Source organism: Clarias gariepinus, chromosome 8 (genome assembly GCF_024256425.1).
Source record: "Clarias gariepinus isolate MV-2021 ecotype Netherlands chromosome 8, CGAR_prim_01v2, whole genome shotgun sequence".
NCBI lineage: Eukaryota > Metazoa > Chordata > Actinopteri > Siluriformes > Clariidae > Clarias > Clarias gariepinus.
In genome coordinates this window covers 14703111-14991468 of record NC_071107.1, presented here as the reverse complement: position 1 = coordinate 14991468, position 288358 = coordinate 14703111, and the positions used below count along the sequence as shown (strand labels likewise).

Here is a 288358-nt window from a genome sequence, read left to right as displayed (position 1 = left end):
TTTCGATACACCTGACTCTCAAATCAGAAACACATACATTTCAATCGTGCAGGCTTGGAATTTACAACCAGAGGAACTGGATGAAAGAAATCAGTGCATACACCACTTTCCTACAGCATCAGGACCAAGGCCTGGGTTTAGTCATCATCTTCACCCTTTGTTTTTTCTATATGGCTTCTGATTCATATTTCAATTTGTAACTGGTCATCTTTAGTGAAAAGCTATACTAAGAATGAATTTCAGTTTAAAATGTGCTACATGATTACTGATTCACTCCATCGTCACAGCTGATATAACAGATTTCTCAAGAAGGATGTGTTTGTACACATCTGAGTTCCGTGCTAATTTCAATGCTGTGTGTTTGACCCCCTGCTATGTTCCATGTTATCCAGCTATTGGCTGCCTCTGACACCTGAACAGGACACACACAAAGAACTATATAAGAACATCTGCTAAGATGGAAGCACCTTATCTTCGAAATTTCTCTAAAGCATTTGCCACACCATCAGCTCTAATGCCATCACAGCTTTGTGCTTTTTAGATGTTGTTTTTAAATGTCAGCAGCGAGTTTCTTGCGTAATAAGTGAAGTAAAAATCAAGCTTGGTAAAAAGTGCACTGCCCTAAGTGAGTAAATGTGTATGTGAATGCTTCCCTTAATGCAAAGGAGGCTGAAGTGAAAAGACGTGTGTGTGTGCGCGTGTGTGTATGTGTGTGAATTTTAAGCGACAAATGGTTCTTATTAAATACTGCAGTTAATAGACACCGATTTGACGTAACGCCTTTAGTTACATCTGAGCAATTCCTGCGCGGTCTATGTGTGTTTCCAAGCTGAGGAATGGAACGAGAGAAAAAAGAAAGAGAGAGAGAGAGTACAATACTGCATCTCTATATGCCCAAAAATAAAAACATTTTCACTCGAGTAATACATATACAATCATTTATATATTTACATGAGATTACACAAAACCCTTTAGTTAAATAGCCAAATTTCTATAGAATCACCAAAGTGTATAATAGTGTATGTACGTCTCTCTTCTGCCCTCTGTCAAGGGTACATTTTTTGTTGTTGTTGTTCAAAAAGTATGTAAAACATACCAAAAATGATGATACAGTTAGACACGGGCAGTGGATACACACATCCAGTCCGCGCACACAGGCACATACACACACACTCACACACATGTCCGTAGTGGATAAAGAGGAGACACAGGCAACCACTGTCTCTAAACTGATAAAGAGGACAGGAAACGAGAAGAGAGGAGAAGCGAGGAGACATAAGGAGAAGAGAAGAGAGGATAGGACTACCAAGAAAAAAAAATGAAATAATCCTGAAGAAGGAAGATGAGAGAGACATTTTACTCATAAATAGCCTAATTAATCACTGCACCAACTACACTGCTCCACATGCTTCAATTAATTAGAGCAAGAATCATTTATTCATGTAGAGAGCACAGCACAGGGTTCAGTGCGAAACCACAGGCTCCACACCTTAAACTGTTACTGCATGAAAAGGTAATAAAGCAGCAGCCTATCGAAAAAAAATCCTCGGCCTTGACAACCATACAGATTTTCAAAGCGGATACAAATGAATACTAAAAAACGAATATTATTACTAATATTAATGTTTTTCATCCGAGATCCAAATCATCCGCACTCGCACTTGACCATGTAATGAGTCTCGACCACTAATTAAACTGGTTAAGCTGGAGAACAAGTCTTATTTCTGTAAGACTAAAATTCCAGTAGCAACACTTTATGATCAAAGCATATGTGTATGTGTGTATGTGTGTGCGTGGGGTGCTGGGGGTCCTGTAAACACTGCTCAGTTGCTTGGTTCTGAGTTTCCAGAGCTTTGCTCTTCGTAGCCTCTCATGGAGAGAAATGCGGCACGGGGAAACGAGAGTGTAATGGTGAGGGGGAGATATTCGCCGCACGTTTCTGCATAAATATATCACTGCATCACTAAGAGGGAAAAATTGGAGCAATGCAGAGCCGGAGCCCGGGGCATGGCTTCAGACACTGTCAAAACATTTTCAGCCATTTTAATTAGAAGACCAAAGCCAGTTCCGAGGCTCCATAACATTTGCTTTCAAATAATTGTACTTCACTCAGCATATTCACCCTTTTTGTCCCTTCCACATTCAGCTTTGGCAATTCATATTTCCATTAGGACCTTTTTTGAGCTTTTTCAATTTGAATATATTTCCTTATAGGCCTTTCAGACGGGATAGTGCTCGGTAGGAGGATAGGCTGTTGCAGACCGTTTTATATCTACAGTCTCTCTTTTTTTGTTGTGTGAGAGTTAAACTAGGACGGGTATTGTATAGAATGTTTAGATTAGATTACCCGTTCTAAACAGAAGCCAATTAAATGATATGGACACACACACACACACATACACGTGCACACACACACACACACACACAAAGTGTCACACAAACATGCAGACCTTTGCAACAGAAGCGTTGTGTAGAGAATGAGGACCTGCAAGGACTTGCAGACCTGGCTTGCCCCAGCAGCTGCCGGCCAGAAGGAATCACTCATCACCTTTACAGTACTGTGTACCATCATCCCCTAGAGCAAACACAGGGTGCCGGCCACACACACTCTCTCCCTCTTCATATACACACACGCACATACACGAACCACAGAAATACTTTCCATCTGACAAACAGGCATTTCTCCTTTTATTTCACTGAACATGTATGTGGGAAGGAAGGCTGTTCAGATCAGTTTTTTTTCACCTTTCCTCGGTCTTGCTCCCTTCCCTTGTTCCTAGATCTCCCTTGTTTTCCTCATACCTCCAACGCTCTCCATCTGTCCATCAGAGGCTGTGTACAGGTGTTTGTTTTTCCTGACCCTGACTATCTTTGGAGCTGCGCAGTCTTTCGTTTGCAGCTCGTAGGCAGCGAGCCGACTCCGACTCTCCCTCAGGGTTGCACACAACAGTGGGGAGAGATGGAGAGAGAGAGAGGAGGGGGCTAAAGGGAAAGTTCAACCCGTAACCCAGAGGCCTCTTTGCACTGCTGTCTCAAGAGGAGAAGCTCTTTGCAAAAGAGACCCACACTCCCCCAGCTTTTACACTCTTACACACAAACTGAGACACACACACACGAGCACACACCTCTCCACCTCCCCATTGCCAAGAGACCGCTCTCTGGCTTCCTGCCGTCCGGAGCTCTGAAAATAAGCAGTAAGTAAAGGGGGGGGGGGGGGTACGCAAGAGAGCAAACGAGTGCGAGAACAAGAGAGCAGCAGAGGACAGGACACGAAAGGAAGGAGGTGAAGAAGATGATGAGGGTTTGAGTCACTGAGAACCCGCTGCTAGTCGTGCTTTTGGCAGCAGCACCACTTCAACCTCACCCTGTCAGAACTCCTGCACTCTCTACCTCCATCTCCCGCTCTTTCTCTGATGAGGAAACCATCTTTACGTGTTTTCATCCAAGAGCACCAATCGATAAGAGGACATTTTTAACACGGGTTCATCACATCAACAGCAGAACCGCGTAGCATGAACAACAACAAAAGCCAAGTGTGTGATTCTCTTGACAGAGAATGGGAAAGACGGAATAGGGGTATTTTACATGGTGCTGCCTTGAACTGCCTCCTGGTGCTGCTGACCCCCTCTTCTCTAGGTCTGAGGAGCTGATAGAGAGAGTGATACTGAGACAGAGAGAGAAAGAGAGAAAGAGACAGACAGACTGATAGACAGAGGGGGGAGGGGGGGGGCAGGAATACGGGAAAAGGGAAAGAAAAGAGTGTTGGTGCTTGTTTTTAGGAGTGTTAAATATCCAGATCTTAGTCTGTTTCACGCAAACTCCAAACGCAGATTATTAGATCCATAAGAGACGTCCGAAAGACAAGCCTGAGCCTAACCGGAATACAGAATAAAGTTTAGTGAGCACACCCGAGTCGTCAGAGAACTCTTGGCCTATGAGTGACGTAAGGCATGACTGCAAAATTAGGAGAAAATTCATGGTTGTTTATGTAAAATAAGGACTACATGTAGTTGTAAAAGGTTCTGCCTGCCCATGAAGTGAAATCGTGTAAAGGCTGAGCAAAGTGAAGGGTAGACAAGCCCGAACACATCCAGCTCCATCACTCCCTCATGCCCCAGGCCCATCTGAGAGAGCGGGACAAAAAGTTCTCTAAATTATTCAGAGCGGACGGCCACCCATCTACAGAGCTGTGTGTGTGTGTGTGTGTGTGTGTGTGTGCATATGCGTGTGTGTGTGTGTGTGTGTTAAAAGAGAAAGCGAGAGAGAAGCAGAAGTTTGATCAACAACAGACGAAAGGCTGTTTTCCAGTAGAAGGCTGCCTGGGGCCAGTTGTGCAACAGAACAGAGAGGCACGGGACCATAGCAGTGCAGTCAATAACGACACAGCCTTTGACATTTACACAAACATGAAGGCCTCGCCACCAGCACCAAACAAACATCCCAAAAACACTCGGCTTTTAAAGGCGGTCTGCGGCTCCCTCACCTCCCCCCTACAAATGCAGGAACAGGGGAGAGACCAAGTTAGCAGGAAGCTTTTCAACGGCACGGACCTCGTCATTTCATCTCAGTCGATTTAAAGAGTGGGATTGTAAGGAGAATGAGAGGTGTTGGAGATCCATTAGCTTAACTGCCTGCCCACTTCACTTATTATCCTCTACGTCCAGAGAAATGAGCTCCTGTCCTGGTTTAGTTTTTATCTTACTTAAGGGGAATGAGGCAGGGCAGCAGGCAAATTAAAAAATATATATAATTTGCACATTAAAAAAAAAAGTTCCAGAAAACTATTTGCCAACCTTTTTTAGTTTGTGTGTGTGTGTGTGTGTGTGTGTGTGTGTGTGTGTGTGCGTGCGCTTGAGAGTGAGTACTCCATTAGGGCATTTTGAGAGCGGCCTAATGTGGCTAATGTTCCCATCAGAGGGAGCCTAAGTGCTACACCACACATCCCCCCATCCATCCACCCACCGGAGCACAGTGGTCGCGAGACCTCCAAATGCTTCGCTTTGAGGAGCGGCCAGCGCCTTTTAGCCAGGCCCAAACGATGGCCGAATGGGAGAGCCCAGCCCAACCACGGACGCCCTCTCCCAAAGCTACGGGTCCACTAATTACCCCCATCTCAACACCAACAAACAACTTTTAAGACCTATTAGAGGACATTTGTCCGGGAAGGGGTTTTATAGCCCATTAAAACCGGGATATTAAATAGCTATTCACGTAAATTCAGGCTGCCTCAGATATCGTTTGCACTCCAGCACTAATAGTGTGTGGGTTAGCACCGCTTAACTGACTCTTTCAAAGATGCCATTCCACCTCACAATTAAAGCTCAAGCTCGAACATAAATGTCTCCTGTTTCCGCTAGTTTTCAATGGAATTCATGTCTGAGCATCTCCCCACCCTCGCCCAGTTTCTTTCCGACTGTCCGCTTCCCACCCAAGCTCCATGTTTACTATGTGCACATCTTTGTTGTTTTTAGCCTTTAGCTTTTCCAAAAGGCCTAGAAGGGAATGTTGGTGGGGTGTACGGTAGCAGAGGATGGAAGTCTGGATGTGTCGGGGCAGGAGCAAGGCTCTTTGTGTGTCAATCAGAACAACAGTGAGCCAAAACCTACCAAGAAAACAGTCTTAAAGTCTTAAACCCGTTTCCTTCTCCCATGGAGCGTAGCCAGCGCGTTGCTGCTTTACTAATTATCAAGTAAAGTTCTATCTTCTCGCCTGACAGTATGAAGTAAACTGAGGGGTGAAACGTTTAAACAAACCCTGCTATGTGACTCTTACATGTGACACCCATGCCTTTAAGAGGGAGAACCATGTGGGTGAACTACAGGGCCAACCACACAAATAGTGCACTGTTTCAAGGACGACGAAAGACAGTCCGATTTCATGCCTGCCTTCAGGCGTTTGGCTGTGGAGAATCTAAAGCGGGTGCTTCGAATCCAGCGCTGTACATTTCCCATCATGTCCTGCAGCCTTATACACCAGGTTTGCACTCAGTCCTACCACATGCACTTCTCCCTTCTCTCCAAAAACCTGCTTCTCGTTCATTGTTCATTTCAACACTATTAGAAATGCACTCCCAGGCTAAATCATGCACAATGTTATCCAAATTGGAACTATTCAAGTTCACGGAGAAAGAGCTGTGTGTGTGTGTGTGAGAGAGAGAGAGAGAGAGAGAGCCAGGAGAGTGTCCTAAGGACAAAATGAGAAAGGAATGGCCTTGACAAAAACATGGTGGTGGTGTGGAAAGGTAGGAAAAGAAATAGGACACAGACGAGAGGGTGTTAAAGTGATAACAGAGACATAAACACAGAGGGCGGGAAACGACTAGTGTCCACATGCCCATATAACAATCCAGTCTATGTGTCAATACACTCAGGATTATCATAGAGTAGAGATACAGAAACAGAGGTGGACAGAGACACAGCTCATTGTGTGTAGAGAGATTAGGGACGGTAGAAGAGTCAATTAAACAGCAACCAATCACTGACGTGAAGAATCCTCCCCTCTCCTGCCTATTACATATTACATGTCAAATATCCCTCTGCTCCTCACTTCATTTGATTGCAAGAATGTGTGAGTGGACAGAGAACAGGACCGAGATGTTGCGGGTAGGAGCTGTTAATACCAGAGTATTACGTTTACCATCAATAACAGGTCTGGAAGATGGATGCTGTGCGTGAGGGGCTGTGGCGGCTGCTGTTTGCTTTAATTCTTCATGGTAGAGTCTCTCGCCGCATTCATTCCCATTCCCACACATAATTCAATACAAGTGTTCCAATCCATATCATGCCATCATACGTTACTAGCAGCAGCAGCTCAGCTAAAGGCCTGCAAAACTGCGCTCAGTGCTAAGGTCTGATTTATTTTATTATTTTTTTTAAAAGGTATTATCAGTTGTTTTGCCTTGCTCTTTTAACTCTAAGTGGGTGTTATGACCAGAGCACAAGGCCGAGTTCAGACTAAAGAGCTCGACAATACAGAGCCAGAGCCGGTGAGCCGCTCCAAGTCCAACTGTTTTAAAAATGTTAATTGAGGCAGTTGTACCTGCAAGCCTTCATAGGCAGCTGAAGTCAGTAAATCAGGGTTGGACATGGCAAAGAGCGAGACCTCAAAGCATGTTGGAACGCTACCTCCACACCCTGCCAAAAATGTGTCCGTAGTCCTATAGATCAGAGGGCTGATCTATAGGCGGGAGAGCGAGAGAAAGAGAGAGAGAGAGAGAGAGAGAGAGAGAGAGAGAGAGGCACCAGGGTCAGGAGCGAGGGAGGCCCGAGCTTTCTTTTCACCCGGTCACTCAGGTTGAAGGAGCGTATCTGAGATCACTATCTTAACTCCCCAGGCTGGAAGAAAAACTCACAACAGCAGGTTTTTCAAGCAGCTAGAGAGTGACAATGATAAAATCCAGGTGTATAACTGTCCCTGACATTTATAATCTGCTAACGAGGTGTGATTGTTTCAGAAAACAGCACCACCTTGGCATATTGATGAGCGTTTGGGCACAGGGTTATTTCTAATAGTACATTACTTTCTTTAAAGTTTAAGAAGTTTGTATGGGTTTTATAGGTATGTGTTATTTAAGGCAGTTACTGAAGGCTTGACCTTAGACGTAACAGTGCTAAGCACAAAAGAACAACCTGTGAAGCACTTTTCAGCTTTTTCACACTGTGAACTCACACTGAAGAATTCTTCCTAGCTTAAGGTCAAATAACAAAGTTGTGCCATTTACATGAAATAAATGAGCACGCTAGCTCATTTATGTGTTTGCCCAGCAGCTAATTGCTGATTGCTGGCTGGGAAAAAAAAAAAAAGAAAAGAAAAATACTTTTGCATGGCCACTAGCTGATAAAAATTGAATTAAGTTATGTGTGAAAATCTAAATTAAAATTTAAATACAACGAATCTAAAATCAAAAACTTGTGAAAAGTTTTTTTTTTTTTTTTTAGAAATATTCAGAAGAGATTAGAGGATAGCTAAAGGGTAAATCAAGTACAACGGGTGCATCCTCAAAATTCTCTCAAACAAAGGTCACATGTCTCAGCTACATGGCAAGGCTCCTCTGAAACATGATATCTCTTTTTACAGCCAATAAACGCAGTCCATGTGGCACCTTGAATGACACACACCTTATTTATACCGCTCTCTTTTGTTGTGTGTATGTTGGACTCTTGTCCATATATAATTATAGCTGTCCTACGACCCTACTGAACCTGGATTTGGCTCCATGTCCCATAACAAATACATAGTTTTTAATACAAGTGCAAACCTGTAGGGCACAATACACAGTATATCATGAACAACTGATAATATACATGTATGTGCTTGTACTTATATTTAAAATCTACAATATGGAAATATTCTCACTCATTGTAGCTAATACAGCTAATACTAAACGGTAAAAGGTTATCACAAGTAGAGCGCAGAGCATTCAGTGCAGTCTCTCGTCCCTGCGGCAGCTAGACAAGGTGTGTGGCGTAAACCTGATGTCATTCGCAGTCGAAACCCCAGCCACTCTTCACAGTCATTTATGGCTGTCACTTTTCACACCTTTAGCAAAGGCTGGAGCAGGCCACCAGGGCATTCCAACCTTAAGTACAGCCCAGACTCCAACAGCTTTCACACACACACACACACACACACACATACACATACAAACTGGTTGAAAAATATACTTGACCATTTTGTTGGATTTACTGACACACATGCATGCATCAATGCAATAAGAAGAAATGAACAAAAGTGTGTGTGTGTGTGTGTGTGTGTGTGCGTGTGGGGCACAGAAGAAAAGCGAGAGCGGGGCAAGGAAGTATTTAAGAGAAAAATATAAGGCTGCAAATGACACTGGCATATCAGCGGATTAGCAGTCATTGGTAAGGCAGTGTAACATAGGCAGGGGCTTAGAACAGGCCAGGAAATCCCCTTGCTAAGCACACACAAAACGCGCACATACACACACCTGTTCCTACTGGCCGTGTCCACTGAAAACAGCCTCTCACCTGAAGAGACACGCAGGGGAGGCTTGAAGCACTCCCAGACGTGAAAGACTAACATAGAATCACAAAGCCAGTTGTAGACGATGGCTTATGACAACCTCACTCATCACTAGGGTGTGGGCCGCCGTTCAATATCCAAACAGAGAACACGGTGGAGGGAGAACGTGGCAGAGTGGCTCTGTTTGGTGAGAACGGAGGTGGTTTTTACCCTGTAAGAAGCGAGGCGGCACTGAGACGGAGAGCAATTTGGTGGGCAGCACCAGCCGTGGCACCTTTTCCCGGCAGTACCAGATTACATTCCCAACAACAGCTGCCTCCTTTGTCCACCCGCAGCCGAGCCAAACTGCGCCTAAAATTTCATTTAATCTGCTGCAAAACCTGAGTGTCAGGCACTTAAATGGCAGCTAAAAGCACTGCTCTCAGATAACTGACTGACACTTGCTAATAATAGACCCCTGGCAACAGCGGCACAGTGGCAGACATTTTGTGTAACCGTAGACGGAAGGTGGGTGCCTGGGAAACGGGGGAGTGGACGATCTCAGCTCCTCTCCCAGGCCTGAGCTGCCCGCCTGCCCCTCGGCCTGATTAGCCAGCGCTAATACCGCCACTGACCCCCTTTCCCTTTCTTTCAGGACCCAACCGGCATACAACAATAGGCCTGCATGCTTTTGTCTGGAGGTCTGGGGGACGAGGAGGAAAAAAGAGGGTGAAAGAAAGAGTGAGACGGGGTTGGGGCGGGGGGGGGAGGCGGGGTAAGGTACTAGAAAGAGAAGAGAACAAGGATAGGATGATATAGAGGTGGTATATCAAAAGATGTCTGCACACAAGACACGGGCCTTTGGGAGATCCAGACATAACACTGAAGCACTACAGACTGCATCCGAGCTGAGAGAACCAGAGAAGGTTATGGGAGCAAGGGAGGGAGGGTCATGGAGAGGCAGAAAGGGGTTATGGGAGTGAGGGAGGGTCATTGAGAAGCAGACGGGGGTTTATGGGGGAGGGGAGGTTCGGGGTCAGAGGGGATACAGGAGGGAGGGGAAGAAGGGGAGACAGGTTGAGCAGCTTTTGCAGTATGGTGTCATTACACAAGGTCCCAACACGCTCAGCGTGGGAATCTGAGACAGGGCTGGGACGGTCGAGGACTGTGTCCTGAGCAAGACACACACACACACACAAAACACTGTGTGGAGTAGAGAGCCATGCAGTAACAAAGGCACACACACACACACACACACACAAACACATATACACTTAACTTCTCTGTCTCACACACACACACACATCAGTGAGTATTTATAGAGATAAGGAAACACCCAGTGACTGAAAAATAAACACATAGTGTGCAGAAGAAAGGAAACAACAGAAGAGGTTACAGCTCGGTGGCTGCGCAGACACCGACATTTCACTCTCTGTTTTGATTTTCACTACCTGTTTTCTGCTTTCCGCTGCTCAGGTGCTCTGGAATGGACATGTCTGGCAGGAAAAGCTTACCACCAGGGTGGTTTCAGAAAGGACAAGACGAGAGAAACTAGTTTTGCATTTGACAAGTCGAGCATTTTAGACTTAACGTTAGAGTGGCACTTAAAGTCTCTCTCTCTCACACACACACACACATACACACGAACATACAAAAGTTGTAATATTGGGCAAAAGCAGAGATAGATGTAGAGTACGTAGAAGAGGAGAGATCTCTCAGTTCCTCTCGCTGCACAGAGAGTTTAGTGAAGGATGAGAAGAAGTGAATTAGGGAGTATTTTCACTTCTGTATTCATCTAAAGGCCAGATGTCCCCCTTCTTGTGCGTTTTTTTTTTTTTTTAAGTCAAGACAACCACTAAGTTTTAAGTCACCTTAACAAAGCCTAAATGCGCTCATGGCCACACACATATAGAATCCTCACACAGAATAACCTGAGCTCATGAGGCAGGAATGTTACTGGTTAGCAAGTCAAATTAATACCATTTTAAATTTAAATCTTTAAGCATCTATTTATTTATTTATTTATTTATACATCAGAGCATGCAGAATCCAGTGGAGTGAAAATCTGGAATGAATGATCAGGTCCGTGTTCACAGGACAGACTCCGTATCCAGCACAATGCTGCTGACCAGGATAAAGCAGTTACAGAAGATGAACGACTGAATGTCAAGTCAATGATTTTCACGTTACAAGTCCATCCAAGTCAAGGACTCAAGCACTACATCACTGATGTAGACACGCGCTACCACAGTAATACCCTGACTAACAAGTTTATTAGTCCCTCAGACCCCTATGCGGCTCCCATCATCCCTCTGTCTAAGGCCTCGTCTCTGTAACACTAGCCAGGTTCAGGATCTGGTATGTATAGACTAGCACTAGCTAGCATTCGCGGTAGGGCTGTGGAGTGTACAGCGAGCAGGACGGGGGAGCCGGGTTAAGCAAATTAACCTCCCTCGTCTAAACCCGTGTCGCTGGCGTCGGACTCGCCAGCAGTGCTCCGTGCTGACACATGACGGTAGAGGAATCACAGGCTTAATACTGGCAGCCTGCCTCTCCAACTTGGCAGATCATGGTCACTGGGGGGGTTGGAGAACATGATAGAAGCAGGATTTAGCGTGCGCTACGCGGATGCTAATGAGTAGCGGCCAGGCTGGATTTATTTGCATTAGAAGGCGCAGGCTACTCAGCGTGCTATAAATTTGTTGTGCTTTATTGGCCTTGTGGCATGTATACATCAGAGATAATTTGGTTAAGGCTGTTAGGTCTATTACACAATGAATTTCATTGGAGAGGGGAGAGCGAACAGCATCGAGGGGTGTTATTAGCAGTTATGTGATGAGAATCATGAATAACGATATGAGTGCATTCCCTCGTTTGAGCCGCTAAGGTCTCCACTTAAATTATGAATACAGTACGGCGCTCATAAACAGAAGAGCGTTTGGGGAAAGTTACAGCCGTTCAGTGGCTAGGAGAATTCTCCGGTCTGCAGACACACACACACACACACACACACACACACATCTCACTCTCACGCAGAGAAAGAGAAATCAATCATGAACTGTGTCGACCCTGAGAATCTATATTAGCTCTTGCTGTTTTTGACCGCTCTCCTTCTATGATGGCACACATCCCTCAGAGGCCCATGTTACCACCGCTCACACCTGAGTGCGAGTTCGTGTGTTTGAGCGAGTGATGGATGAGGTCAGCCCTCTCTGAAGGGCAGAGGGGACATGGCCCACAGCCTATTGATCAGACAGGCAGCTGAACAGTTAGCAGGCCCTGTAGGACCGGTGTTCCCTACTCCTTACACACTACACTTCTTTCATTCTCTTCCTTACTCTATCCACTTATTCCCCCATCTGTCTCTTTCACCTGCACCACAGCTGTGGGGGACAATGTCAAAGATTAAACCTTTCCTCCTCATTTCTGTATGAAAGATAAATAAAGAAAAAATAAAGAAAAAAAAAAGAAAGGGGGGGAAAAAAGCAGCAGAGAGATGAAAGGTGAAAGAAGAGTTAGACAATCCTTTAGACCGCAGGGCAGAAAAGGGTCACTGGAGAATTGAGTTCTCCTCTGCTAACACAGCTCACAACCAAGCTGACTGGTCAAGCAGAAAGGTGCATCTGTGTCTGGCAACAGGGGTATTTTATCTTACAAATGGCCGAGAGAGGGGAAGAAAAACTGCACAGAGAGAGAGAGAGAGAGAGAAAAGCTCAGAGCAGGTGAAACCCCAGTGGTCATCTTGACTCAACCATGTGCAACCTCTGAAGAGCATCCTGTGCAGCTGTGTGTGTGTGTGTGTGTGTGTGTTTCATCTGAACACAAAATACTGTAAGCCCAGCGAAACCCTACACCTGCTTCAACTGACAAAAAATGGAGAAAGCAATGGAGTCAACACCAAAAGTTACAGTTAGAAAAACAAAATCTATTTGCACACACACACACACACACACACACAGCCCCAGCATTTTGGAGACTGCGTATAAAAAAGGGGATGCGTATAAAATGCTGCCCCTGTGTGTGTGAATGTGTGCTGTGTGGCAGCGTGATGGCTGGTGTCAGTTTCAGTCGGTCTTTCAGAACTCTCTCTGGCTCAGAGCTGGGCCTCAGTGACCAGTTGGCCTTTAAGGACATGAAAGGGGCCAGTATCTCTGCTGCCGCACCATTCAGCCATACAAAACGCAAACAAACAGCCCGCCAGGCACAGAGGGCCAGGGAAAAGCCGGGCACCAGAGAACACAGCAGCCATGCAGCGCCGGTCCAGAGAGACACAGAGGGAGAGAAACCCCCTGCGTCTATCAGCTTTAGCCATCTCAACGTACATCTTCAGCCAGCCTGGCTTGAAAGCTCCAGAGTCTGAGATCAGTGAAGCATTGGAAGTGCAGCCATTCGAGTGCTGCACAAGCAGCGCTGCAGCTGCAAAAATAGTTGTACAGGCAGTGACTCTGTGGCTACTGGTACAGCTGAGATCACACACACACACACACATATACGCATATTCACACACACACACACACACACACATGCACATACTCCAACAGACCAGAATCCCCCAGTGCACACCATCTCACACATGAGGCTGACCAGCAACTTATCAAAAGCATTAACAAGTTTCTGTTAAAAGGCTATAAAAGTCTAGCAGGGTCAGAGTTCATTCTGTCAGCTCTGGAGAACAGAGTAGCATGGCTTATGGAATCAGAGTAATGCGTTTAACAGTGCACAGTTTTAAAAATGGAATGTTACAGAGGAAAAAAAAAAAGAAGTGTGATAGGGAGGGAGAGAAAGAAAGAAAGAGGGAGAAATACTCCTACACAGACCCCTGTGTGTGTGTACTGGAAAGCCAGAGTCATAAAACAGCGAACAAAGAGCAGCGAGCCTGGCACGGAGTTAGTGTGTGTGTGTGGAGAGAGAGAGAGAGAGAGACAAAATGAGACAGAGAGAGGATGAGTTTGCCAAGATGTCAAACTTGTCTCAGGAGCTACAGAGAGATGCAGGCAGAAAGTTAGCCACTGTTTCTATTGATTTGCCCCTCACTGGAGAATGCTCAGAGGATCAAGTTCAGACACTTGCCCTCACCACTCCACAAAGATAGGTACCTGCTCCTCCTCTGACTTAACCCGTATCGCTTGAGCGCTATTTAGAAAAAAAAAGGCTTGCAGTGTCATGCAAAGAATCAGAGTTTTGGCAGATCTAATGAACTTATCAAAATCTATTCCAATCTGGTTTCAGAGAAAACTTCTGCAACCGGAGTAGCACCCACAAAAAGCACACACACACACACACACACACACGCACTAACCCTCACGCATGCTGCATCCTGGCCAGTGAGCCTTTCTTCAGGCAAACTGTTAATAAAAGGCACTTTAGCGAGACCCCACACAGCCCAAAGCAAACATTACAGATCCTCCTGCCTCTGAAAGCGGCTGAAACCAGGCGTATTGCAAATACTTCAGCCATCCCAGCGAACGTAAAGAACGAGAGAGGGAGAGAGAGGGACAGAAAGAAAGAGAGAGAGAGAGAAAGGATGGAAGAGTGAAATGGAGTAAAGGAGAGGAAAAATAAACAAAAGGCCACGTCCAACTTCTTTCACCCCATCACAACTTTATAATGCACTCCAGGAATGAAGAGAAGCTCCATTAGAAATATGCAGTGGTATAATGTGGTATTTAGGACATTAAGCATGAGAGGTCCGTCTGCCTGTCTAAACAGAAACTGAGCCAAGACCTCCATAACCTAACCAGCAACTGGCAGTAAATAACACAAGAACTTTTTTTTTTAAGCACAAGAATATATTGACTAGCCAATTTCTCTCTCTCTCTCTCCTCCTTTTTTAAAATCCAGGCCAATTATACCTCAGTAAATGCCCTTGCACTGAAAAGTGAGAGGGCAGCTTTCACCATGATGCTCAGGCCAAAGAGCGACCACAGGTGGCTGTGCAGAACTGGAGGGCATGTGCATTAATCATAGGTACCAATCTCTTAGTCCCTGCACACACAAAAAACACCAAAATATGCCACGGTAAACTTAATCCATACATCACCCTCTGCCAGTGCTGACCCCATTAGCAGGGTCTCCCTCCTGGCATTAGCACAGCATACTCAGTCCCACAAAGGAGCAGTGGATGATGATCATTGCCTCCCACTGCTCCTCTGCCCTCTGCTGCTCCCACGGACTCGGGGACAGCAATAGGACAAAGTGGTGTGCAAAATAGAGGAACTAGAACAGTAGCTAATCCATCTTTCTTTTTTTCCTCCTTTTTTTTAGAATATGGTTTACAAGTCTGGGTTCGAAGGTATACTATGAGAGGGCATTGCCCCAGAGGTCAGCATGTCTAGGCCAGAAAGAGCTTTTCCTGAAGCAGGGTCCAGTGCTTTGACCCCAATCACGTTAAATGTAAAGGCAACATTTAACATGCATCGTAATACCAGTTGCCTCACACAGCTTATGCAAACACACATAACCCCATGACTCCAAAATCCAGGCGAGCAGACCAAGGTGTCATTCTGCACAAAACATTCACTAATAATACACAGCCCATTTCTGAGCTTGTGCACGTTCACATCCTCGCACCCTGTTACAGCTCTCAACAGTCGGTCTGAATACAGAAATGTTAATATGTCGGTCAGCTAGCTCTGGTCACTGGAGAATACTGCGGTTATATTTAGTTGGCTCCCAAAAAAATTTTCTAATATATGTTCGAATGTTCTGGACAGAAAGCTTCCTTTCAGACTGCACTCAAGCTCCCTCACGAATAAATCTTATCGGTCAGTGGTACAGACGTTTGGAGAAAAGGACCAGGTTCTGCACTGTAATCAAATACTGCTCAGTAAATCCACGCACTAAGCAGTCACGTAAACCATTCTGAGAAATAAACTTTGTGATCCAGGAACAGATCGTGAACGAAAACAGCAAAGAAGACAACTATACAAAGGGAACATTTTTCAGAAGATTACAGTCATTCAACACGGTATGTTGCCTGTAGGTGAGTGTATACATTCTATAGGTGGGACTACAGCAGGTGTGTTCACCGGTTTAGCTGGTTTCCCATCATTCTAACCACTACTGCCCTCTGCCCTGTCTCTACCATTCACCTTTGATACCACAGGTAGTTCGCAGCAGGTGGAGATCAGGGGTGTGTCTCTGATAAGAGGGAGCAAGTTTATGATCTTCTGTTCCTCACAAAGGAAACCTGATGTCCAATATATGACCAGCAATCCACTAAGAGCACAGCCATAACCACTCAACTGCAGCTCACATCAAGCAGACAGAGCGGCTGTCAGGGCCAAAACGCCGCCTCTATGGATCTCCTAGGGTCAGAGCCAGGCCTGGTTAATCAACAACCGCCAAGCTGAGAGAGAGAGAGAGAGAGTGAGCCAGGAAAAGAGGTTAAGCATCCTATGCTAAAGAACCTGGCATGCTCAATCAATAACATAGACCTTTCTCAAGCTACAAATTGGCCCTGGATTTCTTTGAGCGCCTTCCATCCTAAATAAAGCAGGGGAGCGGGCTGGAAAAAAGACGATTGAGTCATAAAGCTGGTTTCCAGCTGGACCTGGGGAGGGAGCCTGGGGGGTGAGTGGGGTGATGAATAACTGAGCTCCGGTCAGAGCTGGCCTAGGGTTCACTGGCCATCCCTCAGTGGAAGAGAAGAAATCGATGGCATCCGCCGCTGACGGGTGTAAGTGGGTCATACATCAGGGGTCCAAGGGTCCAGTGCTGCTTAGCAAGCATAGACTAGGCAGCCGGGCTGGAGCACAGCCGGCAGTGACAGGCAGCATAGAGGAAATGTCCTGGCTAGGGCATACACAATATGTGGCACTTTCCACCTCAACAGCATCTTAAGTGATTCTTTTCCGCGGCCTTGAACCACCACCTGACAGTTTTAAAAGGCTTCTAAAAAAAAAAAAAAATGTCTAAACCTCCAGCTCTGGTGAAATGTAATTTTTATGAAGCAAATTGTTTTTTTCCACATCTAATAAGTCTCCATTCTTTAATACCTCTCTTTTTTGATTCCACTGTTGGGGATCGACAGGTTACCGCTGTTATCGGAACGAGACTTTCTTTTTTCTTTTTCGCCTTTTGTTTTTCTTCTTCAAGGTAAGGCAAGTTGACAGAGCACTGGCTACAAGGCCAGCTAACCGGTCTAAACTGGTTCTGGCGTGGGGAGGTGCTGGCAGTGAGAAGTGTAGTGTCGTTTTTTGCCTTCAGCCAAAAAAGAACTGTTGATGTATCATCAGCAGGTTCGATGGCAGAGAGAAAGGGCGATGAAGGGAGAGCGGGATAAAGGGAAAGAAACAGAAAGAAAGAATGAAAGAGTGGAAAAGTGAAGAAGAAAGGAAGAATAAGCAGAGGCGGAGAGTGACAGTGAGCGAGAAAGAGAGAGGAGGGTGAGAGAGATTGAAAAGGCTAGATAGAGCAGAGGCTATGACACTGTCTCATCAAATGCCTGGACTTCAGCCAAGTTCATCTGTTAATGGACAACCACCGTAGGGCCCTACCCCTCCTCTCCACCAACCGACACACTCCCCCACCTTCCTCTTTACTCCAACTCGCCCAAACACTCGCTCTCTTTCTCTCTCCCATCTTTTCTGTCTGAAGAAAGCTAGACATAGATTATTCCTGCACCCTTCCTATTTCTATTCAAGATAAACAAAGTGCTTCAGGTTCAGGGCACACCCTGGGACCCCTGACAAAGCCATCTATCATCCTGTCTGGCTGAGCCAGTCTGACCACACTGAGCCCGAGGAGACTAATGGGGCCGCTGGACAATTTTGTCTTTGTGCGGGCTGCCCCTTCTGCTCCAACATCTCCATTCCAGCAGCCATTCACACACAGATGTGCCCGACCAGCGGCTCTGAGGTCTGGATGAAGCCCTCTCTCTGAGAAGCAGCAGATCCAAAACCAACGAAACCAACCAAATCAAAACTAACTTTATGATAGAACATCGAAAGCGAGAGAAAAGAGAGATGGGGGTGGTTGAGGGGAGCGAGTTGAAGAACGGTTAGCATCATCCCCAGACGTGTTGAGACACATGCGGTTGCTGGAGCTTCCCAGAGAATGACATGCAGTGGGGAGACAGAAAAAAAAGGGAGAAAGATGAAAGAACAAGAGAAGGACAGAAAGTGGGAGAGGAGGGGGAAAAAAATTCAGCTGTCACTTATAGGGATTTAGAAAGTAAGAGCTGTTTTTCTGTTTTTGCTGCCATGTTTTTTTTTTTACCAGCAACCAACAGCAGTACTCTAGTTTCCTATCTTGACGCGTCTCATTAGTGTTCAGGTATAAAATTATTTATAGTATTATTGTTAAATCTTGTTAAATCAGTTTTAATGCTAAAGGGTCCTGCTCTCGACAGGAGACACAGCAGTGAGTATTGTTACTGGCCACTGTCAACAAGGAGAGACTGACATGGCACAGAGCCTATTGTTCCGGCAGATATCTGATACTGAACACGGATTAGGGCAGAAAAACATAAAGCACCCCTTGTACTTTAAACAACAACATAAAGCGTCCTCCAGACTAGGAGTGTGTGTTCTGAGAGCTAAAGTGAAGAATGTGAAGAAGAAGTTCACGTTGTGTGTGTGTGTGTGTGTGTGTGTGTGTGTGTGTGTGTGTGTGTTAATGTGTTGTGCACTCTGAGCTGAGAGAACAGGCTAGAGGCAGAAGCATCCTTTGGGGATAGGTTCCTGTTCAGAGCACAAACAGACAACAGCACACATACACAGTTCACAACCCCCGCTGTGAAACAAACAGTCCAGTGCTTTTGCCAGGATCTAAGCCCATCTCATGAACGTGCACGTATACAGTACCCACACTCCGCCGCGCTAATACGGCTACGCCGCGTTCCATGAAGGACTCGGAGCGGGCCACGCCACTGACAAAACAAACATGTTTCTCAAGAACTGCGGATCTCCTCTACCCCACAATTCTGTTAAACCCATCTGCTGCTTCTATCAACAAGCAGAGATCCGCCGGGCGAGAGTGATAGAGCTGTAGACAAAAGCGAGGAAAGAGACTGTACGACAGGATTAGGCAAACCGGAGAACACTAATGAGAGGTAAACAGCCCAAGCAAGGAGAGGTAGAAGTCAGAAGGAAAGAGCAAAGTGGGGAAAAAAATAGACTGAGCGAGAGAAAGAGAGAGAGAGGGAGAGAGAGAGCGAATGAGTTCTTGTAGTTATTTAATCACTGAGCGGAGTGGACTAATCAGGCTCTAATACAGAGATCAGGCACATCCTGGATGGAGCGCTCATCGCTCTCTCGCTCCGTGAGTCTACTAAACCTCCGGCGTCATTTCACTGTTTCTTTACCCATTTTGGAACGATAAATTATCCATTAGATTTCATCATATCTTACTAAAGCAATTACATCAAGAAAATGATAGCGCGTGTGGAATCAATTATGCATGCCCTTGGCCGGAGACCAGAGGCTGAGAAGTCAGAGAAGGCAGTTCCACACACACACACACACACACACACACACAGAACGTACTTCCACTCACACACATACACATGTATTCGAGACACACACATAACAACAACAATAACAAAGCCACACACAAACAGAGCAGCACAAGAACAACACACACCCACAAATAAAGATGACTCTGGATCATAGATCTCACAGATGTGCCCCATCAGTTCATCTTACTGCCTAAAAAGTTCATGCACTTAATAATTTATTTGTGTTCTGGATACGGTTTCCCAGCTGAATATTAACAACTTTGAAGCGTGCTCGTAGCCAGGGTAGGGCTAAAAGAGTCCTGAGGAAACAGTGCCCGCTGGGTCCCCCTGGCCCCGGCACTCTCTCCTCCCTCCCTCCCTCCCTCCCTCCCTCTTCCTTCTTCCACCTCTCTCTCTTTCTCCTCTCTCTTCTCTCCTTCCTTCTTTCCCTTCCTCTCTCCCTCCCTCCCTCCGCCAACGTGTCCATTAGCGAAACGCTCTGCGCTCCTCTGCAACATACACTTATAACATGAACATACAACTTATTGTTTTATTCCCCAGATTAAAAGTTCCTTTTCATGACAATGGAGATTTCGGCATTTCCTTGAAGCACTTCACACAACAGAGGTATGCGGAATAGGGAGAAAGGCAAGATGATATATACAACGTGAGAAAAAAAATGGTAAAAAATATTCCTTTATTTATTTGTAAGGAATCATAATTATAGGACTTTTTAATTTACTCCTCTGAGGGACAGCTTTTAAATAATTTTATATATTCTCTTATGTGCACAGACAGCTACAAAGCACATGCATACATATATATATATATACTGTATATAAAAAAAACAATTAAGGGAAAACTTCAAGTCAAACCACCAGGACTAAGTATTCCCCTATATATATATATATATATATATATACGCACACACACACTCTGGACTGCAGTTTCTAATACATTTAAACATTTAGAGACTCAACAAGTCTCGCTATGTTAACAGAAACAGCTCACTCACAAGCACTCAAAATCCAACAATGATGTGTGCGTGTGTGTATCGATGTGTGTCTGTGTGTTTCGGTGTGTGTGTGAGAGAGCAAGTAAAGACTGGTCAACATCTGCTTCCGCACAGGGTGGGGGGTGGGGGGGGGGTCGGTGTACATAAAGATCTGGCTGTCTGCAGAGCTTTTTACACATACACAACCCCCAGCCAGAGACGGTGTGTGAATGTAAAACATAGCTCATTTGTGTGTGTGTGTGTGTGTTGCCATGCTGTGGCTGATCAGTAGTGATTAACTGCAGCGCCGTATGCAAAGTGCTTTAATGAAGGGGTGCCGAGTCATCATGTAAATTAAATATGTCAAATCTCCTGGTAAACTTTCAATCTTCACGTGCAAAACGCTGCTTTCATTTACATCTCGCACGACTTTCACATTTTAAAAAAAATGCATGTCATACATGCCATTTTTACCTTTTTTCTTTTTTTTCTTGTACATAGCCCTCGTGGTGTAAGGTAGAACAGACGCACTCTCGCTCTCGCTCTCTCGCTCTCTCTCTCGCTCTACAGAAGGTCTGACAGGCCGTGCTGATGTGTTCGGAATGCACATGGTAATAGGCCAATCAAAAATGCAAAACAATTGGCAATTACTGAGAGGATCTAATGGTCATTAGAATTTACAACTAGGTAATGAACTAAAGTCTGCCCATACCATGCATATTCATAAAGCAATTTAGGCCTTGAAGATTAAAGAAGTGCTTAAAATTCAAATGAGCCTGAGCAAATTATCTGTAAGATTCAGTCAGGAAGTATGGAAGTAGCGGTTTGTGTGTGTGTGTGTGTGTGTGTGTGCGTGTGTGTAAAGAGATGCAGATGCAGGCATGTCTTCTGTGTTGAAGCGTAAGGTGTGCCATTTTCCTGTTAACCAGGGAAACAACAATCAGCAATTTGTGCATGTGTGTGTGTGTGTGTGTGTGTGTGTTTGCGTGTGTGTGTTACTCCAATTTCTTCTCATCATCTCAGCTCTTTTAAAAAAAAAGGAACAAACAGCGTTTCACTAACCGTGAGTTTCCACAATCTATTTAATCTTTATTTTAGTGAGGATTCTATGAGAGGGAAAATTCATTAATCAAAAGCGACATATACAGGCTTGTCTGGATAGATAGACACTACATATACAGTAGATATGTAGAGACAGGTAGAGATATGATGACAGTGATAGATATACTGTAGATATGATGACAGTAGCTGTGACAGAGACTGAAAAAAGATGACAGTAACAGAGCTATAGAATTAAAATATGCAATATGTGGAATAAAAAATATGAAAAAATTATGAGGTATTACATAATATACCTAGAAAAGCAGGAGGGAATCACGGGCTGGTATTCCATTTCACTACAGTGTTCACAGGAAAAGATCTAAATCTATGTCGAAAAGTCTATAATCATATTAGTAACGTTCATTAAACATGAATGCGGCAGAGTTTCGATGCAGTTCAGTATAAAAATAAAGCCATTAACGTACTGGCAGGCAGACACTAGACGTGACGGACTTCTCTCTCTGTGCTGTGTGAAGAGGTGTGTGTGTGGTGGGGGGGGATGGGTGACCCCCGCAGACACGGCACATGAGCTGCCGGATTACGCTCCAACAACATACTCAGCAAGACTTGCTAACTTTAGCATGGACATGCACTCATGGACTCTCGCACACACACAAACACACACATACAATGCAAATACACGTGCACACAAACGTCTGTATCCATTCCGGAGCTTAGAAAGCCTGAGTCATCACTTTGGGAAGGGCCTCGCAGTAAAGATGTGTTTGCGGTGTTTTTTGAATATGATGAATTTACTGTTCAAATATTTGCTTCCTAGAAAATGTTTGCATGTCATACATAGAATAGCAGCATTGCATTTGCTTAATATTGGCATGACCAATAACTGTCATTGAACAAACAAGCGTAATAATTGAAAGTGTTTTAAGGAACCATGAAAATGCGAAACTATAAAAAAAACAAAAATGCACGTTTTCTCTAAAGTATAAATATCAGGTTTCCACTCTTGAGTATTTACCTCGACTACTGTGAGCAGCGGAGCACACACACACACACACACACACACACACGCACACACGCACACACACACACCGAGAGCCACTAAAACTAGGCAAGTCTCCAATGCTAACATGAGCACAGCAAGCAATCAGCCAGTTCACACACAAGCAGAAACACATACACATACTAGGTCGGGTCTTGGCACGCACCCTATTAAACGGGTACATGTCTGAGAAGTGTGTCATGGATTTGAGTGACTTTGAGTAGTAGCTTCAGCTCGAGCACTTTTACTTTATTCGTAAATATAACCTTAAGCAGGTAGCCAGCATCCTGCCTTCATCTCCACAGAGTAGCTGTGTGCGCTGCGAAGAAACGGATCCGTAAGTAAGGAGAGAAGAAACGAAAGAAAAAAAAAGAAAGAAAGAAAAAAAAAAAAAAAAGCAGAGCCCTGAAAGTGCCCGGAGAGAGTCGACTTCTGCTATTTGTAACCATTAGAGCCCGGATGAATTGATCACGTTGAATGTCTTGGATGACAGAAGCTGAAAGTGAGTGGCACTGCTGGTCAAGGTGACCTCACACACTCTGCCCTTAGAAACCTGAGAGACGAAGCGAGGAAGAGGAGGAGGAGGAGGAGGAGGTGAACTATCGATGAAAAAGTGTGAGATTTCTATCAGGTGACTTCTTCCTTAAAATGACACCAGCATCCCATTGTGTCTGTGTGTGTGTGTGTGTGTCTGTGTGTGCCTGCATGAGTGTGTGTGTGGAGCAGTAAAGGTAAACAGAGTAGTAAAAGCCTAGCCCACCCTTGACTGCCAGTCCTGCTCTGTGCCAACTCTCTTCTGGCAGCGTCCACTGAGGGATGTCCTGTTGCAACACTGCCAACTCACATACCCTTTCATGTTCTTCCGCACCCCCCTACCACACACTCACACACATACACGCGTGCACACACACCACTCAGTCACCACTGACAAATGTACAGTTGCCCACGAGCACATATAAGCGAACACACTCAAACATTTTGCATCCTTCATAGTGTGTTTCCAAAAAGCCCACTCTGTAATCCACTGGAACTTATAAATACACTTTGTAGTACATAACCGTTTTTATGGACACACACTGTAAAAACATCTGACATGATCATTTCAGAACTAAACTGTAGCAAAATCCAGTGGGTCTGCGCACACATAACCCTCCACACACACACACATACACACACATACACACTCCAGTTAGATAATGATATCCCTAAGCATTATTTAAAAGAATGAGAAGAAAATAAAATACGAATGGAACAACAGGAGAGCTCTTGAGCTCAGTGATTATCTAGATAGAGGTAACTATTCCTTATTCACTGGTCTGCAGTAAAGCACAGCTCTATGCCACCATTAGAAATTAGGGCTCGCTTATTTCTTTGCAACAACACCGTGCACCGAACAATAAAAGAGAGACAGAAAGACAGAGAGAGAGAGAGAGAGAGGGAAAGACAGGAGCAGATTGACGAGAGCCGAGCTTTTCTTCTCTTGTGGTGGAGGAGCTACTATTGTCCCGTTGTGGGAGGGTCGCAGGGAAGAAGCGTCACAGGGTGGTGAGACTGAGAGGGTGGCACTGTGCCAGGCTGTGCCCGTCTGCCTACTAAATACCTTTGTTCCCAACAAGCTGGCTTGCACTGCAAAACCAGGTGAAAAGAATATATACCGAGCGGGGTGTATTCTTTCATATATATATATATATATATATATATATATATATATATATATATATAAAATAAAACCTTATAGTAATATTTTCCTTTTTTTAAAGCTAGTACAAAAAAAATTGTTCCATGGTCCATTAAATATTTTCATTTTTTTAAATCGAGCAAATCCCACCCACCCCCACAATACACAGCCGACTGGATCATGCAAATCAGTGCTGAGGATGCTGGATATCACAATGCATCTGTGAGCTTTGCTTAGAGTAAGATCCACCCAAAACACGTAACTGCTCCGGGAGAAGAGAATTAAACATTATCATCCACCATTAATTAAACCCCATCCCTTAGGACAGCATTATGCATCTCTTTCTATGTTTCTTTTTCTTTCTCTCTCTCTCTCTCTCTCACACACACACACACATGCATGCATGCGTACACACACACTCACACACATTCACACATGCACAAACATTTCTGGCTAAGTATATTTTCTAAGCTCAAACGGGAGCAGTTGTAAATATATCCAAGCAGAAGGCTCTGTGGAGCAATCTCGGCAGTGAATGGAAATAAACATGCATTCTTTAAGAAATTACAGTCAAGCTTCCATTCCGGTGCATATTCATAAAGAGCACCTTTGCAGGTGTCGCACGCTGTCGGAGCTTGCCGAAGACATGTGTCTTTTGTCATGTGGCGAGCCACTTCCTGATAATTCATTTAATAGTGGAAAGAAAAAAAAAAGACATGGAGGAAAATGTAGAGTATGGGAGGCTGTGTGTATTCAGAGGTGAAAGCAGTGTAGCATACACAAAAATAGCTGTCTGTCTGAGCCTCAGTCTTAACCTAAATAAAAGGAAATCTTGTTTTATTTCTGCTCTTGTAATGAATACGCAACTCTGCCGCGCACAAACACCTTTATATTTTCACATTTGCAACTGTTTCTACAGCAACTCCTGTATATTACTATCCATTTAGCATATCTGTCAGCACCATGATGACTTGCACACATGCGCATGCGGTTATGTGCCAAAGCAAAGAGGTTTAAGTGAGTGCTGTATATCACACAATGAGCAGTGCCATGTTCAAATGTACACAGATATCCGCAGCACGGCTGTACTAAGTCTGAACGTCGATGTGCAGATGATTATTCTGATCATGAGATTTGAGTTCAGGGGGAAAAAAAAATGCCCACCAGCCACGTCACAGTCACATTTTTAGAACGGAAACTTGCAGGCAGCTTATATGCAAAGTAATCGCACGCTGTGTAAAACGGAGAGAGAAAAAAAATCACAAGAGCATTTTCAAAAAAAAAAAAAAAAAAAAAAAAATTATCTGCCATGAGGTCTATTCTGCATGGCTTCAGTTTTTCTCTGAACCAATCAGTGTATTCATGTAGTGGAGTCATCACTTTTAAAAAGGACATCATGGCAAGAGGCTTGACTGCCTAATATAAAAATTCACATTTCCAAAAAAAAAAAAAAAAAGCTATTTGTAATGTGGACAAATTTTGGATGGTGAATCTCAAAGCATTTTTACTCGAACTAAATGCATTCCTTCACAACAAAAAGCAATTCTTCTTTATTTTAATTGTTAGTCCCTCTGTCCAGGATTGAATAAATCAACCTCTTTTAATGATGCTGGAGCTCAATGTTCAACAACAAAATGGCTCGAAAAAAGGTTTAAGTAGGAGAAAGGAGTAAAGAGGAGAGAAAGTAGAGAGGAAAAGTGAAGACAGGCGATGGTAAGGGACAAGAGGAGACATGAGGAGAAACCTGCAGAGTCGATTAGCGCTATACTTTTTGGCTGGGCCCCTTAACCAGGATACATGGCCTATTTGGGGCACACACACACACACACACACGCACCCGCACGCACATACACACACACACACCTCCGCTCACTGCTCTTTTTCATGTATACACACACACACCATTCCTCTGTGACAGCGGCTGCCTTTCGTCTCTCTGAGTTACTCTATAAGGGAATTGTGATGTTACATCACACATGTAGCCTCTATATTTGGTGGTTTGGATAACAGTCTAGATGTAATTAGTTAAAATCCTGTCAAGACTAATCTTAAAATTATACAGCAATTATAGCAGCAAAAAAAAGCAACATAATCATCATCAATGTCAACAACATTATTAATAATAATAATAATAATAATAATAATAATAATAAATTCTTCTTCAGTTCACCCCTCACATATACCCTTCACTCCTGTTTAGTAATATGGCTAATTAATATTTCTTTTGCCCTGCCATAGCAGTAACACAGAGAGGATGGTAAGGTCCTTCCCACAAAACTGCTTTAAACCATCACAAGTACACATAATACGGCTGACCCAGTGATATCAGCTGAACCCTGCCACATTATGATGTAAATGAGTTTAATAACCCGCTTAGGGTCTGACAGAAACATGAGACGTGTGTGCGATAGCTAGCGAATATAAAGAGGTTGTATAATTTGCACAGAAATGGCATCGACATTTTTTAAAACAAAGGGGTTAACTACACATAGCTGACCCTGCTTACCACAATTATATATTAAAACCTACATCAGTCTAATGTATGTTCTGGCTTCAAGAACCACAGCTAACCACAGTCCTCCATGAGATTCACTGAGTCTAAAATGCAAGTGAGAAGTGGAAACAGAAACAGCTGTACGACTGAATTACGAGGCTGATAAAAAGCCTGTAGTGACAGGCCCAAATCACTGGAGATGGAACTGAGCGACTCAGGCATTTCCTAGAACCTGAGCTTTGAAGCAGACCAGTGAAGGCCCCGATGTAGGACCAGGGCAGAAAAACAGGCTGGAGAGACTCACTCACACTTTTTTCCCCCTTCTCTTTGCAAATGCTGCGTCTAAATCAGTTCGAGTAGATACATACACAAGCACACACAAACACACTTGCGCAGTCATCTCTAACGTTACCCAGATCACAAGAATGACATATTCACTAATGTTATTTACGCCAGACACAGGATTACCTTGGGTCGCATTTTAACACTCTGGATTCCAAGCGCTTCTTTTATAAGGTTGTTTAAAAATTAAAGTGATAAACTGCCTTGTAATCTATTTCCGTAGCAGTAAGTAACATTATAGTACTTATTTAGTGCAAGGAGATATTCTGTAAAACATGCTCTAATTTAAATAAAACGCAAAATAAATAACTAGCAACGATACAAAAGTGCCTCCTTCTGACATCCGAGAATAACCAACTGGTCTTCCCATGGTCTTTGATTTACAGTCAGAAATGCATACGGTTACACTTATATGGACAAGATGTGGCTGTTTTAAAAAATATACAATAACCTCAAGATGCATCTGAGTTAACCACATGAGAGGGTATGGGCAACACAGAGCGGGGTTTCCCATTGGACTGTGGAGACACACTAAGGGGACAGACTCTCTTGAAACACCAACGTCTTCAGCAACCAACCCTCAAGTGTCCCAACTACCCTTTTTTGTCTTGCTGTCTCTCTCTCATTTCCTCATTCTCTTGATGGGAACGTACCCTCCTCCTGACACACCCTTAGTGCTCCACTTGCTGATCTCAAAAAGGCAACTTAAAGTCAGGGTTGGATTTAATTACTGTGAAAAAAAGACCGCTGTGAAACCATAATGCAGCATGGGGTAATACCTGAGTAGGTTTAACTGCTTAACTGCCCAGAAAGTCAGAAAACTGAAAGAACAGGAGGTAAAACTAGACACTATTTCACCAAAACAACCACACAGCCAAAGGTTTAGACAAGTGATGTATGCTGTAAGACATGTATGCTGTGAGTTTCATTTGAAAAGACCTATCCAGTCAGAATACAGAGGGAAAGCTCTGCTGACTCTAAACTGCGCTGATCTCTTGATGATAAATTACAATGAATCTTTTTTCTTCTTCTTTATCCTATAGCAGAATTGTGCGATAATATATGTAAGCCCTCATCCCTCCATCCAAACCCTCCCAACACTGAAAAGTGTCTCCAGAGTTGTGGAAGAGAACTCCACAGAGAGAACATGTGTTTGCGATATGTGGACTAGTGCATCGCAGACATCCTTAACACATATCTACGAACGAGCAGGCACACTTACAGCATGCACCCCAAGCACTTATCGTTACTGTCCCCTTCACGGCCTTTTGGGAGATATTTACCTGGTATGTTTTCCTGTTTGGGACAGATTCCTCGAGAAGACGTTGACAAGCAATCCTCGTCCTCTGGCGTGACCTGGACGCCCACCTCCACGGGATTGGACGCTCTCCTCAGCTCTCCATGCGAGGGAGAAGGGGGCTTATCCACTGTCTTGTCCATGCACATGGTGCCATTGCATTGCTTCCTTTTGTGCTCAATAAAAATGAGGATATCCCCCAAAGGGAAGTTCATCTGACACTGGCCGCAGGTAAGCAGGTCCTGGTCCCCTTCCGGAGAGACCTGTACCAGCCCGTGCTGTTCCTGCCTTTCCTCCGAGACCACAGACGATAGGGGCTCGGCTACTCAAGGGAGACAGCGTCGTTCAAGACATAACAAATAAGAGACACAGACAGGGGCAGAGAGGAAATCAGTTATTAGTGGTGCTCTGATGGACACAATATGGCTGAGGATGAATAGAAAATTTATAGCAAAATTCAAGATATTGTTAAAATATCTTTTTGGAATATTTGAGATAAACATCTGTGCAGTGAGAAGTTCATCATTAATATTATTATTATTATTATTATTATTGCTGTTCACAGGTTAACAGAAATTTGTTGTAGTTTGACGCACATTATATTATATTTGCTATTTCACAATTTGGAAATCGTACATTGGAGAACATTAAAAAGCAAGTATACCTGGACTAATACAACATCTTGAACTGAAAAGTTTAGTGCTTGCCTAGCTTTTTTTTTTTGCATTTTTCAAGCTGCCAAAATTACACTTTAATTAAACTTCAAACCACTTTTAAACAATTTTTTTGATATTTTTATTATTTGTTTAGGAAATACAAATAGGGCCAGATTTTTTTTACGGCCCTTAAGTGTCCGGATCTCTTAAAATGAATGAACCTTGACCTTTAAATGCACACAGAAGGGTAAAATTCAGCCTTCACCACAAGCTGTGAAAGATAAAGCGCGGAATAGACGCGATGTGGCCACAGAATGCTGCTTTAGATCTTGAGTTATACAACACAAACCCCGAGCTTTGGGTTCCTGGCTTAACAAACACTTACATGCAAGCTCACATTGTGCACAAATTCCACGACCAAAAAAAAAAAAGAATTGACAGCAAGTTTAATAAAAGAAATACATTTACTTCTCTTCTACCTGAATTTCCTGCACATTTCCCTTCACTATAAATCTCTCAATAAATTTTTAAATAAACTTGATGCTCCATTTAGACATCTTATACTTTTCTATGTTAACTAAAAATCTTGCTTTTGTAGTAATTAATAATTAAAATGTTAGATAAATAGGTTCACATCACACATTATAAAGCTGTCCTGTATTTAGTGCATTAATGTATCCACTGCTTTTTCTGTATTTAAAAAAAGCATTACAGTGTGTAAAGAGACTGATACAACTTCGACACGTGTGACTTTAAGAGCAGTTAAAAAATGAATAAACTGACCAGAGTGTGTACCGGATATGGATTATAATTGTCTGAAAACGCAGAGGACTGTTACGCAATTTAGCTTGAAGTGCTATTAATTCCTCGTCGTTTTAAACATCTCATTGCAGTCTGAAAAATCTCAGGAAAGCTACGCGTTTAAAATGGTTTAGCAGAAATAAAAAGTATTGGAACTACTACTGATCGCTAATACCAGCGCGAATAAATGAATGAATGATTGATGTGTTTGTTACTGAAGCATCTGTTTAAAAAGCAGAAAGGACAGTGCCTGTTTTTTCTCTCTACGATTTTTTAAGGAAAAGTTATATGACTGAATACTCTCTAGACAATCCAAATAGACTTTTTAAAAAACTGAACGTCTGACTAAACGCTTATAATTAGTATGTTAAAAAAAATATAAATAGTAACATTAAACTATTTTTCAATTAAATAATTTCAATTTTGAACTCACTAGTGTCCAAGTCAAACAATACTGCAATTTTAATTTTTCTGAATATGATATCAGTTTTACAGTTTGTGTCTCGCAGGATACATAACCCACTAAAGTGTTAAATTAAAGTATAGTCTGCTTATCTACATTATATTTACAATGTGACTATACTTTTATTAAGCGCGGTTTGATTAATAGATCAAAGCACCAGGACCAAGAAACAGAAGCATTGTGATTTTTTCAACGCTTAGAACTGTCCATAATACCTCTACCTCTATCTTGTTGTTAAATATGTAGATAGAGGTGGCGGTAAAATTACTCAGGTTCAAGTTCATTTCCAGTTTGTGATCGTAGTGTGCCTCCTAGCGACGGGTGTCACACACACACACACACACCGATCACAGACTCTACGAAGCAGCTATGGGACGTGTGTGTGTGTGTGTGTGTGTGTGTGGAAACCCAATAACGTTACATGATACGTTACGATGTTACAACAACGCGGATTTGTATCAAACATGTTTATCTTTCAAGCCAGTGTAACACCTCTGTAGAGCAGAAAAACTTCAACACGAGAAAAAAAAAAGGATAGTCCTGGCGTTTCCCCATAACCTCCACAGTCTTAAGCATGTTTATGACTCTATTACAGCCTATAATAGAGAATACACTTCATGAGACGGAGTATTTAATCAGTAAGCACTTTTGTGATTTGTTCTAGCATAAAAACATGCGATCTTCCAAAATGTTACGGTGTATGGGGTTTTTACAGTTTTAATAAAGTTGCATTCCTGTAAAGATCGATTTAATAGGTGAAATTATAGTGCAATGTCGTTACCTTAAAGTCACCAGGTAACACAGTGTTTAAGTAATAATTGAAGTAAAACAGAAATTGTACTGTGTGTCCCAGTGCGTATATTTAGTAATGGAACGGGAATAAATGGTTATGTGACAATCAAGTCTTATTTCTGTTGAAAATGAACTCGGAGTGATCTACGGAATCAATATTTTCTGATCATTCCATGTTATGTTTTAACTCTATTTTTTTAATAGCGTGATTATAGATTAGATAGCTGCATTTGTCCCTGCTGTATAGTTTCGTAAAAGCGGAGCAGCGTCTTTCCCCCCGGCTTCAGCGCTGCTTGTTACGGCGCACGCGGCGCGTGTAAACAGTCAGACACGAGATTTTTTTTTCCCAATCAAAATGCACTACTTTTTTTTGAAAATCTTCCAAAAACAGCGCGCGAGGAGGGGATAATTCTGCCACTCGCAGTCAGCCTTGTCAGAGACAGAAGCATGCGTACCTACCGTAGTCCGGTACCTTAACGCCTCTTAGGTGGCCGGCGAATACTGTGGCACGTGCGTGCAAAGAAATTAACGCTATGAAAACTTTCCCATTTTCAAAAAAGCGGCAATTGGGACGAAACTTTCAATTTTTTTTTTTTACTTGGCGCAGAAAAAAAAGCTACGCGTAAAGGTAGTGCCGAGTGGAAAGGCTCGCTGCACGCGCTCCCCGGTGAAGTCCACTTGACCGCGAGCTGCGCTGTCCGCCGTCCGGTGTCATGCTGTCCGTTACGGGGTTTTGCCTTCTTTACGGAATATTACAAAACTGGACCAAGAAAAGATGAAGCTGCACAAGAAGTGCACAACACAGAGTATACTTACGCGAAAAATCCCGTTTGCTTAAGTGCTGGGGTTTGCCTTGCTTGCGGCGAGACATGGTGGTTGGCGGCGGCGTTCAGCTCGGTTCACATCGGGAGAGCCGGGTTAGCGGGGAGACTCCAGAGAAAATATCTTCATCAATGCCTTTGACATCCAAAATAAATTAGAAATAATACAAAGATGGCGCGAGGAAGATGGATTGTGGGATAGCCGTCATGGCTTTTTTTGAAAAGAGAGAGGGAGAGAGAGGGAGAGAGAGAGAGATGAAAAAAATGGCAAAAGCCCCCCTGAGCTGCAAGTTCAAGTGCGGACGTGACGTCCCTGCGAACTTGAACGTCAGGAGATGGATGGACACAGACATACAAAACATGGGCAGGGCAAAACCGGGGAGTGGGAGGAGGGAGTGGAAATAACAAAACCAATGGACACTCATTAGGGGCTGGACATGAAAAATAGACCCGGAGAAGCCAATGGACAGAGAGATCAGGGGGCCGGACAAGAGGCGAGAGAGAGCAAGAGAAAGAGAGAGAGAGAGAGAGGTGTTTAATGAAAGCAGCGTGCACATTGTGTGTGTGTGTGTGTGTGTGTGTGTTCGTGTGCAGGGGGTGGACGTAGGCACACAGACCACGAAAAGCCAATGGACATGGGGGGGCTGGACATGCGATATGGAAGGGGAGGGGGAAGAGAAACCTTTAATATAAACGGCTTCAGTGGACACCGATCGGGGCTACTGAGTAGGTACACATTCGGCTCGTGCTCTGGATGAAGTGCACACCAGACCGTGCACTTCCTTCAAAAATGAAAGAAAGCGACAGGGCTTCGAGTACACCCAAACAGCACAGCAAGCGCCAACAGGACAGACAGGTTATAGGCGTGTTATGACCCAGACACGCGCCCCAGGAAACCCTCCAAAAAGAGAGTCAATATTGCCTATACTAATGCGTCAACTTACCTAAAATCGAACTGAGATGTGTAGGTGGGGCATACTACAAATACTACATAAGCAAAGTTTTAAAACACACACAACACGGTGACGAATATATCACGGGAGCAGCCCACTAAAAAGGGGGGCCGCGGTAATAAGTTTCAGATGTGTTCGGGTCAAGACAGCACAGGAGGAGAGGGAGGTGTGTGTGTGTGTGTATGTGTGTGAGGGGGGGTGTTCATGTAGGCTTCTCAACTCCGCGCGGATTTTGGTTATAAGATGCTCAAAACAGCGCCAGAGCATTCTAAATAATGATACGTAAAGAGCGTATAACAAAGGCGATGACTAGAAAAGGCTTCCATACGAGGTGGGAGGAAGAGAGAGAGACACGCATCTGTGCTCAACTAGCACAAGTACGAGTAGACTCAAGCGAGCGCGCGACACAGAGAATCACGGGAACGAATAACCGAGGACAGTCTGCTGGGGAAGGGAGGAAAGAAATAAATGGGTGATTCTGAGAAAGCAGAGGATCTGCGGCTGGAAGGGAATCTCCGAGATAATGTGTGGCCAGTGAGTGAGTGAAAATGTTTTGTGTGGTGTCTTTCGTTTTTGGACGAATATCGATCGGCGCGCGCGTAGCTTTGCGTTATCTACAGCAGCAATAAGTGTCAAGCCCCATCCGAAAGTGTCACTGGGTTTGGATAAGACCCTCGTCACACAAGATAGACAGGTCATGCTCGCCAAGTGATATGTGGAGCGGAGTTAACTTTGTTAATGCACTAAAAAAAAATTATGGCATGTCATGCATTTTGAGGAAATGTAACAGATTATGGCAGTATGTACATACAGTAGCTATATAGACATACCGATGTGTATAAAATTGTCCTGCAAACACGAGCAGAGGAGACTTAAAACTTCCGATCATTGTTACTTAAATGATTCTCACGTTGGCTGCTCGTGTGCATTACCCAACTGCAATGCTATGGTGATGGAGTGGTGTGATGGTCTGTCGGCAGCGACCACATTAGACGACTTTGCTTCCTGTAAGCTTTCCGACTGGCGCTCATTACTTTGCGTAACGGACACGAAACACATCTCTGTCTGACCCATGGACTGTATACCGCGTGTAACCATAGACTTGATGGTCTGTCAATTGGCTACCTTGCGCACTTTGAGATGCATGTCCTGAAACCATGTAGATATTTAGCATTTCCATCGCGAGTGTGTTATTGAATCCGATTAAATATTCAATAATGCGAAGTCGCACCGAAACCCAAGGTTGCGTATTGTACGCATTAAAAAATACAGCATTAAACATAATTCATGGTAGTTTTTTCCCGAGCGCCCGATATCGCGTTGCGCAAAAACCACCACATATGATGGTTTAACAGCGTTGCAGCTTTTTGCGCCTTTCGCATGGACTCATAAGATGCATCGTCTAGCTGGTTTTGTGCATCTCGGATCAACTTGCATCTTGTAGCCGACAGTGGTAATTAGAAACATCGAGTGTTTATATTGTACTTCGTTCTCACGCGAGCCCACAGCTCTTAAGCAGCGACCACTGATCAAAGCGAATCAAGCACTACACCTCCAGCCGGGGATTGGAGGGTGTATGAGCAGACCAATCCCGCACGGGAAAGAAGCATCTCAATATGTAAACGACTGTGCGACTGATCCCATCACGCATGAGCCGGCCGACGGTAAATATACTGGAATATCCGTCTCGCGAGGAGAGACGCACTTTAGAGTTGTCGCTGTCATTATAGACCTTAAAAGTGTGTGCGTGTGTGTGTGCGCGCGCGCGCGTGCGTGTGTGTGTAAGAGGGAGAGAGAGAGAGAGAGACGATGAATGACCGATGCTTATAAATAAACCCCTATTTCTATTCAAGTTCTATTCACCGGGCCCTGAGCAGGACATTTGAACTGCTGCAGTCAGATTTACTGCAACTCCCACTTTTATGATAGATTTTGCCTAAAAGCACACTTAGATTTACTCTTCATTATAATCTCCAATAGTCGGTCGTACATAACATGAGCGAAAAAAGGAATATTCCAATAAAATCATTACAACGTGTACAGGCTAAGTCGCATGTCTTCCATGCACTCAGATCATTTTTCTTTTCTTTTCATATGCATAATTCATATGCATCAGTTCATTTGAGACATTTCACTGAAATTGTTACCGTTTACCGTACATCGATTAAACCCGCAGTCTAGTGTTTTATTCGAGCATGAACTTCATGTGTCTATTTCATGGAAATTGAACGGATACGTAAATGTATAAAGATAATACATGGTGTGAAGAAAGTATTAAAATATCTTTACCTTAATTAAATCCTAACTAAATTTGCATCATGTGTGTCTGTCAAATGCCTCAATTTTGGTCCATATTTTCGTGTCTTTAGCATTTTTTTTTAAACATAAGGATGGCTCAAAAACAAGTATTTAGAACAAGTATATATTTATGCAATGAACATATTGCTAACAAGGGGTCTAGATTTATAGTTGGAAATGGCGATACATCCTGGAGCAGCTCAATACATCATCAATAAACTGCCATGTTCAGTCAGTCCAGTTCGTTGGGTTGGTTAAGTCGGCTGAGCTCAATCATCTTTTATCACATTTAACAGGTGTATATCGTGCTATTACTGATTGCAAATGAGGCATAAAAGTTGGCCCAGCCCATCCTGCTTTTAAATTAACTAACCCAACTTTAAACAGGGGAGGAGCCTAATTTGTGATATGATAGACTGCATTCATTATTAATGAATGGATATTATGGAAAAAATACGGTTTATTTGAATGTACTGTTTGTTGTGAAGTATGTAAAATACTGCAACTACTGTCAATAGTAACAACAACAACAACAACGATAATAATAATAATAATAATAATAATAATAATAATAATAATAATAATAATAATAATATGCCTATTATGATTGATAGTTTTGGACTTGATTGAATATATTGATTGAATATAATTATCTCTTGCCATCTTTTGTGGTTAAAAAAAATCACAATGTACCTTAAACTACATTTAAGGTTTTTGAATAATTAAAAATTATTAGTTTATGGAAGTCGATGCTATTTTCACGTAAGAACAGTCAATTAGTAGATAAACACATAGTTTGTACATAGATATATTGTGTATCAGAGCTCTTTAATGTGTTTGGGGTCGGTCTTAAAAAGAAGAACGCAAGAATTCAAGAGCTGTTTTAAAGACTAAGTTGGAGAACAGTCCCAATATATATTTAAAGCAATAAGGACTTGGTCGCCATTTTATTTGAGGATTTTAGAGTGCTGAAAATGGTGATTAGGCCTACCTTTGGCAGCTTGTAAACCCGTGACAAATACCTTAATAGTTCTATTTTCAATCGCACATGAATTGAGCGGAATAAGTATTAAGATAAGGGGTCTACAAATATCCTGGGAGTTAAATGAGAGACGTGAAAATCAGGAAAACGTGAAATTCTATATGGTGCTCGTCTTAGCCCGTGAGCAGAAAATGGAAACCTTTTAACCATCTTAAGCCAAAGTAGTGGATGTAATTCTTACTTCACGGGAGGAAAAAAAGGTGGAATAGGAATTATCTTTAAAAATCCCTTATAAGTCATGCCATGGCTTTATGAAGAAATTTCAAGCCTTAGCGGAGACATTCGCAGAGACTGAAAATTAATATTAATAGGTAGATTTCATGATGGCATTATCACAGGGAGCGATGTGTGGGCATGCCATCTGGGTTTTGGCAGGTATTAGATGTAATCAAATGGATTAGGGGTCTGTGGAAAAATATATATAAAAGTGAGCACTGGTTGCTATGAATTAAAAAAAAATCAGTGTCTGTAGAATGAGACAGACACAGACGGATGGGAAGGTATAGATGGAAAAAGACAGACAGACAGACAGGATGAGCGACAGAAACAGAGCGAGAGATAAGGAGAGGCACAAAAGGTGCTTTGTTCAGATGTTTAAATTATTACTTTTCGGAATTTAAAAATGTTCGTTTGTTTTGGCATTTAAACAACTCAAAGATCAGTGGGGTTTCTTGCACCAAGAATGCTTAGTACAAGCTAAGACATGCACATATTTATTTGATGTGAACGTTAAATCGTTGTTAATTTTACACTAAATGGTAGTTATGATGATGAATATGGAGACCAAGATGGTACACTCGGGATTCTGTGTTTGTCTGTAGGCCTACTCTTAAGACTTCCTGTGTTCCTTATTTCTTTGAACCCGTTTGAACACCAAAATTTAATTGATTTTGTACAAATCATATCAGATATATTATCTTACTCTTCCGCTTGGTAATTTAATTTAGACATCTTATTTCCCAATGGCTAGAATTTGGGCTTTAGGATAGATTCATATCTCAATTCTCTCAATCATAGAAACTTTTACTTTTATAATCAGTTTCTTAAAATCAGAACAAATCCATTACTATTTTTCACGAAAATGGAGTAAGTGTAATCGTACTTGGTGGGATTGAATTGCAGTGGCCGATAGTAAAACAAACGGATTTGATGGCACAGAGTGTCAGACCACCGATCGGTCGTGATCCAAGCCCCCTCTAGTGACTAAATATATTATGACAAGCTCTATCTTCATTATCCCCATTTAGTTGCGACCTACAATAAAGTACTACGGGATTCACAGCAACCCGCTGGCATATCCACAGTGCTGACAATCGTAGAGCGTTACCGTCCTCGTGATAAAGATGTCGCATAGACTGGAGATTAAAAATATATATAGGATACATATATTTCTAATCGGCTATACGGGGGCTTTATAGCACCTCCTGACCACATACCGCACTCTGTCCAAGCTATGCACGGTCTGAAAATTCTACTAAATACTAGAGAGGAAACTACTTATGTATACTAACATTTCTATTTTATTCTTTCTTAATTTCGTCTGTGCTTATTCGAAAAATATAATGTACTGCTGAAACCACAAAGGACACTTACATACTTAGATAATAATAATAATAGTAATAATAATAATTATTATTATTATTATTATTATTATTATTATTATTATATGTTGCTTTGTGATTTATTAATATTATACCAAAAGTAAATTTACTTTTGGACTAAATTAAAAAGATAATAAAGTTGAAAACTGAAAACCTTCAGCATTTTCCGCACTATCGAACTAGATGGTGTTTAAGGATTAAAATTAGATCGAATGTAAAAATTTATTTTGGTAACTCTGGTTCAAATAGTAGTGTAACTCTATTCTCAGAGCAACTAATTTAACATTTTTTACCGTTCACTTCCATTAAATGGTTTATGAATATTTTCAACTAAATTGTTTCTGGATAAAAGAAAGATGGAAGTGCGTAAGATTCGGTCAGAGATTCAGTACCATGGATAGCGCCAATTTCAATCCGACTTTAGAAAGGGATTCTGCTGTTCAGATTAAACATGACAAAAAAGTAGGCACAAAAAGTATCATTTTAAATGTCTATAATATTTTGTGAAAATTTCTAAATAACGTTTGCAAGTTTCGTTGAAATTGAGGCTTTTCCGTGCAAAAAGAAATTCATTCAACAATTAAAAAATAGTACATGATGAAGAAACTAATATTTGAAATTAATCTCTGATTTAGAATTATCAGTCGGTTAATCCGATCCGATCTGTCAGCCCATTTTATCATTTTATCACCATCTGATCAACTCTGTTCTGTGATAATGTTTAAAAGAAGGAGAAAAGGAACGATCTAAACAAGGCGCACCAGGGATATTTACAATATTAATTTAAAAAAGAGAGATCCCCTGGTCTTCTAATGCGACAATAAATATGATAACGTTTAGGCGAAAACAAACGCATGAACGAAAAAGGTGCATTGCGCCTTAACACAATACTTTACATTCACAAGATAGTATTTCTTTGTTATCAGCTACTCTTTCTTACAAGTTATTTTACTACAATGACTCACAAGATTGCATCATTTCCAGTTTGACCGATCGGCTTGAAATCATCTCTCTCTCTCTTTCTCTCTCTCTTTGTATCTGGTCAGTTGATTTGGTTAAATATTGTCTTGCGGCACTTAAATCTCTGTCAGATTCACGAACAGTATTGAATTCCGCATTACTTATAAGTAGCAAAAGAACAGTACATTCTAAATGTAAATGTAATTAGAAAAGTAAAGTCTTAGTATTAGCATGGGTAACTTCGTAGAAACAGTACACAACACTGATGCAAGAATTTGCAACGTTGATGCAGCTCTGCTGGAAGCAGTTATTAACTTGCAGGTAGACCATGTCAAAAAAAAAAAAAAGTCAACTTAAGACAACAACCTTTCTTGTCCCCGTCTTAACGATCCGGACAACAGTGTGTCTGCATCCACCCGAAATCCAACTGATACCTCATACATCGCTGCTCCCAAGCTCGACAAATCCAGGCATAGTAATTTACCAAATGTCATTTACAGCCAATAATAGTTAGAAATTGACTGCATACAATATACAAAATGTAGGTTATAGGCAACTAAATCTCCGAAGTAAATACAGTACATTAACCACGCGATGGCGCCCCAATTTATTTGTCCAAATTTTACATAGCAAGTTTGCTTTTTCCAACTTTAAAGTACAAGTTTGGACACGCATTCTAATTTAATGTTCTTTGTTTATTGTTTTATTTTTTACATTCTAGAACAATAGTAAGGATTCCAAAACTATGAAATAAGACATATGGAATTTTGTAGTTAAGTAATAACAACAGCAGTTCTGGAATAGTTCTTGCAAGAACAGTATTGCAAAACCCATCAAGCACCATGATAAAAACTGGCTCTGTATATCAAATACTTAAGATCTATCCATTGGATAATTACCGCAGTAAATAATATGGTTCGGTTGTCAACAAATTTGTTCTAAGAACTGAAAACGCATTAAAACTTAGAAGGATAGTACTGAACCACTATTTTCAAGGAAGAAATTTGGTTTAAAAAAACATACTGAATGAAAGTGATGGGAATCACTTAAAGGCTTAGTGAAATCAAATAATTAAATAACAACAGTAGAACACACAGTTAATAGCTTCTTAATAAAGAAAGTAAGAATCTTCCTGCATGCAAAATTTAAAGAGACATTAAGTGATTGAGACTAGCTGTATAACCTTAAGAAAGCCTCTCATCAGTAAGGCTAATCAGGAGAAGATGTTTCAATTTGCTTGAGAGCATAAGCAATGAAATGTGGAGCATTGGAAAATGTATGATCTGCACCCACATTTGGGGTTGCTTCTGTTGGTCAGGTTTAGGTTTAGCTACATTATGTTCCCAAAAATTAAGGTCCGCTTACTACCTGAATATACTGAACGACCAGGATTTTCTATCAATGGATTTTTTTCCTCCCTGCTGGCATAGGAAGGATGTAAGAATGTAAGGATAGCTCTACAATGACTATTTCAGGAACCACCAGCACCAGCAAAATTTTAACATTTCACATACTCCATCATTTAATAATTCTTGTTTGTATTTCCAGGAATAACTTAATCAATCATATTAGTATTATTCTGTATATTATGAAACCTACATGTACATCAGCAAGCCTTGTCCACAACTGATGTTGTTAAGTAGAGATGTCACAAATCTACTACCCAGCATCAGTAACAGTCTAATACCTGGATAAAAAAGGTGAATCAGATTACAATAATTTCAATTCTATTGAAAAATGAAATGTGTTTATGGAAATACAAATATTTACAATACTGGTTTGTTTGTTTGCCTTAATCTATTACGATAAATATACACTATATAAAATATTTGTTGTGTTTATATTTATTACATATAATTTATTACATTTAAGATGTAAGTGATGCATGTGTAAAATGTTTCATTGTGAAAAAATAAACATTTTAGTAGTTTTTAAGATAATAATATTAGATGGATAGCAGCAGCATCTGATACTTAATGTTACTGATTCTTTTTTTTTATTTTTTTTTTAGAAAAGTTGGTATTGTGTTATTTCTAGTTAAAGGCCTTTTACATAATTTACATAGAGTATTTTTCCAATCTTCAAGTAGTCTTTTCTTAGATGAAGACAGACTTGACCTTCTTCTTAAATTTTTTTCCTCATCCTCTTATCCTGGCTTTTGCACTAATTTAAGGTAAAACTGAGCACCACTACATAATGTTAGTCTACCTGTGTTTTCTCTACAATCCGTAAGCCAATGATTCTGTCTCTTTTGTTTTTACTGTTTATTTTATCCTTTTCCTATTTTAAATGGTGATTGTTTATTCATCAGACTTTTTCGGAATAAATTAACATCTTATATTTGTTGTGCAATGTAAATGCCAATTATTAAACACATGTTTTTCAGATACATTTGTTTTTGTATTAAATTGTAATAAGTTTATTCAGACTTGAAATTTCAGCAGGTGTGGGGGCCCTTCCTTCGCTTTTTTCATATACATTTATAGTTTAATTCCATTCTTATTTAATTGTTTCTGTTTGTTTTCCTTTTTTTTTTGCATGCAAAACTAAAAAACTCCCAGCTCCATATTATTATTATTATTATTATTATTATTATTATTATTATGTTTTTAATTTTTTTAGATGCCTGGCGTCTAGCCTTTCTTATACATGTAAAGCTGGCTTGGAGTTAGGGAGGGGTGGGGTGGGTGCTATAGGGTTTATAAGGGGATCATAAAATCTACAGTATATTGAAACATTACCTGTTTACCCTGTTATATCCCTGTTTAAAATCAATAAAAAATATTGTTGAATAAATTGTAATAAGTATGGTACTGTAAATTTACAAGGTAATTTTTTACATTGGTTTATTTACATTTATTTTTTACATTGCATTATCAAAATATTATCTATCTTACATTTTTACTCTCTCTTACTTATTCTCTATACCACGTATCCTATCCAGCATCCCAACTCTGGTCTTAAAATACGCTCTGCTTTTTCTGCTCCCAGCACATATTATTTAACTAATTAGCTATTTAACATCTTTTTCTGAATTAAGTTTGGTAGGGCAGGGATTCCAGAGCTAGGGTACAGGAAAGTCTGAAGCCTATTCCAGGGGATTTGGACAGGGTCCACCCTAGATGCCAATCCCCTGTAGGGCATACAATCATCCACACACTCACATATCTGGAAATATCAGTTATTAGCCTAATCTGCACGTCTTGGAACTAGGGACAAAAACCCAGAGGTAACTCACCAAACACCTAAAGAACATGCATTTTCACAATTACAGCTTTCCATACCACTCACCACATTACGGGTGCAGTTTTTAGTCGCTGAACATCTTCATAGCAGGTGATCCCTGCAAAGAGCATTATCAAGGTTTCCTTTCATTCCAGTCAAACACTGTAACACGTATATCAGGAGGATATACTGTATAGGAACATTTGCACCAGAAGCACCAAAAGCAGGGCAAGCTTTCTCCACAACTATTACCTTGCTAAACTCTACACTACACCATAAGGCCCCAAGTATAATTTTTGTAATCATTTGCTTTCTTGATATTGTGTGATTTGATTTTGTTTGTTTGTTTGTTTGTTTTATTCTGCTTTGTCCCTTCATGCTAGGGGTTATTACGTCAAGATCTGGCAAAGGTTTTACACCTGATGTCCTTCCAGTCGCAACACACCAAACTGCTCTAGGCTTGGGGCCAGCCTTGCATCTCAGTAAATGGAAATTTATTTGAGCAGTTGGGATTAAGGGCCTCGCTCAAGAGCTCAACAGTGGTTATCTAGTGGTGGTGGATCTCAAATCCACCACTGGCTCTATCCTAGGTTATATTCACATATCTTTATATTATCATTTAATATGGTTACTATTGTATGAACAATGTGCTTATGTTTTACATATAATTATGATTAATTCTTGCAAATTGTGTTTTTTTTATACATATTATAGTTTTCTAGATATGCTACCGCATATCTTCACTGACCAAGGCCTTGCTATTTATTTGCTGTATGTTGTAAACACAAGGGCCCAAAAGTATGTTAAAGTATAAATTACAGAAAATGCTCAGATTCACAGTCTCTAGCTTACTTGTGTATATGTTCAATACAAGGTATTTTCGGTTTGATTCCAAAACTCTACTGATTTCAGATGACCTAAAAAAAAAAGAAAAAGACAACTGGTGTTACGTGTGATCCTATTAAATCTTCTATTTTTGCTTTCCAAGGCATAAAGGCATTTGCAATCGAGATCGATCTATCGATAAATAAGAAAAAAGCATCTATTCTTCAAAAGAATAAATGCATGGCTGATGTTTGGAGGATCTGAATGAAGGACAGGACTTCTTTAACACTATAATTAGGATAAATACAGCACAGTTACTATTAGTAACACTAAACATTGACCCAAGTTTAGATTCTTTGATTCCTGAATGTTGTTTTAAAGTGAGCTGAACTACATACCTTTACGTTACAGGTATAAACCATATAAAATCATAATCTTTTATATAGTTTGCACCTTTATGTCCAGCTACATTTAGACTGTATTGTAAAAATACCAGGCAATAGCAAAATTGCACTAAGACATTGAAGCATTTTTAAAGCATTTAAAGTCCATCAGATAAAAAGTAGCACAAGTAGACATTGGCAGGAACATTCAATACTTAATGAAATGTTGGGTCAAAACCATGAGCATGACCTTCTTTTTACAGACATGCTTTTAGACATAAAAAAATTTATTTAAATGCATTTTTACTAAGCATGTATAAGTGCAAGGGAAAGAAACTGGCTGGTTAGTTTTTGGAGAGCTCTTTTGGACTTTGGCTATTTTCACATAAAATCCAATAGCATTCAGAATGATTCTTTCTTCTCTAGCATACTTTTTTTTTTTTAATAATCCATGGACATTTAAAATGTTTATTTGTATAATGCAGAATTCATATAAGTTTATAACAAAGTTTGTAATACAAATACATAATAATAATTATGTATTCGTAATAATACAGATTGTCTTAGCAGAGCATTAAATCTTTTTGTATGATAAATATATTAAAACAATTCAACATACTTTAGAAATGTGTGTTTTTTATGAGACACTGATCACTAGATGGCAGTCCGTTGGAGAAAACCAGAAAATGCCTGTAAGTAAAAATCCTCCAAACCTGATTGACCAACATTTTGTATATGTTGATTTATAAATAGAGATCTGGGCACATACAGTATATGTTTCCAATATGCACACCATTATTATATACTATATTTAATATACGAATTTGTAAGTATTGTTCAATATTAGTGAATCTGAATTTATAGATTTTAAATATCTCTTCAACTGAGGAAAAAAAAGCTGTAATAATTTTCATAAAAAATAATTAATTCTTTAAAAAAGGCTTGAATTTAAAAGGAAACTACTCCTTAAATCTTTTATCCTTTCAATGCTGAAAGACAGCTGTTCTTGAAAACTGTCCATAAAAAATATTTGGTTCACAAAAGATTAAGAGGACCTTAATATATATTTTTTATTGTTGATCTTTAGGATGAGCATTAGAAAATTCAATGAGTTAGAATAATACAAGACTCTCTATATCAACTATAAAATTTTGTGACAAGCATGACAAGCATGCTTTGTACTGTAATGAGGTTCTACTGTACAATAGAAGTAATTGCCCCAAGAAAGTTGATTGAATACAGCACAAAAAAAATCTCACAATAAACTAACTTTCACCCGTCTAGTGTATGTCAACAATGTCATATTTTCAGTTATATATTTATTTAATATTATATTTAATTTCTCACATTATTTATATCACAAATCTAGTAAAAAGCTTTACATTGCACTTTACAAGCACATGTATTTGATCAAATTTAGGGATTACTTTCACTGTTTAATTGTGACATTAAAACCTCTGACCGGTGAAGTGAATAGCATTGATTATCTTAATAGCGGCACTTGTTAAGATTGGATGGGATATATTAGGCAACAAGTGAACAGTCAGTTCTCTAAGGTGATGTTTTGAAAGACTAGAACACTGGGTCAGAGCATCTCTAAACTGGGAGGTCTTGTATAAAACTGAACTTGAGCATAACTGAACTGGGCCATGGAACAATAAAAGGGGAAACAGATCTGATGAATCACATTTTTAATTACGTTATATAAATGGATGGTTCTGATCCATGGAGGCCAAAAACACAACTTAGTACCTTGTTGAACCTTAAGGATCTGCTGCTTATGCCTTTGTGCCAGATACCACAGCGCACCTTCAAAGGTCTTGTGGAGTTCATGGCTAACCAGGTCAGGAGCTGTTTCGTAGCACAAGGGGGACCTACACAATATTAGGCAGGTGGTTTTATTGTTATGATTAATTTGTGTATATTTAAAATAATAAAACAAGATAATTGTTTTAATTGATATTTCATCCAAAAAAATTTACTTATTTGATGTGTACTGTAGTTCAGAACTTATTGGCATGCCATACTATTTTGGCTATAAATTATTCAGACATTTATTGCTACATATAGCACATATACGACAGCTGTCACTATGCTCCTTTGTCATGCAAAGACATACCCCTGTTACTGTATACTACAGATCTTATACTATATAAATAGGACTTTAATTCTACCTTAGAGTAGAATAAACTGTACACGTTTATGCTTCAATATCTTTGAACATTCAAGTTTCCCATATTAGAAGATGCAAGGTTTACACTGTATAGCTTTATTGTACATCTGACTGAATTTATTTGTGTCTGATACAAACAGCATTGACTACCCAATTTAATGTGGTCAAAATTATTAAAAATAAATAAATAAATAAATAAATAAATAAATATGAAAAACACAAGTGCATGCCTTTGCTAAACCTTATTAATAAATGGGTTGATGTGTTGTACGGTAATTGAAAGTAAAGAAAGAAAGAAAAAAAGTCCTAAGAGAACAGAAAAAAAAGGAATTTGGCTAAAATTTCATGTGTATAAATTTGTAAAGCTCCAAATTTAGTCAATCAGTGTCTTTGATGAATAACATTAATGGAATATGTCTAAAAGATTATGGCTTATCTAGCTGAGCATAGTACCAACTTTTTTTGTCTAGTTTTGAAAGTAAGTGGGTCTGTGAGTCGGTAAAGAGAGGGGTGAACTTGTGTGGGTTTGTTATTCTTGTTATCTTGTTATTCTTGTTATCTTTTAATGTTTATGGATGCACAATGCATGCTTGATAACTGAGTCAAGGTCCTTACATTTTCAAGAACACATGATCCCAAGATCAGCATGTGTAATTAAGAGCAATGTGAGAAAAACTATCTACAGTAAGTAATATGGCATGGCCACATGACCTTCTACAGTTTCATTTGAGGATGAAAATTTTGCTTTTATTTAACTTAAATTCACTGTCCTGTATTTACTAAGAAAGACTATTTTACTGTTTGTGTTCGGGTTTCGCCTACATGCCACTTCTGCACTGTGATGTTCTGTCCTTCTAACTTCTATCTTAGCTATGCTTTGTTTCACTGAATGCTCAAGGACTAACATTACCGAAAACATTATGTGAAATGACATAGTTCTCTGCTTTAAGAATCTTAATACAGACAAATCCTTGTATTTTAAGGAGCCTCTTCAGTCCTAACCACTTATTTTAAAATGTACATGAAGTGATATCTTCATTTATTGACCTAAAATAGTCATTATGTAATTTTAAAGACCTTATAAAAGGCATTAAAGTTGGAAAATATCTACACTACAAAACTCAAAGCTGAATCAGTAACTCAAATTACTTTACTAAGCCTACAAAAATATTTTAAAAAGTGACAATATACTGTTCGAACACTAATTTTGAGAACATGCTCATGTTGTATTGTAACCTTGGAGCTAAATAACTAAACATATTTTTCTAAATTTGATTCATGACATATCTAAAAGAAAAAGACAACCTTGTGATCTGTCTGCTGCAGCCATGCAGAATGTACTGTCCATTTATTTTGGTTATTTGTGTTGCATCAAATAATATTTTATAATACACTTTATTTTAATTATACTTAAAATGATGTGTTGGAATGTTAAAAAAGACAATAGACTTAAAAAAGGAAAACAAATTGGACAAGGTCATTTTTAAGATTCTATTGCCTGTGTCTGTGTGTGTGTGTGTGTGTGTGTGTGGATGTGGGTGTGTGTGTGCGTGCGTGCGTGCATGTGCACATCCCAAGAGCCCCTGCAGAGCCATGTTCTGAGGGTCCAGAGCTGTCCCAGTGGCACTAACAGAGACCAAAACCTAGATAGTTTTAATGCTATGGCTGATCAGTGAAGATAATAAATTAATGTCTTTATGATTCATTAGAGAACTTTTATACTTAGTCATTTCTCATAAACTATCTTGGACAAGCTCAGTGTCACAAAACAACAAAAATAATTGCTATCACACAACAGTGAATGCTGTTGTGCTGTTATCAGTACAACTGTGATGTTGTCGTAGACACAAGGGTCCCAGTCATGCTGATATCCAGCACTACTGCATGACCTCGAGTGTAATTTTAATTTTATACAACAGATTTACATGCATTATTTATTTTCAACGAACTATGATTTGTTTTTTTATTTAATCAATTGTTTTGCTTCACCAACACAAATCCTGCGATCAGCAGGGATGAGAGTAGTTTCAAATTCTTATGGATTTATGTAGCCAAAGGGTGAGGAGAATAAAACATGGATGTAGTGGATAGTCCTGTAAATTGTGTAAAGTTCTCTTTACATTTACACTTAATCCGTTTAAGAATATGAGCAACATTAACTTATGGGTTCCAGGGGTAAGCGTCAAATGGAAAGCTATTGAACTACACTCATTCCACCTTGTTTAGGGGTTACAAAGGGATTTGGGATTTGGCCTTGTGTTAGAAGCTACAGTAGTTAGCTTTGCAGATTGCCTTAGGTGCCAAAAATACAACATTTTGGAGCAACTTGTAGAATATCATTAAGAAGACAAAGTGTAGTTTAAAATGACAACATTATCAGATGTGTTTATTAGATGCTTAAAGTGCTTAAGGGATTAGTTTTGATGGGGGTTTTGGCATGTAGCTGCTGTCTCTTCAGTATGGTACTCACCAGTACTGACCTACTTTCACCCATCATGTAACCAACAGTTGTATGTGCCTTGGTCACATATATATTACTGCACAGTAGAATTCTTTCTTTGCATACCCCAGGGTAACTAGCGCAGAGCACAGGATCAGCCATGAGAGCACAGGATCAGCCATGAACAGATAGGGTTAGCAACCTTGCTCAAGGGCCCAACAGCAGCAACCTGGCAGAGCTGGGGCTCGAACCGCCGACCTTCCGGTCAGTAATGCTTCTCATCTTCTCATCAGATTTTTGATCGGAACTAACTGTTGTGTAATAAAATGTTTTGTTTTGCATTTATATCATATATAATCACACATGTTTAAAAACCCTCCAATGCGGCTGAATTAAAACACTTCTACAAAGAAGAGTAGGTAGAAATTTTCATTCAAATTCAAAAATCTAATTTAAATTTAAATTGCTCAAATGACTGCCCGTGACCTCAAAAAAAAAAAAAAATGTAAAAACCCAATTAACAAGAAACAAAAATTAAGAACGAGAAATAGAAAAGAGGCAAGAAATAAATAAATATCTTAACTATAAAAGAGCAGAACAAAATATACAAGTTTTCAAATATATAAGAAATATAAACCTGTCTGTACAAGACAAAAATTAATTTAAATGCGAATAATACGTGGAATAAATGAAAAATGTCCAGAAGTGTGCAACTGAACATTGTTTGTGCAAATGTGCAATATGTGTGCAAGTGTGTGCAAATGTGCAATGTGTGTGGAAATGTGCTATGTCCATGATTGTCCGGTCTACAGTGCGTTGGGGTGTGTGCACAGATGAATAATGTCCATAAGTGTCCATTTCTGTGCAATGTTGCAAAAACAAGGAGATGATTAGTCTTGTGAATTAATCTAGTTGAGAGACCGTATCGCCTGCGGGAAGCAGCTCCTCCTCAGTCTCCCTGTGTTGGCCTTCAGGGAGCGGAAGCACTTTCCTGACCGCAACAGAGAGAACAGTCCATTGTTGGGGTGGTTGAGGTCCTTTACAATCTTCCTGGCCTTGGTCCAGCACCGCTTGCTGTAGATCGAGTGCAGATCAGGGAGCTTGGTGCGGATGGTGCGCTCAGCTGAGCGCACGACCCTCTGTACCTGCATGGTGCTGTTCCCGAACCAGGTTAAGATGTTTCCTGTCAGGATGCTCTCTATGGTGCAGGAGTAAAAGTTCCTGAGCACCTTGGAGGGCAGTCTTTCAAGAACCTGAGGTGGTAGAGACGCTGCCGGGCCTTTTTCACCACAGTGTTGATGTGACAGGACCATGACAGGTCCTGCGTGATGTGAACACTGAGGTATCAGAAGCTGTCCACTCTCTCCACTGGGCTCCTGTTGATGACGGGGGTCTGGTAGTTCCTCTCCTGCTTTGTGCTAAAGTCCACTATCAACTCCTTTGTCTTGCTGACGTTCAGGAGGAGATTGTTCTTCTGGCACCAGTTCTCCAGATTTCCAACCTCCTCCAGGTAGGCCGTCTCATCATTGCCAGAGATCAGGCCCACCACGACAGCGTCGTCAGCAAACCTAATGATGGTGGTGGAGTTCATAGTGGCCATGCAGTCATAGGTGTACAATGTGTACAGCAGAGGGCTCAGAACACAACCCTGGGGGGCTCCAGTGCTGAGAGTGAGGGAGGCTGAGACATGTCCGCCCATCCTTACTGCCTGTGGTCTGCCAGTTAGGAAGTTGGAGATGAAGTCCTTGACCAGCCGCTCAAAGCACTTTATTACCGCTGGGGCGAGGGCTACAGAAAGAAACAACGATAGACTCTTTAAAGCATGGGGGGATCATCGACAGAGGACAAGAGAGAGTGAATATCTCTGTGAACATAGGTGCTAGCTAATCTGCGCAGGCTCTGAGAATACGACCTGAGATGCCGTCTGGTCCTGCTGCTTTCCTAGTGTTCACTCTCTTGAAGGCTCTACTCACATCATGCTCGGAGATGATGAACGCATTTCTGGTGCTGGCAGTGTCTTCCTGTCTGCAGCCATTAGCGCCGCTAGCATTAGCATCACTAGCGTCTTTAGCTGCAGCCTCGAAGTAAGTATAGAAAGTGTACAGCTCGTTCCAGAACACCTACAGTATTTGGTGCCAACTATCCTCAACGCTTGATGGCTGCCAAGAGTGGCACAACAAGTTACAGTTAAACCTTGGATTGCAAGCATAATTTGTTTTCGAAATTTCAAAAATTTCCCCATAAGAAATAATGGAAACACTCATGATTCTTCTACAACCCACTATATAAGTTTTAGAAAGCAATTACTTTTTATATAGGGCCAGGTAGGTTTGGAAAACCCTTTTTCCCTTCAATAAATGAAATTTTTTTTTTTAAAGGATTTTACAAAGGTAATCTTTGTTTAATATTGAAACTTGTTTGGTGGTCTAATTAATTTAAGTGTGAGAAATATGCAAAAAAGTACATTGGTCTAGTGGTTAGCACTTTGGCTTTGCACCTCCAGGTTCTGGGTTTGATTCCTGTGCTTTGGTTTCCTTTAATCCAAAAACATGCAGATTAGGCAAATTGGCATACCTAAATTGCCTGTCGTGTGTGACACAGGGCAAAATACATTTTTGTTGTATTGGTGTCCGATCTAGGGTGTCCTGCCTTGCACTCAGGGTTTCTGGTATAGGCTCAGAATCCACTTACTCTGACCAAAATAATAGAATGAATGACAAACAAATCATTGTTAACCTCGCTGATTTTGTACCTAATGCTTTTGCATCTGAATAAGTCTATGAGGTTTTTTTCTGTTAGATTTTTTTTTTAAACAAAAACCAAAGAAGATGAGAGTTCCACAGTCAGATACACTGAGCAGGCAACAGAATCCCCAGCAGCAAATATACAATATATAAGCCATGAAGTAAGGGACTTGAATTTACGAATATATTGAGTATTTTTCTGATGTTTCTTAAATTACAGGTTCCTAAGTATGTCGAAAATATAATATATCGTCAGTTAAATTATGTAAATCTCATAAAATCTGCGCAATATATTAGCATATAAACGCAAGAGCGCAGTCTGCACTGACTTGGAGGCGTTTCCGGTGCAGCAGAGTGAAGAGGATTCGGGTATTCGCGCAAAGCCTGTCGGGATACCGTTGGCCGGTGGGCGCCATATTGGAGAGCAACTATTGTTATAAAAAGAGACGGGGCTGCTGTTAGCTGAGTTAATGTTTTCTTTAAGTGTGATTTAAAAATATTAGGCATTTTCTACGAAGGGTCATGAAAGAAATGTCAGCGTAAGTCAGTGCCGTACAAGAGCAGGCTTTCTGTTGTGAATTTACTGCTGTAGATATTGAAATAGCCGCGGCTATGCTAATTAGCCACCTAGCGTATTTTGTATTAGCTAGCGTGCAGAGAGAGAACATCAACAACCAAAATGTCCTTTATAAAAATAGTGTTCTTATTGATGAAAACGAATGCTCAAGACACGAACCATGGAATCGATTTAGATCTAAATATGGGATAATGTTTTTTGCGTTCATTTTAATTTTAGATAATATTATATAATATTTATTTGTTTACAAGGCGAGGCGGTTAGTTTGGAGGAACGTTAGATCGGATAAGGGCGCTGAGGTTAGCACCGCTGGACTGTCTGTTAATCAACTTAACCTGCCTCTGTAACATGTTTGATCCATTGTTGTTTGTTTGTTTACTCACTATAGTTGGTTATGTGACAATGTTGTGATAACCGTTTGACAGTTTGAACTTGTTGGCCACAGCAAGCGACCCTTGACTAGCTATGGACTTGGGCTAGCATCCTTATTACACAAACTCAAATCCGTGGTAGAAGTGTTTTTACTCAGGATGTGTGATAATATCATACTGAAATATAAGTATAAAAAAGCATGCTTTAGTGCACTAGTGTTCTTTTTTTGTGTGTCACAGCCATGTGTGGAGTTACTGTACATCAATTCATAGAATTTTTTATCGTTTTTCTTTTTATTTATTTGTTTTGTTCAACATTCAACAAGTGCAGTGACTACACAGCATAACAGGATTGTATTGTAGTAATTTACTATATTGATTTGGATTATTGTCTGCCTGACACAGACATTTAATTGTTATATTATATTATTATTATTATATTATATAGTAATTTACTATATTGATTTGGATTATTGTCTGCCTGACACAGACATTTAATTATTATATTCCCTTAGGTTGGTAATGTGCGATGAGACTAAAAATATTATGGTATTCAAAAACTCTCAAAAGGGTGGGAAAAACAATAGGAATTTATTGCAAAATGTATTTCTTCACTTTTCCCATGCTTGTATGTTTAGCAGATAAGAAAAGGCTGTCAGATGTCAAATTTTTACTTACTTTTTGCGCACAACTTTATTTTGGATTGTCAGTATTTATATACTGTTGTTGTAAGACGTACTGGCATTGAGAAAATTTGCCAAAGACACCAAAGTCATCCTCTTCTGTTCGCTTAATACCAATCCTCTATAAGGAAATTACAAACATGCTTGGAGTGAGTTTTGCAGTAGTATGATTTATTGTTGGTTTCAGAGGGAGGGATATGTAAAAACCCATCCTATTGTGGCTCCATAACAACCCTGATTTTTATATATTTATTTATATATTTTTTTATTTTGGTTAACCATTTTTAGTCCAATCTCTTTTATGTTAAGTGCTGCTAACATTAAGTTTGAGGTCTAGATTATGTGTCCACCAAGACAGAACTCTTCCAGAAATGTTGTGGCGATCATCAGCATTTTAGTAATGGCAACTAACTAATTGGCAGCAGCAAGTAATTCGTTGTATATAGATTTTTCTAACATTTTCTCTAAATTATTTTTGATTAAATTATTTGATCAACTTTAAATTGATTAAATGGATAACGTCAGATGGCACTAAATTTTATATATCAATTTAAAAAACAATATCGGGTATTTTCAACAGCTAACATGGATATAACTATTTTTGTCCCTCACTCCTGTGGTTTTTGTCCCCTCTCTTTCTTCAGCAGTTCGGGAAATAATATGCTTGGTGGGCAGCAGCCTCAGAAACACTATGGCATCACATCCTCAATCAGCCTGGCCTTTCCCCGTGAAATCGATCACATGTACACCCAGAAACTCATAGAGGCCATGAAACCTTTTGGAGTGTTTGAGGATGAAGATGAGCTTAATCACAGGTGAGCGTTTTAAGGTAGAGAGAACAAATGAGGAGATATTTTAATACTGTTTAAATGTTAATGATATTTGTATTCAGTGGAAGAACAAATATCTTATGTTTATCTTAAAAGATGTTTAAGATCCCACAAACTTCTTTTAGTCATTGAACAAAAGCCATTTTTTGCCCTGATAATTGATCACTGGGATGGGTTCAGAATGTTGTCATTTATGGTAAACTTTCTCTAAATTTTTACATTAAAAGTATTTTCCAAGCTACATATAAAGTTAATGTTTGTGTCCTTAAGGTGATGTTTTAAGCAAGCTTTTAAATAAGTTTTTTTATTACTATTATTTTAATCTTAGATGATGTCTTAATGAATATGTAGTGCACTATGTAAGTTTGACAGCATCACGAGTGTCACCATTGGTGTAAACAATTCATGGGAGACATGAAGGAAGAAAAAGACTAAGTATGTTGGACCCAAAATGTTTTGGTTCTCCAAGTGATCTGTTTGCTCGTGATTTATATTTATAGCAAAGTGAAATAAATTTCACCCTTTGTGGTTCATGGAATTGGATTTTAAAGTTTGTCTATTTGGTCTGGCTGTATAAAATTGTAGGCTAATAAAATTTCTAGTTAATTGTATAGTAGGTGTGGTAAGTAATCAAAATTCATGTGCGATTTTTAAAGCGGTTTGTCTGCCCTTGATTAGTTGCATGAGCCAATTAGGCTTCAGAGCTTTTTTTCCTTTTCCACACGGCATTGCATTTTTTTGGAAGATGCCATCATCTGTGGTTGTAATGCTGATTGACTGCCATGGGGATTTATGACAAAAATACGTTGATGTAGAGTAAAGCAGAGTTGGGTGGAGTTATTATATGTACTGTATAATATGGTGTTCTCTAGCAAAGAAATTGAAAAATGGGAAAACTGAAGAAAGGGGGCCATACAGAGAGAAGTTAAATGCCAGTACTTAGCAGTGGTATTTCCAGAAACTTGTAGAGATTGATAACATTGATCCATATGACCTGTATGTACCTGTCTCACCAGACACAGTGATGCTCACACTTCAGACACATTTCAGTGTCAGGAATCAGGAATAACCACCATTCTCTAAAGAACAAGAAATTTTTAACAATAATGTTAAGTTAAGTGCTGTTAAGTTCTGGATTACCAATAATGTTAATCCAGCACTCTTTAAATGATCAGTGGTACCATTCAGTAACATTAAAGCCAGTTTAACTTTTCTTTGTGGTATCAACCCACAGCATGATAAACAAGATGAGAAAACAGCAAGAACATATTCTAATGAATGATGTTGAAAATATCTGTCTGTCTTACTTCAGCTATCTAAGTCATTCAGCATCTTCCTGTCACCTTTCATAAGGAAAAAAAAATCACATCCAGTTGTTAATTTTGCTTTTAAAATGATTGTGTGACCTGCTCTGGCAGTTCGTGAGGCAGCAGTTTTGTCTTTGCATCGTGACACCGTTTACCAAAATCAAGCTACTCAACTTCCAATACGCAGAGAATGTCTTTTTTTTTTTTATCAGGCTTTTTTAATGTCTTTTTTAACACATAATTGACATGCTGCTGTCGTCAACTCCGCAAGCTCAATACACAACTGTTTTTGGGTGGGACGAGAATTATAGAACTGTACTGTAGCATGAAAGTCATTTTCATTGCTCTGATTTTAATAATCAAGCTATTATTTAAGGATTATCATGTTGTATTGATTAAAAGTTCCAACAAGCTACAAAATTAAGTGTCGCAATTACAGTTTACTGATAACGGTGGCAATTAAACTTAAGTGTTTTTTTTTTTTTTACTTACAGGCTTGCAGTTCTTGGTAAACTGAATTCATTTGTTAAAGAGTGGATTGCAGAGATCAGTGAATCAAAGGTAAACCTACCTACCTATCCTACCACTTTTTTGTCCTTAGGTGAAAGAGTACTCTTTCCTAAATTAATGTTTTCTATTTCAGAATCTGCCACCCTCAGCTGTAGCAAACGTTGGGGGCAAAATTTTTACCTTTGGGTCTTATAGACTGGGAGTGCACACAAAAGGTACACTTAACTCTTGATCCGTGGCATCTTTTAATCAGACATTTTCACCAGTTGCGGCTTTTGATTATAATGAATCAACACCTTAAATTGTACAAATGTGCAGGTGCTGATATAGATGCCTTGTGTGTGGCACCCCGTCATGTCGAAAGGAGTGATTTTTTCACATCTTTTTTTGAAAAACTCAAACAGCACGATGAGATCAAGGATCTACGGGTAAATCCTCCTCTTTACTTTCTTTTCATTTGTTTAGGTGGATATTATGTCCTAATGTCTATAAGATGAGTTTTTATTATTATTATTTATTAGTTTTTATTTATTTATATAAATATTTCTATTTCAGGCTGTAGAAGATGCATTTGTACCAGTGATTAAATTCAAGTTTGATGGAATTGAGGTAGAGTGGACACAAAATAAAGATACGATGTTTATTTGTGTATAATGCAAACATTATTGATTTTGATCTGAACATTCTCTTCTACAGATTGATCTTCTTTTTGCAAGGCTTGCCCTGCAGTCAATCCCAGATAACCTGGACCTTAGAGGAGATTCGCTGCTCAGAAACCTGGATATTAGATGTATTCGCAGTTTAAATGGTAATTCTTTCCTTTTCTTTCTGTATGTTCTTAACCTCATAAATTTTTACCACGTTGTTTGAAGTTGTTCTTTTGTCTAACCTGTCTTTTCTCTCAATGCCATGTTCGGCAGGTTGTCGTGTTACTGATGAAATCCTGTACTTGGTGCCCAACAAAGAGAACTTCAGACTTACTCTACGGGCCATCAAACTGTGGGCTAAGCGTAAGCATTAACTGGAACATTTCTTCCATTGATCCTTGTGTTTAATGCAGATTTTATATTGTAAAATTTACCTCTGTGACATGGTTTTGAAAAGTATACTTAATAAAAATCTACTGGTCATCAGTGTTGGGTGTAACGCATCACAAAGGAGTTAATGAAATGTGATTAATGTGTTTAATGTAACTGATTACATTTTGAAGACAGTAATTTTGTAATGTAACTAGTAACTTTTAAAAGGAATGTCCCCTAACACTGCTGGTCATAGAGCAGCATTTAGCTGTATGTGTATATACTCTATATACTGTGTGTGTGTGTGTATATCCATTCATCCATCCATCCATCCATCAATCATTTGCCTTGTTTGAACACCCACAGTCCAAATCTGCACTTAATCCTTAGAATTAAAATATCTTTACATGACTGCATCCTTTTCTGGAGAGCCTTTGGCACTTATGGTGCACAACCATATAAAAATTTAAAAAAATAAAAACCTGGACATTTTAGCTGACTTGGAAGCTCTATTTCTGGTTAAAATGTTACTTTAGACACTATAATATAATAAATTTGTTTTTTGGTCTAGCATTTTCTATGGGGGAATACCTTTTGTTTATTGACTCAATTTAATTTTTTATTTTGGATTGTATTCGTTTTTTTTTTTTTTTCCAAGTAATTCTTCACCTGTAGTACATTTTGTTTAAAACTTTTTATCTCATAGCAACCTTTTGGTTTTTCCATTTTTTATTTACAGTATAATATGCATTGTATGACTTGTGTTTCAAATTTTATTTGTCACATATACAGTACGATATTTAGTGAAATGCTTACATGACTGCCCGTGACCTCAAAAAAAAAAAATTAACAAGAAATAATAACGAGAAATATAAAAAAAGAAGAGGCAAGAAATAATAAATGGGCATTAGGTTTAAAATCATGTCATTTAATTGAATAGAATTTATTCAAGTTACATCACATGGCGTTAGACATTTTACAACTACATTTATGTTCATTTCTAATTTTGCGATTAGGTTAGATTTAAACATGAAGTATATTTTAAAATCGGAAAATGTTTTGATTTAACCCGCTATAAAAAAGTGAAATCTAGTTAATATCCACTAGGGGTCGCCAGAGAACAGCCTATATAAACCCTCTTGGGCGCCTAAACTGTACTGAAATCATTCAGATTTGTTTTTTGTTGCTTGCATTTTTGAGGAGGGCTGTTGCATATTAATAAAATGTGTGCAATGCGTCAATGTTTTGAATTTAAACAAACACACTCACTAAATTTAAAGTAATATTTAGATGTGCAATCTAGTCTTCATTCTTGTTTTTGTTGTTTTTTTCCCCCCCTTCTCCGAATCTCTTTCCAGGTCGTGGGATTTACTCCAACATGCTTGGATTCCTTGGTGGTGTCTCTTGGGCCATGCTGGTGGCCAGAACCTGTCAACTTTACCCAAATGCTGTGGCTGCCACACTTGTGCACAAATTTTTCCTTGTCTTCTCCAAATGGTATGACTCTTAAAATTAATGTTCCACGAGCTGTATATTTATTACAGTTCATAACTTTTAATAATTATTTATCATAAGCATTTCAATTAAGCACATTTCATCTAGTAGTGAAAGTATGGAAAAGGTATCACTTCATGCTACCAGAGATTTTTACAATACATAAAATGTCACAATATTAAGACTTGTTAACAATGACGTTTACTTGAATATATTTTCTAAATATTAAATTAATAAGTGTGTGAATTACCTACATTAAAATGTGTACATTTCAGCTGCAGAAATGATAAATTTTCTAAATTAAATAAAATTAGTTTTACATGTGCAGTTTATTTAAAAATATTCTCAACTTTGGACTAACTTTGCACTCTCAATTTTCGATAGGCACAGGCCTCTGATTTTCATTACAAAATGTTCTCATTTTCACTTTTGTCACTTGCAGTTTTACATAAGCCACTGCATAATTTTTAGCGTTGCTGTAGTTTCATTAAGAGAGCAGTGCAGGCTGAACCTTATTTAATTTTTAATATAGACTCTATTAGGGGTTAAACAGTACATCAGAAAAGACATTGCTGCTTCGCATACAAAAATTTGACATGGAAATGTGCAATTTACAACTTGTATGTCTGTGTTCTATTAATTATGCATTTTATGGGCTTGCACTGCAATGGTTTGAACACCAGAGGTCTATAGAAAGCAATGTGACGGTGAGCTGCCGATCACATAGACTGACACATTAGGTTATTTTATACACAACCACAGTACGACCGCTAAAAAGAGCTCTTTTGATACCTTTCAAATGATAACCAGCCCTGCTGTGATCTACTTCACTGAAGAACAATTCCGTAGAAATTGGGCAGAGTTTGTGGAATGCGGAGGACTTCTAATTCTGGTTTCATTGACACCTTGCTCTATTTAAAATGCTGCTATGGAATCATAGCATGTTTTGTTTGTTATACAAAAATATACAAGTCTTTTCAGTTAACACATTTCTTTATTAAAAGTTAAGTTTTTAATCTTGTTGAAATTGCATTAAATCATAAAGCCGATGTCACAGTTGGAACCAAATCATAATGGAAATACATTATTACACATCAAGATACTAAACGTGTAAACAGTTTTTAGTTTTAAATTGCCTCTTTCTTTGGTCTTTCATGGCATGGATTTGTCTGGGCACAAGTTCTGCAAAATGCTCCATGGTTATATGCATGAATGAACCATGTGGAACTCAACTGCACTACTTCTTTAAGCAGAACTTTCCATCTCATCATGAATGTTCTAAATAAGGTTGAGATTCATAGACTGTGCAGTTTACTAAAGGAAAGAAAAGTAAAGTTTGGAAAACAGTTGGGTGACACAAATCACAAGCCATTTGTGTGTACTGAGCCACATTGAAAGTCAGTAAGGTCACTTGTTTACTCATTTAGCTAGCAACTCATTTAGCTGGTGTCCCTGATAAATTGAGGTCACAGAATATATTTTGATGTGTAATTTGTGGGAATGTAGTTACTGGACTTGGTAGATATATTGCTTAATGTACATTTTAATGTGTCTATTTGTTTATTGCTCATTAGGGAGTGGCCAAACCCTGTGCTTTTAAAGCAACCTGAAGATAGTAACTTGAATCTGCCAGTCTGGGATCCACGGGTAAGCCCATGTTTGATAAACAAGTACACCTGAAGACTAAGAATGAAAGCTTAAACATACTTTATATTAAACCCCCTCTGACTTATTACTTGTTTTGGCTCTAGGTAAACCCATCGGACAGGTACCATTTGATGCCGATTATCACACCTGCATATCCCCAGCAGAATTCTACCTACAACGTGTCAACCTCCACTCGTACCATCATGAGCGAAGAATTTAAATATGGTTTGTTTTAAGTGAATGCAAACATACACAACTGCAGTAGTTCTCAAACTTTTTGTAGCTTTTTTCATGCATCCCTCAATGCAGATATATGTCCTTATTATAATTAAATGTGTACAGATTTTTTTTTTGTTTGTAAAAAACCATGCAGCTGTTTATTTAAAAAAAATTCTGCAAATGCAACCTATTATTGGACAGCTGTTTTCTAGTTTTTGAGACCAAATGGGCTAAGAACTGACCTCAATAACCAATTACTAGCTTTCATGGAGAATTGTGATCATAACAGTAAATAAAAATACAGCTTGTTCAATACACACTAAGTGATTCTATGCATAGCTGCGCATCCCAGACTCCTGGGGTTACCAAGCCCCATTTTGGAAACACTAATGCTATTTACACTTGTTTTCTTTTCTTAGGCCTTACAGTTACAGATGAAATCCTTCAGGGTAAGGCTGAATGGTCCAAGTTGTTCGAGCCACCAAACTTTTTTCAAAAATACAAGTATGTATAATAACATATGATTAATACCATAATTTTATAAGTCTTTACTGATTGGTTGCATATACACTGAGACATTATAACTATTTAAATTAAATTAAAATCTAATTAAATTTTGTTTTTTTTTGTTTTTTAACATACACACATTTTTCTTTTGCATACAGACATTACATTGTGCTTACTGCCAGTGCATCAACAGAGGAGAACCACCTTGAATGGTAAATGATAGTCTTTTTGAAAATTTCAAATGGTTATGAAGTCATAAGAGACACTGAATAACACACTGGATAGTCCTATTCATGTGCTAATCTGCTTTCTTTAGGGTTGGTTTGGTTGAGTCGAAGATTAGAGTCCTGGTTGGCAATTTGGAGCGAAATGAGTACATCACTCTTGCTCACGTGAATCCACAGTCTTTTCCCTGGTCGAAGGAGGGTCGTAGTGAGTAAGTGTCCTTCACGTAAGGTCCACACACTATTCAAAACCTTATTGCAGTCGTCTTGTGTTTTTATGGCTTAAGCCATGTCATATGCTTATTTGTGAGGCTTTTATTTGTTTTTACAGAAATGACTTCATTTCGATGTGGTTCATTGGAATAATTTTCAAAAAGTTGGAGAATGCTGACTGTGTGAACATTGATCTGACTTATGACATACAGTCCTTTACAGACACTGGTAATTATTATTTACTTTTTGAAAAACAGTGAAACCTTGGATTGCGAGCATAATTTGTTCCACAAGCATCATTGTATATCAACACTCGCATATCAAAGTGAATTTCCCTCATAGGAAATAATGGAAACACAATTTGTTCCACAACCCAAAAATATTATAAAAATAATACATAAAATATTAAGTAATAATAAAACAAATTAACCTGCACTTCACCTACCAAAAATTGTGGCTGTAGTGATTGAGACCAGAAAGGGGAGAGGAGGAAAGGGGGGGGGGGGGATGGGGACTTCTGTGTAGGACTTTCACACACACCCGCGTGCACACTCACACGCATACACACACACACTTGCTTGCAGACGGGTCGTAGGATGAGTTTCTCACACACACACACACACACACAAGTTTACCAATTAAAGGCTTTAGTCTTTATTCTGTAAACTTGTGTGTGTGTGTGTGAGAGAGAGAAAGTCATCCTACACAGCAACCCCCCCCTCCCCCTTTCTGCAAGCTAGTGGGTGGGTGTCTGTGTGTGAGGGAGTCTCTATCTGTAAACTGGTTTGCGTGAAAGTCGTCCTACACAAACAACCACAAAATATGTGCCACGTGATACTCGATGATACTTGGTACACCATATATCAAGACTCGCTCAACATGTCAAAAAGTATTTAATTTTTAGTCGTCTTGCAGAACACTCTCAAATTGGGTTACTCGCAACACAGTGTTCCACTGTATTTAGTTATTTTTTTCCGTAGCTTACATAGTTTCAAAACAGTTTTAATGTTAAAAGGATAAAGATTTTTGGTATAGCTAAAAGCTGTTTTCTGTGCAGTCTACAGGCAAGCCAGTAACATTAACATGCTAAAGGATGGGATGACCATCGAAGCCACACATGTGAGAAAGAAGCAGCTTCATCAGTACTTGCCTGCTGAGCTCGTGCAAAGAGGCAAGAAGAAGGTAGAAGTTTACTTAAAATAAGAGTTAATACAACTTGTACAAATGGATACATGTTTCTTTATTATTAATAACTGGTTAGTTTTGCACAGCTCAGATTATTGATGTGATTTTTACTAACTCTTCAGAGCTTGGGAGATCTGAATCGCAGTTCAAATGGTGGTGGGTCTAAGCGCTGTTCACTGGATGGCAGTCAACTGGACAGTTCCAGAGACACAGATACAGGAACCCCGTTCAGCTCTCCTACCCCAGTCACCAAAAGCTGCAAGTCAGCCTCCACTCCTGAAGACAGGTAATTCTAGTCAGAAATGTTTTTGTCGTTTATATGCATCATTGCAATTCTAAATATTAATGTAAATTTAATTTTCCCATCTTGACCTCCGTTCTTTTCTGCCGTTTTAGCATTACCCCACCCAAGCCTTCAGTTCCCATGTTTGTGGATAGCTCCCCATCTCCATCATCTCCTCCAAAGAAAGAGCCAGGAATGTCAATTCCAGTTATCGGAGCAAGTGAGTGTTTCTTGTCTGATATAACCCCCTCCCAAAAATCTGTAATGGTAAAGAATACATATTCTTTACATATACGAATTCTTGCTATCGTCACTTTTTAAAACGTGGTCATTTGTATTTACTCTTAACGTTTGTCTTTCGCATTCCTGCTGTCCCACATCAGAGACATCAGTCACTCAGGTGGCCAAGCCCACAGTGCCTGTCACAGGGAGTACGATTCCAACGGTGGTGGGCCGAAACGTAATGCCACGCCTGAGCCCTCCCAACACCAGCTCATCTGACCTGGCCAATGGTGTTAATGGAGCTGCACCCAAGAGGCCCCACTCACCTTCACTGGAGGAACCACACAAGAAACTAAAGGACACAGAGCCGGTAAGTAGACCACTACCACCAAAACTGTTGTATGTCATTAAATGTTCATTGGAATCTTCAGATGCACAGTAATTTATGCAAGTAACATTTATTGCTAGAAAACAGATTTAGCATTTTTTAGAATTTCTTCTCTATACTCATTTAGACTATAACTATAAGGTATTTGCACTTGACTATTTTGTACTTGACTCTCAAGAGGCTTCTGGTGTATGTTCTATTATCTTTGTACAGCAGGTCTTCTCTGGTGATTATACATTTAAGGAACCATACCCTCCTTCCTCTAATGGCCAGGAAACAGTTGATGACCCAGCAGGGGTAAGTTTAGTTTACATTTGAAAATCATATATATATTACATACTTTGGTTTCTTTTGGGGTTTTTTCTTTTTGGTAAATCCTTACTGAATATTTGTATAATCTCAAATGTGTGTGTATATATATTATATTTTAAAATATCTATTAAAATCTCTTCTAAACAGGATGGTCATGCTTTTACAAAGCCTATGCCCATTCCCACTATTGATACATCAAGGACACAGGTATTTGATATTTTGGGATTTTTGTCATTCATCTAAATACAAAATAAAGCAGATTGTATGACATCTGTCTGTTTGACTTTTCAGAGACTGCCCAGTAAAGAACTGCCAGATGCGTCTTCACCAGTACCTACAAGCAACCTGCGCGTCATAAAGAACTCAATCAGACTCACTCTTAACCGATAGCAATGAACCCTCCATAGGTAATGGTAAATGGGTCAGCCATTCCAGGATTTATTTTTTTCCCAAACTTAAGTTACCATCATTCAGACTGTGCCTGGAGGCTACTTGAGAGAGCCAGGCAACCTGTGGACAGCATCAAAGCTTTTAATTACAAGCTGCCACAGGTGCTCGTCTGATCTTCCTTGAGACATTATAAAACATCAGTATATCAGTGAAAAGTATTAGACTGTTTTTTTTTTTTTTTTTTTTTAATATCAATATACTGCCTCAATGTGTCAAAATACTTGCTAAATGGACACCAGAACATGTTTTCAGATGTAACTTGTACAGTAGATGTAGTTTGTATATAATGTCTTTAAAGTCATTGTTAATCTTTCTATACCATTCTGTTGTTTTTACTAACAAAAGAAAAAAGTTTAAAAAAAAAAAAGTTTTTGTGTAAAAGATTTATTTTTCCTTTCCCTTTTTTTTTCCCCACTTCTCAGTCTTTTGCTAGGACTTGTCATGGTTTTGAATAGTCTTTAACCCAGGACATTTTTGAAGGCTGAGTAAGAGCTGAGTGGGCCTGCCTCGTCCTAAACATGACCTATTTAACAAAATTGACCCCCTGACCTAGCATGTGTTTACCGCTTCTGCAACAAAATGTGAAGGCTAAGGTTAGATATACTTTGTAAGGTCAGGAAGGACAGAGCAGGTCATGTTCAGTTTGTGTTTTTGCTGAAATGAGTTATATTATTGCAGTATGAGCTTAGAGTGACGTACATGTGTCTGTCTGTCTGTCTCTGTCTGAGTGAGTGAAAGATTTATTCCCTGACTTTAGGGCTTGACCCCTGCACCTCCCATGGAGGTTTTGTTGGCAGCCGCATATTACTTCCAGCAAAATGAGATAAAAATTTTATGTGCCGCGTCTCCCCACAAACCACTGCTCCCTCCATAGATGTACAGTTTAAAAAAAAAAAAAAAAAAAAAAGTATTAAAACGAGGCTTGCTACTCAGTTGGGGTTTCTTCACCTTTTATTTATTTGCTGATTTGTACTGAATAACTTTTATATTGCAGGCATTGCAGTTTGAGATTTCTTCAAACCTCAATTCCACCAACAGGTTTTGACATTTTGTGTTGAACTTGTTTTGGGGGGGAAATACAAACTATATATATATATACACGTGTCTTTTTTTTCTTTGGTAGGGCAAAAGTTCTATTTCAATACGTATTTTTGTATATAATGTATTCTGCCTCATTGAAACTGAGACCATAAAAAGTTACAAAACCCCATAACGTCTGCTGTCCTCACTGCACATCAATTTGGTTATATACTCCGTAATTTCCACCGTGGTGCACTCACACACATCCATTTCCTCATAGGAAGTTTGGTGGAATCGTCCTGTCTTGGTCCTTTCGTCGCCCATTTCGGAAATAAACGCTGCTTTTTACACAAAAACGTTTTTCTTTTAAAAAAAAACGCTGCTTTTTACACAAGCGGCAACAACACTAACGAGGATTGTTAGTGTGATATTTTTTTTTCTCTCTCTCCAATTCCCTTTTGTAGGTCGTAATATAAACAGAACGGGTGCCGACTTCATGGGTGCGCCACTTGGTGTCTGTAAGTGCCTTGGTGCACTTGGTGCCTGGTTACCATCCTGTGGTACACCTCTTACTGACCATTTGCCATGCAAAGTTACCGAAGGTCGCGCCTAATGATCGGAATAAAGCTTTGTAGAAGAGACCTGTCCAGTAATGGCAGTAGCGAGTCTCTGTCTGATGTAGTTTAGGGTAGTTAAACCCTCCCTTTAGACGTAGCTGTAGTTCACTAACCGAGTCATTTTAAATGTCATTTTTAAAATAGCATGATCATGTAATAGCTCATCCATACCCGTGTTTGCGTTCTAGGTTTACTCTGATCTTTTGCATTTACCGAATGTGTTTAGGTGGTTTGGCATCATCGCGCCGACTAAAGTTTTTTTTTCTTTTACTGTTTATAGGTTATTTGGCATGTATTTAGTTAAACCGTGTTTAACTAAAATTATTTTTAATCATTTTTTGTGTGATTTAATAGTCAGCGAATCCCTATCTATTTATTTTTCTATTGTCTGAAGTAAACTTCCTTGTTCTCGTTTTTCTGGGAGATTCCCATTTCTCCGTGTAGGCGAATGACGTTACAGGGGGATTACCCTCGACATGACGAAGGAACTGCAGAACGACTTCGGTGTTTTAAGATTTTGTACAATGTTTACAACATTTTATTAAAGTATTATTTGCATACATTTAGCAAACGTCAAAATTCTAGACTACGAATAGCGTATACGAGTTTTGAACCGTATTTCTACATTCATATAACTTAATCATTTTTAATAGATTTATTTAATCTCTTGTGTCTGTTAATTAGGTTTTACTCTTACATACTTAAACAGGTTGTTCAGGCTGCCGGTTCTGATCCTTACCAATTGGGTGGCTTCAAGTTTTGTGACATTTCATGAAAAACTACTAGATAAAGTTCTACGCGTTTGTAATGTAGCGGTCTGGTTAGTGGGCGTGTTAGCCATATTTGTACGCTTCGTTCTGATTGGTTGTAGATTAAGATGGGGTGTGTTCTAGGCTGGGGAATTCCCGAGAAATGCTACTAGTGATGCGAGGCAGTGCGCTCGGTTCAGTTTAACTATTTGACTCCCAATCGGTTCATTACAAGTTTTATCAAAACTATTAGTTTCCTTTTGATGATAATACAATTTATGATAAAATAAAAAAATCAAACAAAGTGGAGAGTAGCTGGCCTGACAGACCGCTATATTGATATGATTTTGCAGCGCTGTCTGCATGTACCTAGAATTATTCTTGTATCTATTTTGATATTTATGTATACTTCCTAATACAACACTCCTATCCTACAATCTTGCAACCTTCCTGCAAAGAGAACAGGGTCAAACGCACCGCTTAGTTGTACAACTCTCGTTGTCGTTATTCGGATTGTGATTTGTAAATACACTACGTCAGAGAATCATAAATACTGAGACCTGATGTGTCACATGATCTGTTTGATTCGTCTTCTTATAAACGACTCTTTAGAACTGCGAGTCGCGTCAAAGAATCGGCTCTTTGTCGAGCGATTTGTCAGTACTTAACGTCAGAGCGTTCATTCGTCACCCATTCAGTCCAGTCCATACACACGTAGGCTACTGTACACTGCTGTCAGGGGGCTCCACAGACATGGATGGTAAGTATGAAACTGTTTAATTTATATAGTTTTTTTTTGTAATATATATATAATTTTACCTGTCTCATCAATGTAATTATTATAACTTAATTTAAATATAAATTGATATATAAACCATATCACTATAAAAATCAATATATGATTATGGTTAAGCTTGACAGCATCTCATATGTAAATAATGAACTAGTTTACTTATTTTTAGTCGTCTAGTTGAATCGGCAATTTGAAATAATGATGTTTGGTATCCAACAACTAAGAGTTGGTACGTTTATAACTAAACATTAACATACAAACTAATTAAACTGATTTAAGCCAAACGATTCTGAAAGTGTGAAGTATGAAGAGTTGATGAAATTTATGGCAGACACATCCGCAGAAGGAAATCAAAATGAGGAACATCTGTCAACTGCTTTCGACTTCAAGTTCCCATTAACAGAGTCCTTATCAAACTGTGCCTTTTTTCTTCCATGTACTGATTTCCTCTCGTCTTTTCTTGCACAGCTCATTTCCCTGTACTGAACAGTAAGTTAACAACTGCTAAAGATATGCCAAGTTTATCATTTGCTTCTAACTCTTGCTTATTTGCCTACTTTCCTCTTTCTTTTTTTAAACTCTGGGTAGCTTGCTGAGGTTGTAGTATAGGTCACTTCCTGTGTGTGTGTGTTGCATGCAGAGCAGGTAGATGTGACTGAGGTCATCTGTGTGTAGGCACTGCTCTATAGCGCTTTCTACATGCGCCTGAAGGAGATCTGGCCAGTACGCATCCTGGATGCAGACCTCAGCTCCCCTAGTGTTGATATTCTATATACTACACTTGTCTAAAATTCTACAGACAGAGATCTCAGTGGATTTTTTTTTTTTTTTCAAAAAAAAGACAAATGAACAGGAACTGAGCATCTCATGCCATGCACAGCTGTGCCAGAACAGCTGCGTGATAAAGCTTTGATAATCATAATCGTACCCTGTGGTCCACTGGCACATCAGAGGGCCTGTGAGCAGTGTATACGAACAGGTGTAGCAACGGGGAAATTATTTGATGTCGGCTGTGGTTACAATCAGGTTCTGAGGAAAAATAATGTGGTGTACAGATGTTTAGATCGTGAAAGTTTTGCAGGGTTTTTGCTGTTGTATCACCTTGGCTGCTTCCTGGCATATATGTTTCTCTGAAATCTGGTTATTTTGCTTTGATTTGAATGGGATCTGTCCATGTGTTTACTGTGTCTTTAAATGTTTTTTAAAGTTGCTACTATGGCTCGGATTATTTGAATAAGCATTCAACTTTCTAAACTCTGTTTTTTTCACCAATTAGTGGGAGAGCCCTGTGTTCAGATCTTTGAACAACCCAAACAAAGAGGCATGCGCTTCAGGTATAAGTGTGAAGGCCGATCAGCAGGGAGCATACCCGGAGAAAGAAGTTCCGACAATAATAGGACTTATCCAAGCATCCAGGTATACAGCGTGCAACTCATATTTTATATAGATTCCCATTCATTGGTCATCTTTATCAAGCAGTGTTAAACATTTCTAAATTGTTTCCTCTTTGCCTTTAGATTCTGAACACCTGTGGAAGAGGGAAAGTGCGTGTATCACTGGTGACCAAAAATGAGCCATACAGGCCACACCCACATGACCTGGTGGGAAAAGACTGCAAGGATGGATATTACGAGGCAGAATTTGGCCCTGAACGCAGAGTTATTGCGTAAGTCAGAACTCCTTCTTAACTTACTGGAATCACAGACACTCTGGCTAAACACCAAGCATTTGGTTTTCTTTATTTTTTTTATTTTTAAATGCAAGTTAAAACAAAACAATCAAAATAAAAGATGACTTTTTATTTTGTATGTATGTTTGTTTGTATGTATATATGTATTTTTGTATAGATGTATAGATGGATGGATGGGTTTACAGCAAACTATATCGCCCTGCCCTGCTCCCTTTATGGATTTTCAATATTAAAATGCCCCATGTCCACTTACTGCCTCCACACCACCATGCACATACTGTAACACTACACTTTTGAAAGTCTGTCCATCTTTTGTTCAGTATCTAAATGTTTCTGAGAAGGATTGTCGTGAGGGGATTTCCCTTGTATGCAAAACTTGAACCTGCAGTGTTTTGTCCAGTCACTGACCACTGTACTCTAAATGTCTGTCCTGTTATTTAACTCACTAGCATTTTGTCTAGGCCCTTGTTTTGATCTTTTTTTTTATTTTCAATTAGGTTCCAGAACCTAGGCATCCAGTGTGTAAGGAGAAGAGAAGTCAGGGATGCCATTTTGCAGAGAGTGACCCGAGGTCTCAACCCATTCACTGGTGAGGATATATATATTTTAGACACTTTTGACCTCTTCTCTCCATCTCTTCACAGTCTTACATTTTGTTGTTATATAAGGATAATATCAGGACATTGTTCATACAAATTAGATAGACCTTAGCAGATATGACAGTGTAAATCACTACATCCTTTCTTTCACTGCTAATCTGGTTGTGTTTGAGCAACACTGGTATCATTAGGAAAGAAAAAAAGGTTACTTCTCGTTTTTCTCTGTTGCACAAGTGGCTGCGTTGTCACATGGCATGTGACCAGGGGAAATTTATTCAGTGCAGGAATAGAGGACTTTATTTATGCTGCGTAAAATATGAAGAGAAAGTTTAGCTATATACATTATTGCTTGTATTGTAATCTCAATGTAAATATTAACAAAACTAAAAAACTACTGTCCAACGATACTAAAGAAACCGCGAGCCTCACCACAGTCAGCATGTCTTTGATGGTGCAGTCTTAAACAAAATTAATATGTGTAAGACCATTATGATGCTCTTGGGTTTGTCCCTAAAAAGCCTGGTCCTGGAGTACCCCCGCTCAGGCACATTTCAGTGTTTTCTCTATGTTGAACACACCCACTTTAACTCAGGAAGCACAATTGATTAGCTGAATTTAATTAAATCAGGTGTGTTGGGAAGAGCGTGCAGAACATGGTGTACTCTAGAAGCAGGATTAGAAACCTGCGTTAGAGAGAGTCCTTTCAAATATCACGTTGTGCATGTTTTCAAAGATGTCTACAGGATTGCTTTGTTATCGTTTTTCTCAATAGCAGGAAAGATAACTAAGAAATTGACACAGAACTTAATGAAAGTAATAAGTAATAACAGCACTTGGGACCTTTTAACAACCTTTTTAGTGTATGTACATAACAGAAGTATTACACTCTCATTTTGGTAATGTAGAAGCAACAGACCAGGTTGTCCTGTTATTACTTCCTCTTGTCCACTTCTTTAGACTTTAAGATAACTCTCACTTCTGCTGAGAGCTCAGTGTTTCCCAAACTAATTACATGGTCCACCCTTTTACTTCCTAAAACGCAACAGAATCTTTTTTGTGTTCAAATACAGAATGAAGAGAAATCTGGCAATGTCTGTAAATACAATATATGTGAAACAAAACTCTTGGCTGCGTCACTGTATTAAAATGACTTTTGGTATTAGTTTGGATGTTTGGTCATGCGTAGAAGGGAGAGCTTGCCAGCTATGAGCTCACTTCGCTTGTTGTGTCATGCCTTATTGGCCTTTTTAACTCGTGATATGATGTATGGTTTTCAATTAGTGTTTCTCTAATATCTGTTTTATATCTGAATGACATTTATGTAGCGAGAGGAAAAACCTCAGTAAAGTGAGAGAAAAAAAAGTGCAGACAGAAGTGGCTGGAGATATGTGTGGGTCTGCCGTGTAGGTCTCCCTGTCCCTATTGCATCCTCCAACCTGCCCACATCTACCCAAATGCTTGGTTTTGTCGAAGTGTTACTGTGTCCCTTTACACACACATACATATGCAAAACGGTGCACGCACATCACCTCCTCATTTTCACACTCTGCTTCTGACTCTACACCCACTCACCCTTCCTACCCACTCTCATGTATCAGTGTGTCTACAAAGTCATCTTTCTATCTGTTTCTCCTTCTGTGTGTTCTACACTCTCCGTTTCTATATCTATCCACCTCTCCCTCTCATTTCTTTTTCCTCTTTGAGGCCTTGTGGTTTAAGCAAAGGCTGAGCTCCTAACGTCAGGTTAGCTGCCTCTTCACAGCACAACAGTCGTCATCTGTCCTCAGAGCTTTCTTGATTTTTGGTTCTCTGTGATATTTCCATCTGCGGTGACCTCACCTCGGTTGTCAGCCGCACGTCACACTGCCCGTGGGCGGGAGAGTCCACTGCGAACGCTCCCCTGAAAGAGAGAATGAGTGGGCATGTGTGCACGCACTCAGAAACAACTTCACACGCATTTTGTATAGAGTGTGAGTGTCTGCATTTGTAGATGTGCGTGGGCACATCAGTGACTTACCCGGGGATACCGCTGAGTAGCTTTTGCAGCAGTATGACGTAGAAAGAGCGTCACTCAGATATTTTCAAGATAATCAGACTTTGAATGAATTTCATTTTTGGTCTGTCACATGACTCCACTGAATCTGGTGCTGTTCTTTTTCATTCCTTCCGTCACCTCTGACTTTTAAAGTGGTTAGATTATACACATGTGTAAAAGTGATGCATACTAACAAACTTGTTCGGTCTGTGTGTATTTGGTTGTGCAGTTCCTCGGGAGCAACTCTTGCAGACGGAAGAATACGACTTGAACGTGGTGCGTCTATGTTTCCAGGTCTTTTTACAAGATTCAACTGGATGCTACAGCATTGCGCTGACACCGATCATCTCCAATCCTATCTATGACAACCGTGAGTTGCCACAAAACACATCTCCTGTAGATCATGATAGATTTGGTTGATTTCATTATGACTTGTTAAAGCAATTAGTCTGCTGTGTGGCTTGCATAAGTATTCACCCCTGTGCCCCCCACTTTTCCATATTTCAGCATGTTACAACTTAGAACCTAGAATCCTTAAATAAGATTATATTCAATGACTCTACACAAAACAGCCCATAATATTGAAGTAAAAGGGAACATCAGTATCATCCACAAGCTAAATTATTTGCAGATAAAAAATAAATAAATAAATAAAAAACTTAAGTATTCACCCGCATTGCTGCGAAAGGAGTTAATTATTTCTGGTGCAACCAGATGCCATCAGAGGTTACATAAGTTGAGCTTGAATGTAGTTCAATTGTGAGCAGTTTATGAATTAAAGTCCCAGCTCATCTTAATACAGTATATAGTAAATACAGCATCAGAAAGACAATGAGCCATCAAAACAAGTTTGGGAGAGGATTGTAAAAAATTATCGATTATGGTTTGGTTATAAAAAATAATAGCCCAAACTTGTCACAGAGCATGTAAAATGTATTATTTTGGAAAGGTAGAAATATGGCAAAAACAAAACCTTGAGGAGTCTGCTCAACAAAAGTAACGGACAGGTTAAGAATCAGCAACGAAATGTTGTATAAAAAAAATAAAGGTTTTGTATAAAGCAAGGCGAACTTTGTTTGTGTTCTTGATTATTTAATGATCGTGGATACCTTTAAGTGTACATAATCATGAAGAATTTCAACATGTTTATTGGGTTAGAATTCACAGATGTCACAAAGCTGTAAGTGGGACTTATCACTTTACAGGAAGTAAGTATGGCCCCATTTAGCACTTCCTGAGCTGCTAGGTAGTGTGAGTACCGCGTATAAGCGGAAATCACTCTTTAGAGGGCTTTATGGGCCAGTGTCACGTTGGGTAATGCAATGCAAGATAGAGTCAAGGAAAATATGTTATGTGTGTGCAATACCTGCGAGGTGAGTTCTTTTTGTTGTGGTCACTGACTGCGCATGAACAAGTGTAACTAAGAAACACTTCCCTAAAATAGATACTTTAATACACTTTAAACACTTAAAGAGGAAGTGTGACACAGCCCCACCCTCACATTATAAAACAGAACCTGCCAATCTGCTGTATACTTTAATCATTCACTCATGTCCTCTCATAGCAAAAAGCTTGATATTTTTGAGGTTCTGCTTATTTTTGAGGTTTGTGAATTTAAAAAGGGGCTCATCCAGAGTAGCCATTTGTTCCATCTTTCTCAAGTAAAGTCATAATTTTTGGAGGCAATCCAATAGGTTGCGACACATCAGTGAATTTATGTATAAATGTAGGCCACGTTAATGTACCATGCATTCAGACATAGTAAATTATATCTAAACAAAAACAGAGTAAAACAGCTGGAAGCAAACTGGTATCTATTTGTAAATTTCAATACTTTGTTTGATAACTGTCGTGGGGAGGGAGGGGGGCTTTTAAGGCAGAAGGACATTCTAATAATCACTTCAGAACAAAACACAGCCAGAAACTGAGATTGGACTTCCAAGTTACACCAAAGCTTATTCTCATATTTCGATCTTATGGTTCTGTCAATTTAATGGACTCTCTGGCTTTTTTGCAGGTGCCCCAAACACCGCCGAGCTACGCATCTGCCGCGTCAACAAAAACAATGGCAGTGTAAAGGGTGGCGATGAGATCTTCCTGCTCTGTGACAAAGTCCAAAAAGGTAGAAACTGTTCTGGATGTATTATTAACAATTGAAAAACATTAATTCTTCCCAAAGTGTTAAATTCTCTTTCACTTTTCTCCTTTACCCATTCATCTACGTATCATTCCACTGCACTGTTCCTGTAATGGTCATACATTGAAAAATAATAGACTCATGCTTTTCTTATGCCACCATGTAACACTTTATTACATGAGTCATCACCTCATCACCTCATCTTTCCATGCTTGCTCCATCACACTAGATGATATAGAAGTGCGCTTCTTCACCCAGACGTGGGAGGCTAGAGGGTCCTTCTCCCAGGCAGATGTGCACAGGCAGGTGGCTATCGTTTTCCGTACGCCTGCCTACTGCGACACCTCCATCACATCTCCGGTCACTGTTCAGATGCAGCTGCGGCGCCCCACTGACCAGGAAGTGAGCGAACCAATGGAGTTTAGATACTTGCCTGATGACAAAGGTAAGAAATTTTTTCTCATGTCACACTTGATACAGAATGTCTACCATTATAGTTTTACACAAAATGTGTAAAATTTATATTAAAGTTGTTGCACATTGTCACATGTTTGGGTCTGTTTCTTTCAGATCCATATGGGTGTCGAGAAAAGAAGCGAAAAATTGAGACTTTAATGAAGTCCTTCCCCAGTTTCATGCCTGGAAGGATTAGCCCTGCGGTCAAAAAAGCACCATCTCAAACACATATGATGCACCAAAGAATTAAAACCGGTGGGAAACTGAAATATTTGCAACAACATTTTAGGATATTTTCATGTTTATAAAGCATTACTCTGCATTGGTCTATCTCTTATTGTGCATGAATTTATCTTTCACAGAACTGAATCCCTATGGAAAGCCTGCTCCTCATCATGGTATAATGAGGCCAAATCAACAAATCATGTACAACAACACCTACCAGCCTCAACCAATGATGCCAGCCCCTTCAGTATCTCCAGCTCAAGTATCATTTAATCATGGTCAGTGGCCTAGTCCCAGCAGCAACCATGGAACCAATAATCAAGTGGGTATGTCACAGGTTAACCCACTTAACCCAGTTAACCCAGTTTCCTCCATAAGCACCCCTGGGGATGGCCCGAACAGCCTCCCCTTACTGAGTTCAATTGATCTGGAGATTCTTGAACTTCAAGGTGCTTCTGCCACCCAGACTCATCAGGAGCAGCTGGAGCATTCACAACAGCCTCTGCACAGGAAAGAAACCGTGCCCACTAGTGAAAGCATCTGGAATAACTTTGCTCCCTCACAAGCATCTGGAACACAAAATGGGCCTGCAAACACAGGAGTGATGGATATGAATTACCCATATTCAAATAGTCAGGATAGAAATGAACTTCTCCATAGCCTAGTAGGTCCTCAGACAGCTCATAATTTAAAACAAGAGCCTCAAGGGCAAAGTACATTGGCAATGCTGGACCTTAACAATTCCACCATCTTTGACAGCACACCGTCTTACACCATGCTTAACTATCAACCGAACAACAGCAGCAATCAGGAGACCATAATAAATCCATCCAGCAGCAGACCCAGTGGATCAGGACAAAGGAACACACAGAACCCATCCTACCCCCACACTGGCATGGCCCCAGAATCCTACTGGTCCTATGGCCAATATGGTGGCGAATAAAATGTTTCTTTTTTATTAATTATGGATGATAATAATATATGTATGTTGTTTTTAGAGTGAGTAACTGAACCTATATTTTACAGTTTAGCTTTGCTTGGATGTTGTCTGAAATAATCTTAAATCTTTACAATTTAGTTTAGTCACTGTTGAGGCATTGAGTTTATGGTTATGGTGAATGATACTGTAGTAAGCAGTACAGGTAACCCCTGAGCAATTGTTGCCATAAAAAATTACTCTAACAGTAAGCTTATTGGATGTTCAAAGCCAGTATTGCGAACACCACTGTCATATTAAAAAGGCACCAACAATTAAATGTAAATAGATTTTGATAAACATATTTTTGAGAATCCTGGAAAACCTGTCCAAACTTTCTCAATTGTGAGGAAGTCAATCTGTTCTCTGGAACATGCAGGGACCCTCAGACCCTGTGTAATGGCTATGTCATATTAAACACACATTCTGTCTGAAGTTCTCAAAATGCTGGCTTAATCCTTCTCAAAAATTATTAAGGCTAAGTTATGCCTTTAAATGATACATAATGATATGTTTTGTTTTTGTTTTTTGAACTATTTACTGGAGAAAATTATATATGTTGAATGTGGTGTATGTGTGCTTGTTTCAGCTTCACATTGGAATCAATATGACTTTTTATCTAATGTAATGTTTTGTATTTTTATACAATAAAATGATTAAATATTCTTTGTGTATCCTTTTATGAAGTAACACTGGTTAAGAACTTTTTTCTGCTGTGCAGACAAGAAAAAAATAAAATAAAAAGCAGAAAGTAGCTGGCATAGGAATAATATGGCTTGCTTTGTAGTACTTTGTAGTCCTCAAGAATTTTTTAATAAGCATGTTTATGCTCATATTTGGCATACACCTTTAATGAGTCAATAAATTTGGCACTGTTCTATTTCAAAAATTTCTTTGCAACAATGTCTAGTGGTAGGTGATGTAACATGTGATGCATTTTGGTTAGGCCATTTGCTTAAGCTCTTTTGCAATTCTGGATTGTTTGTATCACAGCTTTGAAGCAATCACAGTTCTTTTACTTTTTTGTTTTTCCTTTGTTTGATAAACATTCTTAACTCTGTATAAAGTTATACAGCAGTATAGTTCCTCCGATGGACAAAAATCAGCTCATGTAGAGACAGAAGAGTTTTCCAGACTTTGTAATTGTTCTTTTATGACACTCCATTCCTCAAACCCTCAGCAACAGGATCTGACATGTTATGTACCAGTTTTCAATGCGCATTTGGATTCGTGGTTTAGTGAATCTCACTCGTAATCCCTCCTTTTTTAGGTTTTAGATTAGTCTAGATTAAAATGCTATCCCTAAACTCAAGATGTCTTTCATGGATCAGATGGTCTTGTTTGGTAGAAAATCAAAAGAAAGAAAGGGGACAAAAACAACAACGAATTGTTAAGAAGTTTTGTCTGAAGCCTACACTGTAAAAACAACAGAATGTTTTTCATGTGTTAATATTGTGTGTCTTTAGGATAAATCATTGTATTTACTGTATGGTACATACATAAATGTTTGCCATACTATTTGCATTACATTGTGATGAAATAACCATTGAGCCAACACTGACAGAACTGTGATATGAACTCACAACCTTTTTGACACTAGCACAGAACCCTACTGTAGACACCTAGGTACCACCACTCTGAAGTTTTGTCAAGGTTCCATTATCCAACATAAGGAGGATAATATTTTATATAGGAAATTATTTATAATGAATATTGTCATGTACAATGTAGTCTTTTTGTTTAATATCATTCTCAATAATATAGTTCTTGCTTAAAAAATAAACATGCATTTCTTTTAACAGGTGCCAGTACACGTGATGCATGACAGTCTTCTTTTTTGTTTCACAAAGAACACTTGCAGTTTAAAAATCTTAGCTTCCTGTCAGAGTGTAGCATACCAAACCACAAACAGCAAACAATTCAGCCATGTGCATAGCACATACAAATACAAAGAAAGAAAGAGAGAGAGAGAGGGGTGTTATGGTGACGAGGATGCCACTATGGGATTTCCTTTCTTGTCTTTTGCCTACGCTACACTGTTCAGGTGAATGAACAATTTATGTTATCAGCAGTAAACATGTAGCCCAGATAAGGCATGATGACGAACCCTGAATAGATTTTTGCACAGGTTTACTTTCAGGATAAGATGTTATTTTTAGTCTAGGTTTAGTCTGAAGAGAAAAGCCACGGATTATGAGAAGAAAAAAACTGTTTAAAAAACATTATTGTATTGTTCTCAAGCATTCTTGTGCTATATTCACATCTGGAAAAGAAAAGTTAGGGTTGGCTAGTAATCATATTACATGGACCAGCTATTGAATGACATGCACCGGAGATTTTTGCGTCTTCTGAACATTTATTGTTGTACGTTTTAAATAACACATTTGCCCTGGAACATTGCCAGGGCAAAACATCATCATAATCAGGTCTATCAGTTCCAGTCAGGCTCCTCCCATGTCCTTCATCACAAGCCCACACACACACACACACCAGTATTTGATGGTACACCTCAAAAACCTGCTTGGTGTGTGTTTCAGCCCTCTCCAGTGGAATGAGGAAGTTACAGGATCAGGTTACATACCTATTCATAGTGTTTTGAATTTGTATAAAACACATAGTGCTCTATTTCCATATATCAGTTCATACACTAAAGACAAGACGTAGTTATATACAACTATGCCTGGTAAAACGAATCTAATTTGAAATGAAATTTAATTATGTAAAAGTAATATTTTATATAATTTTAAGTTTAGAGACAGACTAGATTATATTTCTATCTACACAGCCATGAGAAAATCTTCAATGACATATATTTGTACCCCAGGAGAGGGTGTAGTAGAAAATAATGTTACTTGAGCATTACATACGGCCTGACTCTTTTCCTGCTTCTGCTGACCTCATACAATGAATCTCAGATCACAGAGTGCAGGGAAAATCCCTATATAATGTAGGTACAGTTACTAAATAAACACAGAGAAAATTAAATTACACATTAAAGCCAAGCTCTGACTTTTACACTTGAAATCATATAATACTGTGGGTAGGAAAAATGTAGAAACTATTTTATAGTAATAAGTAGAAAAAAAAAGATTTAATAAACCTACTTGCCCATAGCTCAACCTTTCTTTGGAACCATTCTTTGATTAAGAGTTCTCATTCATTTATTCAATCATTCCTTCATTTGTAGTAGCTGCTTCATCCTTGTAAGCAAGTATTCATAGGATTAACTACTAAATGTTGTAAGATTTTACAGAGAATCCTTAAAAATGTAATCTATAAAGAGACACAACCTACAACTATTGTGAATAGTGGCACTTTAGTTTAGTACTTGTGTGTGTATATATATATATATATATATATATATATATATATATATATATATATATATATATATATAAATTTTTTTTTTTATAACTATAAAGCACAGAGGATCAACATAAAATTGAGACTCATAACCTCTATGAAATATTTTGCAGCCATGGGACCACTGAAACTATCAAATGAATCACACAAACCCAAACTTCATAAAGAAATCCAACTATCTCCACACAAATTAGATGCAAGTTGATAATATTTATTTATTTATTATCCCCCCCACTGTACTGTCTGGATCGTTAAGGTGACCAGTCCTATAAGCTAATTATAATAAGCTAATAACTATAACTAACATAACTTTGATTATAGTAGGTGGTAATGGTTTTCACCATCAAAAACCATGTAAAGACCCAATGGCTCAGACCCTAAAAACTGCAATATTCCCATGTGAGTTTAAATCTTTAACTAACATTATTTTATTGGCTAAGATGCAAATCACAGATTTGAGCTCTGTGGTTCGTAGAAACATTGGGCTGTGGTGCTGAAATGCCAAATCTGTACTTTTGCGGTTTTTGCACTTTCTTTTGGTGTTTTTCCATGCATACTGCCTACTGTGACACCTCCATCACCAGTGGAGAAAAGCGAGCGAGGTTCAATGGCAAACACATGCATGCTCGTACTGTCATGTTTCAGAGATGAAGTGGGTTGGTCTGAATCATGAGCAGTTCCTTTTTTCGCCCTACTTTGGTGCAGAATCAAAATTTTAGTTTAGAACCCAACAGACAATGTAGTATTTAATCAGAACTTTACAGACTTTAATGTAACTTTTATTTAACTTTTAATTTTACTTTAATGTAAATTTTAAGCAAACTATAACATAGCATTTAGTACAGTTAAATTTAACATTTGGCATCAGTAAAGCCTTTATTTTGTTTATATTTGTTAAATGTTAAAACCAACAAATTTGCAAATGATTATCATTGTTTTATTTTAAATGTTATGACTGTAGTTTATAAAAGACAAAACTTACTTCACTGTATAGTCATGACACTTTGTTTATGTTTAAACTAATAACAATATTTCACTAGTTAGGAGTAAATGAGTGCTATGTGCTGGAAATAACTGATGAGATATTAGATTGATATTAGCATTATTATTTACCTTTTTCCAAAAAGTAATTTAATACTCTCTGAACATACAAGTTTCATCTGCAGAAAGCTTTATAATTAAATTATACGTGTGTGAGATGGAATTTATGATTTTTTTAATTGTAAGTCACAACTTATTAAGTCAATATTATTTTTATTATTTATTCTTTTTTTAGTAACTACTACAAATTATTTTATTGCTAACTATAGTGAAAGTAATAACTGTACTGCTTATATCTGCAATACTATCGAATATAAGTTTGGACCTGGGATTTTACATTGTTATGGTGATCTTTTTTCAAAAATATAAATTAACATAAGTCTTGTAACCTAATACCGTGAATATGGCCAAACATATTTAATTGTACTCCAAATTGATTATATTTGTTAGTTATTTACTTTAGGGGTAGGGGGTATGTAGAAGCGTATGTAAAGGTAGTATACAGAGGTAGTGAGAACCCATTGGCAGGACCTGCTCTTAACTTCAGTTAGTATTAGATAGCATCTGAGAACATGTGCCCTCTACACCTGCTAACACCGTGGTCAAGCACATTTGCGTCAAAGACAGCTCATTGGGGAGGTAAGGTGGGAGTAAGCGGGTGTAAACACAACTCAAAATGTCACCGAGAGCCCTAAACCACAAGCATCTCCCTCACACTTTGACATCAGAATGATACATCATATAGGATCCCAGATCGTAACTGAGGTCGGGGGACTAGACACCCACATACTTTCTGAAGGCTGCCAGTGACATAAAGGACAGTTTTGCCTGATCAAAATCCAAACAGAGCACAGGCTAGTGTTGAACAACCTCCCACTCTTCACATGAGTCACATGGCTTACTTCTGCTTTTCATCTGTGCACATTTTCACAGCGGAAACACAATGACAGGTACACCTGCCTAACTAAACAAAACAGTCGAAGACAGCATACTTCAAAGATCTCCCATATATTTCAAATAAAATGTTGCTACTGTGTTTCTTAAACAACATACAAATGATCGCCATGAATTCAACACTCATCTATTGCTTAAACTAGTACCAGTATTTGGATTTAATTCAAATAAAGAACTGAACCAGGACTGTTAAATTACACTAATGTAAAATCCTTAAATAATTATTATAAAGACACTACTGCTGTGCTGATGTGCTTTTTCTGTTATTCTTTATACTGTAATGGAAAGGAGAGTAGGAAATGAAACTATTATGAGAGCTGCCAATGACTGTGAACAGGATGAACCTGCCCTCTGTTGGTTTAAAAAGGATATCACATTCACAATGTATATTTGTATCCTTTCCCTCCTTTTTGGAAAATAAATACTATTCAAACCAATTTTTAAACAAAATCCTTTTTAGATATTTTGGCAATAGCTAGCTGAAGGATTACTATGTTTTGGTTGATTGTAATGTTCGTCATAAGATGTGCAAAAAAGATACACACGTGGACAAAATTGTTGGTACCCTTCGGTCAATGAAAGAAAAACTCACAATGGTCACAGAAATAACTTTAATTTGACAAAAGTAATAATAAATAAAAATTCTATGAATGTTAACCAATGAAAGTCAGACATTGCTTTTTAACCAGGCTTCAACGGAATTATTGAAAAAATTAACTCATGGTACATGTGTACATGTGTACTAAAAATCTAACAAACCTCATATGGACAATTTAAGGTTAATGCCATGCTTAGAAAAAGGACCGAAACTTTTTCACCTATCTCCCCCTATTTTCTCTTTTCCTGTTTTTATTAAAGTTTTTGTAGGACTGTTTTCTTGTATTTGTGAAAGAATGTGAAAAGGTGATGAAAGAGAGGATGCAAAAGAAATATATTTTCTAAGGCAACAGGTATTCACACGTCATCTTAACTGTTTATTCTTATTTAGATGTTCTCAAATATTCCAATTTTGGAAATCTACTGCTTTAAGGTGGATTTTGAAAATCTACTGCTTTAAAATGTTTCAAATTTTCCATACTCCAACATAGTTGATGCAGCTTATAAAGGACTGTTAAGGCAGATGCCCTTATCCAGAGCAATTTACATTCTTATCTCACTATACATCTGAGCAGTTGAGGGTTAAGGGCCTTGCTCAAGGGCCCAACAGGGACAATTTGGTTGTGGGATTTGAACCTGGGACCTTTCGAACCATAGGCTTATGCTTTAACCACTAAGCTACCCCTGCTCTAAAAGCTTTAAAAGAGTTTGTGAGTTTGACAACATCATAGGATTGGCTATGAGTAAGAACCAATTAAACAAAATGAGTCAAGTTCTCAGGGTAGAAGAGATGACATATTCTTGCTTCTCTTTTAATAACAGTGACACTTTTGAGCTCATGTATGTGGAAGAAGGCAGATATTGACTTCTCCTAAATGTTTTATGTTGCCTCTTGATAATGGATGTGGAACATTGTAGTAGTTGGCTTCATATGTCTTGAGAAAGGATGTGGTAAACTTCACCCTCACCGATTTGTAGCTATATTTGTATTATATGGTGAAGGAGAGTTGGTTGACTTAGTAGTACAGAGTTGACTTACTGGTACAGGATACCAGTTCTTCACGTAGCACCATGCACACACAAAATTCATTCACACTTCTATCATAGTAGATAGCTATCTATCATAGCCAGTCCCACCTACCTACGTTTTTTAGACAGTTGGGGGATAACTAAAGAACCCAAATGGAACTTATATAAAGACATGGGGAGAACATTTGAAACTGCACACAGAAAGTAACCCAAGATTAGGATCAAACACAAGACCCTGTAGCTGTGTGGTCTAGCATTTTCTAGAGCTCCTTTGTAACATACATCATGTTAATAGTGCACTGTATGCATTTGTGCAGGCAAGTATTTCTGCTACAAGGCCTAAATGCTGGTGCAATTGAGGAAGCTTTATGACTTGACATGCAAGCCGCAACAGCTCCTTGTCCTGATTGGTTAGTTGGTGGTTGTCCAGATTATATGTTTAACTCTTGTTTACAGAGCCTCGGGTATGTGAGAGAGAGCATTGCATTTTCAACAGAACAGATATTTTATTGAAGCTGATGAAATGTAAAAGTTTTAAACATACTTGCCCAGTCAAAAGTCAAAAAACAAAAAGTGCAATAATCCCATTTGAACAGGTGATATTAAGAAGTTTCTGCTGCTTATGCTCTGTAAAGATCTCATAACGGCTCTAATCTGAGGTGCTGTTTGTTAATTGGTGATTTTAAACTCTTAATGAACTTCTGCTCTTCAGCAGAGGTAAAATTTGGTCTTGCTTTCCTGGGATGGTCTTCATGAGAGCCAGTTTCATCATGGTGCTTGATGGGTTTTGCAAATGCACTAGACAATACTGTTGTTGCAAGAACTAATCCAGAACAGCTGACTTCTGTGTCTTAAAATAACATTGCTGTTGTTGTTACTTAATGTGTTATTTCACTATTTTCAAAGCTCCAGTTGTGTTCTAAAACATCAATCCAAATGTGTGTGCACACTTCCCTGGTGCCTCCATGAAAAAAAATGTGACTTTGTGTACATGAAAATGTGTGCATATCTCAATGATCTGCCAAAAGGTACGGAAGTATTCGGGCTCTCACATGCAGACTGTGTAACAGTTTCTTCACACAAGCCATTCAACCTCTCAATTCATTGGAACTTGACTGATTAATGCACACACTGATTCAGATAAACACCATTTAGCAACTGTTTTTAGAAATGTTTACTGCATGGAAAATTTATTTGCACTTTCTCAATTCAGCTCTGTGTACTGGTCATGGTGTATTGTGTTGTGTCGTGTTTGTTGCTGTTTGCACATTTGCGTCTTTATAAGCCTTTTTGTATAGTTCTAAGTTAATTACTGAGTTTTGTTAATATTTGCTGTATATACAGTAGCACCTTGGTCCTGGTGGAACATTGTTTCATTTCAATGTGTATTGAACAGTGTATGGTTAAAACGACAATAAAAGCCTACTTGACTTAACGTGACTTGACTTGACCTGATCTGTCATATGTGATCAGGTGAGGCTGGGAAATATAACACTGTACAGGACAACGGTAGAGTTAAAAAGTGCTGTGTTCAGCCTTGTTTCCTCAGTGATGTCAGAATCCAGTCTTGGTAGGCCAAAGCAATGCTGTTTAATGTTCTACTTCACTTAACACACCTGCCTGAACTAATCATGGAAGACTTCATGGACTGAATTTGGTGCTGACAGGAAAAATATACACATTTCTGTGGACTGAGCCCATCCTGGGACCAGAGTCTGACACTCTTGCATTCCTGAATATCATTTTCACATTCAGCACAAGGATGTAGGCAGACCAGACAGATCACGTATATCTCCCATTTCACTTTCTTTAGTCTAAACTTGTGTCAGGTCCAGGATATGACCCACAGTCTAACATGTTTCTATCTGCCCTTGCCTATCGCTGCCAGGAATTCGATGTCGGGAGTGGCACATTCCTACATCCTGGGATTTGGGCTCGAACCATAAATGGTAAGCTTCAATGGGATTACGTAACGTCCCTCCCCTAAACAAACATAGGAAACTAGCTCTTATCAACGACGAGACCTTTGGGCTGAATCCCAAACTGCAGCGCACTCCCTATATTAGTGCACTAGATTTAAGTTATGACGCGAGGACTCCTCCAGCCAATCGAGCTCACTAGGTGTCCAGTAGGAGGCGGTTTGAAATTCAGCCTTCAAGTCCATTGGATTGTTGTTTGTAGAAGTCCCGCCTCCATCCCCGACTTTTACAAAGTTACCGCCCTGAGAGACTGTTAGACCGAAAGTTACACGTTTTTTCGTACGCCGAACTCGGTCCAGAGGGTTAGCCCTGCTTAATTTGTTGATAAATACTTTAATTGAATAAAGAAATGCCGCTGCGGATTGTAATGCAGGGTCCAGGACCTTGGGGATTTAGACTGGTTGGTGGGAAGGATTTCGAGCAGCCCCTGACTATCTCACGGGTAAGTTAAGTGCAGTGTCTCACAGAAGCATGCGCTTTATCTCACTGCCGTTACTGCTGCTCAAAGGTTTCCTTCACTTCTTTTCGAATGTGAAAATGGCTAATGACGTCATGCAATATAGCTTATCTAGTCAACTTATTTGTTATCTACATTTTAGGGTTTAAGCTTAACTAAGAGTCAAATGTCTGTGGTTTAATAATAACTAGGCGTTACAGGCATGCTGTGTTAATCCAAGATGTATAACTATTGTCATTGTATTGTAGCCTACAGCAGAGCAGGGTTACTGATATAATACACATACCTCTCTTTTTTTTTCATTTCCAAAGGTGGCCTATTAAGAAAAAAGAGCACCACAGCCTTAGTATGACTTTCTTTTGGACACCACTGATAAGGAAAGCCTGACTTCCTTTATCTTTTTAAAGAAGGAAATCCTTCTGTGACAAGTGAAAGGATAACAAGGAAACTTTATAGCTTGCAGCTTTACGCTGATAATTTTTTCTTTATGTGTTGCATGACTGCAGTGACAATGCTGTCTAAACAACGGGATCCTCATCCAGCTCGTGTCTCTATTTGACTTCAGCTCTAAAAGCACCTGAGCTGGATGCTGATGGCATTGCTGGTGTGTTTGTGTTTGTTAAGAATTTACCCATAGATCTCGGTTATCAAACTATGAAACAATGGATCCTGTTTTTTAGTTCTACACCATTAACCAAGTTCTGTATATCAGTAGATAAGTTTCTCTTATGTATTTCATGCAACATCTGTGTCATAAATCCAAGTGCCACCCATTATGCACCCAAGGAATACTGTCTCTGGGGGGACAGAATTCATACAGGTACGGTCCCAAGACGAGATAAAATAGGAGGGTTGGGTCAGGAAGGGCAATCTTTGGAATAACCTCTGACTAGTTGTGTGCGGATCAGATATTCCACTGTGCCGACCCCTAGATGGAAGCAGACGAAGAACTAACAACCCTTGTGTGTCAGACTTCATGGTGGGGTGCAACTTCAAATCTTCCAGGGAATAAATTCAGATATAAAGTTTGATACAGATCCAACATTTCGGTGTTATATTTGCCTTTCCCGATACCTATACTTTGTGTCAGATGAGTCAACTTTATTCACCAGGTAACCCCAGGAAGTAAAGCGGCCCAGTCTAACCTCTGCATCGGTGACATGATTATCGCCATTGATGGGGAGCCGACGGAAGGAATGACTCACTTGGAAGCCCAGAATAAGATCAAGGGTTGTGTCGAAGAAATGATTCTCTCTATAGACAGGTACACATGATATTTAACCTTTAATAGTCACAGAGAGCTTGTAAAGCCAGGCTACATAATGTGTTTTTGTTTGCTTATTTGTATTCTTCAATCACTTTTTATAAATTATTTAAAAAGGTTTTCTTACCGTGACACACGCCACAGTTTTTTAGTACATACTACATTTTACATGTTTGCATCTGAATGTTTGCTCAGCAGAGTCAGTTTGCATCTTTATGATACCTGCACTGTATTGTACCATCACGTGTTTACTGTATTGTCGTAGAAAATGTATCAATTTCTTCCCATTGACTCAGTCCTTTTTCCTTTCTTTAGATCAGAATCAAAAATGTGGTCTCCGCTCGTTTCTGAAGATGGGAAGTCACATCCATACAAGATGAACCTGGCATCAGAATCACAGGTACGTCACTATGGCTTGCAGTACTTACTCTAACATTCCACAGCATTAATAATCACTTTGACCAGGCCTGGTCTTTTACATTGCCCAGTGTAGGAAATGAGAGAATCATAAAGAGCAAAGCCTTTTTATATAGAAAGAAAAAAACTAAACAAACAAAGGCAGGGTGCAAAATGAAGTCATTATTTACTTCCTAACAAACCATATCCATGGAGACAACGGTTTATGAGCCAGACCAAGACGTAAGGCAGAGTTTCCGCTAGTTCCTGCAGGCAAACCTCAAATTAAAGGTCAAAGAGTGAGCAAATGCCGGAAGTATGCGCTTGTGGGAGAGTTAGTGTTGTACTGGGAATGTTTTAAAAGTTAAAACATATGTCATGTTGAATGCCGGTTTATACAGTATTGGACATCAGTTGTACATGAAAGATGCGTTAGGCTTTCCTGAATGCTTCTGCTCTTTTTTACGGTGGTATTTGACATTCTTTAAATGTATTAAATCAATCGTAGACATTATTTCATGTGTGCAGATGGCTAAAAGTATTGAGACAAAAGTAAAGATCAAACTTTTAATATCATTCTCATTTTTTTCAAGGCAATAAGTAGAGTTGGTTCTTTTATGCAATGTAATAGCTGCAAAACAATCAATATTTAGAGTCAAAAAGACCTCTGCAGATTCTTGCTCGATTGCTTCCTGAAGGTCATGGACAGGAGGCGGTTCTTAACTACTACTGCCTTCAGTGGGTCTAGGCCTGGGGATCCATGGCCATGGCCCCAGAAGCTTAACACCATTGTCACATTGCACATTGCACAAGCTTGCAAATAGCACAACTAAACAGCCAGATAAACTTTAACTAATTAGTGACATCACCTGTTTTGTGCACAGGGAGAACTAAAAAACATCTCAATATATCTTTGTCTTAATATTTTTGGCCACTACTGTATTCTGTTTTTTTTTCTTTTTCTGTTTTTTTTTTTTTTCTTTTTTCTTTTGTAGAAGTTGAGGGTAGGAAAATTGAAATCAATTCAATTTTATTTGTATAGCGCTATTAGCAATTGTCATTGTCGCAAAGCAGCTTTACACAATCAAAATAATTATTTAAGTTTGTATGAAATGTGAATGTGTATGTGTATGAATCAAAATGGTCAGTTTGTCCCTGGTGAGCAAGCTGAGGGCGACAATGGCAAGGAAAAACTCCCTGAGATGGTAATAGGAAGAAACCTTGAGAGGAACCAGACTCAACAGGGAACCCATCCTCATTTGGGTGAAACAGAGAGCAGGAAAATGATCTGCATTTATACAGTGTGTTAGGTGGCAGGCAGTTTAGCTATAATAGTTGATGTTAATATAGTTATTGAAGACTCAGGTAGACTTGTAGGAAGTTCCAGTCCTGAACTATCGAACTGTCAAGTCCCCAGAGAAACAGCTGCCAACGCCAGTTGAGGCCAGAACCATCGTCTAGGTAGAGAGAATCATCCCCAGACACCAGACGCATCCCAAAGAGACACACGGGGCATCCATGTGACGAGATCTCCAACCAGAAGCGGGGCACCAGGATGGGTCAGACAGGTCCGGAGGGCAGAGGGAGTCTGGATCACTGGCAGCTCAGGAACGACGTGTGAAGCTCGACAGAGAGAGAGAAAGAGTGAAAGGGGGAGACAGGGGGAGAAAGGAAAGAGAAAGAGGGGGAGAAAGAGAAGAAGAGGAGAGATTGCAGTTAGATATGGTCACAGTCACACAATGTATAATGTGAATGTATATTAACTGTAGAGTGCAAGCAGAGACCTCGGCAGGACTAACTATGACAGCATAACTAAAAGGGAGAGCCAGAAGGAAACACAGACATGAGGGCTTCCAGAGATGTAAAGCAAACAATCACCTCACCGTCAACAAACCTGAGTGATCAATGAGATTGAGGAGGACAGCATCTAAACATACCAGTTCACCATAATACTCTACGTCCGTGAGTCCCCCAGATTTGCGCCTTTACCTAAGGCAAATCTATTTATAAAAATGCTTGGCTAAATAAATAGGTTTTTAGCCTGGACTCAAACACTGAGACTGTGTCTGAGTCCCGAATACTATTTGGAAGACTATTTCATAATTTTGGGGCTTTGTAAGAAAATTTCTGCCCCCAGCTGTATTTTTTATAATACGCGTTATAATAGACAAGCAGCCTGCATCCTTTGATCGAAGTAGGCGTGGCGGTTCGTAAGACACTAGCAGTTCGCTCAGGTACTGCGGCGCGAGACCATTTAATGCTTTATATGTCAAGAGTAGTATTTTAAAATCAATGTGAAATTTCACAGGGAGCCAATGCAGTGAAGATAAGATAGGGGTGATGTGCTCATATCTTCTGGTTCTAGTGAGGACTCTCGCTGCTGCATTCTGGACTAGCTGAAGCTTGTTGCTGAACAACCAGACAGTAAGGCATTACAATAGTCCAACCTAGAGGTGATAAAAGCATGAACTAGTTTTTCTGCATCATTTAGCGACAATATATTTCTTATCTTGGCAATATTTCTGAGGTGAAAGAATGCTATCCTGGTAATATTATCTACATGAGCTTCAAATGAAAGGCTGGAATCAAGACATATTAAATTCAGAGCTGTTCGAGACATTTAGTGTTTGTTTCCCAGATGTACCATTAATAAACACAACCAAAATGGATATATAGTGTGTGTTAATGTAGTAAAAATGAAAGACTTATCCGAGAATATATTTGCATTTCTCTATTTTGGTGTTTTAGATACTTTTTGAGTATCAAAAGAAAAAATATTTTCTTATTTCTATGTTATGGGTTATTGACATTGCAGAATGCATAGACATTTTACCATCTTGTAGTTGTGTGTGCAGACAAATGTAATTTGCACTTTTCCTTTTTCTACCAGAAAGCATGAGATAATGCACTTTTTACCTTTATTTGTAAGTTCATATCTTTATTATGTTGGTGTTATTTTGTTTTATTGTTTTTTTTTGTTTTTTTATTGATAAGTAGCTGTACTGAACCTTTTTTTCCTCTCTCTTTCTCTCTCTCTCTCTCTCTCTCTCTCTCTCTCTCTCTCTCTTTTTATCTCATTGGTATCTGGTTTCTAAACGCATTTAATTTATGTTGGTTATACTTTCTCTTGTGACACTCTGACCTCTTCCCTCCTTGTTTATAGGAAGTGAAACAGATAGGTTCTGCTCACAACAGGAGTGCTCTCCCATTCAGTTCACCTGGTTCCAAGGTGGTAACAAGCCATTATAATAATCCAGCGGGTCTGTACTCTTCCGATAACATCAAGGACTTTAACAGCACTGTTAGTGGTGCCAAGACCACTGTGACAGCCAGTGAACCGAGCAAAAAGTACGAATTTCCCCGATTTAAGTCTTAGTGATTGTGTTTTTGACCACATTTCTATTAAAATATGCTTTTATTGTGTAAAAAAATGTTTATGATGTAATCTGTTTGTCATTTGAAATTGGAACAATTTTTGTATAAATGTTTGACTTATGAGTTTTTAAATTGCTATTTGACATTTTTTTTTCTCCATTTCAGTCCAGATATCTCTAAACCCATCCAGCCAATACCATCAATTGCTGCTGACTCTGAGGTCTATAAAATGCTGACTGAGAACCAGGAATCATGTGAGCCTCCACGTCAGTCTGCATCATTTAAAGTCCTCCAGGAGATCCTCGAGACTGGTATGGTACCTTTCCTACCTTGTAGAACCACTTTACACACATCAAGTGATTCATATGATTTCGTGTTCACATGCTTTGTATGCCACATAAAACTATTTTGGGGAAGCAAGCTTTTGTGGCTGTACCGTTTCTTTTCTGAATCTTTGCACAGGTGATGTTGACAAACCTTCAGGGTTTAGAAGTGTGAAAGCACCCACTACCAAAATTGCAACTTCTGTGGGCAGTACTGAGAAACTCTCCGTCTGTGACAAATGTGGCTCTGGGATTGTGTAAGTATATCTTTTATAATCTAGGGATTATTAATGGAGAATTTTTTTTTTTTTTTTTAATAATGCCCTCTAATGGGAGGTTGTGGAACTTCAATCAATTAGTTTTCAATATGGGTTTATTGTCAAGGTATACAGTCCTCCTTTCAATGGAGTATTTTGTTTGATGTCTAAATAGCATGTAGTGGTGCCATGTGGGGTGAATGATACTATTTGTTTATATTTTTTCTGTTTCTAACCTTTTTGATGGAATACAGGGGCATGTTTGTCAAGCTGCGCGACAAGTTCCGGCACCCTGAGTGCTATGTCTGCACTGACTGCGGTACAAATCTGAAACAGAAAGGACACTTTTTCGTCGAGGACAAGATTTACTGTGAGAAGCATGCACGTGAACGAGTGACGCCTCCTGAGGGTTATGATGTAGTCACTGTCTTTCCAAAATAGATGATTCTCTGGTGATGCCTAAAAACTGCACATTTCCCTGTTTTGAGGAATTTTTGTACCGTTGTAAACACTTCATGGGGATGTTTTTTTTTTGGCTGCGTCCTGTCAGTGTTTTGGAAAAGTAAACGGTTCAAGTAAGATAGTCCATTAGACTAATTGCTTGCTCAGCATATCAATGAAACTATCCTCATGAAGTGATCCTAATCTAACATTCCAGTTTTGTAGACATTCCATATGTGGGGAAATGGAACATAAGCACATACTATAAGCACATATGGTGCTATGCTTCTATTCAAATTCTTGCAAAAATGCTAATATTAAAAAACAAGAAGGTTCCACGTTGAATAAAAATTTGCACTTACATATAAAGGAAAGTGTGACTGCATTACAGTGGTAATCTCTGACGTTTCTGGCACTTTTACTGTAACAGATCATCAAAGATTTACATACCAATGATTTCATCTCTCTGGAAAAGTGAAAAATCTCAATGCCTTAACCTTTTCTGAAGCTTCCATCTATAAACAATAATACCAGATCATTTCATAATCTCTAGTTTGGTTTCTTCAGGTCTTTTTATTTCAAATCATATATTATGTCCTATTGCTTCCAATAGTTTTACTGCAACCGTTGTAATAAATATGACTGAATCATATACATTCCTTTAATGTCACTCAGTTTACCTTCCACATAAGTCATTTAAACTTGCAGCACAATGCATAAAATAAAACAAACTGTCTTAACAGTTCAGGCTGGTGTGGGGAATGTTTTCTGGCGCACACACTGCAAACTTTAATAGCAATCATGCTACTCTGACACAGTCTGTTTGACTGATGTTGCTGTATATGTGCATCACATTAGGGCATAAGTAACTATCACAAAGTTAGTGTGTTCTGGAAAGACTCTGGAAAGACTGAAAAGACAAAAATTCATGTGTCTGACCAAGCTGCTCCAAAAATAATTATTATCCAGTCCAGGTTGACTTTGTACTGCTAATTGTAAGTTTCAAATCAAATGAGTAAACATTTTCGGCACTTAACACAATTATGCCGGGGAAAAAACACCATGGTGCAAGTCTTCAGTAAGCAGCAATATGTGGTGGCAATGACTTGTATAAACTGTCTTTTTTGTGTCTTTCCTGTCGGTAACAATTGCTAGTTAAGAGCATTGTTCTTCTGCAGGCAGTAGGACAGGTGCATGGGGTCCATGAAGGCAAATACAGGTAAAGTCACATTCTTGGCCTCCATTCCAGTGAGTGCTTTTGAACTTTCTGGGTTTTTTCTTATAGAACTCAGCTTTCCTTTATAACAGCTCCTCACCAATAGTGACATTCAATGTCATGTCATATTTTAACCACACAACATTTTCACCAGCATTCTAATTCCAGATTACCCTTATGTTTAGGGATTTTTTTCTCCTCACATGAGTGTTACCAGGATATTTTTTGAGTGTAAATCTACCTTCTTAATTTACATAGCTCCCTTTTGCATTTTGCAAATTTTGCAAACTTGTTGGGCGCACACAGGCGAAAGTAGCTTTGTTTTTCCTAAAAACAGCATAACATTCACCACCGGATAAGTATAGGGTGAGATTGCTGAAATGTTTTATTCCGAAATGCCCATATGGTTATGGTCAGGGGAATAAAAAGTCTTACAGGTCCCTGTTGTTGGAAATATTGCTCCACCAGTATCAGCATTCGAAAAACTTGCTGTTGCATCACACTCCTGCTAGAATAGGAAGTCCAAGAAAGTCTGCAAAAGGGTCAGGACTATATCATTCTTAAATATTTATTTATAAATTTAAATCTATGAACCTGGGTCCCTATGTTTGTCAACAAGAATAATTTTGACTGGAAATTAGCCATCAAACTCAAAATATGATGACAGCATACCTGGAAGCTTTTTTGATTGTACTTTCCACATTGGCCTGTTTTTTAGAATATTGCAATTTTTATTGATGTGAAAGTGTCTAATATACCTAGGGCAATAATATGTTTCAGATCCCTCAAGCATTAACCTCACAAAACATACACCACTACATACTGTTGTGAATGATGAGGTGTGAATGATGTGTGTCTTCTCTGTGATGAGTTGGCCACGACACTGTATACAGGATAAAGTGGTATAGACGTGATGAGTGTTTTCTACAGAAAATCATTCTATATATGATTTTATGTAGAAAACATTGAATCACAAAAAAATCTTTAAGTGGGTTTTCTTAGACATGGTCACAATTACCTTACTTGTACTGCTATAGAGGCAGGGGCTTCGGCGTCAGCAGATGTTTACTGTCCGTTTAAAAAAATAGCAAAGTACAACAGAGAGAAAGAGAAATGACTCAGTACAGTGACTCAGTGTAACGCACAAGAGAAAGAGAAATGACTGTACTCTCTCTCTGTGTGTGTGTGTGTGTGTGTGTGTGTGTGTGTGTGTGTGTGTGTGAAGGTGTGTGAGAAAAAGAGTATTTTAACTCTTTCACCTTACAAAACATGCAAATTCACATGGAACTAAATTCAGCCCTGCCCTGTGCACATCTAGGAGTAAATCTCATGTGGGGGCTTGTTTGCTCTGAACAATAAAACATTTATTTCATTAACAAGTTTTGACACAAAGGTTTTAAAGGAGTGGTAACACTTAAATATGCCATCTAGTGGCCAAACACATCTGACTTTGAAAATGATTTCTATTTTCTTCTTATTAGTTTGAACATGAACTAAAAATGTTTCACAATGTGTCCCTGAATGAAGGGAGGCTCAAAATCAAAAGTACCAGTCAGTATCTGGTGTGGCCACCAGCTGCTTAAAGTACTGCAGTGCATCTCCTTCTCATGGACTGCCTATTGCGGATAGAATGAAGATCTGTAAAGTTATTTGGATTTTTACAACATTATTGTTAAAATACACAGTCCTGAAAAAGGGACGTTTCTTTTTTTGCTGAGTATATATATATTTAACAAACACAATCATATTTAGGTTCAATTTTAAATAAATAGTTATGGATTCAAAAATAAAAAGATTACATAATTCATCTTAATTTTATAGTTTTAATCTCCATGCTTAAATAAAGAAAGTTTTAAAGGATTAAAATTACATGAATGCGTTACAAGGCTAAAGCTATTTAATTCTTTTCAATGGTCATGAACCTGCAAAGAATATGGGTAAAGTGAGTATAATACTGTACTACTTCTGGAAGGAATGGTGCAGTTAAACTCCTGATTGTATCTGTTAACCAAATTAGCCTAATTGGCCTCAGTCATTATCTTATTCTGATGAAAAACAAAATTAAATAGTTATTACATAATGTAAAGTAATTACAGAATGCCTGGCTTAATCTTTCATTTATATAACTACATGTTAGTGTGCCAAATATACATTTGAATTGAAATTAAGTAGAGAAAAAATATAACATTTTCTGCACTGGCATTTTAATTAAAAAACTTAAAACATGTCAGCGGAAATAACTAGCAATTATGTGTTGAGGACAATGACCATACACATTTTTTTTGTAAAACTGTACCGGAAATAAACTTTATTTAAATTGGTAAATGGTATAAAAGTTTTTTAAAGGTTTACCCGATAATTAAGGGGTCATACTTACCTTAAAACTTAAACTGTTATAGTGTTCTACATAACTCTTGAGTCTTTTGACTTTTAAGATGGGTGTCTTGTGGTGAAAGATAGACCATAGTACCTAAAATATAAAGTTTCCTTATAGATCAACATATTGATGAATGTTTTACTTTTATATGACATATATAACATTTCTGTGAGACTGGGACAGGTCCTGAGAGTGACTGTGATGCCCCTGTCCACTTTTGGGAGCGGTATTGAGCCCTCACTAGCTTTTTATTTTAACTCCCTGACCCTGCTGTGACTGTCTGGTCCGCAGATACCACTTTGCCTTGACCTTGTGTATGCTGTGTACATGCAACACTTTTTCTAGGTAAAATTACTTACAAATATTTTTTTGAAATATTGTACATCCATAGATTTTGAAAGAAATATATGATTGCCATTTGGCCTCTATTTATTAAATATATTAAATTTTAACTGATATGATGTGAGCAATAAGATGTAAGCAAAGTCAAGTCTTTCAAGAATTTAATTCAAGATGTTTGACATCAACTATGACAACCATTTTTATATACACACCCTATTTTGGGTGTCTTATAAATAATGGAACATAATTACAAACATAAGAGATTGCCTTTAATTCTTCATGCACAGATGAACTCAACAACCATCTGGCAATTTCACTCTTCTTTCTTCACTGCTACTTACAAGAAATGTTTACTGTTTCTCATCTCACTACCTCAAATTATTACCTCATTACCACAGAGTATTGGATTGTGTCATGTTGTTGTCGTGTTGTCACTCTCGTTTGCCCATTTGCATGTGCACTTTCTGTTGTCTTTCACATAGTACTCACAGTTTTTTTTTTGGTTATTTAATTTAACAGTGTTAATCTGTTTTGTCTCAGCTAGTCAGTTAATTAGGTGTCTAAGTTAGCTAGTTAGTTTTGTTACTTTTATGTTGTTAACTTATGTTTCATATATAGCATCTTGGTCCAGGAGGAATGTTGCTTCATTTCACTTTGTACTGACAACGAAATGACAATAAAAGCCTACTTGAGTCAAGTCAAGTAGGCTTTATTGTCACTTTAACCATTTTGTAGTTCAGGGGTTTAAGGCACTGAGTTATGGATCAGTGCTTATAGACACCTAGAATAAAGGAATTTAGACACATTTTATTCTACAATAAATTCCCATGAAGAGTCAATCACGGTATCTAATTTATTTCCATAAATGGCCATTTTATAACCACTGCATGGTTTGTTACCACTCAGGGGTATCAGATTTATTTCAGTTTTTTTTTACTATATCAGATTTTGACACTATATTCACATAAAATCTTTACATACTGTTTGTTAGTATTTGGCATTACATTTAAATTTTCCTTACCTTGTTTCAAATGTTCAGGACAGCCTTTCATAAGCATTTTCACAATGCTTTTACAGAGAAAAAGCTTTGGAAATGCAATGTCATGTCATATTTTAACCACATCAAATTTGGAGTAAAATGCATATCATGTGCAATATACAAATGTCTGTCCCTTTTTTCTAAATGTCTTCAGGCCATGACAGTGTCTTTCTTTGTGTTGGATGTACGTATATACTTTGGCACCTGATGTCTCCAATTCACCAGTTGTTGACTTGCCATTCAGTTGAATCTTTTGGACTACAGTTCATTCGTCCCGTTGTACCTCCTTCCTGAATAATGTGTGGTCTCAAGATTTTTGTCTGCATACAATTGTTTTAAAAAAATTTTGTAATACCTTCAATTGTTTGGAAATTGCACCAGATTTTTTTCAGAGATCTTGTTTGAGTTGCATGGATTTTCCCACGGAAATCAAGGACAAAAAGACTTGGGCTCTAAAAATAGACAATGATACACTCCCAATAAGATTAAGATTCACTTATTTGTCACATGTACCTTACAGAACAGTGAAATTATTTTTTGAATATCCCAGTTAGGAAGCTTGGGTCAGAGCACAGGGTCAGACAGGATACATCACATATCCGGAAAAGCCTTGCTCAAGGGCTCAACAGTGGCCACTTGGCAGTGCTGGGGCTTGAACCCCCAACCTACCAATAAGTAACACATAGCCTTAACCTCTGAGCCCACTCCCCAATAATACTGGAATTATGACAACCAGCCAATCATAAGGTTAGAAAAGTCATTACATTATTTTCGGGAATCTTCCAGACTCTGTTTACAGTGACCTGGTCTATGTATGCATTTGACCCACTGAAATTCTGCTTAAATAAATTGACTGTCTCTAATTAAGTGTTGTAAAAAATATCACTGTAGTAGATGGCTTAATTACCTCCCCAAAAGAAATGTATACTTTGCAATTCCTTAAATTATTGTGGAAAAAATAAGATTGTGATTGCAGAATTTATGCCTCACTTGTGGTGGCTTAGTGGTTAGCACTGTCACCTTGCACCTCCAGGGTTAGATTCCCCGATTAGTGCTAATGATTAGCAATGTCACCTGAAACATTCAGGGTCCAGGTTAGATTCCCGCCTTGGGTCTGTGTGCATAGTGTTTAATGTTCTCCCTGTACTTGGTGGGTTTCCTCCGACAGTTCAAAAACATGCAGATTAGGCTAATTGGCATTGTGAATGGGTGTGTGTATGTGTGCCCTGCTATAGATTGGCACCCACCCAGGGTTTATACTGCTTCAGGTCTCCTGGGATAGGTTTCCACGACATAACAGGCTCCCAGGGGTGTCCTGCCCAACTCAACTATTGCAAGTCCCATCACAGTGTCAGTCATTACCATTAGATATTTGGGGAAAGCTTGTCTTCATTTGTCACAGACATTAAGCAGTACTGAGCACGCAGGTAATAAATGAACCCACTGTTGCTTGTTCCTCATGAAGCAAATGGTAGCTTCAATTTCCTCTAAGGCATTTGAAATCAAGTTCAAATAATGTAGGGTAATGCATGGGGTATTTATCTTGGTTACTGCCTGCTACACTGTAGTGCTAAGCTATTGCTACTATAAATGCAGAAAAGAAAAGGTTATATTTGTATATATGAGTGTAATAAAATATTAAAGTTAAACCTTTCTGTACATCAATTAACATAGTACAACTTTATTATTTCATCTCAAAATTTATTGGGATGTGAACAGAAAATGTGTACAAATCTAATCCTTGCAAAAAATCTTCCAGACATATTTGGATGGGTATGTTTTTTTTATTACAAAAATAAACACAAGGAAATGTGCATCACGCATCTTGAAACCAATGCTGAAGAAAAGTTCATTTTAAGGTTGAAAAACTTTCACCAAAGTTTCACAAACTACAGCTACTACTGTTGGCGCTCTGTGCATGTGAAAAACGATCCTCTGCTCATGACTGCATCATCTTTGTTACATCCAAATGTCAGATGTTGTATAAAAGTGCAGTCAAATTCTTGCAGTAGTAGATCTGTGTAGTAAGTTTGTGCTCCGCGCCAGCTGGCTGCAGAGCTGCTGTCGGAGCCGCATGAATGTGGATGTTCATCATTAATCTCCAAACCCTGTGAGTGTCCCAAGTGCTCGGTAATTCTGAGCGTTTCCGTCAGTGCCCAGATATAATTGTGCGCGAATCGTAAGGTCTCTATTTTTGTCAGCTTGGCGTCATCGGGGAAAGTAGGGAGCACTTTCCTCAGTGCGTCTAGGGCGGAATTTAGGTTGTGCATGCGATGCCTTTCTCTGTCGTTCGCTTTCGCCCTGCGGTTTCCACACGTTAATAGTTTTGCCTTCAGGTGACTTTTTACTGATTTTCTCCTGCATGACGTGAGGGAGAATGTGCCGTTCCTTGGTGCGCTCTCCTCCTGGCCAGGGTCACTGAGGGTCGTGATGCCTGCTCTGTGTTTGGTCATGCTTAAAGCACGTGAAGTTGAACCTTTGTTCAGTGACACTCTGCTCTGTTTCTTTCCACTGACGCGCGCGCATCGACTTGGGGAACAGGCTGCAAAATTTCAAGCGTGCGTCAATACGCTGGAAGAAAAAGCATAAAATGTGATCAAATAAAATCATTTTCATCTTAACATAAAATCTTTCAAATACAGCTCCGTCTTACCTTATTAGGAGAAGCTTGTCCTCTTTAACTACGTTTGTTTTCACTTGTTTTCACATCCACTGAGTGATGGACCTCTGTATATAAACGCACATGGACAATAGGGACGTGACGCGCCTCTTTTTTATTTGTGCACCGTTTATCCAATCTGCACGTGTGGATAGCGTGTAGAGACCGACTGACCAATAAATCTTGCGCGTGCAGTTTCTTGTTTTAGCTTACCAGCTTAGGCTATTATTATTATTATTATAAGGCAGTGTGTTTGGAACGCAGTCCTTTCGGACGCAGAGGTTTGCGTAATTTAAAGGCCATGCAATTGTAAACGCATTTATTTTGAAAATGACCAACAATAATGACTCTTTTTTGCATAGTGACAACCGTTTTTTTATATTATATATTTGTGTTCACTAAATATCATATGATTAAAAAAGCTGGTTTTTGGTTCATTATAGTATCTAACCATAATAGTCTCCAAATCAGTGCGCAATGGAAACCTACGTTGTTTTTGCATTTTTGCTTTAGGATACGTTATTATCTATATATATATTAAGATATCATTAACTACCTACTAATGGAAATGTATCTACTTTAAGAATAAATTAACAAAAAAATAGGGTTTTTTAGATTAACTTTAAAAGTTTAAAATAAATATTAAGGTTTATGGCAGTCGTGCGCAAAATACAATTTTATTATGCGCGTCGTCTATTTTACACGAAATAAAAAAGTTATAGAATATATTGTTGTGGAAATGTTTTAAAATATTTTGTGCCGATCATCCATGCCATTGCTGGTTAACATAGTAAATACTTTCCATTTAACTGGATTGTAGAAATTGGTGTGCGCTGTGTGGTCTCCAAATTGCTCCAAATTGTTTACCAAGGCCAGTGCGCAATTTGTTTCTATTCGCAGTTGAGGATAAAAGACATTTAAATGTGAATGATTGGCCTAACTGTACTCTCTCCTACAAGTCCTGATAAATCTTAGTTTATTGGAGAGAGGTCAGTGTGTTACTGTGGACAAAAAATATTTGCCATTGTAGACGACATCTCCGCAAAAGCACTCATCTACAGTCTAACTAAATATGTATTTTGTAGGGTGTCTGATAACCATATGCTTTCAATAAACTAGACAAATAAGTCAGGGAGATAGGAGATGTTGCCATGCTGTTATAAAAAGCCTTGAAATAATCCAAAGTAAACCAAATCTCACCCCTTTACAAATATTGATGCCAGATCCAAGTTCGGATAACGCAGACAGGTGTGAGTTTGGGGCTGTCAGATTTCTCGTCCGATTTTTTTTTATTTTTTTTTTTTATCAGTGTCGTGTAATATCCTGCTTGTTATGCAAAGTATGGGCAAACATAGGCGAGCAGTTGCTGTGGAAATCAGAGATATCGGCAAAGAGTTGGTCCAAACGAGATTTAACAATATTTAACAATAAACGAGACTTACTCGAGAGCAGGTGATACCTGCCCTCCGCTCCTTGATTAATACTTCCTCAACTACTTCACTTTGCAATCTGTTGTAATTCTATATTAAATCTATTTATTATTATTTTAGCAAACAGAAGTACCAGGTGGGGCTTTATTTTCATCCTCAGCTTTTGTTTGAAGGAGACCAATGAAGAGGCCAATGAAAGACTGAAAACTCGCTGACCAGCTTTTTGCCATCCATTTGTCCTAAACTGGCAGACAAGCTATTGAAATCTTCCCTCTTGTTCAGGCTGTCTATAAAGAAGAAAAGGAAACTTCGCTCTGGAGGAAAAAAAACACACAACTTAAAACATTTAATTGCAACCCGGATGCCATATGTACACCACTTGTACAAAAACTCAAACAATGTCAACTCTTTTGTGAGCTAAAACGTGCGCTTTTGGAGACGTGTGCGCTTTTGGAAAGGTGTGCGCATCGAGATCAGAATGACCTTGAGTACACTTCTTGGAAGAACTAATGCTAGTTTAATGTGCTGTCGAGGTTCCTTTTAGAGTCGGTCTATTGTACTATAACGCATATGCTTGTGATGCCCGAATACACCAATTATAAGTGAATAGCTAAGAGCACTTTGGTAAACCTCTGTTTCGGTTAAGCACTTGGGGCTCCACAGATTAATCAAGCTTTAACGTTGCGAATGATTGTTTATTCAAACCAAGGAGTTACCACATCGGGCCCCATTTGAGCAGCACATAGTCCCTTTAATTAATTTGTATTTTCAAAATATTTATGTGCTTATTCGGCTTTGTTTTTCATTTACAAATGTTATGCTACAGCATGAACAGGGAGGACAACGGAACACACCACCGACGAACCTTTAAAGCAGTTAAAGCAATTCACTAAAATCATTAATTTTCTTTGTTTAATTGTGTATTTCACGTTTAGCTTTAAATTTTTGTTCGGGAATATAACCAAATAAGCAATTGATACAACAATCACTGTTGTTATTATTATTATTATTATTATTATTATTATCAGCAATTAAATTTTAATCTTATGAAAGAATAGGTCATAAGAATAGGCTATAATTGTCAACATTTATTTCATATTATTTTTCAGGCAACCAACCTTTATTAGCAGTGGGAAAATTAATGTGACAACTTAAGACCCACTAAAATAATTTTTTGTCTGCTTTAAACTTCTGAGGAAATCACTGCCATCAAGTGATTTCTGTAGCTCTTAATGAGACTTCTGCACCTGTCAACAGGTAGTTTGGCCGACTCTTCATGAGCAAACTGCTCCAGCTGTCTCAGGTTTGAAGGGTGTCTTCTCCAGACTGCATGTTTCAAGTCTTTTAATAAGTGTTTGATAGGATTTAGAGGAGGGCTCAAAGAAGGCCACTTCAGAATAGTCAAATGTTGTGTTCTTAACCTTTCTTGGGTGTTTTTTAAACTGTGTTTTTGGTCATTATCCAGTTGGAGAACGCATGAACTATGACTGAGACTGAGATTTCTTAAAATGGGGCAGTATGTTTTGCTCAAGAATGCCTTGATAATTCTTGAGATTTCATGTTACCCTGAACAGAGTCAATACACCCTGTGCTGTACAGTATCCTCAGTAGTAGTCTCAAGCACCCAGTAGGTACAATGTACTTTTCTTTAAAAGCTTCATTTTTGCAGCTGTAAACATTCAGCTGATGTGACTTGCCAAAAACCTCCAGCTTTGTCTAATCTGTCCAAAGCACAGAAGAATTGTGCTTTGTTAATATGCATTTTCACAAATTCCAATGTGTTTTTTTATGATTTGCTTTTAATAGTAGAGTCCTTCTTGGTCATCCTTTATTAAATCCACTTTGCTCAAACAGCAATAGATGGTATAATATAACACTGATGTAAAGTACCTTGACATTAGAGTTCACTTTGAATCTCTCTTAAAGTTTGGCCTTGGCTCTTTGGTTAGGGTTGGTATTTTTCTTATGTTCAATCTGACATCACATTTCCTTTTGTGGCCACATCCAGGGGGGAAAACTATTGTCACAGGAATATTAAGGCTCTTGGAGATGCTCTTGTTACTGTATCCTTACCTTTAACATGCTTGTTAATAAATTTCTGATCCCCTTAGACAACTCTCTTCTTTGCTTTCTTGTTCAATGTGGTACACATTATGATACAAAACAGCAAAGTGACTACTTTTGGGTGTTAACTAATTGCCTGTAGTGTGTGTATGAGTGTAAATGTGTGTGTGTGCCCTGTGAGAGATTGGCACCCTGTTTCGTGCCCTAAATTTCCTGGCATAGGCTCCAGGCTCCCTGTAACCTGTATACAGGATTAAGAGGTATAGATGAGTGAGTGAGTGGTCCACTACAGAGCATTGGTGGTGGCATCTCTATTCAGAGAAACAATATATCTCTTTGCTAACAGTTTAAAGTTAGATTATAGAGTCTGACTGGAAACAAAATGATTATATCCGGGTTACAAGATAGGCCTTATTAGATCAAATGACCCCAATAAAGTTTGCCCATTAATATGATTTTTTACTTAAAATTTTAAAAACTTCAGTTAATCCAAAGAGCAGATGCAGCCGAAAATTTCGTGTGTTTGTTATATTTAGGACTACAGTTAGTACCTGTAGTTCCACACCATTGTGGGATGGATGGATGGATGGATGGATAAATAGATTGATGGATGGAAACATAACACTGGGCTCTCAGGTCGGGTATTTTACATGCCCTCACCTTGGACTGCTGCAGATATGTTAGTTCTACCGACCCATATTTTATCTCATAGTAGCGGTGTGGTTTTAGAACATATGAAACTGTTTTTTAACTTCCTGTAGGATGAATAAACATACATTGATCCATCAATTCATCTTTAAAGGTTTAGTTTTCATAGTCTACTTTCCTTTTTTTTTGGAGTAAGCTGCTGTGTTGCGCTTTTGTTTCTGTTTCATGAGGATTTTGGCTCCTCGTAGGTGCATTACCTTTGTTCCTGTGTTCTGCATACTCTGTCTCTGCACTTTAAACTATTTCAGCGATTGACTCTGTTGAGTGACATGTATAGCCACACCCACCTTTAAAAAAAAAACTTTAATTTCATTTATGGCGCAGCTTTAACTTTTGGCAAATACATAAGTTTTCTTAAATTCATAGTTTTGTATGCTGCGACAAAATCTGGCCGGACAGACATACATACAGATAAACATACAGACAATTTTATATATATTATATTATATTATATTATATTATATTATATTATATTATATTATAAGACTTCTTGAGACGCCATGTGACACAGGATGCTGGGGCTATGAAGAAAAGTTGTGGAAAACATGCAAAGTATCCCAATGAGTATTTTTAAATATTTACTGTTTTGAGTCAATTTTGGGTTTCAAACATTTGACATGCATTGGTTACTTGGCAGCCTGAGCTAGCTAGTGATCGCCTAGCTAGATAAGCAGAAGTAGGACTGCGCCATGACTCAAAATCTATGTTACAGTAATATCTTGGCATACAAATTTTGTTCATTCCAGAGGCAAGTTCTTCAGATGAAATTTTGCATTGCAAAATGCATTTTCCCATAGAAAATAATGTAAATGCAGACAATTCATTCCAGCGCCTCACAATATTATCAATATTACCAATTTCCAACACTATAATATTTATTTTCACATGAAAACAATAAAAAATTTAGAAAAGACATGTAAATTGAGTAAAATGTGAAATAAGTAGACATTAAAGTCTACATAACTTTAATTTATGATTCCTTTTGGTACTGGCTGCTTTAAAAAAAAAACTAAAAGTGGCTCCCTTTTCTTCTTGCTACCATGCTTACTAACATTCTTGGTAACCATTCAATCCAGTGTCTTCTTGTGCCAGTACCAAGTCTGGATAAATGCAGAGGGTTGTGTCAGGAAGGGCATCCGACGTAAAAACATTTGCCAAATCAATGATGCGAATCACAAATATCATTTCCATACCGGATCAGTCGCGGCCCGAGTTAACAACGACCAGCACCGGTGCTGTTGAACTACAGGGTGCCAGTGGAAATTGGGCTACTGTTGGTCGAAAAAGGAGAGGCGGAAGGTGTGCTCAAAAGCAGAGAGAGAAAAGGAAAGGCAAGAATTTAGGAGTGGTAGTGGGGACTTTAAATGTTGGGACTATGACAGGGAAAACAAGAGAGTTGGTTGATATAATGCAGAGAAGGAAGGTGAATATACCGTGCATCCAGGAGACCAGGTGGAAAGGTAGCAAGGCTAGAAGCTTAGGATCTGGGTTCAAATTGTTTTACCATGGTGTGGATAGGAACAGAAATGGAGCAGGAGTTATCCTGAAAGTGGAGTTTTTTAGGAATGTTCTAGAGGTGCAGAGAGTATCAGACAGGTTGATGAGTATGAAGCTGGATATCGAAGGGATAATGTTCAATGTTGTTAGTGGTTATGCCCCACAGGTAGGATGTAAGTTAGAAGAGAAGGAGACATTTTGAAGTGAGTTAGATGAAGTGATGCAGAGCATCCCCAGAGGTGAGAGAGTGGTGATTGGTGCAGACTTCAATTAACATGTTGGGAAAGGGAACAGAGGTGATGAAAATGTGATGGGCAGGTTTGGTCTTCAGGACAGGAATGTAGAAGGACAGATGGTGGTGGACTTTGCAAAGAGGATGGAAATGGCAGTAGTAAATACTTTCTTCCAGAAGAGGCAGGAACATAGGATGACATACTGTATAAGAGTGGAGGAAGAAGCACTCAGGTGGACTACATCTTGTGTCTACGTTGTAATCTGAAAGAGATTAGTGACTGCAAAGTGTTGATAGGGGACAGTGTAGCCAGACAACACAGAATGGTGGTGTGTAAAACAACCCTGGTGGTGAGGAAGGTAAAGAGGACAAAGGCAGAGCAGAGGACAAAGTGGGGCAACCTGAGAAAGGAAGAATGTTGTGTAGTCTTCAGGGAGGAGTTGAGACGGGCTATGGGTGGTCAGAAAGTGCTTTCAGTTGACTGGACAGCTATAGCCATTGTGATCAGGGAGACAGGTAGGAGGGTATTTGGTGTATCATCAGGTAAGGCAAAAGTGGACAAGGAGACTTGGTGGTGGAACGAGGAAGTCCAGGAGTGTATACAGGGAAAGAGGCTAGCTAAGAAGAAGTGAGACTCTGAGGAGATAGTAGACAGGAGTACAGGGAGAGGTGAAGGTAGAGGTGGCAAAGGCCAAACAAAGAGCATATGAGGACTTGTTCAATTCAATTCAATTTTATTTATATAGCGCTTTTAACAATGGTCATTGTCCCAAAATAGCTTCACAAAAATAAAAGATTTTTTTAGAAAAGAAAATTTTTGGAAGTGTGTATGTGTGAGAAAAATGTGTCTAGATAATAATGTGATGAATGAATGATGAATGAAATGTCTCTGATGAGCAAGCCAAGGGTGACGGCGATGGTGGCAAGGAAAAACTCCCTGAGATGGCAATAGGAAGCAACCTTGAGAGGAACGAGACTCAATCAGGGAATCCATCCTCATTTGGGTGATAACAGATAGAAATAACATCATGTGTGTTGTGCAGGTGAAAGTTTAATATAACAGAAGTTATTTAAATTAACATAAAGTCCAGTTCAGCACAGGGAGTCAGTAGATGCAGAGGGCAGATGGGGTCTGGGTCACTGGAAGCACAGGAGCAGCATGTGTAGCTCCAACCATCATAAAGCAGAATCCGGCAGGAGCTGGTCCTTCTCTGGATGCATCAGAAACCTCGCAGGGTTGGCCTTTGTGTACTGAAGCTGGCACAATCTCCTAATGCCTCGAGATGGGTAGAAAAATACAGAACAGATGGAGAGAATTAGCGTAGTTGCCATTCAGGATAGATGTACTGGAGTATGAGGTTATGGGATGAGTTACATGTATGCCAGATTAAAGAGATGTGTCTTGAGTCTACTTTTGAATTGGGAAACCGTGTCTGCTCCCCGGACACTGTCTGGAAGGCTATTCCAAAGCTTTGAAGCTAAATATGAAAATGCCATACCCCCTTTTGTAGATTTTAAAATTCTGGGAACTACCAGAAGTCCAGAGTTTTGTGTATGCTAGTTTGGATAGTAAGGAGGGAGAGGTGGATCTGTACAGGTTGGCGAGGCAGAAAGATAGAGATGGGAAGGATGTGCAGCAGGTTAGAGTGATTGTCAGGATGAACTAACCTAGGCGACCAGATGACTTAGCTTTAGCGATTAGCCCAATGTAGCGTGGATGGTGAACCCAAACGCGGAAGAGAGCGAGTAGGTAGGATAACCACGCTTGTTAGTCTAAGGACTCTCACAAAAGGGGAGCAAGGGAAAAACACAAATTTAACCCGCGTCCTATAAACACACACTCAAGATCAGAAAGCGAAACCCAAATAAAGTGAGTACTCACGAACCGATGATGGACAACCAGAACCGACATGGGCTGAACTCAATGACTGAGCGCTGAATCGTGGTTTGTTTACTCCTCTTATACTTCCTGATTTGCGACCGCTTTACTTCCGGGTCCTAGTGCCGGTCGCCGATTGAGTGTGCATGACAGTACCCCCCTGTCCAGGACCGGCTCCTGACGGTCCTGGGGTGGAGGATACCCGACGACGGGTGAAGTGTTTTAATTGGGAGGTGTGGAAAACTGGGTGGATCCGGAGCGCCGCAGGCAGCTGGAGCCGGTAGGTGACAGGGTTTATCCGGTGGGTGATGCGGTATGGGCCGATGAACCTGGGAGATAGTTTGCGGGATTCTGTGTGCAGGTGCAGATTCCTTGTGGAGAGTCATACCTTGTCACCTACGTGGTACAATCGTCCCGGAGGGTGTCGGCGGCGATGCTGGGCGACGTAGGTGGTATTGGCACGTTGGATGGCAAGGTTGGCTTGGTTCCATAACCGCCGACACCTACGGACCAACTGTTGGGCCGATGGTACATCAACCTCCGGTTCTTGATGGTCGAACATCGGAGGTTGGAAACCATAACATACCTCAAATGGACTTAGGTTGGTGGCTGAGGAGACGTGGAGGTTGTGGGATAGCTCGGCCCATTTGAGGTAGCGCTGGCGATCCGAAACAAAACACCTCAGGTAGCGCTCCAGTTGTTGGTTGGCCCGTTCCGTCTGACCGTTAGTCTGGGGGTGGTAACCGGAGGACAGACTGCAGGTGGAATTGATCAGACGGCAGAAGGCCTTCCAGAACCGGGCGGTAAACTGGGGCCCCCTGTCTGAGACGATGTCCTTGGGGAACCCATGCAGGCGGACTACGTGTTCCAAAATCAGCTCGGCAGTGTTTTTGGCTGATGGGAGTCCGGTGAGGGCCACCAGGTGTACGGCTTTGGAGAACCGGTCGATGATGGTTAGGATGGTGTCTTTTCCTTCGGAAACCGGCAGGCCCGTGATGAAGTCTAAGGCGATGTGCGTCCAGGGCCGTCGGGGAACGGGCAAAGGCTGGAGCTCTCCGGAAGTAGGCTGGTTGGAGTCCTTGGCCCTGGCGCACACCGGGCACGCCTGAACGAACTCTTCAACGTCCCTTCTCATGGTGGGCCACCAGAATGCCCGTCTCACAAACTGTAGTGTGCGCCGAGTCCCTGGGTGTCCTGCGACGGGCGAGGAGTGGCCCCACTGGAGAACTTCGGGGACCAGACGCTGAGGAACAAAGAGTCGTCCAGGCGGCGCACCTGCCGGCCCAGTCTCCGCAGCCTGAGCCTGGCGAACCCTTGTCTCTATGTCCCAGTGGATGGGTGCAATGATCCGTGAGGTGGGGATGACAGGCACGGGGTCTGCCCGGGGCATCTCCTCTTCTTGTTGACGAGAGAGGGCGTCGGCCTTGGTGTTCTTGGAGCCCGGGCGGTATGACAGATGGAAATTGAAGTGTTCAAAAAACAATGCCCACCGTGCCTGTCGTGGGTTGAGTTGTTTTAGATTCCGGATGGTGATGAGGTTCTGATGATCCGTCCAGACCATGAACGGCTCACTGGCGCCCTGGAGCCAGTGACGCCATTCCTCCAAGGCCCACTTTATGGCCAACAGCTCGCGGCCCCCTACTCCGTATCGCTGCTGAGTGGGGTCGAATTTCTTGGAGAAGAAGCCACAGGGGTGTAGCTTCTGGTCTGGACCTCGCTGAGAGAGAACAGCGCCAGCGCCCACATCTGACGCGTCCACCTCTACAACGAACGGTTGGTTGGCATCTGGGTGAAGAAGAATAGGTGCCGTGGTGAAGTGAAGCGATGACAGAGTTCCTGGAAGGCGGAGATGGCTTCAGGAGTGAGATGAAAGGGATGAGAGGAGGGCCTGGTCAGACTGGTTAGTGGTGCTGCAACTGTACTGTAGTCCCGGATAAAGCGACGATAGAAGTTCGCAAACCCCAGAAATCGTTGGAGCTGTTTGAGCGTCCTGGGTAGGGGCCAATGACGGACAGCTTCCAGTTTCTGCGGATCCATGGCCACACCCTGGGACGAGATGACAAAACCCAGGAACGTGGTGGAGTGCTGGTGAAAAGCACACTTTTCCAACTTACAGTACAGCTGGTGAGCGAGCAATCTCTTAAGAACTGCCCGTACATGTTGGATATGTTCTTCGGTGGTGTGAGAGTAGATGAGGATGTCGTCTAAATATACAAACACCCATCGGCCTAACATGTCTCTCAGGACATCGTTTATGAATTGTTGGAAGGCCGAGGGTGCATTGCATAGTCCAAAGGGGATGACCAGGCTCTCATAATGTCCTGTGGGAGTGATGAAGGCCGTTTTCCACTCATCACCCTATCTGATGCGCACCAAGTTGTAGGCGCTCCGGAGGTCCAACTTTGTGAACACGGTGGCACCAGAGAGGGCGTCCAGGGCTGAGTTGGTGAGCGGCAACGGATGTCGGTTTTTGATGGTGATTTTATTCAACCCCCGATAGTCGACACATGGGCGAAGTTCTCCTCCTTTCTTCTTCACGAAGAAGAAGCCGGCGGCCACTGGTGACGAAGAGGGCCGGATGGTTCCATGGCGAAGGGCACTGGCGACGTATTCCTCCATCGCCTGTGTCTCAGCCGCCGACAGTGAGTACAGGTGGCCACGGGGGGGAACAGAACCTGGCTGCAGCTCTATCGCCAGGTCGTAAGGGCGATGTGGTGGAAGGTGAGTAGCTTTTCGTTTACAAAAGACTGCAGCCAGGTCACGGTAGGCGGAAGGAATAGCGTTGGTGTCGACATCGGGGGCCTCGGACTCCGTGGAACACGTCCCAGCTGGGTCCCGTAGGCACAGCTCAGTGCAGGTCGGCCCCCACTGAAGGATTTTATTTTTTGTCCATGAGATGAGAGGGTCATGTTGTAGCAGCCAGGGGTATCCGAGAATGATGGGAGGTGAGGAAATGGAGGTGAGGTGGAATTGGATGGGTTCGTGGTGTTGGTTGATGATGAGGGTGATGGTCTGAGTCTGGTGGGTGATGGGGCTGGATGACAGAGGCCGACCGTCGACGGAGGTGATTTGCACTGGCTGGGATAACGCCTCAATTTTTACCCCCAGTTCTTTGGCATAAGTGGAGTCAATGAAGTTGCCGGCGGCACCGGAGTCGATGAACGCTGCACTTCTGACTCGTTTGTGGCCAAATTGGAGGATTACCTGAATAGTAAGACGAGAGGTGGTTGTGTTGATGGTGCTGGAGATTTGGAGGGAGCCCGGTGAGTCTCTCCGCCGGCTCACCGGGGCTGCGCGTTTCCCGGACGAAGAGGGCAGATCGCCCGGTGGTGTGCCGCGGACCCACAATAAGCACACAACCCCTCTCGATACCGGCGTGCGCGTTCTGCTGTAGTCAGGGAGGCGCGTCCTAATTGCATGGGTTCCCCGGCTCCGGTGTCAACCACGGCAGGAGGTGGAGATCCGACAGGTCCAGTGGTGGCAGCAGTGAAAATGGTCGGTGATGGAGGTGTAGGATGGTGAGAGGTGAAAGCAGGCGGCAGGGTCCTCGGGGCTGGCTTCGGACGAGAGAGAAGGCGCTGGTCGATGCGGAGGGCTAGCTGGATTAGTCCCTCCAGCGTGGCTGGAAGCTCTCGTCCGGCAAGCTCGTCCTTTATGCGTGACGCCAGCCCCTCGTAGTAGGATGTCCGGAGCGCGGCGTCTCCCCAAGATGTCTGCACGGCGAGGGTTCTGAATTCCGCGGTGTAGCGGCTCACGGACAATCCACCCTGCCGCAGGTGATAGAGCTTGGTGTCGGTCTCCACCTCGCCCGCAGGGTGTTCGAAGGTGAGTCGAAGCTGGCGTGTAAATTCATTATAAGAATGGGCGGTGTCTGAGTCTGATTTAATCACTGCCGTGGCCCACTCAGCTGCCTGCCCAGTTAGCAACGAAACGAGAAGAGCAATGCGTAGCCGATCGGTGGAGTATTTGGTGGAATTAAACTCAAACACCAGATCGATTGAGTGTGCATGACAGTGATTAAAGATAGAGATGGAAATGTACTGACAGATGTCTGGAGGGTAATGGGAAGATGGAAGGAGTACTTGAAAGAGTTGATAAATGAGGAAAACGAAAGAGAACAAAGAGGTGACTGTTGTCGAACAGGAAGTAGCAAATATTAGTAAAAGTGAGGTGAGAAGGGCGCTGAAGAGGATAAAGAGTGGAAAGGCTGTTGGTCCTGATGACATACCTGTGGAGGTATGGAAATGCTTAGGAGAGGTGGCAGTAGAGTTTGTAACTAGTTTGTTTAACAAGATCTTGGAGAGTGAGAGTATTCCAGAAGAATGGAGGAGAAGTGTATTGGTGTGGCAATTACAGAGGCATAAAGCTAATGAGCCATACAATGAAGCTGTGAGAAAGAGTAGTGGAAGCTAGGTTAAGGTCAGAGGTGAGCATTTGTGTGCAGGAATATGGTTTCATGCCTAGAAAGAGTACATCGGATGCAGTATTTGCTTTGAGGATGCTGGTGGAGAATACAGAAAAGGTAATAAAGAATTGCATTGTGTCTTTGTAGATTTAGAGAAGGCGTACGACAGGGTGCCGAGAGAGGAGCTGTGGTGTTGTATGAGGAAGTCTGGAGTGGCAGAGAAGTATGTTAGAGTGGTGCAGGACATGTATGAGAGCTGTAAGACAGTGGTAAGATGTGCTGTAGGTGTGACAGAAGAGTTCAAGGTGGAGGTGGGTCTGCATCAAGGATCGGCTCTAAGCCCCTTTTTGTTTGCTCTGGTGATGGACAGGATGACAGATGTGGTAAGACAGGAGTCTCCATGGACTATGATGTTTGCAGATGACATTGTGCTTCGTAGCAAGAGCAGGGAACAGGTGGAAGAAAATATGGAGAGGTGGAGGTATGCTCCGGAAAGCAGAGGAATGAAGGTTAGCCGCAGTAAGACGGAATACATGTGTGTGAATGAGGGGACCCCAAGAGGAACGGTGGGGATACAGGGAGCAGAGGTAAAGAAGGTGCAGGACTTTAAGTACTTAGGGTCAACGGTTCAGAGCAACGGAGAGTGTGGAAAGGAGGTGAAGAGGCGGGTACAGGCAGGTTGGAATGGGTGGAGAAAAGTTTCAAGTGTGTTGTGCGATAAAAGAGTTTCAGCGAGAATGAAAAGAAAGTGTACAGGACAGTGGTAAGACCAGCAATGCTCTACGGCTTAGAGACAGTGGCACTGAAGAAAAGACAGGAGGCAGAGTTGGAGGTAGCAGAGCTGAAGATGTTGAGGTTCTCCTTGGGAGTGACAAGGATGGATAGGATCAAGAATGAGTTCATCAGAGGGACAACCCATGTTAAATGTTTTGTGGATAAAGTCAGAGAGGCCAGATTGAGGTGGTTTGAACATGTTCAGAGGAGAGATGGTGAATATATCGGTAGAAAAATGCTAAGGTGTGAACTGCCAGGCAGGAGGTCTAGAAGAAGACCAAAGAGGAGATTTATGGATGCAGTGAGAGAGGACATGAAGTTAGTTGGTGTGAGAGAAGAGGATGCAGAGGATAGGGTTAGATGGAGGCAGAAGATTCGCTGTGGCGACCCCTGAAAGCGAACAGCCAAAAGACAAAGAAAAGAAGAAGAAGAATATGACCTTAAGTGTAATATTGCCTTCATACAACAGTTCCACAAAAACCATTTATTATCAATATCAATTATGATTTGTTTGTTCATTTTGGTCTGCCAACAGATATCTTTCCGCAACTAGCAGAACTAACTAATCGTGACTGGTGGACCTGGCAAACAACAATGTAATTAACAGGTGTAAAAATAGTTTTAAGTTCATACCAGTACTATTTAGTTAAAATGTGAGGAGAATAAACCATAAAAGTGGTGGACAGCCCTGTAAATCTTGTAAATTTCTCTTTATCTTTCCACTTATTCCGCTTCAGACTATCAGCTTAGTTAACTTCTGGGCTCCAGGGTTAAATCCTAAATAGCGTTAAAGATATTCCAATATGTAGAGTTTACAATCACAAGTATTGCCCATGATTAAGAGTTAGGGAGGGATTTGTGAATCAGCCTTGTGTTAGAAGTTATCTTTGTAGCCCACTGTAGGCATAAATTAAGTTGAGGCAATTCAGAAAATTTAGAAGCAATTATCATACATAACATTATTAGATGGTCTCTTCTCAGTAAAACAAGACTGTACTGATCTATTTCATCCAGGCTACAACAGATAGTTAGTGTAATTAATCATTGGTAGAAAACCAGTGACATGTCCATTATCACCATTCATGGAAAGCTTCTCATTCAAACAGATTACCTGATCAAAACGAACTACTTTATTGTATAATGTTTATATACTGTAAAGGTGGTGCCATAGCGTTTATCACTGTTGCCTTGCACCATCAAGGTCCGGGTTCAATTCCCACCTCGTGGTCTGCACACGTAGAGTTTGCATGTTCTCCCTGTGCTTGGTGGGTTTCCTCTGGGTAATCCGGTTTCCTCCCACAGTCCAAAGACGTGCAGAATAGGTTAATTGGCATTGCCAAATTTCCAGCAGTTTGTGAATGAGTGTGTTTATTTATGTACTCCGCCTTGTGCCCTAAGCTTCCTGGGATACGCTCCAGGCCCCAGCGACCCTGAATGCAGGATAAAGCAGTATAGATGATGTGTGAGTAAGTGAGAGAGAATGTTGACTGGAGGTGCTACCTTTGTTGTAAAATGGGAATAGGCACAATTGGCTTCCACGGTCCCCATGAGGACCCTAGATCGATGGGTGGCGTGTAGTGCCAGTATAGTGACTGGATGGGGTAAGTGCAAAGGTATAATGATCAAAGCATTCTCATAGTTTTGAATGCCATTTGTTAAAATAAGATGATTGAAGTTGAATCAGACCTTTTGTTTTGTTTAGTAATTTAAAACTGATTGCATGTTCAATTAAAATCACCTGATTTTTCAATGTAGTAGTAGTACATAGTATTAAGTCAATTTAATGTAATCCTGAGTATAATCATTAATTTTACTGGCATGAGAAAAAAAACATATTTACAGTAAAAACAGTTAAATCCAAATTTATAGTAAACAGTTCTCAGGCACGAGATGATCTGATCTCTTCTCTACACGACGAAACGCTGCGAAACTGCTAAAGTCTGACGAGCGTCTAACAACGGGAGAAAGAGAGAGAGCCTGCAACCCAGTTTAAGTTTTTGTTATTTTTTCTTTTCTTACCGGTGTATAAGCCTTTATTTCGAAATATATTAAGGGAAACAGTAATGTTACAAAACAAGGATCCAAGAATGTAATTAGAAATGTAATTATTTTCTGCCCAGCATACGATTTAATTAACCAGCTAATTAACAGCAGAGGTGGAGTTTGCGGGGAGACAGAGGGACATTGCCCCCCAGCGGTAGAAATATGGCACTACACTGAATCTAAAATAGTTACAATAAAAAAAAATTCTTGTGCATTCATTAGGGCTCAAAAAATTACCGTGTTAACGCTTTCATTAAATTGATATTCTTTCTAAAAACAACAACAAACAATTAACGTCGTTAACTGAGCGTCCGTTTCCCTTTCTCGTTGAAATTATAATCATCATTGTAAAGTGTTTATCTGTATGGTATTACCTCTGACCGCTAGGGGCGCTCTTTATACGGATTATAGTTATCATTCAGCACGTCGATTTTAGTTTATCAGCCTGCTTTAAGGGGATGAAAATTCAATTTGGACTTATTTAAGTGGTATTCCTGTAGAAATTAATAATTAATTATTATTAATATAGTTGAAGCTTAAAAACGTAATGCAATAAAATAAAACAATTTCTTGAAATGCTTTATAACGGATTATAATAGAGTTTCTTTATTAATATATTAATTCAAAGCACCCTGGTCACGTGACTGGCACGTTGGGAGTCAACAAAAGATGAACTTGTGGCTGAGTATTTTTTAATTATGTGAGGGTTAGAAGTTAGCATACATATTCTATAGTATTATGCATATTCTGATATGAATTAAATTTAACTAAATGAATTAATTTAGTTTTATTTAGTTTCAATTATTTAATGTGTACACAAAATGTTTTAAAAGAATACATGGAAGCGAAAGATTAATAGTATAACATAAACCAACTGATATTTCAATTTGAAACAGACTTTATAACTACCAGTTTGCTTCAGTTGTGTGCACACGTACACACGAATACCCTGCATAAGACTGTGTGTAATAAAGTACAGAGTGATCCGAATCAGCATGTCTTTGATTCGCTGTGTCGATTGGCTTTATAGCAATATTGGCCTTATTATCTTCTGCTTCTGTATTTACAGTATATGCATAACAAGCCATCCAGTAGTTGAACTGTCTTCTAATGCAGATACACATTTTTTTTCTTTGGGGAATATGGTGTATATTTATAATCATGTCTGTCATTAAGTTCCCGAGGAGGGGGTCAAGCACCTGCTTTGGGCCTGAGGGCATGACTCTCTCTTTCTAGGATTTGTGTGAGGCAAACAAAATCTTTGCAGACATTGGCATATTGGCAATTTCTGGTGACCTTAAAGTGTTGCCTGGATAGTTTATTTGACCTTTAAGATTTTGTTTTTTAAACCTGTGCTCTCCTCTCCAGGGCCTCATTGGCAACAGGCCCAAAGTCTGACCTTGGAACCCAGGGCAGTTTTCATGTCACTGTTTTCAACACCCAACAAACTATGTTGTATTAATGGCATGCGGAAAGAAGGTTGGCAGTGAAAAGAAGGTTTGACTTCTTTATATCCTCAAACGAGCTAGGTCCATATCCTGATCTAGCTTGTTCCCCACAAAGGAATCTTCTTCTGTAAAATAGGTTGATTGGGTTAATATTGGGAATAAAATGGCCAAAGGTTTGTAAGTGTGTTACACAACCGATGCAGTAGCACAAGTTTTTAAAAGAACAGTGGTTGTCAGTTACAGTCCTGGAGGAACACTGCACTGCACTGCACATTTTAGTGCTTTCCCAGCTCACAGTGTACAGTGTACCAGATTTACTAATCAACTGATTAGTAGCTTTTTCTTAATTGAAGTAGAGCAGAGAAATCACTAAAATATGAATATGAAATAATACTATATCAAAATAACTCAAATAATCTAATCAGTGCTTAGACACAGGTCTGCCGTTCAGTCTGACTACACAGTATGTGGAATATGCTGAACAAGTAAGGATGACATAGAACCTGATCTGGTGGAGAGAATGAAATGTATATGGAAAGAAACCTGAGTCTAGCCTCAGAACAGTAAACAGAATCCAGCTACTTTAGAAGACTCTGAAATAAAACCAGTCAATAGTTATAGCATCACAAACCAAGAGCATTGCAACAAATATTTTGCCATTATTTATTTCTTAACAATTTAATTCAGTGAAGGGGTGAGTTAAGAGGAGTTTAATTATTGAGAAGAATAAAAGACTATGCAGTATATGTCTCAGCATATGTACTGTGTCATTACTGTTGTGCAAAAAGTAATGACACACAAAGTTTTATGATATTTATAATTTACATTTAGGCATTTGGCAAATGATCTTATCTAGAGCGACTTACAAAGGTGCTTTTAAGTTTGTCATTAAATAGATCCTTACACTGCTTACTAGATTATTAATTTCTATTAGTCACATACAGTGCCATGCAAAAGTATTAATGTTTTGTTACATTAGAACCTTTAAATTAAATGTTTTTATTTTGAATTTTATGTGTTCAATCTGCACAAAATAGTCTAAGTTTATGAAGTAAAATGAGAAAAAAATATATAAAAAATAATTTTAAAAAGGCAAAAATCTGAAAATTGGCATGTGCATACGTATTCAACCCCTTTGCTATGAATCCCCTTAAAAAAGTTTTTGTGCAACCAATTACCTTAAGAAGTCACATAATTAGTGAAATAAAGTCCACCTGTGTGTAATCTAAGTGTTACATGATCTGTCAGAATAAAACTTTTCTAAAAGGCCTCAGAGGCTGCAACACCACTAAACAAGAGGCATTACACCCTGAAGAAGGAGCTCTCCAAACAAGTCAGGGATAGAGTTGCTGAGAAATACAAGCCAGGGTTGGGTTATAAAAAATATCCAAATGTTGAATGATCCCCAGTGCACCATCAAATACATCATCTTCAAATGGAAAGAAAATGCCGCAACAAACCTGCCAAGAGAGGGCCGCCCACCAAAACTCACAAACCAGGCAAGGAATGCATTAATCAGAGAGCCAGCACAGAGACCAAGGTAACCCTGAAGGAGCTGCAGAGTTCCTCAGCAGTGACTGGTGTATCTGTGCATGGGATCACAATAAGCTGTACGGTACACTGGACTTTATGGAAAAGTGGCCAGAAAAAAGCCATGACTTAAGGAGGCACATTTTGAGTTTGCCTAAAGACATGTGGGAGACTCCCCAAATGTGTGGAGGAAAGTGCTCTGGTCAGATGAGACTAAAATAAATATATTAGCCACCAAGGAAAATGTTATGTCATGGCACAAAACCAACACATCGAATCACCCCAAGAACACCATATTTTTCAGCAGCAGGGACTGGGAAACTGATCCGAGTTGAGGGAAAGATGGATTGTGCTAAATACAGGAATACAAGCAGAAACCATCCAACAAGGAGCTGGAGCAGTTTTGCCTTGAGAAATGGGCAAAAATCCCAGTGGCAAAAAGTGGCAAGCTCATAGAGACTTATCCAAAGCAACTTGCAGCTGTAATTGCCACAAAAGATGGCTCTTTAAAGTACAGACTTAAGGGCGTAAATAGCTGAACCCTGAAGTTTTGTTATTTTTGTCCTATTTGTTGTTTGCTTCACAATAAAAAAATACATCTTAAAAGTTGTAGGCATGTTCTGTAAATGAAAGGATGCAAACCTTTAAATAATCCATTTAATTTCCAGGTTGTGAGGCAACAAAACATGAAAAATGGCAACGGGGTCAATACTTTTGCAAGGCACTGTATTGTTGAAGGGTTTTTTTCTTTTTGTGTGGGGCGATTAACCCAAATATCAAAGAAACATGTCTCGGAGATTAAAGCTTGCTTGTGATTCGGCTGGACAGACATCTAGAGGAAGTCCACTCCACGAGTTGGTTCTGGGTGCCAGAAAAGAAAACAGGCTAGGGACCAGTCGAGCAGTGCGGGGTGTGATTAGAGTTTGAGTTTATCCACTAATAGACTATTAATTATATTTTTCTTTCCTTATGTGTCTGTAAGAGGAACAACTTGCCTAAACATGGTATCGTGGCGTGGGCGGGGCGGCGGCTGACGACCAACATGCCTTGCGGGGATGTCGGTGTGTTCACCATGATGGGGAAAGGTGTTTGGGTTAGTGGCTTCGGCCCTGTTTGTGTGTGTGGGTGTGTGACGTGAGAAATGTGCTCCAGTTCAGGCTGACGCTAAATTGGATGTAGGCTCCTGAGTGAAGGTGCTGCTCATGCCATACCTGCTGTGTGCTAAATAAAGTACTCCCAGCCATTGCATTGGGCAGCAAATAAGCTCACTCGTCTCTCCAGCATTCTTTCCGGCGTAAAAACGCTACATTGGTGTCAGAAGTGGGATGGAGAATAACGGGTTCGAGCGCACAAAGGAGGACCTTCTAAAAATCCAAGCGGGCCGCCGAGTAGCGGAGCGACTACTCGCGCAGAAGAAGCGCTTTCCTGGCGGAGCTAGCGCGAGCACACCACGTCAACCAACGCGGAGCGGGAAGCAGAAAATCCCGGCGCTGGATCTCGGGGCGGAGGCTGGCGCTGCGCAAGCGCCGGAGCAAGATACAGCTCTGTGCGCCGTTAGCCGGCAAAGCGACCTGCCGCTGCGCGAGGCCGAGCGCGCTGAGCCCATATCGGCGGCACATCGCGGCGGAAGAGCCGAGCGACCGCCCGCAGCTCAGTGGCGCTCGGTTCGTGAACCTAGACGGGGACAGGGCTACCCGTCGCGGCCAGGCAACGAGCAGCTCTCCGAGATTCCGCGACGACGCCGAGGCCAGGGACCGCCGGACTACCACTGCAACGTTCTCAGGCCTGAGGGACAGCCGGACTACCGCTTCAACGTTCTCAGGCCTGAGGGACAGCGTACACCAGCAGCCGCTAAACTAGCGCCGGGTGGACGGTTGGGGAGCCCCGCGGGGCTTTACATCGACTGTGTGCCGGACGGCGTCTTACTGCGGGCGCTCGTGGACACCGGCTCCACTGTTTCCCACGGGTTGTGGAACTGTGAACCGCTCATCGCCAGGCAGTAGGGCCCCACCCAGCGCTCGCGGGCACCGCTGCAAGACTTTTGGGTGGGGGCACCTATGGGGCGAATGGGCGTGGGCACTCACAGCCAGCTCGGCTCTCCGATGTCATCTACCGGGTGCGGTTGGCAGGGCGGGCACGAGTTTTGCTCCACCGGGACCGTCTTGCGCCTTACCAGCCACGCGCCGGGGAAACATCGAACTATGTGGAGGCCGGACCGCCTCAGGACTACATTCGCGTTCATCCCTCACCTGCCAAAGGACACCGGCGTTCCCACCGCCAGCGCCGACCGCCTCCACGCCTCCAAGGCAAAGTTCGTCATGGTGACCAGGGACGGTCACAGCTCGGGTGGGGGCAGTGTGGCGTGGGCGGGGCGGCGGCTGACGACCAGCATGCCTTGCGGGAATGTCGGTGTGTTCACCATGATGGGGAAAGGTGTTTGGGTTAGTGGCTTCGGCCCTGTTTGTGTGTGTTGGTGTCTGACGTGTGAAATGTGCTCCAGTTCAGGCTGACGCTAAATTGGATGTAGGCTCCTGAGTGAAGGTGCTACTCATGCCATACCTGCTGTGTGCTAAATAAAGTACTCCCAGCCATTGCATTGGGCAGCAAATAAGCTCACTCGTCTCTCCAGCATTCTTTCCGGCGTAAAAACGCTACAGTATGTTCTCAATCTTTAAACAGCATAACATCTTTGAAAAGGCCCAGGTTGACCAGGCCATCACACATTGATGTTTCAATCTTTTCTTTTAAATTGAACTTTAATTGAATTTAATATAGAAAGGGGTGGAATAGATTGAACATCCACCCTCAGATTAACCAACAATCTGTAATCAGAAATTTGCACAATCAGTGCTGGTCCCAAGCTTAGGTAAAAAAGAGAGAGGTGGCCATTTGGCAAAACTTCCAAATTAAAGATGATGAAGGCCTACAGAAGGTTACTCATTGTGGCTTCTGTAAAGAAAGATTAAGCATCTTAAGCATGATTAACCATGATGAAGCATTTCACTACATTTCGTACTGTGTATGACTGTGTATGTGACAAATAAAATTTGAATTTGATATCTGAAGGAAGAACAACACCTAGGCATGATTAAAGATGGCTATATTTCAATCTGAAAATAAGGAAACAAATAGTAGGAAGAATAATTTTTCAACACTGTCTTGTGTACACATTTTATCATACAACTATGGATGTAAAGTATATTACTTCTTGCATGCCTGGATTTAAAGATGCACCCATCCCAGAACAATAACTAAATAACATAAAATGAAGGGACATTATGCCACGGGGACACGAACAACAGATTTAAACAGATACTGAATACAGCATTAGCGAGGCATGATTAAAACCAATCTCGTACACAGAGGCGACTGAATATACATTACAGTGGTTGACGTTTCTTGGGGTTAGACACAGCCTGCGCGCGTGCACAAAAACAGAAACAGCAGCCAATTACCGAGAAGAGCTCGAGCTGTCTTCCGGGGAAAACGTCACTCGCCACGGCGCTGATCTCTAGATCATGGGTAAAGGGTGAGTATGAGCGACTGAGGCAATGCTCTAGCTTAGAGATCTGCGCAGCGCGGTTCTACCCACCGGTGTGCACTTCCTGAGGTCGAGCCCGTGATTGTTACGTAGCACAAATAGACTGTCGCTCTTCTTACAACGCGACAACAAAAGCTCTCATCAGTTGACTTCTCAGCAATATTTCTTAGGCAGTAGCGGCGCCTGTGTGTTCTGCCCTTAAGGAGCAACATGGACTACACGGTGAGTGTCTTTAATGCCACATTAGTTTCGAAACACCCTGTGCAGCACATCCAAACTGACCTGATCACGGACAGAAACTCAATCAATAACTAATTTGATATTAATTTCGATTTGAGTAGTTTACTTCTACAGTATAAAGTGAGATATCCTCGGTGTTCAGTTTCTACAGAGAGGTGAAATGAGTCATAATATATTTATTGCACAATTCATTAAACTTGCAAGCTGTTAAGTCAGTGACTGGCATGCAAAATGATTCATGAGAATCATCTTTTCACTCTGAGCAGTAATGACATGTCAAGTTAAAGTAAACTCGGAAATAATATAGGACACTCTGTATCATTATGTGTATCAATGTGTATCATTCACCTTTGAAGTTGCATGTACTGTAAAGATTAATGAGGTTCGTTTTATGATCATTAATAATGGTGCACAAGATCCTCACGTCCGAGTAACAGATACACACTGCAGGAAAACAAACCATCCCATTGATAAGTAAAAATACAATTTAATATGATTTATTCTGAGAGTGTATTGTAAATGTGCTCTACAAGGTGTGTTCTAGCAGGGTGGTGTCCAGGTCTGTGCAAAAAGCCTGATGTTTTTTAACATCAGGCTTTGAAGCAGTGTGTAATCAGGAAATGATACAAAACAAAGATTATTTACAGAAACACATTTGAAGTGCAATTGCATTATTGTTCATTCGCATTCTGTGTTCAAAAGTGTTAATTTCTCTATATGTGTGTAGACATTTGGGACACACATTAGAGTGGGTTCCGGCTACCAGGACCGTTATGTCAACATCATACTCGTTATTTGGTTTTTGATCTTCACTTCTAGTCATTTTTGAAGGTGTGGTGAGGGAAATTTCCCACTGAAACACTTCATTGTGTGCTTCTCAATCAGGAAACTCCCTGTATATGCCACAAACATCCAGGAAGTGCTATTATTACCAGTATACAATGAAGTCAGTGGGCACATCTATGTACTTTTACTGCCTTGTTTCTCAGTTTTACTGGCTCAAGTCGTGCCCTTGTAATATGTTATGTAATGCAGCTTTGAATGCCATGGTGTGTTTTGTCAAATGACGAATTGTGCCTGGTGTATGTAAATATAGTGCCACTCTGTCCTGTAAATCAAATCGGAGTAAATGCACTGGGCTTTGTGGTCTTTTTGAGCAAAAAAGATTTATTAAAGTAATTTTGTGTACATCAAACCTGAGGTTTTAGCTCATTAATGCGAAAAGAACAAAGCAAACAAAATTAGCAGTTTGTTCATTGTCTTTTTAGAAATATGATCTCCTTTCAAACTCAACAAAGACTTTCTTTCAAAGCTCCCCAAACAAGGGTAAGCAATGGTGTTTGTGTTTGCAACACAATGGGAGAAAAATTAAATAGTGTAACTAAATCAGCATATCTTGAAAATGTAAGAGGAAATAGTTATTTGCCAGTTTAATCAAATAAATCTATATATAAATTATATAAAAAATATATAAAAGTATATATTAATATCTAAATTACATCATATATAAAGTATATGATAAAAAATGGCATAAAAAAGTAGGCACATGCTGGGCTCCAATCTGACGCTGCACAAAGCAGATGTGGAAAATGTGTTGAAAAACACTGCTGCTTTTTACCTCTTGCCTTCTAAAGATATCAGCCTGTTTATTGCAAATGACACTTCAGTTTCTAAGCTCTTCTTTTTTGTGAACAAAAGAAGAGGTGAAAAATCCGCTTTTCTGTATAGACATGTTATTTTGGATATATTAAAAGCCAGCTTGAGGACCTTCTTGAGAAAATGGTGCCACAGCCTGCCCCAAAACTAGCACTGTGACTAGTTCTGTGAAAGCATGCTAAATGGTACAAGGCCTCTGTCTGGTTTAAGGATGTTCATATATTTGCGAGGAATAATTACTGAACCTACATAAACAGTTATCCAGGGACTTGTGGTAACTTTATGTTCCTACAGTACATTGCTTCTGTATTGTGTTTAGAGAACTAAGACTTGAGGCACAATGGCATGTAATCTTTGCCAAAAGTTTCTGTTGTTTTCTCTGACCTGTTTAACTGCTTTCCAGTCTTGGCTCAACATGTCATGCTTGTCGGAGCAATGAGTTAAAACTTTTGTTCACTGGGCGTGGTCTTAGGCCGGGACTACAACAACTTCATGAATAATGTTATTAATTATATTGATATTGTGTGCCCTGTGATGAATTGGCACCCCGTCCAGGGTATACCCCTCTCGTACCCTTAGTCTCATGGGTAGGCTCCAGGACTCCTTCAACCCAGTACGGGATAGTATAGAGAGTGACTGAATGAGATATTTACATTGATAATACTTCGACACAAGGAATTTCATTTTGTGTGTGAAAGTGCAGTGAAAGTGCTGTGCTTTAAGATGGAGCCACCTGATCAGTGCACATTTTTGTTTCGACGATACCTGTTATCTTGGTAATTCCTGGCGCTTTTTGCTTGTTTATTCACAATGGCAAGTATCTAGAACTAGGTGTAGCTTTTAAGTACAGTAGACAGCTGAAAAAGTAATTCTTGGAATGCATTATAAGTGATATTGAAATTAAATACCAGTTATTTCTAATTATCTTATTTGATCCAATATCTTATCAGAACCAAGTCAGCAATGGTTATTCATGATAGCACTACGTGCTGACACTTTAAGTCAGATATTATAAAAGCGGGGTTATCTAAGTTATTATCTACTGAACCTTCAGCCTAACCCACCAGCATTATCTACCAAAAGGCGTGTAAGAAAGATAGATGTCCACATTACAAAGCAAAGCCTTTATAAAAGCCTTGTGGTGTACATGTGTCTTTTTAGGAAAATATAAATATATGTTTTAATTATATAGTCAGTAACTTTGTATTTTTCAAAATTCACAATTACTTAACGTGCTCTAAAATTAGAGCAAAACATTAGCTTTAAAAATTGTAACTTGATATTTGTAAATGCTCTTGCATCATTTTTATGGGTAGTTATGCTGTATGATTCTGTTTCAGTTGGATATTGAACTGGTTGTTCAGTCGGGCATAGGTCATAGATTATTGATAAGAAACAGCAAAACGTGTGTAATAGGTCAATATCAGGATTCAGTGTATTGTCTACTATTGTTCGAACTTGTGTATGCAGAGATTGTAATTACCATGTTACTATTTTTACATACAGTACCAAAAAACTCTATAGCCCAGTAAGCAGTAATTAATGAAACAAAGTCAGTATTTGGTGTAAGAACGCTTTGAGGACCCTTTCGTATCAGGTACAATTTGTTCAGTTTTATAAGGAAACTAACTACTAAGTTTTACAGAGCATCCTGCAGAACTACCCACAGTTCTTCTGAGGACTTTGTTGCACCTGCTCCTTTTTGCACAGAAAACCCATCAAATTCCTTTTTTAAAAAATGTCTAAAAGGTGGTCATTTATATAATATTCATCTTTCTTTTCTGTTATACAAATATTTATCTGTAATTAAGAATGTTTTGGTGTAATACTGGAATATTTTACCAACTTAAACTTTTAGAGTTTGTACTAAAAACATAGGGTGTCTACTACTACTACTACTAAGGTAGGTCATAGTAAAAAAAAAAAAAAAAAAAAACCCACAGAACCTGTTTCTTAACCTCTCAGGTCCCACCCATTACCTTGGTTTAAAATTTTGCACACTTTGTTATACATTAGTTGAAAGTAAATCAGGAATGAAACGGACAAAATGTTTCAAAGCATTCATTAATTCTAAGCTACAGCTTTATCTTGGACACGGGAGCCAGAGAATCAAGATGTGGAAGTTTCAGACCCTGATCTCAGGACAATCGGACAGGAGACAGAAATATACACCCTGGCTTGGATGCCTATAACAATAACAGGGCGCAATTCACACACATAACTAACCCACCTGAGTACATTTTCTGTGCAGTGGGAGGAGACTGGAGAACCCAGAGGAATTTCATATAGACACAGAGAAGACAGCTAAAATTGTGCATAGAAAGTAATTCAACCTCATAACCAACCTAGAAATCTGGAGCAATAAGAATAAGGGGTTAAACACTGTGCTGCTTCTGAATAACTGTTAATTAACTGTCTTGCTAATTTTGTTCTCAGAGAGCTTTGGAAGTTTATAAGGAGATGCTTCTGTTGTATGTTGAGGAGTTTAAGCATTACATTAACTCGACGTGTGCTGGTTTGGAGCCATGGCAGATCATCGCATCAACATTGGTGTCTACGCTTGCAGCAGTCTGGCTAAAAGGCTTCCTGTTTCAGAAGGAGAGTAAGTAGTTTCAGCTTACTTGCGAGCTCAGCTCAGTCACTTGCTAATGGAATTGTCCCAGAAAGTTTCCAAGATCATTTTATAAGACTAATTTGATAGATTTATGGTAGTAGTTTTGTTACCCAGTACACTAGATTTTCAGCAAACACTGGAAACAAAATTCCAGACAGCACTTATCTGAATATTTACATAATTAAACATAATTGTTTATCATGTCTCTATAAACAGCACATTATGCTTAATTTTATGCATTTGAATTTTCTTGTAGATGATAAATAAGCTTGCCATGGAACATAATGTAGAGCAGGACAATACTTTATCAACCTTAATCTTTTAACAGGGAGGATTTAATAGGTGCACCAGGAAGCTGTTCAAAATCATGGCTATAATTATTGTATTGTAATATATAAGTAGTATGCTTTTATATCTGTATACAGATGGTCATTTCCAGTTATGTAAAATTAACCCTTAATCAGGAAACACATTTGGTAACTTACAAATACCTTTAACTTTTTCTGTGTTTTATATATACTGTACTGTATATACATAAACAGTACCAGTCAAAAGTTAGGATACAAGTTTGGATTGATTTTCATTCTAGAACAATAGACATCTGTAAAATAATATATATGGCATTAGGTAATTGGAGACATGAAGGCCAGCCATTCTGGAACAGTTCTTGCAAAAATTGTATTGACAAGTGCATTTGCAAAACCCATTAAGCATAATGATGAAACTGGCTCTCATGAAAACCATCCCAGGAAAGAAGGACAAAAAATCAAAACAAGTTTATTTAGAGTTACCACGCTCAAAGATTTGACAGCATCTCAGCACCTGTTGAGCTATTATAAAGGCTTTACAGATGATTAGTAGCAAAAATATATATTTTTCAATATATATGCTTATTGCATATTTGATGCCATCAGCATCATTTTACAATGTTGAACGAAATAAAAATCGAGAAAGACCATGTAATTAGAAGGTGTGTTCACACTTTTGAGTGGTAGTGTACACTAGTCTATAAAGGGTTAAACCTTCTGACTTTTTTATTATCGTTATTTGTGGTGTTGATGCATATACATCCCTAAAATATGTCACATGTTCTGCTGTTTGTGTGCCGGTCTGCAGGTTTGCTGTCTCGAACCAAGAAGCAGTGCTTTCGACTCATCAGAAAAATTCCATTTGTTGGCGCATCAGTAAGTGCTTTGTGGTTCTTTTTGGTTGGCTTTTTTATACTTCCCTAAAAGAGGTTTCACGGTTTCCTTTTGTTGTTGCGCTAACACATTCTGACTCATACCCATCCACATCCGTAGCGCGAGTGACATAGTTTGTATCGTGACACTGTGATGTCAGGATCACAGTGTATTTGGGTCATCAGCTGCTTATTATGTATCTAATTTAACCTTTTTTTTATTCTTTCATATTCTTAGCTCAGTAGAATATACTTTAATAATAACATATGAGTGTAAGTGTACTATCTTTAATGAATGTGTATGTTTTCTGTAAGTTTAGGTAGTTCCCTAAACTAGTTTATGAGTTCCACATAGTTACACTGTTACATAGTTTACAGACTCTCTAACCACATTCAAATCGTGTCTTAAGACCTATTTATTCAGAAGTGCTTATCTTGCATGATTTTGGGCTGCATTCAAATCTTGTTTTTTGCTTTTTTTTTTTTTTTTAACAAAAGACAAAGAAAAAGGATATAAAAAGTACTGCTTGCAGTATGTCCAGACATCACCTAGACAAGCCTCACAGCTACTGGAGCATAGTCATTTGGAGTTTCACAACTACAGTATAAATGTTTAAATGTTTGGAGAAGAGTCAACAAGGTCTACAGTGAATAGTACACCATCCCCACTGTAAATCATGGTAGTGGATCTCTTATGCGCCGGGCACAGGGAAGTTAGTCAAAATTGATGGCAAGATGAACGCAGCATGTTATTAGAAAATACTGGCAGACAGTTTGCATTCTACAGCATAAAAGCTGTGCATGCTCTAGGAGGTTCCAGCATGACAAAAATTCAAAGCATAAGGTGAAGTCAACAACAGACTGCATGTCATTATTGATGCTGAAGGGGGCAATAACCAATAATAAGAACTAAAGATATCCAAAAAGGGATTTTTCCTCATTTTCTTTTTTCGAGTTTTGTTTCATGATTGTGGCATTTTGGCCATTTATTGAGATTAATTTCTTAAAATGTTGATAATCATGGCCACTTTAAATGGATCATTTTGATTGTGGGTTGATTATTTATTTGTATAAACTTTTTCTGTCTCTTTGAAGATTCAGAAGCAGCTAAACAAGGCTCTGGATGACATGTCAATGAGCCTGTGCACGCTGAAGGAAGGAATGAGCTACACAAAGTGCCTGCCTACACATGGCCTCACACATAAACAAGTCCTAGACAGCATCAAAGAGTACCAGACACTGAGTGAGTCAGTTCAATGTCTTCTGTGATGGGCTCTATGCGTGATATTGATGAACACTGTCTGTGTCTGTAATGTGTAGTATTTTAAGGCAGTTACCAACCACAGACAACAAACTAACATCATAAAACAATGAATTGGTCAGAGGATCAGCACTCTGACAAGTGTGACATGCTTAACAGTGGCCAATTTAATGCCATTGTGACCAAAAACAGCCACCGACAACGTTTGACTAGTGCTAGAACTGACATTTTGGTGATGTCAACTGACATCAGTGTTACGTTTATAAGGTTACTTTTTAAAGTAACTAATTACATTCCAAAAATACTGTCTTTAAAAAAATCATCAGTTACATTACAGCATTACTTTCTGATGAAAGTAACTAGTTAGAGTACTTTTCCATTGCAGAAAATGAAACTCCTTTGTGATTCCTCATGCATGTTGTTTTAGTCAAGACCTTTATAATTATTCTACCATCATCACTTAGCGGAGTTTGGCCCATAATCTGGTAACTACTAATACCCCTATCTCACCTACGCGGTTTCGCGCGGTAACCGTAAGTACGGGTTATCATGATTCACCGCGAGTTTTGGTGCTGTGATTAGGTTTTCTTCTTTCCGCACGTCAGTCCGCGCATAGTCAAATCACATAGGTGAGATAGGGGTATAACAGCAGGAATAACAGAGGGGGCAGGGCATTGGGGCGGGGCTTGTAGGACGACTTTAATACACACACACACAATAACGGATTGGGAATGACTGCAGTCTGGCTCATGGTTTACAAAAATTGTCTAAATTACGGATTACATTTTTGATTGATGTCATAAGCAGAGCTTTCACATGCAGGTCTATCATTAGATGATGATCATCATATCATACCGGACAATTAAAAATCATGAGAGACTACTTTAAGTGTGTGTGTGTGTGCGCGGCGTGTGTGTGTGCGCGGCGTGTGTGTGTGTGCGCGGCGTGTGTGTGTGTGCGCGGCGTGTGTGTGTGTGCGCGGCGTGTGTGTGTGACTGTATCCTCTTTACAGAAAGTTTATAGAAACTTTCCCAGTGACTCAGTGAGTTACTCAGTGGGTGCTCATGGATGACTATAAACTATGATTCTTTGTTTCAGATGAAGTACAGTGGTCCAAAGGCAAGGTTTCAGGGGCAGTCTACTGGGGCGATGAAAAGCTTACGGATCTTCTTGTGAAGGTGCTGGATTCTATAAATGACTTTGTTTCCTTTCTGGTTACAATCTTCTAAATCACTGCTTTCAGGCTGGATATGATCAGATTCTATGTCCTTTAAGCTTTAACTCCTAGTTTGTAGATTATATTGGAGATTATAGTGATTTTGACGGCGCTCTTTATTCTTTACTGTTAGGTGTATGGTGAGTTTGCTTGGAGTAATCCCCTCCACCCAGACATCTTCCCTGGAGTGAGAAAGATGGAGGCTGAGGTGGTGCGGATGACATGTTCTCTTTTCAATGGTGGGCCCGAGTCATGTGGCACTGTAAGCTCAGATTCATGACTCATTATTCATGGGAAAAAAATTACAAACCGTTTTTTAAATTTTGCAGCCAAACTCTTGCAATTTACTGTATGCAAAACTTTTAACTCCTCTTAGTTTTGGAGTGAAAAAATTACACTCTAACACCATCCTGTTACAGTTAATCTAAAACACAATACCATACGTGCTTGATTTTTTTCTATTGTAAACAAATTACGCTATAATTTAAATATCATGCATGCAGTTCATTGTTGTTAATAATAATAAAACGTTTATATGCTCAATGACACTTTATTTAAAAAATGTTAAAATGAGTCAAAATTCTTCCAAAGAGAATAAAAGATTCAAACATTCTAAAACTCTTAAGTAGTTAGTAGTCGAGTAACAAGTCAATAGGATCACAAAAACAGCTTTCACAAGACCTAAAAACAGAACATATTGACCTTCCACAGAACTACAGAGGGATATAAACAGATACCAAGATTACTTTAAAAGCCCTAATTTGGCAATGGAAGGAGCTAGGCACAAAACACACCAGAGCAGAACAAAAATAACTTTCAATCTTTGCCCATTCATTAAAAACAAGATAAGAAAATACTTGGATGTTTTAAATGCAAGACTTCATTTGTGCTATCACTTTTAACATCACACATGTAGATATGGATGGTTTCAAAGCTCATTTTCAGCTAAATTATGGCCCTTATAATAAATATAAAAGGACATGTATGTTATTTTACAGCAGACATGTGGACAGGTAATAAATCTGCCTTACATGGCATGTGTGTTTATCTAGGTCACCTCTGGTGGAACTGAGAGCATTTTGATGGCCTGTAAGGCATACAGAGACCTGGCTTATGAGCGAGGAATTAAATATCCAGAGATGTATGTATGATCTAAAATACTTCCAAAGTTTTTGTTTTTGTGTGATACTGCATAGCGTGTTTACCTGTTCAATACATTGATGTGTTGCAGCTTAGGGCAATCATGTGGAGATATTTTGACATTTTTGACTGGTGTAGTCTTAAAGTGAATTTTATAGCTGAACCATAGCCTCAATTTTTCTTATTATTATGCTGATAAATGTGCTGAAATAAGTGCTGATAAAATTTCCCATTTTAATTAGCATTTAAGAATAACCATTTCTTTGATGCCATCTCTACAGTGTATGCCAGGAAATTAACAATTAAATGAATATAAAAATTGCTTACTGAACTGGTAAGCTTACTTACCTACAGCTACATCTGACAGATTTCCCAGGCTCCAACACAAATAGTGCAATGTTAAATGTGTTGATTTACAACTGTGTACATGCTGCAGAACTGTTAAAGAGTCAACAGGTTTTCATCCTAACCATGTCTATATTGTGCTAATTGTCCATTTTAAAGAATTGCACCAGTAAGTGCCCACGCAGCATTTGACAAGGCAGCACACTATTTTGGGATGAAACTGATTCACATACCTTTGGATAAAAAGACCATGAAAGTCGATGTTAAGGTACAGTTTGAAGAGACATATCATAAACGGATAGACTTCAATGCATTTATTGATCCATAACGATTAGTTCTTCATTTTAATCCAGGCCATGAAGAGAGCTATCTCTAAGAACACCGTCATGCTGGTGTGCTCCGCTCCTCAGTTCCCTCATGGAATCATTGACCCCATTGTGGAAGTAGGGAAGGTAAAAAAAATAATAATTTTATTTAATTTTCAAATGTTGCGTTGTATTTGTAATGAAACCACATTTCTCTTAAAATAAATATTAGATGTCATGCGTAAGTTTTGAATTAATTATTACAATTTTTTTGTTTGTTGTAGTTGGCAGAAAAGTACAAGATTCCCTTCCATGTAGATGCCTGCTTGGGTGGGTTCCTTATAGTCTTCATGGAAAAGGCTGGGTTCAAGCTGGAGCCGTTTGACTTCCGAGTTAAAAGTGTCACAAGCATTTCAGCGGACACACATAAGGTCAGAAATTAAAAACAAGTGAACATTTGCATTATTCTGTTTTTTTTGAGGATCAGAGGGTGCTAACCTGTTCTTGTATAAAGGTTCTAGAATGTAAACCTAAAATAATTTGCATACCTCAACCTAAATATATAGCCATATCCAAGTTAACGATATCCAAGTAAACATGTACAGTAACATGACTTTTATGATGTTTTCTAGCTTTCATATAACTTGCCAATCATATTACTAAATTTTAGGTTTGATTGATTCTTTACAGTATGGCTATGCACCCAAAGGCTCCTCAGTGGTGATCTACAGAGACCAGAAGTATCGCCACTATCAGTACTTTGTAGCCCCTGACTGGCAGGGAGGAATTTACGCATCTCCTTCAATAGCTGGTTCTCGGCCTGGTGGCATCATCGCTGCCTGCTGGGCCACTATGATGTATATGGGAGAGAATGGTTATGTGGATGCCACCAGAAAGGTTGTTCAAACAGCCCGCATCATTGCAGCAGGGTAAAACAGACAGGATGAAGCTCATGTTTCTCATGCGTTAGCAGTATGTAATGGCCAATGAACTGATTATGCACTGGTTTTCTTTGTTAGCGTCCGAAAAGTGGAGGGACTGTTTGTGTTTGGAAACCCAGAAGTCTCAGTGGTGGCCTTAGGCTCCAGTGTATTCGATATCTTCCGTTTATCCAATGCACTCACATCAAAGGGCTGGAATCTCAATACTCTCCAGTTCCCATCCAGGTAACCCATTCGGGAATAATTTTGTTAACAAACAAACAAAGCTAACAAACTTGATTTATTCATTTTTTTGGTGCATATCTTAACTGTTTGTCTGTTCACAGCATTCACATTTGTGTAACTATGCTGCACACACAACCAGGTGTGGCAGAGAAATTTATTAAAGATGTAAGGGAGGAAGTAGCAATAATCATGAAAAATCCAAAGGAGAAGACCACTGGAATGGTGAGCTTTTTATATCATGTGTTTATACGTTTTATGTGTTTATCTAAATCATTTAATGATAAAGTCTGTAAGTACAGTAGAACCAACGTGTACATTCTGAAAAACATGTGTAATGTTACTTTTAAAGTATATAATATCTCTTTTATAACTTAAAAAAAAGCCAAGAGTGAGAACAGAACTGGCTTTTAGAAAAAAAGAAATCGAGTCAGGAAGTTCTTCTGGTTAAAGAATGGAGGGAAAAAAGCAAGAAATGTTGAATAATTACAGTCCATTGGTACAGCCAAACCACTGTACCACTTTATTCGCTAACAGCACAGGTCTGAGAATAGTACAGCTGCCAGGTAAACCACTGGGTTATATTCAAGCACTTGTTCAAATACTATATTGTACTATAGTTCCAGCTTACATAGGGACTTGTAAAATCTGCTTCACATAAACTTTTTTAGTTTGTTTTATGCACAGCATGTAATTGTTAATGGTCTCCAATGTTAGTGTTTTGTAACCAGAAGTTACATCAGAGGTAAGGTGGTGAGGAATAAAACCAGGCTTCAGGATGAAGGGATTATTATTTTCAAGTACGACAAAAAAGAGACACTGCTGAGGGAAGGTCTGTTTATACTGTAGATGTTACTACAACATACGCCATATGACCATAAGTCCAAAATGGTACCTGAGAATCACACCCATATTTGCTTACTGAACATCCCATTTCAAAATGGTACCCTAATTTTTGAGGTCAGGGCTCTGTGCCATTCGAAAAGGTAAACCAGCTTTTCCTCTTTAATGGAAGTAAGGGGCCCAAATTTGTTCGTCCTGACGAAATTATACACAAAGCAGGGTCCACAAGGCATGCCTTTTTGGTTGGCACAGAGTCCTGATCTCAAACCCACCGAACACTTTTGGGATGGACCGGAATAATGACTGCTTTCCGTCTTGCCCTTGCTCTCTTTGTAGCAGCATTTTGGAAACTACTGTACAGTATGTTAGGGTGCGGTGGGCATGTATCTAACAACTTTTGGCCATATAGTTTAAGTGATAACAAGAGGCTCCAGTGTAAAAGGATAAACCCTGCAGCTGGTTACTCCAATACTGAGATCAAATTTTTACTGTTGGATAATTACTGTGGTATAAGAGGTATAAACAATTAAACATTGATTATTTACCTTTCACAGCATTGCACATTGAAGAAGGAGCCTTTATTGGCATTATATAGTAATAGTGCAACTTCTAAAACTACAGTATATACATTAAGTATCAAAGATAAAAAACAGTGGACAGCCACACCCAGACAAGAAAGATACAGTATTAGACATGTGTACAATAATTAAAAGATATAATTAAGTAAGGAAGACAAATTATAAAGTGAAATAGGGCTTTTTTTTAATTTATTTTTTGAATGATTACAAACTGAAATCTTTGTTTAGGGAGCCGTTTACGGGATGGCCCAGACCATCCCCGATCGGTCAATGGTGACTGAGGTGTCTTGTGGCTTCCTGGATTGCCTCTACAGCACTGATGTTAAAACGGTCCAAAAAAACCACTACACCAGCAAGAAGAACCACTTTAATGGGAACTCTAAAACACACTGAGTATACTGTGATCGCTGGGGGTCTGTGCCTGCAGCTGCCCATGAGCTGCTCATTACATTTACATACATACTGTTTTTTTTGTTGTTGTTTTTTTTGTCCATCATTTCAATCACTCATTTGCTCAGTTCTAGGTAACGCACAAGCCATATTAACCCCATTCACTTTGGGCATTTTCTTCCAGGTGTTTTACTGTAGATAGATTTGTCTGTGGTATCAACGTCAGCGCAGAAGGTTCAGGGACGGTCAGATTTTCTTTCAAAAAAGCATGTTCATATGTTCAATTTCTGTTATAAATGTCTGTTGATACTTCTCATATATTTCACATTTCTCCAGCCATACTGTTGGAGGTAAATGCTCCAGCTGAACTCTCAGGTTTCACTGAATGAATCATTCAGTGAGATTTTAGTACAATTGCACAATTTCAGGAAAAACTTTTATTGCAAATTACAGACTTCTCAAATTATAACTCTTCATTTTTATGAGTACAGATGTCACAGACAGTGGTTTGATGCAAGTAAAATGAGTCCATTCAGTGTGCTGGTCCTGATCACAATCAGATAACTCTGCAGCCTTATTAATGTTACTGAGTAACATGAAAATGGACCGAGCACCATTAATAAATATTTCCAACATCATCTGTTGTTGATGTACTACTTAGTTATACCTGAATAACAAAAAAAGCTTTTTGTTTTTACAAAGATTAGGATTTCTAATTATTTTTTAATTTTAATATTAGTACATATAATGTATACCGTTAATGGCTTAATTCTAAAATGTTCTGAACAAAATTTACTGGTAATTCTGAGATGGATCCTGCCCCGACATTCTATCTACCTCAAAATGTGTTCTAACCGTTATACATTAAATTCATAATTTTTAATAGGTTTTCTTCGTTTATAATTATAATTGGAATAAGTATTCTAATTTTTTTATGTACTTGCCATTAATACAATGACAAATTGTTTGAACTCCTTGGGAGACGGTTGGGAGGGAGATTTTATTAAGACAATTAATTAATATTGGGATCAGTTTTATATTTTACTTGCTTTTCATCCCAGGAAAATACATGTGTAACAAACAGTTATGTTCTTAAACTACCCAAACTGTAAATTTTGTTAAACTACCCAATGGGAAAAGAGCTCTTGGATCAGTAGTGAAATGATGACGACACGGTACCACTGAACCATGACTGCAGACCTCATCGGCTGCTTAATTTTGTATGTATTCATAATGTTTGTGACCACTATGTGTGTTTTTACATTATGCATCACTAATCGAGTCTCATATTTCAGCAATGTAATTATTATTTTTGAGTGTACTTATTGTGTTTTTGTTTTCATAAGTTGTCACAGGGATACAAATGTTCTTAACATCATCATCAACATCATAGGTAACGTAGGTAACATTAACAACATCATTCAAAGGTTAAACTGGTGATGTGCAAATTATAATTATTTGTAATTGCAAGAATATTTTTAAAATCTTATTTTCATATCCAGTGTTTTATAATTAAAGCAGTTGTCCCTTTACCTACACAGAAACATGTTAAAGGCAATGCGCCTGGCATTATTACTACCTAAACGTTAGGCATCTTCATTTTCAAAAGGTGGAGTATCCATTGACTTTTATGGTTATGATTTTAGTTGTTAAAGACCCACGCTGTTCACGTGTTTGTGTGTCTGTGTGTGTGTGTCTTTCGGCAGGCTCTAGTGCTAGTGCAGTGTTAGGTCAGCCTCAGGGAGAGGGCCTTTTCCACACAATGTCATATCCACTTATCATACTACCCTGTTCCTGCAAAAAATAAAATTGTATTTTGAAAATCCATCAGTCTGATGTCATTATTTCCTTATTATATATTTAATGTTATGCTTTTGTCTATAGTCACATCTGGTAATATTAATTTGAAACAGTTGTATTGCAACAATCATCATCATCATTATTTAATGAGCTTCATTGTTAAGTGGTTGTTGCAGGTCACTGCATCTCCACTAGGGCTTATGTATGTGATGATGACAAATATAAATTATGTCACAATATAATTCCATGACATTGCACAAACACTCAGTATTTTTTCTCGCAGCATTTAAAGAAACTCTTCATATAATTTTAATAAATTTAAAGCCTAATCATGGTGAAAATCAAGTATAATACATCTTTATAGGTAAGGAAGGATAGGGTCTTGAAGGGTAGAAGTTGAACCGTCAGCTTCACAGAAACGGTGTGGTTAGAAGAAAATCAGGAATGACCATAATTAGACCACTTAAATGCAAGGTAAAGTGAATTGGGACAGTGCACAGAGAAAAGTAAGTCATTTATATAAATGACACAACTGATTAGCTGAGCTGATGAAGATGTAAGCCATAGAATGCTTAATGTAAATTATAATCTGACAGCTTTATGCTAATTTATAGAAGATGCTTAGCAAATGTTATGTGATATTGTATAATGTATACTACACAATATAAACTATGATGTGCATATACAATTCTCAGCCATAACATTAAGCCCAATATCGCCACTGGGGCAGCTCTGGCACCTCCAGGCATGACTGCACAAGACCTCTGGGGTGTGCTGGGGTGTTTAGCAGCAGATTCTCTGGGTGCTGTGGGCTGCGAGGTAGGGCCTCCATAGACTGACTTGTTTGTCCAGAGGCATTCCATGGATGCTTGGTCAGATTAAGATCTGGGGAACGCCGAATCAACACCCTTAAACTCTCTGCCTGCTAAGCACCAAGTGAGGCGGGCTATGATGCACTGAGCGTTCTTCTATTTTTCTATTGTGACCAGCATTACCATTTTAAAATATCTTGTGCTGCAATGGTTTATCTGTGGTCATCAGACTGGACAAACTGGCCTTAGGTCCCCAGAGGTATAGCTGAGCCTAGCATGCTAATAATCCTGTCTCCAGTTTCATCAATGATAATGTTATTCAATTCAGTGATGGCAGTGATGTTAGCATCGTGGCTGATTGGTGTACATATTATTACATAAGCTGAATGTGTTTATTCTGCTAGTTTGAAAGCTTTACTAAATCATAAACTGACTTATTATCTGACTGTAGTTAGTTAAATTGAGCCCTTGACACAGACAGAAATATTTCCATAATAATGATAGATCTTTTCTTTATTTAATCCCACATATGGCTGGCGGCTGCACCCAATGAACAATTCAACCTTTATTTACTATTTAGCCCATCTGCTTTGCATGTCTTTTGTGTAAAAGGTTGGTCAAAAGATTGGACAGACTCTTGTGTGTGCAGATATTCAGAATAAATTGAGAATTGTTGGGTTTTGCTTTATTAGGGAGTTTAAGGCTTATCCATCAAAATTGTTGAAATACTCTACAAAATCATGATCGTAAGAGGAGCAATATCCTGTGCACAACAAATAGAAAATAAATGCATAATACTTTTTCAGGGCAGAGTAGATATTTGGTTACAGCTATTAAAACACATGAAGATCCTGTACAGATAGCTATTAATTTACAGACGATTTATCCTGTGTTTTCATTGATACCGTCTGTGTAACAGGCCATCAAAGATTTTCAGTTTGGGATTGGATTAGTATGCATTTGGAAAACATAACCAACTTAATACTTTTAATTGAGCAGTCTAAGAGATACGACAGTCATCCTCACAACACTGAAACTTGATCAATGAAAGTAGCAAGAGTAATGTCACGCTTAGACAGTCCTCCACACTCATGTGTACTGAGGGTGATGTGAACCTGGCAAAGAGAAATCCCAGGAGGAGTGGTGTTATTGACAAATCATGGAATGAATTTCTCTTGATGAGAATGAAAACACTGAATTCAATATTACTCATATACCTTATTGTAAACATTGAACCACTCTGGATGATGATCCATTTTCTCAGCCTGTAGCGCTACTCTAGACATAAACCCAAAAGCCTAGGAAAAATAAAAGTCATTCATATTATTCAACTAAAAGGATGTCATTTATGTGGTAAGAATTCAATATTTTATATGTATACTGTGCTCTCACTGTCGAGTAATAACTAATTTTGTATAAATGCTCACCTGGTTAAAGTCTTTGAAAACAAACTCCTTATAGAGGGCATCCCTGCCCACCACTTCGGCCCACTGTGCGCTGCGGAGCATGGGGAGGAGCTGCTCTCTCTCCTCCAAAGACAGAACCTGAATTTTACCAGCCTGCATGGTTACAACAGACACATTCAGCAGTGATTTAGTTAGTTCTTTAGATGCACAAAGATACAACGAGGCTACTAAAAATATACACACAGGCAGCAAGCAAAGCTCCAGCTTAAACCTAGAAGCACAGAGCTGCGAAGTGAACTAAAATGTCACCTGCATAAATGTAATATAACTGCATATTAAAAACAAAAAAGATAATTTTACTTATCTACTTTTCCTGAGGTTACACACAATTTCTATTTAATATACAGCATGAGGAGTCTAATGACATGCACATGTGATATTTATTATTATTCCATGCATCTCTCTAGGAACCTCTGTAATGAACCTATCTGCTGTGAAGTGACCTTTGGTGCCAGTGGTGATGATCTTTCTATTTATTCCTATTTTTTCAACCGTGGTATGACCTCTGGTCAACATTCGCATGCATATTCACACACTACAAGCAAATTGGAAGCACCATTTATTAATTAATTAATTTATTATTATTATTATTATTATTATTATTATTATTATTATTATGTGAATACATATAAATAAAACATTACATTCTATATTGGGGAAAGTACAAGTACGTTATTAAACTTTTTTGCAGTACTTAAATCTAAACAGCAATGCAAGAGTTACAATCATTCAGCAAGGGGATGTTTCATAACGGAGCTCTGTGATTGGATGCAGTAGAGCACATCTGGACGCAATGATGACTTGCTATTTCAGGTTCAGGAGATTTCACCATGCAGGTCACACTAAGCTGGTGAACGCTTTCCCATTCCAGTGTCTTATAACAGTTTCACCAAATCACAACTTCAATCCTACTTTCAAACTTTAATCCTACTTTCAAGAAAGTAGGTTAAGTAAAAATGTTTCTAAAAAAAAAAACCCATAGTAGAAAATTCTCTTTAAGAGAAATCAAGCTTTTAAAGAAAAAGTAGTTCATTACTTGTAATGGATGAGAATTTATGCTATCATGACAATGATACATAGTGTGTGATCAAATCAAGCTACTTCAAAGAGTTTTGACTTAGGACTTGATACACATGGTGTAATCGCGGATCAGTTGTGTTTTCTTTATAATTATGTGGGACTCTGAAACCGAGTGTGAATAAGTGGCATCAGCACTTTCCTCTCTCTGTGACACAATGAAGCTGATAACATCCTCACACATCAATCAACACGTCTCTTAGCAACAAGATATGTAATCTTAAGCTAAATACATGCACACAAATGCACAAAAAACATAGATGAAAATGGTATATTGTGATAGCAATACAATGTGCTTCTAGTTATAAGAAAACAAACCTGAAATTACACTCCAACCGTAACGTTACAGCCTGAGAGACAACAGCAACAGGTGAAACACATCGGCGGTACTTTTATATGCGCCAAACTGCACACCACACGCTATGCACAGCTTAATACAATAACGTTTTATTATAATAAGTATCTGCTATGTACCCACCATGATTTCGCTGAAATCAGTACCGCTTTCCTGCTCCGTCTCTCCTGCTCTGAATTAAACACGTCCCCATACCCGTATTTTCTCAAACCCCGCCCCCTGGCCAACGATTGGTCAAAATCCCATATTGACACGCAATCTCCTGTTTTCATTTGCTACCTCCTATCAACTCTACAACAGGAGGCGGGCTTTGTCGCAATACGGGTAGAGAAATGAAACTAGCGCGAGTTAATGCGCCTCACACCGCGCGTGAGAACACCCCCTCAGGTGGGGCGGAAGAAGCCCAGCAGCTACGGTATTATCTGTGTAAACCAAATAACTGACCTCCTCTAAACAAGGGTCAGTTAGGGGGCCTGCATAGGTTTGTTCTTAGGTGAAGTATTGAAAAATAAACAGTCATTGACGAGGCCATAGATGTAAATGTACTTATGAATTAAGGTAGTCACGTCAACTCTGTCGCCATCTTAGAGAGGCTGTGGAAGTGCCGGATACATAAGAAAACTCTGTGTTAGTAAGGGTTAATCAGTAAAAACAAAAGGCTTCAATTTGCTATGCAGAATAAAAAATATACTTTTTGAGGAATGGAAAAATGTCATGTGGTCTGATGAGTCCAAATTGACCCTATTCCTTGGTGATATGCCAGTCAGGGTAAGAAGTAAACACGTCTAATGCACCTTTCCCTGATCTTGTCTTGACTTGTTGTATGTCTCAAACCTTCATCTGCTTTATCCGCCACTTCCACACACTCTTTCTTTTGACCGGTTTCCTTCTCAGTACCACTCAGCATCTTTTGTTGGAGTTCTGTAAGGTGCATCACCACCACCTTTCTCTCATTAGGTTCCCAGTCGTTTTAAATCAACTTCACAGGTCAGTCTTCCTCAAAAACCACAGTAAATAGTGTCTTCCCTGATCAGTGACTTACCATTTCAAAAGACTCTTAACATTGCCTAGGGATCTAGCCTCTCCTTCATATATTGATGAACATAACATGCTTGACAGTTTTACTTTCATGGCATCCCTCTGTTCCGTTGGGTGTCCCATTGTTTATGTACCTACTTTAAGTAGAGTGCTATTAAGGTTGCTGTGTACAATTCTTAGTCTAATTGATACTTCCTCTTATACTTATTATAATACTTCTCCCTCCTTATCACATCTACTTTGTCCTGTATTGAATGTAAATGTTTCCCTTTTGATCCATTGTCCACTTCTGTTGCCATTGGTGGTTTACCCTTCTTCACACTATACTTTTTCCCCTTTGACTTTGACAATTTGATAGTCAACATCCACTTTTTTGTTTGCTTCTTTTATTTGTCTATACTTCTTTTGCTCGCTTGTGAGGCTACTGCCCCAGCACACTACAGCATAAAAGATCATACTGTAGGCAGACCGTTGTTTCCAATATGATCTCTTATGCTGTAGAGTGCTATAGGGTCGTAACCTTTCAGGCAAAAATGCCCTGCACTTTTACAAGGTTGTAAAAAGAGCTGGTTTAGTGGTTGGCTGAACTAGCTGGAATCCCTACTGGAGTGTCGGACGATGAACAAACTGCTGTCCTTAATGTCCAACACCAACTTCCTACTGCAAGCAAAAATTGTTCTTGAAAAGTTCTGTGGCAGACTTCTATCACAGAGCTCCTCAACTGACACATTAAGGAAATCCTTTTTCCATATATGTGTTTTTATCTTTATGCTCTACATGGTGCCACAAGTGCTACAACTACAAGTATATAATCTGGGATTGTTTCAGTTGGCCAGGTCTTGGCTCAACAACGTTATGTGAAAATATAATTAAGCCATACTTGGGGCAACATAAAATGTACTGTAAATAATGTTCCGTATAGACTGTATAAACAGTATAATGTGCTGACTTGCTAAAGCTATTAGAATTGTTGAATCCTGGTTGAGTCCACAGAATGCCGCAGCATACAGTTATTTTGGGTTAGGTGACTCACTTTTACTTGCTTTGAGACTTACCTTAAACAGCAGTTTTGTAATGTATTTCCATACTATGCTAATTTATGCTTTCATGACAATGATACATAGTGTGTGATCAAATCAAGCTACTTCAAAGAGTTTTGATTTAGGACTTGATACACATGGTGTAATCGCAGATCAGTTGTGTTTTCTTTATAATTATGTGCGACTCTGAAACCGAGTGTGAATAAGTGGCATCGGCACTTTCCTCTTTCTGTGACACAATGTAGTTGATAACATCAGGAACAGGAAAGTATTTGCTGTCAAATGTAGGAAGTTGAAATTTTCTATTATATCTTGGTCTTGGAAAGCTGGATAATTTGCTTAATCAGAGAACAGTTACAGTATACTGTATTGTCTTCATAGTTAAGCATTAAATGCATTTTCAGAGACATACTGTACTGGGCACCAAGTATCTACACTGTTGTCTGTGTCTTGAGAGTGCAGTGTTGTGGTGTATTGATTCAAAACTTATTTTATTATGTCACATAAAAAGCATGTACAACCAAGCAAGGAAGACTACCTATGAATCTAGAAGATGCCTTTATCCTTAAAGTTTTACTGTAAAGTTTTACTATAAGTAAAAAGCCTGTTCTATACTATTGATATGCAATGAAACAATTGAAAGTTATGAGCCTTTATCATGCAAAAGCATGAAAGAAACCCACGTAGGAAATATCCTGCACAGCTCTATGATCTTTGAACTCTTTGTTTATAGCTTTTGTAGCCTGCAATAAATGAGTTCAGTAGAGAAACAGGTTTTTAGCCGACTATGGAGATCTGCAGTCTAAGACACATTTTCTATTTTCTTTTTCTCACAACAGCTGAGTGTAAGATGACCATACATACAGGTAGCAGAATATCTATTGCTTAAAATTAGTATTGACATTTGGAGATAAAAAAAATAACTATTTAACTCATTTAAATTGTTTTCTTTAATTCTTTGTAAGCTGTTTTGGTTGTAAATCTAGAGTTCTATATGTTTTTATAGTGAGAGTGAGACATTTTTATTCAGAGTGCCAACACCTGTAAGATTGTAAAGACAATATATTCTGCTAGAGGTCTGAGCATGCAACCTATCATTTATTACTATTACAAGATGAATATGTATTAGAGATTTTCTTCATATAATTTTTAATTGTGATTATTAAATGATTATGATATGACATATGATAATTTTTTTGGTGAGTTTTATTATCCTTTTCCTTCTATTGACCTACATTATCACTAAAATGGGGCATGTTTTTAAGTAAATTATGTCTTGCAACATGATAACCATCCTTTTTATAGCAGTATAATTAGTTTTTAATTTGCAGAACCTACACTAAAAATGGATGAAGCGTTACTAACAGTCCGTAATCAGATGTCCTATGAGCTTCAAGTTCTTTACACTTCAGATTACTGCTATAAGGTATTTAAATATTTTATTACTTAGTTCTGTAGGTAAGATTCATAATTAGTGTTTTATAATAATATAATAATAATAATAATAATAATACATTTATATATATTGTTTTTTTTATATAATATTATAATAACTCATGCTGTTTTTGTGGTAATGGATATGTTTGATTGACTGCAAAACACTTCTTTACGTCACTCTGTTTAAGTAATCTGCCAAATTCCATATTAAGCAATAACAGTTACAATAGTCCATAGTTACCAATAAGCAGTTTAGATATCTCCATAACACTAAATATATTACATCTACCTTTTGAAAGCTTATACAAGACTGTGGCTGATTAAGTGATATACAAATAATATGCTCACATAATATTTGCAGTGTCTATACCAACCTTTGGCTAGTGTGGAAGTTGGACCAGGAAATGTGTCTGTGGTGCTGAGCACACCATTCACTCTGACTCTGAAAGCCTCACCTGTAAATGCCACTAACACCTTGTGCATGTAAGACTTAAAGTTATCCTAAAGCTGTACACTAATATCCAATGACGTATCTTTTGCTCATGAGTGCAAAATCTTTTCCCATTTGAATAGATTACTTTACATCAACATCCCTATCTATAAATCACTGTCCATATGGACAGGTTCATTCCATTTATGTGGGCTGAGGCACCTTGACATGGACTAAATATATAGCCTTAATAGCAGAAGATTCAATTTGCAATCTCTCAACCTACATAGACCATGGTGTGTCAGCATTTGACCTGACTTTAGGTCCTGAGTGCTGGCCTTTGGAAGATATCTCACATGTTATTGATCTTGCTGCCATTTGGGGTTAATAGGAGCAGACATTCAAAATAAAGCTATTAAGACATCAACACTAGAAATATCCACAGAAACCATACCTGGAATGGTAAGTACAAAGATTTAGTAGCCAAAAGTATCTAGAATTCTGGCTTAAGACTCATTAGAACTGAGGCATTCATTGTGGGGTTGTTATTAAAAGGGTGGTGGGGAATTAAACAGGTATCTTGTTGCATGAGATGAGGTACTGTGTCTTGGCGGCATGGCCCCAGGCAGGGGTCTACTCTTGTGCTTCTTGAAGATCAATAGTGAGGTCCCTTTCCAGATGGAGCCACTATCGATTTACCCTCCCCCTCTAATCAACATGGCGGCTGGTATGTCATCCACAGAATGATCAATGAATGCTTTGTAGCATGCATTTTGGGGATAAAACAGGAGATGGTAGAATGTGGTCGAAAAGTGCATTTCTACTTTCTTTACTCTAGATGGCTCCATCAAGCCTCATGAATACAGAGTTTATCTTGCTCATCATACAACAAAGAAAAAGCTTTCTGACTTGGCATCTTAAGCAAAATGACTGATTTTCTGAAAAACACCCATGATTCCTATTTGCATAACATGTGAAATAACATGTTATCTAGCTTAATGCATAATGCATAATAATGGCATGTCAATGTGTAAAAAGGTTTCTGCATAAATTATAGTGTTTGCTGAATTGTAACATTTAAGTTGAATGACTGAACAATAGCCTGTGTGTCGAAATGTGTCAGATTGATAAATGTATGATTTAAAGGATTTACTTATGTTTCAATTCTTAAGACAGACCAAAGTATGTCTTATAATATGACACACTATGGCAATAAGTATTTTGACTCCTGACCATCACACCCACAAGTGGGTCTTTCCCACACCCTTGCCACAAATTTGTAAGGACAAACTTCAATTGGGGTTGAGTCCTAACCTCAACTCAAATAAAGACGATGGGGATGAATTAAAATGCTGACTACATGCCTGTTATAGCCTGTTATAGCAGTAAAGGAGAACTAAATCCTAATTGGGATGCTCAACATGCACAGTAATGACTGGTTAGATGTCCACATACTCACTCAGTAAACATACAGGGTAGGGTATTACTTAAATGATGTATGGTCCATGACATTTATTCTATTCATGTCAATAAGACCTAATGATTTAGGATTTTTCCATATAATCCCCTGCCACACTAATGTAATTACTCCAGACTTTTAGACTTAGTTCCAGACTTTAAGACTATTTCAGACTTTCAGACTATTTCAGACTTCCAGACTATTTCAGACTTTCAGACTTAGTGCTGAGATGCTGGCCTCCCTGAAGCTCCTTTATTGGCCTTTCCCTTAATAGAAAAAAACAGCCTGGTTTAATCACCAAGTGTATTCAGTTTTTGAAAGTCAATGCACACCACACACAGTACAGGAACTCAGCTGGAAGTTATTGCCACATCACATCCCCTGCACAGGTCTGACCTCACTCCAAGCAATCCCATCTGTTTGGGCCATTGAAGGTGTTCCTGAAAAGCCAGCAGGTACAGTAGTCCAATCAAGAATCCGGGGTACTACGAAAAATTTCTACCTTAAAGGTATCCAAGCACTAGCCGAACACTAGGAGAAGTGCGTTAACGTAGAAGGGAGAATATACAGAAATAAAGCTACTTTTTAACTGTCATAATTGTGTTCCCTTTTAATACACACTCAAAAGTCTTAGTTTGACTTGAACACCCTGTTTGTGAAAGAAAAATGCTCCTAACCTAAAATATTTAAATATAAATGTAACAAGATAAATAAATAACATATAATAAATTTTAATGTAGTGTAATTTTGGATCTCATACTTTGTATTAACATTTACTTTTCTATAATTCCAGCTTAAGCTATCTATTTGAAGAAGCAGGGCATTATTCTCTTTGGGTCACATCTGGAGATGCACTTGATGTAACCTGCTATATTTCTCTAGATAAGTTTCCACATAGCACGTACCAACGTAAGTACCATCTCCTTAAATGACTGTATCAGAATATAAACCAATGTCTTCTAATGTCAGTTACTTTTATATCCATAAAATCAGCAAACAAAGCAGAAGTCAATTAGTGGTTGGCACTGTCATGTGCATATTTTACCTCCAGGGTTGGAGGTTTAAATCACACCTCCAATCTTTTTGCATGGAGTACTGTATATATCTTTGATGGATATCCACCAGAAATACACATTCCAATAAGTTAAGTGGTGTTACAGAATTTCCTGAAGTGTATTATTTTGTAAGTGTGTGTTGTGCCCAGCAATGGTTGGCACCCCATTCTGGTTCCCTGGCCTTAAGTCCCCTACACAGGATCAGCGGTATAGACATATTATGGTATAGATAATAAGTGGACAGATAATTAGCAAAAATGCTTCTAATGCAGGAACATTATTCTCTCCTTCTCCCATGCCAACACACACATTACTTTACCAGAATATACTGTATGATTTATATATCTGTAGCAGTAACATATAAACACATTTATCAATGTAAGACGTTACTCTTTACTATCAATGATTTAATCAAATCAAATTCTCTTTGATCAGTATAAACCTTGAATGAATCAGTAGAATGGAAACATGTATCTTGAGATCTAGACTCCTATAGAGAAGTGCTTTTTGCATCCCAGGGGCCAGATCCTTGTAATATTGATTCAATAAGCTGCCCCTTTCTTTAAAAACAGCTCAAAGAAATGCTTTTTCGCCATGTTTGTTTTGGAAACTGCCCCATGAGAGGAGCATTGTGGGAAATACATTAGAGGAGCAAGAGAGATTAAGACATAATGGGATTTTGAAAGCACCATGCTCCATAATGCAGAGTCTATTTTACAATAGTGCAGATTATGTTGTAGATCAGACTTTAAGGGTAAGTAACCATTATCTTCTAGATATATGGCCAGTGTTGCTAAACTCTGCACCACATGATGAGCTTCCATTAGCTGCACTGTCCAATGATTATATGCAGACTCCGGTGGGCTCTTACAGCTTAAGTAATCAGCCTGGTGATCAGCTGGCAGGAGACTAAAAACACAGGAATATGCTGACCATTGCACATTTGGGGCTTAAACAGAACTATGCCAAAACCATTGAGTAATTTTCTAAAAAAGTCTTATTCATTCATATTTATTCATTATAACCTGGTCAGTGTAGCTCAGAGGTTTTGCTTATATTTCAGCTGATACTTTTATTGTCGTTGGACAACATTATGATTTTTCTAAATATTAAAATAAAACTTCTATGTTTTTCAGAAACAAATGCTGACTGTACAGACTTTTTTTGCAAAATTTGCAATAACACCATTCTTTCATATGTAATGTCAATGTATTCCTTTGTAAAAACTTAAAACAAGGTGGCTAAAAGGTTTAGCATGTTTGTGGCATAATTATAGTCAGATGGGTACAAGTGACCAAAAGATTTTCTTTATCCAAAAACTATATTTTATTTTTTAACATTATTTTACATTAAAAGCACTCTGATGCACCTTAAGATTACATTTCATCTAATGACTTTCTGTGAAGTAGCTATTAGAGGCTTTAGATGATTTATATTACTATAATTGTGATCGATTTTTTTGCTAAGTTCTTTAGAAGAACGATTCAAAATCTATAGTTAAATGTAACTGTCTTATTCTTTAGAATCAGTGCATGATTTGTGTCATTTTGTAAATAGACATTCGAACTTTGTCATGACTTATAGACTTTATTAGAGGATTTAATGATATTCTAAAATAAAATACAATAATTATTTTTTAAACATTGTTTGCAAAATAATATTTTACACTTCCATTAAGGATAAAAAACCTCAAGTTTTTATTTCCAACATTATCATTGGATAAATAATTAATTCTTATTTTATTGAAGACACACTGAAATAGTTATAGTTTAACCATAGTTTAATTGGTGTCAATTAATTTCCTGGCCGTGGTGTTGTACTGTAGCTCAGTCATCACAACAGAGTTTCAGTACATCACTGCTTTTGTGTCATGGTGTGTATCTACTTACTGATTGAACATCCATTTCTGTGTTTGTTTTTCCACATAAACGCCTCCCCTTGTACCTTTGGTGGTTGCCAGTGTTTTACTTTTTCTTCTTATCATAGATGATACCTTCTGGCAAACCATGTTATGTGCTTTATCATGTACTACAAAAAATATTTCCCTCCACACTCTCTTACTGGTGATCCAGGGTTTTGGTTGCACAGATTGATTTTACAGTGACAAGTTGGTTTTTGTGCTATGCAACAGGAAACTGTTGGGCTCTTGAGAGTCTCTCTGCAACACCAAGTGATTATGTTTCAACCCTGCTCGTAAAAATCATGAAATTGTGTAGTCATGTAAATGTAGGACTCAAAGCCATGCAACTAAGTACTTTGTAACAAATCAGTACAAATTAAAAACGCTATATTTTTTTAAGGAACATTCTTGTGTCATGTGGTTTTGGGTAGATAGAGTAATGGAGACTACACTGTGGTTATATGTAATGTTTTTTGCATCCCGAATGAGAATTTTGTTGTTTTGATATTATTAATTCATGTATCAGCCTAAGATCCTAAGTTTTTTTAACTTAACTTTTTTATACACACAGTCAGCATTAATTTTTTTAATCAAATTATATTATTGACAACTTGAGTACAAAATTGAATCTTTAGAATGTTCACGTGAACTCCAGCAGTACTTAATATTTTTCTTGCTGTAATGAAAGTGTGAAAATATGCTCCCAAGGCCTCCATGAGACTGTGCAAACCTTTATGATAGGCCTACATTTTACATCAAATGCATTGTGTTAAGAGTTAATATGCTGAATGTCACAAATTTGCTTACATTTAAATAGACACCTAATGACAAATAAACCAGAATCTTGCACATTAAATACATGGTATTTTTCACCCATACACTGAACATCGTATAAAAATCTTTATACGTAATATCTTGTAAATGTTACAAATTAGATATCCATATGTTGTGTTTTTATTGATGCAATTTATATTTCTGTATTTATTTTTACAGCTTTGTGGGTGGCTGTTCTTGTTCTTTTCCTTTTGGCTTCCATTTGGGCCACTGTACCTTTTCTGTCCAGGTAATACTTTTGTAACATTCTTAGTTTAAAAACCATAACATTTGTTAAAATTGGATCAATTAAAGGAACATAAAAATACAGTAAGTGTATTGTCATTGCACCTGCTGTTGTTATAAAAAAAACCTTTTATGTTTTATTCTAATTATACCAGATTTATGAGTCTGATAAAGTGTGGATGTAAGAGTATAAAGTAAGGTTAAATACCTTAGAGAATTTAGCAAAACTTAACTTATTAAATAGAATAAATTGTATGATACATATTGTATTTATAATAGATGTGGCTGTACATCAAGGCTCAAAAATCTTATTTGCTGCTGTTTGGCTGAACACTCTATGGAAAGCGTAAGTGTGATCACACTAAAGTTAGACATCCATGTATAGCACTACTGATTAGATACAGAGTAAAAATCCAGTTATTGTCTACTTGCAGGTAAAGTCAAAAGGAAAAAAAACAGATGACAAATACATTAATTAAAGACTCTTCTGATTTTTTCTGTTCAATATAGAATGACCTCAAGTTTGATTTGGTTGACTCCTAGTTTGATTAGCCTGGTCTGTAGCACTACATTCAGCAACTGAAAGATCCTGCCAGAGCAGGAAGATGTTTGTGCTAATTCCTTTGTGATGGATCTCTCTGCCAGCACAAAGCCATATGGGAAATGGGAAAATCTTCCTTGTGAAATGAGAGAAACTGTTTTTGCTCACCATACAGTACATATTCATCTAGTTCACTATAATAACAAAGACAACAGTTTAGACCACAGATATGCAGGCTTTTGCACATTTGTCCAAATGTTTATCCAGTATATCTGTCATGTTGTACAACTTCTATTTCCTTTGCAGAAATATGCTGCACTGATTCAGTTATGATATTTTTTATTGTGTTGTTTGCTGTATTCTCATGTAGTACTGTACATACCATATTTGTTCCTTTGACATTTGTTGTTTACTTGGTGTCTAGGAAGAGGCCCCAAATCGAGCCAGCATGGACCAAAGCCAATCAAAATCAGGCCGTTTAAAATCATTAGACACATTTCGAGGGTAGGTTCTGTACAATTACTTACATTTTTAAATTGATATTTAGCAAGCCCCTAATAATTATTAATCCATTAACACCTGTTAACTGAAATTGCTATCGATACTCTATATTAATAGTTGTGTTGTGAGAACTGTGTTTGCTAAAAGAATATATTGGATATCTGCATCCAAGAAAGCTGAAAGGTCACAGTCTGGGCACATGCTCACTTGAGCCTTTGTTATCTAGTGGTTGCTCGAGGCATCATCTCTAATGTCTTATGCGTCTGTGGTAGGGAACAGTGGATTGCTGTTGGCTAGGGGTGATGCGATTTAATCTAGAGGCCCAGCAGGATGTAATAGTGGCTAGAGGGCAGACACAAAGCATGTCTCTCTAGAAACAGGAAACTGCCATTGCTTTGACCTCACTCTTACCTAAAATTTGATGTAATAATACTGCTGCATATCAGCACATATTTAAAAGTCTATGATTTTATAGCTGGATAGGATATGAGCTCTCTGATCACTACCTGAGTAAATGAGATCACAAGTCATTTAGCTGGAAATATCTGCCAGCAGTCATTACTGATAATTAATTTTTCTGACAGTATCAAACCAAACTTGAATTATTTTTCATGTTACTGCTGCTTTTAGATCCAGCTTCTGTATGTACATTAAAGCAGGGTTTTAAAAGCAAGGAAAAACTTACAGTACTATATTCTCCACGTTGTCTGACAAGCAGTTAAAGAAGACAATTTCTTTAAAATTTTGTTTTATTTTAAATGACAGTTTCACTAACAAAACTATTTTTGTAAGGATAAATTATTTTTATATCCTATAACATTCTAAAAAAACATGTGTTTTGTTTTGATTTTCTTTTTAAAGAAGTAATGTGCTATTTAATGTTTCACTAACTTGTGCCATATTCTCAGAATGTGGAGTACTTATAAAACCCAGATGTTTTAATCTCTCTACACCTGCTGTGTTGTTTTGCAAAGCAGAAGCCCATTTTCTTATTAATCCTAATGGTTTTCTCTGTGTCAAGCCAGGGTCTGTCTTTGTCTCTAGTGAGTCTGTAATGCCAGTGTAGTTACAGTACATATTAATTATACAGTCAACTCTAGAATTATTGGCACCGCCCATGGAAAAGACAAAAACATTAATATAACATAAAATAATTATTATTTTCCTAAAAAAAAAGAAGAATTTGCATTTGAGGGGGGAAAAAAGCCTATTTAAAAGATGTTTCATATGAAAAGTGAAAAGCATGTTAAAAGAGTCAAATAGAACCTCAAAATTTAGTTTTGGGGTTTCATCATTTCTAAATCAGCCGTAAGGCACCACTTCCATGAAAAAAAAAATCTTTTTGGATAAATTTCACAAAATATGCCTTTCCTGAGACCAAAACACAAATCCAAAAAATCTAAAAAATCACCAGATAACATTTGGGTTACAACTGGAATTGTTTGTTGGAGTTATGTGAGACGAAAATTTGTTTTTGTACTGTTTGAAAAAATGGGAGCTGCATACCAAGAACTGATTGTCATACCCATGGCAAAATATGGTGGTGGCTCTTTTCTCCCTTGAGGCTTTTTTGGTGCCAGTGGTCCTGGGGCTCTTGGTAAGTAAGATGGCATAATGATTTTCAAAACATTTCAGCTGAAAATCTGCTTGCCTCTGTCAGAAGGCTGAAACCAGGCCATGCCTGGATCATTCAACACAGACAGTGATCCAAAGCACTTGTCAAAATCACCAAAGAAATGGTTGCAGTAACTCAAAATCAAGGTTTTACAATGGCCTTCTCAGTCTGCACACTTACTAACCTTATTGAAACTCTGTGTTTTCAACTGAAGAGGGCAAGTGAAAAAAGAAACACTAAGAATATCAAAAGAGTTGGAAATGTTCATGCAATTGAAGTTGAATAGAGTTGTCCAAGATCAATCAAAAATGTCTGGGTGCTGTCTTGTCTAGTGGGCTTGACCAAATTTGGAAATTTGGGGTACCATTTTTTTGGAATCTGGATTATTTAAAAAAATTTTAATATCTTTAATTTTCCCGAAATGTATTTTACGATAAAAGCACAAGGGTTACTCATTTGTTTAAACCCAAAACATCATTTGTTGCATGTATGGTTCTTTTTATATACCTATTGTTTTTATGTTTATGAAGGTGCCAATATTTCCAGAGTTGACTTAAAAATTCCTATCTATTTTATAATGTATTTCTTTGTTTTGTGCATCTTGACATTTGTCAGTCATAACTGCATAATCTCTATTTGCTATTGCATTGTGGGTTTTGCCAAAATATGGTCCTAGAGTGAATACAGTGGATACTGCACTGCGTTAAGGTTTGACAGGTTGTATATTGTTAAGGTTGTATATTGTTTATGTTTATGTATTATATTCAGAGTCCTAAGATGAATTTATGTAGGTTTATAATATTCATATTTATATTTAAAAAAAACAATCAAGTGTTACAGTGGTATCTACAGCTACAACTGGTAAATGTTTTTGGCTAAAGCATCTTCTTGGAATATAACAAATTCAAGACTTTGCCTTAAATGTTTTCCCTTCCAGACTGATTAATATATCGCCTGTCTAGCAATAAGTTAAAACTTTCTGCTGAAGACATAAGCATCTGTCATCTGAGCAGAGGCGCACTGCAGTCAATTTGCCAGATGCCATTGACATGATGTTGATATAGTACAGTATAACTGGGGACTTTGCTGCCTTTAATTTTTTAAAAAGGATCTGGGTTTTAATCTCAACAGTGGAAAGCCTGTTGCCAGTTTTCTCATAATTGTGATTAACTGGTTCGCTGGGTTTATACTAGATACGGGAAAAACAAGATTAGTGTGATTGTGTAGCATATTCACTTAAAAAAAAAAACAGTAGCAGCTGTTAAAATGTGAAAAATAAATTCTACATTTTATCTAATTTTGTGAGATGCTTTTCCACATCAACACCTTTTGAGACATTTTGTTTTATGGTTTCATTTGAAACTAATTACGATGTCATTAAGGCTAGCAGCCATAAGAATTTAACCCATGTACTTTTAGTCTTTAGCACAGAACCTCAATAAGTAAGCTACTACTTTGCTACTTCATGTTTTTAACTTACAAAATATGCTACTTTATTAATATTGGCTATCCTACTTCACTGCCCAAAGCTTACTGTGCACTCATAAGCGATTTACACACTAGAATAAAATGTGCTTCAAAAACAGCATTTTGTTTCAGCTTTATTTCACTTATATGTAATTTCTGAAACTCACCATAAATTATAGGTACTGTATTATTAGCATAAATGAGACACTGGCTGTGAAAGTTAATTGTTTAATCTATCAGAAGTGATTCTCTTTAACATAGCGTGTAACATTGTGCCGGGCACCAAGAAGCTTTTAATTAAAATGATAGGCTCCTATATTGTTGAAATCTGCTTGAGACTCATATGGAAAACGACTTAACCTTTGTCTTTGTTACTATGGTTACTAATGGATGGAGTCACAAAATGTGAGATGTATGTGTATTGAGTGTGTGTGCCCACGAGTGAGAGAGTGAGAGAAAGAAACCAGGAAAGAGAGAGAGAGATCTGTCGTACTTAATAGTACTCTTTGGAAGATGGCATGCGATTAAAATCTTGTATCGGCAGGTTAGTACTAAAAGGGGCAGTAATGGTCTCGGTTCTGATCTCTTAATTGAATTTCATAAGGAAAAAACAGGGGAGGGCCAGTACAGATACAGTAAGCTTTATCACAGAGTCTATTCTGGGGCTTTTTTTCTGATCTCTTTGTGGTATTTAAAAAGGGTTTGATGGACGAATTCCAGAGAGAACAAACCACAGGAACCATAATCTTGACACTGAAAGTCTTATACTTGAGATATTATTGGTTGTGTTGTAATGGAGGATACAGTATAATGCCTTCCAGTATGCTGAGAATATTAATGTAAACAAAACATACATTTTGGAGATGCATAGAAATGAATACTGCTAATTTAGTATAGTGTTCACTACACTGCCACTTGGGTAGCTTGTACTAAGCTACATGTCTTTAATAAATTACAGCAAAAAGCTTTAGTCAGCATTTCTGTATGAGGAGATTCAGAGGGCAAGCATTCATTTCCTGAGTGAATCATAATACATATATTGCATTACCTCGCAGTGCATTTTTACACAAAAAATAAAGCATAAGCTTCTACCCTAAGCCTTCAGATTTGAAATATGACAGTGTCTTGTTTATTAATGTCTATTAACACGTGAACATTATGTTTTTGTTATATTGATGCAATTTTTTCTGAAAGACTGATGAATCCTCTAGCAGTCTTTTGCTTGATGTATTGTTGGAAGCAGTGATACACATTTTTGTGCATTACATCACTCTCGGTTTAGGCCACAAACAAGCAATTCAGAACAACAAAGTGGCAGACAGGGAGTTGTCGAAAGCACTAAAAGCAGCGGTTTGGAGCCTGTTTTTCTTTGAAAAATTTATAGATGGTAGAAGACAATAATCAAATTTGAAACTCTGTAAATGTATTGATTTTGCATCAATAGCAGATAATAGCTAGAAAAACCTCTCATTTTGTCTCACAGTAGTGCTATCATATTTAAAAAATTAAGCATCTGAAATAAGGTTAACTTTGGCACTAACACCATTTTAGAGGCTTCAGTTTTCATTGTACATACGAAGTAAAAACGTTGTTACAGGCCTTTCTACTTTAAATAATATAATATTAAAGCCTATAGACATATACACAGTGGGAGGACTTTAAACAATATATTTGTATTTATAATCATTAGTAACTGCTTTACTAGTAACTTAGACAGGGTCATGGCGAGTCTGGAGACAATCTAAGCAACACTGTGTACAAGGTGAAAGGATTCACTCCAGATGCGGTACAAGTCCTGGTCCACTGGACAGGACACCATGCACACTCACATTCACATCTACAAACAGTTTAGCTTAGATCGAACAAAATTTTAAATTGTGACAGCAATAGAGTAAAGTTAGATATTTAACTTACAACCAAAAAAAAAGTTTGCATGTTTTTTATTGTCCAAAATATACTATCCACAACAAAGGTTGGAAAATATTGTATATACACTGGATATAAAAAGGTTTAACAACCATCTTTATAATTCAGCGTTTGCACAAAAAAAAGAGCGAAAGAGATAAATTATGTAATTTAATTCTACTTTAATGTGATAAAACAACCAGCAAAACCCAAGTAAAAAACTAATAAAAAATGTTTAAGGCAAACTAAAGAAATAACTTTTAATAACTTGGTTTGACAACTGTGCAACCCTTGACTAATACTATGTTCAAGCAATTTTTGCTCATAATACAACAATCTTGTCCTTTTTCAGTATCAACCCCCTTAACTACTTGATTTGGCAAACTGATTCCACTGTTCATTACAAAAATGCTATAGATCTATTAAATTGTGAGAAAATTACCTGTGCACAGCCCTCTTAATTTTAGTTCACAGGTTTCCAATAGGATTTAGACTTGGGATTTAGAATTTTTGTCACATGCAGAGAGAAACCAGTAGTTGACAAATATTCCTGCTGGTCCTTTAATGTTGTAGCGGGTTTTCTTCCAGCAGCCACTCTAATACAGTTTCATCTTGTCCTTTTGTCAAGTTTGGAGGGACATCCTGTTCTTCATAATGTCAACTAAAGTGCTCCATCTTTCTCCACTTGTTGATGAATGTCACAGTGTTCCACGGTACAGCAAATTTTTTGGAAATTCCTTTTGTACCCCTTGATGTAAACCCTTTCAACAATGTTACTGTACTGTACAAGCTCTTCACAGAGCATGGTTTTAGCAGTGAGGTTAAAAAAAAGATCTCTTGAAAATCCAATGGAAAATGTTGATCTTTATTTGTGGGGACAGGAATCACATTATATGTGATTTACACTATAACATGAACATCACTGCCCGATGTATTAAATAACTTTGATTGTCAATTATATACCAATAAACTAGTGACAGGATCATGGGCACTGAAGGCTCTGTTAGGCCTGCCCATCTGAACTGATCCCACAAAAAAAAGAATGCCAGAATGTCAATGCCAACCACATACTGTAGAAAGGCACCAGACTATACAGTGCATCACAGCCCATCAAGCATGAGACCCAGCAGGCAAAGAACCTAAGGCCATCAACCCAACCCCCAAATTACTTAGACTCCAAACTAACTAAGGACCAAAGAGGCCAATGCATAGAGACCCCACCCCGCAAACAGTAACACCCAGTGGACCCACTGCCAACGTACTGATGCCAGACACCACAGCACACCCGCTGAGGTTTCACAGAGGGGCCAGAGACACACTGGTGACAAAAGGGGAATCCAAACCCTAGGTGGTTTTAATGATAATGATAATGCTAAGTCTGATGTATCTTGGTTTCATTTCCTTGAACACAAAACCTGCTAAGCATTTTTATATCCACTGTAGGGCTAAATGTATTTTTAAATTAATCAAAATATAAAGCTGAAAATATGGACTTCTTTTGCTATCTAACTACTGAAGATAAAAATAAGGTAATAATCTGTTTTGTTGTGTTCATATGTTTGTAGCTTCTCTATAACCCTCATGGTGTTTGTGAACTATGGTGGTGGAGGATACTGGTTCTTTCAGCATGCACCATGGAATGGTTAAGTATATGACAAATTATGATATTTTAGGTAAATTAATAATACTGTATTTGCATGTGTGTCGATCCTAGCTGTCATGAGCTCAAATTCATTGTCACATGTAACACTCAAAGCATGTAACACTCAAAGCATCTCATTTCACTTCAGTTTTCAGTGCAGTGTAAGTACATGGGCTATTTAAAAGCACTGATGTGATCTATTAGAACTAGTGCAGTATCGGTGCAGAATAACCTGCCTGATCAAAAAAATAGTCGCACACTCCAAGATTTCATTGACTAACTTTGATGACGGTGCAAAGTGTGGTGGCAAATTGTGTAAAAATAATTCTTTGTGCTCCCTGAACCACACATTTACTATTTCCAATACACAGTATAATATACAGTAAAATGTTTTTGACTGTTTTTAACCTAAAAAAGGAAATAAGACAGGCAAATGTAAATGAATGTAAAATATAAAATCTACAATATTTAGTCATTTTGTTACAATAAAATACAGTAAAAACTAGAAATATTTTTTAAAAATTTAGATTTGAATCCTGGAATATGTTTGAAAAAAAAAAGCAGATGTGATAGAATTTAGTACAACAGATTCTGACTTCATTCTATTGTCACATAAGGTTGCTGAGACTAGCCCTGACCAAGTGAAGCAACCCCAGATCATTACTGTGCCTACAGAGGCTTGTACAGTGGGTACAATGCAGTATAGGTGCATGATTTCATGTGTTCTCTGCTCACTCCATTGCTCTAGAATATGGAGCAATCTGGACTGATCAGAACACATAACCCTTGTTTTTTGCTCCAAAGTCCAATCTTTATGCTCTCTAACAAATATATGTGTTTTTTTATTAATTTCACTAACAAGTGGTTTTCTTATGGACATACAGTATAGTCACAATCTTGCGAGTTCTTGTCACATCGTGCTTGTAGAAACGCATCTTACTTTTACCATTTAACATAGCTGTGATTTCTGCGGTCAGTTTTTTTTACCGCTCATCTTCATGAAGCATTTAAGTGATCTCCATTCTTGATTTTTTCTGACCATACGTTTTCCACGAAGATTAATTAAAAAAAAACTCTTAGACAGTACCACAGTGATAATGCACAATGTTTAAAATGACCACAGTGATTGTACACTCTGTTTAAAAGTAGTGCAGTGATGATGTAGACTTTTTTTAAATAACTGCAGTGTTCATTATTTAAAGGAGATGAAGTGATGCTGTACCCATTGTGAAAGCACTGCAGTGATGGTTTATGCAATGGCAAAACAATTCAGATTTATGCTATTGAACTGCAAAACCAATATGTTTCTACAACCACGGGTTGGATTTCGGTTTGGCCTGATTTTCTGACCCGTAGTAATTGTTATACTTGCTAGGAATGCCCATGTCATTGATACTTTTCTTTTATCTAGATTTATCCAGTGAAGTCATGGTTTACATAAACAAAGTTTACTTGTGAAGTGGAGAAAAAAATTAAATTTTTTTTGGTTTTCAAAATAGACAGATTATTATATTATTAAAATTTTGTCCTCCACTTCTCCTTACTTCTCCTCCTCCACCTGTTTCCTTTTATTCTTTAACGATGACTGTCCACTTATAATCAAAGCATTGTCCTAAAGATAAATATCACTGATGGTCCACACAGGAGGCAGCACGGGATGCATGTTTAATATTTAATGTGGATCATTACAAAGTGCATCTGCTGGAGTAGTCACAGTTGAACACAGTGTAAACCTCCTTTACATTTTAACAACATAAACATTCTCTAAGTAACGCATTTAGATAAAATATATAAAGGATAATATGGAAATTACATCTTTTTGCTTTTTTTATTAGTTCACGAAACTGTGAATGAGTTCAGTGGGTGTTTATATATGTGTGTGTGTGTGTGTGTGTGTGTGTGTTTCGTTCTTTCTTTTTCTCTATGTTTCACAGGCCTTACCATAGCTGATCTTGTGATGCCCTGGTAAGCTTCCAGCAACTACTTAATAAATCAATACAGAATGATTGCTTTCCATTTTCTGATTATATGGAAGATGTGAAATAAGGTCCAGAAGCTAAATCTCTTTTCAAAATGATTCAATTGCAGAACTTTTTCACATTGCAGTATGGTACACTTGCCACCAATTAATCTATCTATCTCCACCGGTACATTAAGCCCAAAAGACTGAAATATAGGCCAGTTTCTGGGTGCAGGAAAACCAAAGCAATTCACCGTGTACTAGTTATGGTTAAATGTATTAAAGGAAAATTTTTAAATGATATCCTAGCATCTAGGATACTGTATGTTGCAATAAGTTTGTGGCTTCCATCCATTTCAGCTAACACACCAAGTATTAACTATTAAACACTTGATTACCATACAGGAGAGTAAAAATATACTTAATAGCATTATCCTATTGCCAATACTGAAGCAGAAAGGGTTTTGTGATTTAAAGCAGATGCAGTCAATATTAATAATGAAATATGTTCTTTTTGGCCAGGTTTGTATTCATCATAGGAACATCTATAATGTTAGCATTTAGCTCCATGCGAAGGAAAGGTGTGACAAGACTCCAACTTTTTCGGAAGCTGAGCTGGAGAACAGTGGTGCTAATGCTCATTGGGTTTTGCTTTATTAACTACAGCCCCAGAGATGGTTTATGTAAGTAGCACATAAAATGTAACTTCAATATACTCACTAATCACTTTATTCAGATCAACTGTACAATGTCATATTCATAAAACTGATCAATCTGGCATTTGCAGTAGACGAAAAAGTAGTATCTACCCTTTAATTTTATGTGTAAATCATCTTATAATAGCAGATCTTAACATTAGGCAAATACACCCTCAGATGAACAACATATATCTATTTTTTAGCATGTCATTGTTGAAAGCATTCAAAACAGTTGCCAATTTTCCCAGAGGTGGATGTCCCAGCATTTACCCCAGTGTCAGACAATACAATGTTTAGAGAAATACAAAATAGGCCTCTCTCAGCATGGTTAAAGGTTAAAGCCTATGACAGCAGAATTAGAAAAAATATATATTTTTGGAAAGATTGCCAGTTTGCAAAACTGCATCTGAAGGATGCAAGGAGCTGGGCACCTTGTAGTCATTGAGTCCTCTGTATACAAGAGTATTATTGAGGCAAATGTGAGGCCATCTGTCCAACAACTAAAACTTGGTCAAAAAAATTGGGTCATGCAACAGGACAATTATCTGAAGCACAACAGTATATCTATACTGGAATGGCTGAAAAAATTAAAGAAACAAGGTTTTGGAATGGCCTAGTCAAAGTCCAGACTTCAACTTAATTTAAATGCTGTGGCAGGACCATAAGAGAACTGTGAATAAATCAATGACCAAAACCTAAATGAACTGAAAGAATGTTGTGGAGAAGAACAGCCCAAAATTCCTCCATAATGACTGTTAAAGTGATGCAGAAAAGGAGTACTTTAAATTATTACTGCTAAAGGTGGATCATGTTGTAACGCTCACTTCAAACCACAGAATCAGGGGGAAAAAAAGTAATCTTGGTGAGTTTGATGGCATAGTTGATGGTGCAAAATTGCCTGGAATAAGTGTTTCCCAAACTCAAATTCATGATCTCTTGGGAAGTTACACAGAATGATAAAAAATAATAATAATAATAATTTCTTATTGAAAAGAAAAGAGAAAGGAGAATAGCCAGATTGGTTCAAACTCTTAGGAAGTATACAGTAAATCACTCTTTACAACTATGGTGAAGAGAAAAGCATCTCAGCATCTCAGAAAGCTTAACACATTGACCTTTGAGACTACAACAGCAAAAGACATCATATCAGGTTCCTGTCCTGTTAGGTGAGGATCATTTATCACTCAACTCAATGACCCAACTCTCAGCACATTTCAATAAAAAAAAATCAAACTGAATTATACAGTCCTTGAATTATTTTGATTCATTACAGTTTGGAACAGTTAAAGGTCCCCGAGAAGCCTTGTCACAGTTTCAGATTGGTTTTAAAATACCTTCATGCAAGGCACCACACTTAAATGCAGGGGATTGTGTAGGTTTAATACTGATCCATACAAGACTTACAGTGCAGTTTAGCATCAACCATCTAATGTTATTTCTGCAAACTGTGCTATAAGTCTGTTCGGCAAAATCAAATAAACAAGAGAGCATCTGCCAGTATTACAGTAACGTTTGTAAACATGTATAGAACAGGCACTAATAGGACCAATGTGAAAACCCCTGACTACATTAAGTAAGAAAAGCAGTAAGGCTGCTGCCCGTACATTAGCCTCACTAATGTAGCTGTTTGTGTAAATGTATCTGTAACTAGGTTAAACAAAATATTGTTCTACTTTCCAGTGGCAATCCTATTAAGGGACCGCTAACAGAGGTGTAACTGTGCAAAAGCAGGCCTGCTTTAATGCTCAATTAAGAGCGATAGAGTTTCACATTGCTGGCTGTGTAAGCTTTGTGTAATAGAATTATAGCGTTTACCATAAACAACAGAATGCACATACTTTTATCAGATACCTGAATAGTCACTTTTATTCAATGCCTAAATTCCTCATGTATATTATAAATGTTCAAGCTGTTTTTGATTCAAGCACCACATGAGCATGGTACAGAGTTGCTGATCCAGTAGATTGTTTTCCTATCAGCCCTAGTTCAGTCAAAGATGCACAACTTAGGGGCTTGATTTACAGAAAAGCAGTAATGGTAGCATAAGCATTATTACCGAACAGCAATCCAGGAGACGTTCATCAAGTTGCTGACAGTAACATATCTCCCAGCCAATAACAGTGAGCAGGGTCTATTGCATAGATGTACTTCACTTCCTCTTTAAATATACTGTATACACATAAAAATGTTATTTGTGTTCCCAGATGTTTTGTCTAGATATAACATTATTAAAGATAAACGTCATATCAAATGCATTGTAATGGGATTGTGCCATTCTGGTCAAGAATTGTATTATTATTATTATTATTAAATAATAATAATAATAATAATGTGTTTACACACACACACACACACACACACACACACACATATATATATATAAAATGATGCATGTAGCTGGCACCTCCTAATCGGCTCTAAATCTCTTGATACAGTAAGATAGGATAAAGTGGAAAGTACATTTCCTTTGAAAAGCACAGCTGTGTGTTTTAACTAAAAGGAACCATCAGTCACTAAAATCACTTCCTCTCATGCTGCTGCAAGGTGGAGTGTTTCCGCTTTTTATTTGATTTGTTGGATCGATGATTGGGATTATATTGTTTCACACGGTCCTCCTCTATGTGCCACAAAGAGGTTTTCAATTAACTAAATGCACAGATTAGCATCAATCTTCTTGTCCATGTCTGTTCTTCAGCACCCCTCGACCTGAAAGAAGTGATTAGTTTCTGCCAGGCAGGTCACACCTCTGTGCTGACAGACACACTCCTCAACACTGATACTCTACAGCATTAAAGACCTGACAAAAAGAAAATGATGCACTTAATGTTAGAAATTATTTACTTGATAGAAATCCACACTGCTTTGGTTATAAACTTGGGGCTGTGTTAAGTTTCAAAGCATAGCAGTATGGGGTTTTTCCAGGATCTCCAGATCCATTCAATGTTCCAAAATGATTATAATAGGTGGATTGCTGAATTACCATTGGTGTGAATGTAAATTCGAAAATAAATTGAATGTATATAATTTTTATTAAAAAAAAATATATATATATATATATATATTAATATATTATTAGAGGTTAACTAAGACAGAATCACATCTCTTCAAAGCTTAAAAGTAGCACAGGTAACATCTTGTACCTATGGAGAGTTTACCTTTAAAAATGTTATAAACTGCCTCTATTTTATGTGTGTAAAGTGGCATTGTCCTGGCTGCGGATACCTGGAGTGCTTCAGCGATTGGCTTTCACTTACTTTATTCTGTCACTAATGCAGATGCTTTCTCCCTATCGAGAGATCCCACAAAGTCAGGTGTGTGTCAGCGTAGTTGTGAACTTTTTAATTCATGCTATACCATTTGGAGAGTTTTTAAAAGAAAAGACACAACACTCTGAGCATATTGTCCTAAGAGATGAAATGTCATTGGGTCTTTTTGCTGTATTTTGAAGGTCCGCTGGTGGAGCCCTGTTCAGGATGTGATCCTCTACTGGCCTGAGTGGATTTTTATTTTGTTTCTAGAGACGGTGTGGCTGTGTGTGACCTTTCTTCTGCCCGTACCCAACTGCCCCACGTGAGTTAAGGAACTCCACAGAGGAACGTGTGCATAAATCACCAATGCAGTAAAGCATTTGAGGCATATATTTAATCTACATCCAGGAGCTTGATCTGAATGTAATATGATTAGGATATTATTCGTAAGTCATGTTAATAATATTAGCTGGGTGACATGTACGTCATGATCACTGTTCATCAAAGTCAAAGCGTAGTGCCTTTTTAAGCAAACGTATTGAATAATGCTTTTGTATTTTGTAGTCATAAAGGTATACACAGTTATGGCTTGATTTGTGTGCATGAGTGTGAGAGAGGGAGAGAGGGAGAAAGAAAGTGTGCATGCAAGCAGCCTTGTGTGTTGTGCAGCTCTTATGAGACACTCCTGATGATTTATGAGTGTGTGGCAAATGCTTCAGAGGGAATAATTAGCCAATCTCAGTTTGTCATGTGCACTAAAAGGAGGCAGAGGCAGAGGATCCATCTTCTTCAATTTTCCTTTGTATTTTTTTCTTCTGTTATTTTTTTGTTCACCAAATTACTTATTTATTCCTATTTTTTCTCATCTCGATTTTTTTCCTTTTATACATTTTCTCATTCTGTTTAAGCCTATACCCGAATGAATACACATGCAGACAGCTTAGTAACTTCAGGATTAAATATACATTATTACTTAGAATTTTCATCTATACCCATCTAGAAACCTCTGTAGTTTAACTAGAGACTGTCGAAGCGAGTGGTGACCTTTGTATTTATTCCCATTTTTTCGACCGTGGTAGGACCTCCAGTTAACATTTACACACACATTCTACAGGCAAATTGGGAACGCCAATTAGACTAATCTGCATGTCTTTTTCAAATCTGCATGCCACTATATTGTGGAAGAAGAACTGGGGTTTCCGGAGGAAACCCACCAAGCATGGGGAAAACATGCGAACTTCATACACACAGTCCCCGAGTTGGGAATCAAACCCAGACCCTAGAGGTACAAGACAACAGTGATAAACAATAAGACACCGGGCCACCTTTTAGGAATTTTTAACATAATAAACATTTAGCTACCACTCTTCAAGAAACAGTGCTCAATTGAGAGAATGACTATGTTCAGTTTTTGTGTGGTCAGGCAAAGAAATCATGTACTTGCTTTCTACAGTGGGTATTTAGGAGCTGGAGGTATAGGAGATAACGGTCTCTACCCCAACTGCACAGGAGGGGCTGCTGCATATATAGATAGATGGTTATTAGGACATAATATCTACTGGCATCCAACTTGCAAGGTAAGAAAAAGAGCCCCCACAATAAAGTCTACTCTGGGAAATCTACTCTTTATGGTTGTAGACCTGAAAGAATTTAAACTCTTATATTTACTGTTGATATTTTATATTTTCATTCACAGGCCATGTATCAAACAACCCAGCCTTTTGACCCAGAAGGAGTCCTAGGTACTATCAATTCGATTGTCATGGGATTCATTGGAATGCAAGTAAGTAAGTCTTAAATTACATACTGTACATATGTACTTAATCCTTCTAATTTGCAAGTATGCTACCCACAGTGCCAGCAGTTTTTTTGTTATTTGTTTCATCATTAAAAGCAAAAGAAGGGGCTTTCATGTATAGAGTTTGCAGTGAGGTTGTCTGCATAACATGTAATTATTAATGGTCTCTAAATAAAAAAAAAAAAAAGAAACACTTAGTTTCACTAAGTTCAATTAGCTAGCTAATATCATGTAGCACTAAAACATCACTATCATTTATACCACATAACGATATTTCCCTTAATCACAAAATATGCATTTAATAAAATATGATATAATAACTTATTGTTTATTTATTTGATTAAATAAGTTACTTACAAACCATTTTTGTACATGGAAGTCCACGGTTGTTGATATTTGAAACACCATAATAAGTGAGGACTGAATTGCTTTCTCTTCTACCACTTGGTCAATATTTGTGAATACCATTTTCAATTTCCCGTCCTTACCCCACCACATGAAAGAGCCTAATGATGTTATTACAGGTGACTGGGCTGGACTGGTTCCGCTGACACACAGCTGCTTCCTCTCAGGGACACAGGGAAGTGTGTAGTGTAGCATAGTGTCCTATAATATAGTGCTGTCTATCAAAGGACCAAAACTTTTCTCACCCCTTGGTAGTGGCATTGCTCTTGAGGGGTGAGAACTTGCCGTGCAAACCTGGGCACATTGCTCTCCTCCCTGAGGTCGGAGATGAAAAACAGTTAGAGGCAAGTCCGTCAATCAGCACGCCTTAGAGAACACGGCAGGTGTCAGCCTTTGGCGCTTGTGTCCGTCCGCTAGTGCGTCCTCGGCTGAGCCATATTCGTCATCACTGGCTTAATCAGTAAGCGTGGAGAGCAGTGAAACCTGACCTCAGTGTCAGGGACATAACCAGCACATCCGCTAGCAGCAGCCTTACCAAATCTACCCTTATGCAAGTTAAGCATTCGGAGAGCCCTGTATTCCAAACTATGATGTGGGATTCTGGTTTTAGTAGAGTTTAAATTTACATTATGTGAGCTTTATTGTGCACCAAACAAACTGTGTATTAATTGCATATCACTAAATGTTTTCCCACTGGTTTAAGTAGTTCACAGCAGAGTCCACACTATTTAGTTAACAACCAACATGGTTCATTTGTATAAGACTATGGACGTTCATAAATACTGTAGGTATTAAGTGAATACTGGGCTTTTTTGGCTGGGTAGAAAAAAGACAACATTTCAATATCGTATCTATGAACACTTACGTATTTAAGGTATTATAAGTTATAATGTGACTTTCATTTCTCAAGGCAGGAAAAATTTTTCTCTTCTACCGCAAACTGAACAAGAAGATCATCATACGATTCATAATCTGGGCTGCCATCCTGGTATGTTGTTAACATCATGCACAAAAAGATAAACCACTTTAACATACTCACAAGTAAATTTCACAAGTACAGGATTCTTTGTAAATGTAATGTTGAGTTTAGACCTTCTGCAAGCTTTCCTTATTTCTTTCTGTTATTTATTTATTTTTTCAACATTTTAATAAAAAGCAGCATAGCAATGGAGTAAGCACATAACAGGAGAGGAAAATTGTTGAAAGGTTAAAATATATATATACAGGAAGATAAAAGACATACAGCTGATATCTAAACTGTACTATGAGACCTTTGTGGCAAACAAGTGTTATATTGCATGTAGTTGCAGACAGTTAATGAAGTAGGTAGGCATCATATGATCTGTCTCTACATGCACAAAATAGGTTCCCAGGCAGAGACTGGTATCCATGCTCTCTTGAGACTGGACCGGATGACTCGCACAGCTTGTGGATCTCTGACATATTAACTGTTAATGTTACATATTAATTACACATCATGTAAAGAAGACAATCATTTTTTTTTCACTAGTGTATTGTTCCCAACATTTGTACACTTACTTGGATAATGAACTGTTATCCAACTTGTCAGTTGGATGTACGTTATAATAAATCCAGTTGAGTTTAAATAAAACATTTTTGCCCTAGCAATAAAAGAAATTTATAGCAGATAGGGCATATGTTGAAATTTACTTTGCTTATTAAAAATAATTAAATGGACTTAATTATGGGAAGAGGATTGGTGCTTTGGGAATGCTCCATTTGGGTGGTCTGAATGGAAAAGGGGACATAAGCCAGGGTGGTGGTGTGGTGTGGGAGGGCATTTAAACCTTTGTCCCCTGGGGGTTATGTGAGATGTCCTCTTCTCTGAGAGCCTTCTGGACAAAGAAGAGAGCAGGGTTCACACAAATGTTTAGCTGTAATTTGGTTTATTTAGGGGCATCTGGGCATAATACCATGTGTACACAATGTATGTATTTTAGATTATAACTTATTCGTATAGAACTAGTTTCAGACGGCAACTAAAAAAACACCAGTTTGAAATCAGTAAACAAGCAGTAAATTTTATTGTGTAACCAAGTCTCTAATTAGGACCATGGAATATTGGGTTGTATGTTGCAGGAAAATCCTGCTGCTGACTTGTTTTGGAGTCTGGTAGCAGATTTTCTGGAATGGCCTCTCCAGGGAGTACATGTGCTGATTGAAGGCTTTTGTCTGGTAGACTCAAGACATCAGCTGTGAACTGCTCAATGACCAAAGGAAACTTAGCACTTTTTGTGCTTTATTAAAACTAACAATATAAAATCAGTTTTGTATGAAATATGCAAACCAATGGAATCTGTATTTTTATCATTTTGTTTTACCATCTTGGAGCAAAGACATATTTAATGTCTTTTTAAAATTATACAGTATTTCATTAAAATACATATTTAAAACGCATTGATAAATAGCTTATAAAATGAGACAGGAATAAAAAAATGTTAACGACTTACAGTATACAGGAAATACCAGCAATGTAATTTTGAAACATTGTGAAAAGTTGTTTTGACCAGTCAGGTCCTTGCTAGACTACTGGTAATCAGTCTCAGGTTTTAGATTTCGAAAATTAGTGTCTTTAACGTAATACTTTTTTCTTAATAAAAGGTAAAATATATCTATTTTTTCATGAATACATTAAGAGAGCACATATTGTGATCCCAGTGTTTAAAGATGGGTGGTACCATTATTTCAGTATTTTAAATTTTATTATCCTCAGCTCCTATGACAAATTGGTCCATTACAGCCTCCATGTTGAATCACACTGGCCATTATGGCAGAGGGATATTGCTCAGTGTGCTGAAATAAAGGAAAGGAGATCTGTTATACTTCACCTGGAGGCAAAGCATGATAAAATAAACTAGCCAACAGTAAAACATTATGTTGATAAAATAACGCTAAAGCATTATATTCCCACCACTTTTCATGTATCCCAACAGCTCTATTAAAGAAATATAGCTAAGGGTTAAGGATGCCTCAGGATTGCCTTTACACCATCCACCATTCAGGGGAGAGATGATATTTTGTTTCAATGAATATGTAGTTTTATGTGAACACACACACACACACACACACACACACACATATATATATATATATATATATATATATATATATATATATATATATATATATATATATATATATATATATATATATATAGTGTGTGTGTGTGTGTGTGTGTAAAGAACTTTTGAGAAGTTTAATGTGAAATTGCTACACTCCAGGCTAGACTGAAATAGCAAGTCACAGAAAAATATGAAATATTTATTGGCACATAAAGCCGAGAATCTAGAATGTACACCATAACTTCAGCAAGCACCAGAACAGCTATCAGTTATTACTGACATCTCTAGAGAGCAATACGATTTAATAGAAAATGCTGCAGGTTCAACAGTCTCTTTTATGCTTAATGCACTCATGACACAAGGGGTTATATTCTGGTTAAGCAAGTGTAATGGTCTCCCACCACATCAGCAATATAATAAACCATAGTGTAAAAGAGTAAGGCTAGCAACAGTGATGTGAATTCTGTGGCATAAGATGATCTTTTGAAGCTTTTGTTCCTCTATGTCCTCATAAACAGCACCCCTGGGTTAATTAGAGTTCAACGATCAGTGGTTGGCCATGTGAGATTAAAATTGAGCGATTGCCCCACATAGCACTGATAGTCCTGCATCCTACCTACATAGCCTGGAGACTCAATCTAAAACCAGCCAAGCTATTTCCACATCATCGATTCTGTCATCTATACAAATGATGGATATTCCTCTAACAAGCAGGTTTGGATGCTGATGTGTCCTTGCCGAAGCAAAATACGTCTGTCCAAGTCAGAGCCTGCATTAGAAAAATCTACTTACACATTTACTGTAAATGTTTGCAGTTTTTCAGAGAATGTAGGTATCACCATTTGTGTGTAGTGACAGACAGAGTAAGAAATGATGTAAACCATGTAGCAGGGAGCATGATTTATGTAAAATGATATGGAATTAATTTCTTCTCTGCCTATAAAAGATTCCAGTGTGTTGCATTGTGTTCAGGTCTGTAAAATTTGGCTAGACTCACCTCTCAGAAGCTCAGCTAATCTGCTTGAATATTTATTGTGCTTTTCTAGATCTCCAGTGTCCGAGAGTGCTTGCTTTATGGCTCAGCATTGATTTGAAATCTGTTTCGTTTTGACCCTCAGGGAATCTTGGCGGCCATCCTTTCTAAGTGCACACGAGACTCTGGATTTATACCTGTCAATAAAAACCTTTGGTAAGTGCTTCCTGACCCCCTAAATCCAACCACTTATCTCAACAGTAAAGAAGGGATGAGTCTACAGTAGGCACAAATCAGAGGCTGCTAAAACACACATTTACTTACCTCTAACTGTGGACTAGCCTGTAAATAATCACCCTTTCACTTGTAAGAATGAGGCATGCCAGGTGATGCATCCCCCAACAAGATCACTCTTCTTAACAGCCAAGAAAGAGAGAAGCTTTACACTTCCAACTCTCCATCATGTCAAAAGACAGCTTCTCACTAGCACTCTTATATAGTGCTTAGTAAAATGTGCACACGTGATGCTAGCACTAAACAGCAAAAAGTTTGAGACATAAAATCTCAAATAGAAGTCTTTCCAAACTATATGTACTGTAGTATTCTACTGTTCAGAATAACAGTAACTGTTATTAACAGGACAATTCACATTATTTTCCCTTAATAATATACAGTAAGGTGTGTGTGCTTGTGTGTGTGTGTGTATGTGTGTGTCTGTGTGTGTGGAGCGTGTTTCGTCTTTGAGACTTGAGATTTCTTCCATCTATGCACATCTAACTCAATTACATACCTGAGTTTAATGGACAGATCATAATATGCAGCTTATTGAGCCCCTGAGAGTGTCTGTCTTGATTCCTAAAAGTAATTAACCATGAGCCGAGAGTCAGTTTTGGCTCCGCTTCAGCTGACATAAGAAATGCCTGCTGGAGCACCCTGGGATGCAGCCATTTTACATTAGACAAAAATTCCAGCCAGCATCCTCGTACTTAAGAACCGACAGGAATGTGATTTGTTGGCAGACCTCTAGATTTCCTTTTTTTGAGAAAATGCCAAACATTCACTTTGGATGCTAATGTTTCTCTTAGGCATAATCTCAGGACACATTCTGTGCATTGTAAATTATTTATCTGTTTCTTTGTAATTTGTTTTCTTTATCATTGTTGTTTGTTCAGTCTATTGTGGCCCTGTTGAATACACTATGAAATACTGATATGTGTCCTTTGTGCATGTGTGAAAAGTTTTAATGTTATTAAAACCCTGCCTTTCAAATGAACAAAATCTGGAAGATAGCTTTGTTGTCAGGTTCCTGCTGTAAGTGTGGAGGAGCTAAATTCACAGGTTTTATGAAATTATATATATATATATATAAAGAATTATGTTATGTTATATCATATTATATCATACTCTTAGACTACTAGGCCTCTTCACAGGAACTTTTAAGATTCTCCCTAAAGTACAACTAAACCATGAGCCTTTACCTTACCTTCATATTGAATTAATGCCTGGAATTGTAGATTAAAAAAATATCAAGAAGTCATTATAAATTTAAACAAGACATTACCAAAATAAAAAGCACATCTACACTTTTTGGGTAAACTCTTGAATGGTTTATTATTGGTTTGTCTCATACATTCAGGTTCTTGCCAGAAGACCAGTTCACTCTACATTTAAATTTTGTACAACTTTTCTAGCATTTTACATTTAACCATTTTGTTTGTTTCACCTATTTTCTAGGTCCCTGTCCTATGTGGCCCTTATGGGCTGTATGTCCTTTGTGTTGCTGGGTATGATGTATTTTGTGGTGGACATCAAGGGATGGTGGGGTGGCCAACCTTTTATTTATCCTGGTGCGATCAAGCAGAAAACTCATGCACAACTAATGACATTACAATGTACTTGTATCCTTATATCCAGCTCTTGTAGCACTTTATATGGAAGTGTATTTAATATTTCAAAACATTTCCTAATGTCTTATATTTATTTATATTATAAATGTATATATTTATACATTTGATGAAGGAACCAATTTGTTAATTTAGTGTGATCTGGTTTTCAGGAATGAACTCCATCTTGGTGTATGTGGGCCATTCCCTGCTGGGCTTTTACTTTCCTTTCAGCTGGGAAATGCGCAACCAGGACAGTCACTGGGAGCCACTGTTCCAGAGCCTGTGGGGAACTGTACTCTGGATCTTTATCGCTTATTTGCTTTACCGCAAACATTTTTTCCTTAAAATCTAACTTTGTCTTTTGTTTAATTATGTAGAACGAAATGACCCAGCTTCCAAATTAATGCTTCTCTGTTGGAGTGATATATTCATTTAATTCATAAAACTGAATGTAGGTTATTCCCGTTCCCAATTAGTAAAAAGGTATATGTGCTGAAACCTGCCTGTCTGATTTACTGTTTTCTGCAGACACCTGGGTTTTTATTTGTTGTCAGTTGCATAAGACTCTGAATGTACTGATTAAATCATTGGGGCTGAAGTAGTACTTAACAAATTAGAATAAGTGATTCTCCCACTTCAGGGGTGACCATTTTGAAGCGGTTGCCATAGTCAGCCCCCTTCAGGGCTGTAAGACAGAGAGTGAGTACCATCTGCTCTTCAGCTGACAGTCTTTTAATAGGGGTCAAGCTGGACTGCTCACCAAGGAGTAGCTCTAATAAGGGCACACTTTTCAGACTCACTAATGCAAAATCAGGAAAATTACCTTGCTGGTTCTAGTTTTTTTTCACAAGTGGATCTACATCAAATATGGCAAAGTCAGTACAAGCTTCACTTATTAACTCTGATAAAAGAAATTTGAATAATAAATGTTTAACAGCATCTCCAACCTCTCTCCCAGCTGTGAGTGGTTATCAAGGGAGCGTTAGTCAGAATGGGAAGATTTAATTTCTCTGCATGAGAGTTCTCAGAAGCGGCTTCACATGGAACATTTTCAGACGTCCTCTCATTAACAAACTGCATTATGTCTTGGTCCATAAAAAGAGGAAGTTACTTAACAGACATTACTTGGTTATTGTCATTGTTGTTGTTGCTCTTTTTGTTTACATATCTATCAAATGTTTGAATCTTTTGAATTATCTTTTACTATTGTCCTGAAAATTCAATCAAAATATGTCTCTGTTAAATTAGGAGAAAGCTTTTCATTTGGGGCTGATCAAATTAACTACAGTAGTCCTAGAATGAAGCTGATTAAATAATAAAGGAAATGGAGTAATAAGCATTGATATACTACAGATCATAATGGCAGTGTGTTTTTTGTTATGTGTAATTATGGGTGTCACACTAGGAGATGAAAATGTGAAATGTTTCTGTTTTCTTGTTTTGTTTATTAGGATTAGAAAATACTCTAGATGGAAAACTAAACTAAATATACTACTAACATTAATGTGTAAGCATAATCAAACTTAGTATCACTAGCAATGGCCAGTTCTTTGAACACCAGATGACCAGGGGTGGTAAACAATAACTGGACACCTTACTGTGTGCAGACAAGCCAGTCATCCTGGAGCAGCATGCCTTTAAGTGATGCCCATTTTCATGGGCGAGACACTCCTTGTAGTGTGGCAGTTTGGGCAGTCAGCCTGCCACCAGGCTATAGCAATGACATCCATCACCCAGTGGTCTAGGTCATGTTAGACATGGAAATCCCCATGTCTTTACTCAATGAAAATGGAAGAAATCGTCTGTTTGTACCCAAGGTAACGGCAACCCCCCAAATTATATTTCCACCAGTGCAGGCAAGACAAAGTTTTTATTTTCCCTGAGGTTGTCACTAGCAAAAAGACAGTATCAGATTCACTTCACCTTCTGCATCCTGCATAGGCTGTAAGGTGCTCCAGCACACTGAGAGAGTTTCCACATTAGGGTTTTAAGGGGCAGGGCTTATGATGGTGTGCTGCTTTTTCAGAAAGTTATAAAGGAATTAATGATCCCTCAGTTCAAAGTCATGCATGGTTCTTGCACACTGCAGTAGCCACCAAATACAGTACACCTTTAGTGTGAATGGGAGCTAGACAGTTTGACCTGTAAGCCTGTATTACCTAGCCGTCTGGCTCTCCAGAGAGAGGCACAATTGAGAATAAATTAATATACATATGCCAATGAGTACAGTGAGCCTCAGTGAGAATAAGCATAAATGGGCCCACTTGAGGAGCTTCCACTGAATTCAAATCTGACTGTCAGTATGCTGTATCAGTGCAAATGATGTCTCAACCACAGGTCGTGGCCTTAAGATGGTTAATGCAAACTCCATCACATTTAAGATGGCAAATACATTGTTGATGCCTGTCTTTGGCTTTAAGGGAATTCAGACACTGGCTGCACAACTGCAGGTCTTGCTGTGTAGCACATGAGCCAGCTACTGCCTACTAGTGTAGAGCGGCAGGAGTTAAGAAAGTAGGGCTCTCAAACATGCTAGCAGCATGGCACCAAAGGCCCCTCACCTGTCTGATAGAAGGGGATGTGGTAGTTACCAGAAAAAATAAAAATTGAAAGAATAGTCTACTGGAGAAAATGAAGTCGGTGACCAGGTGATATTCACTGAACCTGGTGTTTAAGAAGGAGTGAAATAGAATCGTATTTGAATAAGCTCCTTTTACAAGAGAAACTTACTGTAGACATGTGTCATGGATCTTGCTTTATGTTTGCTTGTCTTTATTGATTACCATCGACAATGTCTCAAAATCACATGTTATTTGCTACTGTAGACTAAATTTGTCTTTGTTAATAGAGACCTTTTAGGCTCAGGCATGAGCCCTTTTAAGTAAAGCTACATAAACACTGTCCTATATGAAATATATTGACTGTGTGATAATATTCCTACAAAATGCAACTTAAATCTATGCACTTTATTAATGCAAAAATATGTATATTTATGTGTATTAGCTGTAACTTGCTTATCACAAGTCTCTATAATTATATATATATTATATTATATATATATATTAAATATATTATAAATGTTCATTACTTGGGCTAAAAGAAATAAGTGTAACTTTAAGTAGTAACTTTAAGATTTATTAAAATTTGTAATTAAAAACCAACATTAGACTGCAACTAAATAGATAAGTCCTGAATGTCCTGAATGTACACCAGCGTATTGCATCTTTTAATTTAATTGCATTGTTACTTTGGACGCCCCTAGGGACAAAGCACATAAAAAGTGAAAAACACAAACATTACAGAAACATGCTGGGAAACCAAAAAGCAAACAAAAATATCAAAGTGCAGATATTACAGAAATATGCTCCAAACACCAAAAACACAAAAATGTCAGAACATGAAAAAAGAAAATCTTCAAAAGAGATTTGCTACACCAGAAGTGCTCTGGGGACATTACGGGATGGGGTCAGGGGGATGGAAATGGGGTGATGAGCTTGATTTGGTCTAGCGGCTGCAGCAACCAAGAGCTCCCAATGAACGGGACGTCAGTCAGTGTAACTGTTTGTTTTGAAGTTATTAGAACTATTGTGTTGTGCATTATTACAGAAATAGAATACAGTTGTATAGTAAATATTTGCACCAATTCATTTACTTATAGCCTTTTCCATGTGCTTTAACTTTTGTATGTGTTTTTGTATTTGCAGCGTGTTTCCATATTGTTTGTGCTGTCATTTTTGTATGTACACAGGAAAACATTACTGATGTGGCATTTTTAATCTTCATATAGTTTTTAGTAGACCTCTGTTCAGCAGTCACTGAGTGACTGTGGGTTTATCGTGGACTGATGCCAGACACAAAGGCAAAGCCACAAGTGATGAGACTGAGGTGATCTGCTAATCAAAGAGAGTAACCTCACTTCCATTGCCAGCTCAACAACCAAACTCAAGAGGAACAATAATATACTGCATTGATTAATGGTACTAAATAGTCATTGGGTACACACACAAACACACTTTGGGAAATTTGGGAACACCTTACATGGGCAATTTGGGAAAACTCAATAAGCACGGGAAGAACAAGCAAACTTCCCCATGCTTGGTGAGTTTCCTCCGGGTAATCCTGTTTCCTCCCACGGTCCAAAGACATGCATATTAGTCCAAAGACGTGTGTTCCATGTGATCTTCTATTCTGCTTATCCCAAACGGGTTTGAGAGGTGGCTCGTATGAAGGGTGTACCCTGCCTCATTCCTAATTTCTCCTACGATAGGCCCCAGGCACCCATCATTTAAATATAAGTTATCTAGACTGTAATCTCATTTTTTTGTAAAATTATCATAGAAAAAACCTTAAGCTACAATCTATACATGGGATAAACAATCATATATCCAGCCTACCAGATAATTTCTATTCAGCAGCCATCTCCATTTAGCTGTCTCGTTCTGCTGATATTTAATCAGTGCAACATCTTGTTTTCCCTGTTTACTGCTCATGTTTACTGTCATAAGCTTCTTCTGTTCTTAAATCAGACTGATTGCATCTTGCCAGGGAAAACCAACCTAAGCATTCTTTATTGGGACAATGGACTATAAAATATACGTTACGTATAATGAATGGAAAACATCTTCTTTGGTTCAGTGTAACTTAAAGCGTCGATCAGTGTCTTTCAAGCACGGGACTGATTTGCTCAGCCTACCATTTCCTACAAAAAGCTGAAATACGTGATACATGTGTTAATTCAACCCTGGGAATGTTACACGTTATGTCTGTTCAGTGGTCCATACATGTCCTTTAATTAGTCTCTAAGACTTTGTTTAGGGAATCCGAGAACGTCGGTGATGCTGTAGCTGCGTGTGCGCTCAACATTATGGCTAAGTTGATCCTCCCCCTGCGTTTCCGCACACACACACACACACATACGCAGACGCACGCGCGCGCGCGCACGCACACTCTCAGCAGCCCGTCAATGGGATACTCAGCATACGGACTTCTTTGGACTCCTGCATAAAATTAAAAAAAAGGAAAAAAGATTTACATTTTTATTATATTTTGTGGTCTGTTTTTTTCCCTCATAACAAAAGCGCTACGGGTTTGATCGGGTTGATTCAGCTGTTGTGAAATCAGCCTTATGACAGTGCGGCATGGGTAGGACGCGGGTTTTTACGCTGTGGGGAGACACCGTCCTGGTCCTCTTGCTTCTCTGGGAAGGTAAGTCTGAGCTTTGAGGTTAGTGTCCTTCGCAGACTTTACAACATTATTTTAATTCAAACTAATAAATAATACATACGTCTGTTTCAACCACTTCGTGAAGCCATTATTGAGCATTTGCACTTGTTCCATTTAAAGTTACCCAAGTCCTAACCACGTATCATATGACTTTACTCTGATGAGATTCAGACTGAATAGTGAATAAAACCTTCTAATATTAAGGTCACAATTTTCCAATATGGTAAACTTTATTGTCCATTTCTGGGAAATTGCCTTTGGCTTCATAATAGCTACACCAAAAACTCAGACCACATTAACCCACACAGAAGAAGACATGATCCAATAATCAGAACACAAGGAAGGGACATAAGAACATGAACACGCTTCTGTCTCTTGTTAAAGAGTTAGTAATTATGTAAGAATAAATATGTTGTTTAGTAATCAAATACCCTATAACAGCAACAGCTTTTGTGGCTTGTCTTTTATCAGTTATTGTACTTTCTTAGAAAATCTTCTTCCAACGTCTTTTGATTAGGGTTGTCTTTTTCCTAAAAAGATGCTACTTCAGTAATTTATCTTTATCAGGTCTTCCAATTTTTACAGTTCTTCCAAGGAGGACAATATAGTTCCCCCTAAGGGCTCTAGCTTTTACCTTTTTTTTAGTTCTTGGCAATGATGCACTGGAATCACAGGGTGAGCACCTCAATATAGAATTTGGAAGCCTAAAAAATAAAACACAGTTTTAGCTCATTGAAAATAAAGAAGAGAAAAAAGTCACACAAAACACACATTTATGTTGGCTTTTGTACAACTAGACATTGTAAATCCTGTAGGTTTAATTGTATCATAGAGCATCTCTCTTACTTATTTTCACTCAAAGAGAATGTTATTACCCTGTTATAAGTGGAAAGCTGTATTGCAGCCACAGAAATTAGAGCACATGCTTTACACAAGCCATATATACCCTGCTATATTTTATAATCCCATTTAAAACCCTCGGTCCAACTGCACTAACACTACCCTCTGAAAAATGACTATATTTAAATTGTAACTCATAGCTCAGAGGTATGTAGATAAGGCTCTGTGGCTAGTTACATTAACAGGGAATAATCACACTTATGCAGTTTGAGTGCAGGCAAAAGTAGTACATAGCAGAGGTTTCATTGCTATTTTGGTCATCCAGAAAGCATGGAGCTTTGTGTGCCTGCCTGTGAGCACTGTTTTAATATTCCCCCTTTGTGAGGCTGAGCTGTGACACTCTGATCAGTAAATGATAAATCAAGGCTAAAATAAAGTATCAGTTATGATCAAATGAAAATATACTTTATTTAAGTCACATGATTTATTCAATATTATTTGTTTTATTTACAAAGTTTATTGTAATATGTGTAATCCACATATAAATTCAGTTTTCACGGTTGGCTTCTTCATATCTGGACTTGTAATGTGTTGTATTTAAATTGAAAAAAATATAAATTACATTTTTTGTTATTGTTATTATTTATCTTATTTTTTTTTATTCTCCAAGGCAGTTTAATCTCTGCAAAAAAAGGAAATTAAACTATTTTTTTTTATTTGTGTGTAATTATTTGGTGCATAAGTTTTGTAAGAGGCTTATTTTAAAGAAGAAAAAAATTACTGTGTGATTTGTTACTGCTTGCTGTGAAGTATGCCTAATGTGCTTAGAGGTGAGGTTTGGGGAGGGGGGGATTTAATGAAAATGATTTTTGCCACATTACTTTACTATGGTCAATTGATTAGGTTCTGAAATTGATTACTGGGAATTACTGTGCAGTCTTTGCTGAAATTCATTTTAAAGACTTAATGCATAAAGAGTAGAGCTTTTTCCCAATCTGTTTTCAATACAGTTTATATCTTGTTTTAACGTCTTCATCATAAAATGCTCTCATAGAATATAATATTTCTTATTTCAATGTGATTACTCACAGTATTTGTGCATGAGATGCTGTCCTGTTCTGAGATCTTTTTTGTTTTTTGAGAAGTGTGTTTCATCAAACAGCCCATGTTGATAATGGTACAGTGCCCTATTTCCTGACAGTTCAGAAAACAAAGGCTGAGTGGCCGTCAGAGGGCAGGTGTGCAGCAGGTGGGCAGAACTCTTAACAAACATGGTGTGTTTGTCTTCTGAAGGGAAAATACTGGCAGTAAAATAATAGAGCACACAGCTCTGATAACAGATGAGGCTTAAAATCCCTCATTAAAGACATGAGATGGTTGGCAGCTCCTCCTACAAAATGGATCTCATTTATTTTATGACAAGTCACCCAATGAAAACGGATGGTACAAAAGTAATTTTGACTATATGGGTAGTAAGGGAAATAATCCACTATCACTGTCTGATGTCTCAGCCCACACTTTAACATTTGCACTGTAGCTAGATTACTGGAATTATTCTGTGTTTTGATTACTCATCCTTTGTTTTATAGAGCCATTTTATGTTGATGTGATGTATTTGCATCAGAAGAACATAAGACTTATGTTGCTAACAAGGCTGGGCTTAGTGTTTTGGTGTCTCTTTTATACTTAGTTGTTTTGATCCAGCATTAGATTTATGTTTACTCATAGAAAACGCATTGGGTGGGGCAGTCTGGTCTGTAGAACAAATCATATATTACTGTCCTTTGAGTCAGGACCTGAACAGACTAACCATGTAGGAGACCCAAGAAACACTGTTTACTGGCCAATGGAATTGATACCAGGGTGTTGTCTCACTATACTGTCATATCAGAATGAGCTCACGTTTAATATCATATACCACACATTAAATATTCAGCAACATTTCTGGATGAACATTGTTAGATATCACGGAAAACATCAGTGAAACAATGAGAATTCTTTTGTTCAGATCTGCATTTTTTCCTCTGTAACTTTAGGTGTTTTTTTCCTGCTTTGATAAGAATGCATCATTTTTTGTAACAGGGTTATGTTAATTAATTTATGATATTATAAAATATCACTAGAGTAATATAACAAATCTGTGTCAGATTCTTTGAAACGTTTTGTTATTTTTATGATTGTTAGGCATTTTTTAATTGTGTCAGTAGGCATAGTTTTTGTGGCAAGTTTTTTTCGAATCTCACCAAATTTTAAACAAAACCAAACAACTATAAAGTAGATTAAAAGCAAAGGAGTTTATTGAAGACAAAAGTAGATAAACAGCTCTGAACTGGTTAGAAAGACAGACCCACCAGAAAAAGCTCTAACTATGGGGTCGTCGAAGTCCATAACCTCCTTATTCCTTATGGGTTTATATACCTGATAAGTGCCTCATCACTCCTCCTTGTTCCTTTGTTTGACCCAATTTTTGTTTAATATTCAATAGGTATATGTTAATCTGTTCAGCCTAGTCTTGTGGTAACTCCCAAATCCATACTTTCCCCATCTTATCTCATTTCTAATTTATTATTTATTCATATCTGGGTCAGTCTCATTGGGCCTCCAAAAATTTAATTCTCCTTTTTCCTTTTTTCAAAGAGAGTTTGGTTTGTTCCTCTTTTCCTAACCAGAATTTCGACTACTAGTGCTGACGGCTTAATTTTTTCATTAGAGATGCGTAACAATTTTATTCTTATTTTCCTTTTTTTCATTCCTTTACCAACAGTTATGTCTCAACTGTCCGTAGTATGCTTAAAGTTGTTGAAATAAATTATTATTATTATTATTATTATTATTTTATAATTTTTTTTATTGTACATTTTTATGATCTGAAGATTACATGTGATATAGTGATTAATTATAAAACTTATATAACTACGGTTAGGATCAATATGATTAATTTTGTCAAAGCTTGATTACATTATTATTATTATTATTATTTTTTTTTTTCCTGATTTAAAAAACTGATCATTAAAACTTTAATAAAAAAAAGTAAAGAAAATAAAAGTAAAGATAATTCTTCTCCTAAACCATAATTTGATCATTAACCTATATGATTTTAAACATTGACGTTTTATAAAGTAATTATAGACACAACCATCATTGATGAATTTTGGTTATGTAGTGTAATATAGAGTAATAAGTGTTAGTTGTAGTAGTAAGAGATAGTAATGGATTTGATTATTGATTATTGATCCCTTTGTTTCTTAGCTTTAAATAAAAAAAGGAAGCCTGGCCATCTGTGCGCTTGCGTCTGGGGGGAAAAACGGAAGTAGAAGTTATTTCTTTATTTTTTCCTAAGTGTCTCTGTTAATCTTAGTTTGGGAAAGTACTTTCTGTACTTTTCCATTACGCTCAGTTTGCATTGAAGTTCCTTATTTCTTGCTCTCTGTGTGTACAGGTCATCCTTTGGTTACACACTTCTAAAGTTTTCTACAGTCTTCAATTTGATTAAGGTTAAAATAGAAGTATAATAATATAAAATAAGATAAAAATAGTAATTATTATTAGTACAGAGTCAAAATATTATATTAGGTTATATTATTTCTTGTTAACATTATTGGTTTAAATTTATCTCTGCCTCCTACCTGTCTACTTCCCTAATTTGAGTGTCTGGTCCACAGGCCCTGTTTCTCTCTGGTATGGTTCTTTCACAGAGGCCTTCTAAGCATTTTACTACATACTGTATATGTATATGACTGTGTTTGTGACAAATAAAATTTGAATTTGATTTATTGGGCCTTAAACCTACTTTAAGTTAGACTAAATAGCACCAAATTCCTAAAATACAACTGAAATTCAATTAAATTCTCCACATGCTTCGTTAATAATTTTCAGTTCAGTGTACATTACTGTCATTTATGATCTTTTTTTTATAATTTATATGGAAATATGGTTTATGTAAAGGATAAATCCATGTTGTAGACATATGCTGTAATATAACACAAGAATGAGATTCTAGGACCCTTATGTCTAATATGCATCCTGCATGCTTTTATCACATGTAGGCTATGTTGGCCATATCTCTATCTGTATACTGTATTGATTAAAATATCAATGTCACCCAGAAGAGGATGGGTTCCATTTTCAGACTGTTTCTGCTCATGGTTTCTTCTCTGTGCCATATTGCAGAGTTTTTCATTGCTTAAGATGATAAATAATTGCAAAATTTATTTATTTACCATAAAACCATTTTGACAGTGAGGTCAATTTTCTTTCACCTCTGTAGCCACTGCATCTGTTCTACCTGTACAACATAGGAAAGGCTAACATACAGCAATATGTATGTCAATATCCACATAATCCTGAGTCCTTTTGTGTTTCGGGTGTGTGAAACATTGATTTGTGGATCCATGGTTATGACCCTGTTACCCTATCTGTTGAACTGGGATGACTTCTGACCTTTTACACTCTCACCCAAGTGGTAATCTCTCATGATCAGGCCACAGGAGATTGCTCACTGCAAAGGAAGTAGTGCTAGCTGATCATGGTAAGCTTGGCCCTTGCCATGTCTGCATTAGCACAATCATTTTCATCAGCAGCCACTGCTTTTGAGACAGAGCAGGCCAATAAATCTTATTTGATGCATGACACTATTTGATTTAGCCACTTATTACATTATATGATTTAGTTTAGCTTGTGTCTTGAGTTGCTTTCAGAGAGCGTGTAAATCTTGCTGATTTTCTTGCTATCGTCACCACTTTTGCATGATAGCGCAAATACAAAGTTGATTAGACTGCATTCCAGAGAAGAGTTTTGTCTTTTTATATTCTACACTTACATTGGTAACATATTTTTTATACATCCCTCAACGATTGAAATCCACCTCTTAAAAACATTTTTTTATGCTTAGCTTAAAATGTTTCTAACAATATGGTACTTTTAATTGAGAATGTAAGAAAATTTTATTATTTATATTTTAGTAAAACTAAGTATTGGAATGAAGTGATCACTCTTAAGGTATGACAGGCTCGGTTGTTTTCCTAACCCCTGAGTATGTGTTGTTTTCTGTATGTCTACTGTATGTCACTATGCCGTACTCTATTATATATATATATCTATTATATAGTGTTGCACAGGTCAGCTGAGAATATAATATAATATAATATAATATAATATAATATATTATAATATATTATAATATATTATAATAAGATATGATACGATATGATATGATATGATATAATATACTTAAGCTTTCAGATGTATGATGAATTAATATGCATTGTGATGTTAAGATAAACTTTATAGTGGATTGTAATTTGTTTTGATTTCAAAACCATTGCATCTAGATTAAAAACCTGGGTAGGTCACAGAAATGATTGAAAGCACCTTAATTTGGGATGAGCCCATCACATAATGTTGTGTCTGAATGAGCTGAATGTGGTGCAACAGAATGTGGTGCATGTGGACTGCTGTACCTTTTGGAGCTCCAGCCCTGATCTTTCAGTTAGTTAAGGGTCACATTTCCATCCCATGCATCACTGGAATCTAATTTGCTTTGGTGTAGGCACAAGGAGACATTGATTGAAATTATGTCCCAAGGGCATTTGGAGCTCTTGTTCTCTACATGAGTCTTTACACGTTATGTTCCAGTGGTTGGTGACGCATTTGTAAGTGATCATTTACAGCAATGAACAACAATCAGAACATGGCTTTGCTGATGTTGTCTCTTTCCAGTTACTTAAAAAGATCTAATAATTGGCCGGCCTTTTTGTAAGGTTTGCTATGCATGATCAATTAATCAGTCTATGACTTTTCAATAGTGAAACAAAATGTAATTATTTATATAGTTTATTCACTTGCCACTCTTTTACAATGCAAGAAATTATGTTCTTTATGGTTTAGTGTTTTAAAGTTAGTGGTTCATGCAAAATTAATCAGTAAACAATTTCATCCATGGAGTAAAGAACTGAAAAGCAAGCAGGTAACCACAGTAAAATGTATAGCCATAGGTTAATGCGGAAGGGTAATTATCACAGTGATCTAGAATTGTCATTCATTTGGATGATAATGGATTATCACTAGGATCAAACCCTCAAAAAGTCTCATTTATCCTGTTTGTTTGTGTCCTCAATGCCCTTTTATCTTTGAGTCCATCTTAAATTAAATTTTAAACTCTAGATTAGATTTGCTGGTAATTTTCCTGATAATAATGACATTGAATAGAACATGTTGTGTAAAGGTTTCTCATTTGTGGGTCCTAATGTCCTGGGCAATCCCAAGAGAGGCTACAAACCAAATTTAAATGTAGAGCCCAATCCAACAACAGACTTTAAATTAGATTTTCCTAATGAGCGATGTCTATTCCTGATGCATTTTATTCCTTGCTTAACTTGATGGTGATGGTGGTTGCATTGGTATTAAATTAAAATGCCTGCCTGTTTCATTTAGAAAACCATGACTGTTAAATAATAAGATATTCATGCAGTCCTTTACTTGGTTGGATTCTAAAGCTGGTGAATCAGGTTAAGACTGAATCTTGGAGAAACCTTTCTAAAACATTTAGCATTTTACATTTTAGAATTTTGCTTGTAAACTTTTTAAATACAAACTATGGTGGCTATTTAACAAGAGTCAATGCTTAAAAATATATAATTTTGGACTTCCCAAATAATTCAACCACTATGAATATGTGGATTGGAGCTCTGGCATGCATAGAATATGGTGAAGGGAAATTGGAACATAATGATCAATAATAACAGCCCTTTATTAAATTGTAGCTTAATTGGCAGCCTTTTAGTTAATTAAATCGCTGCCGTGGTGGAGTAATGATTTTTTGCTATATTATGCACATTATACACAGCCATTACCATTTGCTTCATAAGTATTTGGTAACGCTTACATGTTTGCATTTTTTATTTATGCTAGATTGTTGTTCAGTTCTGAGACATGAAAGGAATATCCAGTTTGTTTGCTTTTTCCAGCTCTACGATTTGTTTGCTGTATGACTGATAAGTTAATGTGCATTAGGTTGAGGGGGAGGAAGGTTTTCAGTTTTGCCGGACTTTATTACTATAGCTATTGATTGACCAGCTGTCAGACTAAATGCCTGACTTCCAGTCGGCCATTGTTTGGCGACATTGGCTGTGTATGCTGACCTTGAATGAAAGGGCATGGGCCATGTTTTCCCACAGATAAGTACTTTGTTTTGTGACCTCCAGACTATAGCAAATAACCAGTCCATTTATACTCAGCCGTTGTGTTCCAGTAAGGAAAGAACATGGAGTTAGGATTATGATTGCTACGTAAACATGGAGTAATTTTAAGTCATTTCAGCTACAGCCATGTTGCTTTAACGGAACAGTGGGTAATTGCAGTAAATGCATCTCCGTAGTACTTACACATAACATCACATGAATAGCACTCTTTGACGGCTAAATGGATTATGGGATGGTAGAATCCTCCGACTGTTTGCATGCTTCCGCTTTCTGTTGAGTTCAAGAGAATGGCAAGTAAGAGCCTCTCTCTCTTTCTCTCTATAACAGCTCATGATGTCATAGATGCTAAATCTCTCTGAGCTAATCAAGTTCATGTCTTTGTCCTGACCGATCCAGAGGGCGTTTCTCATCATTTGGCTGACTCGCTGAACAGTCAATACGTCCTTCAATGAGACTGCACATGGACGATGAGGTTTGGCCGAGGTTTTCAGACTGCTATTGAAGTATGTGTATTAGTATAGAGTGGCCTTTTTTTCACATCCTTACGTAAAAGTGTGGCCACAACAGCTTTTTAAAAAGTTTTTAACACCATAGGCTGACATGTCATTATTAGAAGATTTACACCTTTGAACGCTAAAACAAAAATCATATATTTTTATATATTGCTTTTGAAGCTGTGTATGTAAGTGTTTTACAGACAATTGGTGTGGGAGCTAAAATTATTGCAGCAAACTGCCCTATTGTGCTTTTTGTTTATGATCCAGGCAGTGGCTAGAAAAGGTCATGTCAGTGAGTGCATTGAATATTTATGATTAATTGGCAATACAAATGCACCAACAGTATATTTAAGCTTAATATTCTATCGACTTTCCTGAACCTTTTTTTTTCTCTCTAAATGTAAACAACACCAGCTTTTTGCCTTTGTTCAGAAAACAAACTGAATTTAGAAACTACCAGAGCAGCAAATGTAATAATAATAATTACATACATACTTTAAAAGATGAGAAAGGCCTGTCATTTTCATCATAGGTATACCTCAACTATGAAAGAAAAAAAAAATCAATCTAGAAAATCACATTGTAAGATTTTTAAAGAACTTATTTGCAAATTATGGTGGACAATAAGTATTTGGTCAATAACAAAACCTCAATACTTTGTTATATACACTTTGTTGGCAATGACAGAGGTCAAACGTTTTCTGTAAGTCTTTACAAGGTTTTTACACACTGTTGCTGGTATTTTGGCCCCTTCCTCCATGCAGATCTCCTCTAGACCAATGATGTTTTGAGGCTGTGGCTGGACAACACGGACTTTTAACTTCCTCCAAAGATTTTCTATGGGGTTGAGATCTGGAGACTGGCTAGGACACTCCAGGACCTTGAAATGCTTCTTACGAAGCCACTTCTTTGTTGCCCGGGCGGTGTGTTTGGGATAATTTTCATGCTGTTTTATCTTCAATGCCCTTGCTGATGGAAGGAGGTTTTCACTCAAAATCTCACAATACATGGCCCCCATTGATTCTTTCCTTTACACGGATCAATCGTCCTGGTCCCTTTGCAGAAAAACTTCCCCAAAGCAGAATGTTTCCACACCCATGCCCAGTAGGTATGGTGTTCATTGGATGCAACTCAGCATTCTTTGTCTCCCAAACACAAAGTTCTGTTTTGGTTTCATCTGACCATATGACATTCTCCTAATCCTTTTTTGGATCTTCCAAATGCTCTCTAGCAAACTTCAGACGGGCCTGGACATGTACTGGCTTAAGCAGGGGGACACGTCTGGCACTGCTGGATTTGAGTCCCAGGCGGCGCAGTGTGTTACTGATGGTAGCCTTTGTTACTTTGGTCCCAGCTCTCTGCAGGTCATTTACTAGATCCCCCTTGTGTGGTTGTGTGATTTTTGCTCACAGTTCTTGTGATCATTTTGACCCCACGGGGTGAGATCTTGCATGGAGCCCCAGATCGAGGGAGTTCATCAGTGGTCTTGTATGTTTTCCATTTTCTAATAATTGCTCCCAAAGTTGTTTTCTTCACACCAAGCTGCTTACCTATTGCAGATCAGTCTTCGCAGCCTGGTGCAGGTCTACAATTTTGTTTCTGGTCTCCTTTGCCAGCTCTTTGGTCTTGGCCATATTGGAGTTTGGAGTGTGACTGTTTGAGGTTGTGGACAGGTGTCTTTTATACTAATAACACATTTTTCTCACACATACACACTTCCACATATTTTCTTTTCTAAAAAAAATATATATATATATTTAATTTTTGTGAAGCTGCTTTGAGACAATGACCATTGTTAAAAGCGCTATATAAATGAATTGAATTGAATTGAATTGATGCCATTAATACAGGTAACGAGTGGAGGACAGAGGAGCCTTTTAAAGGCCTGTTACAGGTCTGTGAGAGCCAGAAATCCTGCTTGTTTATAGGTGATCAAATACTTATTTTCCACCATAATTTGCAAATAAATTCTATAAAAATCCCGCAATGTGATTTTCTAGATTTTTTTCTTATTTTGTCTCTCATAGTTGAGGTATACCTATGATGAAAATTACAGGCCTCTCTCATCTTTTAAAGTGGGAGAACTTGCACAATTGATGACTGACTAAATACTTTTTTGCCTCACTGTATATATACAATTTTTATTTTCTCTTATATTAAGAAATAATGATTGAGATAATAATTCTTATTTGATTATTCATTATATGACATAAGGCATAGCATATTTTCACAAAAAAGACAAAAAGCGCACACAACAAAGAAAAGGCAAATCAATGAAAGCATCTAAAGAGATAGAACATAAAGAGATAACATATTTGCATTCCTTTGTCTTTTGCTTGGTTTTCTTTTTCTTTCTTCTTTTTTTCAAACCTGTGCACTTAATGGCTTTTTTTTAATCAACGAGCACTAGGCCATTACCCATCCCTGATTAAAAGTCAAGACTAAAAAATTTAACCTTGTGGGTCTGTATATATATATATATTATTCTTAAAGATTTTGCACAACAGAACTATGAGATATATCTACAGAACTATACCGCATAGTGTACATTCACAGTATTATGAATGATCTGTGGTTTATTTGGTAGTATTTTTTAGTGTGATTGATTAAACTAGTTGCGTCACTGTGCAAGGTTAGTCTGGGGAGACCCAACCCGGACAATTGAGTCAGTCCCATGCCTCCCTCACAAAGTTGAATCAGGGTCCTAAGATGGTTAAATGACTCACACGGTGATGTTTATATTGTTTTGTTCCTGCATGCCCTGTGCCGCCCCCAGATGCTGCGCTGGAGGGCTATGCATGTTGTCAATATCCAAATCCATGGTGAAACACATATTGCATGTGCCTTGTAATTGGATCTCAAGTGATTGTTATTAAGTACCAAGTTAATGTTAGCTTGCTAGCTGAATACCACAAACTGCTGATTGTTTACCTTGTTGATGATTTCTGTTATCAACAAAATAAAGGTAGCTGCTATTTTCCAACACTTTCTGATGCTTCCTAATAGTTTCTAACTTATAGTTACAATGCATTCTTCCTATTAAGTGTTCAGAATTACTAACTTGGAAACCACAAATTTACCCTAGGAAGCGTAATTTATGCTTTAGTCTCAATGGTTTCGCAATGATCTTGTCTGCAAAAAAAAATAATAATAATAATGTTTTTGAAAATGTGCACTGTTCGTAGCCATTTTTATTTATAATTTGTTATTTTAAACCATTAGTTTCCTTCTTGAGGTTGATTATTAAACCTCTTCACTCTCATCATTTAATGGGCAAATTTGCTTGTCATCTTCCCATGATTAATCAACCAAATCTACTTCTTTGGCTCATTGTTCTGCTACTAACACCTGCAGTATTAGCCCTATTATAAATGACTATTTATTAGTATTTAGTAATTAGTAAAAACTATAGTATTTCGAAATAAATACTATAAATTAATGTTATTTTGAGAATGTATTTGCAACATTGTATTGGTGTCAATTATTCACGATAATTCTATTGTGAAGACTAAAGAAATACCCTAAAAATTACATTATGAATGTAAAGTAATCCAAAAAATCTTGACATCCTCCCATCTTCTATCTTGGCACCTTTAGATAGCAGAAAAAACTGTATGTAACATTGCTAAGATGTAATGCTTGTACATGGTTTTTAATCTTCTCTCATAACTAACATTATTAAAAAATTTACAACTAACTTTAACTTAACCGTTAAATTTTTCTGTCCCTTACATCACTTCGATCACTGAAAGTATGTTTTTTATGAGCCTTAGGGTACACTGGATACAGTAGTGGTATTGCATTGGTATCATATTCTATATGTTTTAAGAATAATTTCCCCTAGTATTCAATAAAAGTCTTTTTTATTGACTTCATTTTATTTAATTTAATATATTTTTTCTGAATTCACATATTTACACAGATTTACAGTATTATTACTTCACAAATTAAAGGAAATGTATGTTAATGGTGATCACCTTAAAAGCCTGAAGAAAACTTTTTGGTTTCTAAATCATGTACAATAGAACAAACCTTTCTTAATCCAAGCTCCATATAAATTCAATAACTTTTGCCTGATTTATTGACAAATCCACAATCTAATTTTTAAACATTTATCTCTTTGAAAATATTATGCATTATTATAATGTTTTGGTGAATCTAAATAGGATATTGATATTTTGCCTTCCTTTTACATTACACAAATAACTGTACAGGTATATAAGATTTAAACAATTAAATATAGTGAAGCAACTACCTTACACTGATACATAGCTTACAAAGTAACTGTATTCCTTTTGATGTTTGTCTGTGTCAAAGCAAGGCTTTTAATAAAAGAGGTTGGAGAGTGCCTGGGAGTATCTCCATTCTTCAGGAAGGCATGTCTTGTATCTATCAATTCGAACTCCTGTCATCCCAGCACAGTTAAATCAAATCAGTGTCTGAAACCAGATCCAATGCCTAAACTACAACAACAGAAATAGAAAATCTAGTTCCTATGTCTGCTAATGATATTACTACGTTCCTAAGTGGCTGCCCACAGCCGTCGGACAGGAACACAAGAGGGATATAATTACAGGCTGAACACTCGCCTCTCCAATTTCCAGTAAAGCACATGGGGCTGTTATGGTGTTTTATAGATTACCCATCCCCCCAATACGCACAGTCTCACTGTAGGTAATGATTCATTTCTTCACAGTATTATGTTATCCACTATAATTAAACTTCCCAAGGTGAGTACAAGGAGATATGGAAACCACATCATATTGACATGTGAGAAATTCATTAAGAGGCTCAGTGTCATATGAGATACTGCTTTACTTGTCATTCACTAAAGCACTTGATCTAAAACCTGGATGTGTTGCTTGATTTCACTCAGTAACACGCTTTTTCTCATGAATGAACAGCTGTATACTAACAGATAATTCTCTGTGGAGCTTGGAAACTGACTAAAGTATTTGGATATGAATATGTGAATTATGTACACATACAGGGGCACCTTAAAGGGACGTACATTTAGACAATTCCAGGGGCCCTTGATTGACAGGGACTTCTTAAAAATGCTATGACAATTAAAAAATGGTTGGCTTTGTCAAGATTGGGGGCCCAGTATATTAGGATATCAAGGGGCCCAGAAAATCTAGTAGCACCCCTGTACACAAAAGTGACTTTACTAAGTGGGGTGGTTTTGTGAGTTAGTGGTTGAAATTTGAAACAGAAACCTAAATTCATCTAAAAAAAATGCTTCTTTTATGCAAGTTGGCATCTGGTATCTCTAAGAAAAAGTAGATGATTTTGGCATGCTCCAACAAATAAAACTGTTCATATCACACTTAAATAACTAGGTTCTAGCAGTGAAGCTAAGCAATTGATGCTGAATAGATGCTCATCATATGTTATTAAGTAATGTTCTTAGCCAGCCAGTAAGTAGCTGCTTAATAGAAATTTGGGGATTTAGGTAGATTCTAATCTCATTTAGGTTTATCTAATACATTTTAACTTCACCAAAACTCTACTCCATGGCTTTTCACAACTGTTCATAGAAGCTGGCATTAAAAAAAAATGGCTAAATGCCTTCCCCATGAAACCAAAATGCTTCATCTCTGGCCTAATATACAGTACCGGTCAAACGTTTTGGACACACCTTCTAATTGGGTGTTTATTTTATCGTTTTAAACATTGTTTATTAATATTGAAGACATTGAATTCATAACAGAACAACAGGAATTATGTTGTCAACAAAAATGGGTTACATAGAGGGGTGTTTGGGGTTATTGTCCTATGGGGGAAAAATGGTGTTCCCACACCAAGTGCAAACCAGATGGGATGGCATGTCTCTGAAAAATGCTGTGGTAGGAACGCTGGTTAAGTGTCCCCTTATTTTGACCAAGTCTCCAACAGTGTCACCAGCAAAGAACCCCCATGCCATCACACCTTCTCCATGCTTCACAATGGGAACCACACATTCAGAAACTGTGTTTTACCCTCTTTACATTTATCAAGGACATGGTGGTTAGAACCAAAAATCTCAAATTTGCACTCATCGGACCAAGTAACAGTTTTCATTTGATGTCCATTTTTTTGTGATTCCTGGTCACAGCAAGTCTCTCCTGTTTGTTGTTCTTCTAAAGTAATCACTACGCAATCTCCTCCGAACAGTGAATATTGGAATATGTCTGCTGCTTGAGTATTTATGTGTGCTCTAAGGTTTCTGAGGCTGGTCATTCTAATAAACATATCCTCTGATTTTTTTAGACTGCAACTAAAGTAATTTTTTTACTTTATTAAAGGGTAATGATAGATTGATTTTTCTCTATAATTAATAAAGTGATTCTTGTCATAATATGGATAGACAATAGATGAAGTGGCACTAATAGGGCTAGTGACTCTGTACCCACCCTTCCTCTGCACTAAAACACATGTAACAGATTAACTCTTGTCTAGGCACACCTGTAAATAAAAAATAATTCCTGGTGACTACTTCATGAATCTGATAAGAGAATGTCATGAGTGCGCCAAACATTTGATACATTAGAATTTTTAAAGATTGCTTAGGTTGAGATTTTTTTAATTATCATATATGCAAAATTCATATTCTGAAATTTCCAAGCTCCATATTTCTTTGCAAATATATGAAAGGTCAATTGGTATAAAAGCTTAAAACAAAGGAAAGGAAATAAAGTGTGTGTGTGTGGGGGGGGGGGGGGTACTGTGTGTATATTCAATGTAATATAAACTAATCCAGTTTTTGTCAGGAAAAATATGTCTACCTAAAGCTATAACTTTCCAACAAATCAATGTTGTGCCTGAGTGGCTCATATCTGTTGTTTCCTCTGGTTCAGTTTTGTCTGGGCCAGACTGCAACATCAGGGGTCCTCCATTCACATTTAGTTAATATAATGCTGTACATCAGCCAAAGTGCTGCTTTTTAGTGACCTAATAATGTTCTTGACTGTGTGTTCAGTGTAAAGCAGCAATATTTCTTTGCATAATATGGACTTGTAAAATAAATGGAAATTAAAATTTTTTCTTGCTTGGGTATAGAATATGCCAGCAAGAAGACAAACTACTAACTGCAATAAATAACTAAATAATTAGTGATGAAAGTAATAGACAAAAGTATTCTTTTTTCTTATTTTTTTTCCTTACTTTAAGTTATAGCAAAATATAAAAAAGCCCCATTGGTTACTGAGAGAAATATTATTGTCACTCTAGCACTGCAAATCGCTTCATGTCTTTTATGGCTCCTTTTATTTATCACAGGCTCTTGGGGACTGTATTTCCCTCAGCCCACATACACAGAGAGCATCTATATTGGCCAGGCTGCAGGTACACCAGTGCTACAGGTGCATCCCATGCGGGAGAGAGCTTCAGAGCAGCCATACTTCTGCCTGTACTGGAAGAAACCTGCTCCTTATGCATCGTGGTTCTATATCGACTCTGCGACAGGAGTGATCTACATGAACAAAACACTGGATTGGACAGATTTTGAGTCATTATGTGAGTTTAAATAGATATAGGTATAAATATAGATATTTTTTCCTACTTTTCTTGCTTTAGGTTAACAGAATGCAATACCGTGTCTTGTAAATGGTTATTGTGGTTCTTTAATATAAAAAAAAAACTGCTAAGAGACTAGATAATAATTCATGAGTCTGTTTTAATGTTTTGCAATGATGATATATTTTCTAGCTAGCAACTGGCCTGCGCTGGCAAGGAGGTTGTCCCTGAAAGTGACAGTATCCCAAATGCAATGCGCACTGTTTCACAGTGTGGAGATCAGTCTTATATTCTTCAATGCAACAGCACCCGCATGTGGCCACATGAAGTCAATGAAACTGTGCTTTCCTGATCGCGACACAAACCCCCACATCAAGGAGAACCGCATACCCGGATCTTTGCGCCAGCTTCGTCGCTTTACCCATGCTAACCTCTGTCCCAACTACACCATCAGCTATGAGGTGGAACCAGGTATCATCAAATCTGAGTGCTGATTTTTATTCTATTATCCCAAAGTTTTAGGGTTATGTTAAACATTATAGCAAATCTATAATTATAACTGATAACTAGGAAAACATACTTATACTTATTCACCAGTATTCATTCATATATGCTATCTATTTTGTTTGCAGAGACCCCAGGGCCATTTGTGGTCAATGACACCACTTCTGAGCTGGTAGTCACAGCACCTTTAGACCGTGAGGAAAAGGAGGTCTATCTTCTGCTCATAAAATGTTTAGTATGGAGAGAAAAGACAATGCATACTGTTCTTACTACCCTGCATATAAACATACATGATGAAGATGACAATCCCCCATATGTGAATGGCACAGACACTGAAGATGTGCTTATTGAATTTAGCCGCAGTAAGGTGAGCAATATACTATCCAAATAATCCAAATAATGCAAATAGCTTAAATTCAATTAAAATCATGTTTTATCCAATTTTTATCAGATAAATAACATTTTCTTTCACTGTCATGAACCCTTAGTATTTTAATGTCTCTTCCTGTTTAATCAAGGTCAAATAAGTGTTGCTATTCCTTTGCAGGGAGCTGCGTTTGGCAATCTGTTTGTTTATGACAGAGACACAACTTCTACCTATCAGAAGGAACAGAGCCAGAATAAGTATGTATGGACGCTTTTGACTAATGACTCCTGGATTAAAGACACATTTACTATTCAGCAGAATTTCAGTGAAGAAAAGCCCATCTTTGGCAACGTGCGAGGCACAGTCTATAAATACAGTAAGAATGCTGAAACACTGTCTGGTTCAAACTGATTGGTCACTTCGATTTACTTATTTATTTATTTTTCCTCTTTTGTTCTTGTGCAGAGTTGCTTCTCAACAGGAACATTTTAGTGGATGAGAAGCGCTCATTTCAGTTGGATTTTCTGGTCAATGATACTACATTTCAAGGCCCTGAGGGAACTCTGATGCTGCATTTCAATGTTACCATCTTGCCAGTTCCTATAAGCTTTGGTAACACTTCCTACATCTTTGGGCTCTCTCGGAAGTCCATGGCCTACTCCAAGGTGCTAGGATAAAGTTATTGCTTATTTATTGTTGCAGATTTACATTTTTTCACAGTCAGTATTTTCTGACTGCTAAAGCAATACAGAAGCTGTTTGCAAGTCATTGTACTCTGGCATTGTACAAATAATGAAGAAGTGTTTTTAAAGTGAATTACTAATCGTTTAACTTAAATGTTTCCGTTCTGGTTCTTTATAGATTGACAATGTATGTGTGGACAACTGCCTGAAGTTCAAGGGTATTGAAATTGCATACCATTTAGAGTTGGGTGTCAAGAACATCTCGGCTGACATTCAGTCCTGCTACACGGCAGTTGATGTGGCACGGAATCTCGAGGACATGTCTGGTGTTCTCTATGTAAACGACACAGAGCCCCTACACAGGCCTGAATGTCAGGAGCTGCATTATGTGCTTGTTGCTGATGAGCTGCATAAGAAGTTTCAGACAAAAACAACAGTCATCATCAGTTTTGAAGGCGAAGGTAAGTGTTGTTCTCTTTGCCTGAAAGGACTCCGGTGAAAGCTAATGTCACTTTGCTTGTCTGACTGTGTGTGTATGACTCTATTGTAGCGGATCCTTTAATGACAGAGGGGCAGCGCTTGTTGGCCTGTGCAGCAAAAAGACAGCGTGGGGAGTGTGAGACATTTAGAGGCCTGGGAACTCCCAGTGGAAGATGTCAGTGGAGACAGAGCACAGAAAAGGGTGGTAGGTCTTAATGTTTATCTTTATCATTAGCTTCACCACAATGTGTGTACAGTGTATTGTTGTTTTGAATTTGTATTTATAATTTGCAGTATATAACACTTTTCAAATTGTACATTTGCATTCTTTTACAGTCATATCAGAAAAGTATTCCACTTGTTCTCCAGACCTGCGTACTTGTCCAGATGGCTACTGTGATGTGATTGAAAGCAAAAATATATCCATATGTCCTCAGGATTGCACCCGTGAGCAAATCTTCAGCTTTTGGAATTTTATGCTTTGTGAATTATTGATTACATCTATTATTGTGAGCTATACACACTTAGTGCTTCTGTTGTCTTGTTAGGTGAGCCAATTATTGGAGGCCATGAGAGAGGCCTGATGCTTGGCATTAAGGCAGGACATGGAACCTGCTATTGCTATTCAGAAAAGTGTTTTTGTGAGCAAGATGATATGGAAGGTGAATGCTTTACTCTTTGTGTTCAAACTTTGCATTATTAATCATGTGGATGCTCTTGGAAGAGTTAATTGAATTTGATATGAACCATGTTTTCGGGTTTTAACTTCTCATAGTGATCATTCTAGATTCTTGTCCAAACTCATGCAGTAGTTGTCCTCTGGCATTAACATGTAGTGCTTTTTTGTTTCTTATACAGAGGCGATATGCGATGATATGTGTAAGACTGTCATAGCCACTGCAGTCCTTCTCTCCTTTATCGTCTCCATTCTCCTCTCCTCCTACTTCATCCATCGTTATCACAAGAGCACCCCCAAACCACCCATCGCTTCAGCTGAGATGACTTTCCGCAGACCTGCCCAGTCCTATCCTATCAGCTACTCCGCCAACAACGTCCGACGAGGATCTCTGGACTCCATGGAAAACCAGGTCGCCATCGACACCTTCAAGATACCTGTAAGGGGTTTTTACGTGATTTTTAACGCTTTATTTATTATTAGGCAGTCTAGTGTATAAAAAGTCTGGCAAAGGGTTTGAGCATTCTTTCAGGCATAGATGTTATTGTTTTGACTTAACAGGAGGATCCGAAGTGGGAATTCCCACGAAAGAACCTAGTCCTGGGTAAAACTCTCGGAGAGGGAGAGTTTGGGAAGGTCGTAAAAGCAACAGCATTCCGGCTTAAAGGAAAGGCAGGCTACACTACAGTAGCTGTAAAAATGTTAAAAGGTAAGATATACAACAATGTAAGTCTAAAAACCAAAGGCTGCTATTATCTAAATACACCGACACTGAAGGTCACGGACACAAATTCTAAATTATAAAAAAAGATAGGTTTAAAAAAAAATGTGTGTTTATAACAAATGGCACACTTATACACCAAAAATGCACATGCCTTACATAATTGGCATTTCCTTATTTAGCACTATTAGCAAGCTATCTGCGTAAAGTGTTAATGTTTCCAGCTAAGCATTGAGCTTGTTAGGCTATACTTCTCTATAAGCAATCTGGCCAAACTTGCTAAGATGTTAATTAATTTTAATCTAGGTGTCTTATGTTAAGTTATTAAACCAAGTATTAGCAATGCCCAAAAGTACTAGCTTTGGACCATTGTATTGTTGTCTTTACCAGCAGCTATTTGATAGCAAACTAGCCAACTTTAGGCTAATTTCTATTGTGTGTACCAGTAGCAAGCTACCAAACATTAGCCTTTGTTATCTTTTATAATTAAAATTAGTAACCAATAAACTAGTAATATAGATTTTATATCATATACGCAGTCACTTCTACATAATAATAACTGGCAATGATGAATGTTGGTCAAGTTATATTGTATCTGTGTTATTAGCCTGTGTATCATAAATGACGCCAATAATTCGAAATTGTAATTGCAGCAAAGTGTTATTTTACAAGTGCTGTGTATCTTTCTATTTCATACAGAAAACGCTTCTCACAGTGAACTTCGTGACCTGTTGTCAGAATTCACCCTTCTTAAGCAAGTCAACCATCCACATGTAATCAAAATGTATGGTGCTTGTAGCCAGGATGGTAAGAAATATATATATATTTTAAAGTTTCTCATTTCAGAAATTGCAGTTTTAATTTTTTTTAAAAACCTTTAATTTTTTTTTTTCTTTCTTTGTCTGTCTGCGGTCTGCTTAGGCCCCTTGTATCTGATCGTTGAATATGCCAAGTATGGATCACTGCGAAACTTTCTGAGAGAGAGCCGGAAAGTGGGGCCCAGCTATATGGGTAACGATGCCAACCGCAACTCCAGCTACCTTGAGAATCCAGATGAAAGAGCTCTGACCATGGGAGACCTCATTTCATTTGCCTGGCAGATTTCCAGAGGAATGCAATACCTAGCTGAAATGAAGGTACACTTGCACTTTGTAGTTGAGTTAATAGTGTAATGTATATACTGTAGCATGTGGTGTTGGTATCTCACAGGTTCTGGGTCTGGGCTTTGAACTTCAGCTCTACCTAGTGTTTCCACCAACACTTATTCATGGTTTCATTCATTTAATGTCATATTTTTTGTAGCTTGTTCATAGAGATCTTGCTGCAAGGAATGTGCTTGTAGCAGAGGGCAGAAAGATGAAGATATCAGACTTTGGTTTGTCTCGAGATGTCTATGAGGAAGATTCCTATGTAAAGAGGAGCAAGGTACTAAAGTAAAATGTTCTGGTTTTTAATTAAATCACTTTTTTAGATATACAGAACTGTTGGAAGCAACATACTTGAATCATTTTATAATTTGGGGTTAATGACACATAAGTAAAAACAACAAAAACACAGTTCCATCTTACTAGAACAAATAGTGGTGCAAGTTAGTAAATTTCTTCAGTATGACAAAACTGTAAAAATGCATTTCAAAAGTCGGCTGATACTCAGTAGCCATACAGCCACTTCCGGACAAAATGCACTATAACTTTGTAAGATACAAACTAAATTGAGCTCAATTAACTTACAAAAGACCGACAGCCTGGTACAAAAAAACCTGTTTTGGTCTCAACAGCTAGATTTCCTCTTTATTACAAGTGGGGTAAATTTTTATACAATATATATTATATACTATATATTAAATATTTTTATTATGACAATTTCCAAGCTAAGTGAAGCATAGAATGCAAATAATGTTTGTGTGATATTATAGCATGCTTTCCCTTATTAAGTTAAATATGACCTAAATATTTTTTAAGAAATGTTTTGTTATAAGTATATTATCATCTATTGGACATGGAATCGACCCCAAATTATAGAATGACCCTCATAGCATATTAATGAGGTGTAGTGCAGTAATATTCGAAACATATTGTATTCCCACTTTTCAGGGTCGTATTCCTGTCAAATGGATGGCTATTGAATCCCTGTTTGACCACATATATACCACACAAAGTGACGTGTAAGTACATATTCTGTATTATATGACAAGAAAACGATTTTAAATAACTAGTTCTGTGACAGTATTTTTCTCTCTTTCATTTTAAGCTGGTCCTTCGGAGTGCTGTTATGGGAAATCGTGACCCTGGGTGGAAATCCGTACCCAGGCATTGCACCAGAGCGACTCTTTAATCTACTCAAGACTGGCTACAGGATGGAAAAACCTGAGAACTGCACTGAAGAAATGTGTGTTTAACGTGCACTGCATGTTTAATTATTTTCCTTATTATTATCTAAATGATATACACAAAATGTCATGCATGTTAAAATATACAAAACCAATAAATTATCCTGTGAACTACTAAATAGGAAATATTGGGCACATAAATGGTTATGACACACTATGAAATGTTGCTGATGAATTGTCTTTAATGAAACAGGTATAATCTGATGCTTCGCTGCTGGAAGCAGGAACCAGATAAGAGACCGACCTTTAGTGAGATCAGCAAAGAGCTGGAGAAGATGATGGTGAAAAGCAGAGTAAGAATAATCAGAAATGACTATACTCACATCTCCATATGCATACTAAAATGACAACCTGGGCCTGTTTTTTTTACCAGCTCAAGGCACTTGTACTTCCTTAGTGCTGACATAAGTCATGTAAGATGTTCAGGGGTAAGTGAGCAAATGGCCCCAGGAAATATGTTCCACCTTTCTTGCATTACAGTACAAGATTTATTAGACTGTCAGATTTGTTGCTCATTCAGCTATAAAAGTTTAAATAGTTTATTTTTAAAGTGCTTACTATTGATTAGCATGTATTAAAACTGAGGGCCTTGACGGGTTATATTTTATTATATTGGTAAGATTGCTCAAGGTACAGTAAGTGTCTTACCCCTGTCTTTTAAAGCAACACGATAATGTCTTGGTAGCTATTTTTACTCTTCAGTGAAGCAAAGTCTTAAAATGTACATTTTTAGTTTGCTTTTAAAGATATTAAAGATTTTATATAAAAAAACAGTTTTTTAAAAAACATGATTCATGCTTTTCTAAGCTAACCATTATCAGTCATTAAACCATTTAGCTCTCTCTCTCTCTCTCTCTCTCTCTCACTCTCTCTTCCTTCCTTCTAGTCTTAATAGCCCTTTTTCTCTCTTAAAAGGACTATCTGGATCTGGCAGCTTCCACTCCTGCAGACGCACTGCTATATGACGACACTCTGTCTGAAGAGGATACTCCTCTAGTGGACTGTAATAACGCCCCTCTCCCTCGAACCCTCCCTTCCACTTGGATTGAAAACAAGCTCTATGGTAGAATTTCCCATGCATTCACTCGATTCTAAAACAAAAAAAATAAAACCTGTTTGTCTTTGAATGGCTTCCATAGAGAGGATGTGCTGTGATTGTGCTAATGGAATGAACGTGAGAGATGTCTGAAAAAAAACAACATGAGATTTTAAAATGAGTTAGTATGTGGTGTAAATGATCAGATTTTTGATGTTGGACCTCCTTCTGATGTACATGAATACATTCACAGGTTACATTAGTCTCTATTTAAATGTAAGCATGACACACATCATTTTATAAGTTTCAGATAATTATTTTGTAATAGCTAATGTTACCTTTTGGTTTACAGTTTTTTTTTTTATTTACATTAGAAACAGGTCCCATCTGGAAAAATCTGTCTGGTATAAATTGCATACTCACACTCTCTGTAATATCTTTTACATATTACCAAAGTTCAGTATTTATATTAGGCTCAAAATGCTGAACAGAGACGCAGTAAGGCTTTTTAATTAAACTCTTCCATTATGACTAAATAAGCAAAGCTTTAGTCATTTAGTGTATTTAGCAATAAACTTACTTTCTATGCAGCTATCCTCATGCCCTGATCATCAGGAAATATTCCGAAAAAGTTGCATACTAGTAAGGCTGCATTGCTTTATGTTCTATTGTATAAAGAAATACTAATAGATGTTACATAGGAAAACAACATAGACAATAAAATATCACATCATAGGTTATTGCATGAATATAGGAACACTTCATGTAAATATTGGGACCAAAGACATCTCTCATGCACTCTTAAACTTAAATTTTGATATTTGTGGTGCAAATAAACAAGAAAGAGTTTGTTTGAGAGCCTTACTGTCTGCCCACTAATTTTTTTCCCTTCAGTGCAGAAACAGTGATATGTTTTCATTTTTAGGCATGTCATACCCGAACTGGCCTGAGAAGAGCCCGGTACTGCTCAACAGACTTGATGCAACTAATCCAGAATTTACAAGATATGCCAATGATAGTGTTTATGCAAACTGGATGGCTTTGCCTTCTCCTACAAAAATTATGGACAAGCTTGATAGTTAAAGACAAATAGTTACAGATGTGTAAATGTATATTTAACTGTATATAAGTTACATGATGCTAAAGTTTGTTCCCTTTTATTTCTGTTGCTTTAGCATTCTGTATAAAGAGGCGTCTGACTGCAAATTGGCTGGAATTAATCACACTGTTATACACAGTATTTAGGTATCTTCACCTTGAAGTCCTGTTGCCAATGTGATATCACTGCATGACTGTGTACAAAGTTTAATGTGCATATTCAGTGTCTTTCAAGTGCCTGTGTCGCTTCTTCTATAGCCTCAAGTATGAAATATAACAAATGAAATCTCAGCCCAGAAATGAAAAGGGAACTTCTTTTCCATCACCTGCTGTAGATTTTTTTTTAATAATTGTACAAAGAATTGATACCAAGGCCATATAAAGAATTGCAACCTATTCTTGAACCCTTTGCCAAATAAATAATACCAACGAAATTTGTCACAAGAATTATTTCCAATATTTCTTAAGATACCTCAAATTTAAACTGATTCTAAACAGTGTAAATATACTGATTTAGTGTCTCATGGCCAGTTATTTTTGATTTCTTGTGAAGACATTCTTTGTGCAACCATTCTAATGCAAATGAGTGTGATTTCTTGTTATATTATCATAACATTATTAATTTGAAATCAATAAAACTGGTAGACGTTGCTTGGCTCATTGCTTGGTTTTATACAGTATTATACCGTATACTGTGTACATATATGTTGTATATAAATAAAATCAGAAAAAAATAACTCTTTATGAAACACTGCACAGGAAGTCGATGTATTACATGCACAGTGCTTCCCTGAAGCCACACTCCCTTTCTTCATTACAGTAAAATTGCACTAACAATTAAACACTACTTTCACCTTAAACAAAGCAAAAAACATTTTTCATTACATCAAACACATTGATGCTGATATGACTGAATTTCAACTGGCTTCAGAAATGAGTTCAGAAATGCTTCAGAAACCATTTTTTCTCTTTGAATGTATGATGATATGCATAGAAAATTATTTCAGTACACAGTATACACAACAATACACAACAAGAAAATGAAATGGCACGCTTAAATCATAGGCAGTAATTTAAGGGGAAAGTAAAGTGATGTCTGCGATGGATTTGCACCCCATCCAGGGTGTACCCTGCGTTGTGTCTTATTTCTCCTCGGATAGGCTCCCGGTCCCCTGTGACCCGGTATACAGGATAAAGTGGTATAGATGATGAGTGAGGTGGTAAGGTATAACAGCAAGTTGTGTTTTAGTTGTCATTCCTTTCTATAACTTTGTCATGAAAACGTTTTTACTGTACATTGTCATGAATTATTGTTTCTTCAGACTGTTATACAAAATACACTAGAACCATATATAGGCAGAGCATTAGTAGCTCAGTGTTAGGCTTCTTGCTTGTCATGTGTTTGATTCCCGGACAATGTCCAAATCCAGCCATTAAGAGCATCTTTATTACAGATAGAATGAGAGGGTTGCGGTCAGATGGTCCTCTGTGGTGACTCCTTGATGGGAACAACCAAAAGTAGAAGAACATCACAATAGCTTGAGGCAAGAAAGTAATATTTAATAAAAAACATATTACAATAAAAACACAGTAAACAATCAGTATAAGAAATACTTATGCTGTAATTTGATACACTGACAAAACAACAAAGTATTTTGAACTTAACTTTCTCCTCTTGTGGATGGTTTCACATGGATACCCTAGATCTGCATTTCCAACAAACATATAGTACATGTGTGTCCCTCTTTCTTCAGTGAATAATCTCACCCATATACCCTAGATCTGTATTAAGGAACTGCTGCTGTGAACATATATACAGAGTCAAATTTATTTCAACATACTTAGTATTGTTTGAGTTTACCTAAGCAATATCACAAAAGAGGGAGTGCTGTTGTGTGGTTATCAGCATGGATGTGATGCAGTTGTAGGCACAAGGCCATAGCTTAAGTGCTGAAGGCATCACAGCAGTTCTGCTATCTAGCAAAAGAGCATGACCTCAAGTGTGATAATGCTGTAATGATTGGTTCTTTTGATGTTCTGGAGTTACTTGACATAGGGCACCTTGCCAAACGCTTAAATATGCTCTCTTTGCTGAGTGTGCATTCGTCTCTTTCTCCTGGTCGACGTTTATTGGGGTGGACACAACAAACAATAATTCTTCTTCTTCTGATTAATTTTAAAACTTAACAATTCAGACACTCAACCGGCCCCCAGAGAGTGTACACGTGATAAGCAGTGCATAAAACGGATGGAATAAATGAATGCTACAGTCTCTTCCACCACTGCTCTTGTTTTGAATAGATATAAAATAAAAATAGGGAAAAATCCTATTATACAGTATGTTACTTCTCGGGTTAGCACTGTGGCCTCGCACGGGGGCGTTTGATTCCCGTCTCGGGTCTGTGTGTATGTTATCCCTGTGCTTGGTGGGTTTCCTCCAGGTACTCCGGTTTCTTTCCACAGTTACCTTAAATGTCAACCTGTCTTGTCCCAGCTAGCCAGCAAATTAGGTCTCTACGTTAGCTAGTTAGTTTTCTGTTAATTTTTGTTTTAAATTTATGTTGCATGTAGCATCTTGGTCCTGGATGAACATTATTTAGTTTCACTGTGTATATGGTTGAAGTGACAATAAAGCCTACCTGACTTGACAGTCCAAAGGCTTACCAATTAGGCTAACATACTGTTAGTCTTTCGGCTGCCCGGATGCCCTAACTGACAGAACCCTTCCATTTTATCCGGGCTTGGGACCAGCACTACATCCGGGGTTTGGGCATTGGGTGAGAATCAAGCACAAGCCTTCCGCTCAGTGGTGCTGTCGGTTTCTCACCTGGCATGCCATGAGAGAAATCCATCACTGAGCCACCAATGTCCTCGGATGTGTGTGGGCGTGTGTGCCCTGCAGTAGATTGGGCACTCTGTCCAGAGTGTACCCTGCCTCGTGCCCTAAATCTCCTGGGAGAGGCTCCAGGTCCCCTACGACCCAGTACACAGGATAAACCGGTAAAGAAGATGAATGAATAAGTGAATTATTTAATTAATTATTTTTGCTACTGGAAATTCTTTAAACTACACAAATTACAACCTTGGAGTTAAGAGTCAGTGTACTTTTATTCTGAAGTGCTGCAGAAGAAAAAAAAAAGACAACAACAACCGGAAACTGGACATAATTCTGTGCTTCCGTGTTTTCTGCCCCGTGGCGTTTAGCTCACACGTTTGTTTCCCAGCTATCGGCTCAGGTTTCTAAAATAAAAGTAAACATTAATGTAACATGAAGGTAAGTAAAAAAGAAACAGCTTTCGCGATACATTCTGCAAAGAAAATAACTTCCGCCTAAACGTTGACGCTCACGGGCGAATCCCTCCATCCTTCTCTTTAGTTCTCCTTCCCGCTAACCGCGATGCGTCTCGATTCAACCTCGGATTGTATTTTTATGAATGACAATGTGGCTTAAAAGTCATTTAAAGCTATTGCGTCTGGTTATGGACTTATTGTACGAGCTGCTCTTTAAAGTTGCTGAGGTACTTTACTTCTGTTTCGGTAACGTGTGGTTCTTTAAATCCTATTTACCAAAACAGTTCCACAGAATGCTGTATTAGTTCAATAGGAGATTATTATTATAACCTTATTATGTTGCTCGCGAGTGTGTTTTGTTTGAGTTGAATTACTGTGCAAATGTTAATATTTTTACTACACGTTAACTCCATCAGGTCGAGCTGTAATACTGTCCAGCTTCACGTGTAACCTGTGTGTTTTGGAGAATGTTCAGATTGGCTTGAGGAAGCTGAGACTGAAGATCATGTTTGTCATGTTTGAAATTAGATTACGTCATATGTTTTAAGAGAACAGTAAAGAAAAAAAAAACATTTCCCATGCCTGGACATGCTCCTGTATTTATTATAATAAGCAGCGTGTAATCTGATATGACCTGAGATAGAAGACATGGAGGTGATGTGGCATAGAATGAATTCAGGTTGATGTAAAAAGCGGTTTGTGTCAGTTTATGAGCAGGCACTTTTTATAATCTGCTTAATTTTTGGGTCAAAGTAATGATATAATCATGAACTAATGGCAGATGCAGCTAAAGTAAATTTTTCCTTTTTTTATGTTAAGCAGAGAGCTTGGCATTCACAGAAAAAAATATTTTTTGGCTTGTTCCTATTCTAATGAAGGAAAAAAAATCATATTTTTCCAGATGGCACATTACTGTTGAGCCGGATCAAGGTAAACATGAAGACGCAGCGAGCTTTGCCAGCTGTATAGTCACACATTTTTGAGGAATCTGAATATGAAGACTGAAATGCCTTAGGAATGCTATATGACTGCAGGGGTGTAACTTCACTGCACTCCACGCCCCCATTTTCTCTTTCAGAAGAATACAGAATTAATGTAACACATAATGAAGCCTTTATAAACATGTCATGGATTAGACCTGTCTGTGCATAAAGCAAGGTTTTGGCAAAGAAGACCTGAAGATGTGTGGCTGATCAGGAGAACTGTGTGACCCCTCCCCGCTATGCCCAGACGAGGGCTGCCACTGCAAGGCCGGGTGCGCTGGCTCCTTCTGGGTATATTTTTGTTCTTTGTCTTCCTCTTCTTTGCCTACTTGCTGGAATGTACACCACCTGCAGATGTGAACCATGGGTTGCCTGGCCTCGGAGGGGAACCTTATGGAAAAGAATATTATCAGGCACTGCTTCAGGAGCAAGAGGAGCGACACCTCAGCCGAGCAGCCAGCCTCAAGAGGCAGATTGCCCAGCTTAAACAGGAGCTGCAGGAGATGAATGACAAGCTAAAGAGCTTGCAGGAGAGAAAAGAGAGCCCTGGAATACAGGGCCTGGTTGATGGTAAAGATCAGGAACCGAGTGATTTGTTGGATTTCCTGCATTCGCAGATCGATAAGGCCGAGGTGAATACAGGAGCAAGGCTCCCCAGCGAGTATGCTTTAGTGCCTTTTGAAAGTTTTACCACAACAAAAGTTTATCAGTTGGAGATGGGGCTCACCCGGCATCCTGAAGAAAAGCCTGTACGCAAGGACCGGCGAGATGAGCTAGTGGAGGTAATTGAGGCAGGCCTGGATGTCCTTAACAATCCTGATGAAGAGGATGGTCAAGAGGAAGACATCCCCATGCAGAGACAGACATTCACAGACAGCCACTTTGTTGAAGGTAAGAACATTGAACTTGTCATATTACTGTATGTTCATATTATGAATGTTTGCATATTTGCCATTTTTTTAAAAAGTGTAAATTTTGACTGGTCAGGACATTGTGTTACTTTTTATGCTTTCTAGGCCTCTATAGGACTGAGCGGGATAAAGGAACACAGTACGAGTTGTACTTTGCAAAGGAAAATTCGCATGAATTCCGTCATGTTACTCTGTTCCGTCCATTTGGTCCCTTAATGAAAGTTAGGAGCACATCTGTGGACACCGCCAACACAATCATTAATATCATAGTGCCTTTGTCAGGCAGAACAGAAGCTTTTATTCAGTTTCTACACAACTTCAGGTAAGAATAGTGACATGAAGTCCGTAAATGTACCTGAATAAGTCAGACTTTAATAGGTTAGAAATCAAACTTTAATCAGCTTAGAAATTAGAAATTGTATACATCTAGGGTGTAAAATGAGCAGATGTTTACTGTATATTCAGCAATCTCGCACATGCTGAGAAGTATTGGAGATTTAATGAAGTGTGAAATCGAGCAGTTAATGTGCAGATCTTTGCCATACATAAGTAGACTGTGCCTCAATCGTTGCTGAAGTTTTTTTTTTCCCCTTCTATGTTTGTTTGAGTGCAATAAAAGCGGTTAATTTTTAAATGAAGTAAGATGTAATTAAAATGAGAGATGCTTCAGTAAAAAATACATTAATATTGCATTTTTCTTTAGGGAGGTGTGTATACATCAGGACAAACGAGTCCATCTTACAGTGGTTTACTTTGGGGAAGATGGTTTGCAAGAGGTGACATCATCCTTACAAAAAATGTCCAGGTTTGTGCTGTACAACATTTCTGTTCTCGGTCTAACGGTTGTTTGTCAGAGGTGATATAACAAAAATAACCTATAGTTTGTAATTCATCAAGCTCTAAATAATGATCTATTTGTTGTAAACATTTTTTGTTTTTTATCTAACTTCCACTTACGTTTGTCAAAGTAAGGAGAATTTCACAAACTACACTCTCATCCCTGTGGACGAGGAGTTTTCCCGTGGCAGAGGATTGGACATCGGTGCTCACGCGTGGAAAAAAGAAACCGACGTGTTGATGTTTTTCTGCGATGTAGATATTTATTTCACATTAGAATTCCTCAACACCTGCCGTCTCAATACAATGCCTGGTATGTGATTTAATAACAAATGTGCTTGTGTTTATTATTTCTTGATAATCAGCTAGTAATAATCTAGAGGTTAGAGGTTTGGGTAACTGTTATCTAAGGTTTTAAAAACACCCTGCGGTTCATCTTTACATTATAAAACTTATTGAGTAGAAATCATCTTGTGTGTGTGTGTAAAAGAGATTTAAATGTTTTAATTTATCCTGCTAGAAATGTATCTATTTTCTTTTCCCTGAAGGGAAACGAGTGTTCTATCCAGTAGTGTTTAGTTTATATAATCCTGCCATAGTGTATGGGAATCTTGATTTGACGCCGCCCATTGAACATCAGTTGGTATGTAGCTAGATCATTTTTCCCCATTCTCTTTATTTTGTGGATTGAATAAAACTGCATTTAATATTATAACTCTGCTGCATCATTTACAGATTCATAAAAAAGATGCTGGATTCTGGAGGGACTTTGGATTTGGAATGACGTGTCAGTACCGTTCAGACTTCCTCACTATCGGTCAGCTGCCATGCAACCTAGTAACATTATCTAATTTAAGTAAATGTGTGTGTTTATTATGGCATTAAGTTTTCTTTTTTTGTCATTAACATTCCAGGAGGATTTGATCTGGAAGTGAAGGGTTGGGGAGTGGAGGACGTCCACCTGTACAGAAAGTATCTGAGGAGCGAGCTGATAGTGATGCGCACGCCTGTTTCAGGTCTCTTCCACCTGTGGCACGAGAAGCTGTGTGCAGATGAGTTAACGCCAGAACAGTATCGCATGTGTATCCAGTCCAAAGCTATGAACGAAGCTTCTCACTCTCATTTGGGCATGTTAGTGTTCCGCGAGGAAATCGAAAACCACCTCCGCAAGCAGGCCTACAAAAGTCAGAGCAGAGCAGAGGATTAAAACAGTTACAGTAAACCTGCTCACAGTAAGCACAGTCTTGACCCCATGAGTTTTGTCCAGATATAGCTATGTTAATTAGCTACATTTTCTGAAATAATGAAAAGATATTTTATTAATTAAAATGAAGGAGCACGGGTATCAACTAAGAATGAATATGGTTGGACTAAGTTAACAAAATGAAGTGCTGTATAGGATCCCACTTTGTGTGAAAGATGATCATTATTCCTGTTCTGAAGGTCTATTTAGATTTTTTTTTTTTTTTGGTCATTTTAAAATGACCAATTAAGTTGGTGCTTTTATGTTCAAGCATGCCTAACCTAGGCATGTTACTGGTTATCATATGCTAGTTTTTGTTTGTTTTTTTTAAACTACAGTTCTTTTTTTATTTGCATTAAGTATTATAATTGCATTGTGCTAATGAGGCAGTTTTTTAAAAAGGTGATGTTACTAAACAAGACAATCAGTTGTAAATGGGTATGAACAAAATGCTAAGAAGGAATTTAAACAAGGAAATGTAACACTTGCAGTCCAGTTTAGCAAGCATCAGATTCAGCGGGTAAAAACGCCGGTCACTGCATGTGAAGTGGGTAAATGCTCACTTCACCCCAACTGGTTTTGTGTAAGCGTGGACCATTATTAATCCCTAGTGGCCATTTAGTTTCCATTCACAACTTTTTTTTTTTTAATCAATTAAACACTTGAGGCTACTAATTCAAGTCTGGCATCTGTAGCATCTCAAAAACAGCACAATGCAATGGTGAAGACACCTTTTTTCAAATAAAGATGGACAGCAGTCTTTCAGCTTTGTGTTGACCTCCATTTGTAATGGTGTCCATTATCAAAAACATGTATAGTACACCAGTCAGTCACTGGCACACAGATTGGACAAAATCAGTTTAATGGGTGAATTATGGGTCTTCATTACATAGGACTTAAGTCTTCATTACCTAATACAGTAACGTTTATGTTTCTACCATGATTCATAAAGTCTAGTGAACACCACTGTCTTTCACAGCTCTATAAAAATGTTGATATATGGTGGAACTTACCACCACTCAATAATTCTCAGTTTCTTAATTTAAGATATACAGAGTAATACGGATGTATTCTTATTTATACAAGAAGAAAAAAAAGAAGGAAATAAAAAGAAAGTCATTCATCTGCCTGCCTGGAAAGTTTAATACCATTTCAAATGACAGGTGCTTTATTATTTTTTTTATTATCACATCAGTGCGCTGATTGCTCTGGCCATATGTCCATAGTCTTATAAACTTCTTTAAGAAAGAACAAAGCCGTGTCCTCAGATTCCCTGGAAAATGAAATAAGAAAATTGTCAGTAAAAAAGAAAAAGATTCCAACATATTTCTTCCTATTATTTGACACTATGTTGTATGAAACATACCAGTAACACAGGTGACTCTGGAGAGCAAAGAGGTATTCGTTGAAGCTCTCAATGGGCTTCTCTTGCAGGACATAATCAATGCGACGACCTCCGTTCAGCATGCCCACCTTCACCCGAGTTTCTTCCTCCTTTGCAGGCTCAGGACTCTCCATGACTAGCTTATCGTCATCTGTACACACAAATAATTATCATTGCTTACAAATCTTGCAAAGAAAAAAATTAGCTGAGAAAACTTTTCAAAGCTCACCTTCTTTTTGCATTTCCTCTTCTTCTTTTATCTGACTGGCCACTATGGCCAGCTGTTCATGCAGCTTTGTGGAGGCGGTATGAGCACGAGCAAAATCATGCAGGGTCTGCCATGCAGTCTTTAAAGAACTGATAAAGCCCTGCTTCAAGTCAGAACCCATCCTGGACAGACTCTCCTTTAATTCTGAAGAAAATAAAATACCAAATGTTGGTATTGTTAATCGTGATGAGATACAAAATCTAAAATATAAATATACTCTGTCATACACACCAAGATGAAGCCTTTTCCTCCCTTTATGATGAGGAATCAAAACTGGTTCCAGTTCTATGTCTGGTAAAATCATTGGCTCAAGCCTGTATGCCACTGGATCCAACTGACAACAGAGAACATTTTATGTTTAAACTAATCAGAAAAACTAATTCCCTGTAGTATTATCGATAAGCTAACAAGTTAATCCATTGTTAGCAGTCATGTACAGGAGTGATAAACATTTTTACACGTAGTTGAAAACTTAAAACATGAGTTTCACAATGAAAACTTTTTACTGTCAAAAAGGTAATTAAAAATATAATAAGTTTTGGGACTGTGTTGAAACATACCGGATGATAAATGTTAAAGAAGCCTTTGCAGGTGGGTAGCTGGTATGTCTCCTCGAGTTTCTCCACCCCTCGCACTGTCAGAAACATGCCGATAGGTGAGCCAAGTGCGAAAAAATTGACCGGGTCAAAGTCCAGAGCATGATACACCACTGATACCTATGGGGGAAAAAAACTCTAATGTCAACAACTACTGTCTTCCATTATACAAAATAAATAAAATTAATTAAACTGTCCTAGGTCATATGGTCCACTATGACCTATAGCCTTAAAGTGTGCATAAGATGAGTGCAAATATAAAGAGCTCATCTGTAGCTTTGTAATTTGTATAGCAGGTTTCTCATCCTTTAGGGAAGAAGGATAGTTGCCAGGTCAGCTTCTTCAGTCTTGTTAGTTTCAGTTCTACTCTCTCCACTTCCCCCACAACTTCATTATTTTTGTTTATTCCATTTTTTTTCTAACTACAAATGTGCTGTACAAAGTGACAAAATAAATGGGCTGCCAACATGGAAGTGATAATGTACTGTAATATGGATGCACTAGGGAACGTTGGGATGCGTTCACAATTTAACCCACATTGTTTAATTCTGATTTTATTGTTCAGATCAGATTTGCCTATCATGACAGTTCATAATTACAAGCAACTTTTATCTTACTCTAATGTGGAAACATCTGTCCTTGAAATAGCATACGCGTGCATTCATACGTCTTTGCTCGCATGTTGCCTATTTTAACTTTGAATTAAGGCTCTATTAGCTGGCACTGCAGACATGTTCATTTATGGCCAAGCTTTGTTATTTCCTCTGACATTCTTTCAAACATTGCTCTATTTATGTAGGTTTCCTCCAGTTTTGCTTGGACTTATTTCCCCAGATGTCCACAAATTCACCGATTTCACTTTCCCTCTGCTGTGCCCCACTGTTGAAATTAAATGCCTGTGCTGCCATTGCTGACTGATGATGTCAGCCTGCTACACATGTGCAGAGGAAAAATGTTGCATGAATTCTAATCTGACGGTTCTCATTCAAGTCGAGTTTTCATTTAAGTATATAAATCCAAAATAGTACCAAATATGAAACTATATATATATATCTCCGAAATAGTACCATATATGAAACTGACCCAAGTCAATTTGAAAACGTGTTGGAAATGTGAACGTAGCTTTTCCCATGATCATTAAGATAGGCCTAGAACTTTACCTGCCCAGTGCCAATTTCAAAGCAGTTGTAATCCACATGCATGGATGACATAAGCCTGCCCACTGGGACTTTGGAGCTGGTAACGGCTGTGGTTGATTCAGTGTGTTGAGTGTTTGAAACTTCTTTAATATCTTCTTTAGCTACAACCTTCTCTCTTGCAGCCTGTTGTGCAGCCTAAAAATAACAGAGAAAAATGGGCTTAAACTATCTGCATTAATAAAAAACATCTGCTTTACATGAAAATAATGTTTACCTGCTTTGCTGCCTTCTCTTTAACAAACTTTGCAAGTTTTTTGCGTGGGCCCAAAGGAATACCCATTTCTTTTAAATCATCCACTGTGCACATAAGCTGCAGAGAGACAAACAGGCAACAAGAAAGAGAAGGGGAGAGAATATTAGCATAATCTGGCCAAATGAATAAATGCACAAGTTTAAAAAGAATTTAAAAAATCATCAATGGTTGCTCTTACCAGTGACTCAACATCGATCTTCTCCTGTTCGAAGGTGCTGAGGTACTCAGAAAGGCCCAGCTGCTCTAGAACAGATGACAGATTTGCCGTATCCTCTTCCTCCTCCTTTGATTCCTCTGCTGCAGCCGGGCTGAATACCTCAGTGGCCTGGGGGACAGGAGGACTCGCCTAAAGCAAACAATTTATTAATTCACACTGATGCTACGGAATTACATAGTAGTTGCAAACATGGGTTGCAAGCCAAAATCCAAAATAAACAGCTTTCTAAAGCTCTAGTTACAATTATAGATACACTGGCTAACCAAGGAAAATAGTCAAATTATTGGCCTGTATCCAGCAAACAATACAATTACTGGAATTGGGTTAAGAGCTGTCCAACACGTTATGAAAACCATGTGAATTTGCACTGTAAAAAAAAATAATTAAAAAAATCATCAGTAGGACTTAGAGCTATGTTTAGAAATAAAACTAAGAGCATTTCCACACAGAGGAACCACATGTTAGTGAGACCAATCAAAGGAAAGAGGCTTCAAGTTGCTAAGAAGCATAGAGCTTGGACATTGGAGCAATGGAAAAAATTTTAATCAGTCTGATGAGTCCAGACTGACCCTATATTCCAGAGTAAAGGGTATATCAGGGTAAGAAAGAGAAGCACTCGTCATCCATAGTGCCCACTCATTGTACAAGCCTCTGGAGGCAGTGTTATGATCTGGGGTTGCTTTAGTTTATCCGGTCTAGACTCAGACATGCTATGTGGCAATAAAATTAAGTCAACTGACTACATTAATGTACTAAATGACCAGGAAATCGCATTAAATGATTTTCTTCAAAGCTCCCAGCATGAGGAATCGTTTCAGAGATGTCTGATAGAAGTGAGACTGGCCAGGCATTTTGACATAAAAAGGGCACTGCAAAATATTTTAAAAAGTACAACAATGTACAGATGATGCTCACACCAGTTCAAAACATCTGATGGCCATCGGAATGGGTAATGGAGTCACAAGTGGTTACTTTCAAGGAATTATAATTGGACAACTCCGCTTTCTGACCCATAAAAAGTCCACCTAAAATCACTACAGTCATGCTCAGCAGCAAGCAATGTATCTAGCTTAATCAATATCATGATACTCATCTTAAATACCTGTTTAACTTCAGGCTGAGTGTTCTCATTTGGAGTTGATGCAGAAGACAGGTTCTTCTGATTAGACAATAGGTCGAAAAGTATTAAGGACCCTACAAGTACAACAATTACAGGTTACAATAAAGCAAAGGTTCAATGGTGCTCTTTAATACAGCATAAAATACTTGAGAAACTGTTTCACAGAGCGGGTTATTCATACAGGAAAAACTTTTATACCTAGACTGTGTCCAGCTACTGACACACCCCCTTTGAAATCTGGGTTTCTCTGCATGAACAGTGCATAAAGTCGGTTAATCTCAAAAGCCACGGTGTCCATGATGGTTTGGCAATAGGTCGGGCTGTTGTAGAACAGAACATCTAAGAGGGTTTCATTGGTAAAGTGTCGAAGGCGCACAGTGCTCGGTAAGGTAATCTTCTTTATTCGCCTTTACAGGAAACAAAATAAGCTATTTTAGTATTTAGTCAGCTTTGCACAAGCACAGAAATCAGTTTCTTCTTAATAATAATTTTAGTAACTAGACACCCTGTGCTACAGCCAAATAAAATAGTTGGCCTGCGTCAAGCAAACAAAATTACTGGAGGAGCTGCGCAACAAGTTATTAAAACCTGAAAAAAAATAATGCTTAACCATCGACTTGCAAGAAGCATTGTGGTCAAAAAAAATCCTATATATAGACTTGAGTTATATATGCACAGGTCTCAAATGATAAAGCAAAAAAAAACTTGTACTAGGGGTTAAAAACATGTTTAAACTGGGAAGTGCTGTACTGTACGCCAATATTTGTAAATTATTGAACAGTTTGAAGTTGGATCTGAATTCAAAAATTTAAACCTGTCCACTCCTGTGGCGTCTCCATGCAGGGCTCTGTGCCAGTGCACAGGCAGAAACTCCACACGGCTTATAACATGGTCATCTAGAGGCTTCTTAAAATGACTTTGCAGCAGCTTCAAAGAAACACTTCGGAAATCATCCACTGAGAGCACACAGGAACACAAAGAGTTTCAGTTTTTTTTTTTACACTAACAACTTATTATTAAAAATAATTATCTTCTACTCTGCAAATGTATGACTAGGAAGAAAAGAATGAATAGCAACGACCCTGTCTGACTTATTACGAGTTCATAATATTAGCCATTTAATCATAGAAATAAATCTGCTAAGAAGCTTTTGGATCTTACCACACTCCACCATGCTCCTGAACCGCAGATCACACACAGGACCAATGCCATGCACCATGAACACCAAATGGTCCACTTGTGGCATTTCACCTAGTGAAGAGATGGCAGCATGGAATACTGTAAGATTGTGATATTAATATGTAAAAAGATTGTGATATTCTTATACAAGCCTTGCACATCATCAACATATCTTATAGCAAGTGCAGCAGAAAGCTGACAACAGAAATGAAATTTAATTATGTTTAGGCGACTGTAGGAACTGAGTGATTAAAGTGTTCCACTTACCATCAGGGACTTCATCATGGTCATCATCCACTCCTCTCTTTACCACTCTGGGCCGAGTCTGACCATCCTGTGTGGTGCCCCATTCATCAGGCGTAGCTGTTGGCTGAAACTGCACTATGACCTGAAATGTGCACCAATGACATTTTACACAGACATGACAAAGCAGCTCTTACAGTACACAAAGCAGTACACATCCCATCTAAAATGATGCTTGGATGACTCAGTTCAGCAGCATACCTTTGGATTGTGCATAACAATCGTTTCCCCTGAGGGAAACTCCAGCCGGCGGTGCCACTGATTAGTGCAGACAGCTTTCTTATATTCCGCCTGTCAAAACGACAAACATTCCCATAGCCTCACGCACTTCTCTTATTGCTAGCTGAAACTAAAGCATGTATGAATAATCAGAGTAAAGCAGCAGCAACAAAGAGTTCATAGTGCCCCCATTGATCTAATCAAGAAATAATTCCTGTCCAGCGATGTAAAGTACCTCCAGTTTGTCACTAAAGTCCTCAGAATAGGGGATAAAGCGGCTGTCAGTGTCTCCTTTGTAGAACCAGGTACATCGGCGCACCTCAGTCGGCTCTTCTTCCCAGTACACAGAAGTGCGACTGCGATCATAAAGCAGCACATCATAGCGGCCACCATCTGTACTCACGATCACATTCTCCGGGTCTGGCTGGACTGAGATACCAAAGTATACAAAAAATAATAATTCACTTGTAACATTTAGGACTTGGATGCTGTTTCAACCTTTGATCTATAGCATGATTGCATTACACTGCCAATATTTAGTGTTGAGTGATAATACAACTGTTCCAACAACCATTCAACTTGTGAACAGTGAATAGTGTACACTCTGAGAAAATATTATGTATTTTTCTTAAATTAATTTTTTTAAAAATGCCATAAACCTTGTTTAGACAGGATTTTATTTACATAAGAAGCTGGAATGATTCCATTATTTGCAGGTGCTGCTCTAATTTTATTCCTCTCCATATCTGGCATGTCTGTGTTTTTCTTCCTCCTCCTCTTATAAAATCAAAGATTTGATTACTTGCTCTGTGATTGTCTGATCATTTTAGGCACATCTGGATGGAGGCGTATGTAGCTTTGCAGGCAATTTTTGCCTCTTGCTTTGGAAAAAAACTTTGATTGCTAGTACTCAGCATAATTGGTCACTGGGAGCCATTTCATGAATTACAAAACAACAAATGCTTTTGAGAAATCTGTTTCAAACTTTCTTGATATTAATTTTTATTTTTACAGATTTTAATTACAGAACCTTTCCATGAAATTAAATATAAAACATGAGAGTTTTATCACAAAGGAATATATGTAAATATATGTATTTTTTTCCTAGGGTTTTTACTGGAATGAAAAAAACATTTTGTTTAGTTTGTCATTTGGATTCATACATTATAGAATTAAGTGATTTTTTAAAAATGCCCACAGAAAATGGTATACAGAAGCTTCCGACTAGTAAAGCTCACTTATTTGTTGTTCAGACATTGATAACAAAAAATGTAAACAGATTGTGTGCGCGCATACAAATAACGGTACTCAACAATCAAATTTTTATTATTACTATTATTATTATTATTATTATTATTAAGCAAAGGCTCTGTGTTCTAAGTGATTGTTGATTGTATCCAGCATTTTCCATTTCCAAGACTTTCAGCACATAACTGAAAATATGTGGAAAAGATGACAATTGACCTGGACCAAGGAAATGAGTGTAAATTTTTAACTGCTTACCAGAATTAAAAGTCTCCTCCAGTTTTATGGAATCCAGGATACTGAAGGGAAGCCAAACTTTCTTGGACTCCACTTGTTTGCAGTAAAACCAATGAGGCTGAACAGGCTCATAGACATTATATTGAGAGTACTGCATCATGGGGTTGGCTGGAACCATAGGTCCTGCAGGTCCTGCCATGCTGTGTCCCGAAGGTGGGGGAGGAACCTGTGAAGGGGGAGGCTATAGAGAGACACAGTAAGATACTAAGAAAATGGGCATACTGTAGCTTTCTGGAAAATTACGTCTCAGAGATACACAAAGGCCTTTATTAACAGTGTAAACAGATGAAATTAGTCATGTTAAATACTGTAATCAACTCAAAGATTCACTTCTAGAAGTGGGTATTATGGCAAAAAGTATATCACTATACTTAGGGACGGTGGTGGCTCAGTATGTTAAGGCCCTAATTTACCGATCAGAAGGTCGGCAGTTTGAGCCCTAGCTCCACTCGGCTGCCGCTGTTGGGTCCTTGAGCAAGGCCCTTAACCCTGTCTGCTCCAGGGGTGCCAGAAAAATGGCTGAGCCTGCGCTCTGACCCCTGCCTGTTACCCAAGCTGGAATATGCTAAGAATAAAGAATTTTACTGTGCACTAAAATATATGTGACAAAAAGCCTGAACTTAACTTAAATATTTTGTGATATAAAATAAATATTGACATGAAGCGCTGACAAAACAGTAATACTGCACTTTTAAATGACAGCCTAACTTGAAATGACAAACCTAACTTGAAATTAAAAACTAACTTGGCCTAAACTTACTGTCTACATTATTTCTTTGAAAAATATTAGAAACGCATCATGTAATGTAAGGGACCACAACACTAACATTAAGTTGTCAATTCGACCACTCTATTCATGTCATTAAATTAGGATTCATAGCTCATAATCACCATATCAAATGTGTTTCTGTGTAAAAATCTGATCATAGCATCTCATAATATTAGGCAAATACAACTTCAGACGAACAACATACAAATACTCTCATTTTGCGTTATTTAACAAAAATGAAGCCAAAAAGATAAAAAAAAGTTTGTGGGCAATACTAATTACCATATGATTTAATAGCTTGTAGAGCCACCTTAGGTAGCAATAAGTTATTAAATAGTTAATAAATAATTATTTCCTTAATCAGTCTCTTACATCTTTTTGAAAAAAAAATTTAGGCACATTCTTCTTTACAACATTATTTTAATTTTCTATTTCATAAATAGATCATTTCTAATCATAAATTGAAAGAGAGGGTGGTTTTGCACATGACTGTAGAATTACAGACCTTGCGCAAGGCCTCAGTAATGGCTTTCTTGCAGTTGAACAATTTAAATTTACGATTTCCTAGTCATTCATAGGGAACTTTAAGCAACACTACAGTTGTTTTAATTCCCACTGTATTAATCAATTACATTAAGCTTTGACAAACGAGAAGACATACCTGGATAAATGTTAGGGGTGCGGATGGGAACGTTGGAGGTGGTGGGGTCTGAGAGTAGGGATTGAAATGCTGTGGTGTTTGATGAGGAAGTTGCTGCTGTAGCTCAGGAGCCATGATATAAGGACTGGCTTTGCTACTTGTCGCTGTGTGACGATATGGATTATAGGGCTGCTGGCTGGCCTGGGGAGGTGGAGTAGCTGTCATGTTAGGAGATGGAGTGCGTGCGCTGATGGGGTTCTGGTAAACTGCATTGCCATACTGCTGCGAGGAGTTTACATGAGAAATCGGGGCGTTTGGTGGCACACTTGCAGCACTGGACACTAGTGAAGAAGCAGCGGGTGAGCCAACAGAAGAAGAAGGAGGCAGGGATGGCTTGGGCCCTAGTGAAGCAAACGGATCGCCAGTGCCTGCAGGTGCCGAAAAATAGCTGAGCGTTGATGGCTGAGATGCAGTTGTTGAGGTCTGACCAAGAAAGCTGTCTTCTTCACCAACTTCACTTGCATCATCTGTAAAAAGAAAGAAAGACAATATAGCGGTCATGGTTTGATTCTACAATCTTGTTTGAAGGTAAAAACAATAGAATGAATAATGCATATGATAGATTGGTAAAATGTCTTTTGGTCAGATCTACAGATAAAATTCATTCATATGTGTTTACATAGACCTAATATTTCACTAATAACTGAAATAATAGCCCAATCAGAATAAAAATGTATGATGTCACCAGATCAATCTGAACATTCTGGCCCTAAACATTATTAGTCACGTAAAAGCTTGATCAGCTTGATCGCTATTGTTGGAATAAATATATTCTTTCTGAATGTCTGCCCCATACTGGGGGAATAGTAGGTGAAACTAGAGAGCGAAAATTTCTGAAGAAATTTTAAAGTGTGTCTCTGCGACGGTCGGGTCACTTCTAATGAGTGTGGACACCATCCAGTGCGTGGTCGAGCCTCCTGATGCATCACAGTCACGGCAGTGATGTCACAGCAGAGGCCGGCCTCAAAGTTAAGTCTATGGGATTTTTTCAGGCCAGTTTTTTTGGGGTTTTGGGAGCACTGCCCAACGGCCCCCCACCAAAAGGCATAGCACACCATTCCCGAGCGAGCCGCACAGGACGGTGCAACATACGTGTGGGTCGTCTCGAAACTGCTGGATGAGAAATGCTGCAAAATTTTTGGGATATAATAAATGGATTGTGCAATGATTTCTAGGGGAGAAGAGTAATAAGTGTGAGCCGGCACACTTACTTACAAGATGTCGGGAGGGAAATTTTGCTTTTATTCCTGATCCTTAAACTCTGCGGGAACAAATTTTTGCTTCAGACTTTAAAGCATCCTGGTCTTTTGTAGAGGAAGAAGCTCTCATTGGATCAGACTTTACATACACTATCCAATCATAGGTGTAACTGAATTCTTGTAACCAATCATAACACAAAAGGTAGGCTTTCTCAGGAAAGATAAGAAGACCATAAAATTGAAGAAAACAAAAACAACAACTTTTGATTAAAAACTACCAGCAAGTTTATTGGAAGTTGGTAGAAAATCAGAGACAATTATCAAACCGGGATCCTCAAGCAGATAAATGGCAACGATCAGTAACTGCTTCAACTGATATTTGCACTACTAGAATTTTTATATAAATTTAATTAAAGTTTAATACAATATGATGAACTGTATACAGTCAGATGTACTTTTTGCATTAATTTAATTTTGCTGCCACACTGCATTTTAAACTCAGCAAATCAAACTCAGATCTAAGTTAATAAATTACTATGGTTCAGGGAGTAAAGAAGGAAAGAAAAAAAGGATTTAAAAAGATTCAATCAGTGTTAGAATTGTACAGAATTATTCCGTCCAATCTGCATTTTAGTGATGAAAGTAACATTTTTAAAGTCGTAACTGCTAAATTCAGTAAGGGCAAATAACTCCATAAATCGCTGTAGCTAAGATTCATGACCCAAAAATTTAGCATGAGTTAATAGTAACAGTCAATAGTAACATGTTTCAGGTCGAATATTTAGGAACTTCGTTTTAATAACAACAAAAAATTGTAACGTACACAGTTCCATCTACACAAGCTAATACTTAGCTAGCTAGCCACAAGCTAAACTGAATGCACAGAGGAACTAAATTCAGGCTTTATCGGGACAAAAGTAAATACTTTCTAGTAATAAATCATAACCTTCTGCATTAGCGCTAACAGTTGGCAAGTAAGTCTTTGTAAGATATGTGCTATGTCTGAGGAAAAACACACAGAGCCCTACAGACCCGTCATCATTTAGCTACAGCAGCTAACTACAGCATCTCTGTTAATCCCCTAACGCTTTCCGCTCCGTTTCCAGCAGCTTCTCTTACCTCCGGATAAAACCGCTGGATCAGTGGCTTGACTGACAGGAATGAACGGCAGATTAAAATTGAATTCCGGAGCTGTGGAAAAGAGCAAATTCGCGCTCGAGCTGGGGACATTGGTTTTCCTTTCAGCCATTTTTAATCAAATATTACACGTAGCTTGTTCCCCGTGCCGGATCCAACCAGCAGAGTTCACCAAACTCTTCCGTAATCGTCAGAACGACGAACAACCCTGGGCCTTTAATCACCAATCCCTATACCATCCACACTCCGATACACTAAACCGAAATCCTGTGTTAGTAAGCCTTTACACATGCAATAGAACTCCACCGGAACAGCTCGCAACATCATAATGACGCGGCAGGCCAAAGTAATATATCATAGAGCATTCAGAAACAAAGATCAACTGTTTTCTACTGAAACATATGCCATGATATATGTGAGGGAAATTCAAGTTAAGGAGACACAGTGATGTCCGATAGCACTGGCACCTTGCACCTCCAGGGTCAGATTTGCATGTTCTCATGCTTCTCGTGGGTTTCCTCCAGGTGCTCCGGTTTCCTTCAACAGTCCAAAGATTGTTGGCATGTGTACATGATATTAGTATGCTGATTAGTATAACTTGTGTTCCCAAATTGCCTTTAGTTTGTGTGTGTGTGTGCATGCCCTGTGATGGACTGGCACCCCATCTAGGGTGTACCCTGACTCATGTCCCGAGTCTCCCGTGATAGGCTCCAGGCCACCCATAACCCTGTATAAGGATGAAGTGGTATAGATAATAAGACTATCTTCAACTGCAATTCTGGAGACTAGGGGTCCAACAAAGTTTGGTGATTATTCTGCCAAATATTTGGTTCAATATATGAAATATATTGGTTGCCAAATATTTGGTTCAATATGGTGTGCTGGACACTGGCCTTCCAGGACTCAAGATCCATGGTATATGTAATAATAATAATCACCATCATCTGCAGCAACAGCATAATCTTCATTATCACCCATTCATTTTCCATATCGTTTGTCATATGTAAGGTTGCAGGCAGCCTGGTGTTATTCCCAGGGATCTTAGGGCACAAGGCAAAGGACAGCCAGGGTGGGATGCCAATTTATCAAAATTTTTAAATGTTATCAGTATATATATAATTGAAACATTTCATAATCCTAATTAAACCAGTTATTTTAGTCTATTTCATATATGATTTATATAAATTCTAATTCATATACAATGTACTTTGAATCAATCTGAGATGCAGGTTGTAATACTACAAAATATAGCTATTGTTGCATAACCCTTATGCAGAATCCTATATGGTAAAATTGTAATGGGGTGTGATTGTAAATAAGTGGCATACTGTAAATAAATGGGATTTGGAAATGAATTGCTGAAAGAATCTATTTAGTAGGTTATATGTGTGCATTCTGGAATTTTTGGTAAGACAGGCACCAAGCCTTGTAAAAGCATTGCTGTGTCCCGGTCTCATTCTTACTGATAGGATAGAAGTGTAGCATTTAGCTTCCTATTTCTTCCCAGTTTGCTTTTATAAAACCATATATCTGAGAGTTGTTCAGTGAGCAAGGCTCTGTGCAGGCTACGGAAACTGTAATACAGAATACAGAATACAAAGACATTCTAGATAACTACAGTATGTGCATCCAACTTTATGGCAACAGAAGATCCACATGTGACTGTAATGATCCACGTCACATACTGCCACATACTGTCCACATACCTTTGGCTGCAAAGTGTAAATGAACATACATAAGCGGATATGATATATTTGCCTGACAAACTGATTTTCAGTCAATGTGACACTGGGATAAGTGTAAAAAACGACTTCACTCTGAAGAAGCAACGTACACTATGTGGATAAAAAGTATTTGGGCAAACCTGGTAATTGTTGAATTCAGGTGTTTCAGTCGGGCCCCTTATCCCTAGTAAACAAAATTCTAATGATTCAGGCTGAATCATTCAGCATACCAAGACATTTTGGACAACGCTATGCTTCCAACTTTGTGGCAGGTTTGGGGAACTATAATTTCCAGTGCACAAAGCAAGGACTATAATTTGATGAGTTCCGTGTAGAAGAACTTGACAGGCTCACACAGAGCCCTGACCTAAACCCACATAATCCTACAGAAACACTCGAAAATCCTGTGGACAGCCTTCCAAAGAGAGTGTAAGCGGTTATGGCTGCAAATTAGGGAACCATATTAAAGTATTTCTATTTGGACACAATATCATGGCAGGTTTGGCCAAATACTTTTGTCCATAAAGGTTAAGGAGAGGCCTTAGACTGTGAGGCGTTGCTACGCACGCGCCATGGGTCATGTGACTTTTTTTCTGCGTGACGTCATTTTCCCGCCACGGTGAGTCGCGTGCGGGTCCGGGCGGAGGGTGCTGTGAAACGTGCTTGGAGCAGCATTGTTAGCACTTTTTTGTGTTGTATTTAATTTCATTCATATTTAATTCTCCGAGACTCGTGGCTATGCCTTCTGCTGAGGACTGGATCAATAACCCTCTGGGTGTAGTCGATGGAATTTTCGGTAAGAGACAGAAACCAAGACTTGTTAAAGCGTTGCGGTGTCCCGGTGCAGCAGTTAGCTCGCTAACCACACTGACACCTTAGTGTTATTGCCGTGTATGATTTAAACTGGTGTGTGTCTCCAAAGTGTTTCTGTGTAATTATGTGCATTAAGCAGAGTTAGCATGATTGGCTAGCTGCGTTGTGTCTCATTGGCTAGTAGCGTGCTAGTTAGTAGAGCTTAGCCACAGGTCCGAAACACACAGTCTCATGTTTAGCAGAAGTTGGCTTTCTACTCCTTTCTTTGTGTTTTTCAGCTCAGTGCAGCTCCAGTCCAGACTGGGAGAAAAAAGTAGTGGAGTTTTTCAAAGAGAAACTGAAAGTAAACGACGCACAGTCCTGGGTAAATGTTACATTAGTGTGTGTGTGTGTGTGTGTGTGTGTGTTGCTTATCTGGCTCATTAGATTTGTGTGTTTTGTGCATTATGTGAATGTAAATTAACACACTGACGATGTTTAGGTTCCCTCTCTGAATGATGTGCCTCTGCACTACCTGAAGCCCAACAGTTTAGTGAAGTTCCGCTGCATGGTCCAGGACATGTTTGATCCTGAATTCTTCATGGGGGTTTATGAAACAGTGGATCCTTCAACAAATGCGAAAGTAAATCAAATGCATCAATGCCTTTTTTTTTTTTTTAACAGCTCTGTTTTCTCATGTGTTTATGCGGCAAATCCATACTTTCAGGTTGTTGACACATCAGTTTTTTTTTTCTCTCTGTTTTGCTATTAAGGTTTCTCGCAAACACAAGTAATTTTTTTCATCATGGTTAAATATTGCTGTCAAGGGTGGTATTTCAACTTTACTTAATGGTCATGCATTCATAAGGGTAAATCAAAAATTCACACACGCTGTCTGCCAAATTTATTTTAATTACCTTTTAGAAAAGACACACAATTTTCAACATAATCTCCTTGCCTTTTAATACATTTGTTAACATGCTACTGTAGTTACTCAATAAAAAAATGTTACTGTCTTTACTTCATCAGAAGTGAATCTTTGTTCTCATAGGGCTGCTTTTAGGGGACTAAAATCTGATGGAGCAAAATCAGGACTATAGACAGGATGCCTTAAAATCTCAAAACAAAGATTTCTCAGAATGTCAGCAGTGTGGGTAGAAGTATATGGATGTCCATTGTCATGCCAGATCGCAACACCCATGAATAGCAGTACTATGCTTTTAATTCGAATTTAATTGACGAAAAAGTAGATGAACTTTTAAAAAAACTTTGAAAAAAAAACCCCTTAAACCTTGATCCGAAGGCTTCAACTCTTCAATAGCCATCTTACTGTGATGAGCAGTGTTGCTTGTTGAGCCTTTTTTCTTGATAATGTTTTAATACTGGCCCTTGAGAATCCCAGTAAACTGCAAGCATAAATTGTTTTTGCTGATGTTTGACTTTTGAACTTGGTCGGCAATCGATATGCCGCTTACTCTCAGGTTTGTAGTGATAAATTCATATCTCATCAGCAGTAATGATTGTCTTTAAGTGACATTTGCTTTCCGTAGAGTATTGGTCCAAATCTTGTTTGCGGATATTCAAATGCTTCTGTTTATGTTCTTCTGTGAGTTGTTTCCGCACCAGGTACACCTTCAGACCACATAACTTTTTTCGTGCAAATCACAAGGGATGCACCATTTTTGCTCACACCTTTACAAAGGAAGTAATGTATCACGTGATGTATCACGTTCACACCTGCACAGCAGTGCCTGGGGAAACAGTAGCCTTAAAAGAAAAATACTGACAAGACAGTGCATCCAACAGAAGTTTTAATATAACAGTTGTGTGGGTAATCTTTGACCCACCGCAGAATTCACTGAAATTTGCTTTAAAGTTGATGGAAGATACATGTATTTCGTACAGAAGCGTACATATATGGTGAAACTTATTATTTTTTAAATGTTTGTGTTTATCTTTCAGGCTTTGCGGTGTGGAAAGTACAAGGATGTTACTGACTGTGGGGTGAGCAATCGTATAGGGATTGTTTATTTTAAATTTCTGATTACCAAAATGTTTATTCTTCTAAATAATTTTTCCTTTGAGAATTGAGCTTGTTAAAATGCAGTCAGGTCTGTTTTTATTTAAAATAAACATTAATTGTTCATGTAAACATGTCAACTTGATATTGACTCTTAAGAAGGTTTTGATTAAATGGAACCACAGTAATAATAAATTAATTATGAAAGTCAACTGCAGTCATTGTACTTTATAACTCTATTATTTTTTGCTAAGAATTACTTTCTGTGTATAGTTATTCGATTATTAAAATAACTTAGAGAACAAGTTGTTTCTTCCACTTTCCCAACTCAGACTTTTATATCAAACAAAAATGTGTCAACTTTTAGCAGGTGGATTTTAACTCAAGAAATGCTGTCACTTCAGAGAGACAGACGTTTTATTGTGTCCCTATCCCAGGAGAATCTCAGTGGGTGAAGGAAATATCCTTTTGATGGAAAGCTGTCAACTTTTAGACAATTTTTATTTATTGTATTTGACAAGCATAGGAATTTTTAGACTGCACGAGAAGTCTTCTGGTGTTGCGAAGTCTTTGTCTTTAACTATTCTGAACAGCTATGCTGGTGCCAGTCAAGCTCGAGTAGTACCTTCCACATCCTACACCCCAAACAGGCACAAACGCAGCTATGAAGAGGATGAAGAGATGGACGCACAGTCTCAGCAGAGTGAAGAAATTACTGGTATTTTTTTTTTCCTACCACATGCAGCCTTGACAAAATTAAGTAAAATTATCTCACAATGTTAGACATGTTTTGTTTCTTTGTTTGTTTGTTTTTTAAACTTTAAAACAAAACAGAAAGTTCAAGAGCTTTTCAAAAAGTTTGCTAACATTGTTTCTTCTCACAATAGGACCACAGAATGTGTCTGACTCTCACAGGAATATGGACTCAAAACGCTTAGAGACTGAAGCTCCTAGTCAGAACACCTCTCCCGCGCACTGCTCGTCTACACTTGATCTCAACTTTCCTTTGCCTGGAGAGAGAGGTCCTGCCTGCCTGGTTAAGGTAGAAAACTTTGTGCATCTAAATGTAACTCACAAATGGTCAAGTTGCTATTCATTTGCTCAGCTCTGCGCATAAAATATTATCTGCGCATAAAATAATTCATTAATCCTAAGATGTATGTTTTGCTTCCCTAAAATATGAGGTGGTTTCAAAAAGTTTCGAGATTAGTTTTGTAACACGCCAACAGATGGTATCACAAGGCTGCACGTACAGTCATAGGGAGCACTGACCTTTATAAGTCATTGTTTCAAAAGATGTCGTCCTGTGTACATCATGAGCTGTACAACTGGTGCGAATCTGACCGTGTGCATTACCACTATGGCTATTTCATTATGGAAGGCAAGTTAGAACAAAGAGAGAACATGAATTTCTGTGTAAAACTGGGCAAATGTGCCACAGAGCTGATTGAGGTTTTTGAGGTGTTATGAGTGGCATGCGCACTTAAAGAGCGGAAGAACATCACTGGAAGATGACAAGGGATCAGAAAGAGCATCAAATTTCAAAACCATTTGGCAACTTGTGCATGACAATCATCAGAGAACAATCCACAACACTGCTGCCATTGTCTGTCCAGGGAATCCTCATGTTTGTATTTGAACATCCTAGAGGACAAGAAGGTTCAGTAATCAGGAAATAAAAAGTGAACCTGAAGTTGCATTAATGCACTCGCCTTGCTAAAGTGTGCTTACGATCGCTTTTTTGAGATACAGAACTAAGTGAGCACTGTCTCTTTGTTTAACATTTGAAGGTGTACAACGAGTGGGACAGCTTCAAACTGAATGACATGCTGGAGGTCTTTGGCATTCTCTCAGTCGACCCTGCCCTCAGCATGGTAGCTGAAGACAAGTATGGCTTTTGTTTGTTCAAAACTATTCGTTTAAAAATTTCCATTTTGTTATGTTTTCAAGAACACAGTTTTTATTTGAAGAGTTATGTGTTGCAGGGAGGCATCATCTTTTCTAGACCCTACAGAAGGCATGGAGACCGTGGAAGAGCAGAGGGCTCACAGTCCTCCTGCATCACTCGTGCCTCGACTACACATGCTGTACGCCGAGTCGCTGCAACACAACAACCCGCTACTGCCCTCTGCCGTCTCAAAGGACAAGGGAGCCTGTAAGACTGCGTATCAGATTTTTAAAACTCTGCATTGCTTTGTCACCTTATACGATTTCTAATCTGCTTTCTCTACACCTGCTTTTCCCACAGTATTAAACAGCCTTATAAGCGAGATGAGCACAGTCAGAGCCGAGCTACTTGCTTACCTCACACACATCTTCCTCGGTGACTCTCTGGCTGCTGAGTACCTCATTTTTCATCTCATCTCCAGTGTGTGAGTGAATCATAGCACCACCCAAAGCCTGCGTCTCTAAGGGTTATTTTGAATAAACACTTTACTCAGGGTGTAGCAGCAAGAATTGCAGTGTGATATATTTTTATTTATTTATTTTTTTTACCATTACAAAAAAGGATTGATCCATGACTATATCAGATCACGCAGACAAACACTATGGACAGTCCTTAAAAAAAAAAAAAGTCCTTTTTTTTTGCTTTATTTGCTATATTAAATTTGTATAAAAAAAAAATCAGAAAATCATGGGATAAATTAAAAGTTTAAAAAAAGTTAAGGTTAAAAAAAACTTGAATCCTTTTATCACTATAACTCTATTATTTTTAGTCTGGATCCTGATGTTATCTATACTGATTTTACACCACAGAGCTTATGAATTCTCAAATCTAACTTGTCATTAATTTTTTTTCCCCCTTGTTTTTTCTTTTGGCCCCTTTTCATCTTCTTTTGTTAAAAACATGGGGGTTTGGGCCATTAGGCCAGCCTCCACCTATTGATTTCGTTGTAATATGAGAACCTAGATAATTTTTTGTTGTTGTTGTTCTTGTTAACCTTATAGGAAAAAAGAGGGAATGGATAGGAATGAACGTGTCACAAGATGCATAATAACACGAAGTAACTTGTAACTTTGGATGTTTAATCTCCCATTTGAGTGGCGCAGCAGTAAACCGCTCGCCCATATGATCCGGAGATCGCAAGTTTCCTGGGTGATTACACCGGGTGATCCTTAGCCAGGAACTAAGGGAGCAGTTTTGTCGTGCACCCTCGGTCATACAGACATTAGCCGATTGTGGCCGTCTGTGAGCTCGCACAAGTGGAAGGCATCGGATAGCACTTTCCTCCAGGTGTGTTATGCCACTTCCTAACGTGAGCAGTGGCTTAATGTGCAGTGAAGGTAGCATGCTAGTTGGTATCTCTGGTTGGTATCTACCAAAGGTTCATCTTTAAAGCCATTATATTGTTCATAAATAAATAATAAAAAGGTGTTCATGAGGTGAGGAATAACACAGATGCTGTTATTGAAAAATAATAAACTTCATCATGGCAAGAGAAATACTCTTCTCATCAGGACACCTCACACCACCCCATCTTCTAACAGTACACCCCTTCGCTTTTTAGTCATTACTTAGTCATTGTTTTAGTACGCCGTATCTGTACGTTAGTCATACTCTGAGCAGCGGGCATGTCGTTAACCTGCAACAGTTTATTCTGTCCGTCTTCTTGGCCATCTCAGACTATCTGTTGTGCTGCATGAGTCATGCTGGCTCGAATTATCGACTAAAGCCTGATTCCTCACACTGTATTCATAATCATCTGGTAGGTATGCCAGACGAGATGTTCTTCCTCTGGGTAAATTTGCCCTTAATGTCAGCGGCTGCCCCCACGCTTCTCCCTACACCGAACAGCTCTACCAAATCATCCAGCAGCTTGTACCATCTGTGAGTACTACACAATAGGTGTTGGAGAGTGATTGCTTTCCTATCATGTCTATATTTATTCTCTTAATGACCGAGTTGTATCCTGTGTGTAGTCATACCGGCTCTGTATGAGTCTCCACAACATGAACACGCAGCGCATGGTGCCGCGGAAAGACTACACAGCTAACAGGCTGGTCAGCGGCGCTCTGCAGCTGGGCAGAAACACCTCTCTGGTTCTGGATGAGACGCAGCTTGAGCAGGGTCAACTGGACACAACAGGTCAGAACACATCATGTCACAGCGCCGTCGGTTCATGCTGTTGTATAGTGCACACAAAAGATTTTAAAAGGACATGATGTTGACAAGGTTGTGTGAAAGTTTGAGTTTCTAGTCTAGCAACCGAAGTGGTTTGATAATAAAGACGCAAATATGCAATCCGCTTTGTTTTAAGCATAAAAACAGACTTCAATTGGAATTTTTTAATCTGAAGGTGTAAAGGTTTGTAATTTAAAAAATCCAAACACTGTTCATTTCATCTTTATTAGATTTACAGGCACATTACACTGCAGCTGTTGAAAGATGAAAAATCAGGCATTCTGACATTACCGTAGCTGTTAATTCCTTTTGCACGATGATTCTGTTTATTTGCATAGATTTTTCTTCGCTTGTGCTGGATTTAATGCCTCTGGTGGCATTTTAAACATCATAGCAAACGGAGGCTGAATGTCAACCTAGATAATATTTTTCTAGCATGCTGAGTACACACACACACACACACACACACACACACACACACACACACACACACAGTGCAGAGTGACGGAAGTCGGTCTGCCTGCTTTTGGTTGGGTGTTGACACCGTAGAGCTGTATGGCAAAACAATAGTGGAGTGTTGCATTACATGAGTCACGCCGACTGGCATTTGTCTCTGCGCCTCCTGTTTTTAAAACTCACCCACATTTCCTCCCAAGCTAACTTTTTATGTATTATTAGAAATCGCACATACATATTGACGGGTTGGCTAAATATATTTATCCTGGTTTAAAAAAAGATTTTATTCAGTTGGCACAAGCAGAATTTTTATCCACATGAGTAAGTCATGCGTGTGTGGGGCAGCTCTCATTTGTTCACATCTCTATTATAAATTTTAATAAGTAGCTCACATGCTGTCACCCATGTGTATGCTATATCAAGCCGTATGCATCTCTGTGGTCTAGGCGTGCGGAACATCACAGCATTAGGAAACCTGATCTCCTGGCAGAAGGTTGATTACGACTTCAACTATCACCAGATGGAATTCCCTTGCAATATTAACGTGCTCATCATGTCCGAGGGCCGATCGCTGCTCCCGGTAAGAACGCCAGGCTGTACATCTTTCTCTTGTTTTTGCACAGTTGGACTCTAGAGGGCCGGCAGGGAGGAGAGTGCCCTTAGTTCATCGCTAAGAAGATGTGGGTGGGGGTGCGCTCTCGGAAGGCTGACATGCGCATTGCTGAATGTTTCCACAGGCAGCTGTAGAGACAGGCTGATATTTCTGTTTCGATCCACTGAGACCTTGTCAGCTCTCTGGCTGGGGTCTCAATGCTGCATCACGCTGACGCTAAACACCGTATGGAATGTGCTGTGCTATTCCTGTGTGACTACTCATAAGGTTACCATGGCTGCAGCTGCACTACAAGGACGGGAAGGGGGCCAGGACAGACTTTTCAGCTAAAGAACTGCTTAATATTAGAGTTTAAAATAGCCGGTTTTATTAAAGCAGTTCAAACTCCAGGGTTGTTGTATCGTTTAATGCCCTTATAACCTCTATAAAGGAATTACAATTATATAAAACTTGCAAGAAGTGTCGCATCATAAAGACTAAACTGATAATCACAATTAGTCTCCTCAATATGAAATTAGTATTATAATTATTCTTGAACTTGCACTCACTAGCTACTCAATCATTTCAGATTTATGTAATTACCCAATTCAGCCACCCGTGTGGCAGCAGTGCATAAAAATCATCAGATACAGATTGAGAGCTTCAGTTAATTTGCACATCAAATGGGAAAAATGTGATTCTGATGGCTCTGACCATGGAGTGACTGTTAGTGTCAGACAGGCTGATCGGAGGATTTCAGAATCAAGTTGAGATTTTTCCACACAACAGTCTCCGTAGTTTACATTTGTTACAGTCTAAATTGAAGATCGTAATGCATTTATTGAATAACAAATTAATGTTCTGAAATACAATAGTAATTGTACTTGCCTGGTCCATATTTGCCATTTTTGTTACACACTGAAGGGCTATATATATATATATATATAATTTTTTTTTTTTTTTTTTTTCAAATCATATTTACCATATTTCATCGACTAACCCATGCATATTTCCTCAACCTGCTAAAATTACTTTCTGGTCTGTGCTACTGCCAGGACAACACCTGATGTGCTTTTAAATTGCACAGCACACAGGCATCGATTTTAACTGGCAGGCTACAGGTCTGCTGTGAATTCCAGGAATAGTGTGAAAATGTTGAGCTGTGTGCTAAAAAACCATTTCACTATTTAAAAAAAATAATTTTATTTATTTTATGCGCCCTGTACTCCAGGCCACGGGGTTGACACTTGTGTGATAGTGTCTTCTGATTAGTTCATCTTTTTTGACTTAGCATGCTTTGATGTCTGTTTGTTTACTTCGAAACTTCTGTTTATGCTGCTTATCTCGGGTAATGCGGGCTGATTTTACCTAGTAATAGTAATGCTCATGACAAACAGTAAAAAGAAAGATTTCGATACATGTTCTGAGCAGCAAATGTGTATCACCAGGATATTTGAATCCTAATTTTTGAGATAACAAAATTCTCACGCCTACTCGTGTACACTGTGAACCTGCCCACTCAAACCAGCCATCTGGCACCAACAGTCATGCCACGGTCAAAGTCACTTAGATCACATTTATCCCCCCGTTCGGATGCCTGATGTGAGCATCAACTGTCTGATTGGTTGAACAGATAACTGGATGATTGAGCAAAGGGACAGGTTTAATGACTGTAATTCAACAAAAAAAATTGTATGTTATTCTTTTAATTGTGTAACCTCTTAAGAAATACTTTGTAAAAACAAATGGGTATTTTAAAAATGAATAAACGATGATATGAAAGAGGAGGTATGGTTTATTGCATTCGTGTTAACATTGCTAATTAGCTAACTACTTGGTTGAGGACGATATTTAATTGATCCATTAACTAAATTCTTAACAAACAGACTAAATAATTTGTGAACTTCTCCATTAATTATGTTTTTCAGTGTGATTGTCAGGTACAGCTGCGTCCCACCGTGAGCCCCCCTAATCTAGAGGAGTACCTGAAGACTGTACAACATGCACAACTTCCATCACAGTTTAACAGATACCGTGTGTACCTCACCGCGGCTCGCTCACTGGACTACAGCATCTCTGACCAAATGACCAAGGTCAGCTCCCCCCCCTTCTCCCCCTTTGCCTTTGTGTATATTACTCTTGTTCTAAACTGTAGTCGTGAGTGGAATAATCAGTTGGTCAGAATTTGATATGTAATATATGATAGGATGATAATATGTTCATTGTTTCCATACCACTTTATAAACTTAGGATAAGTTCACCATCTGTTCTTTTATTTTCCTTAATGTTAGGCGGTAGAGGAAGACTTTGTTGAAATGCGTAAGGACGACCCTCAAAGCATTTCTGCCGAGGACCTGCACAGGATGCTGGTAGTCGCAAGGTAGGGTAGGACGGTTCATCAGATTAGTGTTTCTGTTTACTTAATAATCCTGACTTGATTCATTTGTATGAAAAACAAAAACAAAAAAAAACCTATTGCTCTTTTTTTTTTTTTTTTTTTTTTTTTTTTAGATTACTGTCTTTAAGCTGTGGGCAGACAACTCTTTCCAGAGAAGGTTGGGTGAAAGCCAAGCAACTCGAAATCCTGCGGATGAGCCGGACACAACAGCATAAATGTGTAAATGGCAACGAGCCATAAGCTTATTGTCCATGGGCTTCGGATTAACGGCATTGAGGATAAGACTTCATCTGTTAAGTAATATAGTGATCTCTTTGTACAGCACCCAGGATTTCTTTTTTTTTTTTGTTGTTGTTTTTTTTTACTCAACCCTTTTTTAAAAGGCATGAGGAAGTAAAATGAAATAAAAAAATGGGTATTTTTGAATATATTTTTTTTGATAATTCTTGAAACTTTTTGCATAAAAGCATTTCTATTGACTGCATAATGTGAAAAAAGATACCTGGAAGAGAAAATGTCCTTGCAGGGAACACTTTTAACATTCTAGCTTATAAAATTAAAATAAAGTTAAAAAAATAAAAAAAAAATCTCTTTTCAAAGGATGTTTTATTTCTCATATCTGAATGTTTTAAAATCTGTACTACTAGAAATGTGCACCGCGACACATCCTCTGTCATTTGTAAAGAATGACTTTCTCAACCATGTCATTTACATCCACACACTGCCCTTTTTTTTTGTCCACCCAAAATTCATGTGTTATAACTTTAATGTGAGGAGAATGTCTGAAATGTACTATAAATCAGGCCTAAGTATTTACACACAGTCTTAATAATTGTCGTTGTAGGAGTATAGGTATATGACTCTTCTGCCCTGGAGCGATGTGCGGGAATATCACTATTCACAGCACTACACAATTGTTCTATTTTATTCAGGTCAACGAGTAAAGACCTTGTCATACTTGAACTGAATCTGAAACTTCTGGAGAAGTAAAAGGGTGTCGTATTCTCCTTATGTATATACTAAAAGAAGATCGTGGATTTTCCTTTTTTAACATTAAATTGTTTTGATATTTTCAAGTAAATAAAACATCAGCTTGCTTTTAATGATTTACTTAAAAAGCCTCCCAAATAATATTTTAAAATACAGCAGTTTTACACAATTGTTATCAAATACAGAGGGGTTACGAGTGAATAAGCATCAGGAATAAATAGGTAATTATACAATGCAATAAAATTCTGGAAACAGAATGGAAGTGTCTTTTACACAGAAGTACACACAATGCTGAAAGGTCTTGATGTGTAACACTTAAGGCAAAAAAAAAAAAAAATCGGAGATGTAAAAAAAGGAATTCACTTATGCATGTCAGTTACTAAGCAGAAATGGTAAATTAAAATTTTTTTTCCAAAGCACTTTGTGTAAAATCATGGTCCTCTCAGGAAATTCTGTGAATGAATGCAAGGAAGGTGCATCTCTTTATTCATAAAATACACTAAATAAATGAAACAACAGGAATGTTTACTTGTCTGCCCCTTAATTAGGTTTAGTTTTATGTACCACTGTACTAATATTTTAAATGATTAAAATTATGATAGAATCCCAGTCCAGTGCATGCCAACTTAAATTCTTTACAAACAAGTCAACCTATTAGCAAAACCCATTTCCCAACATACCTCAAATCAAACCTGTATTACAACCAGCATATTAATATTCAGACAGTCAGCAGTTATCAGAATGATGCTAGAGGTATTGTTAAAATGTCAGTTATATATCTTGATGTTACCTAATTTGCATCTGATTATAGTTGTTAAAAGAGCATATGGATCAGAAACGTACAAACATGAAGCATTAAACAAAATTAAGTTCTAAGACGTTATCCATAAAACACTCTTCCATCCTTCCTCAGGCTTGAGATGACCATGTTTTTTTTGTGATATAGAACATGAGGTATAAATCTCTTACTCATGGATCGGAAAACCGTTTTTTGGTGGATCACAACTAAAGAGACTAATACTTCACCCTTGATGACCAGATCAGAGAGTAGTGGCTACTGAGACACAAAACGGAGGCCTAGGAGTGTTTTGCGCAGGTAAGTATCTCTTAACTAGGCCACCCATGACAAGGTTTTTTTTGCAAAGGCATTGCCAATCACTGGTAGCTATGCAGGGGATAGTCTGTAAGGGATTAGACAGATGGAAAAAAAAAACTGTGGTATTCATGTTTGATCTTGAGTTTGAAGTTTGAGTTCATGCTACATGACAGATGTACTGTATTTAGAGAGCATTACTGCTCATATTTTTGTCTGCGTTTGAGTTTTAACAGCAACTCGACCATCTAACTTGTTATACTGTCTGATCCTCAAGATAGTGGTTTATAAAAAAAACACTTATAAACCATTTACTTTAGTGAACCACACATCGAGCATGCTATAATTAGCAGCTCTTATTATAAATCCCAAAGAAGTCAAAGTGAGCCTTTGACTGCGTAAGACCTAATCTTCCATTATGCATACTGCTTAAAGAAGCATTCTGGCATATAATGCATGTTATTCTGTATTCATGTAATGGTTTGTACAAATAGTAAACAAACATGAGGGATTATTACCAAAAAGTATCCAGCATAAAGATATTTTGAGTACCAGTGCAGCTTAATATTACTAGTTAAAAAAATTCCATCGAGTTCAAAGTGTCTCAGTCCAAATGAGAGAGATTACATCTGAAACTACTGCAATATCCACCACAAAGGAATGGAAAAGAAAAAATGAAGCTAGAGTCATAGTTACCCTTTTACCTAGCACAATGCTAGTGATATATTTGGTCCTAAAAATATAAAAAATTAAAAAGAAAAAAATTAATCTATAAACCCCTTTAGGTCAGATTCATTTTATGCATGTAATCCAACTATTCAAGTCATATGTTCATTATTTACGTGTACAAGAATATCTTGTCATTATAATGAGTTTAAACTCATACAATTCAAGTCAGTTGTAAAATACACCAGTAAGCCATAACAATAACACCACCGCCAGTTGAAATGAGCAACATTGATTATCTATTTTGTACAAAACTGGCAACAGGTTCATGGGCAGACATCCATGCCGACATGGAGCAAAGGAAAGCCAGTGAACCATAAACTGATGGAAAAGTAAATGCTCACCATAACAGAAAGTTATCAGAACACCCAGCACATCACAGCCTGCCACACACAAGGCTTAGCAGGCAAAGAGACTCTTTTTTTCTTTTAATTCACCAGATCTCAATCCAATCCAGCATTCATGTGATACGCCGAATAACAAGTTGTATCTATGGAGGCCCCACTAATCCCAGAGCACCAAAAGGATCCGCCACTAACGTCCTGGGGAAAGACACCACCACACACCCCCAGAGGTCTTTTGGAGCCCTACCTTAAGAGCCCAGAGCCACCCAGGTGGCAGAAAGGGAACCCAAAACGTAGTTAGTTTTAATGTTGATGGTTTTAAAGTTATGGTTGATCGTTGTATATTAGTAAGTATAAGAAATTTCATTTCATGTAACTAAACTTAAAACTCATAAAATTTGATGCATCTTATTATAAACACAATGTGTATTTCTTGGTTCTGATAAATGTGGGAAGATTTAAGGAATCCCCTCACATGGGTCTGATCGCCTGCGTTAAATTCAATTAAGGCATGCTAATGGTCATACCTCAAGCCTGAGCATGAATATATAAATGGGCAAAACCAAAAATTATTACAGTCAAGATGCAGCAAAAGAACCTGAATAAAAAAATGAAAAAGAAATTACATTTAATATAAAGTTATATTTGTTGAAAAATACCTGCACCGAATAATATGATAAGACTCTGGAAATAAATAGATGAGTGCAAAAAGCATTTTACAGTGTTACAGTGTTTTTATGTTTGGCCTGGGTCCTTTACATCTGACCTGCATCAAATAATAGCATAAAGCAGTTAAGGTATTGTATGTAATCATATATACATAAAATTATTACTTATTTATGTTTACACACAGACAACTATGAAGTTAATATTTATGTATACTTATTTTGAATATCAAAATATATTTGTCAAGCAAATACTTGATGCAGGTTCGCTTTGCAAATAAACCCTTCTGAAAGAATGAAACATTTTACAAGTATAATTTAAGACACAGACCACTTATTCATTAACCTATGCCATTTCTAAGGGGACAAGCTAAGCAGGTCACTTGCATAATCTAGAAAATAATATTAATTAATTTCCCCACAATATTAAAGGTACAATAAGTATTTCGCTTATTAGTCTTGTTACCAAGTTGTAGGATGTTGTTTTTTTAGCAGCACAAGGAATAAAAACATCATTACATGTATTTAGCACAATATACAATAAAATCCCAAGCAAGAAGAGAAAGGAGGTGGTCCATCTGAGTCTGCACGTTTATCTAATGTTCCACCTGATATTTACTGCCAATAATAATAATAATAATAATATTCAAGTTTTTATGTATCTTCTACTTATTGTACCTTTACACAAACCCTTTTAAATTCAAGCACTAATTAAAAGAGAGAGAGAGAGAGAAATGTTAGTAAGGACTTCAAAGTGCCGCAAATAACCATCTAAAGTTGAAACTTCTATATCAGCACAGTCAATCAGTTTTATCTAAATATATGTTTTTTTCTAAATATATTCAGTGAACGGCTCTACTTGTGAAGACTGTGAACCATATGCGAATAATGTAGATTTCTGGTCCTACATTTCTATTGATGTAACACCACAAGTATTTCTTTAACTACATGGAGCTTTGTTTGCTTTCCTATTTTTCTAACATCTAATACTGAGCTGCCTATCCAACAGATATTAGAGCCTGACTTGTTTTTTGGGGGATTTCTTTTTTTTTTTTTTTTTTTTTATTACACACTTCGGCTATAGCTACAACACTCAACAGATGCAAAGAACAGTACTGCACAGCGAAAAAACTTGCTTGCTCCAATCAAGTTTTCTCAACATGCAAAACCAGTAATGTATGAATGTTAGGGATTTCACTCGAAATAAGAGCACAGTCAGGTTCATCTTAGGTGTACTATATACATACTACACAACACTGGCTGTAAACATCAGTTACAGTAACTGGAGCAGAAATATGGAGTAATTGACTGTACACTTTTTTTGTGCAAACGTATGCTACTGCTACTGTGCTAGAAGTCACATTCTACACTAAAAATGCATCAGTATGAGGCCAAACAAGCATATTATATCTGAATGATCCTAGTCTGGCACTGTGTAAACATAGCTCGCAATTCATTCTGCTGCGTTTCATTGACGGCTTCAGGCTCTGGACTTTTCTGAACTTTTGCCACAGCAAAGTTGATACCTTGAGTGAGTCCGGCCTGGGTCATGCTTGCCACCTGCACCACAGAGCTCTTAATCTTAGCAAAGGGGGACACCACACGACTCCCATTACTGTCTGCTGGAGAAGGTCCTAGACTCCCTTCCAAGATGGAGCCAATGCTCTTTTGGGAGCTACATGATGCGGCAGAACCTGGAGGCTGGACTGTGAGGAGTTTTCCTCCTGAGACTGAAGGCTCCACATCGAGCTGAGATGGACGAGGGAGTTGCTGCTGCTGGGAGTCTGAGGTATCTGGCTTTGAGACTGAACCTGGAGGAGCTTTGAGACCCTCTGGTGCTTGTGGGTTTGTTGGCAGCACCGGGCGTTCTTCAAAAACCTCTACTGGTTTGGTCTGGGCATCGTGAACAAACTGGTGACAGTAAGCATCAATTGGTGTCCCAAAGTCAATTAAGATGGCCTCCTCTGCTTCTGAGGCTGCGTCAGGGGACTGAGAGTTTGGTTCAACTGATAAGCTGTCCCCGACTGTGTTCTCACAACTGGTGACACGAATAATAGAGGGAACAGCAAGTTCAACACTTCCAATAGACTGGGACCGGCTAGCAAGCCGAGGTGCAGATGCTACAATCCCACAACTGGGGAGCACATAGTCAACGTTCTCCATGGAACCTGAGCATGGCTGCTCATCAGAGTGATAAGAATCAGAGTCATCAGAGATCTCTAGATCTGAACGCTCCTTACAAAGGTCCTTCATTGCGCCAGGGCCTGGATTTCCATCAGATGTCTCCAAACTGCTGTCTGATTTCCAAAGGTTTACCTTCATGTTGGGCTTTAGAAAGTTCACCTTCATCTCAAGTCTACCAAGTGGCTTAAAGTTTCCAATGTTTACATTAGTTTTTGTCTGTTTTACTTTCTGGTTTAAGGATGAGAATTTGTTCAAGAAAAAACTTTTGCCCTGAGCTAAGCCTGAGCCAAGTACTGGCTCACTGGCTTTTCCCTGTATACCCATAATGTCTTCATGAGGTTTGCTGTGTTTCCTTGAAAGAAGAAAAAAAGTAAAACAGATAAGTCCCTTTTTTTTTTGTCTTGAAGGATGCTGTTAGTTAGTTAGTTAGAGTTACCACAAAAATATTGTTTACCTTTCCAATTTCTTCTCTATCACTTGCACGTCAAGTCCCATCGCTTGCTTAGTTATGCGAAGCATCTCTGCTATGCATTGCAAGGTGTCTGAAACGTAAACCAAATACATCCAAAATCTAAAACATTCCTGCAACGCATTCATAGCACATCTTCACATTTATAATAATCAATATTATTGCAAACGTATCATGTCATCTAAAAAAAATAAAATAAATAAAAAATAAGAAAAGACAAAATTGTTTCATGGTCTTGTACCTTTTCCATCATCTTCTGGGTTCCGTGTGACTGCCCTCAGGGTGTGGAAATAGCCACTAACCTCCCCATTTTTATAATGCAGACGCATGCAGGAGTATTTGGGTTTGCCAAACAGAGTGGGCTCTGGGCCTGATAGACACATATCATAACATCAGGTAATGAACCAATTATAAACAAAATATCCAGTCAGCAAGACTTATGCGAATGTACACATAAAATAAAGATATTTCTTACCTATTTCAATCTTTTCCAAGCCTTCTAAACCAAGACGCTGGTATTGGTTAACTTTATCTGCCTCCTCATCATAGCTGAAGTGAAAAAGAAGAGAGATGAGACTTTTGGCCTAAAACACCACGGGTAGATATCAATCTCTAATAAAAATGCAGGAACTTACTAAGCAACATAATAAGCACAGTTGGACAGGAGTAATAAAACGTCCACGTCTTTGTGTGTTGCATCAATAAGACTATTGAGAAACAGCAAAAGACAGTTAAGTAAAATTGTCAGAATTTCCCTTCATAAAACTGGAGATCAACACAAATAATGGATGAAAATAGAAATCATTCATATGCACATTCAAAACTTGCCATGTAACGAGAAAGAACCCATTTATAGGACCACATTTTGACCTGAGATATATTTTAAAGAAATATATTCACAGGTAAAATCAGACTTTAATGTCATAATATGGGTTAAGAACAGAACAAGAACAGAAGTGTCAACCAACCCGACCAATGTTTGTTAGACTTACAAAGTCATTTAGACATCCTCATTAGGACCGAAAGATGTAAGGATTTAAGAAATTTAACTCCGTCACCCAAGGCAGTTAAAATAAACACATGAGTACAAATACCTTTGTGCCAATGCCAAAAGACTGAAAAAAATACACAAAGTGCATTTATATTTATATTCAGTAGATATTTAAATTCTGATCCGTTTTGTTGCAAATAATGATAAATTCAACACTAATGTGTTTTTAATTATGTTAAAAGGGAAAATAAAGTGCAGCCTCTGTGATTCAATACCCTGCTTTCTTACATTGCTGTTGTCCAGTCTGCTTAATACTGTGGTAAATAATAAGAATGCTTGATTTACCTGGGGTCGCAATCAATGAGGGCCCAGCCTCCATGGAACTTTTCATCATCTGGCAGCAGAAGCTGCATGTAGGTCTGGAGGAGGAGGCTGACCTGTTCCTGTGCTCCTCTCTGGCTCTCTTTTTCTTTCTCTTCATGTTCCTTCTCTTTACTGAAGATAGAATACAGGTCCTCAGTAACAGGGAGTCCCATCATGAGGTCTACGAAGAAATGAGGAACCAGAAATGTCCAAATCAGGGCCAAATGTGAAAACTTACATCAACCAGTGAAACTAAGTATATTTTGATCCTCACCAATGACAGCCTGTCTGTATGCATCACGGAATCGGTTTAAATAGTATCGATTGGCTGAGTTCACGCCGTCTTTCATCACTCCGGCCAGTTTCCTTTCTCCTGTGCGTGTAAAATCACCCTACACAACAGTGTTTAAACACAGGAAGACTTTCCACAGTTAACCTGCTAATGGTTAATCATGAAAAATAACACATTCATAGAACATGCCTTAATGCTAATTAACTGTTAAAATTGCAAATAGGCGAATGGAAAATTTGCTAAATTCATAAATAAGGCACCACTGAGTTTTAAGCCAACCTTTCTATTAAAAATAAATTTATCAAGGCTTAAATTTCATCCGGTGTACAAACAGGTCTCTTAGTAGACAAGATGGCATTAATGTCGGGTGTTTAAATGGGTGCTTCCATGTTGTTTAATTTTAAATGTTACCACAAAATATTCAAATAGTATATATATATATATATATGTTTCTTATATATATTTTTTCTGCTTAATATAATTTTTTTTAAGAACCAAATTACATCACACTTACAATAGAAAATATGTGATTTGAGAAAATATGGTGTTTTGTGTATAGTGCAGTTTACTTGAGGTTTTTGCAAATTTATAAAAAAAAAAAAAAAAAACTGAGAAATCACATGTACATAATTATTTACAGCCTTTGCTCAATACTTTGTCGATACACCCTTGGCAGCAATTACAAACTCAAGTTTTTTTTAATATGATGCCACAAGCACACCTATCCTTGGCCAGTTTCACCCATTCCTCTTTGCAGCACCTCTCAAGGTCCATCAGGTGGGATAGGAAGCGTCGGTGCACAATCCATTTTAAGATCTCTCCAGAGATGTTCAATCAGATTTAAAACTGTGCTCTGGCTGGCCCACTAAAGGAAATTCACAGAGTTGTCCTGAAACCACTCCTTTGATATCTTGGCTGTGTGCTTAGGTTCGTTGTCCTACTAAAAGATGAACCGTCACCCCAGTCTGAGGTCAAGAGCGCTCTGGAGCAAGTTTTCATCCAGGATGTCTCTGTACATTGCTGCAGTCATCTTTCCCTTTATCCTGACCCTTCTACCAGTTCCTGCCACTGAAAAAACATCCTCACAGCATGATGCTGCCACCACCATCCTTCACTGTAGGGATGGTATTGGCCTGGTGATGAGCGGTGCCTGGTTTTCTCCAAACGTGACGCTTGGTATCCACACCAAAGTGTTCAATCTTTGTCTCATCAGACCAGAGAATTTTGTTTTGAATCATGGTCTGAGAGTCCTTCAGGTGCCTATTGCCAAACTCCAGGCAGGCTGCCATGTGCCTTTTACTAAGTAGTGGCTTCCGTCTGGCCTCTCTACCATATAGGCCTGATTGGTGGATTGCTGCAGAGATGGTTGTCCTTCTGGAAGGGTCTCCTCTCTCCACAGAGGACCTCTGGAGCTCTGACAGAGTGACCATCAGGTTCTTGTTTACCTCCCTGACTAAGACCCTTCTCCCCCGATCGTTCAGTTTAGATGGCCGGCCAGCTCTAGGAAGAGTCCTGGTGGTTTTGAACTTCTTCCACTTATGGATGATAGAGGCCACTGTGCCCATTGGGACCTTCAAAGCAGCAGAAACTTTTGTGCTTCGAGACAATCCTGTCTCAGAGGTCTACAGACAATATCTTTAACTTCATGCTTGGTTTGTGCTCCGACATGAACTGTCAACTGTGGGACCTTATATAGACAGGTGTGTGCCTTTCCAAATCATGTCCAATCAACTGAATGTACCACAGGTGGACTCCAATTAAGCTGCAGAAACATCTCAAGGATGATCAGGGGAAACAGAATGCGCCTGAGCTCAATTTGAGCTTCATGGCAAAGGCTGTGAATAATTTTGTACAAGTTCTTTTTCAATTTTTTTATTTTTGAAAAATTTGCAAAAAATTTCATGTTGTCATTATAGGGTGTTGATTGTAGAATTCTGAGGAAAAAAATTTATTTAATCCATTTTAGAATAAGGCTGTGACATAAAATGTGGAAAAGGTGTTGCGCTGCGAATACTTCGCGGATGCACTGTGTATATATACTTGTAGGTCTAGGTCTTGTAGGTCTTTACTGTATTTTAAAATATATATTTCATTGTTGCAGAAACAGAAACAGGCAGTTCACATATACTTGATGAATCACATCCAGTCATCCCTGAGTTACCTTTAAAGCAGCTGTGCCAGCATACTGACGGCTGATGATGTCTCCATTGTTGGCCCACATCACCTGGTAGATCCTGTAACATTTGTGGGGCAGCGGCTGTTCTGGGGGCATCACCCCCAGTTTCTTCAACTAGAACGGAAACAAAATACTCTTAACTTCCCAACATGCAAGGAGCAGCATGGTTCAGGAGAATCACTGACAACAGTGAAGGATAAGTTAGTACACTGAGCCAGTCAGTGTAGTAGTGGACAGAGTTCATGCAACTGTACCAGAATGGTAGTTTTGCACACCTGCTTTTCCATGACCACACGTGCAATGGCCGCTTGAACTACGTTAGTCCTGTCTAGACAGTCCATGCAGTTAACACGGAAAATGCCCTCTTGTGTACAGATGACTCCAGCTTGGTCCACCCTACAGGAAAAATATAATAAGCACTCAAGTTTGCTTGAAGACAGATATATCTAATTCAAATTTTATTTGTCACATAAACAAACATACACAGTACGAAATGTAGTGAAATGCATTATATTGCTTTATACACACTTGATTTTGCAAGATTATCCCTTTCTGTATGAAATAGCTAGCCAAGGTATGATCCACAATGGTCATCGATTTGCGACCAGAAATAAAATTTAAGGTATGGTATGCCACAGCCACAAAAACAATACCACATGAAAAACAGAAGGGAACTTAGTTGAAGACAAATATACAGTAATATATGCTCCAAAGAAAAGATGTCATCATGATAACAATCTGTAAAGTTAACATTAACTGTGTATAAAACCATATGTCTTATGCAAATGTTTGGGCACCCCTTGATAAATAACAGATTTTGTGGATTTTTTTAATTGAAAAAATGTTAACACAGTCTTTCTTGGAAATGAAAAGAATGCACAGTATTTTCAGTAAACATTGATTGCCATCAATGGAACAAAAATAAAAAATAAAAACATTATTATGGCACTGTGCAAAAGTTTGGGCACCCTAAAAGTTCCAGAGTCTTAGATTTATTTTACTATCAAAACCCCCATTTGACTGCAAAAAACCTGCAGGAAGATTTAGCAGACTCAGGAATGGTGGTGCACCCTTCCACAAGACCTTCATGAAAGAGTCAGCAGAAGAAAACCTTACCTGCGTCCTCATCCAAAATCCAATTTCAGAAGTATGGAACAGAACATCTACAGAAACCTGATGCGTATTGGAAACAAGTGAAGTGGACTGATGAAGTTAAAATAGAACTCTTTGGTCACAACCAGCAAAGGCATGTTTGGAGAAAAAAAGGAGCAGCATTTCACGAAAAGAACACCTTGCCAACTTTTAAGCATGGGGTGGGTCTGTCATGCCTTGGGGTTGTGTTGCAGCCAGTGGCACAGGAAACATTGAATAGGTGGATTTCACTAAATACCAGCAAATTCTCTAAGCAAACATCACACCATCTGTAAAAAAGCTGAAGCTGAAAAAACTGATGGCTTCTACAACAGGACAATGATCCTAAACGTAGCCCAAATCCACTATGGAATACCTCAAGAGACGCAAGCTGAAGGTTTTTCCCTGATTTAAACATCATTGAAAATTTGTGGCTAGATCTTAAAAGAGATGTGCATGCAAGACGACCAAAAAATATTACAGACTCAGAAGCCTTTTGCAAGGAAAAATGGAAGAAAATCCAAAGTACAAGAATTCAAAGACTTTAAGTTGCCTATAAAAAGTGTTTGCAAGCTGTGATATCTGCCAGAGGAGGTCTTACTAAGCACTGATTATGTAGGGTGCCCAGACTTTTGCACAGTGCCATAACAATGTTTTATTTTTTATCTTTGTTTAATTCATGACATAAAAAGTAACTATGCATCAGTGTTCATGAAAAATATTGTGCATTTTTTCCATTTCCAAGAGAGACTGTGTTTTTTTTTTTTATTGAAAAAATCACCAAAATCTGTTATTTATCTAGGGGTCTCCAAACTTTTGCATAAGACCGTGTGTGTATATGGTTTTATATATACATATCCTGGAATACAGACGTTCACATAAACAACTGGGGGGAAAATGCCTATTTTAATTTAATACACACTTTAAAATGTTAAAAGGAAATACTGACCAGCCCCATCGCATATCTGTAATGATGTCAGAGATGGCATCAGTGAGCGTCTGGACGTTCTCAAACTTCATCCCTCGACTAAAAAAAAAAAGGAGAGACTTTACTATTTCTTAATTTTAGCACTGTTACAGAAACACTCACTTAGACAAGCATTCAAATAATGTAGCCTTAAATCATGGATCACATATTCCTCCATATGATTTTGTCAAATATCTACAGACTGACATGTAACGTGAAAACAATATGTGATAATACAATGAGCATGTATTCTTACCAGTGCTCATGAAAGTCAAACGAGATATAGGTTAGGTTGGGATTGTTGAAGAGCAGCACCTGTTTAAGGTACGCATCACCAATCAACTTCTCACGCCCATTTTGGTCCACCAGATTAATTATGACCTGGTGAAAAAAAATATACATTTGTACATCACTGAATTATCATAACATACAATATATTCACAAGTTCATAGTGCAATCACAGTGTTTATGATTAGGCATTGTCTTTTCTTTACAGTTCTAATTTTACATTAGTTGAATTCTTTCTCTCATTTAAAGCTACTAATGGCTTCCATAAAGTTGCTTTAATGAACCTTGATTATCACTACTTCTTCTGATGCCGTTATGCATCAGCAGGCCTTACCTGTTTCTGATAAATTTTAAGTTGCTCCTTAAAGTGCAAGGAAAAATAGGGAGCGGTTTCTTTCTCTCCTGTAGGTCAGTTGACAAAACAAACAAAGAAATGTTTCTCAGATGAGGTGTTTAATGTAACAGGACTAACATCTTAAGTCAACAAAAAACAATGACTTTCCACCTACATAAAGAGTTTCACATTTTATTATCCTGATTTCTCACTAGGTCTAATTGTTTCACAGTAGGCCTTATTACTGAACATCTGTACCATACCTTTTTCAAGACGTGGTCTGGGATTGTATCGATACCCAACTTGGCTCCAAAACACAGGCACAGATCCACGTGTCTGCACGAATGACAGCGTGTGATTATGCACATGGATTAGCTGCTCTGTTTCCACATAGTTGGCCACGTGTCCATCAGTGTCCACTCCCCTCCGTTTGTAGCGCATGCCTTTGACAAATAAAGCTCAAGTTACACACTATCACCTTACAGTTCTTACAGATACAGTGCCAAGAGCACCAGACCTGAGCCAGAAGTTTTAAATCACTATTAAATGTCACACTTTAAATCTTTAAATGCATTTTACCAGCACGGTGACGGCTGCGTCTGGAAATGAGAGCCACAGTAAAGCGTGGGTGAATGTCATCTACACAGGTGTGCTGCTCCTGAAGTGGTGTCTCTGGGCTGCTTTTTTCCTCATCTGGGCTCTCGTTATAGTTCACCACCAGCTCCTCCACTTGCACAAAGCCTTGGATTATAGGTATCACCCAAAAGTCCACCTCAGGAGCCTGCAATATGGTGCAATGAGCAAAGTTTGGCTTTTAGTTTTTGTTAGGTTGCTAAGTGTAGGTGCAAGAGTGTATTAAAGTTTGTTATTTTGCACCTGTAGGTCAATTAGGTCTTGTATCATATGTTTATTCCAGAAGAATCTGTCATCTACCTGTAGAGATAAGAGTACCACATAATGTCAGCATTAAATAAGAAGTTTAAAATTTTAACGCCATCTGCAGCAACTGCAATTAAAATACTAATAACCCTTTTCCAACTCATAATCCAATCCCCTCTCATAGAAGTATGCAAGCCTCATGAGTTGTCTTATATATAGAAGGGACAGGGTTAAGGCTAAATAAAGTGTGGTCTGCTAATCTCCTCTATACACCCACTGGTCATTTTAATAAGAATATACTCCTGTTTATTTGTGCAGATATCCAGACAGCTAATTACTGCATGTGCCAGGAGCACAAAGCATAAAATCATGCAGATAGGGGGCAGAAGCTAAACTTAATGTCTACATAAAACATTAGATGGGTAAAAAAAGGGATCTTTCTAACTTTAACCATACTATGAATGTTAACCGCTAATATTTCAAAAACTATTTTCTACTGAGATTTTTAGATGCAGCAATCTCTAGAGATAATCCAAAAAGATAAAAAGGAAAAACATCCTATGTGCATTAGGATATGAAGGCTGAAACACCTTGCTGATAAGAGAGGTCAGAGGAAAATGACCAGACTAGTCTGAGCTGACTGGAAGTCTTTAACTCAAATGAGCACTCCCTACACACGTGGCGTCATCATAATCAAACCTTGATGTGGACAATCTACAACAGCAGAAGACTATGTTGGGTTCCACGCCTGTCAGCCAAGAACAAGAATCCAAGGCTGTTATGGGTACAGACTTACTACACTGGACAGTTGAAGATTAAAAAAAAAAAAAAACCTGGTCTTTTTCCAGTCTTTTAATGTTCAGTTTGGGTAAATAAGGATTTATTTTTAGTTATTCTCCTGGCCACTAGTATGAAATGCTGCATATGCTGACTATAGCCACACAGGAAAAAGGAGCTACAAAGATAAAACATGGAATGCCTTGTCTAACTCATACATACCACTTTGACTTTAAATGTGGAAAATCTAAAACTACTTCTGTTTACTTTGTCATTGTATGGTATAAGGGGAACATCCTGGCATTGTCTGGCATGCATAGGCTTACCCGTTTCCATACGGGCAGATCAGACTTTTCTGAGGCTCCTTGTCTCTGTACTGTATTTGTAAGATCATAAGTGGGGCTGTAGTAAAAGGAATCAGAGTCCATGAATATCTTATAGAGCTCATCAAGTAGTCTCTTCTCTAGGCGCTCTTTTTCTTTGTTCTCTTTGACCTGAAAAGTATGATCAAATAAATAGGATTAAACTAAAGAACTCTACGTTAAACATAAGTCAATAAAGTTATAAATGCAATACTGATACTAATGTCATCAGTACATAGAAGACTTAGAGACAAATTGGATAAAATGGGAAAAATGTTAATTAAATAATATCTTTATAGGTTGCACATAAAAAAATGTGCAGGCCAGAGGCATACTGTAGCAAAATAAATACTACATTGCTTTAAATTAATGGTATGTATGAACTAATGAGCTTTAAAATCAGCCAAGAACCTTTTTCTTAATGGGAACCCCAACATTGGACTTGATTTGACTCAGAGTTTTTAGCAGGAACTTAGAGTCATCTGGAGACTGGGTAATTTTCTCTGGTTTGTTGATCCCAAAGTGGTGCTTCTTACAAAGCTATAAAAGATAAAGAGAAGTAAAACCATGATGTCCACTTCAGAATCATTTATGCTTTTTTCACATACAATACCAGTCAAAGGTTGAACCCCCCCCTCTATTTCAATGTTTTTTTTTTAGTGTTGTTATTTTTATACATTTTAGAGCAATACTAGATATTTGAAAATTATGAAATATCACATAGAATTATATAACAAATTTAAACAACAACAATCAATCGTTATTTTAAAAAATTAAGGTCTTCCTGGAACAGTTTTAGGAACAGTATTGGTAAGTGCATGTGCAAAACTCATCAAGCACCATAATGAAACTGGCTCTCTTGAAGACTATCGCATGAAAGAAAGACCAAAACTCACCTCTGCTGCAGAGAAAAATATTAAAATATTTAGAGTTCATTTAGAGTTACCAGCCTCAGAAATCACCAATCACTCAGAAATCAATCAATTATTTATTAATGGTTTATTATTAAGTGTAGGGCATTTGCTGCATCAACCATGCAAGTGTAAATGAGAAACAATAATGTCAATAAAAATAAAAATCAGGAAAGACCATTGCATTAGAAAATCTGTTTAAATTTTTGACTGATAGTGTACATAGAGCAGAACAAATCAAATCGCACTAGAATCATATTGATAATATGTGTGGCAGCCTGAGAAAACTGCTTGAAAAACTTTAAGCCTAAACTAAAATGTATAAAATAATCTACTTCTTTTTAAAGTATTTTGTGTTATTTAAAAATATATTTTTGAAACATTTTCTGCTCTCATGTGTATGCATTCTTCTTCATTTTGATAATGATGTGACAAATCAGGAAGACACAATATCATGGACATTCTGACAGCCACAAAATTAACCTATTATATCCACTGTATTAATTTTGTTAAAGAACTATTCACGATTAAAGTGTGACTATCACTGTATAAGGAAATCCTATGGTTAGCAAAGTTTAAAATATCTTTAGGCAGATTGATTATTAAGTTGAGTTTATTAAACTGGCTCCTTACCCAACATGATATTTGCAGGGTGGCTACAAGGCAAAGTAAAAGAAACCTTTTTAATATTATTTTCAATTTGTCATTTTTTTTTTATTAATCATTTACTTTAAATTAGATTACTGGAAGAGTATTTTTGGTTAGAACCCTTTTTTGTGTGTATTTTCCAGATTTCTTCCTTACATGACATCTCACATGTTTTCATAGACAACCACATAAATATATTAATTGTATCCAGGATGCTATAGGGTGCACAAAAAGACTTAACCCTATTAATAAATCCATGTGCAATAATTAAAAGCAGAAAATCTAAAGCTGTTCTTACTATAGGTAAACTATGGATTTTAGCACATACAGGTCAACATCACTATACTAGCTATTAAGGGGGAAGACTAGCCTTGCTACATATCAGAATAACCCTTTTGTGGTGTGTGGTTAAAGATAAGTTGCTGACAGCACACCAAAAGAATTATTCCAATTTCCAGACACCTTAACTTACGTGAACAAACCATCTTTTTCAATCCGAGTAGCTCCGCTGAGGAACTGACACCTTAGAAACATCTTGCTTCCTTTGGATGACCTTTGAGACACAGTACAAACCACCTCACTTCCTCTAAAACCTAGCTGATTCCGATTGAATGCTATTTCAATTTATTCGAATGCCTTCTAATCTGTGTATAATAGAAATGAAGGGCGCACTATAAATAGAAAATGACAGGAGTCTACTGAGCTCTCGAGTACTCCTAAGCTGAATTTTACCAGCATTTGTAGAGAAAAAAAATATTTTTTTAAAAGCACAAAATAAGACACAGCCTGCTAAAAAAAGAGGAACTTTAAAAATGCTTTATTTCTTTCTACAAGTAATCTTGAAACTGCTTTTCACCTCTAATTCCAGATCCTGTGGTTCATCTTCTGAGAGTGGGATAACAGTTATTTTTGTGATCTTGTACACCTTGTTTTCTCCTGGCAGCAAGCCAACGAGTGCTTTTTGGCGAATCAAAATCAGGCCCAGAGGAAAGTCTGCGGGGAAAGAAAAGGAAAGGAAAGAGGTGCGTCATGCTTAAAGAGTTCCTTGCATTCCACACCCTGTGATGGCATCTTTTCCCAGTTACAGAGGGAAATGGCTGGCCAGCACTGATGAGTCACCCCTGTGAGAAATGCTCTCAGTGAAACCAAAGACTACACAGGCATTTCAACAAGCCCATAGACTTTATGAGACAAGTAAGGAATAAAGCTTGCTGGTATGTGCTTTTATTTTAAAAAATAATAACAAAAGACATAATTTAAAAATCAACAATGTAATACCCTGGCATTAGGCTGAGACCTGTTACCACCCCTTAACTTATTATTTTCCCTATAACAAGATGTTTTAAAACATTTCATTCATCTCAAACCACAGCTATTTGCCAACCATTAAAATTTGTAATTTATTACATAACAACACATCCTACATTTTTATAATTTGTAGTCCACATATAGTAACTATAAAAAGTGGTTCCCTTACCAGCTTCTTTTCTGAAGAATACTACAAATTGTAATTCAACTAATCAGCCATAAGAATACAATGTCATCTTTTGTAAAGACAAGATTGTCACGTGCCAGAAAAGTTAAAGGAACAGCTTTACCTCGAGCTTAAACAAAGCCCTGACACAGGAGCCTTCTTCCACGAAAAGGTTGAGTAAATAACTCCAAACTTCATCATATCAAGAATTATTTATTAATGGTTTATTATTAAGTATAGGTCATGTGCTGCATCAACCATGCAAGTGTAAATGATGTCTTACATTGAGCACGTTTTTATAAACCTGTGATTTGTCTTGCAGCCTACACTACTGTTAGAGCTGTGGTTTTACAAAATTAATCAACAACTTCTGACCAAATAGATTCCAAAATTAAAAACGCATGTAAAGAAATATACATTAATGGTGTACAGAATGACAAATAAAGCAGACATATTCAGTTTTGCCATAATAAAAACATCACCTAAACTCATTAAGAGAATTATGATATTTCTTATTATATAAAATTATATAAAACTTTCTGCATGTAATAAACTTTTAAGTATATGTCTCTTGGCAAAGTTTAAAATAGATTTTTAGTAGAATAGAGAATAGAGCATGCTTGGTAATCTCAAAATGCAGAACATAGAAATAAGGATTTGCAAATAGCGATTGAAGTCATACAATGAAAAGGCAAATACATGCTTATTATTTTAAATCCTGTGAAGGAGTCAAGGTGGCAAGACTGGTTACTGTTTGCTTTATTTCTTTTTCTGCACACAGTTCTTAGTCTTTCTTTTTTTTTTATCTTTTTGTCTCCTAAAGTCCTGGTGAGCACAGAGTTGATAGACATTCATAAAACTAGTCTTTAATTAAGAAATGAAAAACTCCTTTGTAAAAAAAAAAAATTGTAGGGTTCCGTCAGAAAGGGCATCCGGCGTAAAACCTGTGCCAAGTTGTAGTGCGGACTGGGTATTTCGCTGTGACCCCTTGCCGGGAGCAGCCGAAAAACCAACAACAACATATATATATATATATATATATATATATATATATATATATATATATATATATATATATAATAGCAATGCTATGTACAGCACTCCCCTCTTATGCGATATTGCTTTTATACAACCATTTCACAAAAAACATTTATCATGACGTTTTTTTTTTTTTTAGGCAAGCAGTTCTCGGCCAATACATATTCCTCCATGACTGGCAGAGGTAAAAGTAGTTTTACATTTTTAATGTTAAGTTTTTCTTTGTATTTCCACTTATTCCATGTTAGAATAGCAGCTACATAAACTTTTGGGTTCGGGGGTTAAATCCCAAGTAGCATTAAATGAAAAGTTATTGTGCTATGTAGAATGTATAATCTATTATCACTCACAAAAAGTAAGTGACCTTGTTAAGGGTTTGGAAATAGTTTGGAATTCAGTCTACTGTTAGGAGCTAGTTAGCTTTGTAGCTGTAAATAAAAGAATGCTGATTCGCAGTTGTAAGAATCACCTTAAATTTTGCCAGCGTATATCTCTGGTTTGAGTGCAAGGAAAAGAACAACACGCATGGTATATAATTAATGATGTTTATTGACTTAACATGTAAAGTACTGCAAAGTTCTATTTATATTAAACGAATGGTATTTCACAACTTCAAACAATTTATTAAAAGTATTGAAAGATAATATTAACAAACAATACAATAATAAAATGCTAACTGTATATAAATGAGCTTAACTACTCCAACACTTTGGAATAAACAATATTTTGGAACACCTGTGACGCACTCACATTATGACAAAGATGTCAACGTTGCCTACTGTTACATTCTGTGAGAAACGGCTATGACAGAACTACCTGTGCAAACACTGGCCACATTGTTAAGGCATCAAAGTGTTTTTTATTATGACATACCTTTATTATGACATCAACTGAAGAAGTAGTAACTGACGAGTGAAGAACTCTCGTCACATGTACTCATACATATAGTTAAAACATCCCAGCACTGTTACCACCCATTATTACTACTCATTGAATGCATCGGTTTGCTCTGACATTCAGTTTGCTGATTGAAACTAACCTTCGTATAAATATATAGAATTTTTCACTTGTCGCTTTTTTGTTTTTCACCTAGCTATAAAACTCACTTTTTTACCTGATTGTTTTTCATCAACACAAACAATTTTAACAGGGACAACATTCTGAATTAAAAATGATTGTGGCACAGAGGCAACTGCGGTTTTACATTTCACTTTGGAGGTTTTAACATTTCTTATTATTCAATTACAAGCCTCACAGAATGAACCAAAACCTTTTCAGCAATTAAACTCATTTTTAAATCAGAGATAATATGGCAAAAGTGCAAAGCACAATGAACATTTTTGTCATCCCTTAGTAATAAAGCCAAACATGTTAAGTAATTGTACTTATATATATATATATATTTATATTTATATATATATATATATATATATATATATATATATATATATATATATATAAAATACTAGTTAAATTCCTCTCACACCAGATAGCTGCATTACACGATTAAATTATCAAAAAGACCACCTCCACTACATCCACTATTTTGCTCTTCTTTTCCTCTGTAACACAGTGCTACAAAACAGGAACCTATACAACAGTTATATGGTTCTCTATCAGGATTATATTGAAGCCCCCATGGAAGTGCACCTATTTAATTTCCTCTTTCAGTTCAGCTTAAACAATGCCACTACGTAGCTTACCAGCATGAAGTTGAATTTTGCCAATAACACCCTCCACCAGTCCCAAGCATACTGGATTCCAAGCTAGTAGCAGGTCAGTTGCTGAAACACAAAACATAATATAATAATCAGTAAAGTTGAGTAATGTTACTGCTAAAGAAATAAAACCCTGTTATTGTTTTATGTGCCTTTGATACAAATAAACTACATAAACTCAACCATAAATACATATATAAAATGACTGTAATTTTTGCTGATTACACAACTTGAAGCAGAGCATCTCTATAAGTCACACTTAGAAACATTTGTTAAAGACATACCTAACTGACTTTTCAAGAATACAAAATTTCTTTTGTAAATGCTCATGCTAAAAATGTTCAGCTTGATATATGATACAGATTATAGCTATCCTCAGATGTAATCATAGAAATCTTTCTCATGTCTATATCTGCACATGAAATCAAGAATTCTTTCAAACAAGCTGGTGTCAGTGATCCACGCAAACAGTGGAAACCCTTTTCCAATTAAATAATGAAACAGTGCTGCAACTCTAACCGGCTGAGCTTGGCTGCACACACAAGGTAAAGGCCACAGAGCCCATTGTCAACTCATTTACATCCAGGGCTTTAAGACTAGGTTTCTGTACCAGTCACGAACAACTAATTGCACCAACAAATCCTCACAGTTTTTCCATTTCTGTATTTTTTCCACACTTAACATATGTGGTGATGTTACATATTAGGACATAAGACATTTAAAACATATTTAAAGTGGAATTCCTTGGTGAGAGTTGTACCGTGCATTAAATGACCAACATGTTTTATCAAACTCCTGGAAATCCACAACACTACACAGTTATGTTGTTAAACATTTAAAAACACACTTAGTCAGAAGGTTTACAAAGGTGTAGTTAAAGCAGGAAAACTGATTCATGACCATATAAGACTTCAAATTAGAAAAGTCATGAAAATACTGTTTTTTCTTCATGATTTTCCCTAGTTATGACATTCAATAGAAGTTATGACATAACATAGAAGACACTGTTATATGACATATACACAGCCATATAAATGAAACCTGACAGGCTAGGTGACACTTATTGGCAATGACAATACAAAATCTGTGTCATCCTAAACCATTATTTGGATTTTAGTCCAGTAATCACTCTAACACTAGCACTGTTATTGTTTTTTTTTTTACAGCTATCAGAACTAACCTGATCTTATCTGATGAATCTTTGACTCAATTAATTTATGCTCTACTGAACAATGTTCCTTGCTTTTTATCACAACTCAGTCTTGTACAGAGAGAGCAGTGTAGTGCGGGTGAGAATTTTATCTAAAAATATCCATCAAAGGTCGCTGTTTAAACCACAAGTCTATGCCTTAGCTTGTGACACAATGATATCTGCGGTCACTGCAGTTCAGTTTTTTAATAATGAGCAAACCTGAAGTGTGAGTGGCAATGAAAAACTCCCCAAGATGACACATGAGAGAGAAACCAGACTCAAAATGGAAGCCATCCTCTTTATGGGTGGATGGTGAGACTTGACATCATTACCGCATACGGATGTAGAAAAGTGAAAACAGTCATGTTGAATTGATGTTCAAGATGATCGTACTGTGAATCAGCTATGCCAGTATGAGCGCAAGGAAGGCCTTTATGACAACAGTAGCTCTTAGCCATAAATCTGTAGTATCCAGACATTAAACTGTTCAAAAATTGAATTAACAGTACAACAGTGGATTATCATGGATATTTCTTCTTAGTGATTTTATTAACCTGCCTTCTACATTAACTCCTACATTCACAAATTCAGATGTAACAAAATATAAAAGTAAACATTTTTTAGTGTGCGTTCAATTATCAAACATCTTTATAAACGTCTTTTGGATTTCAGTTGACTTAAAATTGCTTGAAATTAATAAATTGATGCAGCTGTATCGTTTTTGAAAAGTAGGACAGACCCGTTATTTTTGGCACCTCTATTAAGCGGGTAAACGCTGCCTCATGCGCTATGATTGGGTGAGACGTAATTAAATCGGCGTAAACTGTCCAATGAGTGAGAGTTTATAGGAGTGACAGCCAATCATTGTACAGAAGGCGGGACATACCGGAATATGCGTAGGGAAAATAAAATAAAACGTAGGGCATACATTGATAATAGATGCTTATAGTTGCCGGGGTCAAAATGTTAACAACTTAATTGGTTAAGCTGAATTATTTAACAAAACAACTACACGGTATGTTTGACTAGTAAATGAATTGGTGTATTACTATAAATTAATGTACAAGGAGTGAATATAAATAAATGCACAAGGCTTTTTCGTAATAAACAGCTCTGCACAGTAACTTACCGGCTCTGACGGACAGCGAGCCGTCCTTCCTGCTGCACCACAGAGCGTTGTCTCCACTTTGGAGAATATAATGGTCTTTCGCCTGAAACAGTTCCATGTCGATGTCAAGTCAAGAAATAAAAACACGAGCAGCACCACATGCAGCTAGTGAACAGTGTACAGCTCTGCTCCGAGACGCCGGAGAGCACTCACTCATCAACGCAAACAGCTCAGGCAGTTAGCCTGCAAGCTAACCTAACCTGCCGTGGTCCTGGGGAAAATGACAGTTAAGTCTCGGTTCAGCAGAGATAGCGCACAGCTTACACAGTTACCTATTAGCATTTACTAAAATAATACATCGTAACATCACGTCCGTTTGATCTATTACCTAGCTATTAACCTGTTTCCCATCTGATACCAACGAAGACATTTTTGCAATACTAGTCAGGCAGGAGATACGTCTAGTCGTGCCTGACCTGCGCTGTGATATTTTCCCCCGTGAATGAAAAGCAGAGCAGTGGAGAGGCGTGTAGGGTTGCCAGGTCTCTGAAAACCCCGACCGGAAAACAGTGACTGCATCCTTCTAGGAACCTCTGTAGTCCAACTGGGAACAGTGAAGGCCAGTGGTGATTCCCATTATATTTATTTTCATTTTCACGACCGTAACCACACCACCCACTCACACACACTACAGGCAATTTGGGAATAGCAATGAACCTAATCTGTATGTCTTTGAACTGTTGGAGAAAACCAGAGTACCCGGAGGAAACCCACCAAGCACACGGAGAACATGCAAACTCCTTGCACAAAGACCCCATAGACACTAAGTCACTGTGCCGGAACAATGAAAATCATTAGACAGCATATTGTAAAATGTAGGTTTCTATTAAATAAAATGTATGCTTAATTTTAATATATATATATATATAATAAATAATATTAAATTATAATATATATAAAAGAGTTATAAGGAAAGTAATCAGCACCAAGGTGATGTGATTGTGTTACCACTCCTATGTTGATTAGTTTCCTACAACAGCAGCTCCCTAAGTGTTATGTTTCTCTAACTCTATACTGCAGCGATTAAAGTTATACATTTTATAGATTTTATACTTTCTTTCATCTTCTATACGACTTATCCAGGGTACAGGGTCGCAAAGGCCCTGGATTCAATCCTACGATACTTTGGGCACATGGACGGCTACACCCTGGTTAGGGTGCCAATCCATCGCAGGGCACACACACTACAGGCAATTCGGGAACACCAAATAACCTAATTTGCATGTCTTTGAACTGTTGGAGGAAACTGGAGTACCTGGTGATGCAAGGCCACAGAGCTAACCATTATGTCACCATGCTCTCTGATTTTATATAATTAAAGTTATAATTAATCTTGTGGAACATCAACAAGACAAGTTCATTTCTGTTATTATTTATATTATAGCAGCTATAAAGAGTCATTCTTCCTCCAGTCTTAAAGCTGATAATGCAGCCTGAGATTTTTAACAGACAAACTGGAAAATGCAAAATCTACATCATAATATTATCCCTGTACAAGCCCCTATAGATGAGTAACTAAAGAACTAACATCAAGAACATTCATATCAACCTGAACTACTGCCAGAAATTCTGTACGACTAGCTTTGAGAATTCAGCAGCACTATAGTATAATACCTTTGAGTTGAGAATTATTAGACTAAATTCTCTGACACATAAGTCACAGATTTTTATAGGTCATGATCTATAAATAGTAAACCACCTCATCCAGTGAGTGTTTCATTACGCAAATGTAATAAATCTCATTTATTCAGCAGCAAAACCAGAGACATTAAAGTGGACATGGCAACACCAGAGGAGTGGCTAAAGCCGAGTTCCTGCAGGAACCACGTCACGTGACCGCTTCCGTCATTTCAAGGCGGGTGGGGAACAGAGCACAACAACTCAGGCCTGTGCGTGATTCACCACTGCTGCTGCTGCTGCTTATAAGCATGCTTTCTGGATTCCTTTGTTTGATGTGAAGGAAATATCTCTTCCAGAGTCAGCAATCAATAATTAAAACCATATTTCTGTTCCTTTATGAATATTTTTAAGGCTTATTAACAAATAAGGATATATATATATATATCAAGTTGACAGGTTTGACCTAGATTTATGGAAAATGTTTAATCCTACCAGGTCTGTCTATCTGTTTATCTGTTATTTCAACTATGGTGACATTCATTTTATACTCAGTATCCAATCTTTATGTATACTCATTAGATGAGTTATCAGGTACACCTACCATAAAGGGACACTTTGTGTGCAGGTGATCTCCCATCCCATAGTCTACCACTGATTGGATATTATTTGGATAGTGGACCATTCTTAGCAATGACTCTAACATGTGAATGTCTTTTAAGCTGGCTCAAAGCCAAGGTAATCTTCAGTATTACTGTGCATTAAGAACAGTTCACCAAAACGATTAAAAAAATTTGTGCATGTAAAAACACAAACTACATACAGTAGCTTCTAACTGTGGTGTGGTGGGCCTTGTTATTGATGGATGGCGTAGATTATGCCTAGAAACAGATGAGCTAATATACTTTAAGCTTCAGTTTAATAATGTTTAGTATGTTATAATTTAACCAGATCACGAATAAAACAAGTGGCCAAATATTCTAACCTTAGTTCAAATTATATTAGACCTTTAATATTTTCTATGGCATGTACTTTCAAAGAAAAAAAACATAACAAAACATCTTGGCTTTTAGTAAAATGCACCCTATGTTTAATTGCAATCATTTTGACATTTTTTTAAATCTGTGGTAGTATGCATATAATCTGTAATAGAACACTGCTACTTTCCACTGAAGTCATTAGGTGCTTGCAGAGTTCTAAAGCCTCACAGAAGTCAAACAAGAAGAAGAGACATTATAATTTTCAGGTCTTTTATTATTCATGTATACTTTGTTTTTTAAGGGAATACACTTTAATGGAGATGGTGGACATTTTTACCACTGGAAAATATGTAAAAATGTTCATTTTGGCACAAAAATAGAATAGAAATATAACACTGTTGTCTATATCATTCAACCATTAATACTGATGTTGACAAGTATCAAGATCACAACATTATAGTCAAAACACAGCTAATCTGATCAGTTTTTGTTTTTCAAATGTAAATAATAGATAGAGGAGTTTGCTTTTCATGTGAAACCTTGGAACTTTTCATGCTAGTTAAATGTTTGTCTTTCCCTGCTGTTATAAAATCAATTAATAAAATCAGTGTCTTTCTAAGAAACGGTGAGAATTCTTAGTGAAATTTGAAAAGCTTTTTATCATACATGAAAAAGACTAAAGGCAAACATTGGATACTTCTCCTAAGTAAAAGCAAAAATAAAGCACATTCATTTGAATAAAGGCCTCTTATTTGAGACTGAGTTTCAAGATGAAACTTAGCCACCACAAGGTCACCACAATGGTCCTGCTACAAGACACTTGTACAGAACATTCCACAAGAGCGCACATAACAGCACGCACAACTGCACTCAGCAAACAAATCACATATTAACTGTCAGTCAACAGAAAAATTAATTGTGCATGCAACCAGTAACAGACTGAGGAGATGTGATTGGTGTCTCTTTCATACTAGAGCTTTGGTTTGCAGTTATGATATCTCCTTGGCCTTCTCCATGTCTGCCTGGTTGATCAAACTTGGCTCTCCTTTCTCAGCATCAGTGCTGCTGATGCTCACCTGTGCTTCTGCTTTCTCACCAAGCGTTTCCAGTTCCTCAAGAATGGTTTGTACTCTGCGGACACCATCACGTCGGGCCTGACGTACATCTAAACGTCCCTCTGGATCAACTGAGTCCAGAGCCAACAGTTCTTTGGTCAAAAATTCCTCCAGTGTCAGATATCTTTTATCATTCTTTTTCCCATCAAAACCTTTTACCTTCTGGGCCAGTTTCTCCACCCGCTCCAATATTTGCTGTACTTTTGTCAGCCCTGGGTGACTTGAGCTTGGCTCCACCTTCTCATCAAGTTGGTCTTCTTGTTGTGGAGCTGCTTGTTCCTGAGGTTCTGGTGCTGCTGGAAACTGCATGAAACCTACATTAGCGGTCTCTGGCATTGGAGATGGCAGTTGCTCAGATTGTAGCACAGGCTGTTGTATGGGGGTCTGTTTAAATTCTTGTTCAGGTTCTTGTATGGGATGCTGTGTCAGTGGTGATATAGGGTGTGGTATAGGCTGCTGTGGTTCAGCCACTCTCTGAATAGGAATCTCAATGAGGGGGCTGGTACGATGTTCAACAGGATAATCAACTTTTGGAGGAATCTCTGTATGCACAACATGCTGCTGGACCTGGGGAAATAAAAGAAAATAAGACATTAGTTCCTGTTGTTGAATTTAATTATTTTTTTACATAACAATTGATTTTTATGAAATATAATTATTATCCCTCAAATCACCCTTTCCTTAAAAGTACATTGGTCTATTTCAGGTTAATTATATTAAATAAAACATCACAGGTGTTTAGGTTTATACCACAGTTTTACATCATGCTGCTGTATATTATTTGTATCTCACTCTTTATTAAACATGCCTAAGTATTAACTCTACCAGTATTACCTGTGGTCTGTCACTCATGATCTGTGCTCTGACTGGCTCCTGAGCCCTTATATTGGGTGCTAAGATAGGACTTGGAGAGCGATTCTGCTCGAGCTGGATGGGCACTTGTTCGCGGTAGGTTGGGACTTTTTCTCGCATGGAAAATGTGGGGCTCCAATCTTCTGACTGGCGGCTGTGAACGGGGGGTTGGTATTCTGTTTGCCACAAGCGCTTAGGATGGACAGTCTGGGGTTGTGGGCTGACTCCAGTCCCCTCATGAATGACAGGAATGGGAATATAGCCTGCCCGGAGGCCTGTACTGCTGGGTCTGGAAGGTTGATGATGTGAGTTGGTATGAGAACTCTGTGTCCCCTGTGGCGAGTGGTGCACATGGTGTACCTATAATCAACAACATAAATGAAGAATTCAGAATTTGAGAAGATGATTATTGTCCATGAAAAGAGATTAAACCACCAGTGTGTCACAATTTCAATTTTCAAATTTTAATCCACATATAACCTTTAACTGTTCCACCAGAGAGACAAAATAAAGAACACATAAGGGTTTTGGAATGGAGAGTACAATAAGTACAGACAAAATCATTAGTCATTATACATATCTATCTATTTAATTGAATATGTGCGACTTTCACATGGTGTAGTTAAACTGGTCAATTATTGAACTATTTAAAAAGGCCTAAACAGCTTATTATAAGAATTAAATACCATAATATTTAAAGCATTCTCCATGCTTTCTATGTATTATTTGTAAAGTACCATTGTACAGATGTAAATTCTTGTATTTTATGCCTTATTGACTTATCCCTGACTTATAACATAGTTTATTGCCAAATGTTGTATGATTTCTCAAATGTTTAATTGTGGGCCTCAGGTTTTTGATACAATTTATTCTGTTCAATAAAACATTCTACACAGATTGAACTGCTTAAAAAGCATTGTTCCAGGTCCCAAAATACCCCTACCTAAAATAATCTTTACATTCCCCAAAATACCATTTTTTTCTTTCATGCATGTACCCTTCACATCAAAAATATAATTCACTGGGATTGTACCTCAGGTCCATGTGAGACAGGTGAACAGGACAAGCAATGTGAATCGGCCTCTGACGTGGCCTGTACCGGAGATCTTGGTCGACAGTGCAGTGTGGGAGTTGGGGATGGAGTCCGGCCATCTGCTCTTAGGTTTTGATGGTTTGCTGGATACATGAAAGAAAATGGTGGATACTGCTGCTGCCTGGACTCTATGTTTTCATGGGTGACTGGGATGGGGATATATCCTTGACGCAGTGTTGGCTGTTTCATCTCCGGAAAAAAGATCTTGTGCATGTCCTGAGGAGATGATTCTGTAGATGCACAGGGGCCGTTGGGCGAGAACTGATTGCCCTGCAACACATTTATTATATACATTAAATAAACATATGTAACTGACAAACAACATGCTGTAAATAATCTCTACTGAGTTATTCAGAAAATGGTTCATGAACTAAAACATTACTTGAAACTAATTAAGCCTTGTTATTAGAAGGTATTGGAAGGAATTTAAAGGGTAAAGTTTAGTTTATGTTACAGTGAAATCTTTTCACTCGACCTTAACAAAGTCACTGGGTCCCCTAACAGATTAGTGTAAGCTGTCATTATTCGGCACCATGTAATATTTCACACATGCTACACTATATTTTCTGTTACAGTGGGAAAAATCATATGGGCTACTACCTTTAATCTTAAAGGAGGCTGCTTTAAAGCAGAATTCTTTAAAATCTTTAAATTCATTGCACAAATAGGAATACATCTGGTTAGGCTACATCAAAGAAACAAAAACTTATTCTATTCTTAGTCCAGGATATTTTCCTTAACTTGAAAGATGCTCTCAAAGAACAACTAACTTCCCAGTCATTAACATAAAATAACCAGCTAAAAAAAATATGCTCCTCTTTACACTATGTCTGATATCACTGCAATGGTGTGTGCATAACAGTTCATACTGTAAAATATCTATACTTGTTACAAAATGCTTTCACAATTATAAATTACTGCAACTGTGATGCATATACACACAACCAACATAGTCCAGACCTGTTTGTATAAATATTTTTCTCCTTATTTTTGCTATAAAACATATGTGACATATTTGACATATTTGGCATTATTTTTTTTACTTAATAGTTATACTATATACTGTAGATGCATTAAATGTTGTGCAAAAACATTTTACTTTCTGTTATAAATTATGTTATAACAACTATACTATGTCATTCCTTCGCTTCCCTTAACTCATTAAGTTCATAAGACAGGAAAAATGCACCTCCTCCTCTGGCTTTACATTTATAATTATAGAATGTGGAGCATCTTTGTGAATAAGCAGCTAGATTACCAAACCACAAATACCAATTCACAGTAAACTGTGACTAAGCAACTGTGAACTAGAGAATCAATAATGTATTAGAATAAACAAATTCCTATAAACCTCTATTTCTTATTTACAAAAAATATAAAGTCATCACCTAAACAATCAGATTGAACAATTCAACTGGGCTAGGGCCTGAGAGGTAGTCTTTTGACCTTTTAAAGTAATTCAATATATTCTAGGTATATTACTCCCTATAGCCAACGGGAACATAGTAAACCTAAAGGGTGTGGTAAACTACGGATTAACAATTAAATGTGATATTTTCTAGCTTCAACATCAAGGCCAAAAAAAAATTAAATACAAACCCTTAAATCGCTGATCCATATCATATACTGTACGTAGAATCATATACGGAGTAAATTCTTATACCAATAACTACGTTGCAGATGTTTTATATTACTAGAAATATACACCATACATTTACCATCACGACATGACTCACTGCATGTGTGTGTGTGTGTGTGCATGCTCAATGGATTGCTGTTTGGTTGACACTGTAGCTTAAAATATACTTGGTGAGGGGGTGAGCTTCACTAAACAGTTCCCTGATGAGAAAAGACTTGCCTTACTCATCAATGTGAATTGTTGGGTTCAGCCCCAGACCATCTCTTGAATCCAGTTACAATCCAAGAATGGTAATACTGTTAGAATATTACAATCACGGTATATGACGGGTGAAAACGTGGATCCAAAGATGAGTCCACTTGGCTTATTATAAAGTTTACCAATGACCTTAATTTTTTTCTTATTAAGTGTAGAGTCAAACTGGGCTCTTTTAATGCATGTCATTGTAAAAAAGAGAAACAGAGCAGGAGTGACCTTCTGTCCTCTGACTAGTTGGCCTGACCACGCGCTCAGTTTATCTCCTGGCAGCTGTGTCTTTCCAGCAGATTCTTGGTGACACTAACTTTGGACAACAGCAAGTGTTGATCTTTCTTAACGAGACATACCAACTGGCCAGCACCAGTCTGAGCCCCCTGTGATTCAACCTCAACTTTGTAACAGGAATGTTCCCTTCTGTTTATGAGCTGAAGTTATTCTACAGTAACACTCCCTCCCCCAGGGTTGAATGTATACATGTTACTGGGGCCAGGTTGGTCTTTAGTAGACCATGTAGATCAGCTCTGTATGTGTTTATCCAGATAGATTGTGCTATCTAATAGCAAGTGCAACCTTTATTTTTTTTGATAACTAAAACATCTACCTTGACTTGTCTTTGGCTAAAGGCATAAGCTTCTACTGGCTATCACTGAGGCATGAGAGGGTGGATCCGTCTCAAATCCCATGTAAGGAAAACTTTCGGAGGTGCGATACCGAGCAGTTCCAGGGATCTTACCAACAAACCGCAGTCTGCGCAGCTCCTGAGGCTTTAAATAAACATTATAGAGATGGTCAAACACTCAGGGTCTTTAGGCGACATAATAACTGCAGTGCGTCACACACACGCACACACAGATACACATACACACACACTTACATCAGTCAAGCTTAGATCACAACACGAAAATATTTCCGTGCGTTAGGAACCCATCAATCCGTTATGAGAATATGAGAAGAAGCGCTATTTTAGGCGCGCAGCCTGGACTTCATCATGCGAATGACTGAATCGCAACTCAGCCATACAGCCCATCTTCAGGTCTATTATCATCCATTTACTCACTGCAATTTGTTCTGCGCAATTTCATAAAAATGGAGTCCAGGTAAAGTTAGACAAATAGACTAAGGCAGCAGTGAAAAAAATAGGATCAAATTTTCTCTGATCAGAAATAAAATTCATTAGCTGACATCCAACGCATGAGACGAGACTTAAAAGGAAGAGAGGCGGCTGAGAGCCGGGAGCTAAACTTCCAGCGCGTTTCGCCGCGGCTCAGCTTGGGAATGTCAGCGCGCTTACCCGCTTACTGTCGTGCCGGGGGTCGTTCCACGTAGTGATGCGATTGTTGTGATCCACAAAAAACGGCCATCCGGTCTGAGGGTCGATTTTAATCTCCCATCCTGGAGGCAGGGGATCATTAGTAGCCATTGTTTCAACAGGAGACAGTGTTTTCATACTCCGATATAGCTTCGGTCCTGAATATTGTGCCATGACGGCGCACTCGGGTCCTTTAAAGAAGCTCCGCGGTGACGCGCGCTGAAGGGGCGGGGTTTTGCGAAGCAACTAGTGCGCTCCTAAGGAAAGTTCTAGCTCTGTCTCGTACCCTGGACATGACATGTGATCTTAGATTAGGATTTCTTATTCATTTATCCATCTTCAGTAGCAGTAATTATTATTATTATTATTATTATTATTATTGCTGTTGTTTCATCTTAGGTATAATTTCATAATATCAGGTACTGTGACAAAATACACACACGCACGCACACACACACTTTAAATACATTTTGTTACTCAAACAACCAAACAAACTTAATATATCATCTAAAAATGTAAAACTTTTTTTTTAAAGCACACCGAAGGACCATAATATGGTATATACTAATATAGTTTATATAAAAAAAATCAGTGATCCAAAGTTTTCTTTTTGGATGAAAATACATTTTGCATTTTATTTGGAAATCAGTCTGTGATGATTTAAGGTGCCATGTCATCTGCTGGTGTCAGTCAACCGAAGTCCAAGTCCAAAGTTAATGCAGCCATCCACAAGAAGATTTTAGAGCACTTCATACTTCCATCAAGCTTTATGCAGATGCCGATTTCCTTTTCCAGCTGCACCTGCCCACAGTGCCAAAACTACCACTATCTGGTTTGCTGACCATTATATTACTGTGCTTAATTGGCCAACTAACTTGCCTGACCTGATCCTCTATGGGCTAGGGTCAGGAGGAAGATTAGAAACACAAAAACCTAATAATACAGAGAAGTTGAAGACTGTTATTAAAGCAAACAGGCTGATTAACCCCAATGCCATGCTGCATGGTGCAACAGTATGGGCTAAGGGAGCCCTAAATGCATACATGAACATATTTTTCTGAAGTTCAACAATTCTGTATTATAAATCTCTGCTGATTGATTTATCCTTATATAATAATAATAATAATAATAATAATACTTTGAGATACTGGATTTTTGATTTTCTTGAGCTGTAAGTCATAATCATCAAAACTACATTTAAAAAGGCTACATATAAGGGTGAAAAAAAAATTCTCCAATTGCAGAAAAAAATATATTTTTTGAATACATGTGTGTGTGTGTGTGTGTGTGTGTGTGTGTGTGTGTGTGAGAGAGAGAGAGAGAGAGAGAGTCCTGATAAATCTTGGCATTGTTGATTTGGAATGTGCCCATGCCGTCAGGAAAAAAATACCTTGATGTACCCATCACTCTGGAATGGGGTATATCTGGACTCATGAAACCACAGAACTTTTTTAATGCTCCAAAGTCCAAGCTTTATGCCACACAGCTATTCAATTCCAGTCCTGGGAGTTCATGGTAGTGCATGTAGAAATGCACTTTCACCATTAATTCATCATTAATCATGGCTGTGATTTCTACTCTGCATTTTTATGATGCAGCTTCACCTGTTTACAATTTCTCCAAATACAGACATAATTCAGAATAATCATTCAGAATTTATTTTCTGACCATGTTTCTTCTCCACAGATGACAGTTCACCACTATCCTTTCAGGATTTAATAGTGTTGCACAGTTCTTAACAAAATTCTAAAAAAATTTAAAAAATCTTTTTTGCTTGAATTTGAACCCAATACAATTTTTTCCACAAACGAGATACATCTTCAACCATAACATATATATTATTTTTAAATAAATGAGAAGTAATTCACGGCCTCTATGAGAAGCTATTAGCACCTCCATGGTCGAGGGTTTGATTCCCACCATAGGTCTGTGTGTGTAGTGTTTGCCTACTCTCTCATGCTTGGTGGGGTTCCTTCGTGTACTTTGGTTTTCTCTCATAGTCGAAAGACAATCAGAGCAGACTACTTGTTTTTTTATTCCCCATTGTGTGTGTGTGTGTGTGTGTGTGTGTGTGTGTGTGTGTGTGTGTGTGTGTGTGTGTGTACTTGTGTGCCCTGTGATCCTGTCCAGATTGTACCCCACTTCCCCTGGAATATCCAAATTCTCTGGGATAGGCCCCAGACTTCCAAGAACGATGTGTGAGTCACTGCACCAATTGGAGTTAAAAAATTCCTGCCAGCCAAAACATTTTATTCACTGCAATATTTATGGACTTAAAGACTAAAGTATTTGCTTATTCAAATTCAGATACCTCTTTTTTGTTCGTTTTTTGACCATGCAGTGTTTTTGCACAGTTGCAGCACTTGAGACACTTAAAACAACCCAAGTTTCGTGACCAACAGTAAAATAAATCCTAAAATATAGAAATAAGTGAACATAAGCTAAAATAACAATCACATTCGACTATTTGCTTCATAGTACACAGTGCCCTAAATGTAATATTTATCTTTTGGATGTTGGCCAGGTATGATATGTTTCTGGCTGTGGTTGAATCCAGAACCTCCTGGCGGGTGCAGACTCCTTGCGCAATACTGACTCTGCGCAGATTAGGCTTATATAACATGCGGGCACTGCATTACGATCACGTACCGTATATAGGTTATAAGGTCTTATATACTGTTTATAACCATGACGATATGACACACGGCTTTGATATACGACTATGTGTGTAATAAATATCAGGCGCAGTGTCTGGTAATGACCATCTGAAGATCAGCTACTGTTCCCAATTTGCGCAGCCCTGCGCTGCTTGAACGCACCCATCGTCGGCTCGGTGTCCAACCCCGTGATCCATCGCGCATGCGCATTGATTAAAGTCCTGGCTGGCCGGGTTTCGCCATTTTCTACACAATAAGCAAAGTAACTAGCTTTAGTAGTTTGGTGTTCTTTTACATAATCTATAACGACAGGTTGGTTATCGATAAGTTACACTAAACTTTGTACGATATCTGACAATGGAAGACGAGAGCCATCCAAAAACCCTGTAAGTAATTTACAGTTCAATGCCAGTCCATGCGCTTGGATTAGAGTGTTGAAATATCACAGTCGTTAGCATACCGTTAGCCGTATCTGGTTAGCCCGGGGGAGTGAAACATACAGGAAAAGCCTCGCTTAAATTCTGTGCAAGTGTTTTTTTTTAGCTACGTATAAGACAAAAATGTATTGGTACCAAACGCCTAAATATGTGTCTTGCTTGATGAAACCTATCTGGTGTTCGGTTGCTCGCTAGCGTTTTGTGACCGAGGCTAATATTAACTTGTACGCGGGCTTGACTTGTTCTCTTATGTAGGAGTTTATTTAAAACTAAATGCTGAAAAAGAACGAATGTATTGGTGGACATTGATATTTTGCTATATCTGGTACGCGAATTATACATTTTAAGCGTCGAATAAGATATAAATAGCTCAAGTGTTTTTGTCACTAGCTAACCAGGCTAAATGTTAGCTATTGTCTGATGTGTCCCCAGCTGCGATTTTTCGGAGGCCTAATAGCCTGGGTGCCGTGGCCTCTCTTTCTCTAACACACTGGCAACAATAATGCCTTATGTTCTTTAAGACGTTTCACCCCAGACTGCCATAATTTATTCTTAAAGTTATTGTTTACATTTGTATAGCTGAAAAAGTCTAACATTTTTACACTTTCTTACAAACACGTTTGCATAAATAACAATCGTTCTCTAACTACCTTGTGTGTGTTCCTTTATATGCCACTACTCTACTTATTAATTAATTTCTATAATGTAAGGTACAGATACCTTTAGTCCCTTTAGTAGGTTTTTTGTTCTCTTATAAAATTTGAAAACGTTTACATTGTGGCTTGTTATTTAGATTTCACAGTTTTGTTCGCAGAGCTTGTAAACAACCCTCTGTTTTTTTTTTTTTTTTTTTAAATATGTTCCTTTTGATTACTATCTAAAGCAACAACTAAAAACAGCTGTCCTCCTCTCATCTATACTCTTGTAGCTATATGCATGTGTGTGGTTGTTTGTAATGATCTGAGATTTAAGAAGCTCATTTTTCACTTTTGCAGTTATGTGGGAAACCTGTCTAGGGATGTTACAGAGAACTTAATCCTTCAGCTCTTCACCCAGATTGGTCCTTGTAAAAGTTGTAAAATGATAACAGAGGTAAGAATTTACTTTTGTGTTTAATAAATTAAAGAGCCAGCTAGAAAGGTTGCATGGATGATTTTAAGCATAAACAATCAATGATGTATGATGGTTTATTAATTTACAATCCAGTATGCTGACTTCAATTATAAGCCATGCAAGTAAAAAAAAACAACTGGTGATTAAAAAGTTGGAGATAATTAGGGCTGCACAAATTCATGATAAAAGTCAAATTGTTTATTTTGACACATTTTGATTGCAAGTTAGTGTGATATTAAATGTACCATTTAATTCATACAGTTTATCTAGGCAAATAATTGGTCAAATGATCTCTAAAGGATTTTTGCCAATATTTGTTGATCAGGCATTTTAATTGACAAATTTCTGACCATGTGTATATTAAAGGTTTTTATTTGATTTTTATTTTGATTTGTTGTGCAGCACTATATTTAATTTTTAAAATCTTAAATGTGATCTGGTAATTTGTATAGTTTTTACTGCCTACTCTGAAAATCCAATGTTTGTTTAGGCAAGTTAGCTTGTCCAGGAATATATAATATTTTTAATAATTGCAATTTTGTCTCTGTCTGAATAATTATGTGAAATTAATTCATTTCCTGCTGTTTCTTCTCTGCAGTTGGATAATGTTGGATTTTCTATATTGCAGCACACAAGCAATGACCCATATTGTTTTGTGGAGTTCTATGAGCACAGAGATGCTGCAGCCGCTCTAGCAGCAATGAACGGAAGGAAGATTCTAGGAAAGGTACATCTTCACCCGGGATTCGGATGTGTAAACTGAAACCTTGATCATGTGTAATAGTCTCGTGCAAGTCAATCATTTTGTCTAAACTTTATGCAGGAGGTCAAGGTGAATTGGGCAACGACTCCAAGCAGTCAGAAGAAGGACACATCCAGTAAGTTGGCTTTTATTTAGAATCTATTAGACATTGTGTTTTGCTGTAAGAGTGTAATGAAATGCTAACGGAGTTTAAACAAAAATTAAAAATATTTGTGAGCGAGTGTGAACAATTCAATATGTATTGTGATGCATTTTATAATGCTAGAACAGTAAATGATTTCAGTATAACTGTTTTTTTTTCCCTTTTGCAGATCATTTCCATGTTTTTGTGGGAGATCTGAGTCCTGAGATCACCACTGATGATATTAGAGCGGCATTTGCTCCCTTTGGGAAAATCTCGTAAGTTTTAAGCAGTTTTGTGCTTTGCCACTGAGGTTTATTATACGAAATCATTCGTATAATTTTAATCTAATGATTACTTAGACTAAGATGTCTGTTGTCCTATTTTTTTCCCCCAAGTATACTTGTCATTGAGTTGAGGGGAAAAGGACTTGACCGTGTTTGCTGTGTGTTATAGGAGAGACATGAATCTAAGGTGGAAGTCTAAAATTTAAATGCAACTAAATTCATATACGCATTAAATCTGAAGCACTATCTCTGCAGGTCTTTATCTATTGCCCACTACCACTAGTAAATCTGCACATGTTCTTCAGTTGCCAAAACAATAAAAGAAATTAGCTTTTTAGGACTTTTTAGGAAAAACTGTGTCTAGAGCGATGTTGTAAAGGTATTCCTTAAAAAAATTATTCACTACCACTACACAGTCTTGATACAATTGAGGAAATGGTAAGTAAATTTGACTGTTTACTTCTAAAACAGTTCAATATTTGGTTAAAATTGTTACAATAAAGCTAAACATTTTTCAGATTCCTTTTTAGCTGTGAGTGTTAGTTAATAGCACTCTGGTTATTTTACAGAAATGCTCATAGGATTGGACAGGAGCTTGAAGGCTAACAGCAAGGAACTGTGCACACTGGGGACTCAGATGTAGATTTTTTTCTATTTACTCTTTATCTTTTTTATATTTATATACTGCCATATTTTTGTATTAACATTGAAGTAGTGTAGTTTTTTTTTTAACAATCCTTCAATATTTCTTGAACTTGTAAAAGTGTTGTATTTTGTGGTTTGCCTAGTTGTTTTGATAGTTTGATTCTCTTAAAATTCTGAAAATGTCAATTTTTCGAAATTTGCAGCTTCCCAAACTCCATAATGGTGGTAAAGAATTGACCAGGAAAAATAAAGAAATCAGTTAACAGGCCATGTATGCCGTTTAATTCCTTTTTTTCCACTTTTAATATTTCTGTGTAACTCTGCTGGTAGGAATAGAGACAGAAACAGAAATTAGGAATGCATGGTAAATAATGTGTTTGTAGTGGTTTTCTTATTTTTAATAGGGTAACCTGTAAAGTCTTGTGTTTAACACCAGGATGACTATATAATAAAAACCTTGACTGAGCAGGAGTTTTACAAAGCAATTTATTGTAGGCTGCATGATTCTATATTTTTGATAGCATACCTATAGTGAGAAGTTTCAGAGAATTGATAGTGTTATCAATTCATTTACTTAGGGTACTATAACAATGCTTCACAGTACTGTGTGTGTATGGTTCCTTTCATTTCTTACCATGCTGGCTTATTTAAAGTGACCTGACGCATCTGGTCTGTCATATTCTTACAGGGATGCACGTGTGGTGAAGGATATGACAACAGGGAAATCAAAGGGGTATGGATTTGTGTCCTTCTATAACAAACTGGTAAGGCTCCAGCTCAGGAACACAAAGTGAAGGTTATTTCTATTTCTGTTTATTATATTTATTATGACCCATTTTGAGTTTTATTTAAATTTAAACAATTATTTTTTTAAATGCTCATTGCATTAAATGTTAATTAGTTAAATTTATTTGACATTTAAATTTTATAGTGTGGATGAATCAGTCCATTATGTTTTTATTGATAGTTACAATAGCAGGGGCAGATTATAGAAAGGCAGTGATGAAAGGCTAGCAGTTTTTCCTATGACTTTCACCCTTTCTTCATTACAATAATAGTGCATATTTTAAGCATATATTTGTTATTTATAGGATGCAGAGAATGCAATAGTACATATGGGCGGCCAGTGGTTAGGAGGACGGCAGATTCGGACCAACTGGGCCACTCGGAAGCCCCCAGCCCCTAAGAATACTCAAGATAGTAAGTAAATCAGTCACCTTGTATAATTGTCATAGCAGTCAGTAGGTAGAGCCTGATGCTAGAGGAGCCCAGGATTGTGTATTTGTCCTATTTGAGGGTAAAATATGTTGGTGGAATGAGACAATACCTAACTGTACTCTGTAAACATTTGCTGTGTAGTGTATTAATTGCTGACCAGGTTTTAGAATAGTTATTTCTACTTAGTTTTTTAATACTTTTTTTGTTTTGTAAAATCTTAGCCAGCCCAAAGCAGTTGAGATATGAAGATGTTGTGAACCAGTCAAGTCCACAGAACTGCACTGTATACTGTGGTGGCATCCAATCAGGACTCTCGGGTAATTCAGACATGGTGTTCGTCTAATATTCGTAATATTCTTGTATTTTGAGGATCTGGTGTTACATATTTATTATGGAATTTACATTGTTTTTTTTGACAGACCACCTGATGCGACAGACGTTTTCACCTTTTGGCCAAATAATGGAAATCAGAGTTTTCCCAGAAAAAGGCTATTCTTTTATCAGGTAGGACCTCAAAGCATCTTTTATTTTATTTTTTTGGTCTTGGTTACAGGTCCATTACTGGCAATAACTTGATGTCATGTTTCCAGTACACGTGCACCAGTTCTGTCTTTTATGTGTCTTCACTTCTTTATTATGGATCTTGACCATATATTGTGTGTTCTCTCAATAGGCAGTTAAGGGTGTGTGTGTTTTTTTTTTTTTTTTTTTTGCTTAGACTGTTTTTTGCTTTGCCAGTTTTGATGTGCGGCTGCACTAGTATTCCATTAGATGGCGCCAAAGAAGTTAAGAAAGCTGCTGTTACTAGCTTTAGACTTTGCTTATTATTGCAGCCATATGTGAGGAAATACCCTTGTTGATGGTTGCTGAAATTTTTTTTTATTTATACTCACCACTCTTGTTTCCCTGTTTGGTATTCCAAACCTAAAATCAAACAATGAAATGCATTTTCAATAAATTATTATTATACTGGAACCATTTTACCTGTCCCATGACTTACTTAGAAAATTCAAAGCTAGCTTTGCTATAAAGTCTGGTACATCCTGTCCATAAATGTGTTCAAGATCCACTTGCTTAAGCAATAGAAACTTTCCTGTAGCATGTTGGCACACATGAGATTAACTCTGATTACAGGATCCTAACATTGTTTTAAAGTTTGCTTTACAACTGAAAACCTAAGGGATGGAAGTGTAGAGAGCCAGTCAGATTGTAACATTAGACGTTTTAAACTTGTGGTAAGAAAAGTGTACTTTAACTTTAAAGAGGCTTTAACTTTGGCTGTTGAAGCTTTAGCTAAGATAAAGCACATGGCCTTGCTATGTATCTCCATTATTGGCTCCAAAGTTAAATTGACATATGCCAAAAGGTTTGTTTGCTTATTGTGGATTTTTTTCTGTCCACAGGTTTTCTTCTCATGAAAGTGCTGCCCATGCCATTGTGTCAGTGAATGGAACAACTATTGAAGGCCATATTGTTAAGTGCTACTGGGGCAAAGAGTCACCTGATATGGCAAAAACTGTACAGCCTGTAACAGAACAAGTGTGCATCATTTTATAGTTCTTTATTAATATATCATATTAAAGCTTATATGTAGTAAGTCTTTTTTTTTGCTGAATTTTGGTCATTTCCAGCAGGTGGAATATGGACAGTGGGGTCACTGGAATCAGATGTATGGGAATCCCCAGCAGTATGGCCAGTACATGACAAATGGGTGGCAAGTACCTTCCTATGGAATGTACGGACAGACATGGAATCAGCAGGGATTTGGAGTGGAGTAAGTTGGTTGAGTTTTAAGTAGGGCTGGGCGATATGGCTGAAAACTGTATCACGATATCAGTGTTTCATATCGGTCGATATAGATAATTATTGATATTTTTTATGACCCATTTAAAATAAGAACCAGGAGAAAAATATATTACATTTAACATTTTTATTTTAAACTTAACCTTCCTCTGATCATAGTCCTTTCAGTTATTAAGACAGAAATGTCTAACCATGGAAAACTCAAATAATTAAAATGTAAACATAAGTCTAAGGTCACAATGCTAACAATTATCACAATGTTAACAATTATCTCTTAACATTTAAGGTGCAAAATGAAAGAAAATGTAAGAAATGCTTAATAAAGTGTAATAAAATAGTGCAAAGTGCATTTTCTGCTTATGAAGAGGAATCCAGCAGACCAGCATGAGACAACAATATGGCGCAACCAAACATGATACTGTTACATGATTGGCGTTAGCGTCTCACTCCCTATGTTGCTAGGTTACCAGAGAGCGAGTGCCTTTGTTAATGCAACTGTCACGGGTAGAGATGCTCCGATCAGCATTTTTGGGGCCGATCATTGATTACCGATCACCAAGATCATGATCTGCCGATTGCCGATCACTGCCGATCACAGAATGGCAGGGGAATGGGAATCTTATCTATAATCTAGCAAAGTTTGCACCAATTGTAGAAATGAAACTAACTCTAAATTAACTATATTGAAAAAAGAAAACTGTAGAATTAAATAAAATACATAAATAAGTAATTAAATAATCACAGAAAACGCGTCGTATAAAAGAAATGTTGCATGCAAGAATCGAGAAGCCGCGCATGCACGGAGAACAGGTTAAGCAAGCAGGGGATAAACTGCACGCGCAGAATCGAGCTGTTGAGCGGGCAGTGGAGATATTGCACGCTCATAGTGTTTTGTCTGCTCTTGTAGCATGGACGGTAAACCGAAACAGGCAGAATAACCACGAGAGTTATTGTAAGAACTCTCTCATGCCGAGAGCAAGAGTTTACACAATTCCGCGTTCTAGCAACTTACACTCAATCAGGAATTGGACCCAAAGTTGAGAGTACTCTCATAAGATCCGGCGAAGCGTCGGAAACGGCATGGGCAGACTGAGCGATGTGAAGCGCCATCTTGTCTCCTTTTATGCTTCCTGAATCGCGACCGTACTACTTCAGCGTCCTAGTGCCGGTCACGGAGTGAGTGTGCATGACCCAACCAAACTAGCTTTGCGACCTCTGTTTTCTTCCGACAAAGAATAAACGTTTTTACGTTTTATCGAACACGTGTCTATCGCGATACATATCGTTATCGTTTTATCGCCCAGGCCTAGTTTTAGGTATGCATAGATAATGCAGATTTTTTAAAAAGTATGGGTCACAAAACATTGTCATGCAAGTTATTGGACTCTAGTTACATTTGTACAAAATCTTACATAGTGTATTTTACACCAACAAGCTTAAGACGTATTACACTTTAAATTGTTGATTGAATTGATGGGATAAAATATGAAAAAGTCAACCATTGAAAACATATTTATGGTTTTCAGAGAATTCATAGGAAATAAATAAATAAACTTGCTTTCTCCTTTCAGACAGTCACAGTCTCCTGCTTGGGTCGGAGGTTTTGGAACTCAGCCCTCTCAGGCACAGCCTGGTCCTGTGATGAACCAGGCTAATTTTGGCATGGCTGGCTACCAGACACAGTGATTTGTTCATCACTTTCCACTTTGTGGGATCTGAGTCACTTTGTGGGAGCCCTCTTTCTCAAGTTAGGAGAGAATAAAGAGACTCATAGAAGTCGTTGACTTTTTCCCCTAGAAAACATTCAGAACTGACCTGAATCAGGGTGTAAGTGCAAAGAAGCAAATTTTGATTATAGAACGACTTCAGCAGGAAACTGAATTTATTTGCGAAATTTATTTTCATTGTTTTAATGGAGTCGGACATAATAAACTGTACATTTCACGTTTCCCCCTCCATCTGTATTCAACAATATATTTGCTTATTGCCAATTACAGAAAGTGCACAGGTACATTGCAAAATGCTGTACATGATTTAAACAATGATGCATTTTAAACTTTCATTTTTCCCAAATAGCTGATGTTTGCTTGTTAGTCACACAATGGACTTCAAATTTTGTACCTAAAGAAGCAAAACAAACGTTCTGACACAGTAAACACATGTAAGTAAAGGCACTTTTTGGGGTTCATTGGACCTGTGTCTTGTAAATGTTGAAGTGTAAATGAATTTCTATGTGCAGTTGTGTATATTTAATTCACATTAGCTCCTCATTTCTCTCAGAAGTCTAGAGTTTGATACAGCGTGTATGATGTTATCTTTTTACTATGTTTTACCGACAGTGAAATCTCGTTCACTTTAAAGAAAGAGTCACTCTGGATGATTATGTAAATAACCTTTGATAACTGGGTATGGAAAAGGGTATTCAGTACATCCCTTCTTTATTTCTGAATAGAGCAGAACGGTACTGCTCTTGATCGACACATGTCCATGTGGCTGACATGCTGAATTCACTCAGTGTTACAAAGAAGCCTTAATTTTCAGTCGCTCAGTTTTACTGACCTGAGACCCTTGTAGAAAGCTGTATTTGTTGATTTATAGACCCTACAGTAGATTTTCTCCATTTGCAGTTTTGACAAATATGCGTGCCATTTTCTCTAGTAGCCAGACAAATGAGATTTGTTTTTTTGGGGGGGTGGGGGCAGACTTTGTAGATTTGAAATGCATGTTTCAAATCACATTTGTTGAGGTTGCTTCAGGAACCGAATGTAATAGGTAAAATGTTTGAATGCAGTCTAGCATTTGATAAATTTTAAGTCTAAATGAGTCTCAATAAATGAACCATTGGACTAGGAACATGTTTAATGTATTTTTTTTTATTTGGGGTTTAAAATGGAATTTATATTGTATCACAGTATACATATACATCATTTATACATTTAGAGGCAACTCTAATTTTTTTTTTTTATGTATTAACATTCAGTCTTTAGTTGCTGATAGTTTACAACTAACATTTAACATCTGAAGCATAAATTGTTTTAGGTTCAAGTAATTGCACGTTCACAATTTAGCACATCATAAATAAGTTCAAATATGCCTACAGTCATTTACATGTAGCTTTTTAATATGCTTGTTTTTCCAAAATTAACCATCAGCATTAGCAAAGTCACACTTTACGCACAAGAACATGATTAAATTGTAATTAAATCTGTTTTCACTTTCTGGCCAGAAGGAGAAGCTAGAGCACAATTTCTTACTTAATCTGGTATCTATGTCTGTTTATATATATATATATATATATATATATATGTATATGTGGGGTCTTATTTATTTGTTTTGTTTTTTTCAACAAAAGCCTTTATTCAAATTTACATAAGACAAAGCTGAAGAATTGTGGCTTTTGCTCAAGGGCACAGCAGTGGCTGACTGGTTCTCTTAGAATTAAAACTTTAAGACCCCTAGCACAGACCCTTGAGCTGCCATACAGAATTTATTAAATTCACTTGCTCGTCTGTCACAAAGTAGTGAGCTCAGTCATTATAATTATCTAAATGAATGACAAGTACTTTAGTTTCACAATACAGCAAATACACAGTACATGAAATACATATGTATGTTCACACTGAAGTAACATTTCTACAGGGTGATTTCTTCTTGTTCCTATAATGAAATGTTTGCATAAAGGTACTAATATATGCATTAATTAAGAGGTCAAGTCTATTTCTAGAATAATATTTACCATTATCTACCCTATATCCCTGGATGAGGAAGAGATTTTCAAGAATAGGTGTTTTCCTAGTCTCTAGGTTTGTAAGGTTCCTAGTAATTAAGGGTTTAGGCATTTTGGCCATGTTTGCTTCAGTGATGTGTTGATGCAATGTTCTCATGGATGGTGGACCAGGCTATAGCTGATAAATCCTTCATTTCTCAATCGAGCAGTCAATGAAGAAGATAGAAACTCACTCTGGTTTGCTATAACATTACCTTCCAGATTTTCACCCCCTTTAATAAGAAAACAAACAAAACTATAAACAAAGGTCATTTCGGAGTAATGAATAGTATGAGAACACGTCAGAACCTTGTGTGCATAGAATAAAATTTCATGCAGAAAGATGAACAGCAAGGCTAAACCTGATCCTCACCTCATTTCTGGTTGACAGGTGTTTTTCCATTGTTTTGTTTTTTGTTTGCTTTTTCAGAGTCCTGCAATCCCAGTCTTTCCATGACCATGTCAATCTTGCATATTGTGATGGCTAGAGTGCCTTCCAATTCAGCTACTTGTTTAACCAACCTAAACAAGAGCAGTAATAGCCTTTAGAACAGGTGCAGGATGAATTTGTGTTTTATTGAAATACAATAGAAAGAACACAATGATGGAATCCTGTTTGTGGAACTGTGGAACAGTTAGTGGTGGGCGATGTATCAAAGTGACAATATCAAGAATTTCATGATATATACATGATAAATATCACAGTATACCGTGGTGGCCGAAAATAATAAGACAAAATATATGCCATGTATTATGGTTTTCCCTGTGCAAAAAACATGATTTCACTTATTCTATCTGGTCAAAGAGTTGTGCTAATTAACTGAAAAGGTAGTGGAAAAACTGGCTATCTGACAATGGTATTCAGTTTCTGGAGACATGGCCAGGTCATCTCCAGACCTAAACCCAATAGAATACTGTTGGACAATGGTGAAGAAGCCAATAAAGTCTAGAGACCACTTTTGGTACACAATCTTCAGAAAGCAATCATCTTTTTCAATTTATGCCCAGATGGATCAATTTGTACTCATTAAAAGAATAAAATGATAATTCTTTTCAAATCCCTTTTTTTTCACTATACCGACACCCCAGAACCGATGCAATGTTAAAAAACAATAAGCTGTAAAAGATTTTCTTCACATGCAGCACTTGCTGTAAATGTGATTAATTTGACAAATCAAGTTTTATAATATTATGAAATCAAGAAAAGTCGCATATCTTTAAAAAGTCACTGTCATAATTTCTTTTTCAAGTCCAGTTCTAAGATTTTGTATCCTGTATCCCTGTTATCCTGTCTCTAAAAAGAGATTATAATATCTCAACAACACATACAGTGACAATATCAGTGTTATGTTGCCCAGTTTTGTGTCAATTACCGTATATCCTACGCCGGACATGAGCCTTTGCAGTCTAATTTGCTTTCATTGAGCACTTTTTATTTTACAACGGACTGTTATGAACTAATTTTTTTTCTCCAATCATAGATTATATTATAACTTTGGGGATTAGTGGGTGCTGGATGTACACATAACCTACATCTCAAATTGTTCCTGGTTGATGGAGCATGGGTTCATCTTCTTGTTGTCTTCTGCATTATTTCCATGCGTAAGATTGTGAAGCTCTGCACTAAGTGCATTCTGGTAAAATAAAATTATTGAGACATTGTAATAAAACAATACAACATACAATAAGAAAAACACTAAGGGAAAACTATTTCAAACCCTTTTTTCCTCCAGTTCTCGTTTCATTTTCTCCTGCTCCTCACGGTCTAGAATATGATTTCGATCTTGATCGTATCTGGAGAAAGCCTCAGAGATGTCATGATCATCATGACCCATCCTAAATGGATAAAAAAAAGGATTAATATCTGAGTCATTCATTTCTGGTTTCTTGGTAAATTAATAAAAATGTGACATACTCTCTAAGCGTTTCTCTGAAGTCCCTAAACTCCAAGTCTTTTGACCCTTCTAAGGCCTTCTGAACATCTGTGATCCTGTCCTTTTTGAATTTCAGCTTCATCACGCTCTGAAATGTAGTGTTCAGTCAGTGTACAGTGTACAAGTATTTAGCCTGTGTCTACTATAAAAATAAATAAAATAAATATCTTGTTTATTTAACTAGCCAGCCAGCTTCACCTGTTTGAAAAGGTCTGTAATATGGAGATCATCATTGTGGGAGGCAAGTTCCTCCTTAACTTCAGAGTATGTGTCATTGATGATGGCCAGAAACATGTTCTGTTTAATGGAGGAAAACAAGATTGGTTGAGAGAAAGTTATGCTTGTGATGTCTTTTGTCTGACTGACACATATGTAATTCAAGACTAGAGGACTTACCAGTAACACAAAGAAGACGAAGAACACATAGGTGAAGAAATATATCGGCCCCAGGATTCTGTTTGCTGTGTCGATGCTATCATAATCAAAGTCTCCAAGGATGATCCGAAATTGGGTGAAACTGCACCAGGCCATTGGAAATGTATGTATTATTGTATCATTCCTAAATGTACTATGAACGCAATATCAACTGTGGAATAAAGTACTTACATGCATTTTTGAAATGTGCTGAAAGATTCAACCTGAGTACCAAACAGAAGATAGCCCAGCTGGGCATAGGCAAAAAACACAATGAAGAACATGACAGCAAAGCCGAGGATGTCTATGGCACAGCGCGCCAATGTGGAGGACAGCTGTGACATTGTCTTATTGAAACTGATGTATTTAAATATCTACAGGGATGAAGAGCAGCACAGTATTACAATTAGTCTTATCCATTCTGAATTACACATACATAAGAAAGTGTTTTATGTTCGGTTTAGGAACTGTGACAATGTTTACCTTGATCCAAGCAAAAAATAGGTTTACAGCATTCATGTTGTTGTACTGAGTTTGCCAAAATGCCAAAAATTCAAAATCTGCATAGCTGCTGGGATCTTTAAGTAAGCTTCCAAGCAGGTTGTTTACTTTAACAGTCCGGAATACATTGAAGATGATTGCAACAATAGCAAGCTATAAAACATTAAATATAAAACATTCTAGTATTTAAATTTTATGGTTATAAAAGAAGCAATATATTTGGCTTGAATAACTGTCTATGATGGATCTTCAACTTACCAGTAACACTACCACATCCAAAATGTTCCAGATATTGGTAAAGTATGAGCACTTATGTATTCGGACCTCCAAGATTTCCTCCACAATATAATAAAGGATGAACACGCAGAAAACCAGCTCGCAGCCGATGATGAAGTAATCCCATGAGGTAACATACCGAATCAGCTTAACTGTCCGAATCTGGTACGAAGTTATTGCTCCACCAGTGGCAGGAAACTCAACCACCAAACTGAGAAACAGAGTGATATTTCATCACTTCAACAAGACTGAATGATTTTGTCACTATATTAATTTATGCATATGGTTATACTGCGACCCTGAATACAGGATAAAGCAGTATAGATGATAAGTAAGTGAGTGAATGAGTAAGCATATGGTTATATTATATTTAGTACCTTATAACACAGAAGAGATTGATGTTTGCATTGTATGTGGAAAAATCTATAAAAACAGCCCTGGTTCCATGGTCCAGCCACAGGTTATCTTTGAGTTCTGCCAAAATAGTAGCACTTTCATTTTTGGTCAAGGCAAGGTCCTGATAGTACCCTGCTCCACTGTATGTGGCCAGCAAACCCCAGTAACTTGACCCTCGCAACTCATTTTCTGTGTGGTAGGTCCAGCTGCCGGAAAATAAAATCACAGAAATAAAATATGGCTTAAGCAGTGGCTGTCTAATGTAAAACCAGAGCACCAGCTTATAATACAGTCAAGTGCAGTCAAGATTACTTCACAACTATAAGACAACTTATAAAATAGTTTTATATGTAGTTGGCTTGTAAACAATGTAAGAATTGCTTACCGTTTATTTCAAAATGATTGCAATCACCGTTAAGCATACAAGTACAGTCAAGTCATAGTGAACAGGTTGAGGCTTCACTTACGCTGTTCCGTTGACCAGTCCAAACGCACTTGCATCTTCTTTCTGTGTATTGTACACATCAAAGCAGTCTGCGATTTCAGTGCTAAAGTCTGTGGGCACCTTGCACGAATTGTTTTTGACTTTTATCTGCCGTATACGAGGGACTCCCAGGAGCATGTTCTCGTAGTAAATGAAGGAGTGTAAGCCAGTGTCAAGAGGCTGGTCATTGTACCATGTGGTCCAGTAAAGGCCATCAATTAGAGGACCTTCAGTGTACTAAGGGTATTAAGACAAAAATTTTTTTTTTAATTATTTGTTGTATCCTTTTAAAAGAAGGGGTATAAGTAAACTTAATTAATTTATTCACAAATTGACTTATTAAGGTTAATTTTTACTGGACTATACATTAATGCATATTATGATCAAATTTGTTAAAAATTCTCAAATGTCCCTAATTTCATTTATTGTTCTCTCAAACTTTATGGTTATAGATATGCTAGCCATAGTTTGACAAACTTAGCATGGAGGAACTTAAGTGGAGTGTTTTTCTCAAACCAGGCCTGTGCATCCAACATCAGTGTCTGATCTCACTAAACTCTTTTGACTGAATATGCGCTATGTTATGTGATCTTATATCATTAAAAGGGGCAGAAGAGAACTCCACTTTTATATAGTTACTGTAGGCTGTACATATTTTATAGCTGATATACAAGTATTTCTATTAATGTTTTAGATTTCATTTGTCAATTTGACCTAAAACTGCTACTACTACTTAATATCTAAAGTTAGATAGATTAATAAATTAGATCCAAGTCTAACAACAACAAGAACAACAACAATAATAATAATAATGTTCTTGGTGGTAGTGTTGGAGGAAGAAAAATAGGAAGAAAAAGAAAAGTGTAGGAAGTATACAACAGGATAATGAAAAACCACTCACTGTCCAAAAATCTTCCATGGTGCCAATGGACTCAAATGAATTCACAAACAAATCATTCATGACTTTAGTGTAGTAATAGGTGGTTGAGCTGGTCATGCCATAGGTCACTGAAAGGCAACATGATTATTAATACTCAGTTTCATTGCAAGTCTGTATTAGTCACTCTAAAGATCTATCACAGCTGGGTGTTTCAATCAACAGTTATCCTTTTGCAATGGCATCATCCTAAAAACTAAAAGACATGAGTTAGGAGAGGGTGATTTGTTTAAGGAACAAAGGCCCAGTAGGACGCAAATAGCTGACTTAAACAAAGGACATCTACCTATACAAAGACTAAATGGCTTGGTTTTGGCTCTTATCAGGAGAACACAGCAGAGCCCTGCGTGTATTCCTTTCAGTATTAATGTTTCCTCTAGACAATGGTCTGTGCAAACCAGGCGCTTGGCTGACGTTTTATAATGGGTACTTACGCTGAGGCTGATCAGCAGTGATAATAGCACAAAGTAGTAGAATAAACAAGGGGATAGTACAAACATTGGTCACTAGACAGGATGATAATTCCAATGACGTTCTTGAATTATTTCCCATTCAATTTATTTTCCTTAATACATAAAGAGCCCCTATTCATAAGACAGACATGGCACATCACTGTCCAAATTCGTCACTCACAAGTCATAGCAATCCCATTACAACTGCTGAAACAAGCAATAGCTGGGTGAGCCTAAATATACTGAAATGTTGTACACTTCTATGTATTTACAAGTATAGCTCACCTATTTATGCGAAAACATATAAAAGGTAACTGCTGTGAAAAATATTCAGAATCGTTGTACTTACATAAACATATGTCCACTAAGAAAAGAATGTAGACAAATAACTCTCTGAGAGTTGTTTTGAGAAAGAGCTCTTGGTTTGTTGCTGTGTCCTCTGTCAGTGTTGTTCCCCACAGTCCTATCAAATCAGAATTTTTGTTTGCAACAACAACAGCAAAAATGCATGCTTATTTGTAATCAAACTTATCGTCTCCCACAGTGCAGAAAATTTATAACTGGACACTATTTTAACACAATTTTATTTAGTCATCTCTAATATTAAAAATGGATATACTTTAGAGATAGATTGCTTTTAGAGAGACCGTGTGTTAGATCCGATAGACAAAACAGAATAGATAACAGATTTTAAAGCACATTTACCTTTAATTCCTCGTAGGAAAGCAGAGCAGCATCCAGATTTCTTCTTTTCCGGCTGTTGATTTAGGGCCATAGCCTCAGTCTGGTAGGGGTCAGGTGCCCCAAAATGGGGTGAAATGTTGGGGTAAACAGTGCTGATAGAGTGGTTTGCTAATGGAGGGGTGCCACAGTATGCCTGGTTGACCCATCCTCTTTTCCCTACACTCTCCATTTCACACTCTACCTGACTGCTCAGGTGGCTCGCTGCCCTAATGTTTCTGTGCTGCATGCTGGTTACTGAGGTGCTCTGTGTAAGTCAGTGCTTTAAATAGCTATAAGAAGCGATCTGTTGGTTGGAAATAGGTACCACCTGTTTTTATACCTTCTTCCTGGACCACCGTCAGAGAAGATGTGATTGGGTTTTGAAAGGAGGAGGCTGGACTTTATTGTTCTTCTAAACAAAAAAGGTCCATTGATGAAATTGAGACACCCGGGATGGTTTTTTTTTTTCGTTCTTTTTTTTTTTTTACGTAATGTGATGTAAGATAAGACAAGACATTGTAATAGCTTGCTGTAAAAGTGTGGAGCAAAAGTGAAAATGTAGAAGGCTCTCGATGCCAAGACAACTGATATTACAACAAATACATTATACGTGGGCTATATAGAAACAGTATATGTGCATCTAGGTGATTATAATTATCTGCCCCAGCAATCCTTTATTTAAAAATAAAATAAGTGAAGGGTGTGCCAGCTATAAATATTAATAATCATTATGCCGATAACACAAGTGGTATTATGGCTGTTAAAATACACTGATTAAAAGTGGCATATTCGCTTTTTGTTCATTTGTCTGTGCGTCTTGACCTGAGACCAAGCTGCTCAAGCTTCATTGTTGTAAACAGACATATTACACACAGTCACTGAACAAAAAAGAGCGTAATTTTCTCTCTCCATTCAAGAGTGCTTGTAAAGTCTGGTGTATCAGTGGTTGTGCCCCATTTTATTCACTTAAATTGTTTAAGTCAACCCTTAAATTATCCTAAATGATCAAACCACCAATTTATCTTAAATTATCAAACCACCCTTTCACAGTTTTCAAGAAGGACATACTGTAAAGATGTAAATTGTGACATGGTGTAAAGATATTCAGAGATCCAATTCTAGTAAGGTATAATGACTCTTAGTATCATCAGCATATCTGTTAGCCCGCTAGGAAGGCTCTCTTTTGCATTAAATCCCACCTGTATCACATACAGCATAAGTTCTTTATATCAACTCTTTTCTACATTGTAGAGCAATTCAGAAGACTTGAAAACCAAATTTTTATAGTTTAGATTCTTAAAAGTAACCACCATCATTTACGTTTTGCTCACTATTAATGGGAATTAAAAACTGTTGGAAAATCATTCGAGGTGACAGGGCCATGACGCTGATTAAGAGAATACCAAGCGTGCAAAGCTGTCAGTGAAGCAAAAGGTGGCTGCTTTGAAGAAATTCAAATGTGAAACATTTGCTTGGTTTACACTGTTTAGCTTAGTATATAATTCTATTATTCCATTTAAATAATGGGTAAAGAAAAAGTTGGAATCGTTGTATCCAGTCTGATGTATTTGGTAAATTTCAATTACAGTATACTTATCCTTATTGTCATAATAACAAAACATGAACAGCTTCTAAGGCTTTTATTAGTCTGGGATTCATAGGGTCTAATAAGGGTCACAATCTCGATGTCCTCACTGTATTCCTGTTATAGATTATTATTGATCCAGCCTGGCCTAACTTATCTTCGCATATAAAATAAAATGATTATTTGTCCTGGTCCTGGTTTGGGTCCAGTTGAACATAAAATTTTACATTAATTTTGATATCTCGTATGGTATATGATCACTACTGAGTGGACTATTGTGCATAAAGATGATCAGGACCTTTTAATGTGACGTCACATGTGCTATAAACATGATTTATGCTTTCTGTGAAGTAATAGCAGAGACTTCTTTACTTGGATCTCCCTTATCTAATGACACACACAAGGGTCTGGTGAAATAGCTAAGCCTTTATCTGGGCAGTAAGCACGCCAGGACTGACAAACATCTGACAGCTCTTAGATTAACTGCATTAAATCTGAAACTGAAAAAACAAATCAAAACAAAAAACTTAAATTTAAACTTAAATTTTAATTTAAATACTATATGAAACAGAACACAATACTTGTGTCATTCAAGGCATGACAATTTAATTCAAATAAGAACCATAGATCTTGTCATGAGTTGTCATGAACAATTTATTGTGTGCTAATCCATGTCTAGAACATAAGAAACTAAACTTATTAAGGTTTTTTTTTTTATTCACTAGACATTATACATGGTATACAATGAAAGTGGCTATTGATTAAGTACACACAAAACCACTGACAAGCCACATTTAACAGTAAATTGCAAAACAAGAAAAAAAATAAGAATATATTTAAAAATATTATTGTACACTAAGCTTTAACTAAGCTTCCACACATTAATCAAATGATTTGATACAAAGCAATAGAAAGTTTGGCTGAGAACCAGTACTACTCCCTACATAATAAATTAATAACCATAATTAGGCATTTGAGTTGAAATTGCTTCCAGCAATACATGCTATATGGCTAAAATAATATTGACCTAAGATAATCAGAGCTGATCAATAAAAATATAATATGCTAGTACTTGAAAAATACAAATGTATTTACTGTCCTGTATCCACAGAATAGGAGATGTATATTAACACCCCAGCTTGTCTCAGTCTAAGTTAGGACTTGGAAATTTTGATGATGGGAGGAGAAGGAGGTGTACATGCACTGGTTTTCAGTGGATGAGCTGTACCTCACAATGCAGGGGTAGCTCTCTGACTGCAGGCCTTCATACTGCAGATCCAGCCATTGCCTGTGAGGTGCGCTGTTTCTACTGGTATCAGTCAGGATGCTGTTCAGGGCCATGATGTAGCTTAGAGCCATCTGCAAGGTCTCATACTTAGAAAGTTTCTTGTCCTGACCCCACTGAGGAACAACTTTGCGCAGCTGGTCAAAAGCTGTATTCAAGCCCTGCATCCTCTTCCTCTCTCGGGCGTTGGCTGCCACCCTCTTCCGTACAACACTCTGAAACTTCTCCATGGCTCTGGGTTCACACTCAGAACCCAAATCCACACAGGCTGGTGTGCGTGGCTTCATCGTTTATATTAGATGTCCAAATCGAATATTATAATTCCTCAGTGATAAACAACTAAGAGATATTTAAAAAAAATCTGCTACAGGTTCTTGCTGTTTTCTTGTCTTGTTTTGTTACACAGATCCAGAGGATTTGTGAGCACCAAACCCCACTATTTTTCCCTGAGGCGGAAAGATCCTTATATAGGACTTGAATATTGACAGGTGGCAGCAGGTGGAGCCCCATTCTATTGCCCCATCCAAACATTATTACTCCTCAAACCACACACACACACACACTAGGCAACAGCACTAATGCACATACATACACCCCACCCTCGCCTGACTCCATTCACTCAAACTTTAATGACATTCAAATTAACTTTGGCAGGCCTATCAGTGTTAAGCTTCTCCAAAGCTGTGCATTAAAAAATACAGAAAACTTACCATCTGGCCAGGACAGTTTAACTCACTAGGGGTCAATGAGTGAGAACTACTTAATTAAATGACTTGATTTTTGAGCATCTAAAGCACATTATTTTTCTTTTTCTTTTTCTTTAAGAAACATGCACGATTGGATTATGGCAGCTCTTCTTAGTCCATAAACAGGAAAAAGCAGACAGGGTCTACAGCCAGTCCATAATTGTGCTATTATTATAAAAATTAAGCATAATAATTATACTAACAAAGGCAAGAACTTCTAAATAATTTATATGATATTCAAATTCTTTGGATCTAAACACACATAAATTGTTTTAAGATGTTCCTATTATCTGTGTCATACAAAATTATACTTTATCACCATATTAAGTCTGCTAGTGATGTTAACACCCAGCTTTTGCACTTAAATATATTCTCCACTGAGATCAATGTGTTAAATTCACTGAGATCTCTGAGATCAATGTGTTTAATTTTTTAACAGTTTTCTTGCTTGACTATCTAAATGAAAAACTCTTTGAGACATGTATTAATAATTGTAATAGACAAGAAGCTTTATAATATATAAATAATTGACATAGATGTCCCCGAGGAATTGAGGCGGACAGAAGTGTTAGTTTCCTGTCTGTTTCCAATCTATTAATAGGATTTAAGGTTTTGATTTGTGACAGGTTCATGTGTTTCCATCTGCGTTTATTAAAACTGTTCTGACCTATACTGATTTCTACTGCACAAACACTTCCAGATTAGAGAAACAACTTCTTTTTCCTTTCAAATTTTTTTGCCACTTTATATATAACACATATGGATTTCTGCAAGTAACCAAATTCAAAAGAAAATTTAAGTTTAATGTCTAGTTCATATTTGAAAGTTTAAGTAAAAAAAAATTTTTTTTTAAAACAACACATATTAGTTTAGGTACATATTTTACAAGGACATTGTAAAAAACATTTTACAAGTGGTAAAAAAAAAATGGTGAATGAATTTTAGTAAAACTTACTTAAAATATCAAGATTATATAAAATATATATCACAGTGTAGGTGGACCAAACTTGTGAGTTTTTGAATGTTTGTACGTGCTATTTATTTTTAGCATGTAAAAAATCCTTACTATATTTAATTTTGCAGAACACTGATTTGCCCCACATTTCTACATAATTCATGCCCCAGATAAGCCAATGATGACAGATCAGGTCATATAAGCTATGCTGTCTGGTTACTTTGTACAAGTTAAGTAATTGTGCAGTTCAATTAAGCATGTAAACCCCATCTACCAGTCTGACTCATTGATTGTAGATTGGCTTAGATGGCCAGCTGGTACATGTCTTTTATAAAATGTCTGGGGCAGACATGATGAACAGACATTAATCACAGGATCATCTTGTCTAGATATACAGGAAAAAGCCATATGTCATATATAAGCATGAACTGAGCAATTTCATGGCATGTGTGTGAAATGGATAAGGGTTTCATTTATTTTATAAAAATGAAAGTGAGATGGTCTGTTTATTGTGGAGAATGTTTGTCATTTAGCAAATCTTATTTTCACCTAAGGGAGTGACACACATCGATCCTTTGTAAAGTATATGTTACTGCTTTAACATATACTTTCTAGAGAATGCCCAATAGGAAGACTATAATGTAAAGACATCATTACTATTTATGTTAATTTTTTAGACAATGTAAATGTTTTTAAACAATTTCTACTCTCTGCGCATCTAAATAAGGAACAACTGTTTAAATATTGATTAGCAATTAATTTGTAAATGATAAACGCAACTAGGGAATAGGATAATAAAGTACTAAAATGGCTTAATTGGCTAAAAGACAAATCCATATCAGTCATAGAGAGTTATGAAGCATTAATGAAATCACTGCTCTCCATACATGACATATGGTGAGATGGCGCTGGTGGCTGTAATTAGGGCACACAAGGTGAATGCAATTTCATGCCTATCTGAACCTGTTTCTTTTGCCTAATGGGAATAGTTTGCTTAATTAGCTAAAAACTTCTGCTTTCCTATTTCAATGATAATCAATTATTTTAAAAAAAGTGTAAAGCTGTTATACAATAAATATATTATTTAATATATTAAATATTTAATATATTCCCTATTAAGGTTAGGGAATTTCAAAGTGAACACTATATCCTTGATACAGCTTAAAGCTAAAATAATGCTGAAAATAAACATTGATACTTTGTACACGGAAATTAATTTCAAGTAGGAGTAACCACTACTACTACTATTACTACTACTACTAGTAATAATAATATTAATGATGATGATGATGATGATGATGGCGATGATGATGCCTAAAAATTCTCTTACAAGTAAAAAACAAAAGCTGTGTGTGTTCGTGTGGACATGCATGTGTATGTTTACATTTATATATGAACCTTTTTTTAAATTTCTATGTATTATTCTTTTTATAGATGCTTTGAGCAATCGCAAGTACTGGTTTTGCTGCATTTTGAAGCATTTAAATTATTTATTAGGCACTTTCAATATTTAGTAAATGAATAATTACTAAATTAAAGCAGAGAGAGATAATGGTACAACATGCAGAAGACATACAGTTGTTTCATGCACAAAAATAAAATGAGATACACAAGTTGTGTGTGGAAACCTGTTGCACTTGGTGGAACCTGTTGCATTAGGTAGTCCCTGTACTGTGATAAGGTGATGTTGTCAAAAACCTTAGTGGAACTTAAACTTGTAGGGGGGGGTAGTATGTAAACTTTTTTTTGTATTGTTTTTAATGTTTTCTATTATTTCCAACAAACTTTGTAATTAATATCTGAAGCCACATGGATGTGTAGATCACATCTGGAAATGTTATGCAAATCATATGAATCAAGTGGCTGCTGAATGCAAGTAGGAATACTTATTGTTTTTCCAAATTGTGGTTATTTTTAACCTACCTACTGGACATCAAAGTTGATTACTATTAGCCAAATACAAAAGATTTGAATGATAATGTTTTTCATTGTTACATTGCACAATTTGTTACACTTCATATTTATTTGCAGTTTATATTTTCTACAAAAATAGATCATGCTGTTATAGGAAAACAATCTACTTCAGGGCTGTAACGGTAACAGCCCTATTTATTGGGCCACATAACATGGCTCTTATTTTGCCAACCACCTCATTATTACACACAGTAAGTAACATATTAGCACAAGATCCTTTGACTATTAAAATTCTTACCTTCAGTTGTTAGTGATCAGTGACATCAATTCCTCCCACTTTGTCTATTGTTTTGTTATTTACATTTGTATTTACATTAAGTAAGTTATAAAGTTTATTCCCATCTTGTATGACCGTGGAAGGATCTCTGGTCAACATTTACACACACATTAAATTATATACCTAAAAATACAAAATAAGTATGTAGTACATTATTACAGTTTGTCATGGCAAAGCAGGGGATGGCAAAATCTGCAACTTTAACATTGGTGTTATAAAATATTTTATATCACCTAAAGGTATGAATATAAATTCATTTATTCTTCTGTAAAGCTTATCCTGTATACAGGGTCACGGGGTGCCTGGAGCCTATCCCAGGAGACTTGCGGCACGAGGTGAGGTACACCCTGAACAGGGTGCCAATCCATCATAGGGCACACACACACACACACACACAAAATGATCATTCACACTTTACTGGCAATTTTGGGAATGCCAATCACGCTTATCTGCATGTCTTTGAACAGGGGGAGGAAACCAGAGTACCCGGATGAAAACCACCAAGCACAGGGAGTGTCACGGAAACACCAAGCTCTGCCCTCAGTCAACGTCCCCAATCACCCGAATTTTAAATGCACATACCTGAACCTCATCACCAGCACCAGATAAATACACCTCACTTTCCGTTACCCAACGTCTGATCTCCATTACAGAAAAGGACTCCATGATTGGCTACTCACAGTGATCATTCTACGCCTTGTCTTCTGCCCTCTCATCTAATCGTCTCTCCTACCTCTGTGTCGTGTTCATCATCCTTCCTGTCTGTGATCATCCGTCCATCGGCTCCGGCACCATACCAGATAAGACTCTCCTTATCCACATCTCATCCACAACCATACCCCATTCATTATCAATAAAAGCACCCATTCAGGTTTTCTGCATCTTGGAGTCTGTTATTATGTGAAAGGGAGAACATGCATACTCCACGCACACGGATCCATGACAGGAATTGAACCCCCAACGCTGGAGGCCACAGTGCTAACCACTATGCCACTGTGCTACACAGTATTTAAATGATTATGAAAACAATAAAAACAGAGGGAAAAAAACAATAAGAAGGTATGAAATTCTATCTCTCCTATTTGAACTTTAATACTTAAATAATTATTTAATTATTAAATATTTACTCATTTCCATATATGCTCTATCACATTACAATTTACAATATTAGTGATACATTTAAGAAAAAATTGTTATGCTTGGTTTTGTTATGCGGTAAGAGTTAATTTGCTGCCATGGCTTGTGTTTGCTTATACCCTTTGATGAAAGATTCAAGGCATATTAATACAAAGTTGTTATAAACAATCACTTTTACCCTATGGTGAAATATAACTTAAATAACTTACATTGAGTATTCATTCTGCAATGACTTGAATACCAAGTGACTCACAGCTGAAGCTAAGCAAAGGGCATTCTCAATCATCTTTTTCTCTATGGAAA

General features: G+C 38.0%; 16 protein-coding genes across 31 annotated transcripts in view; 9 read left to right on the top strand and 7 right to left on the bottom strand.

Annotated features, from left to right (window-relative positions):
• Positions 1–32163, bottom strand: part of bcl11aa (BCL11 transcription factor A a) — a 44406-nt gene extending 12243 nt beyond the window's left edge. Inside the window, exons 1-2 of the mRNA XM_053502460.1 lie at positions 31834–32163; positions 28292–28627 (exon numbers count right to left, since the gene is read on the bottom strand). Of these exons, the coding sequence (XP_053358435.1) occupies positions 28292–28627; positions 31834–31888 (391 nt within the window). The 5' untranslated portion in view covers positions 31889–32163. The remainder of the gene's footprint in view (positions 1–28291; positions 28628–31833) is intronic.
• An 18721-nt stretch (positions 32164–50884) lies between these two features.
• papolg (poly(A) polymerase gamma) lies at positions 50885–64157 on the top strand. Of its 4 annotated transcripts, none has more exons than XM_053502619.1 (22): positions 50885–51021; positions 52758–52928; positions 54745–54811; positions 54894–54975; positions 55079–55188; positions 55316–55369; positions 55457–55568; positions 55681–55770; positions 57138–57276; positions 58848–58920; positions 59025–59145; positions 59559–59643; positions 59805–59858; positions 59963–60082; positions 60202–60311; positions 61141–61265; positions 61391–61554; positions 61665–61771; positions 61935–62143; positions 62378–62458; positions 62621–62680; positions 62765–64157. In XM_053502619.1, exons 1-22 carry the CDS (start codon positions 51005–51007, stop codon positions 62861–62863), a joined length of 2250 nt encoding a protein of 749 aa, XP_053358594.1. In that variant the 5' UTR covers positions 50885–51004; the 3' UTR covers positions 62864–64157. The 4 variants fall into 4 exon arrangements, with proteins under 4 accessions (XP_053358594.1, XP_053358595.1, XP_053358593.1 ...); XM_053502620.1 differs by having other exon boundaries at positions 52761–52928; positions 62765–64156; XM_053502618.1 differs by having other exon boundaries at positions 52761–52928; positions 62375–62458; positions 62765–64156.
• A 1842-nt stretch (positions 64158–65999) lies between these two features.
• On the top strand, positions 66000–74885 carry rel (v-rel avian reticuloendotheliosis viral oncogene homolog). 2 transcript variants are annotated; one of them, XM_053502601.1, is made up of 10 exons: positions 66000–66069; positions 66571–66591; positions 67379–67518; positions 67620–67768; positions 68290–68381; positions 70656–70796; positions 72444–72548; positions 72793–73008; positions 73134–73274; positions 73382–74885. In XM_053502601.1, the coding sequence occupies exons 1-10, from the start codon at positions 66063–66065 to the stop codon at positions 74185–74187; spliced, it is 1818 nt and encodes a 605-aa protein (XP_053358576.1). In that variant the 5' UTR covers positions 66000–66062; the 3' UTR covers positions 74188–74885. The 2 variants fall into 2 exon arrangements, with proteins under 2 accessions (XP_053358576.1, XP_053358577.1); XM_053502602.1 differs by lacking the exon at positions 66571–66591 and having other exon boundaries at positions 66008–66069.
• An 8525-nt stretch (positions 74886–83410) lies between these two features.
• On the top strand, positions 83411–90443 carry pdlim1 (PDZ and LIM domain 1 (elfin)). Its single transcript, XM_053501359.1, has 7 exons — positions 83411–83625; positions 84753–84904; positions 85220–85304; positions 88464–88648; positions 88841–88986; positions 89138–89255; positions 89510–90443. The coding sequence occupies exons 1-7, from the start codon at positions 83533–83535 to the stop codon at positions 89694–89696; spliced, it is 966 nt and encodes a 321-aa protein (XP_053357334.1). The 5' UTR covers positions 83411–83532; the 3' UTR covers positions 89697–90443.
• Positions 90444–118954: 28511 nt separating this feature from the next.
• Positions 118955–133638, top strand: sgpl1 (sphingosine-1-phosphate lyase 1). The gene is made up of 14 exons (XM_053501358.1): positions 118955–119102; positions 123213–123378; positions 124507–124574; positions 125666–125813; positions 126930–127009; positions 127181–127309; positions 128100–128188; positions 128692–128800; positions 128886–128984; positions 129122–129268; positions 129528–129766; positions 129857–130003; positions 130105–130225; positions 131650–133638. Exons 1-14 carry the CDS (start codon positions 119091–119093, stop codon positions 131812–131814), a joined length of 1719 nt encoding a protein of 572 aa, XP_053357333.1. The 5' UTR covers positions 118955–119090; the 3' UTR covers positions 131815–133638.
• Positions 133639–135086: 1448 nt separating this feature from the next.
• Positions 135087–137523, bottom strand: pcbd1 (pterin-4 alpha-carbinolamine dehydratase/dimerization cofactor of hepatocyte nuclear factor 1 alpha). Its single transcript, XM_053501360.1, has 4 exons — positions 137445–137523; positions 135851–135982; positions 135641–135721; positions 135087–135538 (listed from the first exon to the last, which is right to left on the bottom strand). The coding sequence occupies exons 1-4, from the start codon at positions 137445–137447 to the stop codon at positions 135446–135448; spliced, it is 309 nt and encodes a 102-aa protein (XP_053357335.1). The 5' UTR covers positions 137448–137523; the 3' UTR covers positions 135087–135445.
• Positions 137524–137712: 189 nt separating this feature from the next.
• si:dkey-192p21.6 (uncharacterized protein LOC565246 homolog) lies at positions 137713–169811 on the top strand. 3 transcript variants are annotated; one of them, XM_053501356.1, is made up of 18 exons: positions 137713–137780; positions 140731–140825; positions 141198–141319; positions 143519–143634; positions 146674–146743; positions 147019–147085; positions 147705–147784; positions 154334–154410; positions 156345–156375; positions 156893–157053; positions 160267–160379; positions 160517–160638; positions 161770–161893; positions 162013–162099; positions 163430–163507; positions 166721–166791; positions 168310–168422; positions 168632–169811. In XM_053501356.1, exons 2-18 carry the CDS (start codon positions 140745–140747, stop codon positions 168811–168813), a joined length of 1695 nt encoding a protein of 564 aa, XP_053357331.1. In that variant the 5' UTR covers positions 137713–137780; positions 140731–140744; the 3' UTR covers positions 168814–169811. The 3 variants fall into 3 exon arrangements, with proteins under 3 accessions (XP_053357331.1, XP_053357330.1, XP_053357332.1); XM_053501355.1 differs by lacking the exon at positions 137713–137780 and adding an exon at positions 140179–140265; XM_053501357.1 differs by lacking the exon at positions 137713–137780 and adding an exon at positions 140179–140265 and having other exon boundaries at positions 168310–168467; positions 168632–168714.
• A 3578-nt stretch (positions 169812–173389) lies between these two features.
• Positions 173390–198321, top strand: ret (ret proto-oncogene receptor tyrosine kinase). 3 transcript variants are annotated; one of them, XM_053502607.1, is made up of 21 exons: positions 181996–182017; positions 182120–182195; positions 189481–189717; positions 189910–190188; positions 190350–190588; positions 190769–190964; positions 191054–191253; positions 191450–191732; positions 191822–191956; positions 192088–192198; positions 192300–192413; positions 192610–192866; positions 192989–193136; positions 193848–193955; positions 194070–194284; positions 194451–194573; positions 195242–195312; positions 195399–195536; positions 195731–195830; positions 196453–196600; positions 197499–198321. In XM_053502607.1, the coding sequence occupies exons 3-21, from the start codon at positions 189573–189575 to the stop codon at positions 197654–197656; spliced, it is 3168 nt and encodes a 1055-aa protein (XP_053358582.1). In that variant the 5' UTR covers positions 181996–182017; positions 182120–182195; positions 189481–189572; the 3' UTR covers positions 197657–198321. The 3 variants fall into 3 exon arrangements, with proteins under 3 accessions (XP_053358581.1, XP_053358582.1, XP_053358584.1); XM_053502606.1 differs by lacking the exons at positions 181996–182017; positions 182120–182195 and adding an exon at positions 173390–173666; XM_053502609.1 differs by lacking the exon at positions 181996–182017 and having other exon boundaries at positions 182191–182226.
• A 2501-nt stretch (positions 198322–200822) lies between these two features.
• Positions 200823–205701, top strand: csgalnact2 (chondroitin sulfate N-acetylgalactosaminyltransferase 2). Its single transcript, XM_053501829.1, has 8 exons — positions 200823–200945; positions 201864–202836; positions 202962–203178; positions 203560–203661; positions 203825–204006; positions 204242–204336; positions 204429–204510; positions 204608–205701. The coding sequence occupies exons 2-8, from the start codon at positions 202185–202187 to the stop codon at positions 204898–204900; spliced, it is 1623 nt and encodes a 540-aa protein (XP_053357804.1). The 5' UTR covers positions 200823–200945; positions 201864–202184; the 3' UTR covers positions 204901–205701.
• On the bottom strand, positions 204742–217189 carry sec23ip (SEC23 interacting protein). Of its 2 annotated transcripts, XM_053501828.1 has the most exons (19): positions 217004–217189; positions 214647–215152; positions 213178–213397; positions 211910–212103; positions 211657–211746; positions 211420–211540; positions 211135–211224; positions 210788–210929; positions 210172–210380; positions 209956–210047; positions 208815–208982; positions 208598–208693; positions 208345–208518; positions 207149–207304; positions 206820–206922; positions 206550–206732; positions 206303–206471; positions 206085–206209; positions 204742–204869 (listed from the first exon to the last, which is right to left on the bottom strand). In XM_053501828.1, exons 1-18 carry the CDS (start codon positions 217131–217133, stop codon positions 206128–206130), a joined length of 2925 nt encoding a protein of 974 aa, XP_053357803.1. In that variant the 5' UTR covers positions 217134–217189; the 3' UTR covers positions 204742–204869; positions 206085–206127. The 2 variants fall into 2 exon arrangements, with proteins under 2 accessions (XP_053357803.1, XP_053357802.1); XM_053501827.1 differs by lacking the exon at positions 204742–204869 and having other exon boundaries at positions 205782–206209.
• A 2170-nt stretch (positions 217190–219359) lies between these two features.
• mcmbp (minichromosome maintenance complex binding protein) lies at positions 219360–229556 on the top strand. The gene is made up of 16 exons (XM_053501604.1): positions 219360–219541; positions 219837–219922; positions 220040–220180; positions 221500–221541; positions 221925–222018; positions 222150–222275; positions 222445–222599; positions 223348–223445; positions 223543–223712; positions 223806–223929; positions 225269–225386; positions 225479–225644; positions 226583–226716; positions 228657–228821; positions 229020–229108; positions 229240–229556. Exons 1-16 carry the CDS (start codon positions 219484–219486, stop codon positions 229364–229366), a joined length of 1893 nt encoding a protein of 630 aa, XP_053357579.1. The 5' UTR covers positions 219360–219483; the 3' UTR covers positions 229367–229556.
• Positions 229557–231409: 1853 nt separating this feature from the next.
• On the bottom strand, positions 231410–252735 carry inpp5f (inositol polyphosphate-5-phosphatase F). The gene is made up of 21 exons (XM_053501603.1): positions 252635–252735; positions 252268–252517; positions 249932–250012; positions 246573–246709; positions 244569–244697; positions 244122–244289; positions 243016–243072; positions 242719–242920; positions 242403–242582; positions 242140–242207; positions 241774–241898; positions 241500–241577; positions 239695–239815; positions 239405–239533; positions 237226–237343; positions 236934–237132; positions 236233–236304; positions 236073–236146; positions 235839–235967; positions 235583–235670; positions 231410–235480 (listed from the first exon to the last, which is right to left on the bottom strand). Exons 2-21 carry the CDS (start codon positions 252362–252364, stop codon positions 234349–234351), a joined length of 3384 nt encoding a protein of 1127 aa, XP_053357578.1. The 5' UTR covers positions 252365–252517; positions 252635–252735; the 3' UTR covers positions 231410–234348.
• Positions 252736–255156: 2421 nt separating this feature from the next.
• On the bottom strand, positions 255157–261349 carry bag3 (BCL2 associated athanogene 3). The gene is made up of 4 exons (XM_053501229.1): positions 261152–261349; positions 257904–258233; positions 256853–257230; positions 255157–256585 (listed from the first exon to the last, which is right to left on the bottom strand). Exons 1-4 carry the CDS (start codon positions 261341–261343, stop codon positions 255893–255895), a joined length of 1593 nt encoding a protein of 530 aa, XP_053357204.1. The 5' UTR covers positions 261344–261349; the 3' UTR covers positions 255157–255892.
• A 2701-nt stretch (positions 261350–264050) lies between these two features.
• Positions 264051–273066, top strand: tial1 (TIA1 cytotoxic granule-associated RNA binding protein-like 1). Of its 7 annotated transcripts, none has more exons than XM_053502108.1 (12): positions 264051–264212; positions 265259–265355; positions 266005–266103; positions 266200–266254; positions 266451–266538; positions 267881–267956; positions 268284–268392; positions 268632–268727; positions 268830–268914; positions 269814–269949; positions 270045–270184; positions 271785–273066. In XM_053502108.1, exons 1-12 carry the CDS (start codon positions 264184–264186, stop codon positions 271897–271899), a joined length of 1125 nt encoding a protein of 374 aa, XP_053358083.1. In that variant the 5' UTR covers positions 264051–264183; the 3' UTR covers positions 271900–273066. The 7 variants fall into 7 exon arrangements, 6 of the variants coding, with proteins under 6 accessions (XP_053358083.1, XP_053358081.1, XP_053358080.1 ...); XM_053502106.1 differs by having other exon boundaries at positions 270042–270184; XM_053502105.1 differs by having other exon boundaries at positions 265975–266103.
• A 456-nt stretch (positions 273067–273522) lies between these two features.
• pkd2l1 (polycystic kidney disease 2-like 1) lies at positions 273523–280364 on the bottom strand. The gene is made up of 15 exons (XM_053502442.1): positions 280079–280364; positions 279723–279836; positions 278886–278992; positions 277968–278221; positions 277482–277706; positions 277087–277315; positions 276811–276981; positions 276520–276701; positions 276310–276430; positions 276112–276210; positions 275895–276001; positions 275698–275815; positions 275513–275613; positions 274353–274501; positions 273523–274212 (listed from the first exon to the last, which is right to left on the bottom strand). Exons 1-14 carry the CDS (start codon positions 280341–280343, stop codon positions 274354–274356), a joined length of 2241 nt encoding a protein of 746 aa, XP_053358417.1. The 5' UTR covers positions 280344–280364; the 3' UTR covers positions 273523–274212; position 274353.
• Positions 280365–282830: 2466 nt separating this feature from the next.
• On the bottom strand, positions 282831–283253 carry atoh7 (atonal bHLH transcription factor 7). The gene has a single exon (XM_053503089.1). It carries the CDS (start codon positions 283251–283253, stop codon positions 282831–282833), a length of 423 nt encoding a protein of 140 aa, XP_053359064.1.
• Between the last annotated feature and the right edge of the window lie 5105 nt (positions 283254–288358).

Excerpts from the sequence above, each read along its gene's own strand:
- pcbd1 (XM_053501360.1), bottom strand. Across the intron at positions 135,722-135,850 it reads TTTTCAAAGACTTTAACCAG|GCTTTTGGGTTTATGTCTAG; the intron begins GTGAGCATTTAT and ends TATTTTTCCTAG. Across the intron at positions 135,539-135,640 it reads GGTTCAATGTTTACAATAAG|GTTCACATCACCCTCAGTAC; the intron begins GTATATGAGTAA and ends TCTCTTTGCCAG.
- mcmbp (XM_053501604.1), top strand. The coding sequence starts at position 219,484 with ATGCCTTCTGCTGAGGACTGGATCAATAACCCTCTGGGTGTAGTCGAT. Across the intron at positions 219,542-219,836 it reads TGTAGTCGATGGAATTTTCG|CTCAGTGCAGCTCCAGTCCA; the intron begins GTAAGAGACAGA and ends TGTGTTTTTCAG. Across the intron at positions 219,923-220,039 it reads TAAACGACGCACAGTCCTGG|GTTCCCTCTCTGAATGATGT; the intron begins GTAAATGTTACA and ends GACGATGTTTAG.
- rel (XM_053502601.1), top strand. Across the intron at positions 67,519-67,619 it reads GGACTTATCCAAGCATCCAG|ATTCTGAACACCTGTGGAAG; the intron begins GTATACAGCGTG and ends CTTTGCCTTTAG. Across the intron at positions 72,549-72,792 it reads CTGTGACAAAGTCCAAAAAG|ATGATATAGAAGTGCGCTTC; the intron begins GTAGAAACTGTT and ends CCATCACACTAG.
- inpp5f (XM_053501603.1), bottom strand. The coding sequence starts at position 252,364 with ATGGAACTGTTTCAGGCGAAAGACCATTATATTCTCCAAAGTGGAGAC. Across the intron at positions 242,208-242,402 it reads CAGACCACGTCTTGAAAAAG|GAGAGAAAGAAACCGCTCCC; the intron begins GTATGGTACAGA and ends ACTGACCTACAG. Across the intron at positions 239,816-241,499 it reads ACAGATATGCGATGGGGCTG|GGTGGACCAAGCTGGAGTCA; the intron begins GTCAGTATTTCC and ends TTTTTCCTGTAG.
- bag3 (XM_053501229.1), bottom strand. The coding sequence starts at position 261,343 with ATGGCACAATATTCAGGACCGAAGCTATATCGGAGTATGAAAACACTG. Across the intron at positions 258,234-261,151 it reads CCCGGCACGACAGTAAGCGG|GGCAATCAGTTCTCGCCCAA; the intron begins GTAAGCGCGCTG and ends AATGTGTTGCAG. Across the intron at positions 256,586-256,852 it reads TCATGAGTGACAGACCACAG|GTCCAGCAGCATGTTGTGCA; the intron begins GTAATACTGGTA and ends TTATTTCCCCAG.
- tial1 (XM_053502104.1), top strand. The coding sequence starts at position 264,184 with ATGGAAGACGAGAGCCATCCAAAAACCCT. Across the intron at positions 266,104-266,199 it reads GAAGGAAGATTCTAGGAAAG|GAGGTCAAGGTGAATTGGGC; the intron begins GTACATCTTCAC and ends AACTTTATGCAG. Across the intron at positions 270,185-271,784 it reads CAGCAGGGATTTGGAGTGGA|ACAGTCACAGTCTCCTGCTT; the intron begins GTAAGTTGGTTG and ends TTCTCCTTTCAG.
- sec23ip (XM_053501828.1), bottom strand. The coding sequence starts at position 217,133 with ATGGCTGAAAGGAAAACCAATGTCCCCAGCTCGAGCGCGAATTTGCTC. Across the intron at positions 210,381-210,787 it reads GACGCCACAGGAGTGGACAG|GCGAATAAAGAAGATTACCT; the intron begins GTTTAAATTTTT and ends TTTCCTGTAAAG. Across the intron at positions 206,472-206,549 it reads AGAGGAAATGCAAAAAGAAG|ATGACGATAAGCTAGTCATG; the intron begins GTGAGCTTTGAA and ends TTGTGTGTACAG.
- atoh7 (XM_053503089.1), bottom strand. The coding sequence starts at position 283,253 with ATGAAGCCACGCACACCAGCCTGTGTGGATTTGGGTTCTGAGTGTGAA.
- pkd2l1 (XM_053502442.1), bottom strand. The coding sequence starts at position 280,343 with ATGCAGCACAGAAACATTAGGGCAGCGAGCCACCTGAGCAGTCAGGTA. Across the intron at positions 278,993-279,722 it reads CTTAGTGGACATATGTTTAT|TGACCTATGGCATGACCAGC; the intron begins GTAAGTACAACG and ends GTTGCCTTTCAG. Across the intron at positions 276,002-276,111 it reads TTACAGACCTTTTCAAACAG|AGCGTGATGAAGCTGAAATT; the intron begins GTGAAGCTGGCT and ends ACTACATTTCAG.
- pdlim1 (XM_053501359.1), top strand. The coding sequence starts at position 83,533 with ATGCCGCTGCGGATTGTAATGCAGGGTCCAGGACCTTGGGGATTTAGA. Across the intron at positions 84,905-85,219 it reads ATGATTCTCTCTATAGACAG|ATCAGAATCAAAAATGTGGT; the intron begins GTACACATGATA and ends TCCTTTCTTTAG. Across the intron at positions 85,305-88,463 it reads ACCTGGCATCAGAATCACAG|GAAGTGAAACAGATAGGTTC; the intron begins GTACGTCACTAT and ends CCTTGTTTATAG.
- ret (XM_053502606.1), top strand. The coding sequence starts at position 173,600 with ATGGGTAGGACGCGGGTTTTTACGCTGTGGGGAGACACCGTCCTGGTC. Across the intron at positions 190,189-190,349 it reads CAGCTATGAGGTGGAACCAG|AGACCCCAGGGCCATTTGTG; the intron begins GTATCATCAAAT and ends TTTTGTTTGCAG. Across the intron at positions 193,956-194,069 it reads TGGTGCTTGTAGCCAGGATG|GCCCCTTGTATCTGATCGTT; the intron begins GTAAGAAATATA and ends CGGTCTGCTTAG.
- sgpl1 (XM_053501358.1), top strand. Across the intron at positions 127,010-127,180 it reads TTACGGATCTTCTTGTGAAG|GTGTATGGTGAGTTTGCTTG; the intron begins GTGCTGGATTCT and ends CTTTACTGTTAG. Across the intron at positions 130,226-131,649 it reads AGGAGAAGACCACTGGAATG|GGAGCCGTTTACGGGATGGC; the intron begins GTGAGCTTTTTA and ends ATCTTTGTTTAG.
- csgalnact2 (XM_053501829.1), top strand. The coding sequence starts at position 202,185 with ATGCCCAGACGAGGGCTGCCACTGCAAGGCCGGGTGCGCTGGCTCCTT. Across the intron at positions 203,179-203,559 it reads CAGTTTCTACACAACTTCAG|GGAGGTGTGTATACATCAGG; the intron begins GTAAGAATAGTG and ends ATTTTTCTTTAG. Across the intron at positions 204,511-204,607 it reads TTCAGACTTCCTCACTATCG|GAGGATTTGATCTGGAAGTG; the intron begins GTCAGCTGCCAT and ends TTAACATTCCAG.
- si:dkey-192p21.6 (XM_053501355.1), top strand. The coding sequence starts at position 140,187 with ATGGAGATCTGCAGTCTAAGACACATTTTCTATTTTCTTTTTCTCACA. Across the intron at positions 141,320-143,518 it reads GCCACTAACACCTTGTGCAT|CTTAAGCTATCTATTTGAAG; the intron begins GTAAGACTTAAA and ends CTATAATTCCAG. Across the intron at positions 147,785-154,333 it reads TCATTAGACACATTTCGAGG|CTTCTCTATAACCCTCATGG; the intron begins GTAGGTTCTGTA and ends ATATGTTTGTAG.
- papolg (XM_053502617.1), top strand. Across the intron at positions 55,189-55,315 it reads ATGAGATCAAGGATCTACGG|GCTGTAGAAGATGCATTTGT; the intron begins GTAAATCCTCCT and ends TTTCTATTTCAG. Across the intron at positions 60,312-61,140 it reads ACAGTCCTTTACAGACACTG|TCTACAGGCAAGCCAGTAAC; the intron begins GTAATTATTATT and ends TTTTCTGTGCAG.